Below are 254,233 nucleotides of genomic sequence, written 5' to 3'. Positions count from 1 at the left end.
GTGTTACAGAATTATTATGATATACACTGTCTGAGAAGCCAGCCTGAATGAGGGTGGAACAGATCAAACCAGAGTTAACCAGAGGCAATTTATATTACTGTTCACTGAATGGAAGGAGGGAACAGCAAATGTTCCTTAAAGCAGCAGGAAGAACTCTGAGAAACTGTAGTTGAAATGTGGTAATGAAATACTCGTTTAACAACACGAAAAATGCTCAACTCTGCAAACACATAATTGTGTTTGATCTACATATTACTCATGAGCAAGAAAGCTGTTATGGTTTGTAACTCATTTTTCACTGAGAACAGTTTGTCCAGCTTTGACAGACCCAGAGAGATGACACAGACAAAGAGAGGACTCTGTAAAAAGCCTGAATATCTGTAGAGAGTCAATGTTCGTTCCATTCCTCGGTCAAAGTGTGCTTTCTCCACAGGTTTTTCTTGCTGATTATTTCATAGTGCAAATTACACATATAGATATGTTACAATATACGGAATTTAAAGTTATAAATTAATCTATATTTCTAGGGAACATTTTTATCTCATTGTTATCTTGACTTCATCCTTTTGTTCCCGCTGTTGTCATTGTCGCTAGCAGTTGTGAAACAAACTGAAGGGCTAACGATTCTCTCCATGGTCTGTGATATGAGACATCAAGCTATTCACTCACGAAAACTAGAACATCAACAGTTAAGGCTAGGCCTCGGTCTCAAGCCCGTCTACCTGCAAGAAGAGATTAAAGAGATGCCTAAAATATTAGGGAAATTTACTTCCTGCAAGTCAAATTTTTCTTTAGTCCCCATCAAAGAGAGTTAGTTCCTCTTGTCCCACGGCCAGCCGTGGTCTCCAGCTGCAGCCAGCGGAGATACTCAATGAAAGTGACAAATGCTGTTGATGGGCAGCTACGCCTACAAGTTTCAACCAAGCGAGTCTTTAAGAAACTTGGGGTCACCAGATGATGCAGGATTTGTTTTGTAACAACCTTCTCAATCCTAATGAAAGTGCATGGCAGGGTGATTATTATATTTGCCTGTAATTTGCTCAGAACTGTAACTTTCTGTTATGCAAAAGCCTTGTAACCCACCCTGGAGGACTCTACAAGCCCTTGGAAGGTCATTTTTCTCTCGTAGAGACCTGTTTCTATGACTGACAGACAAGAAGCTGCTAGGTGGTAACCCAAGAATACCTGTGACAGCTGTAAAAACTGTGTAGGTATTGCTAGGCATTTGGTCAATCAAAGAAAGCTCATTTATCAGGCTAAATAACTAGCAGCTCTTTAGAATTTCCTGAACAAATCTATCTCATACGGGCCGCTGTGAAAAAGCAATCAGGAAAGCAAGGAGTAACCGAGGGTAGGTAAGCTGGTATGGAGGACAGTAGGGCAGACAGCTCACATCAAGGGTTCCTGAGAATGCAAGTTTTATTATTGAAGGAACTGAAGGGATTGGAATTGCTTGTCAGAGACATAAGGCAGCCTCAGGTACTACAAAGCAACCTGGGAAGCCTCCTGACAGGGATAGGAAGATCAGTACATGGTCATAAACGCTTAATCTGAAAGTGACAGGAGTATTTAGAGAAAAGTAGGCATTCGTATGGACTATTTTAATTGTGCAGCACTGAGAATACTTCTGGCATGGTAATGAATTGTATACTTTGAGAAAGCTGTTTTATCTGTCATTGGTAATAGAGTTCTGCAGAGTGTTGCATTTGTTGTATGAAAATTCTGTAGGGTGTCAGGCCAAATCTCCTGCCAATCTTGCAGCTGGCTCTGATTGTGGCCATCTGCAGATGTCTAGGGAAGAGTAAGGGAAGGAGCGGAAGTACGTAATGCACGTCTGAGCCAGGGGACAAACAAGTAATTGTAACCCAGCACCTAATTTGTAGGTAAAAAAACATCTCTTGTCCCAGTACACTGAGAAACAAGTAAAGGCAGGACACAGGCATTGGCTCAGATGAGAGACCAGGAGGGGTTACGAGTGCAATTAGCATGACAATTGTAATACCTGTAGGCCAGACTTTGTTCAGAGTTGTGAATTCTGAAGCCAGAGCAACATGACAAGAAGTATCGCGGTGTTCAAAGACTAAATGCTCTCTGCTGTCTTCCAGAAATCGGGGGAAAAAAGGAAATAGAAGCAGGAAAGAGAAGTTGGAGAACTGCAGAAAATGACCAGGTAGACTACAGGGGAGACATGGACCTCAGCTGTGAGAAGCAGCTGTGGGGGATTAATAATCTGGTGTATGCTGAGCACCAAAACACATCACGGGGCAGAGCGTCCAGCAGGACTGGAGATTTTCAGGGCAATCAGAAAGTGGAAAGTAGCTGGCCATTTGCAGGAGAAACAGTCTGTGCTTTTGATGCTGCTTTGCATGAGGAAGGGCCAAGATTGCTGAACTGCTTTATGGTTTGTTTCAGTCAAAGTAGATGGTGAAAATAGATGCTAAGCTGGGAAGCTGTTCAGTTTGCCTGATACAGAAGAGGAAAGGAAGGAGAAAGAACACCAACTTTTTGGTCAGCAATAGGGATTATCGTTGTGTCAAGCTGCTTTTTATAATGGAAATAAATTCAAAAATTTATAGGTGGAGAAAACACATAAGCAGTTCAGTGCACTTGAATTTAAATGATCTCATAATAAAGGTCTGGAAGAGGCCACAAGCACGCCAACGAGAAGTCACTTTACAGGGGAGCCCTGAGTACCAACAGTTTCTTAAAAGAAAATGAATTTCTGAAGAGGGAATTTAGGCTACTCTCAAGGTTTAATGTCTTTGGGAGTCTGTAGGTCACGCACATATGTTCTGAAATGAATTCTCCTCCCTTGCCCCCTCCTCCTCCCACTCCCCCCATTTCCGTTTCTTAATTAACTAACCCTTAACCCCATTAGCTCTCATCTTAAAGTGAAACGTTATTCCCGCGCCATTAGTTCTCCACTGTGCCATCGTGTTTATTCGAAAGTCTGGAACTCATCAGTTCTTTTCCCTTTGCTTGATTGTCAGCAAAAAGGGAGAAAAAAATAAAAAAAAAAAAGAGGCAAGCTGCTAAGGGAGAGCATAAGGCACAGCGAATTTTATCTGGACAGCTTGAATTCACTAACGGCTACGTTTAAAACTATCGGCTGTGCCCTAGGTCTAACACCCACGCAACGCCCCGCGTTGCAAACCGCGTTTCGGGGGGCGAGGTGAGCACGGCAGCTTCCCCGGGGGGGGGGTGGGAGACGGGACGGGACGACGACACGGGAGAGCTGGGGGCGAAGGGCTGAGCGGCAGCCGAGGGTGCGGCCCGGGCCCCCCCCGCAGCCCCCGGCGGCGCGTCCCGCTTCGCAGCGGTGGGAAGGAGAGGAGGGTCCCTGCCGCGGGGGAGGCTCCGTGGGTGGCTGCCCGCCCCCCCAACCCCCCGGTACAGACGAGGGGCTTCGGCGGGGCGGGGAGGGCGGCCGGCGTTGCGCCACAGCCCATTGTCTGGGACCCCGCAGGCTCCTTCCCTCGGCGGGGGAGGGTCTTCGCATGGGAGGCGACGGGCGACCGCACGTCCCCCCGCCCACCCCCCCCAGCTCCCCCCGGGAATCGCCGGCTGAGATTATAGAGCACGGGCGGGGGGAGCTGGGGTAGGCAGGAGGGTGGGGAAGGTGGGGGCTTGGAGGGGGGGACGGGGGACTTCTGCCCGTGGATGAGGACTGGAACGGGCTCTGGGAGGGTGTGCTTCACTCCCTAATGCTTTCTGCTTCACTCCCTCCCGGAGCCCGTTCCAGTCCTCATCCACGGGTTTGGGGAGCTGAAGGGGAGCGAGAGGGGTGAAGTGCAACTGCAAGGAGCTGTGGGAGACTTTAAGGGTCTTCCCCTCCCCCTCCGCTCCCCCAGGCTGATGTTTTCTTCGGCTCCCACTCCTCGTTCCCCTGGGGAATTGGACCCCCACCCTAAGGATCCTCAGGACGCAGACCTTCCTCCATCCCCCCCTCCCTCTCCCAACCGCGTATGTGCGTCTCCATCCCTTGACAAGAACCAGACCTCGGAGCTTGTGCTCATGCGAGGGGTGGGGAGGGCGAGGGGCTCCCCGGGAAAGGAGCGCTGTGGAGCAGCAAGTGGGGCCCAGAGGGGTGTGAGCTGATGCAGCTGTACTGCCGCTGATCCAGACGTGAACTTCGCCGCCGCCGCCGCCGCCTCCAGGGCCTCTGCTAGGCACTGCACGTTTACTTTTTTACCAAGAAACTGCTGCTACCTATATATAATAACCTGGATTAATAGTTGGCGTGATTCACGCTTTCAACAGCAGTCTGTCAGGGTACGAGAAGGTCAAAGCAGAATGAGGAAAACAAGGCAAAATAAAGAGGAAGCTACAGTGAACTATGTAGACCTATATAAGCTCGCAAGACACTAGCAAGAACCTCTGATGCTCTCTCGAACATGCCTTTTTATCGAGTTTGGGGGATGTGGCGCGGCTTTCACATATAAGTCTGGGTTTTTTTTCTTATTTTAACCCTTTAGAGTAATTAATCGGTATTTGACATAGATAGGCTTTCTGGGAAATGCTATGAAAATGTTACAACGAGCAGTAGAAAGCCTAACGTACTTAAATAAAGCCAGTGGACCACCCTGAAGAGAGCCTCTCTCCCCTTGGAGCCTGATCCTCACTGAAGTCAATGGGAAAACTTACGGGGGTACTAGTGATTCGGATTCAGAGATGCAGGAAGCTGAGTCCACAGCTTAAGTCTCAACTTCATGTCGTTTGTCTCCAGATCCCCAAACTGAGGTAGAAAAAGTCAGGAAGAATGTCAGCCTCTCTTGGGCCTTACCTGTAAATAGACCCTGTTGTGCCAGCGCTGCACGCCAGGTAAAGCTGCTTCCGGGAATTTTGCCAGGCTGGCTTGTAGAAAGGCAGAGCTTTTCAATAGAGACTTCCCCTCCAGTTGCAGGAATTTATCGGGATGGTTGTTGTTTGGCAAAATAGACAGGTCCATGTTTCTGTCCTGTACAGTAACAACGAAAACAGCCCCAGCTTCTGCTTCCTGGCTGTGCACGCTCCTTCTATTATTAATGACATGAAGAAGGATACGACAGTTTCCTGAAACTGTATCTGACCCCTGTTTGGTGTCAGGCTCACTTATATCATCTACCAGTGATAAATGTTTAGAAGCGGCAGAGCACACAGGACATGTTTCTGTAACTGCCCAGCTTAAGTTTTCAAGTTCAAGTTCTATTTTGATAGATACATATGTGCTCATTAAAGCTAACAGAGTACCAGTGAGTAGATGCATGAGACACTTCAATGCATACCAGCACTTCCTCAAGTGACCTGCCAAAAATGTCAAGCTTACAATACTTCAAAGCAAGCTTTTTTCCCCCTGAAAATTAGAAGCAGCTCCCAGTGCAGAGCAAGTCCTCCTCTTCTGTGGCGGTACTGAGAGGCTCCATTGTGCTGCGTGGGTCAGTACCGTTTACCACAACGGCAATGACATGCACTTCCTTAGGTTCAGGGATTTCTTTCACAGTAAATTCTTCTTGACCCTGGGAAATACTAGATTGTTTCAAGTAATTGATAACAGAAGTTTTCAGGGAATTGAATCTGCTCCTGTTCAAGTGAATGGAAAAAACACTTACTGACTTAAATGGCATAGAGTCAGTCTTTTCAGTTTCATTATTTTTTTTTGAGATTAGAAATTTTAATCATCATTCATCAAGTTTTAAGTTCTTTTAACTTCCAGCTAATGTAGTTCCCCTTCTCATCATGGCCATTACTTACAACCAGCAAAAGTAGTCCCCTCACTTGTATTTTAACCTTTTTTTTCAAATGTTTCCATTTTCCTAAGATGTTTCATTTATGATGATTGTGCCACAGAGGACAGGGTTTTGAAAGTTCATTGTATGAAATCCAGGAAAACCTATTCTGGGTCAAATGAGTGCTCAGAATTAGGGCATCACAGCAATTTTAGCCTTGTACTTAGACCAGAGGATCACACGATCTATTTTCCTTGCAGAAGACTGCTGAAATTTAAAAAGAAAATAAAACCAGTAAACTACTTTCTTAAGTATTACTAATGTGGGATCCTAATGTAATAAATGAATAGTTTTATATATATTTGAGTTAAAACCCTTATCTACTTAGAAAGCTCATGATTTTTCCTTGCGTGTGTTTATTGATTATTTCACAGCACATCTGTTTTTGTTAAAAATTATTAATCCATCACCTTTCAAGTACATAATCATACTAGAATATTTGTGAGCAGCCACAACAGGGACAGTAGTGACTGGGTTTCTGAGTGGATGTGCATGCTTCTGGGGAACCTGCTGCTACAGTTAGAAAGAACTGTTTCTCCCCAGTGCAATGAACCCCTGGAACACTAGAACACCTTTACCACGAAGCTGCTGTTCGAGACTTAATGTGACACGTAGTCTTCCCTTTTCCCTGGGCAGAACTAAGGCAGTAACAATTAGTGTTCCAAAATACCTGGGTATATATAACCATGCCTTCTTTCTTAAACGTGTACCCTTTCCAATGTCTCTCTGAACACAGGATTCTTCTGTGCTACTGTAGCATACGATGTGGTATGTGTCTGTGTGAATTTACTTACTGACACTACTTCGTTTCATTAGCTATGACATAAGAGCATTAGAAATGTCCCCCTAGGACAACCCCGCCAAGCCCACGATCTATTGCTATGAAATCCATTGAAAAAGGCAAGAAGAGATGCTGTTTAGCAAGACTCTGTACACCTGGCTACTTTTTGCAGTTTGTTCTCCTCTTACTCCCCCAGAAGCCACACAAGGCCTTTTATTATGTATTTATGGACTTGTTGTCCATAAATCTCTTTACTTGCTTTTCAAATCGTCTGGTACCTCTGCCAGAAGCAAGCTTCGGAACCTCATGACCCTCTGCCTAAAGTGCATATTTTTATGTGTTTTAAACTAATTTCCATACTAGTTCTATCAAGGATGCCCTTTGTGTTATATTGTAGGATTTTAAGAACAAGACCTCCACGTGCACCTTATCCACTACCTCCAAGATATTTTAAACCTTGGCCATGCTCATCTCAGCCTCTTCCTCTCCAAAATGAAGTAGTATCTTTTTTTCAATCTCGTCTCCTAAGCTCCTTGCTCATTTATTTGCCTTTTTTAATGTGTTACAGTGTAATTCCACTCCATTGTTCGTGAGAGCACAGCAACCATAAATTAATGCAATGGTTAAGCTTTGGGTACACTGCAGTTCCAAAACTGGGAAAAATGATGATATCTCTTCTGACAACATCGGTCAGTTTTTGGCTTTTTTTCCTGCTATTCTCATAGAGCTAATAATGTCAGACTACAGTAACCAACAACACTATTATTTTTCTCCAGCTCTATGACTGTCACTTGCAAGTTCAGGATCTTGTAGGAATGGTTGAGGCTATTTTTCCATTGCTATACTACCTTACATTTAATCCAGATCAAAGTTTATTGGCTAGTGTCTTGCCTAATCACTGAGTTTTGTGAGTTTCTTGCCAAGTGAGGCAGCTGTTGGTTGACCAGAAGAGCTTAATGTCACCTGCAGAGCTGGAGATCTCAGTTTTGACTCTCTTCCTAATGCCATTGATTAAAACGTTGAAAAAACTAAACCCAGCACCATTCCTTGGGGAACCATACTGCTGACTTCTCCCTATCCTGAAAGATAACCATTTTTCTTCCAATCCTTCAACGAGCTTTCAAACCAGAAAGATTGCCCCTGTACTCCTGCATAAATGTAGGTTCTTGAATATCTTATAACACGGAACCTTGTCAGACACTTCTGTGTCTACCAGATCCTCTTTGCTCAGGACACAGCTGAAGCCATGCGGACTCTCTCCCAACAGCCTGTGTTTATCCAGGTGCTCAGGGATCCTATTCTTTTTTATTGGCTATTGCTCCACGAGAAAAGGAACTGAAGACTCCCCAGCCTGTAGTTCAGAGGATCCCCTAAAGATCCCCTTTTCCACGGGCAGGAATTACACTGCAATCTGCCAGTCCTCTGGCAGAGTGGCTGTTTGAAACAACAGCTTACGCACCATGGCAAGCAGTTCTGCAATTTCCCAATTGCATTCTTCCAGGAATCTCATGTGACTGCCACCCTAGATACCTGTTACCGTCTAACACACCTGTCTGGTCTTACATCCTTGTCTATTTCCTTCCACTTGATCCAGCTCCTCTGGTATTTCAGCTTATAAGGAATGTGCAAGGTATGAGAACCCCTGCAACATTTCATCTGGAAAGGCCAACACAATTCAGTGAACTTCCCCTTCATAGCTCTATCATCCCTGAGTGTCCCTTTCACACTTGTGTTATCAGATGGTCCCAATGACTCTCTAATTGGCTTCCTGCTTTTGATGTATTTCAAGTCCCTTTTGCTATTTGTTTGAGTGTTTATTTTCTACAGAGCTCTTCACATTCTTCCTGAGTGCTCTTCATTTTCTGTTTGCAATTGACCTGCTAGGCTTTAGGGCTTCCATTCGTCTCCTCATGCAGGCAAGATTTCCATTTTTAATACATTTTTATGATGAGCAAATGGCTGCTTCTCTGTTACTGAAGGTGACAATGAAAACTGAATGACAAAAACCCCAAACAACCCAAAACCTGAACCACATCCTCCAGAACAAAGCTGCAAATTCCCTCCAGAACAAATGACAACATAATTAAATTTCAGGTATTCCTTTTCTTTAAGAAAGGTATGAGAAATGGTAACTGTTGTAACTTTTAGTCACTGCTGTAGCTGGCCAGCAGCTTCCCAGGTATCTGGGAAGAGGTAAGCTCACTGAGCAGAAGCCCAGCACAAGACCTGTGCACCACTTAAATCCCACTAATCCAACAAAATAGTCTAAGCGGGATTTAATTAGCAGAGAGGCCTACACTAGCCCTCATGAGCTGGAGTGAATTTCACCTTTATTTGTCAGCTGAACTTGACTGATTTAACACTCATTAGTTGAAATATTACATATTCATCAGGCTGGAAGGAAAAAATATTCAGGCAGAGGGATTGTTGCTGAAAAAGAAAGTCCAAATCCAGAAAGCGAGTAAACTTGGATGGGAGTGTCTGTGAGTGCAGAAGGCCACTGCTTTCCTGGACACAGCAGGAGGGTGCTGGCTGCTGTGACCCCGGGGCTGTGACAGAGCTCTGCAGGGCAGGCACACGCACACACACCCACGCACTGTGCTGGCACTTGGGCTGCAGCCTGGGCACGGTCTCAAAACATTCTTATCATTTTCTGACAAAAGAGGTAGTCCATGTGGCTTCTCTGAATGATGACAGAGTGTATCAAAGTAGTAAAATTAACGTGCCTTCAAATCCACATAGAGAAGGAAGAAGCAATTTTTCTATGTAGACGCAAAACCGCTTCACAATGATTCATACACATCTAGTTAATAGCTTTGTACTACTGATGCCGAAGGAATCAGAGCCAGAGCTATCAGCATTATAACATTCTAATTTCACCCATTATATTTACAAAGAACATTGTTTCATTGTGCAACTTTCGATCCCTGACTCTCATCCAAAAGTCTTTCCTTTTACAATGTTCTACAAGGATGATGGGAGGATGATTTCAGCACAAATCATTCATTTGTTTTCAACGAACACAGGCAGAGTTAAAACATACTTTTCTATTTTGAGATAAAGCTGACATTCTTGTCAGTGGAATATTCAGAAACAGCAGAGCATAAACATTCCAAAATGTGTGGATGGTATCATTGGCTGTCCTCTGGCCCCTAGTCGCGAGACATCTTTTCTTTCGCTTTTTTATAGTTGTTGAGATTCAAGCAAGTGCAGGAGTATTAGCAGGACTGGGCACTAAGTAAGCATGAAGAAAATTTAAAATAACGGTTGTTTCTTTTGCCTGCCAACTACAATAATTCTATTAGACTTTCAAATGCGTGTCTCTGACACTGAGGAGCTATGCCCAAGAGCAACTGAATTTTCTGTGTATTGAAACTTTTTCATTGTACAAAATATCACATTCTACCATGTCAATTATTTTTATTTGCTTACTTTTTAAAACCAGAAGATACTTAATTTAAAATCATACATTAGCACATCATTAAAGCTGCAGTTTTTGAATGCACAGCAGTAAGATGCTAAACCAAAGATTTTGATGTACAGCTATTCAAAAGCACATACATTGATTTCAACAGGAGTTATGCCTGCAGCTAAGTATTCTTCCTGGACAGTATCAGAGTCTCGACTGGAGGCCTCAGTTTATTAAATTGTGTGGACATCTACATCACATCTGTAAAGCAGACTCTTTGCAGAGAATTAAAAGGAACAATCACTCAAATAAAGACGCATTCCCTTTTCACTTTGAGTAGAAAATATGATGCCTTTCAAACTCATTTCTCTGCTGTCTTGCATTCAGGGTTTGCTCTCCTGCATATTTTCAGAGCATGCCTAAAGGCTTGCATCACAATATGGAGGCATAGGACCTACCCCTCTCCTCTTGCCAGGTTCAGTGGTTATAGAACTCACCTGAGATACGTAACTTCTCTGTTACACCCAACTTCCCATATATCAAGGCTCACAGAGTGGCATGTCTGTCTGCAGCTGCAGAAAGGTGCCTTAGATAAGAGGCAGGAGGCATTTGCTGTAGGGACTACCTTAGCTGTACCTCCTGCGATGCAGGGCTCAATGGATTCAGCTACCAGATGCTGATGCCCAAAAGAGGAAAAATGCAAATAACAAAAGAAGCTTTACTTTTTATTGAAAATGTAAAAATCATGTGAATCATGTACAATATTTTCTCATAAGGAAAATTTTAGCTGTTTCATAACGTTTCACAAAACTGTAAAACATTTCATTTTTATAAAGCTTTTTCATAAAACAAAGATACAACTAAAGCAGTATTACAAAGCTATTTTCTAAATCATCAACAAAGAACTGAAAATGTTTAACAGATTAATTCATACAACTGGCAGGAGGAAGGACTCTTCCATTTGTAAATCTGCAAGAGGACACACAAAGGTATAGAGGGGCATGGGTTTTTTGTTTCAAAATGTTTAAAATCAAGTGACATGTTAAAACAGTACAGACGTGGATTCATAGGATGGTACAAGTTCTAGGACTGCATTTCTCTAGACTACCTCAAACAGTGCAACAGTGATTCAGTGTAAATCTCTACAGTGTTTCATTGATTCAATACTTGTGTTCAAGTATGTGTCCATGAGAATGATCAAAATCCCTACTTAGCTATTTTAATTTTCTTGTTTATAAGTTACAGTAGATTATCCCCTTCAGTATGTTTGTAAATCAAATGAACTGATTTCACAATACATTCTGTAATAACCTGTTCAATAATCTTAGCTTACTCACTTCAACATCTGTTGCAAAATACACAAGATCATTCTGACTCTGAATGCCAAAAAATATAATAAAATTAAAAAGGGCTTTATTTCCATACAAAACTATTCAGCTAAATTAAAATAAATTCAAGATAAAATGACTTTTTTTTGGCAACAGAGAGACGACCCTACTGAAAATAGACATATAAAATACTAGTTACTATTTTTAAAAAATTCTGATAAATGTATCCAAAATTGTTCATATAAAAATTAATTAAGAAAATTTCAGATGATAAAACAAGTTGGCTGTCTAAACGAAACAATTAAGGATGTCTGGCAGGCAAAAATAAATTAATTTGATTAAATTATATCTAATCTGATAATATTTGGTCTGAAGAAGCGTGCGTGTGTGTGTGTGTGTACATGTGTGTGTGTTTATAAATAATAAGATTGCAAAGAGCTGAGAGCCAGCCAGACTGACAGAGGTCAACTCTTTTGTTGCATTTTTTGCGCATAGAAGTCCCTGCACGTCTCACAGCACCGCTGATACCACCTCATGTCTTGACAGAGGTTCTTCTCTCTTATCACCCTGCAGTACACAGGCCACTGGTCTCCCAGGCACTTGAATGTTAAAGCAGCTGTGAAAAAACAACAACAAAATCAAATATACATTATTGTTACATTTATTAATGAAGAATCAGGTAGCAAAGGTGACAAAGATCTGGGGAGGGGAAACGAGAATAGATGTAGATAAGTAGAAAGGAGAATATATGCAGCCCTGATACAATTAAATCTAGCCATGGCAAGAAAAAAAGCTTCTACAGGTACACTGGTGATGAAGGGAAGACTAGGGAAAATGTGGGCCCTCTCCAGAAGTAAACAGGAGACCTGGTTACCAGGTGTATGAAGAATGCTGAGGTACTCAATGACTTTTTTTCCTCAGTGTTCATTAGCAAGTGCTCCTGCCACACCATCCAAGTCACAGAAGGCAAAGGCAGGGACTGGGAGAATGAAGAACCACCCAGTGTAGGAAAAGATCAGGTCTGAGACCATCTAAGGAACTTGAAGGTGCACAAGTCGATGGTACCTGATGAGGTGCATCCACGGGTCCTGAGGGAACTGGTGGATGAAGTTGCTAAGCCACTATCCATCATATCTGAGAAGTTGTAGCAAGAAAAAAAGCTTCTACAGGTACACTGGTGATGAAGGGAAGACTAGGGAAAATGTGGGCCCTCTCCAGAAGTAAACAGGAGACCTGGTTACCAGGTGTATGAAGAATGCTGAGGTACTCAATGACTTTTTTTCCTCAGTGTTCATTAGCAAGTGCTCCTGCCACACCATCCAAGTCACAGAAGGCAAAGGCAGGGACTGGGAGAATGAAGAACCACCCAGTGTAGGAAAAGATCAGGTCTGAGACCATCTAAGGAACTTGAAGGTGCACAAGTCGATGGTACCTGATGAGGTGCATCCACGGGTCCTGAGGGAACTGGTGGATGAAGTTGCTAAGCCACTATCCATCATATCTGAGAAGTTGTAGCAGTCCAGTGAAGTTCCCACTGACTGGAAAAGGGGAAACGTAATCCCTATTTTTAAAAAGAGTAAAAAGGAAGACCCGGGGAACTACACGCCAGTCAGTCTCACCTCTGTGCCTGGCAAGATCATGAAGCAGATCATCCTGGGAACTATGCTAAGGCACACAGAAACTAAAGAGGTGATTAGTGACAGCCAACATGGCTTCACCAAGGGCAAATCATGCCTGACAAATTTGGTGGCCTTCTACAATGAATTTACAGCATTGGTGGATAAGGGAACAGCAAAGGATGGCCTCTACTTGGACTTGTGCAAAGCATTTGACAATGTCCTGCGCAACATCCTTGTCTCTAAATTGGAGAGACACAGATTTGATGGATGTCCCACATGGTGGATGAGGAACTGGCTGCATGGTCACACTCAAAGAGTTGCGGTCAATGACTGAATATACAAGGGGAGACCACTGATGAGTGGCGTTCCTCAGGGGCTGGTGTTGGGACCAGCACTGTTTAACATCTTTGTTGGCAACAGGGACAGTGGAATTCAGTGCACCCTCAGCAAGTTTGCCGATGACCACAAAAACGATCAGAGGGATGGAACATCTCTCCTGTGAGGAAAGGCTGAGAGAGTTGGGGATGTTCAGCCTGGAGAAGAGAAGGCTCCGGGGAGACCTTATAGCAGCCTTCCACTACCTGAAGGGGGCTACAAGAAAGCTGGAGAGGAACTTTTTACGAGGGGATATAACGATAGAACAGGGCTAATGGCTTTACTCTAAAAGAGGGTATTCTAAGGAAAATATTCTTTACTCTGAGGGTTGTGAGGCACTGGAACAGGTTGTACAGAGACTTGGCAGATACCCCCTCCCTGGAAGTGTTCAGGGCCAGGTTGGCTAAGGCTTTGAGCAACCTGGTCTAGTGGAAGGTGTCCCTGCCCATGGCAGGGGGGTTGGAACTGGATGATCTTTAAGGTCCCTTCCAACCCAAACCATTCTATGATTGGTTCTATGATTCTATGATATTCCACAAGACAAAAAAAAAATCCTCCTGCTGTCAATATTTTCAACATTAAAATTTTTTAAGGCCATCTTAATTTATAAATGGGATTAAGTTGCATTGAAACAAATTGGTTTAATGTCATGCAGCTGTCTCCTCATGAAAGAGTGAAGCCCATCTTTCTGCCCTATACAGAGGCAGTCTGGGGCTGTGGCCAGGGCTACGTGGGGAGTGCAGAGCCAGCTCCAGCAAAGCTGCACGAAGCACAGCTCCATCTGAAAATGCCTTCAGTCTGAGATAGAAGTTGCCACTGGAAAAACAGCAAGCCTCAGCCTGAATAACACTAGAATGGGGTTCTCGATGACATCTATATGGAGACTTTTTTTTAATCAGAAACAGGTAAGGAAATGTAGGAATTAAAGTATGGAAACTGCTGTTGGTTTTCTGATCAGCTTTTGCTCAAGAAATCAAGACTGTGCCATGTTGTCAATGAATGGAAATTGGAACAAACCTACATCTTACATCATCTTTCTTTGTAAGTAACATAATCAGCTAGACCTTTAGTTTTGTATGGCTTCTTTGTTCAAAGCAACAGAAATATATTGCTTGAATGCTACAGATGCCACACTGTGGGCACTCTTACAAGGTTTGAAGACTGTTGGCAAGTCCCACAGTACATATGGTAATGCAAATCCATTTTACCCAGAAAAATGAAACTTACAGTATGGAATCAATGATAGTTGATATGTTGGCAAATATTCTTGTCCAAGCCAAATTATTGCATTTTGTGCTTTACAAACGTACATATACTGTGAATTTCTTACCTTCCTGGCCTTTCTCTCTCCTCTCCAAGTACATTCAAAGTGTTTGTTTTGTTTTGTTTTTTTAAATTGCCTTCCAATGCATTGGTCTGACTGCATCACCCTCTTTTTAATCACTCCTACAGGTCTTCCCTCCTCCATGTCGAAGTCACACTATTAATCGTTACCTTCACATCTTTCATGTCTTATCTTCACCCAGTTACTCAGATTGATCTATTAGTAGTCTGTTGCTGCTTTGTGTCTGTGGGAATCCCTGGCTACCAAATTCTTCCTCAGAAACCTTCTAAAATGATAAGGACATCACACTAGCCTCAAAAGCCACTGTTTGATTTACCCTACCTCCTCCTACAGTTGTTATAACTGTTAGCTTCTCTTTAGCAGTCATAAACATAAAAAATGCACAGGCCTACTGTATGCCTGTTTTACAAGACAGGCATATTTTCATGTGTGTTTTTTTCTTGTGAAGCAATCTTTTAATCCACTCACCTGTTTCACTTACAAAAGCCTCTTACAGTACTTATCATATAAGCACCCTGATACCAAATTTGTGTCTTTGCACATTCAGTTATTGAAACAGTAGCACATACATGGAATTAATTCGGGAAAACAGTGAAAAATAGGGCACAAGAAACAGATATAATCCAAAAGTCATCATAAACACTGAACCAGAAAAAAAAACTCAGTCTCACAGAAGATTTAAGTTACTCTCCCGTTTTAATAGAAGGGAAAGAGAAAGTATGTATATAAAAGACTAGAGATGGTGCAATCCACATTAGCTTCCATTAGCCCTATCCCCAAAACCAGAGGATCTGTACTGCATAATAGGAATGGGACTCGATGTCAAAACGATCAATATATTGAAGGGAAGCATTGCATTATATATTTTGGAGATGTTAATGCTTCTGCTGGTCTGGATTCTGACTCCTGCTGGATGAGGTTGATTTGTAGATTACTAAATCAGTGCTACATAATCTGTACTATGAGGACAACATAGCCAAATGTTTTTTTGTCCACTTCACAGTAAGTCAAATTTTAATGAATCTCATGCTGTATTTTTTCTGTGAAACTCTGTGATTCACTTTACTCTGTGACACAAAGCTGCTTATATCTCACCAGAGGGAGAGTGTCAGTGATGGAGTGATGGCCTCTTGCTTCTGAGAGATCAGCTGAATAAAGAAAAATAAAGTATGATATGCAACCTTACAACAGTGAAATAGCAGGGGAGAGGGCCATAAGCAACGTAAGAGATCTCATCCAGCAAACTGAAACAATTACTACTACACAGAAATGTTTAACGGTCAAAAACTTCAAAGAAAAATACCTGTCACTGACTTAAAAGAAGGATTACATAGAGCCTGAAATGTTAGACTTGCTTTCCATGCAGGAGTAATCTGTTTGGCAGAATGGTTTATCTTAACAAGGGCTCTGGAAAATCATCTGGAAAGGGTATGCTGTTTTACAGCAAGCCTTTGAATATTCCCAGGTCATGCTCAAGAAGTAGATTAATGACTTTGGGAGCTAGTGGTAAGACCATCATCAACAACTCACTAGAAAACAACAATTAATAGAATTAACAGTTCTGTAGTTATGCAGTAACATAATTTCTTTAAGACCAAGAGAGACCTGAGTTCCCCCAGAAACAGCAAATCTCTTCATGTTAGTAATTTTCCTCCACACATCCTATTCCATCAGGCATAGACTGTAGACATTTGAACTAAAGACAAATGGAAAGAGCCATTTGTATTCGAGGAACAAGTAAGGGCCTTCTTAATCTCACAAACCCAAGATAATTTCTTACTTAAAATGGAGTGGACAAATATACACAAACGTATATAACATGTTTATAATGTGTCTAATATGAACATACTTTCATCTTGGATGTTTTGTGTCCATAATATCATACAGTCCTATAATATGGCCCTTCCTTGGATAACAAAACCCTTCACCTTTCTGAGCTACAGTCTCTGACTGGAAAACCAAGGCAGAGAGATGAGTGTCTACATAGAATTCACATTTCCTGAATCCTAGCCCTCTGTTTTTAAACTGGGATTGTCATTACTCTATGGAGAGAAAGAACTAAAAGGAAAGTGTCATTTTGACTGCTTACCTAACCTGGGTGACGTTATTGTGTTAACATTAATTTTTTCATTGCAGGCGTGGAGGTGGCAGGGTCTGTAGGCTGCAGGCTTTTCTGAGGAAAAGCATTCATTGCCATGCCTTCCTGTGATCTTGTGCATGCACTGGATGACTCGGGACTGCATCCCTTTGCCACAGGTGACGGAGCACTGGAACACACAGAAGACACACATTCATTCGAAAGGTATTTATGTCTGTAAACATGAAGGTGAAACGCCAGTCCAGGTGAAGTCAGTGGCTGCTCCTTCAGTTGTCAACATTCCAAGATTCCTGCCTTCTGTTCTGTTAACTAAATGAAAGTCAATTAAAAAAGCACAAATAAATTGGCAGCATTTATCGGAGGACTGATTCCAGCATCCTGTTGCTGTCAAGGTCCATTTTGTATTTTTCCTGTGATGAAACTGAAATGCAGCAAGGTGCCTGAAGGAAGCAGGGGCTGTTCTCCTGTATCTGTATACTCATTTACTCTTATTAGAGGTGCAAGTGATGGAACAACAGAAAATGCTCACAGACACTAACAGAGAGAAATATTTTTAATGAGGCTACGTCTCCTGCCAGTGCAAAAGTGCTCTTTCTACCAAGCAGAATGTGTAGATCCTGTCTTTGCATCACGTCTTCATGTTTTCACGTGTGTCCCACAAACGAAACACACAACGTGACACGGGGTGCCTGGCCATTAATCAGCATTCTCATCTTGTTGCCATACAGAATAAGGTGAGAAAATAAAACAGCAGAGCACTGTAACTCTGGTAACTCTAATTCTATCACAGTAACATGATATATTAGAATGAAAACTTGGGCAGTGCTGTACAGATGCACACAAAACCTATTCCAAACCAACAAATTACATGGCTTCCCCTTTACTGACTTTTTGTGAAGAAAATTTCACAGGGCATGAATTGTTTTTGTGTCCAATGATATATATTCTATTGCTTGAACTACAGATTCATTCAAAAAATTATATATTGCAATTTGCTCCTACCTGCTAATGATTTTGACTCAAGTACCCACAAATTTTATTCAGTTTTGGATAAATTTACTATAGAGGACATCTTCAAATGTTAATCAATTTATTGCAATGAATAATATCAGTAATGGCTAGAAAATCTATGCCACTATCATACCACTACTAATCCTGAAAATACTTTTATTCTAAAAAAGTTTTAATTACATAAATATTCAGAACACATTTCCTTGGGAGGCTTCACGAAGCAGCTGAAAAAATACTGACATGAGAGAAAAAGGCAAGGAGAGGGTGCTGCATGCAAAGATATTCAATTATGAATACATAATTTTCTATTCAATAGCAACCACAGCTTAACCTATGAACAAATAAGCTGTATGCAGGAGGAAATCCAGCTAGTTACTGAAGTATTTTCAAAGCAGAAATCTGTCATCAACTTTGAACTTAGTATATTGCTTTTAAATTGCATGAGAAAAAGCCTCTGAACAGAATTCTTTTTCCTGAATTCTCTGCCTTTTCCCCGTGCAGCTAAAAATAATCTGACTTCCTGTATACCCAAATTTAATCAACAATAGCAGCCAGAACATTGATTTTAGTCTTGCCAAAATTCCAGCCACTTCTTGGATTCCTGTCTCCATAATTTCAGAGAGGTTTCTCTTTGGAATATTGTAATGGAACAGCAAATGAGACAATGGAACAGCAAAATTAAAAACAAACAAACAAACAACACAAAAACCCCCAAAACCTGAGAATGAAGGAAAGATGAAGATAATGCGATGAAGATAAGATGATGAAGATAATGCGATGAAGATGATGAAGATAATGCGATGAAGACAAGATGATGAAGGTAAGAGGATGAAGATAATCTTTAGAGATTATTACAATGATCTTAATTTAAAGTAATTTTGCACACAGTATTGTACTTCTTTCCCTTCACTAAAACACTCACGTGTTTATTAACCAAAGTTACAGTATGTGTGAGCTTGTAGTATGTAGATGTTCTTTTATCAGCCACAGAGGAGGAGGACAGGACAGGCAGGTGGGTTTGGTACATAAGTTCTCTTAAAAAATAATATATTTGCCCTTAACCTTTGGTTATCCTAAAATGAGCAGGTACAACCTAGTCATCTAGAGTACTGGAGAGGAGAACAGGATTTGAAGACACTAGACTTCTGCTGACAAAATGGGCTCCAATGGTTTATCTACTAATTGATAATTTGTAACAATTCATGTATGCAGGTGTCTTTTTGGAGAACTCTCTGACAGCAGTCCTATCTTCTCTATATCAAATGAGCTCTGGCCTGAAAATTTCTTGTGACTGCAACTGAGACAATATGCAACAAGCAGACAGATCTCTCTCTTGGCCAATCTGTGTTTAGGCCTTGAGTTTCTATGGAGAATTTGGCAAGATTTTGGCACTAAAATCCTAAGTGGTGAATTAACATCCCTTTAATGACTGAGCCACTACTGACCTTTGTGAGATGTTTCAAAGAGCCTTATGAAGCATTACAATGTAGTTTTCTATCCAAAGATGTATACAACTTGCAAACAATTAATTTCAGTCTTGCACGACATACTTATTAACATCCCAACTTTAGAGGAAGAAACTGACACTAAAGGATGATGAAATAAAATGTCTCAGTTCATATAAGAAATATGTGGCAAAACAGGAAATAAAACAAGAAATTTGCTTCTGTTTTATCTTCTTTTCACAGAAATGTACTGATTTTTAACTTTGTATTTACTCTTATTTTATAAAACAGAGAACCTTTATTAAGTCTTGTAAGATGTTTGAGGAAAATTGTGAAGAGGCAGGGCTTCCACACTGACTTGCAATCCAAAACTTTCAAAGCCAGACTGATAGTTTATAAGTAAAGAGAGGTTTTTCAAACCACTAGTGTTTTAAAATCAACCAGGGACCTGATAGTCAAGCTGTGCTCTTCCCTGTTCACACAACTTCAGAATTAAGAATTCTACTGACTGGAAGTCAGAACAAAATATCTTTTTACTATATCTATACTACGTCACATTCAAAGTAGTATGAAATAGTATGAAATAGGGAAAACACACTTCAAGTGTGGCAATCAGCAATGCATCTGCTAGCTACACAGACAAACAGAGAGATTTCTGTTTGTCTCCATGAAGTGGTCTTAAACCTGAATTTGTGCTGCACACATATCAGCCTGGTATAACTGAGAGCAGCCACTGAACCCTGGAGGATAAAAGGCATCCATAATAATTTTCTTTTCACTCTGCAGAGGTATGGACTTGGCCCAGTTTCACTAGAAGACACCTCAACTTCTGCAAACCAGCTACATGCATCTCAGAGCAACAGCTCTGACCCTCATTTTCATACTCATTTTACTGCATATGCATGTATGCATTCGAGCTGAAGCAGACTCTTCCAGAACCGTCTCCTAAGCTTGCCTCAGTTTTAGATTTCTCTCACAGAAAATATTCAGCCTGAGGCAAATACCTCTCACTGGATATGCAGCTGTCACATTTTAGGTAGCACTTGTGGTATGTAGCTAAAGTTGCATGGCTTCTGTATAGTTCTGGAGTTTTCATGTTTAAAACCGTAACAAAGTTTTCAACTTACAGTAAACAAAAAATACTTCCACTTTTCCATATTAAGCAGTGAATTTAATCAGAAAGCAATCTATCTGTCAAAGTTGCTTGTATTTTCCATGGTTTTACACATAAATATTAATATAAAGCTTACGTATATAAAATTTACAGAAAATGCCCACTCTGTACCAATCTCTAGCAACTTGCATTGATTCAGCAGCTCTCAGACTAATTCCAAACCACAGCATTTGTTACTAATGAATGGAGAATACTTCTCTACAGCTCTTCTTCCCACCCCACCCACCTCCCAAATGCCACTCTTGCACATGGTACACCTTATTTTTGTGGTTAATTACATATCACTTCTGACTGTTCAGATGACCTACACTTTAAGGCCATGTAGCTGATTAGCAAAAATTCCCGCAGGACAACTGTGTTTGTAGGTTTAGACTAAATGTTCTAATACGCAGCCAGAGTCTTTTTATGTGGCTGTTAATCTGTGCATTTTGGACACAGTCCTAAAGGTACTGTAAAACCGTTCAAGCAGCAAGACATGTAAAACATTCCTGTTAACGATTACAAAAAATTCCTGGATAAATATAGTTAACAGCTATATTTTTTTTAAAGTTTTTCTTTCTTTCAAATAAAATCTACCCACCCTGTTTGAATTTTGTCCTACTTTTGAACTGCTTTTAGACATAATTTCAAGGACAGAAACCTAGGTGTTAAATATAACAATCCTTACACTTGGCATGCACACCCGTTACCCAAGATTCCTTCTTTGTGTTCTCTGCCAAAGATATATATTCTGGAGAGAATACATATTCCTAAGGCCAACAGCTGAGGAAGGTGCTGTAATGCCTTAGCTGCTTCCAGCTGGCCTTCATAAGAAGTAGGAATTCCTAAATTAAGGGAAAAATTGTTACTGGCAGACAGTAACGGTCAAAATGCATCCTTCTGCCAAGACAACAGGCAATCACTGCAGAGGCTGATACAATCCTCAATGAAAAAAACAATCTGTGACAATATTAACAGAATTGACTTGGACAATTTATTTTCAAGAATAAATGGATTGTTCAATAAAAGATTTTTACAAGTCTAAGTAGCATTCAAAGTGGAGAGCTATGTGCTCATAAGGAAACTCAGCGATGAGTTCTACTGGAAATTATTAGCAGAGCATTCCTAATCATTTATGTATAGGTTCATCAGTTCCAGCATTTAAGCAGTTTCAACCTTTTCATAAAGCGAGTATGAAACAAGGATAGCAGGCAATCAGACTTTAGCAACAGGATTCATATTTGCTGACATGCTTGCAAGCTCTTCGTGTATCTTGTACTTTTACGAAGTTTGCTTTTGAAGGCAGGTAGCAGTTAAAGTGGTGCACTTGTTTTCAACAAAGACTTTATACTGAGTTTAGCAATATTCTTAAAGGTTACTAAATAAAGCAAATGATCTGCAGTTTATTTAAGAGCATTTTTTATAAAGGCATTTGCGAATAGTGTAACTAAGACAAAAAGAGGGACTAATGGATCCAGACGTAAGATGGAGCCTGAGTTGTCCCATGCATCATTTCCAGGAAGGTCTTTCTGCCTCTCTCATTTCTGACACACCCAACACCTCAGTAGGTGAATGCCAAATTTAAAATTCAGAACTTGTGCTCATTTCAGCTGAAAATATTCTGCTGTTAGTCCCTCCTAGAGTTCAGCAAGTTTGAGTTGTCCTTATTTATTTTGTTTTTCTTTTATCCTTTCGCGCCCCCCCCCCCCCCCCCCCCCTTTTCTTTCTAGCTCTTCTTTTGGGAGTAATAATTAGTACTGCATAACTGTTCAAAAGAGATAAGATTTTAAAGTAAGATAAACAGAGCCTCAGCTCACCTTTGATATACTGGCCTAGAGATAGGGTCCCTACAGAGGAAACCCTCATCACCTCATCTCAAGAAACTGGACCTTTCTTTGCGCCTTTTTTTTTTTTTTTAAATCCTTGTTAGCTTCCCATGCAGAACAATTCAGGTGTTTGGTGGACAATGAGAAACTGCCTTTGGTAACAAAGACAAGAAGCAACTGAAAGTTTACAAGTAAAATTTGGTTGAATAAAACACATAGAATTTGGTGTAATATGATTATTAATGATACAATTTTTTTCTAGGACAGTATATACAAATCTATTATTGAGAATATCATTACTCATTTACTCTGAATCAATAGTGGGGTTTGATAGGCTTCAATTTTAACAGACTCACTGGACTCAGCTCAGAAGCAGAAAATTCTTTGTCTATGTTTGAAACTCCGGTTGAGTTCTCCAGTTTCTCTCTTGGATGAACTAATGAAACAGAGTCACACACTTTATGATTTAAAAATCTTGATTATCCCAATGAAACTGGTTTGTTTTGTTAGGACAGTTGGACTTACTAGTCCATTTAGGCAGCTTGCTTAGAGAAGTACCAGTTGGACAAGATTCACCTCAAGCTCAGGGAAGGCTAATGCCACAATATACTTCTTACTGGGCTATGAAAGGAAGAGGTAGAAGAATCTTGAATTTTGAAGGGAAAATTTCTTGCAAGGCTAAACAGTTTTCTAATGTAGCACACAGGATAGATTTGGATCCCTCTGGAACCAGAAAAAGAGCGAAAGGGAAGGGTATTTTTTTGTAGTGGATTCTTCCACCAGCTTTATACTGACTGAGAAGCCTTTATCATGAAGATTTTCCTTTCCTTCAGAAACAGAATTCTGCTTATCATTGTATTATTGCCCAAAAAAATACAGAGACAAAAGTTCCTGAAAACATCAAAGTGAAGACTAAACTTCATCATTAAGCTACGAAAATTCCATGTATGACAACCTGGAGTCCTGATCCATAAAAACAATAAACTACATTACAGCCTCTCATTTCTTACCCAGATCAAGGAAGGCATCAGAATTTTTCTCACGTCATTAATGATCTATGTCAAAGCATGGACAAAAACTGCAAAACTGTAACAGATCTAGGAAGCGATCCTTCTCTATATGCTCCAGATGTAGTTTACTTTCACCCCATTTTCAATTTTATATTTATACTTTCTATAGATCTATATTTAATACAAAGACAGATTTAAGTTTTAAGACCATTTTAAGTACACCACCAACTGAAAAAACAATTCTTTATTCTTATTTAGGACCTTAGACATATTGTTAAATAGTATTTGATATCCGAACACTGGTGGATTTTACAAAAAATAAACTGGTGAACACTGACAAATGATTAATTACACATCAGCACTCTACATGGCTGCAATATCCTACAGTAAACAGTGGAGATGTTCAGACTTTTTGGTAATATACAAATATATCCTTAAACAACTTTTTTTAAATTGCAGGGCAAGCTTGACTCTTCCATAAAAAAAAGGAGTTGGGCAATTGGTCCAAAACTGAAGTCAACAGTTTCACCACCACATTATTATCTCTTTTTTTCAGGTAAAGGTGCTCAGTAAAATGTATATCCCTGCTTAAGTTTAAAGATGATATACTCTCTAAATTGACTGAAGGCCATTACAATTTATAGATCTATAGGGCAACCATAAAATTATTTCCATGCTTCCCAGTGATGTGAAGCCTTAGCTTCTATTTTCCCAGTTCTGTAAATTGTATTTATCCTTCATGGTGTCTAAAGGCCATACAGATAAAACCTGAAAGCAGTCAGCCCTCCAGCCAAAGAAACAAACAACTCCAGCCAACAGCCTTTTTACAAAACTCTGGCTTGTTTTCAATGTCTTTGTGGATATTTTATCAATTCTAGAGATACTAAAGGTTTGCCTAAGGCTGCATGTTACTTTTAAAATATGTCAGCAAGGAAACCGGAAGGAGATAATTACTGTCAGAGCCATGTGGTAAAACTGGTTGTACAGATGCAACTCGTAACTCTGTTAGAGGACTCACACTTAGTGGATCAGACTCAATATTATACTGCCAACACTTTGTAAAAAAGCCTTTTTATGGCATGCTGTACGTATTACTGCCATTAGTTCTTAGTGATGAATAAGACATTAATATATCTCACACTTTCATATCTGATATATCACTGCATGATATTTTGGCAGAAGATGACTTTCTGTTGACTACTATCAAACATGTAAACAAGAATCCGGAAGCAGTTGGATTTATGACCTCATAATAACCTTTATCTTTCCAATGAAATTAGTTGAGTATGTCATTGTGGACTGATGAAAATGAACTCTTTATAAAAAGTATTTGAAATACTAGCCTTTGAGTATATCATTTAATGTTAACATATATCATAATGCTGGCCTGCTGCTCTGTAGAAAACCTTCCAGGGAACAGCATAGCTCATCAGCACAAAAATGTAACTAAAGGATTATGACATTTCTAATGAAAAGACAATTCAAAGAACCCATTCAGGACATAACAGAAATGTCACAGGAACGTAAAAAAAAGCTCTGAGAAACCTCCTTCTCTTCAAAATTCTATTTCATCTATTTCCCTTTCAGAAATCAAAGAAACATACATCAAAAAGCTGTTCTGTACCACATAAAATTAAGTATTTGCCTTTAAATAGCATCATGCTATGTAGCGATCTCAAGTTTTTTCCGCTAGTATTATAAGGGAAAGAAAGAGCTCATCCATAACAATGACTTTACATCCATTCACTATAACTTGCAAATTTTAAATCTTGAAGATCTGAAGTGATAGCACGTAACTCAGCTAAATGGTTATGAAAGATATTTTTAAAAATCTACAACAAATTGAGAGTTTATGAGGAAACTGAATCCTAAAAGGACTTTGTTTGTAACTGAAATACCATGATCCCACATACAGGTTGTTACTTTTGAAATAAAAACATTAAAAGAGAAACAGAGAAAATTAAGTAGAAAAATAGCTTACAACTATCAATAAAATTTCCACTGGTTAATTTTCTCTTCAAAACGTCTAAACACATTCTTCATTGGAAGAAAATGGATTTCCAGCTGCCTTATTAGTACGAAAACCATACTGAAGTGTAACACTTTCATTATGTATGATGAGATCACCCAAAAGCATGACTGTCCTGAGGGAGCACTCAGAGAGCCAGGAGATAGACAATGTTGACCTGAGTTGTGATCCTGTGACAAACTTAGCAAAGAATGATCATTACTTTTGGGTGAACTCTGGTTTACGTCAACATTATGGGAAGTATTTAAGGCAAGATTAGATGAGAGGACTCTGGAGATTAAACATAAATCTATGAACAACAGCCTGAAACAGCACAGATAAAGCAGAAAAGTAAATATTTCTTACAGTATTTAAAAATATGTAATATTGCCTGTAATTCTTTGAAACTCATGAATGAATAATGTTAAGTAGCTATTCTGATTATGTCTTGCCAGTCAGAAATCACAGACTTCAACTGGAAACAACGATTTCAAAAGAAATTTTCAAGAATTAGTTATTAATTATATTTTTAAAGTATTTTCAGCTAGTAACTAGTTAGAAGCTATTAGAAATCAATAAGTAGTTAGGATCACACAGATTAAAACAAATAACAAAAAATAAGCAACACATACTTTTGTGACAAAATGAGGACTTCATAGAAGATCAAGTTTATTGCAACAATGAACACCAGAAGCAGTATTATCTACCTTAACTGCATGAAAGATAGGATAAAAAAATGCAAGAAAGAAAAAAGTTTTCCAACACACAAAAATCAATTAGATCCCACAAGAGCTAAAGGATGACATAAATTCTAACAGAACCCAAGTGAACCAGATAAATGAGTTACATCTTGGCAGATGATACAGTCAGAGATGCTGAGGAAAACATTTGGAAGGAGAGAGAGCTGATCTTAGAGATGGAGATACACCAGGCAAAAGAATGCCTACTGGACTGAGTCTCAGCACTGGACTGAGCAACTGAAATCTCCTGCACACACTGACAGCTTTGGAATGACTTGTCAGCTATCAGAGCAAAAAATCTAGGCATTACCATGAACAAACCGATGAAATTATTTGCCCAATGTGTATCACTAAGCAAAAGCAAGAAAGAACATTAAGACAGAAGTTAGAGCAATGAACGTACAGAAAAAGACTACGCTGAAAAGATGAAAAAAGTACATGGTTCAAAATGTCACGGGACTGGTTTTCTCCTCTAAACTGTGTGACTACCCATGGAAAAGTAAGATAAACTGCAGTGTTTGCCAGTTTTGTATAATGAGATAGTCTTACAATGTACACTCAGGTACATGATCAGTTATTGTAAAGAGACTGGAGATCCTTACGTAGAATCGGCTGTACATACACAACATACGCATTTCAGTTAAGTGGAATTCTGAGAAGTTAAAACAGAAGTTACTATTCTTTTTTGTCCTGTTTCCCCCTTTGCCGTCTGATGTTAATTCTAATTCAATTAGCTCCTTTCTTACTTACTTACTTGTTATGTGAAAGTATTTTTTGCACATAAATTCAGCATAGTTCCTTGGGACACTAAAATTCTGATGGTCAGTGTAGTCCCTATCTTAGAAAATTTTCTTGAGAATAAAGTCTTTAAAGGAAGCCTGACTGAGTAAGACTTAGTGTCAGCACAAGGACTCTGAATGGATGCTCAGTGTTACTTATCTTCCTCATTCAGAAGAGCACTCTGGGATACGCATCCTGCTAGTTGAGCTATGCAGTTGTGCATTGCAAAGGTTGTGTTTCTTCTATTCAGCAATTCCCAAGAATGTTTTTCTATATTTAAATCTATGTTTATATACATATGTATGCATAGGTAAGTTGCCTGCAGCAGTAATGCCTGGCCTGGCACTATAAGGCTCACAACAAGAAAAGTTTGGGAATTGGTATTTGTCTTGATCGAGACTGCACTAGAATGGCTTGGAAGACAGCAGCAGTGGCAAAGGAGGTGATGTGAAGCTGCTACTGTTGTCCTTTGTGACTTCTGCCTTTGTAGCTGCATGACACATCTCCTGCTGGGTGTGAACTTGTCTCCTTCGCCTGGCCTTGTTTGCTCCAAAAGATCACAATGTCCAAATGTTGAAAGACTACTGAGCAAGCTTCAGCACAAGCAAGTGGGTAAGTGGGTTCCTGCCAGCTTCTCTATAGCAGAAACACTTAACAGTTATTCAAAGGCATCCTCCTCATACTTCTAGCTCTAATAATTGTAGGTAAGGTGGGGGTTTTTTCTAATTCTAGTTTTCTGGTTTCTAATTCAATTTTTTTTTCCCTTGAAGGGAATCCACATCTCCTTCTTAAAAATAAGATCCAGTATCAAAGTTTAACGTTGCAACGCAAATGTACATGTATGATTTTCTCTTTGTGAAGATGTTCAGTAAATGCCATGATGCTAAACAGTTTAACCAAACTTCCTCCTGAAGCCATACCTTTGTATTACTCTGTAAAATTTCAAGGAGCCTTTCACCTAGTTGGTCCAAGAAAAGCCATTCCAAGATCTTATCCAGTCAACAGAATCTTGTTTGATCAAGCCACTTCTCATGAAAATATTTCAGCTTAACTTTTGGGAGGTGAAGCAATTAATTTTTAGTTTTAAAGAATGCTTGAAAAATATTCTTATCATTCTAGACATTCAAATTTTTTACCTCCTTGTGTATACCCATATACAATTTTTAAAAAGACAAAAAGTTGTTATAAATTAGCATTTTGGCAATCTCATATATGCAGTTTTTGGACTCCAGATTACTGATTCAGTTCATCTCAGTCAAAAAGGGCTATTAATGCTGAAAGACACTATCAGCACTTTTCAGGCTGCCAAACACCCACACTGTCACTTTTCAGTAAGGCTGTAGGAAGAGTAGTTTCTTCAAACGCAGTCATTGGTATAAAAAGAAAGGTGTCAGACCACAAAGCTCAGCGGATACCCTGGATCTCTGAATACGCTATATCACTAAAATACCTATCACAGCTATCTGCCCTTTCGGGCAATGTCAGATTGCCAAATCTGGCAATTCAATAAACAGCTAGACAAGCTGCCAGTACAGAATCACAGAATCACAGAATAGTAAGGGTTGGAAGGGACCTCTGTGGGTCATCTAGTCCAACCCTCCTGCCGAAGCAGGGTCACCTACAGCAGGCTGTAGGTGTATTACAGAAGGTAATTACAGAAGTTAAAGGGACAGTTAGTTGTCCACAATAGAGATCATGTGTACAGCATGGATACGTACAGTCTATTCAACTTAAGATAAAACGGGCTACATTGTAGAGTGGAATTTTTGTTTTTTAAATTCATGCCAAATGACACTGCAATTTCTGCTTCACTAGAAATAAAATTCTGCTTTGGTGATATAGACACATCTTTCTCACACCACTAAGACAGAGTCCATTCAATCATACCTGCCAATTTTAAGGAGTGTCAAACACTGGTAAGGCAAATAGCAGCCAGACTGCCTCACTTACAGCTATGGTTTCAGGCTGTAGGCAGAACCACAGCGGACATGGCTGGAAGGAGCACCCAGAAAATCTGTAAAGCTGCCCAACGGTTGAAAGCCTATGACTGCATACTACTATTAACAGTATTTACTTCTGAAATATTGCTGGGCATACATGGAAGAAAACATTTATTTATAAAATTCTCAATTATCTATTTTAGCAGCTTTTTAATCTTTTTACTTCTACTGCTAGTGAGTAAGAAAAACGCAGCTTGTTCATGTATATTTCAGATCTCCTTTTCTTTTGGAATTTCCTAGACTTCCTCTAACTGTTAATGGTTATGAAGGTGACTTGGAAGTCATCCTTTTCATTACTGATTTTTGTCCCTAGCATGCTTCAAAGCATGCCTCCCTGAAAACCACTCTTTAAAATCAGCACAGTCCAAAGACAATTTCATACAACTGCTGAACTCATCGATGTTACCCTTTTCGTTCTCAGACAGGCAGCAACAGTGGCTGTGTGAGCAAATATCCTCTTTCCCCATACCACTCTTTCAGATGGCACCCTGCACCATGCTGTACATCGTGCAGTGTGACTGGGGCTGTACAGACCTGCTTAAGCACAGGGCTGTCTTTGCCTCTGCTACATGCTGCCACCTTCCAAGCATCCTCTTCTAGCTAAGAGAGTTGGGATTTTTTCATCCGTTTCCCTTCTTTTTGCATTATACCATCCCTTGTACTCCATGAGAAGGTCATTAAGATCACCCACTTGTTTACTTCTTGAAGGGAAAGTTCAAAACAAATGTATAAAGGCTGCTTGAGACCATTCCCTAGGACGCATATGAAAAAAAAGAGTAGCTGTTATCAGCTGAATTTAAAAATTTTTTTCTTTCTTTTCCTTTTATTTATCTATTTGATTCTACAGTTCTCCCCCTGCCATGTCACTTTTCAGATAAGAATCTTATCTGCAAGCATCTTTCAGCAGGAACTGTTAGCTTCTTTTGTCCTTGTTTGTTCTTCCTTTGGTTTTGTATGGGGCCTAGCAAGGCTCAATTCTGACGGGAACTGTTGATGTACTACAACTTAGTTTTTTTCTAATATAAACCAACTTACAAATAATGCAATTCAAAAGACAACACAACAACCACCCGTAATTACCTTTTGATTCCAGTCTGGCATTCCCCAAAACTCTGCTCACCCTAAAGAGGCTTATAGCAGAAAACCAGCAAAGATGTCCCAGTAGATCTAAGTGTGATCCAGATACCAGAATTTCCCACTTATGTGTGATTTTGCGTGTGCGCAAAATGGGTAATATCTACTTTTAACATCATTTCCAGTTTTCTCAGGGCTTTTGCCTATTGTTTAGGGTGATCTTGTTCCATTTTTCTAGAAACTAACATTACATTGCATTTATTCCAGGCAAAATACTAGAGTACATAGATCTATTAAAAAAAAACTTTATCTGAAAGTAATGATGTTAATATTACAGGATTGGTTAGAAATGTACAAAAAACTCCCCACTCTCATTTCATTATATTGACATCTTCCATATGATTTGCTCATACTTCTAAAACAAAGGCATACCTCATTTGCAGGAAACTAACTGTATAATTAAATCAATATAGAAGCTATTAATGTGATGCCAGTATTATTTTGACTTCTATTATTTCACAAAAGTCACATAATTTCTTTGTCCATAAATCTATTAATAGTGTCATATTTTGACTCATGGCCAGCACTGTTCCGCTCCTCGAATCTAAAAGAGCTAACAGTTTTGGATGGGAATCCAAAGAGTAAAACCAAGGCTAATTACCTTGTCAGTAAAACTGTAACATTAGTACTATCCAAATTCTATTTTTTTTAATTGAAGGAGACAAAATCAGTTGAGTCTATTTGCTATGGAAATTTAGAGCTTGTTTAAATATTTAAGCACACAGTTTAAAGGCTGAATGCCCCATGCTGTTGAATAGTTGGAAAAAAAAGAATTTGGTTTTTTTCCTCTCTTCATTTTCATGTGTTATTTGATTGGGACAGAAGAGAAGCAATCCTCATCACTGACAGCTGGTTTTGTACCACTCAATTGGGAGACCTCTCTGTGATTTGTTGGGTTCACTCTGTCTCCTCCCCAACAGCGGGAGACTTGACTTCCCTCCCCCAACACACATACACATCTTCTCAACAGCACTGCATGTACTGTCTTAAACAAATAATTTGGAATAGGCCATGAATTCTGGGACTCACTGGTGTAAAAACCAAGCAATTGCTTCAGACGTCCTTTCAGACTCACTGGAAAAAATTTAGCAGATTAACATTTGTTCCCCATTTTTGCTTCTTCAGGCTACAGACACTGAACTCCATCCCAACCACTGGCACCATTATCCCAGATACTGTATTTGATTCCTCTGCATCTGTGGTCTAACACATAGACACTATTTAGAGATTCTGCTGCTGCTGCTCCTTTAGCTTCTACTGAATGCATCCTTTTTTCCAGCTTGCATAGCCAAATGTCTTTTTAGAACTTATGCCATATTATCTTCTCTGTTCTCCTACACACACACTTTATATTTCTTCATCTGACGAACGATTGCTCCTAAATCCTACTCTGTTGCTCAGTGTTTTGATCCTACTAGCCCCTGCTGAATCTCTCCAAAAGTTTCTGATATAGTATCACATCAAACTTAAGCTTTTAATTATTATTTTCAAAATCCAGTCTCCAAATTATTCTCCCTTCCAAAATTCGTCCTGCCTCTCATGCTTCATTTATTCCACCAGTGTTCTGAAGATTCTAGATGACAGCAAAAAAACAATCATACACAGCTTCCCACATAAGCCCTTCCTAGACATGCCCTTTGAGCACCCTATGCTATTGACATTTAAGTCTTTTTTGGAGAACGACTTCTACAATGACATATACTTCTCTAGTAAGCCAGGCAGACATGTAAACACGCAGTTCATCTGCATTTGATTTCACCTCTCCGCTGCCTACTTGTTTATCCCTTGATGATGTGAATTCCTCTGAGCATGACCCTGTGTGTGTATAGCTTTGAAACGGTCAGCAATGGGCAGCTTAGTAAAGGACACTGCTGCTAATAAGACTGAGCTATGCCTCGCCCTAACTGGTGCTATATTAGCTATGAGCTGTGAGTTATCCTCATCTGAAGGTAACTTTTACATTGCTAAGTATGGGATTCCAAGGACAGCATTCACTGGGAAAACACAATGTAATTGGAAATGTTGCTAGGTGCTGGCTCCAGCCAGAAGTGCTGTTCGAGCCTTTATTCTTGACTTTCTCATCATACTCATTTTCCTCACAACGGCAGCCACAAAGCCCAGCTGATGTTAAGAACAGCAATGTTTAGCATATTAAGCCACCTTGCTGAATGAAGTTTACAGCTGCATACAGGCCAGGTCACACAGCATACTTTTAAATTAAGTCAGAGGATTGATGTGTTTATTGACCTATTGGAGCTTGCAGTTTTGTTGAAATTTTCTTTGATCTAGGTATTGTTGTTAAAACATTGAGCAGGAGAATTATTTGATCTTTATATGACTGTACCTCTAAACCAAATTAACTCCGTTACAGCACTACTATCATTATTACTAATGTTATCTTTTCATCAATAGTGCAATTTAAACTTCATTTAAAATTATGGCTTAGGAGTTCAAGGGGAGCAGCAAAGCCAATAAGGATCAGTTATTGGTGAGGCTTAATGCCTCTTGTTTCAATGTGTGAGAAGCGTCATTTAAATTTTTCAGGCCAAGTCTTGGCATTAGCTTGGGGGAACTTGGCTCTGCTCAAAGGAACAGCCTTCTGTCAATGTCAAGAACAATCCTAAAGAGTAAAAACAGTGACCACAGAGGGCTGCATTGAACCTCTGAATTAGAAACAAACAGTGAGCAAAGATTAACATTTATCTGAGCTTTCCATTTGTTTCCCCCATTGCAGACATATTAACATGTATGCCATGACTTCATGTTGCTATGTACTCTAGCAATGGAACAGAATATTAGCAGGGAAAAAAAAAGGAAATCCAAGTATATTTTAAATTGAACTCATGTCTCTGTAGAGAAATTAAAGTATCCATTTTTTGGTATAAATCTTGGAAAATCTCAGCTGCACAAGTCACTGTGAGGCTGTATGTTAACTGTTCAAAAGGTTTTGTAAATTCCATATGAAATAGTTCCTCATCTCGTAATTTCAAAGTTTAAAGCACAAAAAAAAGCACAGCTTTGGCATGTTTGGCAGAACATACAAGATGCTAGTCAGTTTTAAATAGCAAGAAGTAAGTTCTTGTACATTCATCTATGACACGGATGTTTGTGAAAAGTACCGAATTAGAGAATAAAGCTCTCCTCTCCAGAGGGCACTGGGAACACAGTGTAACTGTCTGAGCATCCCCACATAGCCTCAGCAACCCCAATTTGAATAACTGCTTCAACTAAGAAAGCAGACGGTCATTTCTCCATAGTTTACTCCCTGCTGGTGCTAGTGCTAAATGATGCACGTTTTTATTGCAGTTCTGTGGTATGGATATGCAAATACTAAACTTTATTGCCAAACACATCTCGTAAAAGTAACCCTGCTACTTGAAGATTAGTTGCTTCTGTTGTTGAAAAAAATAATGGTTATACTACTTTGTGCTTTTGAAGTAACTAAAGTAGGGGGCTTATCTTCTATTTTTTGTGAAACTGTTCCAAAATATTTCCAAATATTTTAAAAGATCACCAGTATAAAAAAATTAAAATCATTTGGCACTATCCTTTATCCTTTAAATATGAAAAAAGTAAAGACAATGGAATAAATAGTAATGTGACAGTGACAATTTGTACCTCGTTGTCATAAAATGGGAGCTTCCATGCAGAATTCTGTGAAACACTAGTTGCCCACAGAGTACTTGCAGCTGATTCTTGGAAGGCTGGCTAGTCATACACTGCTGGCTTTGGTCCTTGTTTCCAGCTGTTACATCACATGAAAGACAACTAAAAATACATTAAATACTTCTCCATACAACCAAGGCAAAAACTGCTGCAATAATGTTAGGCACTGAAGGTAGAAGTGTTGTGTGCAAACTTATGAAGAGAAGCAAAGAAAAAAAAAAAAAACAATCTCTCTGCTAAAGTGTGGTCTATGATATGGTAAAAGAAAACCCTGAAAAGGTTTAATTTCACTATTTCAGCATGTTTTGAATATTCAAAACTGTATCAGATGTTCAGGGTGCCAGTCCAATTACACATTTAATCACAGATCTAACCAATATTTTCTGTTATAGTTTGGCCTATGCTTATGTATCTCATTGAAATCAAAACTCATAAGCCAAGGAAATAATGTGCTGACATCTACATCAAGTGTTCAGAATAGACAGTAACAGAGGCTTCCTAAATATTAAATGGTTTATGTGGAAATTTAATAGGCTAAAGGTGCTTCCTTATAAGGCTGGAGGATGTAATTTATTGGAAATACAAATAAAATGTGCAAACACAAATTAATAAAATGTGCAAACTCTGAGGTTGGAGGGAGCTGCAGTTTCTGGAGTTGTTTCCATGCCTACTAACAACAGTAAATTTGTACCAGATTTGCATGATATTGAAGATTCATCTCATGCTTTCTTCGTATTTCTGATTTTTATTTACACTGTGGTCTCAGTGTGACTACATATTTTGGGTTGGGGTTTTTTTGTAGCCTTACTGTTCCCTCAGCTGGGAAACTCCTACACGTCTGATAAAAGCAATTCTTACAAAGAAGTCAGCCTGCAAAATGCCTTATGCTGTGGGGTACCAGTATCACCAAGCATGCCTCACCTTAGACCAGTCTCCCATTCTCCAGACATAGCATTTAGAATAGTCCTCACAGTCCTCTGCTTCTTTAGGTCTTGTGGACAAAACACATTTCTTGCGGGGATTGGTGCACCTCACAGTCCGATGCCGTACTCCCTTACCACACTTCACAGAGCACTGTTGGAAAAAGACATTTTTCAGGTTTCTACAAAAGTCATAGTTACCCCATTTTATACCTTTCTAATGACCTCCACCAGGCTAGCATAAATCTTTCATGACATCAGTGATTTCCTGACTTCCAATCTTCAGTTGCATAGACACTGTATTTGGTAAAAACTAACAAATGAACAAAAATTCCTTATAGGGTGGAATGATAATCATTGCATTTTTAGCTAAGAATATATAATTAGATCAAAAATTACTTGCTTAAGGAAAAACTAGGCTTTTGGATAAGGAAACATCTGAAGTTATGAGGAAGTGAATGCAAGATGTTATACTGAAAATATTAGGCAATCTTTGTTTTATGACTGAAAGGAAATATAATGAAAGATAATCTAAATAATGTACATAAGAATAAGATATGAAGCAACTGCAGAAAAACTTTGCTAGTATCTAATAGACCTTTTTTGGGAGGGGAAAAAAGTTAAAATGGAAAAGTAACTATTCTAAAACTATGCAAGAATCCAGATTGAATTTGAAAATTCAGTCACTCCATATACAGCATGTGAAAGCCCTCTTCAAGTTGCACAGAAGGTCTTAATCTATGTTTTTTTCCACCATTCCCACTTACACTGCCAAAAATTATGCCATTTCCTTCTCAAAACATTGTCACTGCTTTTGATCATCCCACTGCTTGCAGATCAAAACTCTCCTTTGCCAAGCTGATTATAACTGCAGGAAGGAGTAATGGCTAGCTTCAACTATAATGGTGATAGTAGGAATGGCCATGGGGAACACCTCACTCTTCAAAATATATTTACCGCATCCAACTAAAACATGCTCACTTATTTCTCATCTCTCAAGTAAAACCAACTAAACAATCTGGGCTTCTTTCTCACACCTCTGTAAGTTAATACGATTCTTCTCACAACCAGCCCTTGTGTTATAAACCACTGTGTACGAAACCGGGAACTGCTGCTATTTACTTCTCTTATCTCTACCTTAGCATCTGCTTTTCATCTTTGAAAACATTCCCTACATCTTAGCTCTTTCTTGCTTGGGGATCAAGGGGTGCTGCTGAGCAGAGGAGCCCAGAGAAGGAGCTGCACCCACATTCAGAAGCTGCTATTTGTGTTTTGAACCTGGAGGGACCCATACCACAGCTTCTGGTATGGGAGGCAATCAGAATTGCCTTTGCTCTTCCAATGGAGGGAGAAGCTCCAAATAACCTCTTCAGCTTGTCCAGATGGCAGTGATAATACCTTTCTTCCTCCACGGTGAATTACGTTTAGAAGTAGCATAGCTTTGTAGAAGAGGAAGAAAGCCAAATGGACATGCACATTAAAAGATCTTAAATTAATAAAGCTTTTTGAATAATAATTACATTCTAGAGCAATGCTTCAGGATGCAACATATGCGAAATTGTGTTATTTACAAGCCCTTTTGCCCACTGATTGTGCTGTTCTTGGAAAAAGAGGTGAGAAGAGAGAGGAAGGGAAGGATATGACCTTCTTCACAAGCAGGTCCCCTCATAGCCTCTCTGAAGCAGAATGGCAGCAACCATCTGCTGATAACACCCCTTGGTACAAAAGTATGTCAGAGATGTTCCCACTCTGAACCCAAGGTCTGGTAGCTGATAAATGATGGTCTTAATTCCATTTACCCCTAGTTACTCGCTACTACAGTCAGGCAATACTTGATTATATGGGCTTGAACACTGGCCAAAAGAAACTGTTCCAGGACATGAACTAGGTAAAATGCAGTCGTTCTACACGGCTGTTTTTCCTAGTCCTTGATCCTTTTGCCAAATCATTGCATGAGGACCATGAAAATCATTAGGCTGAGCTGTACCTCTTGCTGCTGAAAAAATAATATTCCCAGAAGACAGTAAGGCATAAATAACCACTATAGACTATTTGTATAAATAAATGCAGCACCTCAGACCAGACTCCCGCCTCCCACACAGTCATGCAGTCCTGGCCTTCACAGCGCTGTGCAGAAGCAGGCTTTGGCCCAATGCAATCCCTCTCCCTAGCTCTGATCAGGGTCCCATTTCTGAGCTGCTGTGTGCAGGCTACTTGTCTGTTCTGGGTCCCTTTTCCACATGTCCTTGAACATGGAGTCCATTCTGTCATCATCCATCTGGAAAGAAATACAGGCAATGCAGTAACAAGAAATTAGGAAGAGAAAAGTACCATCACATCATCTTACTCTCTTGCTTACTAGTACACACCCCCAAGACATACTTGCATATTTTCTGCCTCCTTTTAACATCTCTTTGCTAATGGACTACTTATTAATTTAACATATTTTAGATTAAATAAGGTGTTAACGTTCATGTTATTTCATTCCCCAGCCCAGTGTCCATATGTTTTCAGAGTACTCTCCTCTCATTATAATTCCAGTTAGAAAAGCTCCAAAATACACATACATTTAGAAGCTGACAGACCACTGATCAGCCTGTATGTTGTTCTCTAGCTATATGACTATCTATATGTCAAGTGCATGTCATGCACGTAAAGTTCAGCATTCTTTGGAAATAGTCAGTTGCAAGAAAGAAGCACTCCTGTGTGAAAGGGTCATTGCTCTGGTGGAAGTAGAAAAGCTCAGACTTCTTCATGTTCTTCAGGGTCAGGCCTAACTCAGGTTGCGTGGTTTAAATCACAGCAGCAAGGAAGGCTGATGCAGCTTGGCAGAGCGCACATACCTGGAGCGCAATCGTTCCAGAATGTAATTTTCCCCAAATGTTCTGTAGCTCCAGACTATAGCCATGTGCCCTTAAAAATCAAACAACTCTGCCACTGGTGCAGTACACAAGTGTATCCCAGGAGACTCAGATTGCCAGGGAGAGTTTTTAGGAAACCAGGATTTAACAAATCTGTTCCAACCTTCTGTCACACATTTGTTGTAAGAAAATAAAACATTTAACTAATGTTTTTTTATTATCAGTCCAGAGACTCAATTTACAGACCACAGCCTGTCAAGATAATGGAACAGAGTTTAAGGTACTTCTTCAAGTGCCAATAAAAAACAACTAGTTATGCAAGCGTATGCTGTAGTTACATTTCTGTTGAAAGCTAACAGTATTTGATTTGTAGTAATCACTAACACTGTATTAAAAACTGGTTACATGTTTAAGGATCATGATATCTTTCTACATGTCTCAGCACAGCATCTCTGAGTGGCAATTAACAACACTTAAAATGTTTCATTTAATAAGCTGAAAATGTACACAATCTTGAAAATTTATAGTTGACAATGCCTCAGAAGAAGATCAGACTCTTCTATTTCTATCCATTAAGTGCACAGTGATGTTAATAAAATAAAATAAAAGATCTGCTCAAGTATGTATATAATGAAATACAAATAATCTCTCCAAAGTGTAATGCCCTAGTCTAGGGAAGTCCAAATCTCAGTGGTTTGGTCTTACTTAAAACATATCATACCTTGCATTTTATCAATTTCAGTATTTCATCCTTTCCAAGAAAGCTATGTCTTCTGGTTAATTTTACATACTTTCTTCAATGACATTTGCATTTTATTTACTTTGCATTGTTTTCTTTAAAAATACTATTTACCTCTCCTCCAGACGACTGCAGTAGACCTATCCCAGTGCTTCCTCCTGGGGACGCTAGCCAACTATTGCTAGCTGCCCCCCCCTCCCTTGAAAGGTGGCAGATACTTTAACCAAGTCCACACAGCAGTTGGGGACTTCCTTAGTCATAATTCTTAGGTGCCACATGGAAACAGGATGGCAAACTCTGAAGTGGGTCACTGTGCCAGCCTGGCCAGCCAGTGCAAGGAGCAAGCTGCCAGCTCGGCTGCAGGGACACCAAATGGCGTGGGCTTTGCAGGGCACAGGCTGCATACTGCAGCTGCCTCCTAGGGTGAAATTTGGTGAAAAAAGGCTCTTCCAGCTTCTTCCACCATTCCACCACCAGAGCCTAGTTCTGCCTATTGATCTACATACAAAGGGATGGGGGGAGAGGGAAGAGAGAAGTGAGGGGAAGGCTCTCTATACTTCAAGTTGCATCAATGTAGAAAATCTGACTAACAAAGGTTAAGTTATTTATTTACTAGTCAGTGCACCCAGAGCTTACTGAGAGCTTTTAAAGGAGTGAACAAAACACTAAAATATATCATTAATTAAAAGCATGGGATTAAATCCATCTTTATAGAAACAGAATTGAAATTTCAGTTTCATAGTACAATTCAGCCTGTGAGAACACTTCCTGAGGAAAGTAATGAGCTGCTTAATCGAATGGTGGTTTTTACGCATGGTGTTTAAGGGCTCTCTTTCATTAAAACTCAGGAGAAACAACAGCCAGCGTTCTTGTTTTCCTTACATTTTCCATTATAACCTTTTGGATATATGTATGTACTGCACATTCATTGCCAGAGGCAGTCATCTCTTAGCTCCTAAGATTTTAACATCAGTTTAACTAAATCACTATTACCTGGTCTGGCATGGCTGCTCATTGCACTTGCGGATCTGTGGTTCAGGTTTTGTTAAATACTTGCACTTCTTGTTGTCCACAAGACTGATATTCTTGTTCATAATCTTTGTGCAAGAGACTGTCGTCTTTCTTTCACCTAGTAAAAAATAAAGCAGATATGTGGGGAAACCAGGAACTTTGTTCAAAAGGGAAGCACAAAGGTATCTTCATTGGATCCAGCTATTTCATGTACAGTTTGGCTAAAAGAGCTGTAAAATCTGTACAAGCAAATCAAAGCTAGCAAGAAGCCTAAGAGAGGTGTTAAAGTTTGTAGGGTAGAAAACAATGTGATTTTCTAATCCAATCTTTGTACATCCCTGTCAACAGAGTTTTGCGGCTTTATTCCTGTAACTAGTCATACGTCAAACCCTTAGTCTTACTGGAATAGCTGTTTCTTTCACAACCACTGAGACCCTGGCATTGAGAAAAGCTTGCAGAAAAATTATATACAAAAATATGGTTGTTAATTAATACATAAAATAAGGAAAAGAATGACAAGTCCTGCTTCTCTGTCTTGCTCAGTCTGAGTACTTCTGCCTGGTTTAGCAGTATGCTGGCAGGTGTGGCCAGCACTCAGCTAAAGGGAATCGGCGCACACAGCCTTCAACAAGGACCCTGCACTACTCCCCATGAACTAAAGAGGCTGTGTCACTGACCTCATCTGTAGGGCAGTCATCTAGGAAGTTGGGTACTGCCTGCAGAGACCTAGGTCATGTTCTGTACGGAAACTTTGCCCTGACGGGTGGGTTGGAACCTGGTGTTTCTCAAAGCTGGATGCGTTAGCAGAAACTTGTAATTAGACTGGAGGCCAGTTCTTAGAAAACTACCAATCCTTGAATTAAAGATTTCAATCAGTAGAAAATAAGTTCAAAACGAGTTGTTTCTATGGTTACGCTTTAATACTCTGTTTCTGCCTGGAAGTTTACTGACAAGGTGCGTGCAGTAGTGAGGCAGACTTAGGCATGCAATGTTCAGCAGTGGTCAGAAATGTGCCTGTGGATGGAGCAGTTAAGTTATAAATGTGCATTATGTGTGTGACCACAGCTGACGTTCTACATGGCGCTTGTGTACGTGAGAGCACATGCAACTAATCTATCATATACAGCACTTGAAATGTTTGACAATTCTTTCAGCATTTACATATACATCTGTGTATTCATATTCTCTCCCACATGAAGAAGGCTCTTCTGCAACACAGTAGGTCGCAGACCAGTTACACACATAAACATGCATGAAACCACATGGCTTCATCAATAGTTTCATCCTGACATGCACTTTCAGCATTTAAGCAAAACCACCGATAATTGTTACATTCTTCAATCAGATTCACCAAAATATTGATGTTAAAAATTGAAACACAAATATTTATACAGGATACAAGCTGCAGCATTTTAATTTCATTTATTTAATTTCATGTATTTAAGCCAAGAACTGAGAGAACAGTTCAAATGGTTTTGCCTAAAGTAAGAAAAATATTTCACTTCTATTTCAGAATATTTGCAGTAAAAATACCTTTTATGGAACTTTGTATTAACTCAGCTATTTTAGACAATAACATAAACTGAAGGCCAGTTACAACAGAAAAAATATGACACATAAACATTACAGTAAAACACTTAAATATTTATTTAAGCATTAATGTAGAATAAATTACTGACATGCTGCATTTTAAGACTTCTCCAGATGACAGGTAACTTTAGAAATATTTGGGCAATAATGAGAGATTGTGGTAGCATTAAAATTGTTCTAAAAATACTTCAGGAAACTGTAAAAAGCATGAATATTCCAAGTGAATAGGAATGCACTACTAAGAAACAGAGGATGCTACTAACACCACGTACAAAATACCTTCAGGGAAGAAGCTTTCTTACCAAACCACAAAAAGCATGTTTATGGAAACTACGGTAATCTGTCATGACACCAAGATTGTTCACAGAGTCACATGAGCTAGAACACTGTGTTCCTTATGCTGCTGTTATGAGAAAGTAAAGCGTTTCCAGGCCTTCTTATTCAATCACAAGGTGCATAGCAGTTTTCAGAACTGCTGATCAGGGAAACCATGACTGTCAAGGTCATAAGCAGGAAAGATAGGTATCAAAAACCAATATAGCATTCACAGCCTAAGTCTGACTAGTTGCACAACGTATGAACAGATCTCTGCAGGTTGCATTCAGTAAAAAAACTCTGAGGTGTTTTTTTCAGCATAATTACCTAGCTCAATAACCATCTTTTAAACAGCAGTTTTAAAGGATTTTGTTACAGCAGTACTGTTCATGTTCCAGTATTTGTTTTCATAATCATATTTTGTTCTTCCAAATTAACATTTTTTATGGTTTATAAACATAAACATAGGAAAAATATCACATCAGCACATTAGTATCTGCTGTTGTAGTATTTGTTCCATATGTCTCTGGATCATCCTCAACTCATGTTACTAACTGTACATATTTGATCTGAGACTGAGTTTCAGCTTTTTTGTAGTTTGAAATGTCTTTTACAGATCATTTATCTTCAATAGTTCCAAATACAAAGTGGAATGCATATGAATCTTCTATTCTTGCTCTAGCTCTTGCACTTGTATTTCTTCTTGGAAACTGTGTCCTGAATTTGCTTTGCTAATCTAGATTTTGGTCTTTCAATACCAACTTCTTCTACTTACTTATGTAGTTTGAATCTTTTCCTAGAGTCATCACTGTTGTTTTAGTAGAATCAGGAAGCATGAGACTCAAGTATGTCCACCATTATATGGAATCATACAAGCCGCAATGAGGATATTACTATTAAATCTATAACACTGACCATTGCAATCTTAAATACTAACACATCATGTATTTTAACTGAGACATATATATATACACACAGTCTATATACATGTATAAGCATATTACATACACACACATAGATGTATTTGGTATATATGTGCATATTGTATATACATATACATTTTTAATTTATGTATGTGTGTGTGTGTTTGTATATTTTTCTTTTATTTTACCTCCTCCACATACAGCATCACAGTCCTCCCAGCCAGAATGAGTCCACATGAAAAGAGGCTCCGGTACTTTAGAGCTCTGATTCTCAGGAAGAGGATCCAGTGGGATTGTGTACTCATAGTGTAGACCATAGCTCTGGTCATGGAAGAGCAGCACCTGCCAGATACACAGAAGGAAAACCTACCTATGTATACAGACACTGTGGAAGACAAACTCCAGACTGTGAGGAGATAATCTGGAAAAGCATGACAGAATGACTTAATGCTCTATAGCCTTTCAATGCTCCTGATGGATTTTGTAGAAGAAATTAATGAGAGTATCCCAATCAAGACAATGGGAAAAATTATTTTACTTTACATTAAGTAAGGTCGAAAAGCCCTGCATGTGAAATAAGCTAACAAAATTCACCAGAAATCTGGAGAATGATTATATCCTGTGACTTCAGTGCTCTTAAATAGAGGAGGTCTCTCCTAGATGCATCAGATTTAAAAGCATTTTAGATATACCAGACAATTTCTTGCATTAGAAGGATTTTGAATTGGAAGTACTTCCTCATCATCTCTCCCTCCTTCTTTCTGGCAGCTATCAACTTTTCCTCCCCTTCACTGAAATGCATCAAAATTCTACTTCTTCATGGAGAACCTGGTGACTGCAGTCCTGAAATGGTGATGCTGTGCTATAGTCATCCAGGACAAAAAACATCTGGCATAAATTTGAATCTCTCTTCTTAAGTGGCACATCAGCTTTTTATTACATTTGTAGGAATGCTGAGACCTTCCATCCTGCCTCAACAACATAAAGATTATTCTCAGATTTAAATGCATTTTTTAGAAGTGGTCTGACAGATCTATAGGTAAGATCTATAGGTAGATCTATAAGCAGGTGTGTATATATATAAAAAAAGCTTGCATCTCATTATCTTCAGGAGCCTGGAAAAAGATATTAGTTGCCATGCTATATAATAGGAATCAAGTAAAAAAACCCAATCCGTTCTGTCATACCAGTAAATGTAAAGGTGATGTTGTGGGACCTTTGGCTGATATTTTCTCCCAGAGACCTCTCCGAACATAATGGACAGTGGTTCCAGCAATATTGAAGGCTCCTGAATGCTCTATCTTCCAGTCACTATTGATTGACTGTTTTCCAGCATCTCGAAGAGCTGCAAAATATATGAAAAATGACCAATATAAAAGCTGTTTGTTCAGTAGTGATTTGGGCCTCTTTTCACTTCCTGTTTAGAAAATTTAATAAGTAGGTGAAATCACCTAACTCTGTTTGCAAATATATTTATGGATCCTACTATACATGAACTGCAATTGGAACATACTTCAGAAACACCTTCTGGAAGGAATGCTTGGCAAAACCATGTGTATTTAACATTACTTGACGTTAACATCAGTGTTTTAATGCCTGAAGAGACTGACAGGCTCCAGAATAATTCATAATTTGGTCACTGAATTAATTGAAAGCAAAGGCAATCATTCTCTGTTCCCAGGGTGGTCATTTCTGTAATCCATAAAGGCATGGGAAACAAAATTTTCACAAGACACTCTTCAAGATTTGTGGAATTAGTCTAAAACTTCAAAAAAATTATAGTTTTGAATACTTTCCTCTCTAATAACTACATTTGCCTGTTTCTCCACCTTAGAATGTGACAATAGTACTGTCATCCTACCTAAACACTTATTTTATATACTTCCACCACATAATTTGATGCTTCTAACAAACAGAAAAAGCTTGTTCTTTTTGGTTGAATCATTCTTTTTGTTGGTCTAATTTATATTCAAAAGCATCATCAAGTCAGGTAAGATATATTTCATACACTGAGAACACAAGTTTTTACATTAGTTTGCTATAGTAAACTGAACAGATTCTTCTGTGAAGGACTTGTAATTTTATTTTATTTTATTTTATTTTGTTCAGATCAGGTCTGAATAATCACATGAAGTAGAATATACTTGAAGTCACCTTCTGGACAAGAAGTTTTACACATTCCTCTTCACTGAAATTGCATGTTTGGCACCAGACTGTTGTAAGAGAGCCTCAACAGTTTAAGCCTTGTCCAAAATTTCTTTTTTAAAGTTGTAAGCTAATGTGAGTCACTCCTGTAATCATCTTCTCTCCTATTCATATTTATACTGTTATGTTTTGTTTCTATGGGAAACAATGGCAACCGGTCTATGGACTGGCAGAAATACAACTGTGTAAGACACCACTGATATGTACCACTGCAGCACTGTGTAATGAATGTTAAGACTATAAAATCCACTATAAAATCCATTAACACTGCAGAACAGCTCTGTACTAAAAATAACAAGTGATTTTACAAGATTTTAAAACTGGTATCTGAGGTTTAAACATTCTGTTATTGGTGGTAATTAAGCTCTATTTAGTGTTTAAACTGTAGGGTTTAGTCCTCTGCCCAGTGGAGAAACAAAACAAATGTACTTGAAAGTGCTGAGGTCCAGTTGGGTCATGTTGCTCAGATGGAGCAGCATCCTGTCCCTGGAGAGCAGCGGACTTTGCATCGTTTTGTCTTGTCTTTAAAATGAACATGTGTGCCACAGCATGCAGACGTGTGCAAGGGACTGGAATCTCAGCCCCAGAACACAGAAATATGCCAGATCTTGCATTTTCTGCTTTCAGATTTTTCACTTGAGCCACCGGGGTTAGACGAAGTAAGAAAGCGTATCCTCAAGCTTTAAATTTAGGCTTGGATTCAGGCAGTCCAGCTTCTGTCACACCCCATAATGACAGCAAGTTCACTGAGTTTTATTTCACACCACATACGTATTCCCACTCTGCTTAGCTTTTCATAGAGGAGGATTTCCTGTACAAAGTAATGCAACACAGGAAGAAAATTCAGCACACAAGTGTATCCTCTCTCAGGCTATAAAACAAATTGAGCAATACATCTGCAACTGAAAAGACAAATAAAGAAAATGGACTGGGAAAACCTACTGCATCTGTAACCAAGACCAAAATTTCAGTGCTAAAACAAGCGAGCTAACTACAAGTGTATCTCTGCAGAGCATAAAATAGCCATCATCACAATGACAATTAAGTGATAGTGATGAATGCAATGCATTTTTTAATCACTGTACCAGGGATATACACTCTTGCAATTTTAATGAGGTGCAAGAGGTTACACACCCATAGAGATGCAACATTTCACAGTTCAGCTATTGCATCTCCCAGCGCTCAGTGGGGAGCAACAATGCCCTGGTCCTGGTCCTCTGCTCGGTAAATTTGTGCCTACTAATCCTTTTATTGTTTTCTATGGAAAACAGTAAAATACCACACCACTGTATTTAAACTTTGAGATTTTTGCTTAAGTTGAAATTACCACACTTTACAAAGTGGTTAAGAAAAAAGACATTTGCACCAAAAGTAAGAGGGAAGTTGACATATTTGTGAAGTGTGAATTTTGCCTTTTGCACAGTGCAAAATTTAGTCCTACTCTCCAGAAAAGTACCAAAACAATGTCATTTTGACTGACCCTTATTTTTCTCAAGAAAATACAAAAAAAATCTGAAATTCCATTCTAAATGAGAGTACATTCACTGATATGTCTTGTCAAGGAAGTAATTGTTTCACTTCCATTCAGGTTATCATGTGTTGCCTTGAAGCCATCTTAAGAACATTAACAATTGAGATTTGAGTAACTTTTTGAAAATTTCAACTGAGGTAAGGCTGACTGGTTGGTAGTTCCCAGGGTCGTCCTTATTAGTCTTTTTAAAGATGGTGCAATATTCCCTTTTATTCAGTTACTGGGGACTCCACCTGACTGCCATGACTTTTCAAACATGCTTGATAATGGCTTGGCAACTACATCACCCATTTCCCGCAGGACCCTGGGATGCATCTCATCAAATCCTATGGATTTATGTACGTTCAGGTTTCTCAGTGGTCTCGAACCTGGTCTATGATGGGAGGGACTTCATTCCGCTAGTCCTTGCCTTGACGTTCAGGGACTTGAGAGATGTGAGAAGAGTGTTTACCACTTACCAAACTGAGGAAAAAAACTGTTGAGTACCTCATCATTCTCCATGTTTGATGTCATTATCTCTCCTGTCGTATTTATCAGGGTGTATGTTTGTACATTTTCTTTCATCTTCCTTTTCTGACTAACACATCTGTAGAACCCTTACTATACTTCACATTCCTTGCCAAATTCAGCTCCAGCTGTGCCCGAGCTTTCCTGATCTCACCCCTACACATCTGAGCAACATCCCTATTTTTTTCCTGGGATATATGTCCCTGCTTCCACTGCCTTAATATTTTCTTGTACATTTTAGTTTGAACAGCAGGTCCTTACTCAGCTATGCTGGTCTCCTGCCCTCCTTGCCTGATTTATTACATGTGGGTATTGAGAGCTCTTCCAATCTACGAAAGACATCCTTAAAGAGCTGCCAGTTCTCTTCTGCTCCTTTATCCCTGAAGGCAGTTTCCCAGGGGATCCCATCCACTAATTCCTTAAACAGCTGAAAGTTTGCTCTCCTAACATTCAGAGTCCTGGCTTTAGTCTTCACCTGGCCCATACCCCTCAACATTGTGAGTTGCACCAGGGCATGATCACAGCAGCCTGGGCTACCACCAATCGTGACCTCTCTAATTAGTTCATCTGTACTGGTAAGCAACAAACAAGGTCCAGTAACGCTGCTTCTCTGTCTGTCACCTGGATTAAGAAATTATCCACAATGCACTCCAAGAGTCTCCTGGACTGTCTACAGCTTGCTGTGCTGTTTTTCCAGCAGATGGCATGTGATTGAAGTCCCCAAGCAGGAGCAGAGCCTGCAAGAGTGATGCTTTCTGTAGTTGAAGTAAGAACGCTTCAGCAACAGGCTCCCCTTGGTCAGGCAGTCTGTACTAAACACCAACCACGAGGTTTCCTTTGTTGGTTTGGCCCCTAATTTTTACCCATAAGCTCTCAACCTATTCACTACTGTTTCTTAAAGACAATTCTGTGAATTCATTTGATTTTTTTATAGAGATGGCACTTGTTTCATCTTGATGTAAAACAGTTTCAAGAGATGTTACTTATTAACCAGCTTCTATGGCCCTCTGTAAACAAAAGGATAAGGTGTTCAGTCTCAGCAGACTCTGGTGTCTGTTACGGGACCAGGTCCTCAGCTGGCTTCCCTTGAAATCAGAAATTACCCAGTGTAAGGATTTGCTCCAAAGTATTTTAAAACTATTAGCACTGTCAGAAATAAGAGATTTAAAATTCTGTATTATTTGTCAGACCCCATCTGCTGTCCCACACTCTCCTCACCCATAATGTGGTGCAGCACGGAAACACATCTCATAAAGGAAATCAAACAGAACACAACACATCTATGGACTTGATACCTATAAGAGAAATGGCAGTTACAACGTCATGGCAGCGTTAAACTACAGGTCCAAAGGGTCTATATCCTTGAAGCAGCTTGATCACGTTTGAGAATACTGATACATCTAATCCACTTCTTTAGATCAGCTGAAAACAAATAATTTTTCTCATTTCTAATTAGCACTGAAGTTTCAGGTTTTAGACTGCAAGTCATTTGTATAGTTATATAGCAGTAACCAATTTTACTAATTCATTATGTGGCCTGGACATGTCATGCCATTACAGAAGTGTCACATGAATGAGCTCTCTAATCTCACAGCCCTTTCTTTCATCACAAGAGCACATGTAGCTAGCACTCTTCAGCGCTAACCAAGCCAGGACATGAACACTAAAACATATGACATGTACCTAAATAACTGTGAGCTGGTTTTTCCTCCACAACTTTGATTCTTCTTGCTCCTGCAGGTATCACCAAAGCTTCCACATAACCTAGACATGAGACCAGACATCCAAAGTTAAATACAAAACTGTAGAAAAGTACATCTTTTATGTTTTTCCATTTCTTCTCCCCTGTTTCACTTGTTAAATGTAAGAAGATATAATTCATATAGCAATGGTTTGAGGGTTCTTGCAAAATGTTGAAACAAGCTACAAAACTGTGCATTATTTGTAATACATATAACATGACATACAATTAAGAGAGTGTAACAAAGTAAAACACAACAAGGACTAGTGAGGTTGGGCAGGTTGGGGCTGGAGCAGATAAAGTTGTCTCTGGCCAAGTAGTTTAGTGTCATTATCACCACTAGATGACCATAAAAGAATTCCAAATTCACTCAGCATGTAGACACAAATGATACGGCACTAAAACCCAAACATCCTCCCACTGTTTGGTTTTTAGTTTGGTTTTGGTTTGTTTTTTTTTTTTTGTATATATTTTATGCTCCATCTCCCTCTTCTTCCTTTAACACATTCAAACTCTGTTATGAAGGGCTTTGGTTCTGAAGTCTACTTATTAGTTATGAAGGGCTTTGGTTCTGAAGTCTACTTATTAGTTATTTGATTTACATTACAATTGCTTCCTTAGAGTGTGGGACGAAGACAGGCTGTTGAGCAATTTTCAAGTAAAATGGGGTGAAAAGGGAATGCAGCTGAAAACCACTGTGCAAGCAGGAATGTTATAAACAAATAAATCATATTTCAGATTATCCATGTGAACTTCAAAAAATGGTCAGTAAACCAAGTATTTATTCTGTGTAGCTATGTAATGTTCCATAACGAAATACTGAGCATTTACACACCTTTTCTACATCTGAAATAAATATGAAAATTGAATTGCTGCAAAGCAGCATTATTTATCTTTAATTTCCTTAAGAGCTCCTAACACTTTATAAGTATTGCTGATAGTCCAGCTTCTTGAGAAGAAAAACAACTTATGCAATTGTTTAGAGGGCAATACCACAATATTGTGGATTGACACAGAACACTGAATAAATTTGAAAATGTCTGGTTGTTCACATTAGCTATAAAAGAGAGCTGACACATTTTAATTTCTATTAGCAGCTACCTACTTTGTAGTTTTTGACCTTGTAGTCTTCCAGACTCACTCGTGGTTTGGGATCCCTGCTCTGCATTAGTTTCAACTTAAGAGAGGACCAGACATACACATCTCAAGACTATGCCTAACTTTTGTGTTTTTTAAAGTACTGTGCTTCAGTCTATAATGCATTGAAGTCCTTGATTTTTCAAAGATGTACTGTCTGCTTCTAATAGCAGTAATATTTGATGTGATTTACCTACTGTCTAGAAATTCTGCACATTTTCTACTCAAGAAACTGAAAGTGTAATGGCAAACAAATGCTAAAACAGTTGGCCAGACGCTCTTTGAAAGAAAAGACTTTTCTTGGAGAGGATGTATACATAGTGCATGGCGCACATTATTAGGATTTCAACCCTCTACTCTGTCAACATTACTGTCCTGGAGCTAGTCAATTATTCTCATTGAAAGAACAGATCACAGCAGTGTTTGAAAATACCATGTTCATTCTGCATCAGAAAATCTATTTGCTTTTTGTGATATGTTATTATTAGTATAAAACTACGAATAATGAACAGATGAAAGACTTCTTCACACATTGAGCTGTATGTTCTCAGTGCCTGGCTTGGTTTAATGACCTTACTCTAGGTTACATCATAATTTGGATTTTTATTCTGAAGAATATTAAATGTATCTAAACACTGTATGAATTTACAGTTCATTTATTTACTAAAAATATAAATTTTATTTCACAGATTTTGAAAAGCTCAGGCTCTTCTGCATAATAATGTGTGTCTTAATGGAAGATAAATTAGATAATTCCTTTATCTCATAACTGAAACAATTTGCAATAATACTGCAACCATTAAATTTAAAATTACTCATGCATTCTTATCTTAAATGTCTTATCATTCTAAAAAAGCAGATTGGAAATAAAAAAAAAAAGTTCTTATGAGGAACTGCACAATTTTAAGTACAGCTTTTTAAAGCTCCCAATGCTCAAAGCATTATCAAGCAGCTACTGGTTTCCTGAATATTTGAAGTAAACAGACTTACCAGCTCCTCTGGTATGGTTAAAATCACCTTTAATAACTTTGCATGACTTTCCATCACCATTGCATACACCACAATGATCTTCACGAGCCAGAGATCCTAATACACCATCACAGCCAAATTTCTGTGGGAGAAGAAAATAAAGGTATTGAGACACAGGCCATGTTTTTCATAAAGTTGCCTTTAGTAGTGTGCGTCTCACCCTTTTGCAAGATGCTCTAACCAACCTATCCAACACGACCTAGCCCTGCTTAGAATGAGGGCTGCACTAGTTTGTGCACAGAGATCTCTTCCACAGTAATTTCTTCTGTGATTTTCTGTAGATTGTTTTATTGACTCTCCAAGAGGAACACAACTGCATTCCCACTTTCCCCTGGGACTTTTGGCACTTCTGAGCCACTGTGCAGCACACACCCCGCAGGGCCTCCTGCTCAGCAACTGCAATGTGTGCAACTCTACTGCTTTCTACTCAAAATATGGGAGGTTATTTGACACACCCACACTGCTAAAGTGCTATCTAACATCAACTTAATGTCTTCTTCTGAATAGGATGTGAACATGTCTGGAATATGTAAATATAAATTGTATTTGTGTTTTGCTAAGAAGCACTCAGTTTAAAACAAATTAAGTTTACTCAAGCACCTACACATAAGTATGTTGGACGTATTTCAATCAATAAATATCAGTGGTAGCTTGACAATAGGAATACAGTTAATATCATATCCTGGCCTGATACAAAATAAAAGCCTTTTAAAGTCTAGAGAAGACATCACAGGGTAATCTTGTGCACTGTATAAATGCATCTGATAAAACCAATCAGACTTGAAGACTTTTTGATAAATACTGAAGGTAAAAGCTAGGTTAAAGAGAAAATATAGGATTCTTCTAAAAACAGAAACCTCAGTCTATCACAGAGCCACTCATTTCCAAGCACATTAAGATTGTTACTTCACTTTATGCACAGCATTTTTATTAAGAGTTCTTCGACCTAAAAAAGCAATACAGATTACAAAATACTGATCACAGCATAAGCATTCAGAGAGCTGTGTATCCAAAATGACACATCTATAAGATATAAATACTTTACTCCACAGTTGCAGTTCCCAAAGTTCTTCCTAATGGGTTGTCTAAGAAGACAGGGTAAAATGTGGCAGACCTTAAAAATTAGACTTTCAAATCTGAGTAGCACCTATCTCTCTGCCCCTTGATATGCCAAGAAGCTAACACAGTCTAAGTCAGGTGGATTTGGTTTAAGGCTTTTTTTTGGTCTTTATTAGTCAGTTCAGAAAAATGAATGACAAAATAAATAACACATTTTTCATTAAAAACGGGCTATATATCATCTTTGTGATTAAACCTGTAATTGTTACACAGTGAACTACAGCCACAATTCAGCAAAGTATTTAAGAGTATTCTTGTGCACACACTGTCACTTGAGAAAAGACAATTATACGTACATATATGTATTTGTATGCATGTGTACATGCATGCATGCGTCTATAAGTTAATTTGTTGAAGTTATTACAGTATCTCTCAATGCCGTTTTGGTTGAGTTTTCTACCAAACTCAATGTGTACAATGAGAAGTGGACAAAGAAAAAAAACAGCCCTGTGGGATTTTTATGTAGAAGAGCTTCCATATGAGGCACTATAAAAGTGACAAAAGAACCATTATGAACCAAATGAATTCTGAGGATCGGGAATAGCATCAGCACTCAGCTTTCATTGTCTGTTATTCTGCTCCTTTGGTCTTCATTTATTTAGACGTAAACTTTTGTACAGTTGAAAAAGGCAGAATTAGACATACATACATACACCCCATGGCAAAATTTCCCAACCTGTTGAAAGCTGAGGCCTCTCTTAGAAGATGAAATCAGTTATACTTATTTTCCACTCTGCAGCAGTTTATTATAAGCATCCTTATCATCACAGATATACATTCCCCAAGCTAACCCTTCAGCTTCTTCACATACTGTCTTGCACTGAGTGAAATTCGATTAAAATATTTTAATACTACACAAAAAGACCCACTCAGTCTTGGTCACGCATATTGCAGCATGCTATCAGATAAATAACACATATGCATAACAAATGTCTGCACTTGCATACGTGTGCCTGTGTATCCAGGTTCGAAATAAGTAAATCATACCTGGCATCTACCATCTGCACAGACATCTAACCCATGCTGGCCACAAGACGTCCCATCCATCACCTTTTCTGTTAGAAGAACGGGTTGATCCTTTCCAGCTGGTGAACAGAATAAGGCACACGGCTTTTCTGTAGTAGCAAGTGAAGGAAAAAACACCAGATTGGTAAAAGGTCACTTGACAAACACAAAATTATTATCAACATTATTTTTAAAACTGATGTTTGCTTAGCTGTGTGGCAAGAATCTGTTATCATAACAAGTTCTCTTAGATACAGTGAAAACAAAAAGACTTTGATCCTTTTCTCATCCATTTGAAAAACTCAAGTTCTTTTTCCTGCTAGACCATAGTGGTGCTATAAACTTGGCCTACATAGTACTCATGTCATGTTCATTGTTGCAATTAAGAATATGCACATTACAGCTGTTGGAATATTTTGGTTGTAATCTATACTTTCATTCTTCTGTATTTTTGGCAGATCATAAATATTGATTAAAAAAGAAACTTAACAATTTCCAGATTTTCTAACTATACACGTTGAAGAGAAAAGGCTTAAGTAACTGAGACATCCTGGGAAGAAAACTATATGGATTTACAAAGTCCACATCAAAAAACAAAGACACAAAACTGAATACGTTCTTCCTAACATCTTTACTAAGGTCAGGCATTTTTCCACTACACTTCTAAAACATTGTGCAAATCATTTCTAATTTTGAAAGAGAATAAAAAAGTAATAATATCCTATGTATCCATGTATTCCTAATGGTTATGATTTATAACTAATGGTTTGCTTCACCCCTGCCAAGGTAATACCAAATAAAATAAACTAAGTGTCCTCTCAGTGGTCAACTAAGTACAAAATGACATGATTTTTTCGTATCTTTATTCACAAGTGTACTGATTCAGAACTTCTTCCTAAATCTGTTGCAGATTTTTGAAAGGATAAAGTTAATGCTAAACTTGAAGATCTCACTTGGACACATTCTATGCCACTCTGACTTCATACTGATTTCTACATACCTGGAGTACATTTTTATCAGTAAATTAAACAGTTCCAGGAAACGTTCACGGGCACTGGAATTCTACTGTCTATACAGCTGAACTGGAACACAGTCTATGCCACATATTTTTTCCTGTGATAACTAGCACTAGCTGAATCTAGACTGGAAATGGCCACCTGCAAAGCACAATTTCAAAAAACAGTTTGGATGTTACCATACTTTTTAGAGTGCAGAAGAGCTGAAAAGTATGGACACAGGACTTCTGTGCCAGCTGTGCCACTTACACATCAGAGAATGGTCTGGGCACATTAATTTACTACAATTGACACAGCTTCTGGGTATCTCTAGGGGACTGGTGCAAACAGATGTGATCTCTTTCAGCAACAATGTGAAGTCAATCAGACACAAGGCACCTGCAGCTGAGAAGCATGAGTCTCTGCCTGAGTTTGTGCCCTCTGCATTCCTGTTTTTCTCCTTCAATAGTAATACCAAAGCTCCCTGGGGTCTTTAAGCATGTGACAGCATTTTTCAAAGGAATACAACCTAAACATTATTTTAAGGACATTGAATTTGACGTAACTCAGCAACACTGGATAACTTCAACAGACTATAGCTGACCTCATTCAAATACAGCAACTATTTTGGACATGGTGCACAATTATTGTGTACTAAAGGATAAGAGTGTAAATAATTATGGATTTAGGAACAATGTATTTCTGTATTATGGGAACTCGTTAGCTGGTGTCCAGTTTTGTGTCTACCAAGGGACACCTGAAGACTACAGGATGTCTCAGAACTAAGTTAGGTGAAAGCAACCTTCTGTAGTCCTTAATATGGGACTGGAGAGCATGAAGATTTTTCATCAGGTGACTGAATTATTCAAAGTCAAGCCGAAACCTTTTGATCCCTTAAGATACAAATTATGTGTTCCTGTGCGAAAATGAATTTCAGTAAAACAAACCAAAGCTAATTCACTAGATAAGCATCATAAAATAGCCGTAGAGAGTTCTCCTTACTATGAAATGAGTCAACATACAAACCTAATGAAAGTTTTCACTTTGGCACCTTGAGAAAAGGCTTAGAAGGAAAAAACCTCTTGTTTAGCTAGGCATATATTAAAATATGTTATTGATAATAACTTCATATTTTTTCAGGATTCAGCAAAATAGTTCTAAAATCTGTGCTTTCTAACGGTTTCTGATAATGTGTTTCAAAAGGTAAATATAACTGGCAATAATGAACTACTTAAAATGTGGTAACACATGCTTACGGTACTCTCGTGTCCTTCCAGGCTCTTTATCACCAGTTGCTATGATTTTGTTAATTTTTCTGATTAACTGTTTTCATAACTGAAGTATTTCTCTTGTTTTATTCTATTTTTTTAAAATTTTATTAAATAGATTACATCATGACAATTTGGAGAAAATTCAGTGGAGTGGTGGGTATTGTTCACATTCCTACCAAGAATTTGGGCAGTATGTTTTGTTTTCTAGTTGCTGATTTTTCACATCTACATTACCTTTGCCGGTACTGTAAGTTCGACATTATTATACTCCTACTTCAGCATGCTCCTATGATATGGTATCTAAGCAATTCTGTCAAACTGAAGTATGCATGCAGTATGCCAGGACTTTGCATACAGTAGTTGTTAGGATTTATAGAAATCTTATCTAAGCTTGCAGTACGGATTACATATGGATTTCTGCAAAAATCAAACACTACTATGTCAAATACTCTAGTGTTAAGCTAAAAGTGCTCTCACCTTCCTCAAAAAGATCTGTATTGTCTTTCTGGCTTTGCAGGTAGAAGTGTAACTGATATACACATGCACAATGATGTAGCATTCCTCTAGAAAGCTGTATTTCTGAGTCATGTCATATTACATTTCTGATTAAATAGGACCAAACTGTTACAGAATTTCAGTTCAGATGTAGTCATTACACATCAAGAAGGACAAATTCAATAGGCGATTAAGACAAAAGACTTCAGAGCTTTTGAAAATACCACCAGATCTTGTTTATGAAATTAAAATGACTTACCAAAATCTTGAGCTTGAGGTTTGTTTGTTTGTTTGCTTTATATTTTGCCATATCTTTCTTAATGGACAAGAATACCAACAAGCTATAAGCCATATAAGAAGATGGTAAGAACCTGGGAGACGGTTTATATTTACCATCATCGATGACAGCCTGCCACTGGTGCACGTGCTTCTGATAAGAAGATCTGACACTGAAAGCCTGGCACTGCCAGTCCCTGAAGGCAGGCACGCCAATAGGACAAGCAGGATTTTCACATACTCTGTACTGCATAGCGGGACCATGACACTCTCCTTCAAGGCCTGAACTAGAGAAGATGGCATAAATATCACACTTTATTGCTGTTAATGTTTTGTCAAACTTACAGCACAGATTATTTACGCTATACACAAATGCAATTTAAATAGCAATTTTTTGTTGACACATAACATGAAGAAATCACCCCAAAAAAATCAAAGTCACGGAATAAACCATGTTTGCCTTCTGTTTGTACAGGTTACATTACATATAAAGAGTCATGGGTGCTAAACCATAATTGCACTTGGCACCAAAGAAGCATTAGGTCTAGTAGTAGCATTGAGTAAGGAGAACCTCAGCTGCGGTTTTGATATAGTACAGGTGATTTTCCTCTCGTTGGTCTGAGCCAAAGGTGCCACTGAAAGGAAGTAACACCTGCAGATTTGTTTCTGTTTGGTCACTCCAGTTGTGCTTGCATGTCCTAATGAACGAATGCAAAAGAACAGCGAACTGCAGAAACTGGAGCTAATTATCTAGAACTTTGTCCGGAAAAACGGATTAATGAAAGTGAAATTAAGACAGCCCTAAATTCTAGAATTAGCTTTTAGGCATACAGCTGGAAGTTGTGTTTAGATGGCAGGAAATATGAAAGCGTTCTGCATATCTAAGGCTTCTGTTAAACTACTATGCTTTTGTATAGCCATATACAAGTTCTACTCACATTTCTTCATCCAAACTTCTCTTTTTTAATCCATTTGTCTTTCCTGTCATCACTTTTTGCCCCAGATCTGTTATATTTTCCTTCCTCTTTCTTCATTTCCCCCTTTTGTTCTATTATTTTCCTAAATTATCTACTCTGCTCTGCCTTGCCCTACCCTACCCTACTACACCTACTCTACTCTGCTCTAGTCTAGTCTAGTCTACTCTAGTCTTCTCTACACTTCTCTTCATTACTCAGGTCTACTCTCTTCCCACTTCTCTGCCTATTTGTTCTTTTTCTCTTGGTGTATAAATGACCCACGAAAGAGAGATATGGTGCTCAGTAACTAAAAGTAAAGCTTCTTTTAGCTGACCACTGTGATACAGTGAAACAGATTCCATTCAAGTCAGTAGTAAAACTCCCTTATCCCCAATGGCACAAGGTTTTCATTTTCACAAGATACAGAATCTAAATGTTGTTTCCAGATATTCTACCTAAATATTTGTTAAACTGGCAGAAAGATCTCTTTGTAAAAGTTGCAATTCCTTGGCTCTCCAAATGAGCCAGAAGTCAATTTTCTCCAGCAAAAAGTTGAAAGACTAGAATTACACATTAATGCACTGTAAGTCAAAAATGACAAATTTAATTTTCTGTTGCTTCTTCATATGAAGTGTAAAAAGAAAGTTGTATTCTCCCATTAATATCATCCAAACTTTTGACAGAAGCAGAAGAGAGGAAAAACAGTGTTACTATGCCATAAAAAATATGAAATATCTATTCTCCTAAGTGTTTTTCAGTATTCATAAAAAATTAACTGCTTATGTATAGGACAACTATATCTTAATGGGTTTCTATACTCATAAGATTTAAATTCTGTTTGGAAATGCTGATGAGCAGCAATGGAAATCTGAATTTGTTTTTACCTGGGGCATCTGCGTTGTCGACTGCTGATTCCAGTGTTGCAAGTACGGCTACAAGTGCTCCATGTGCTCCACTCCCCCTCCATATGCTCCGCAAAAGAGGTCCGATTGATACACTCTCCAGCCTTACACCACTAGGTGAAAATTCAGCTCTTAGGTAAATAAATCAAGGGATATGCAAAAAAATTCACTGCTCCACAAACACATGGGAAACACACATGAACATTTTGTTCAATACATAGTTTTCATGTGAGTCAGATACATTTTTTCTGTTGGTCCCCAAAGCTTTTTTTTCTATTCTAGTAAATACAACAGCCAGACACCTTTCTCTGGCTCAGTGGCCGAGGAGCAGGTGCAACACTTGTCCACAAGCTCGAGCACAAGTTCATTCCCAATAAAACATACCTCCCGGAATAGCCTGCTGGACGTGGTCCCCAGACCAGGCTGTCCCCTTCATTTGAGCCTGGGCACTGCCCTAGGAAAGTGCTTTTTCGGTCCAGCCCAAACCCACTGCAGGCATCATCCTCCAGCTGAACTGTATGGATGATCACAGCACATGGTTCAGGGCTGTTCTCAGGACTTACCTGGTTCACTGTTAGAGCTCCTACATAACTAGCAGGAAATGCATTGCCACTGATTATCCAGTGACCATTTCAGTAGAAGGATACATTATGAGTAATACACAAAATGACATTTTATTCACAGCTTGAATTCAAAGAGTGAATGGAAGCCTCAATAAGCTAATGCTGAGAAAGTCAAGAGAATTTCTGGTGTTTGTTTAAATAATAATAATCACTTCAATAGTCTTGTATGCATATATCATTTCTCAGGAAAACTGCAATTTCTCACTCAAACACTATCCACTCACTACTGTTATGTTACGTAATCTATGTCCATATCCGGTATAAATCATCCTAATTCTGCAGAAACTAGTACTTTATTAACTTGTATCAGCTGAATATCTGTCCCATGTATTCTGAAATTGCAAAGCAATAAGGCTACAAGTAAAAAATTAACACCTACAGTAATTAACATCAGCAATTTAACCTATTTCTCATTGCACTCTGAATTATTGGTGAATTACTGTTGTCAATGGATAAAGTTCATGAAGAATTCTCATATTTTGGGCAAAACAAAACATCTCACTAATGAAGTCAATAAAAGTCTTTGTCACTTTTAGAATACACTTCCCTTACTTGTAGTGTCTGTGCTAAATCTTTCTATGGTGACCTTCAACTTCACCTGCAGTTTCAAATTGGTCTTCACTGACCAACTGACCTTCATTTTCTCTCCTAAATCATGGCATTACAGTGATGACATAACTATACCACCTTTGAAAAGTCTTCACATAGGATGGCTCCATCATTATATTGGATTTGCAATCAGAAACTACAAAGTTTACAATGCTCTGGATGTTTCAGACCAAAAATGCTCTTATTTATTTGAAGATATTCCTTCAGATATAATAGGGAAAATGGATTTTTCTCTAGAGAGAGCATCTGCCGTATGTACAGTCTGAGGGATGCTTATAAATCCTTGAATTAAAAGCAACAAAGTTGTACAGGCTATGCAAATGACATTTCCATCACTTCATAAGATCCTAAGAAGAGCACAAGACAACAATACTACTTCTCTACAGTATAAGTAAACCAAAACAAAGCCAGTGATCTGTGTAATCTGAAGCTTATCTTGGACAGAGAATAAAGTAAACAGAGAATAATCTTTTCTAATCCTCTGAGATGTTTCAGTGATGTCTGCTTAGTTTTTTACTGCTAGACATAAATAGGGTATCTCTGTAGCCTGGCACAGGTCTCAGTGAGCTGTTCTAATCAGAATCAGTACCTCATCTCACTGTTACTAATTATTTACTCCCTGCTAGCTAGGGTCTACAATAAAAAGAACAGTGTTATCTTCATCATTGGACTTTCCCAGGACCCATATGATGGTGACACCCTGTCACTACCATATCATAATGGTCCCACAAGTATAAAGTTAGAATGAGTCCTCTGCAATGAGCTGCTGTTATCACCATCTGCAAATCAGATGTTAATAGGCAAAATGTACACTAATTTCGTGTGACTAGCTCACGATGGCGATGGTTTCACAAAGAAAAATTCTGGGTAGTCTTAATAAGAGGTTCTGCTTTCTTATTCCATACCATGGGCACGCCAGTCTCAACGCAAAGAACGCGACATTGAACAAAAGGCATGTCCCTGACTTTCCAGGACATAAATTAAGACAGAATATCAGTACATACATTTATAAGAATCAAAAGATCATAGTAAATGTCATTATTTTAGAGATATGAAAATGAATAAAGCGTATTTTTCCTTTAGCATCTAAAATGACATAAGCTGAACACTTTATCTTACTCAGTTGATTGATTTGTTTACTTTTTTAGCAGGATGACGATAGTGCTGGTGAACGTAATATGATTCCAAGACTAAATCACTCCTGTGGGAGACTGCTGTCAGCACAGTATCATGAAAATCCCAAGATACATGCACGCTTCTGCTGTTATCTGTCTGAGGCTATTCATCTTCATTTACAGTTATATACAGAGATGACAGATATTATTCAAACAGAAAAGCTCTTGAAGGACATTCAATATAAGTCTGACTTCAGGTAACTATTTAATTTGTCTTTCATGGCATACTTTAAATGACATTTATCACTCTTTTACATGCACTGACACTATAAATATTTCTTTACAAAGCTTATCCTGAAAAGTTTTATCACAAATCTGTATCAATTCCTTTGATGAGACCATTTCTATATCTTAAATCATAGCTGAGAACTTTGTATCTTTGAAAGCTTATGTTTCTGCTTACAGTAAGCAGTGCAATAATTGCATTCTATGCATAAATAGGATACAACATCAGAACGAAATTGAAATAAAACAGTGCAAGTATTAAAACATCTGTGGCTTTGGCTAACTTTTTTTTTAAATTCAGTGTTTTTACAGAAATGTACTTTTTATCATGTTGATTCTACACAATATATAACATACAATACATTCAACTATATATGTATGATTTTTACAATAATTGAGATAAGCAGGAACTTCAAACAAGTGCAAAGAGCTATTCAGCTTGTTTTCTTAACTGTTAGGTGTTCAATATAATTTATATTGCTTTTCCAGCAGAAACATACCTTTCCAGTTTCACAGTCTGTTCCATCCATTGGTGGATCCAGTTTAGTTTTGCATTCCTTCTCACTTTCCACCTTACACCACAACCCAGTGCAAATGACATGCTAAAAACCAAACACACATGTAAGGAGAAAATCTATCCTATGCAAAACTACATGCTGCATGCACGTCACTAATGTTGTCATAAAGTTACCAGTTTGATGGTATGGAAGTATGTTTAAAGACAGGCTAAACATGCACAAAAACCAAAGTGGGCGGATTCTGCTTAAACTGTTACTAATCACCAACACATGGAACAAGTCAAGCTGATGTGTTGACAGAGAGGGGGAAGAACCCTCTAAGTCTAACCCTAGGGGTCACAGTCTTTGCATACAGCAGATCTGACAAAGCATACCGGAACAAAATTGCCCCGTGATGTGAAGTGGCCACTGTGCAGATCCACTCCCCCAGAGACTGGAAGAGTTGTGAGTTTTGGGGTTTTTTTTTAATTAATTCATATTTTTACTCCTTTTATTTAGTGCTCATTCATTTTACGTGAAAGGGAGAAATATAGCACTGTCATTAGAAACAAAACCAGGGTTTTAAAATTAGTCCATTTCTATATAGAGGGACTAATGAGTCTTTGTGCAGCTACACAGAACTATGTTCACGGGAGTTCTGTAAAAATATGTTTGTAAGAAACTTTGAGACTTGTCTGGGACTTCCAAATCCCCCTTATTCAAACCATCGCAATGACTGCTGGTATCTTACCCTTTTCCAGTGATTCATAATTGCTCTAGAATTTGTAATTCCTGTCGAAATATTTCATAAAAAGCAATGAAACATGATAGCCACAAAGAAGACACAAAGTAACCTGGCAAATCAGGACGAAATCTTTTTGCTGGGAATACGAAGAGAAGGGAGATGAGAGGCGTACGAGTCAGTAGTAAATTTTAGAGATGGAAAGAAAAGCTGCTTATTCCATCCATCTTAGGCATCAGATTAAAGTATTTTTACCTTCTTCAAAAGAATGTACAGCCTTGAAGTATGCTGGTTCACACTTCCCCAAATTTCTTTGGCAGCTTTCATTATTTTCCTCTAAAAAGTCCTCCTTCTCCCATGGTTTTCAAGCATGACTTCATTCTCCTTGCTGTCTTGTTTCCCCCTTACCGGTAAAGTGGGTGGAAGTGAACAGAGGGCATGTGGGGCTGAGCAGAGGCCTGAATGTTATTGCACGTGTAAGCTTTCCACAGTGGGGAAAGAATGATTGGAAGAGGGGGACAGGTTGCAGGGAGGATAAAAGATAAAGATGAGCTGTTTTCCTGAAACCAGAGTTGCCAGAAGATGTGCTTTTCCTGACTGAAATGATTTGTTACATTGGTAAACCTAGTAAGAGTCTCTGTGCCTTTTACGCTATGCATGAAAAATGTGTGATAAATCTTGTGCCACCTTGAAAAAAGTCTTAAGGCACAGGAAACATAATTCAACAAAAGACTGTGTCTGAACCAAGGAACAGGACAGATCCAGTGGGAATCTTGAATGTAAAAATGTCTGTAACATCAGCTTTCAAAAAAAGTCAAAGATTGTAGAGGTCTAAAGCACTGCACGGAAACAAAGACAGGATGGCAGCCGTCAGACTCACTCCTGATTCATCGCGCAACAGTTTTGTGCTGAAGCTGAACTAACAAGACAACAGTTAGCCCACCCATATCCTAAAATATAGCTACAGAAGTCCCATCCTGTTTCAGGATAATTTTAACAAGCATTTTTCAGATGTCAAACTGTAATTTCTGTTCTTGTTCAAGGGAGAAAGAGAATTCATTCTTCTAAATTTTTTTTAAATATGCACTTTCAGACATAACTTCAGAGTCGAGAACTAAACTTAGCAGGAAAAATTCTGGGCCAATTTTGGGAGACAATGTAGACAAGACAGATTATCAGATGTTCATGACAAAGTGCTTCCATACCAACTATGAAATGTCAGACTATACCGTTGGAACAACTCCACTAAAATATATGCTAATGTATTGTTCCTAATTCAAATAATTTTATTATTTCCCTAAACCTTCATTTGTCAAGGACTACATCTGAGGAAAAGCCATGCAGTTTTTCAAAAAATGAAGTCAAAGTTTCCTTTATGTCATCACATTTTAAAGTATATTATCCTTTTTTTTCCTAAACACTTTGATCTTGTGCTCAATGTCACTTGCATACGACTGACAACAAACCTACAGTTCCTTACAAATCAGGAAACAATTCTTCTAAACTTAGGAAGACATGAAGTCATATTGACAAGGATTTGGCTACCTGAACACACAGATGCACTTGAGCTGTGTAAAGTAAACCAAGTAAATCAAAACAAGATGCTGGACTTGCTAATGTGCTTTGTATACTGTATGTATCTGCATGTTTCTGCAAATAATTGTGTACCCTCTCCTTATGAACTATGAACCTTACTTTCCCAGCTAGAGACACGTTTGAGCTTTAAGTGACCTGTATTCTAAAAACACCCACTTCTCTTCACCAATTTTTAAAACAAGCATTCAATATTACTGTAGCATTTCATCCTAGACCTTGAGAATCCCCAAACTAAAGAAAACAGAGATACAAAATTACTAAAATTGGAGAGTGACTTGTAAGATTTTTTCCTGGGCCTTCCACTTCAGTCAAACCACAGACAGACTCTTTACTTACTCTTCAGATTGTACTTCTGCTGCAGAGTAAGAGATATGGAGATTACTGTTACCATTTAACTTTTGACATCTGGGGACTTCTGCATGTGGCTGGAGAAAAACCATGATGCACAACATGTTTTTTTCATTAGCAACCTGCAATGCTGCAGATCAGGACTGATTTGAAAACTAACAGAAATCTGGAGGCCAGTGTCAATATTACAGACAATCTAAAATCAGAGCACAGACTTCTGAAACAGAAGTTTACTCCTCTGGGGAGAAAGTTTCATTCAGTCAAAATCAGGATAGCTGTAAACATTCAGAGAGGTTTACTAGTTATGTGTCATAAGCACAGTCCAACAGCCATTACAGTTTTTCAGACTAGCCAAGGGAAGTAAAAGTTATAGGAGATTATAAACTCAGACTCCTGATATTAGACTGTTTAGTCTGTAAAATATTTCATTGTGTGTACACTAAAAAACAAAATATTGCCAAGTACACACAACGAAATTTTTTTTTCAAAAAAATTGCATTAATCGTGAGTTTTTAACCGCAAAACCTTCTAAAATACAACATGACAGTCACAATGTAGTACAGAATAGCAGAGGTCATTCCAGCTTTTGGGTTTTTTTTTTGAATGAAAAGAGTCAGGCAGGTCTGTGTGCATCACAAGGATGCTTTTCCAATCATATAAGCATCTGGAAAGAAGGTCCAGTTGAGAGGAAAGAACAGAGACAAAAAGAGCATTTCAGAACTGTATTTGTGAAAAGTGAAGCTTGTTTGAAGTGTGGTGGTGCAGACGACAACAGATATTTCACCAAGGCTATAATATTTCCATGACTTTCATTCTTTTCATTGTGATCTTTCCCTGAAATGCCTTAAAAATCACCATGAAATATAACCAGTCTCCCACTTTACTGCAAAGATCACAGCTGTGTTATGACAAGAATTGTTTTAATGGAACTGACTAGATAGCATTCACATCCTGGACTTTAATCTTAAAAGCCAACATTTAATAGTTCAACAATTATATTCAGTTGTCAAGTTCTACAATCACATTTAATCATTAAGAACTACTTCTGGGCCGTGATCTCACTATATGTTATGTGAAACAATGTTAGGGTCTAATTGATACTTGTGTGTGTGACATGACGGGCATAAAAGCAAACTTGGCTCCCTTGCAAGATAAGCATGGTGACACAGCATAAATCTTGTACTCTGAGATCCACTCATGCTCTTCTCAGCCTCTATAAATTTTGCTTAGGGTATGAGAAAAAAAGTCTTTGAAATAAAGATGAAAAGGAAAAAATAAAGTCTGGACACCATTTATGAAAGAGGAGTGGGAGGGGCTCACTCAGGAAAATATGGGAATAGGCCCTCAATGTTCCCTTCAGTCCTTTGCTTTAGCCATTAAATTATAAAGAGAAATTCCTGATAGCAAAGGGAAGTCATTGGCATCTGCAGTGTTTCTCAGAGACTGGCATGTAATGTGACTGTAAATTACCCTAAAGTGCTGCTCACTAATAACATTTGTAGAAAATTACATCTTGGCAGGAATTTATTATTGATTGTACCACTGATATTTGTAGAGTATTTTTAGATCATTAAGAAAACCATTAAGAAAACTATTTTCATCATTACTCAATTGTTTTCTTTGTTGAATAGCTGTTATACATGAAACATACTTGCTTAATGTAAAAGACTGCATGGAAATCTGGTTATCAAATTATCTTCCAGTCACAAAAAATGTAAGACTCTGACATAGTTCATAATTTATCTTTCACATAGTTACACAGAAGTGCATGACTGTTCAGCAAGTAGAATGTATCCAAGAAATCCTGGGCGATAAATTGTTGGATTTAAGTTTAAATGAACCTTCAAGGGGTATGTTTCTCTCTCATTTCCTGGCTTGTGGATGACAACTGTAACCACAGTAAACTGCCAGTTATTGGCAGAGTAGAAGAGAGTATACAGTGATAAAAAGAAAGTGGTTTGGATTTCATGGGAAATCCTGTGGTTGCCAATGTATAATAAAATAATTATTTTAATAAATTAATACTGCAACTAATGAAATACTGTATTCAATTTAGAAAAACCTTCTAAATGTTGACTTCTCTAATGACAGCGACAATAATATGCACAATCAACACAATGAACTTTGAATCACCTTCATAATACGTAAAATGCAACTATTTGGTATGTCAAATTCAACATATTTGTTATTTTCATCTAATGTCCTTGTATTTCAGAGGCAGATGGTAACATTAGCTACTGACTAAGCAGCAGTTCACGTTAAGACAACGGTGGTGTTTTACTGTTTGTGTACAGGAAATCATGAAGGATTTCTTGAAAGTTTACATAGCTGGTTCTAGCGCAATTTAAATTGCAATATCTTTTTTTTTCTTTTCATTCACAGGAGAAACGTATATAAGAGAGGAACAACTTTCTTAACCTTTGGGCTGTGCTCTATCCATTGGTTTGAGTTTTCTCTTCAACACAGAAGTCTTATTTAATTGGGCTAGGATACTGTAAACTTCCCTAACAGAAGAGCTAAATTTAAGACCCATAGCAGGGAACAAAAGAAGAGGATCTGAATATAGTGCCTAAGCTAGCCGTAACTACCTCTTCAGGTCTACAGTCTGAAGATCAAATTTCTTGGATATTTTTGTTGGGGGGAAGTTGGGAGTGTAAATTTTTCTTCCAGACAAAAGAATGCAGAGGAAAGTCAACAAGGTGACTTTATGGATGTTGGCAGTGGAGCTTTGGAGAGCTTTTCTTCTGCCGCAGTGCCCTCACCAGATTTTCTCAATTGAGTCCTTAATGTCTTTTATTCATTTTTATGTAATTTCTAATAGGTCCAGTATTTGTGGTTCAGTATTTGCTTACATGATTTCTGGCTCAGGATTATCAGCTTTGCATAAGATTTTGGTGAAACTGCAGAAGATTCTTCCCCTTGCTCCCTTCTCAGAAACTGTTATCTTTTTCGTACTGTTAAGGCCATAAGGTTGTCAAGCAATGGACTTGGCCATGAAGAAAACTGAAAATCAAATTGCAGTTTGTCAGAAAAAAAGAACAGTTGAAAAGACCACTGGTCTTTTGTCTTGTCTTGCATCATCACTAGGTTCTTTCTTCAAAGCAAGCCTGAATATCTTAGGATTAAGTTACAATGGTAACTTGATACTAATATTTAATAGGAGTTTCCATAAACTAACCATTTTAATATAACGATCCAGTAAATGGGAAAAAAACAAGGATGATAAGTGATCTAGCTGAAATGTGGCCTCTTACATACAAAATGCCAGAACAGGAGAAAAAGCTTGAAGATCATACATCCATGGTAGTGTTTGAGTTGGAAGGTGCCTTAAATATCATCTAGTTCCAACCACCCTGCCATGAGCAGGGACACCTTCCACTAGACCAGGTTGCTCAAAGCCCCATCCAACCCGGCCTTGAACACTTCAAGGGAGGGGGCAGCCAGAGCTTCTCTCAGCAACCTGTTCCAGTGCGTTACCACTCACATACTGAAGAATTTCTTTCTTACATCTAACCTAAATCTACCTTACTTCAGTTTAAAGCCATTAGCCATTGTCCTGTCACTACACATCCTCATAAAAAGCCCCTTTCCAGCTTTCTTCTAGGGCCCCTTCATGTACTGGAAGGCTGCAGTAAGGTCTCTCTGCAGCCTTCTCTTCCCCAGGCTGAACAACCCCCACTTCACTCTCTCAGCCTTTCCTCATAGCATACGTGTTCCATCCCTCTGATCATTTTGCGGCCCTCCTCTGGCCCCGCTCCAACAGGTCCGTGTCTTTCCTGTGCTGAGGGCTCCAGAGCTGGGCATAGGACTCCAGGTGGGGTCGCACCAGAGCCTAGGTATTCTCTGTGCAAATAGTTGACCACTACCAGGGTAGTGTTCACAGAATTTAACTCCCTGTCATTTCTAAAATAATAATGAAAACCAAAGAAATCTTGGAGTTAGTACCCCGAGAGAAGAATATTCACTGTATCTCTGAATGAAACACAACAGGCACAGGACCCCTTGGCGATCTGAATTTAAATGCCTGAATTAAAAATAAACACAAGGGTATAAAAGGAGAGGAAGTGCCCAGAGAAATTAAGAGCATATAAAAGTACTATGCAAGTGCAAGTCTCTAGGTTTGACTATCTCTTTAATTACTTTTGAAATTCTTTTACCTCGTAAAGAAGACCTAGAAGAAATAGTGGGCTAACACTGTACCATTTTCTTGTTCAAAACAGGTTTCTAGAGAATGAGAAACCAAAATCACATATTTTCATCAGAAAACAGTACTAAAAAATAAGAAACAGATTGCAATTCATGAAAAAAGCACTTGGAAGCAATTAAGAACATTTCTAGAATCATGAGTTCTGCTGCTCATCTCAGAGTCAAAATGTTTTCAATAAGACTGTTAAAATAATAACCAGTAACCCACACCTCCTTTTTTTCTTCAGTTATGCCACTGTGAGCATGTGATGGTCATACACGTATTGCAATGTTTTCTTTGAGAATCTTTAGGATAAAGATCACTCAAACTTGCTGAAGAAAAAGTACTGTGTCCAGGATGAAAAGATGAAGAGAACTGAAGAACTACAGGAGTGCAGAATTATGCTTTCATATTAAATACTCCTGACCCTTCTAGGCTATCTGTCCTCTCTGGCTTTGATGAAATTTTATTTCACAATTCCTCCTAGCCCCCATTCTATCAACCCATACTCCATGCTCTTTATACATTTGTAATAACATCAGCCCATCTTGTCTTGGTTACCGTCTCAAGGGCATCCAACATGTTTATTATCTATCCTGCTGATGTTAAAGGGGACAATTTTTCTCTGTTAAAACCATGCTTAAAATGCTTCTTCAATCAGATGTCTACTAGTATTAGGCCATAGAATTACGAAGAGCTCTTTAATTTTGTTAATATGTCTTTTGAGGTTAATATATAGTGACACTGTTTCACGCAATGGCACAAAGCAATATCAGCAAACTCACTTAAGTACTGGGACTCCTATTGCCACGGTACTGCACGGCTCTGCCTGCGCTCACAGGGGACTGTTGGAAGGCAGGGTATATTCAGCCATACAGAGAGGCCAGCTAACATCACTGTTCTCCCTCGGACCTAGCACAGGCACAGCATACTCTACTGAAGGTCAGATATGGTGGCTCAACACCCAAAGCATAATGAGATGGAGCCTATACATGAAATCTGGTCCCAGTGGAATAAACTTGCAAATATTCCATTCGCTACAACGAAGTTACTTTGCACTATGATATTTTCTGTTTCTAAAGTACAAGGAACGTCTCAGTGGTATGCTATGATACAACATGATTCAGGATGTTTGGAGATCCAAAGCAAGCCTTACAAGATAAACAAATGAAAATGTTCATATTAATTCCGGACAGCAAAGTGTAAACTTCTCATTTCAAAGGTGGTATGTTCTCCTTGTGTCAAACACATGCAGAAAAATACCTCTCCCAGAAAAATGAGCTGATAGGTGTATATTCAGAAGTATATACCCATCCTTACCTGCATTTCTTGGCAAAAGGAAGCAGTTGGTCCGAAAAGAATCTGACACTGTTCATCTGCAGTGTATGTCATTCCTGGGAGCTTGGAGGGAATAATCACAGAATTGAGGCTCTGAGGATTGGTCTGTAGCAGACAGTTACTGGCCTTTGACCTGGCAATATGCAGAGATTCATATGCTGAGCAATCCTAAAGAGTCTGATTGTCATGTTGACTTAAGCATGCATTTGACATTAGAAAAATGTGGACTCCAGATTTTTTTATTCGTCAGCACTGGGCTGTCATTCAGAGAAATTACTCTGTATAAATTAATATAGCTTATCTGACATAAGTTAATGGTGTGTTCTGATGTTGCACATTTGCAGAAAGACAATATAATTTGTCAGCTATAAGAGGAATTTCAGGAACACGCTGGATAACATATTAGTGTAAAATTTACTTAACTGATTAAGGTTTGGATAGAGACTGAAACCATTATAAAAAAGTAGACAATTTATAATGCATAGGCAGTTGTGTAGCTTAGTTTTCACATCTAGCAGGATGTCAGATTAATCACTTCAGATTATATATATATACACACACACATTTAAAAACACACACACTTCTGAGCTGGTAGCCAGAAATTTAACTTCTCTCAAAAACTGAAGAAAAAATACTTGAAAATACTTAAACCTGTTAAAGTACCAAGTCATGGTTTTGATTTCTGTCTAGATTCAGTACAAATGTGTCAGACTGACACATCTAACTTATACTAACTATTCCAGTGTCAATGAAACAGACCTTTTGAGGACTGCTTAACTGTTGCTAGTAAATTCTCAACAGATGTATTTATAAACTTAATAAAGGAAAACAGCTTTAGGGAACAGGTCCTATTTAAGAGATACACAGTGAAGCTAAATGTTTCAATCTGGTTTTAGGTATACTATTCTCTATTACATATCTCATAGCAAATTTCTATTGAAAAGTTTAATATAATGTAATTATACTGCACGGTTTGGCACAACATAGATCAGAGAATCTACATAATGTTAATAGGTCATTCACTGTCCAACATTATTCAATACATAGCATATTAATATATTTTAAACATACTCACATATATAAAATCTTTATATCAATATTTATAATTATATACATTAACACATAAAAAAGTGAAAATACAAATAATTGCTGAATAGTTAATTTTAATGTCTCTCAAATATTATATAGTTTGTGATGATTTAAATTCTTTTGGTGGATTATGCAAACATAAATCTCCCACAGAAGTAGTAAAAAATACTGAAAACTTGTTATTTCAAGATACTTATTGCAACTATTTGTAAATGACATGTGGTAAGAGTTCTTTTCTTGAATGATATACCTGAGAAATCTTTCCAGATCTTCCCTGCTGCACCGAGACCATGAAACATCTCCAAGGTTCTGTCCTTTAATCCACTCTCCAGACATGATATGGAGACCATCTGCACAGGATGGGTGGTCATTGTCGTGGTTTATCCCCATGCTGAATTTTGAAGTTATTAAAAATAAACCAAAGTATAACAAAATAACAAATTGTTTTTAGAATGTTTGTAAGTTAAAACTCTTCCAAGAGGCTACAAAAAACTCATGTATACTACATGTAGGAAATCTCTTGATTTTTCTCCATGACACTTTTCACAGAAGTACAAGGAACCATGTGTGGAGGGACAATCCTATACTGAAAGGTGCGAGTGAAGCTTCATTCATTTGACGAGAAATATGACATTCTATTCAGCTGTTCAATATATACATTGGACAACTTTCTGAATGTTCAGAACTGCACAACTACTGCAAGTTTAATGAACCGTACTTCTCTCGCTAATGGGCAACAAAAATACTGGAAATTTACTTTCTGAGATCAGTGAATTGTTTGACATTTTGGCAGTGATGCAATTTTAATTCCATGTGGAACTGCTTTGTTGAGATTTTACAGAATAGTACAGTGCTTACTAGTTTAACATACAATTATTGTATCTAAATAAAAATGTATTTTCAGTGTCTACTGTTAGAAATAACATTGATGAAGCAGTTAAAATGATTTTGATTTTAAAGACTCAGCATCCATATGCATCCCAGTGAGTTCTCACACAGGGCACTGCAATGAAAAATTCTACCAAAAATCTGCTCGAAGCTGCTACTTTATCTGCAGTGAGGACTCACTGTCACTCTCATTCACAACCAGTAAACAGAGAGGAAGAGGATCGACTTAAATAAAGTTTTCAGTATTAGCTAAGTGAATACATGCTTGACTGGCATTAAGAGAAATATATGAAATTATCTCAGCCATTTTTCAATATTTGTAAATGAGCATGGGACTACTCTCAAGAGCATTGGATTCAAAGGGGTGCTGGAATTTTGCAGCCCTAGTCTGCCCTGCAGAAAATCAAAACTTTAGAGTGACTAAGGCTTTATAACTTGTACTGATTCTTTCAGCCAAAGAGCAGTCAAATTGCTTAGAGACTGTAAAGATGGTAGAAGTTTCCCGCTTCTGTAGAAAAAATACAGTACATCGTGGTTCTCCATATTTCACCACACTGCAGTGCCGAAGGGCAAAAACAGCCTGCTACCCATAACTGAAAACATCAGCTCACTTCCCTTCTCCACTCTATCCTAAAAACCCTTCATGACCAGATCAAATATTTTATCGTTTTGCAAGCTGCACTACCTTGTATTTACTAATTAAATGAATTTAAATGCCGTGTAGGGCTTTATCTTGCCTATCGGAGTGCTCAGTCTCTTACAGTGATGTGTACACCCCAAAATCTGGAGCACTGGAACAGCTGCCTCTGCATGAATCCAGTAATTTTGTTAGTTACAAACAGTGTAACTGAGGTAAACAAATCTGCTTACTCTCATCTTAGCTTCTGTCTTTCCCTGAACTGCCTGAACGGGACAAAACAACTACACAAAAGTGCCTTTGCACCTTCCTTACATTCTCCTTACATGCCTCACACGCAGAATGTGAGATATCCTTACCTCCAGAGTTCTATCCATAAGAACTATGGAAGAATACACAGAAAATCCAATGACGCTTTACTTTGCTGACCACACAGGAAACAGATTTTGCTTACAGATCTTCAAATTATATAATTCCTTACTGCAAAAGTACTCACTTATTAGTATCATATAGATAGTATCATTTGAAATACAGCATTTACAACATCCAAGTATGCAAAATCTTGTTGATAAAATCTATTGTAGAATTGATGGCTCCCATTTATGCAGAGTGGGAATTAATGGTTTCATATGCTATTTAAAACATTTTTTTAAATTAAAAAAAAATAAATTCTGATTACTTTGCTTTCCCATCCACTCTTAAGAGCAATTCTTGAAATCAGACTTTGTCACAAAGTAGTCTTTAATATCACGCAGAACAATGTGTGCTGGGCTGAACAAAGTTCTTCACTGTTTCAAGAAACAATTCCACTGCCCACCATTACAGACAAACATCAGTGTAACCATTTTTCCCATCTACTACCACAGGAGCATTCTGTAAAGTCTATAACTACATGAATTCCAAGGACAATATTGTCTTTTAACGTAAGAAATGTTAAAACCTGTGGTATTTGTAACAACTGTGTATATCAGCAATATTAAGCACTAATAAAAAAATCTAATTCCAACCATCTTCCAATACTTCAGCTGCTATGCTGTTGTAACACTTCTCCTATTCTGCTTTCACATTCAAATGTAGTTCAAAGTGTCTGCATTAATCCAACAGGATTCATTCCTCAATATGCTTCCATCTCCAAACTAAGTACATGTAACAAAATATCCAGCAAGTAGTGAAAACCAGTATCAAAGCCTTTGACTATTAGAATCAATAGCTTCTTCAAAAGAGAAGTATAGATCATTATGTTAACATTAACTAATTAAAGCCCAAGACAATATGTGAGAAGCATGCTAAAACAGCAACAGAACCTGCTCTTAAACTTTTCCAGAAATCTTTTCCTGAATACGCACTGTTGATATCTTCTACAGCATAGTAATAACTGCATACTTTTATCTGACATAGTATCAATTACAAGACCACATAAAAGTCGATATGAAGTTGTACTGGCTTCTGATTTCATTCACCACATCACATTATGTGTGTGGATTTGCTTCTTCATTAACAATCAAGCATATAACAACATTCGATGCTCACACTGGTGGTCATGATACTTCCCAGCCTTCCTTGCTGTACAGTCTGCATGAAAGAGAAAACTACGTCCTTTCACTAAAACAAAAGCACTGCAGAAACTGTGTCTGTGTAAGGTGCTCTTCTGTACTCTTCCTATAGAATTTATTATGCTAGCATTGGGCACACTGCCCTCTGTGCATAGTCTCCTCTCTCCCACAGCTGTGATCATTCAACCTCATGCAAGAGTAAAGCAACACCACGTGCATGTGGGAGGAAGACAAGGGAGTTTGGGTAAGAGGAAAACTTTATAACAGTCTGAAAAAATATAATTAACAAAGACAGTGCTGTACTTTAACAAGCAGTAAATCATACCTATATGGAAATAAATCAAATTCTGTTGTAAGAAGAGAAGAGCTCTTTTTATTCACTGGTACATAAAAATGCTCCATGCATTCTGGTTAAAGACTATATACGGCAGATAGAAATGAAAGTAGGAAGCATCCTATGGAATAGTTTCCTAACTGAAATATTAGCAATATTTCAACTCACACTATGCAACTAAACTGTATTTTGATAATCTCAGTTTAAAAGTATTTTGACAAAGAGCCTTGGTCAAATAAACTCCTCTAACATTATATATCGTTGTCAAGTCAACTGAAAAAATATTTTTATCTAATAAAACCCCTAGAACTTGTTCAAAAAACACTGCCAGATTTTTTTTTTTGCGCTATCACAGAGAAAGTTGGAAGAATCTCTGCTAAATTTTGAAGATGATCCCTGTTGATGTTTAATGTGCAGTAGGACTAGTGCAAAGAGAAATGCTTAATTTCTCTGTGCTTAGAAGTCAGAATTAACAACTCAGGCCACCAAAAACAGGAGACAAATATTAGTTCTATTTTTTCAGTTAAAAAATAATTCCTTTATAACTTATTACTGCTGTAATTATATGAGCACAGCTGGATTCGAAATAGACAACAGCATCTCTCCTACCATCAAGGGAATAGCTGATAGTCTTGCAGGCACAAAATGCAGTCCAGTGTCAACCCACATACTGAAAAAGTACCAAGTACCACACTTTGATTTAATTTGATTATAGCTGAGTATTAAGAAATGACAGCTCTTTTAACTCTCAACAAAGGGTCCTCAGTCATTATGCTATATGGAAATAAGTCAAATAAGGCTACGGACAAATCTTCTGGAAAGAATTAGGTCTCCATTGTAAAGCGCCCTTTTATATTTCTTCTCACCATAGGACTCCAAAATTCTCCTACATGTGCTACATTCATGGCATCACTAATTTGCTCAGTGACCCCACACTCTTCCAGGTGGAAAGCTTTTTATTATTTATTCATTATTTCCATTGTGCTTTGCAAATGGCAGATGATGACACATTTATCACCATCACATTCCATTTAAATGCATGGTAGTGCAGCTGAACAAGAATGATGCTATTAAACTAGACACAGGCAATGCAGGCACAAAGACTAAGTAGTATGAAAAACTTCATATAGGAGCAATTAATTGAGAGAGTTCAGACAGATGTGGAGAATTACTTTAGGTCTATCTGTAGACAAAAAAAAAGCTGAAATTATAAAGATTAAAGAGAACTACTACTGTTCAGAGTTTTACAGTGACTAACAGGAGACAGGTTAGGAAATAAGAGATGGATTAGGAAAACCGCAAGAGACAGTACCCAAGCAACTAGGGGTAGGTTGCTGAATATTCAGGGTAACAGATAAGATTCCCAAACCCTAAAAGATAACAGTTCAGCCCAAGAGACATAAGCAGCAGTGGAATGATGAGTGTAAACTGCAAATCCACGATAATAGTACTAGTTTAATCTCATGACAGAACGAAAATTACTGAAAAAAATTTCCCTTTGTGAAGGAGATAGTAAATCTGAGTGTTGCTTTCAGTTTATACTTGTAATGTGTGATGGGAACAGGGTGCCCTTTGCTTTCTTTCAAAATTCGTATTTTTGTAAATGATTGCTACATAACATTTGTAAATTTACTGCAGTTATGATCCTACAGATTTCTTTCCATTCCAGCAAATACATCACAAACATATAATGGATTGTATGGCTTCAAAAAATAAAAATAAGAATTGTTTAAATACCATTATTAGTTACAAAGTGTTATCCTATTATTTCCACTGTTTTCTTTTTTGATACCGTTACATGCAATACTATGTTAGAATGATTAAAACTTCTTAAACTATGGACTTGGAAATGACAAGGTTTAAAAGCTTACATGGCATTTAACAATACAATGATTATCCCAACAATTTGTCTAATCTGAAATTTTGCCTATCACAGTATCAGAAGGATGTATTTGATAAGTGAAAATAACACCACTCATTTGACTATCATCACAGACAGGGAGAAAGAAGCTGCAGTACTTTGTTCGTACTTGTAGTTTCAACAAAAAAAGTTTTATCACACTGCTATCTTTAAAGAGAAAATTATGTAAACAAACAGACTAATAGTAGGTTTCTATATGCTATTTTATATAAAGCAAAAAAGTATGTATTACTATATGCTGTTTTTTCTTATAATCCTCTTTAGTGAAATAATGTCTCGTATGAATTTTCAACAAATGTTTTAAAACATATGAGGGCTTCACAAATCATTGCATAAATAGGATAAGACACATGGTTCTACTTGTAAATAACTTGTTTATCTTGAAGTGAATGCAAGTAACCCAGCTACAGGAAAACCATAGAAGACGATTTCTTTTGGATAAACTTTGAAAGGAAGAATCTACTGGACAAAGAAGCCTCAAACTTCTTATTAATAATTCAATGATAAAAAGAAAAAAGTCAAAAGAAACACATTTGCCAATAATATTTCACTTCTGTGAATCATTGCTCATTCTCTAGAGTGTTGGAAACTTCAGACTTAAAACAATTGGGTAAAAAATACAACCTGTATATTAATAGACAGCAACATATAACGCATGCTACTGTCCAGCTTGAGTTGGTAACTTTTGCTAAACAGCTGCTTTCTTCTCTATTGCTCTATCATTTCTACCACCATGCTTCAAGAAACTGCATCTAGACATAGCACAGTGACATGGGCTTTTAACTTAAGTACATAAATAATTTAAAGCTTTGATGTGACAGATGTATTTAGCATCATAACATGAAGATACATATCCCCCCTTGCTGAAGTTTTTTGCATAGAGTATGTAATACAGGAGAAGTATTCACTTCTGGCAAATACGATACCCATGCCACTTCCTGCAAACTGCAGTATTTCAAGATAAACAATGATGTCTATGGTTTATGACTTTAATCTTATGCCAAGGAAAAACACTGACATATAACATTTCTTTAAATTGAAGAAAATATGTAATCGGGAAAAAGACTTAGAGCTATCATGCATGCAGTGAACTGAACAAAAAAAAAAAGGTTTCCTTATTAACAAAAAACATTGACACTATTATGATCTTTTGTCAACTTTTTCACAGCTATTTTAAATGCATCAGACTATCAGTTAAGCCTCTGTATCCTGTAGGCTGTTACTCAGTTACTAACTGTTCAGTTTACAAATGCTATTCTATGGAAAATGAACAACTAATACATCCTGGAACACTATAGTCTGGCAGAAATGTAAGTCTTCATATCTTGCTCGAGAAAGAGTTGACTAATCTTCTAAATTTCAAGTACAAAATTAACATATCTTTTTAACTTACTAAAAATTCTGATGCAGTGCTACTTCACTGTCTCAGTGCTTCATCTCATCCTGAGCTGTTCTGTTCTTCAGCTGTTTAGCTACCAGGAAAAAGCTAGCGAGGCTTGATTTCTGCTAGGCATTGTTGTGATGTCTTTGCATAAAGTAAGATCTTCCTTGAGCCTGTTTCTATTCTTAGAATTGCACTAAGCAAAACTACTTTCTTCATGGTTTTGAAATCACCATATAAATCTTGAGACTAAAAGTAAATGAAAATGCAAAGTATGTAATGAACTGCATCCTTTTCTGTCATCTCTAATGGCAAGCGTATTTTGCTGGATGACTTCCAGACCACTGGGAAGTTTGGCATGATATACGCATCTGCCCAGTAAAATCCCAGGCAGATTTAAATCAGCATGGCTTCATGACTGTGGAACACAGATGCCTATGCATGCAGGAAGACCAGAGACTATAGATTTTTAAAGAACTTACCTACCAAAGCTTAAAAACCAAATGACAAAATCTAAGGCGATCTCAAGAATCTCAATGCTATTTTTTGCCATTACTTTCTATTTACTGTCATTGGTGGGTATTAAATGTCCTGGTTGTATGGTTGAACATCTAATAGATACTTTGATGTTCATTAAAACAACTTAAAAAAAAAAGAACAAAAGAGAGAGAGAAATTTTTTTAAAAGGCTTTAAAGATCAGCCAGTGCATGGGGGGGAGGGGGGTATTGAAATAGTTTTGAACAGTTTTCTTACGGATTCTTTTCCTAATCTAACAGAAAAAAAGGCAGTATTTGTGATGAAATTACTGCAGTGATTCTCATATAAATCATGCTTGAAATAAAATATATGCAACGCTGAAATGCAATACAAAGTGAAAACCCCTATTCTTTTTCATCAAAACAATAAACTAAGCAACAAAGAAAAGCAGAAATATTGTATCTTTCTGGTTAAGAGTAAATATAATAGAAGTAGTTTGTTATTAAACAAGTACTATGCTTTATAGATGAAATTTCCTGTAAAGTGAACATTTTTGAACAGGACAGAAAATGTTACCACAGATAGTAAAGAATACCAAAAATATTATAAAAGTATGTCCAGATTTTATGCAGCTACCCACAAACTGCAAAGCAGAATAGACATTTCCCTGTAAATCTGTCAATAACACAAACACGTGTATAGGAGAGATAATGACTTACAGTTTGTTGTGTATGTATTTTTAAAGTGATTATAAAGCTCAGTTTTGCAAACTGCAGCTATACTTTTCAAATCGTATTGCTCAAAGACCGGTCTTTGTGTCTATGATTCAGCTGACATTCAACATTAGCCTTACTGTGAACAAAAAACTCAGTAATGACAAAAATCAGACAAAACAGTTATGACTCAATATGTCTGACAGTAAGGCTGCTTCTGTATCAAACTACCTGAATCTATGGATATTTCTATATCTACAGATAGATTAATATCTGCATCTAAGTCAAATCTAAACTTGGACTAAGAAAGCCAGTTTTGGACTGTCAGCCAAAAAGGACAGAAAAAGAGGCAATGGGGGGAAAATGAGAAAGTCTGCGCATTTGGGAAGAGGCCACAATGACAGGTACTTTCCCTGCACATTCTGTTCACTGCCCCTGTAGCCCATGGGATCAGGGATTTATGGGAAAGAGAAGGAAGCAATTAGATTATTTGGGCATAGGTTACCAGCATGGTCCCCAGTGACACAACAGTTCTGCAGTAGCTTCTTTCTTACTCAGTAGTCACTGCCATGGGAACACCCAACATTGTAAGATCCTAAGATATCCTGAGTCAGGATGCTGGGAAGCAAGAGCTCTGAAAGAAAGAGACCCCAGAGTGCTATTAAGGCCATTATTGAATAAAGGCTAAGCTTAACGATCAGTAAATGGAGTAACTATCCTAACATGTGAGCTCAATATACCCTTGGTTAAACAACTTCCACTTTGGCAATACCTTTTCAGTAAATAATTTATCAACAAATCAGAGCTGGTTAAATAGATGACATCACAGCATGTCTGTCATACAGCTTTACTTTAAGAGAAATGCTATGCACAGCACACAAATGATAGGTCTATTCTGATATTCGTCTACACCTGCTAGAAATTCATTCACTTATTGTTTACGCTTTCTCACATTTCAATGTTCCAGTGCTTGGAACGACAGGGCTCCAAAATTCTGCTAGCCTGTCTTCTTCATGCTAGTATACAAATTATACAAAAAAACAACAAAAAACATCCAGGGTGTATTTGAATTAGAAGGCATATGTCTTTTTATATAGGAATTACAGACAGAAATAGAGGAATGGTTTCCCATCAAGGAAAGCGGAGATAGAAAAGCATAACCTAAAATAAAAAGGTCCCAACCAACAGTAAAGTTGGTATTTTAAAGCCAAAATAAAAAAAAAAAAAAACCTTTTTGGGTGCCAAGAAATTAATTTCTCAGCCTCTTAGATCAGCAAGTTTAGAGATCCTATTGGCTCTTAACTTACTAATTATAAAGAAATAATTTATAAGTCAGCAGTAAAGAAAAAAATACAAAAAAATGAAAGCAGAGGTTTAAAAGTTCTACTATTTTAAAAGACAAGGCCTGAAGCTGGGGAAAAAAAAAAGATCATTCAAAACAGTAATAAAATAAAATATAGTCACATTGAACCTAGTAATTTCATATTTTCACTCTTTCACTCAGATCAAAAGCCTGAGTAATGGGTTGCAGGGCAAACATCAAAAACTGTGTACTGAAGAAGGCAGTTGCAAAGGAACTGTACTTGTACTGAAACATTTCTGCAACTGAGAAACCTCAAAAGACCACCTCCTACAGCATGAACTCATTAGTACTTTCATGAGTTTTTGTTTCAAAACTATTCTTCCACTTACCACACCTGCAATTATTTCTGCAGGAAACAGGTTTTCAACTTCCACAATTTCTTGCCTTGTAATTTCATACTGTGGTCCACTGCCCTGGGATCATATATTATTTCATTTATGGTTCATTTCTTAATCAACTAAAATGCCCTGAGCATTCAGAAAAATAAATTTGGCTGCCTTCTCAGAGCAAAACATTGCACTACAGATAGAAAGTAGTTTTCCTCCTTTGTGGTAAAATGGCCTTAAAGTGCCATTTTTTTACTTTGTAATTTATTCTAAAAAAAATACTTAACCCACATTCTGGAATGTGAAATAAATGTAATTAAATAATTCTCCACATCAGAGCAGTACATTCTGTTGCATGGCTAGAAGTCAACTATCTCATGTAAGAAGAGGAAGGTCATGTGCAAGCAGTTAATTTGTATTGACAATTACAGTCCTAATATAGATACATTTCCCCGTTTAGGGAAACAAAAGACAGCTATGCTTATTTTGAGTTAGCAGGAATTACAAACTCTGCCTTTGTAGTCTGTCTCAGAAAAGGGCAAGGTACATGTAAGGGGAGCGACTCTTTCATCGTCCATGAGAAAGGTTACTAACAGGTAGGAAACACAAAATTCTTGGTATACCCCACAGGTAGTTATTTTGGAAAGAGAATAACAGTGCCACTACCCTGTAAAACCTCTCTATGCTTCTTTCTCAAGATAGAAAAGTCATTAAAATGTAAACAATCGGTGGTCTGTATGCACATCCACCCAGTTATCAAGTAAGGCTTCATTCTTTCTCTCTCAGCTGAACAATAAGACATCAAAATAAATGCTAAACAAATATTTGACTTTACATCTGAGACAAAATACCACATGTCAAATGTCTTAATTTAGTGAACTTTACTTCTATGAATCCTACCGTGCACAGTTTTATCAGTGGAAGCGACCAATACTGCTCCTGAAGTTTCTCACGGTTTTCAAGATACAAGGAGGACTTCTATCAAACCTCATTAATACCTTTGCTTCCCATGTGCTAATCTCATTCCTTGTTAAACACAAATTCAATTGTAAAATTCTACTTTAGCCTTACAAATATCAAGATATATCTTTTTGTAGTTACTTTAATGAGATTCTCTACTCCACATCAGTAACTCCTTCACAAAAATTGGTAGACAGTTGCTTTTATTATTCGTGTTGATTTTATTGTGTTCTGTTATCATATTTTGGACTGTAATAACAAAAATGCACAGAGTAACTGACACTCGGTTAGCATTTCTCCCATTTAAAACTCTGTTCAAGTTCCACTGGATTTCATACGATTGTTTAATATCATCACAAAAAATGTACGGTGTTTTCTTATGAGTTATTAAGTAGGTGAAATCGGGATTAGGATTGAGAAATTCCACAGACTTCTGTTTGGAACTACGAAAGACCTGGTAGAATATCCTGAAATTAAAAATAGGTACATTTCTTATGTCACAAAACGCTTACCAGAAAAAGAATGCAGGTGTGTACAAAACTGATTCTGATAAATTCCACCAGTATCTCTTTCAACTATTTAAAACAACTTGTAAAGTACTCTTAGAGTACATAATGATTGTTACTTAAAGATACTGCAGTTTATATCTATCTGTTATTTCTCCATACATAAGGAGTCATCACAGAACTCTGATTACAGACTGGCTCCTAATATTTCAAGATGGAGCTCAAAAATTAATAGTTAACTCACAACATTAATTCTCAACGTCATTAAAAGATCATCTGCTTTCAGATATACATGGCTAAAACAAAGACACTTCATACTGCAAAGAAAGGTTTAGCTTTCCATTGTATTTAATTGAGCATATTTCTGTTTTAACCAGAGAAACTAGGAAAACCACAACACAACACTAAATAAACATCCATGTATAAGAATTATTCAATATAATTAACTGTAATTCTTCACCTGTGTTCCTGTGCAAGCAAACCTAGATTTCAGTGCAGGGGGTATACTCCATCCCCCTCAAAGTCCCATAAACCTGTAATTACGCAGTCGATGGCAGAGACATTAGAGGTCTGCCAAATTGTTCTGAGCTTGCAAATGATCATGAGATTTTTACCAGAGACAAATGAATTTCAAATGTATAGATAACAGCATGGAGGTTGGTCTGTAAAAACAAACCTTCCAAAAGCAGTTATCTTCTTAAAAGGTACTTTCATACTCATCAAACCAACGGCAATTGTGAATGTGTTTGTTTATGTTCTCAAGTTGATGAATGAAAATCAACCCTCTATACTGCATACATTTTGAGTCTATTTGAATGATAATTTATGGGCAAGTATATTATACAGAAGACAGAAAAATTGAGTTTTTTCTTCGTACTTTGAAAGGCAAAGTCTTTCAGGAAATTTTTCTTCTCCTATGCTACTGAACAGGGATCTCTTCACAACAACAAGAGCAACTAGAATGGTTAAATATATTTGGCAAAAAAGGAAGGTAATAGTCAAGTGACCCTGAGATCCTGAAAGAGTTCGTGAAAATTTTCTAGAAAACATGATGTGTTGAAAGAATGGGAGATTTATGACTGGTCTAGATGGTGATCGTTTAATCTCCATTTCTGAGACAGTTGCGAACAAGCAAGACAAATCTCTGTGATAAATACTCTAGTTCCATTTGAGTGTCTCAAGATCCTTTTCAATGGGACCTAGCTTCAGATGTTTGTCTTCAAATATTTTTATATTGTCTCTCCACAAAGGGTTAACTACTCCTAGTGTGCTTCTTTGAAACAGACAGGGCTAGGCTGGCAGACAGAGACAGCCATGCAGAGAAAACAAATATCTCTGAAATACCACCTTACTCTCTCTGGGGCAAGACCACTCTATTTTAGATTACAACAGTTAAGGACTTTGGCTCCATAATGAAGCAAGGATCAAGTTGAATGTCTCCACATGTTTCGCAGTGAAGGCTGCCTCTTATTTTATATTTTTTTGTGGCAGCTGTTCATTTGTCCCTGGCTACCTATTCTTTTTCTTTTGTGTTAGTCTTCCTCATTTCTAGGTGGCTTCTTAATAGCCTTCATGATGTTGAATTTCTTGAAAAAATGAGTAGCCTAAATAACATCCCAACCTTTACTATGAAAGCAGGTTTGGTTTATCCTTTATCTCCGTTGTTTTCAAATGTCTATTACAGTACCTGCAGAGAACTGTGAGAATGTCTTAAAGGACATCCAAATGTCATTATTACCATGAGAATATGATGGCTCAAATCATGATGATTTGTTTTTCCAAATTTATTTGAATTGATATGGAGGGATTTGAAAGTTCTGGAATTTCACAGTGCAGCCTTTAACATTTTTTTCCCAGGATTCATATATCAGCAATTTAGTTTTTATGTCTCTGTAGGAAGATCATGCTAAACCCTTTCTCTTCCTCACTCCCACAGCAATTCAAAGCCATGAAAATATTTCAAGCTGAGGACTCAACGCAATAAGGGTTACAGAGCCTGGCCTGCACAGCAGATTTGGAAGAACTGCTAGGCAGCAACAGTGAACTTCCCTGTCTAACCTGTTTCGGATATTGTTTGGCATCCAGCAGCCTTTAGAGTGTCAAAGGTAGGTCTGACTTGTCTACTGCAACACAAAAACTTCTTTATAAGATCAGTATCTCACATTCTCAAATTTACTAGTGTTGAATCAACACATCATCCATAACTTTGCAAAAATTTTATATCTGCTTCCCGTTTTCCGCATCTAGGGTTTTGTACATAACCATTTCTCAGGAAGCATAAGGTGTTACATTTCTTGTTGATCAACACGCCTATTTTTTCAAATCCAGTAATTTTGCTGCCAAACTTTTTATTCTCTAAACATATTTTTGTTGTTCAGGGCATAAAGCAGTACTTACATTTCTCTAAATTATCTATTATTAACCCACCCACTTCAAAAAACTTTCTAATTTACTCCATCAGTGAATTTATCTGCAGATCATATTCAGTTATTCTTTCTTTCCCCTTACACTTCGTTTAGTGTCATAAAAATAAGTGCACAGAAAATAAGCCTTCCTCTACCCACCCCCCTTCCAGTATTAGCAAACACTACAGTGAATAAAAAAAAAAAAGACATCATGTGGCAACAAAACACAAGTCTTTCTTTTGAAGTCTTTCCTTTATCATAACTATCACTCAGACAGGCTGGCTTATATTAATCTGGAGTTGCTTTGTGCAGTTGTGAAAACTCAAAAAAAGAAAAAACAGAAAAGATCAATTCCATGCAGCATTTCATACAATACATCTGTCACCTTTTCCCTCCAAGTTATACATTTGCTCTGAATTTGCTTATTTTGCATCCAGGACAAATTTTAAATAGAAATATTTTAAGTTCCAATTCTTTCTTGTAATCAGGTGCATGTTTCAACATTAGATGCTATGACGTCCATTCTCAGACAGCTTTGACCAAATTTAAACCAAATCACTTTAAATTCAATGTGTTTATCCTAAGATACCTAACATTAACTTTCAGAGGTTCAAAGGATTTAACAATACATTCCCCTCTGTTGTCACTCTGAAGCTGCTTTTCTAAAAATGTATACACAGATAACTGGACGAGACACTGCAAGTAAAAATGACAGATTAATATACACCTCCCATTTACTTTATCTTCTTTTAAAATAAGAACCTTCCTATTTGTTTTTCTTTGACAATTACTGAAGCCAAGAATAGAATACAACTTTCACTAACAAGTTTGATTATTGCAACATAAGAATTTTTCACTTTTGCTTCAAAGTTTTCCTTGTGAAATGAGTAAAAAATATCCAATCCAATAGTGAAGGACAGTGATCTTCACCTTCACTTTGTCATCCTTTTCTCTGAAGCAGAATAAAAAACAATATTAATATTGCCATGATCGATGACCATTACATACTTTAATGGGATCTATCCTGAGAAAGCCAATTTAAATAAGGACTCTTCCAACTCATGATCTTATTAAATTGTTTGTTGGCAACAATAGCCAGAGCTGGATGTGATACACAATACCACAGTCCCAAAAGAAAAAAAACATCTTGGGGTACCTGTTTTTCCTCTAGACAACATCAGTCCTTCCAGCTAATCTAGTTACTGTGTTAAAAATTCCTGCATTACTCCAAGTTGTAAACATTTTCTTAATTTATATACTATATATTAATACGTGTCACTACTATTATTAATAACAAATAAATTGTTTTCCAAATTTTTCATCAGATTAAAAAGCCTTCCTAAAAGAAAAATTAAGTACACAATCAAATTAATCAATTCATAGTAATATTACATGCAAACAAATACTAGGGTTTGTTATCTGCATACTTACTTGTGACCCATTTCATGGGCAATGGTAAAAGCGAGATTCAGACCATTGTCCTCTGCAATTATACATTTTCGTTTCTCACTGCACATTCCACTCAGATATGCTATACCTAGGAAACACAACCACCACATTCAATTATTTTTTGGTTATTATGAACTGTATGCATTATGGCATTATTGACCCCAAGCAGGTCTGAAGACTGGGGTAAGAGCCATCCAAATAAACATATAAACACACATGTGACAAAGGTTTACTTACTTGTAAGCAGGAATGACTGATTTTAGCCCCAAATTGGATAAAAGATAGCAAAGAAATTCCAAGCAGTGGTAGTATTACTTGATAGGAATATTGCCTGCAATAGACTGCAATGTGCAGAAAATACATTCTTTAAAAGCATTGCTAGGTACCTTAATGAGATGTGAAATAACACACATATGAATACTGATACTACTGTAAATGGAAATAGATGTCTACAACAGGGCACGAATCTGAACACGTATTTCCTCTGACAGAAGAACAGAATGCAAAGCATAGAGCTGTGCCCCTCCATTATCACTGTTGTGTACTGATACAGCATTCAGCATGATGATGATTTTAAAAGTGTGTAAAAGAGTCAGGTGTCGCAGAACTAGAAGAACTCATAGGAGACTGCAGCCTCACAAACACATTCACTGTAGAGGCTATAGTGCCTTTCCTAAATAATACCTAAGTTTTAAAAAAAATAGAAGCCTAAATGGCAGGCTTTAGTTCAAGTTCATCTTCTAAAAAGTCAGATGTCCGTTACTGTAAAAGCTTGAGGAACATACAGCTTCATTTGTGTAACTGTAATTTTTTTCAGACCGCAAATACATTTAGCAGGGACCTATTGTCGTCACTCGTCATTTGAAATCTTGGAGTAAGAAATCAAAACCCTGTTTCAAGAGTTTGGCCTTCTTCCCAGGAACACCCTTTCAATGGAACGGTGCCCTCTGGATCAACATGTTTGCCGGATGTTTGCATATAAAGGTCAAGCTTGAAATGTTTGACAGTGTTTGAAATTTAGTCATAATTAGCATTCTAAGTTAACAAGATAAAAGTAATTCTTCTTACAATCAAAGTATTTGTCAGTCTGTGAGCACAGCGCCTCATCCACAACATGAAATTTAAGCAGTAACCCCATCACTAGTCTGGCAGTGTTGCTCTCAACAGAGCTGGCTGAAAGTTTTTCGACACAGAACTCATCTGACAAAAACTGTTGTCCAGGACTGAACAAAACAATCACAAATTAGATCTGAATAAGGCAGAATATTTCAACTTTTACTACTTCTTTACAAAGAATGGAGAAAAAATGGAGCAGAGGTAAAAGTAATTGGGATATGAAAAACGGCAACAGATGTTCAAAGCAAAATACCCAAAGTCCTTCAAATGGCACCTCATGCTAAATGCAGGTAACACTCACATACTCTACTGAAAATAAGACAAGCAAGAAACACTCTGAAATGTAATGTTTTATTTCAAATCTTCTTCTCCAGTGGCTGACACAAAAATAAATCTAAAACCATTTTGTGCCTTGCAGTTCCACAATTACATGCATCTTCTTTCAAGTTTTGAAAAGCAAACTGAAAAAGATAAAGCTGCTTTTAATACTGGAGCTCTAAGTAGTAGATGGTAAAAATACCAGAAGAAGCAGACGTCAGGGCCCTGACTTCAGCCAACACCAATGAATTGACAAAGTGCTAAAACAAAACAGAAAAACTACTCTTGCCATAGACAAAATCTGGTGCTGCATTGTGAATGTTGTGGGCATTTCTGTCACTATAACGAAAAACATTCAGAAATACCTTCCTTACTGTGCTGGTTTTGGCTAGAATAATTTTCTTCACAGTAGCTGGTAAGGGGCTATATCTTGGATTTGTGCTGGAAACAGTGTTGACAACACAGACAACACATTATAGTCACTGTTGAGCAGTGCTTACACAGAGTCAGGGCCTTTCCTGTTCCCTGCCAGCGAGTGGGCTGGGGGTGCACAAGATGTTGGGAGGGGACACAGCTGAGACAGATGACCCCAGCTGACCCAAGGAATATTCCAGACCATATGACATGACACTCAGCGTATAAAACTAGGGCGGAATTTGGTGGGAGGGCTGCTGCTTGAGGACTGGCTGGGCATCAGTCTGTTGGTGGTGAGCAACTGTTTTCATGTGCATCACTTGCCTTTTTTGGGTTTCATTTCTCTCTGTTATTTTCCTTCTCATTCCAATATATTATGATTATGATTATTATATTTCAATTATTAAACTGTTTTTATCTCAACTCGCGAGTTTTCTCACTTTCACCCTCCTGATTCTCTCCCCCATTCTGCTGAGGGGGAGGGAGTGAGCAGCTGTGTGGTGCTTAGTTGCCATCCGGGGTGAAACCACGACGCTTACTGATGATGGCTATCCTTAACTGGATCAAACTTGCTGGGATCTACAGAAAGAGAATTCCCAGACCTCGCTCTGCTTGGTGATGCTAAGTAATAACTGAAAACCATCTGACGCTCTCTAGTTTTTTGCAGAGAAAAGAAGTCCCCTAGCCTTCTTTTGGCCTCTAAAATGGCAGGTTCGAGTACATTAGCACTACCTTTCCATACAACAACATGGGTACTATCAGTCACTGTCTACTATCCTGCCTGCCCCAAAAGCACAATTTATTGCCAAAGAACTATGCACATTGCAAGTTTAACACCTGTTCTGCAGAAGAAGCAGTCAGCAGTAGTAGGCGCTTTTGACAATACTTAATATATATCGCCAATACCATTTTTAGACTTGGCATCCCTTGAAGGGAATTGATTGTATTTGACCTTTTTTAAGTGTAACATAGGAAACATAAGACCTGCATTTCATTTAGATTAAATTAGATTTTGGATTCTAGAAATGTCCAAAAGCATCAAATGCAACTAATGCTTTATGACATTTGCCTTATTAAAAAAAGGCAACCTCATATGTGGAAGCCATAACCAACAGCAGCTACTGGGTGTAAATCAGCCAACTACTAGCCATCAACTAGTTGCATGTCTTGTCCTTGGTTATTAATTTCACGTGCAGAGAAAAAGAAACTGACTTCAATAAGCAGCTGCTCTTGCTTAGATGTCTTTGCATTAGGTAAGAGTAGGAATTTCTTCTTTAAGTATATGTGTATGTTCACTGCAGCTTCCTGTGGCTTATTAACACAGCTGGAACTGCTCCAGGGTTAAATCCACAAGAAAAAAAAAACCACAACAATGAACAATTGCTCCCTTGTTATGATTAAGGTTTTCCTAGTGAACTCCACGGTCTCAACACACAGCCTTAAATTAAAACACTTAGTATCTGAAAAGTGTTGGCTAGGAAGTAGTAACATCATCTCACTGACAATTTAAGGAAGGATCCTGTTACTTATCTATAAAGAAAGCTGTGTTTTGAAACAAAAATGGCACTCAATGAATATATCCCAGATGTAAAACATTCAAATGACCTCACTCTGTAGATCACCAGTTCTCAAGTTAATTTAGAAGAAAATACATGCAACATCAATTAAGAGAGTAAAGCTTCACCATTGTGCCCTGAAAGAATCATGTAAGGGACTATATTGTCTTATCAAACATGTAAATATCAAAATAAAATACATGCCACTTCAGAAAAGTAGAACTTCTGCCAAAGTCACAGCAGCGGTTTCTTACTACTACCATTACTGCCACCCAAAGAGATAGGTATTTCATTCCACATAATATGATCTTTAAAAATCTTTAAAATTTCCTCGTCACATAATCAAACTACTTATTTTTATCAAAGTGGACACACACTTACATCTTCTCTGTTGAAAAGCTGCGGTTCAGCTCACAGGGATGTTACATAAAACACATTACTAACTAAAGTATCCAAACAAATTTTTCGGCTTTACATACTCATTCATGGCCTGCCCATAAGACAAATCCACTACGTATATTAAAAGGCTACTGTCAGCATTGCCCACAAGAATATTAACTCTTATTTCATTGGGTGACCCAATGAAATAAGAGTTAATATTCTGAAAGTCTTAATCACACAAATTAATTACTTAGCACATTTGACTTTCTTTTGCTCTGAACTTCCTTGGTTTCACAACACATTCAAATTTGGTTTGTCACACCATTAGCTATGTGCTCATTCTGAATCCCTTCCCTCACACTTGCTCCAGAATCTACTTGCTAGTTTTAGATGCTGTTAAAAGAGAGACAGACCCTTCCACATACCACCAGCTTAATCCATTGGTATCACCTGGATATCACCTCTACACATTCCTGAGCTGTTTCACAGCTCATCTGTTTTGGGAACAGTAGTGCTCTGCCCAAAAGGTTGGGTTTTTTTCCTAGATTATAAGGCAATAATGATGATAAAAAACACAGAACAAAGTTCATGTAACATATTCTTTGATGAAGAGGGGTAGGGGATCACCCAGATATCCCTTCTGCCACTGATCAAGAGCAGAGTCTACCTGAATTTCCTGTCCATATGAAATCAAAATTCCATAAAAACCAAATACATACATTCTATTTCCAACACTTGAAAACACAAGCTGAAAGAACTGAAAAGAGTACATGTTTGTACAGTACAGTTCAGGGGAAAAAAAAAAGCATTTCCATTTTAAGGCATTTTTTAATGAAGGATTACATTACATTATCAGGAATCTAGGGATAGTATGGTCCCTGTTGTTCTATCTATCCATCAGCAAAAATTGTCAGATTTGACCAAGACGAAAAACAGTAACACAGAACAGTCTCCCAGTGCTACCACTACTGCATTCCCTGTTGTCTAGGTAAAATAATGAAGCACACTATTACTACTGAATGCACATTATATATAATTTCAAGAATACTGAAGCTATTCATGAACGTCACAAATGATGGATCTATTTTTATTAAATTTGTATACATACAACCAATATTGCTTAAGCACATACTATGAATAAAAGTAATATTTGTGTATGGATTTTTCTTCTGAAGTTTCTACACCGAGATTCATGAATAATAGTACAAAACACTAAAAAAATCTTTAGTCTTCAGAAAGTGCCATGCAGCAATACACTTCTGATAGCATGGCCTTAGTCTGAAATATTGATGATGCACAAACCTAGCAAGCCATTGCAATAGAAACATAATGTAATGCCCAAGTACGCCTGGCTTTTGATTCAAACATAAGTGTTTTATATTTGAACTAGCAAATCAACGGGCCTGTGAGCATAAATGATAGTACTTAACTGGACCTGATTACTAATCTAACAAATGATTTTTTTTTTTCTTTAGCAGCCCACATGCTTTTCTTAAGAAGCAGGAGAAGTAAGCTTTCCACAGAGCTGGCACTTGAAAGTCTAATTAGCACAAGCTGCTCTGAAGGGAGTCCCAGACACTGATGATTTCCATGAAAAACAAGTCTTGTCAGTCATCAGTGAATCAGCAGCCCTTGAACATGACAGAAATTAAAACAACAAAGTTAACAAACAGGAGTGTCAAATGCAGACAGAAAAGGCTAGACATATTTATTTTTTCTTTTTAAAGTGACAGACATTGATAGTGACGATAACTATACCTATATATGTGTGTGTATAGCCAGAAATACATATACACACTGATGGACGACATTAGAAAAAACCAGATCAACTTCTGCCACATTTTACACAAACATAATTCAAATTTTCTTCACCTGCTCTGTTAGTTTATGATTTACATACATCTCAGAAAAACTAACAGTTCCAGAAAAATACTTTATCAATATCTAGTAAGTATGTGATTTTATCTTTCAGAATAGACTATTAAGCTTACTCTTCTCCCTTTAAACAAACTGCTGCACTTGAATCCTTAGAGTGGGGAAGCAGTCTAAAAATGGGGAAGACATATCAATGTATGCCATGAATAAATTCTGAATGGGCAACTGCTGTACAGTTTTAGGTCCTTAGTTCTTGCACCTTATGAACAGTCCACAGATGTCTAATATGTTAGTATAGGGATGGGATAGCAGAACTGCTGGAAGATACTAATTTTCTTCTAAAACGCAACCAACATGGAAAACACTTCTCTGCAGATGAATACATAGATAAGACAGTCGGTGAATTTTCCTCACTGTCCACTCCTTTGCTGACAAGTGTTGTACGGATCGCCTGAGCTAAAGGCTGCATCCATACTGTCATCTTTAACAGCCACCAAAGCATTTACTCTGTGAATTTGGCTACTCCTTCTTAACTTTTTTCAGAGTTTCGGTCCATAACATGTGAGGACAAATGGCTCCAGAGTGCAAATGTGTACAGCAGTACATTTTTCTCTTTTTATGAAGACTGCATAGGGGGTATTCAAACTCAAACAGAAACCTCTGTTCATCTATTCAAAGCCATCTATGCCTTCCTATATCTCTGTCAGCTATCTCAATGACAAACTAGGAAGCTCTAGCACATTTAGTGACTCCTCAGGCAGAAGCCAACCACACCTTTTTGACATCTTATAGCCCTCTGCATACCTTACCTCCTCTTCGTCTACTACAATCTTTCTGCCAAAAGTGGTTATAGTCATAAAATCAGGTGTACCATGGGTTAAAAAAGGACAAGCATTATTTTTCTCTGGTTCACTATTCTTTCCTAGTCAATCCTAACAGTCACTTTACTCAGCTGATCAGTGAGCTGGTATTTTCAGAGAACGGTCCACTATCATTCTCTGGTCTCCCTCCTGCGTGGTAGCAAAGCCCATGGTTTCACACATATTTCACGCATATTAAGCTAAAGACTGTTTTTTTTTTCTTACCAGGCATTACTTTATATTTTGTAATATTTAACTTCATCTGCTCTTTCACTGCCTTTTCAGTATTATGACATTCATCTACAGTTCTTCCTGTCAGCTTTATACTTCACTATCCAGAATGATTGAGACCACATGAAAGCATACTCAAGCCACCACTATTCTAAATACTTTATGAAGCAAGGCAGCTCTGAATTCAAGAACACCTCCTTCTAATGTAAAAGCTGACAAATAATTTCCATGTCTTGTTTTTAAGTTTTAAGCAACATACGAAAAAAATTTCTTAAAAATTTAAAAGCAAAAAATTAAAGCAACAATACACTGGAACATGGCCACTAAGTACAGCAAGGATACTTTTAAAATCTTTTCATTGCCTTTTTTTTTTTTTTTGTAAAGAAACATCATCAAGTGAAAAACTTGTCCATAAAAATATGCATCAACGGGAAAAGACAAAGATGCAAAATACAACTGCATACCGGACAATGAAAAGAAAAAAGCTATAAATTGAATATGAGAAGAGTCATAATGTCATTTCCTCCACATTGGACTTTCTTTTGCACCTGTAATCTCGAAACAGAAAAAAACTTGGTTAGGTTGTGTATAATTGATGTTGAAGAGGTCCTAAGCCATTCTGTTGAAAAGAAAATGTGAAAAATCACAGCATATGGAATAATGTGCAATAAAGATTTTCTTTGCTTCATATTTTCTCATACTATTCATATGAAAGAAAAATCAAACATAATTTTTCTAAGCAATATCTCAATCTTCTAAGAAATTGAACTAGTCTGATCCATTACTATAACTTCCTCGTGGCATGATTTGCATAAAAAATTTTTCTGGAAGTTTGTTTTACATGGCATAGAAAATTGTTAATAATCTTCATCTACATTAATAAGTTTAACTTTTGGACAGAAGTAGAAAAGTCAGTTTTTAGGACTTACACAATAAAGACTTTCAGTCCTTAAATTACATGGGCAAACTAGAAGAGTGCCTTATGAAAGCTTCATGGAACTCTGCTGTATACAATCAAACAAGATGTGACTTTGAAAAGGAGTCACCTCACTTCTTTGGCAATAAAAGTGAATGGGGCTTTCCAAAGTAAAGCAGAAGCTTGTTACTTAAAAAGCCAGAAAGAGGTTTAAGATGAGCGCCAGCCATTTCAGAACAACTCTCACCAAATACATGCATAAATCAAATAACATTCAGGATATGCTTTTCACTGATGCATTGCACAGACCTAACAGGTAACAGTTTACTTGGAAAGAGTATCACATGCCTCAGAGTTGGTGCCCTTTTCTTACCATAAAACTCTGTGTATTGAAAAAACCCTTATTACTCTACAGACAAGATGGGGAGATTATGTGAGTGAAGACTGCAGTACCCCACAGCAAGTATTTTGAATAACTCAAACTTGCTTTCTGTGTTTTCATCCTGTTCGACGATTGCATCTACTGTACAGGTGGGCACTGTGACAATGTTATTTGGCAGTCTTTCAGGCTGCATTTGTACCTTTCTGTATCAACCCCTTCTGGGGATCATGTCTTTTCCTGGCGCAAAAATGAAGAGCGAAAGCTATTTGTGTGAACTAGCAATTTCCAGTCCTCATGATATCTAAGCATATAGCACTTCTGATCTTCAGATTAACTGCAGTGAAACAGTAACGAGAACTGACTCTACAAAGAAAAGCTTGTTATCATCATCATCATCACAGAATCACCACCATGCCTACTAAACCATATCCTGAAGTGTCACATCTACACGTGTTTTTTAACACCTCCAGGGATGGTGACTCTACCACTTCCCTGGGCAGCCTGTTCCAATGCCTGACGACTCCTTCAGTAAAGAAATTTTTCCGAATCTCCAATATAAACCTCCCTTGACACAACTTGAGGCCATTGCCTCTGTGTCTCCCATCACTAGTTACCTGGGAGAAGAGACCAACACTTGCCTTGCTACAACCTCCTTTCAGGTAGTTGTAGAGAGCAGTAAGGTCCCCCCTCAGCCTCTTCTTCTCCAGCCTAAACAGCCCCAGCTCCCTCAGCTGCTCCTCTAAGACTTGTTTTCTAGACCCCTCACCAGCTTCATTGCCCTTCTCTGGACATGCTCCTCCAACTCAGTGTCTTTCTTGTAGTGAGGCACCCAAAACTGAACACAGTACTCGAGGTGCGGCCTCACCAGTGCCGAGTACAGGGGCATGATCACCTCCCTGCTTCTGCTGGCCACACTATTCCTGATACAAGCCGGGATGCTGTTGGCCTTCTTGGCCACCTGGGCACACTGCTGGCTCATATTCAGCTGGCTGTTGACCAACACCCCCAGGTCCTTAGAATGGTTTGGGTTGGAAGGGGCCTTAAAGATCATCTAGTTCCAAGCCCTCTGCCATGGGCAGGGACACCTCCACTAGACCAGGTGACCAAAAGCCCCATCTAACCTGGCCTTGAACACTTAGGGGGAGGGGCCATCCACAACTGCTCTGAGCAACCTGTTCCAGTGCCTCACAACCCTCAGAGTAATTAACTTCTTTCTTGTATCTAATCTAAATCTACCTTCTTTTAGTTTGAAACCATTATCCCCTGTCCTGTCACTATATGCCCTTGTTAAAAGCCCCTGTCCATCTTTCTTGTAGGCTCCCTTCAGGTACTGGAAGCCTGCTATAAGGTGTCCCTACAGCTTTCTGTTCTCCAGACTGAACAACCCCAACTACATTTCTGTGTACCTATGTCTACACTTTTCTTTTTTTCCCCTCTTTTGACTCTTATTTACCTCATCTTTCATTTTTCTTTTCTACACAAGCTTTACTTAAATAAACTTGTTTATTTAAGAAAAAAAAAAGTAGTTTACCTTTTTGTGTCTGGTCTGTAAAACCCTAAAACTGAAGAAGTATCAGACAAGATGGGCAAGGGCGTTGTGTTTATGAAGCTGAGGGAAGAATTTAGGGAGTGACTGACCACAGCTGTTGCAAAGAAGGCTGAACTTACCTCGACAGAAGAGGGACTGGAAGGCTTGTTTTAGACAAATGCCTGTACCAGTTCAGCGGATTAACTGCTTGTGTAAATGTTTTTCCCTGAGTTAACCAAAAGAGTGTGAACGGCTTCTTGAGTTAGCCAGCCCAGCAAGGGGTAAGTGCATATGTGTCTCAGCCCAACAGAGTATAAAAACTGAACACTGACAAAATGAACTTCAAACAGAGCAATGGGCTTACCTCACATATTCCTTCCCAGCACCTAGGGATGCCCAGCATTGTGATGGTGAGCATATGAAGGCCAGTAATGGGAATCAGATCTGTACTGCAATCCAACTGTGTATTGCAATGGCTATACTGTGTTTGCACTGCGATTTCAGTACATTGCTGTACTGCTAAATCAAAATCCCATGTAATGTCAAAACCCTTCAGGTAAGTAAATTTTGTTTTTAACATTAAACTCTCCTCGTGTGGAATATCTAATAGAGTCCGGTCAGAGACTATTGAATTCTGACACTCTTGCATTTCATTGCTCCCCACAAAGGATATTCTTTCAAAGCATGGAAGCAAAAGCAATACTAATCTATACAGCATCCATACAGAATTACCCTTATCTAAAATACTTTTTATTCGCTATTATTTTCAGTCTGAGTCAAGTCCTGTTTGGTTACTGGAAACTAACCGAGTGTCAGAGCATATTGTAGCTCTTGAACTTGTCAGGAAGCAAGTAGGATCACTATGAACATCTGGGATATGAAGTGGCTATCTGTGTTTAATAGTGCCACACAATATTCTGAGAGATGGAGGCGTTCTTGAAAGTGGGAAATTCTCTGTGAATTTCTTTGAAAACAAAAATTATTCTTCAGATGCATTTAAAAATAAATGTTTCACTGCAAAAACGGATAACGGCAAAATGATTATCAGGCCTACGTATGTCCTTCTAGAACATTTTTTGAGAAATAAAATACCTGCCATATAGGAACAAATATTTTAGATGATTAAACAGCCTGATGAAGAGTGGATGACTCATATCTGGTATCTGTCCATTCAAAAATCTGTAAGGAACAGATGGTATAGATTTACCTTGACAAGCATTGAAAAACAGTTATCTTTCACAGAAGGAGAAGAACAAGTTAACTTTCTAGCCCGGTATAAATACTTTATGCAAAACGTTTTAGAGGCTTGCAAACGGAGGCTTCTGCTACAATACGACGTTAAAAGGAATAGCAGGAATCGCAGACTCTAGAATGAATTCAAAGGGAGGTACCTTTGCCAGAAAGGCAAGTGAAATTTTAGTTTGCCAAGAATATCAGAGCAGTACAAGAAATTGCAATTTGAATACGTGCTAGCACTAAGAAACACAAACTGACCTCATTTTATGAAGATGACCTTTTCTAATAATTTGTTACAGCTTTGCTATTGTACACCTTCTTGCCACTGCCAACTGTTTAAATTACTTTTTTTTTTAAATGTAAGCACTATTTTAAACATACTTCTACAAAAGTAATGTACAGAAAGGTTTAGTCAATTTAAAAATATTTTAAATGTCTGGTATACATCAAAAACCCTCAATATTTTATTTTAAAGTGTATTAAAAAAAAGCCTCATCATTTAATGTCAAGGACCCTGGCCCAAGAAAACAGGAAGCACAGTGCACAGAACAGCATGTTTATAAAAATGCTGATGTAAGGGTAGGCTTTAGACTTCCAGGGGAGCTGTGTATATTATAGCTACTTTAAAAGTTCCCCTAGTTTTCAAGATCTGTTTTGAGGCAGTCTCTACTTTCTAAATGAAAATTTTACACAAATTCTGTAACCTTACAAGAAATGTGCTGAACTTAAAACTTGAGCATATATGTCATTTCAAGATGATTGTTTTCTGTAATTTGTCAAAAAAGCAGAAAATACTTATTGTACTCCTTTTTTAATGCAAATGCTATATTTTTAAAACCATCTCTGGTGTCTTATTCTGCTTCTTAGAAAATCTGACTCTTCCCCCAGGAAACGGGATGAATAGATGTTATCCTGCAACATAAGATGGTTCAATTAGTTGTCAGAATTGCTTCCACTGTTGTGAAGTGTGACTTCACTTTAAGATGTTTTAAAATACTATAACGCTACAACTCTGAACACTTGGGTCAAAATATATTAGCACCATGGTGTAAAATATATACTAGAGGTAATTAAGAATTATGTCAATCCATCCATATAGTAAAAATATTCACCCAGGTGCTCATCTCTCTTCTTGCCTTCCTGATATCAGGGTTTCATTCTCACATTCATAAAATGTGCAGCAGCTAAAGTTGCCCCCATGTTCTGCACACCTATGCAGTTGCAATGCCTTTGAATTCACCTCCTGTCTCATTCCATCAAATCATTTTTTTTCTTAATATGCTTCCAAGCCTTGTGTAACATCACCTTCCCTTACTGATTTGATCTGCTCATGATATACCACCAATGCTTTTCCTGGTCTTATAAAGATTCCAGCTTTGATACCCTATTAAGTCGATTTTCCTACAATTTCTGGTGCCTTCTTCCTCTTGTTTTGGTACCATCCTCTGTGCAACAAATCAATGTGAAATCACTCATGAGACCATATTATTGTCACTCTAACACACCTTCTTTAGAACTATTTTTATTTCTACAGCAAAATACAAGGAAAACATGACTGTCTCACTGTGAGAGAGATGCACTATAAGAAAATTACTAATCTTGGAACTGCTTATAGCAGACACCAGTAGCACACCTTCTAGGAAAAGTGAGTTGAATAGCTAACTTCTTTGTACAGAAAACACTAACACTAGATGTGGATGGCTAGGTTAACTAGTATCTTACTGCAAATGAACAACAAAGGCAGAGCTGTGTTGTGAAGAGTCTTCCATCGCACCTCTTTTCAGCTAAAATGATTTGATTTAAAATTACTACTGTTATCTCCCGATATCCATTCTGTTTTCCAACTTCATTAGTGTAACTAAGCATATATTGTTTTGTGCTGTATTAGTATTAGTGATGAAAGTGGTTATGCCACCTGAGTAAGAGTCAAGACTAACTCATCAGTGGCCCAACTTGTACCTACACATGGTGAGTTTCTTCAAGACCATATCTCCACGTTCCTGCAAACTATTTCCAACTCAACAAATCTTTGTGTTTATTAGGATGGTCCTCAAGAAGTTTGAACTCTATGAAAGCAAGCTGAAAAGGCTGACAGCATCAGGTCTTTCTTGTTCCAGGGAATCCACTATCCAAACTACCTTTGCAAAGTCTGCAAGATGTAAGGTAACTGAGGACTAGAGGAGGCTCCTGTATCTCATATGTGCAGCACTAGACCCTGACTAGTCCCTGCTTGAGCAAGCTGAGTAAAGGATGACTTCTTTGATGAGAAAATCATGTTTTACTCAGGGTAGAGTACCATCATCTTGAGACATAAAACTTTCAGTGCAGACTCACAACAGAAACACAAAATAACTTGTTGCCATGTGTCACAAAAGGGAGCTATGGGATGGATTCAAACAGAAAATCTGCCCAAAGACATTTAAATGAAAAGTGAGCCTTGGCCCTGTCCCTCTGTTCCTTCCTGCCTGTATTTGCGGAGCACTTTTCCTTGTATTTTGACTTCAGTTAGATGCAGTTGTACAGATCATCCGCAGTTCTCTCCAGAAATAAAGAGCTCTTTTTGTTCCCTCCTCAATTAAAGGACCCATGCCTCCCCATCCCATTCTTCAAAATCAAGAGATATTAAGTCAATGTTCATTCATTACATGGTCTATCTAATTCCATTACGTTAACAGTTTTTTTTGTCCATTATATAGCTACAGAACACAGAATCTGATGCATTAGTCACAAGGAGCTATCCAGTCTCTCTTTTTTTGAAAAAAAACTCAGTGCAAAATACTATACAAGGTTGACTACTCTATTCAAATATAACTTCACAAATATTTATTCTGAAGGGATGAAAATACCATAGACAAGCATATCTATCTAGAGCTAAAACCAAGATTCTAATATTAGAGAAATGGCAGGCTAGGTAGGTAACAGGTATACCTTACTTTACAGCCATATATTTTGTATGTCTTCAATTTGTAATGTTTGACACTAAATTCTATTTTTCTTTCTCTAAATTTAATTGTATGCATGATGCATGAAATGAAGAGCAATTCTTTATACTAAGTAATCAGAGCATGTATCAGTATTATACCATATACAGAGCGTAACTGATTGTCTATTATTTCAGTCTCCAAAGCACACAATTTTATTATGAATATATACAAGATTTCATACAAATGTTTTTCACATAAAAACAAGCTACAAAAGGTAAGTATTGAAGCTGTAAAATCCAGAAGACAATGAAAGATATTTTTTAAGAGCTCACAGCTGCTTGGGACTGATTCAGTTTTTCAACATTTTGGGTGAATAAAATGACACAGGACATAAATCACTGTCCAATGCAGTGAGAGAGTCACTAAATCACTCATTCATTTATCTCTTGCTGTCTGATTAGCTAAAACTGGATCTGTAAATTTTCTCCTGGTGACAGAATTTTTGCCAACAGAGACCTGGGCTTAGTTAAGCCATGCCCACTTCTGCCCTCTGCTTTGTGTCTCACTACTCTTCTCTAGTCTTGACACTTTCATTTCTTGCGCACCATGGCAATATTGCTCTGATGTTTCACAGATTTTTCATTTTTTAATCTGGCATGCATAGCTAAAAGATTCATACATGAAATTAGAAGAGACACACTATTCACAAGACAAAAACAAATTATTGTGATAATTAGCTTGCAATTTCCTTTTATTTTCTTAAACACAAAGCAAATATGCGCTTTATAATGTTACAGATTATTTTGTCCTGACTCAGGAATGCCTTTTTCTGGTAGGACACAGTAGTTTTGCCCGTGAAAGAAATTAAAGTTTCAGCTCCAAGCACAAATATTCTAAACACTAGCCAGTGTAATGTTAATTTTTTTTACGTATAGTGAGTATTATATATATATTAAATCCCTTGAAGACAGATAAGTTGAGACTAAATACAGGAAACAATACAAAATAAATACAAAAATTTATCTAGAGATGAAGTAGTATAATCTGTAGAAAACGACAAAGTTACTTTACATTTTCATAGAAGGGATACGGCTGCACATGTTATTACGAAGAACAATCGATGGTACTGCTGTACATTACAGGACCACTTACTGAGGTCAAGAACCAAATTCAGCCAGTAACCACACAGTTGACTCTGCTGGGATTTAAACATATGTTAAGAGCAATCATAGCACGTCACCTAAATGAGAAAGAGCACAACTGAATGTATCTGAACTGGAATGTGCAACAAGAATTCAACACGTGTCTGGACGGATATAATAGTTATAAGGCAAGAAAAAATAACTGCTAACCTCAGAGATATTTTAAGATAACCACCAGATCTGAAAAAGTTGATTTCTTTAGTAACTGAAGAATGATTGCACCTTTAATACTATCTTAACTACCCTGTATTTATTTTTAACTGTTATACAAATAAATACTATTAAAGACAACCATAAATAAATACACAAAATTATCCTGCATGTCAAACAAGTAATGTGTTAAGAGTGTTTCTTTCTCAAAAGTTATTATTCCCTGAACCAGAATATCCACAGGCTAACAGACAACCAATACAGGTGTCACAGATTTTCTCAGCTCTATCTAAAATTTACTTAGAGATTTCATTGTAAACTTCTGAAGTCTGACGGAAACATCAAAATTAACCTTCCAGTTCTCCTAAACACATTCAAAGGCCCTATTGTTTCCTAAGACAGGTTGTTAACACATACTTAGTAAGAAAGCCGTTAGTGACTTCTGTAGTATAATCAGGAAAAAAACCCAGAAAATATGTTTTTTCCTTTCACTTTCAGCTCTCTAAGTGCTTTAGCTAACTATTCTAACTATTTTAAAGTAAAATAAAATAGAATAAAATAGAATAAAATAAAATAAAATAAAATAAAATAAAATAAAATAAAATAAAATAAAATAAAATAAAATAAAATAAAATAAAATAAAGGAATTGTCTGAAGCAGTAAGTCCTTAATGAATTGCTTAAGGAAGAAAGACTTGTTTTTTAAGTACGATAAGTGGTTCGCAATTAAAAGCTCAGTGATTATGAAATTGCCATCAAGAGTCCATTCAGTGATTTATTCTGTGTTACCGTACTAGTGTTAAGATTAATTAAGGTTTAAACACTTCAAATAAAACACTGGAAAATAAAATAATATAATGTGTTTTAACCTAGTTATTTTGTGTCTGAGTTACAACACAGCTTGAAAACAAAGGTTTGGTTGTCTTGGTGTGAAAACCTAGCTCTCTGGTTTCACTGGAGTGTTGCCATTTAGTCCAACTCAGCAAAACGAGCGGCAAGGTAAGATGGGACTGCATCTTAAGAGTTTTGCTGGAATTAAGAAACTTAATAATTTTTAAAACTGAATTTATTATATCTAAAAAAAAGAAAAAAGTTGAGGCTTGCAATAGCAGGTGTCTGGATTTGTTAACTGAGCACGTGTATTGTAGTCCCATGTTCCTCTGCTCTCCTGAGAAACCACACTGAGCATGCATCTCTCATTTGACATACGATGACACAAAGTAGATTAAATTCTATGTATTTATTTTGTTTTGGGTTTTTTTTACATTTGTTGGAATTCACATCTGACTAGGTTCTGCTTTGCTGTACTTAAGGACAAGTAACCCACCAACAAAATCAGGTTTTATTCTGTAGACTCTAGAAGTCAAAATTTCCCTGATGATTTTAAAAAATCTTGTGTATTAAAGGTATTTGTATACCAGACATACTGTACTATCATATGGGTATCACTTCCTAGGGAATTTTTGCATTTCTAAACTTCTACATATTTCAAATTATACTAAAACATCCTAGCAATATCATAGGAGAAATCAATGTTCAGAAGCTATGTGTGAACATTGTAATTATTCATGCAGTCGCAGCTACTGGATACACACCTGTGCTACAGTACTTTAAATGAAAACAAAAGTTCATGAAGTGAAATTGAGTGAGATCTCTATGGCTAGCTTTTCCAGCAAAGCACTTCAAAGATACTCCTGCTCTCGCTGTATGAGGTATTCCTTTATATACAGGTCAGTGAACTTATTATAATCTTGCTGTAGAAGACAACATTGTATAAATGCAAAATTGTATGTATTGTAAAAGTTATATGAACGGCTTACATTGTGTTTCACATTGCAAATCTCCATAGGAAGTCTTTTGCAGATTAAACGGTGAACCCAGCTCTCTGAACATCAGCAATCTGACAAAAATTATCTTTCCTTTACACAGGATATGTGTACATACTTCAGTATGTTCTGTTCAGGACAGTTTTTGTATTTTGGGGTAAATAAACTCACAGGGCAAAAACTCAAAGCTTACAACGTTTCTGCTGTTTTTGCAAATTTTGCATAGCAGCAAGCTTGGAGATAAGGCACAGAATATTTTTGTCCTAGACAGTTTAACAGACTGCACCGATGTCTTCACTGGGAGAGATTTGCTGTGGTTGCTGCTCCTCATCCAGTCTGTCCGTCCAGACACTCGTGCTCCCACTCTGAATTCCCTATGGCACCCAGGACAGTAACATTCACAACAAAAGAAACAAATTTAATTACACTAGTGATGAACATCAGACAAAAATGCTGGTCACAGTGGTCAGCTGAAGGGCTAGGTGTACATCTCCAGGTATGGCCAACTTAAGTCAACAGAATTTTAAAATGGCAACCTTAAATAGTATTTCTTTACTTAAAACACAACATTTTTCACCACTATCCAGTCTGACTGTATGCAATGCTAAAACATTCCAAAAAACAGATGTATGCACACACCTTACAAAACTCACCTTTCTAACCTCCACTGATTTGTTCTCTAAGCATGCCTCTTACATTTCCCTCTAAAAGACTGACAGGACTGCCAGTTCCCCACCTCTCTGCTATATATGGGGCAGGACCTATACACAGGTTCCATACTCTATCCTGTGTAGAAGCAGTTCTGGCCCAACCCCTGTTTTCAGCCTTATCTGTCTTGTGGAGAAACCTGTTCCCAAAAAACCATGCCAATGTTAGGGCATACCGTAAACAACAGGCCTTGGGGCTTATGGATTCCTGTCTGCCCTAACTGTCAGAAATTTCCCTTGCCCCCTGCAAGCATCAGCAAACGAATAACCTATAGTATTGATTTGTAACTGCCCTAAGTGCATTTCTTCCACTATTGTATCTCAACAAAAAAGAACCAACAAAAAAATCCGCTTTCTAGTGAATAATAAGAAGCGAGGTCCTTGTTAGCATCTTCTAAAAAAACAGACACATGCTGCAGGATCCAGTTCTGACAGTGGGGAAGCCCTGAAAGAGGGGGGACAGACTTCCCTTTGCCTCTTTATCCCACATATGTCCACTGAAAACACAGTGGCAGCATCTCTTTCCTCCTTTCCCTTTTTCCGGAGCAGCAGTCCCAACCTCTCCAGCTGCACAGCAGAACCCAGCCACGTGAAGTGCTGGAGAGGCAGAAGGACCAACCGTGCTTTTGGGCTCACATCGTAAGGGCTCCCATTCTGCAGCGCACAGGTATGGGAACTAGCTTCAAATTAGCAACATCAAGTGCCCGCAGGAGTTCAGCCACTGGGGTGGACGGCTCAGCATGAGAGCCTTCACCCTGCTTCTGAGCAGACGGTCAACACTCCCCTAGATAGCTCAGCCAAGGGCAGTTACGCAAGACTACAATAGAGACATTCTCTGGATAAGAGGAAGGGTAACAGCTGGATACAGATGAGGAAGAACAGGGAAACAGACTTCTTCTGTTTCTACAGTGCTGCTGCCCGTGTTCTGTACAACTTCTTTGGCTGCTTGTTCATTGGTAACAGGCCCTAAGCATTCAGCTTCAAAATTTCCAGCATAAACCTACAGTGGACGATGAGAACCTGCCCAATTCTCCATTTCTGTCGTATCTCTTAATGCATAGCCCTGGACTAAATCTTTGTCCCTGGGGACAAGTTTTGGAGGAAAAGGCCAAGTCCTTTGTACTAAAGATCTACAGCTTTCATGTTAGAAAAGAAAACTAAGTAAATCTATCTTTGGCATTTTGCTAAGTTGGATGGAAGACGTGTTCTTTCACTTCATTTTGTTCTGTGGTCTTTATTGTGTAGATGTTTGTCTGATTCCTTACCGGTCATTATTTGTATCCATGCTTTTTAGATCCTTTGCAACAGAATGAAGACCTGATGGTGCCTCAATTTTCCAATATTGTTTTTCTCTCTGCAACACTAGCTGTTACCAGAGATAGAAATTTATAATACACTATACACTATATCCCATCCCCCTAAAAAAATCTGACAAGAGTTTTTAAGGTTCTGTTTAGAGATTGCAATATCAGCATTTTATTGGAAAGTGCTTTCTAGTAAACAGTTTAGATGGAAGTACGTTTTTGGGAAACAATGTTCCTATAGCTGATGTTTTAATTGAAAATGGTATCTGAAAGTACAGAATCAAATTCTACTCTATCAGGTTAAAACTTTTCTTTTTTTAAGGAAACCCTGTTCTTTCGTGATATTGTAAGATACAAAATATTGTTGGAAAACAGCATTTAATTACCTTCTCTCCAGGAGACCACAGTCACAACATTGCACTTACACTCCTCTGAGATCAATGAAATGCTGGAAACCCTGTCTTTCATAAAGCATCAGAAAAGCTCCATTTACTATTCCTGAAACATCCTATTACTTGGGAATTTCAACCAGGACTTTCAGTATAAGCAAATGATATCAGTTCTAAAGCAAACGTGTTTGTGCAGAACAATACAGATGCGTTAGGCAGACAATTATTTTAAAAAAAGATGCCTCACACTGGTGCAGTAAGAAGATAGTATTGAAATAATCAGCTCAGGTATTCTACTTAAGGCAAAAGTTATCTTCGAAATGACTCATAATTCTGACATATTAGGCCAAATAGAACTGAATTTATACATGCCAAGAAAATTCCTGACCTTCCTTTGACAGAGGCGTATTTTTTTAACTGAGTGCAGTAAAAGTTAACTGAATCTGTAAATAGTACTTTTTTGTTCTCCGTTTTGTTGCAGTCAGTGTTACTAGGACATTTTACTAGCTATCACAAATCTTTCAAAACATTAACTATGGTCACAACATTTTACAGAGCACATGTGTTGTACACCTGTAGACTTTTGACAAGGGATGAGAGAAGATATCTCCTGAAGAATAAGATAGCATAAGACAAGGGATAATACAAGGACTCAGGTGCTTAGCATCTGGTATCTGGAAGGGCCTATCTTCAACAAAAACTTAGAATAAACCAACTGCCAGCAGGAGCTGCAATTAATATCAACCATAGGATAGTATAACCAAAGCAACAGCTTTCAAATAGTAGAATAGAGACCTTTTTCTGCAAATTATTTTCAAATTCTACATGATCTTTAAGGATAAATTTACTTGGAGATTTAAAACTTACAGTGATATGACAGCATACCAACATTTTAGATTTTGTTAAAAGCCACGTCATAGGCACTAGAAATGCAGGCAATGTAACAGGCTGAACAGAGAGGAAGAACATGCTGGGTTCTCTTCGTGATTCTCTCACTTGCTAACTCATTGATCTTGTGCAGGTCATTCAGCTCACCAGTAATTTCAGCTGTAGCAATTATGCTCATTCCTACACCTTTTGAAAACCATTGTGAAAAGATCATGCTGCGGAAAAAACACTATGCATCCCTGAACACTTCCAGGGTATCAGAAACTCTCAGGCCCCCTGCTAGAACTTCTGCATCAATCTAAACCTACAACTTTGATGCAAACAGTGAGCTGCAGGGAAGCTACAAACAAAATTTTACAGCTAGTTAAGTAAACAATCACAACTTCCACTAAACACAACTGCATGTTAGTGCTAAGGTTTGCTGAGACATTTTGCTGGCACATGGAAAGATTGGAAGAGGAGGCAGATGGACGGTAAACCAAGGCAGTGAGCAGCCTCCAAGCAGGGCAGTCCACAAAAGGACACAGCCTGCCTTTGAAACAGTCATTCCCTCAGTTCCTGCAGATTAATGAGGCTCCAAAGTGATGCCAGCACAAGATGAGCATCATTTTACATTCTGCCCATGCCTGCAACATTTCACACTAAGAACTCTCTAATGTAGTGTTTCCACAGAAGACATGAGCTAGCAGCAAATAATAAATGTAATCCAAAAGAAGTATGTCTCAGAGACTCAAAATCTTAATTGCTGCAGTGGAAAGGTGGACAAAGGAAGCAAAACTCAAATGTGCATCCACTTGTTTCAAGAAACAGTCTTCCTGTGTTTATTTGCCAGCCTAATCCTTCAAGGGAGTGAGAAAATATCTGCTGATTTCCATCTCCTGGTACTAAGGTTTGTGCAATAACCCACCCACAAGTCGTCCTATGAATCACTGCTCCTTTCAGTTACTTTAATACAATAAAACCAGAAGATGCATGCACAAAAACAATACAGCATGTACTAGCCCCCATTTTATATTTTCTGCTGATTCTTTTAGTACAGACTTCATTTTCTGAAAACCAACTGAACTATTTCTTAGATTTTTCAGAAATTTGTTGAGACATCTGCACTCATAATTTTACCTGGCTACAGCACAAGAGCAACACTCTAAATCACTGCAAATTTAACAGATAGGTCTCTCTGACTAAGCTAACAAAACCTGTTTGGAGGACAGAAATCCCAAAGAAACAGCTGCCTTCTGGAGGAAAAGCATCTTGGACAATTACAGTTCTAAACTAATTTTTTCATTAGCTAAAGTAACTTTAATTCGTATATAAACATCTTCATATTCTTCCAACCCCAGACAAGCTCTCTGTTTGTTTTAATCATAGTATGTCCCCATTGATTGTACAGTAAAGCAAGGTCTGAAACTGCTCTTAAGCTACAGAAGAGCTGTTAGAATTTGTGGAAGAGCAACAGGATCTCACTTCTGTGTAGGAATAGGAGAAAGAGAGCATACACATGAGTGGAAGAGCAGGGGGAAAAAAATAAAAATAAAAGAGTGCTGCAGCCAGCCAACCAGAGGAAGCTAAAGAACACTTGGGTCTGGTCAATTTTGAGCCTAAAATGATTTCCTTGTGGTTCTCCACCCAGAAGGAATTTGACAGGGGCTGTGACAATTGACAGCACTGAAATCAGAGTAGCTTAGCTGAAATCAGTTGACCTGGGCTGACTGATACCACATGAGAGTCTACTTTATTGTTTTACAGAAAAATGATATTAGTCAAGGAAGGCATTCATTAGAATTACTCTGGATTTACAGTGTGAAGTAAGAAACTAGCCCCACAACTCCCCTGGCTACTGTAGAGCTTTCCAAACACTTCTAACAATAGTATAATACTTAATATAACTCTGAATAAAGAGATTCTACTTTCTAAACTGCAACACACCTTGGGAAATTGAATAAAAACCCAGAACTAATTCTTCTATTTCTACTGACTTTTCAAAACTATCAAATATGAACTGCTAACACATTTTGTGCTTGATCACCAAGATTGCCAGAACTTTTTTCCCTCGTTAAGAATGTAAAAATCTGACAAACATTCCAAAATTATGTTTTCTATCATTATAAAAAAAAATTCGTGTATTTGTCTACCTTAAATGCTTTTGTAAAGGAATATTTGGAAGATTGGCACCATGTATTTTGTTTTGAAATCAAGAATGAAAACACATATTTCTAGGGAGCTTTGACACATGTTTTTTTGATTTTGAGTAAACATTTTTTTGTGTTTAACAAGAGTTATTGGTTAATGTTACCTTTTAACCATTAAATCTTCATATAAATCACTCTGTTTAAGAGACAATGAAAAAGTACAAATTGAAGAGTGTATAAGCTCTGCATTTTGAGTGGAACAAGACCAGAAGCACAGAGAAATGTATTCTTTGCCACCAAATACAGGAAAACTTCGCCTGTGTAACAGAGTACCAGCACTTATGCAGTCTGGCTTAAGTGGATACTCACGTCCAGTCTGCAAACTGTGAGTCTTGGCACTTGATGAGTAAACATTAAATCCAGTATTTGTCTGTTTAGTATTCACTACTGGGAAGAACTATAATCGAACGTGACAACCCTTTACAATAATGAGGTCCGTCCTGTAAATGTTTCCTTGTCATGACTCTCATTTCTGCATTGTGTAATGTGCTACAAAGATCTCCCTGACTGCCTCATGTACATGTGCAGTTATGTTAACATTTCACTAAGAATTGCCTTATTCTACTTTTTATGGCAGACAAAAGTCTCTTGTGGTGTATTCTTTAGAGGATTTTTGGGGGTAGGAGAGGCAAGCTCTGGACAGCTGGGAATTTTAGAGTTGACATTACATTGGCATTTTTCATCTACCTTCGTTGGCAAATTGTATCATGTACAGCATGTTAAACATGCTGGAATGTTTTGTCTCCTTTCGCTTATAAACATGTTGCGTGAATATCTGTAGGAAGATGAAACTGCTCTTCCTTACCTTTCATCAAATTTTTACTCATAATCTAATCTAAGTCTAAAAATAACCATAAGGGTTTTCCCAAGGAAATCAAAAGTAAAAGAAAAGAAGTCAAAATGAAACCACCATCTACTTTCAACAATTTTGCTTATAAACCTGCAATCCTAAAAATATTGGCATAAGACACTCATGTCAGTAAGACAATTTAAAAGTTCTCTTCAAGAGAAATGCACAAAGCTCTCCCTGGTTTTTGAACACTCTTCCTTAGATCAGCTCACAGATGATGATGGACAAGAGCTTCTGAAAGACATTATCTTCTCAAGAGTGAGCATGGACCCACAGCACCATAAATGTGCATGGAAGACATGATACACTGAATTTGTGGAAACGTGCTATATGCATCTGCAAAACTAATGATTAAATTCATATATATAACTGATGGAACTACAGGAAAAGAATGACCTTAGCTTTTGCTGCACAAAGGTAGCTGTATGAAAAGAACTACACATGTGAACTATGTTTCAATTCCTGAAGAAAACTCTAAACAAGCTTACACAGAGTGGGAACGCCCACAATAGCCGTTCCACAAAATTCCAAATAAGAGAGCCAAGGTCTCTACTTCATTTTGCTTATCATGATATGAAGACTACAAACTCTGTGCACTTATGATTAAAGCACTGCCTCATTTTTTCATTTCATCCAAGTTTCTTCATCATAGAAATGTGAATGACTCATACTTCAGTCAGTTCAATTTTATCTCAATTACAATTCCACGAATAAATTCAGAGATACTCATTCTGTTATCTCCACGGTTCAGCCAAAGAGGAAACAGTTTTCAAGGAATATTCTTGAATGCATTCATTTCATTGGTGAAATCCATACAGCAGCCTACCCTGATTTACATTAATTGGAAGTACCCCATATTTGACGTTCAGTTCAGATCAGCATAAGATGCTAAAGACTTCTGGTCTCATAGCTTCCTTCTTCAGCTGGAAGGAAACATTCTTCACTTAGAAGACAAAAATAAACTCCTCTGAGCACCAAACATTCATGCAAAAATCACCTAAGACCAAGATAATGATTAGTGGAAGAACACTATGAATCCTTAACCCCTAACTGCTGTAAGAAACATTCCATTCTTCATTTAGAAGGATTCGTTATTCATATCCATCCCACAGACATGATCATATAGACTTGGGATGATGGAGCAATAAAAGCAAAAAGACTAGCAACCACTGAGGTAATACAGTTTACAAAAGAGTTCTCCTCAAGCCTTTGCCACTGAAATTAAACGGGGTGGGGGTGATGGAATCTACTTTTCCTCTATGTAAGAGGGAGCACAAGCAAGACAATAGTTAATAGCCCATTACTACCATCCCAATCTTACTGAAACAATTTACGTTCCGAATACTTGCATTTACATATAGAACAGTTTAAGGTTTTCTATTAGCCAAAAGAAATTCTAGGGTAAAATCATGCCATGCCATTCTTCACTTAGTGTCATGGTATATTTTTAGCCAGAATTACAACTGAATAGAAAAATTGCTACTTTTGGCTACCTTTTCCAACGACCTTTACCCTGAAAAACTGTCTTCCCAAAAGGGTGTGAACTAAAGTAATGACTGTTGATAGAAAAACTCGGTGTAGCTAGCACTCACTTTAATTGAAGGTGTCAGAAGACGCCTTGTACAATAATTCACATCCTGTATTCTTCTGAAGTTACATAGTTCATACACTGTATCACTCTACAATATTACATTATATTCTTATGGAAACTTCTTTTAAACATCTTGGCCATATTCTTACCAAAGAGAAATCCACTGCATGAAAAAAGAATCATAAACTTTTGTTGAGCTTCATATTCTGAATTAAGAATATTAACGCAATTTGATATTGAACTGGCAGTGAGATTAAAAAGGAAAAAGATTTAAAAGTTTGATCTACGAATGAGATGGAAATATTGTACTTAAACTATTTTGCTAGAAGCATAGAGAAATCTAATACAGTATTTTTGCCATTTGAGATGTATTTTGCATTTTAGCTAGTTACAGCTATCCATCACCGATGCTGTTCTTACCTTTAGCTTCACATCTCTATTTATGTAACACTTATTTTATTAAGTGGTTTATACGCACGGTCTCTTACATTTATTTACTTACCAACAGTATCACATGGTTCGTCTTTATGTACACAGAAATCCTTCCTAGAGTTGAGGGGAAAAAGAACAACGTTAAGCAAGCCAAGCTGTTAGACTGGTAACGACTGTGTGACCTATTTACAAATATTTCGTATGGCTCAATGAATAAACACAGAACACCATTATCTCAACAAAGAACATGAGGAAGCAAAGGCCAGGATTACCCAGAACACTTGCACTTCAGTTTATTCTCACAACAGATTTAGGAGTAATCAGGTGGCAAAACATATAGCACATATTTAAATTACACTGTACCTAATTGCTGGGTTTTTTTCCCGAAGTAAGCATCTTGAAATGTAACAACTTTAAACTTAGTTTTTCTTTCATTTGAAATGAAAATATCTTCAGTGCTTAATATCACGTCCAAAACAGCATTGTAATCCAGCCTTTAGATCAGAGATTGAGTCAGAAAATTTTTGTGCTAAAAAGCCAATGGTTAAAATGACAAATAGGAATACATTCTGGAGAAGCATTTCTGCTAGGGCATCCTATTCTAGCAGTGAAAGACTTACAAATTAACTCACTGGGAGAAGACTATCCTATCTCCAACACAGACTTCAGTCCAGCCTTACCTCTATAAGTAAGACTGCTCAATTGCATGAACTGGAATAAATATTTCAACTCTGCATTAAACAACACTTGCTTGGGATTCATTTGAATTTCATACCTATTGTACCTGTTCTCAGAGACACGTAACAAAGTTATCAAAAGACCAAACAAAGGAAAAGCTGCTTTTTACTGGAGTGTTTATAACTCACGCTGATTTTTTATTTTAAGTAAAAATAGGGCTGCTAAGGTGAACTGTGGAGAGGTGGAGGAGGGAACCAGCGAGGAAAAAACAACAAAAAACCCCACCACATATAGCATCTAAGCAAAATACAACCTAATTACCTGAACTTCATTCCGACATGTGCTCAAATAAAGAAGATTCTGTTCTGTAGCTACACTACAGAGTAATGGTCTCTTGTTAGAGAGGGACCACACAGGCCAGAGAGATTTTATTTTTATATTCTGTCTATGAAGCTACATAGATATACACACAGATTGATAATGATAAAGATACATACATATATCTACACTCATTTTCCAGGATCAAAATGCAAGAATTGTTTGGTGCTTGAGATGAGAGAGTAGGCTAGTGATTCTTTGCATTTCCACAGGCGTAACTACTCCAAGAGCTTTTTGCTTGTTTGTTTGATTGTTTCCCACAGAGTGATTTAGACCCAAAAGCAGTTTCAAGAGGCCGGCAAATTTCTGACACTTGTTAAAGGCCACACAACCAGAGTCATGGAGTTATACAGCTTTTGATTTTCCAGTCACCATTGCCAGATAATTACAGAGTAGAAAAGCAAAAAAACAGTGCTAGAAACAAATCTTGTGAATAAACTGATAAAGAAAGTCTGGGAATCCACTTAGAAGAGCCCTGGAAATAGAGCCAAAGGTGGTGAACAAGAAATTATAATAATAAACAGAAGGAAGTTCTTTTATTTTTTCAAACCTGCAACAAATTACATCAATGCACTGGGTTGTAACACAATTCTTTGTTTTGTGCTATGTGACACAAGGGACTTATTGTCTTGTTAAGTAACATGACAGAATGATTAGAAATATGGGACTTGTGGTGAAGCAAGAGAGTATGTGTAAAGACAACCTAAGGACATAGATTGTCTTCCACACACACTCCTACAACTGCCATAAATATTAACTGATGTAACAAGTTAAAAAAAAAGAAAGCATATCTTCAAATGTACAGGAATACCATGTGACATTTTTAAACCACCAATATCCAAGAGGTTTCTGCTTATGCAATAGCTTTGTTCTTGTACACTTACTGAGCTGTTTTTGTTTTGTTTTTCCTTCTTGGTTGACTCTGACTACGGTTATGCTACGCAACCAGAGTTTCATTATGGGACTTGGGGGAAATGGTTGGGGGCTATGATTTGGCAAGAGGGAAGTACAATAAACCATTCTTAGTTCCTGAATTACATTGAAAGAATGTAATACCTCCTTTAATTTCCAAGAGCATGAATACATTACATATATTTGAGGCTCCTAAGCAAAGATTTACGTATATAGCAAGACCTACCAACGACTCTCATAGAAATCGTTCTCTAATTCGCACATGGTAACTTAAATATTCCATCATATTATAACAACAGTCCTGTGTGTGTATATAACATACGCACACAGATATATACACAGATATATACACACCTCTATGCTTTTAAATATATATATATATATATATATATATGGAATTGGCATATCGAAACTACACAAGACAACAGAGGATACGGACTCTTCCAAGTAAGAGGATGTACAAAACAGAGCAATAAAGCACACTACAAAGCCCTCAGGAAAGCCACTAAGATTATTTGCCTTTGTTGTTTTCTGCCTTTCTCTTAGAAAAACAGGACTAAGATATTAGAATTACCTTTAATGCATTTACAAGCTTTTGTGACACAAGTTAGTAACTGAGTCTAATACTGAACGCAAGAAACTGGTTAAAGCACACTGAAGTCCCCCTCTAACCAGTATCCAGCACAAAGCATCCATTACTCGAACTGTTTACTTTGCATGCAAATGGAAGGTAAAACAGGTCCCTTATTCAAGTGAGAAAAAAGAGGAGCTCTCATGAGATTTAGGACTGATTTGTCCAGCTTGAATGAGCTGGCTAACCCTAGAAAATAATTCGAAGCAAGAATGGGTAACCACTAATATATTGTTTCAGAAAAATGCATTTAGTGCAGTTTTAATCAACTATATATAGCATTATGAAGGGCCTTCACAGCCAATAAAGACTAACTATCCAATTTCCAAATATAAACTATCTCATTACATTATCTTTGTTAAATAAATGCTGATGTGTAGACGGGTTGTACAACAGAAGACATCAAGAACAGCAGAAGAAGACTAAAGAAGAGTCCAGACTTGTTCTTTTTGAATAGTTCGCACTAATTTTTCATTTTAGACAAATTTAACACTTGTTTTAGGCGTAGTAGTCAAAAGACTTATTTCTGTTCAAGCCGGTGTCCTGGTTTTGGCTGGGATAGAGTTAATTTTCTTTCTGGTAGCTGTAATGATGTGTTTTGGATTTGGGATGAAAATAATGTTGATAAACTACTGATGTTTGTTGCTGTTGCCAAGGACTTTTCAGCTTCAGCCAGATGGCCTGGCCTACCAGGTGCACGGGAAGCTGGGAGGGGACACAGCTAGGGCAGCTGACCCAAACTGGCCAAAGAGATGTTCTATTCCATATGATGTCATGCTCAGCATATAAGCTGGGAGGAGTTGGCTGGGGGACAGTGATCACTGCTCGCAGACGGGCTAGGTATCGTTCATCAGGTGGTGAGCAATTGCATTTGAGCATCACTTGTTTTGTACATATTATTGCTACTACTGTTCTTATTATCATAATTATTATTATATCTTCCTTTATTTTCCTATTAAACTGTCTGTACCTAAACCCATGAGTTTTTACTTTTTCCCATTCACCTCCCCATCCCATGGTGTGGGGAGGGAAGGGTGAGCGAGCGGCTGGCTGGTGCTTAGTTGCTGGCTGAGGTTAAACCACAACAGCCAGTTTACCATTTCCTTCCATTTGCTAGATTGGAGAAAAGAAGAAAGAGAAAAGGACAGATAATGGATTTTACTCATCTACCAAATCTTCATTCTGGCTTTTAACTTCTTTAACCTTCATATTTTGAAAAAAGTAATGTAGGCTTGAAACAGCAGTCTAATTCCTGCTGTTGTCAACGATTCTACGACTTAAAACCTTTTAAGCCATATTTAAGGTGTATTGCCCAAGCAACAAGTTTTCTCTAATCATAAGATTTTTGTAAAGAATAGCTACAATTAATGGCCCCCATGGCAAAAAACATTATCATCATATTTGCAAATGACTTCATTTGTACTGTGTTAAGTGAATAACGACAACACTGCAGATGTTCTTGTCTCTTCATGTAATAGGAAACGATTCCCACAGATAAAGTAAGCACATACATACTAACTAAAAAATGCATTTTAGGGAGAAAAAAAAAAACTAAACAATTTTGGAGTTAATGAACCACAAGATAAATTACACATTTACTATTCAGTTCACAAACGGACAACGTTACTATCATAAATGCTATTTCAGAAACTGTTTAGTATTTTGATGGTAAACCTCAAAGGCAGCGATATGCACTGGACAGTGTATTTTAGCAAATCAGGAAATACTGTATTTAAATATTTTAAATAGTTAACAGATCAGCTAGGCTCTGTAAAGTTGAACTGACATTAAAAAGGATAATACAAATAAATAGGCCTTCTTCTAAAGTTCATGTTTCAGACAAACTAAAAAATAATAACAGTTCAGAAGTGTGATAACTGAACTAATAACTGAATTAAACTTGTAGCTAACATCTCACAAGAGATACAGAAATGTTAGGAAGCCAAGGAAGTTGTTTTTGAGTGGAGTCCAATAGAATCTAGACTCAGCATTGGCATTAAACAATGATCTGGAAGAAAATAAGACAGCACTACTGGTAAAGTTTGAAAATGAAATGAGATCTGATAGAATATTGATAGGAATGAAGACAAATCAATTTTTAAAGATGACTCATCTGAACGTTTATTTCAGTGTAGCCAAAACTGGACCCCCAAACGTTATCATACACAGCAACAGCATGACAACAACAATGAAAAGAAATGAGTATTTCAAAATAGGCAGTAGGAGCGAACAGTATTCTTGGATAAAAATGGAGAAAAATATCGGCACCAGTAACCGTTGTTCACACACTACTGTGTCCAATTTTGGTGCTTATGCTTCAAAAAACAATTTGGAAAATAGGAAAAGGTCTGGAAAGAGCTAAGAGAATGATTACATGTCTGAGAAACAGGCTTAAAAACCTCTTTAAGTTGATCTAAGAGAAAGATGAGTTGTGACCTGATCACAGACTACAAGTATTTACACAGTGAGGAGCTTTCTAACAGCTCTTTAGCAGGAAAGGGTACAAAGCGATCCATGATTGGAAGCTGAAGTAACAAAAATTAGTAATAAGACACAGCTGTCCGTTCTGAAAGTAAACAACTGTGGCAATCTTCTACTCCAGAACACAGTTAATTTTCCATTCTTTTAAATCTTTGTCTCAAGACTGTCTAGCTTTCTTATTCACCAGAAGAATAAAATGTAAAAACAACCGACCAAATTTAATGTTAGAGACTTGCACTAGACAATCAGTGATTTAAAATTCAGTTTAGGTCCGTGTAATGCTATCTGACAGATCTGTACGAGTGAATAGAACATACACAGCCTGAATACTAAAGCTCAAAAGAACAAGCTGACAGAAACAGGTAAGCTCACGCAGATTTTTCTCACATATAAAGCATTATCACTTCAGGGACTCAAACACCTTAAACTTAGAGCAGAAAAAAAACAAAACTAAACCCAAAACAAACAGCATGTGATGACTTAAAATTAGCGAGAGTTTTAAAATACACAAGATAAAAATACATCTCTTACAATTAAAGTGATAACTACAGGAGATTGTGGGGTTTTTACAAAAGACACCTTTGATTCTGAAGTATGCTTTTTTCACGCTACCATACCTCCTTCTGCATCTACCATCCTATTAGTAAATAACTAGTAGTATGGACATTTAAGAATCTCATTAAATCCTGTGATGTCTGCTGTTGATGTCAAAAGAAAAACAGTAAACACTGTAAAAGTTTGCAAAAAATGTTAGAAGTGTTGGCAGTATTGAAATTACAGGGATGAAAAACTAGCACTATGAAGACAAAATAAAGAATAATTTCTTCTCTCACTATGCACTTGCAAGAACTCATTTTTCCAGAGCTGAATTTCACTAGAAGTTTAAGGACAACAGTAGTAGATTAATAATCCATCTCTATCCCATTATGCCTCAACCATTTTGGACTGCCAAACACTGCAACCTTTTTAGGTGACCCCGTAATCATCGCTTCTGTGTACGGATCATTCACATTCTTCCAACTCTGAGTTTCTCAAGGAGGTATTATTGGTTCAAACCATTATCATCAGAAAGGCAGCAAAAAGCAAGGTCAGGAAAAGAACAGTACTTCTTGTGTGCATTAGAAGGTAGTAGCAAGGCTTAAAAAATTCTTGTCCAAGCTTTGGGAAGGGTTCTGTAGGGCTGGAACGATTGGAAATGAAACAGTATTTAGCAAATCTAAGTGCTGTTTATGTCATTGTCGACTTTTATAGAATGAGGCACCTTCTTACAGTGAAAACGTCTTGCAGCACTGCTTCAATTATTTATGACTCAGAGCAAAGACATTTCAGATAGTGCAGATCAATATGAATAAAGAGCTGATGTACACTGTGAAAATGGAATATCACTGTCTATCTGCTTAATATTAGGAGAATCAGATCAAATTCTTCTCTTTGTCACAAGCACATGTGAAAACGACAATTCTGAGAAGCAGAATACAGAACTTTTTTATTATTATATTCATATGTACACATTTTTCTAAAAAACATTCTGACTTATGCACTGGAAAAGCAGCATGATGCATAACTTTTAAGTGAAGATAGATTCTGCCTCATTCTTGTATTCTTGTTTTGTTAATATACTTTGAATATTTCATTACCCTTTTTGCAATAGGGGCAATATAACAATGTACATATCATCCTGCAGCAATCATGGATGCCATGGGCCTTTTCCTGCCTTACTTTCTACTACCTCATTCAAGTCAGACAACCTATGCAGATAGCAACTGGTAATACCATCTCAGTGGCCGCCAAAATAGCAGCTCATCTCCCTGCATGCGCACTCTGTAACTTAAAAGCCAAGGAAGATGTTGATGAGCTGTGCTGTATTTCTTCCTCAAAGTACTTCCTGATATCTATATCTCTAAAGTAATAGTGCTAAATTACAACTGTGAATGCAATAGTTTTATCAAGAGAGTCCTTAAAACAATTTCTGTCTTAATTCTCACATTCTCCTTATACCTAACCTCCCCGGGGATCTTCTCTAAATACACTATTCAAACTTTTTCTTTCTGTCTTTCTTTTACTTTATGGCACCATATTTTAAACAGGACATTACTTCACCAGAATAAGCCAAATTAAACGGAAACTAAACAAAAATACACAGCCTGAAACAGGACTACAGTGCAGTGAAATGAACAAATTGGTATCATATTCATAAGTATCATTACAGGCTCTCTGGGCAGCAGAGAAAGTGGTGGAGAGAAGACAGTTCTGTTTTCCGCTTTATGTAACAAATGAAAGAACAAGGAAGTCCTGACAAGTATGTTTTTCATGAAAAGGCTATGACGGCTCTTTGACTGTTGAATAACTCGAGTAACAGTCTCTTATTACACACGCATCGTGCTCTTTGTAGTTAAGCATTAAAAACTAGCTCAGCAGAATACTCAATACTTCATTTCTAAACTCTTTTAGTTACTAGACACAACTGGCATGTGAAAACACAGGAGAGATTTTTCAAAGCACTCTTGCCGTTCTATTATCATGCGAGACATAAAAAGAGGTGTGGTAAGTTTTAGGAAGTCAGACACAGAATGTGTTAGATAACCAAAACTTTACATTTTTAGTTGAAAAATACCAAGCACTTGGTGTTCATCTGTCTAAACAAAATTATTTCTCTGAATAAAGCAGGTCTGCTGTCCAAAGCTGTTTGGAAGTTGTGACAAAGGAGCTTGTTCTGTGTTTGCAAAACAGAGTAAGACTCTGAATTAACAAAACACACAAGAGGAGCCACACATGGGGTTAGCTATACCATAAACCTGATGATGTGCAGAAGGAGCCTGGATTAGGCAAACATTCCCACAGTCAGCAAACCGCACTGGTATGATTTATTAGCAGCTAAAGCAGCTCTGAGATGGGAGGCAGCATAGTCCAGAGAATAACTGCACTGAAAAAATAAAAATGTCAGAACAGATCTTTAATTTCTGACTCCAGCACTGACTTACTATCTGACATCCATCCAATCACTTCCCTGGTCTGTACTTCAATTTCCTTAACACTGATCAGAGATTTACTTCAAAAACCATATTAAAACTGACAGGTAAAAAATTGTAGGCAACGCAAATCAGAGTGTCATCATTACAAAGCACATCAGAAAAGCATGTCTTTACATATGATTAGACTTTCCAAAAGCTTTTTTTACCACTTAGAAATGTTGCACGAAATTCAAAAACCTTTCTGGCCAAACACACTGGCTGCTAAAGACATGTCCAGACCACTGCCTCTCAACTGCTGAACTACTGCCTTACTTGCATCAGTTCAGAACTCTTCTGCTTCTTCCCATAAAGGCTGGTCAGGGTGAAGATGAAAAAATCACAGGAAAGAGGTGTTACATGCTTTATTTCTTACTACTTTACATCTTACTACTTGTGACATACACCTCACAAACTGCAGAATGCAGCCCAAGACTCACTGTCCTGGGAGATGCAGGGTTCGATGCTCCCGCAAGCTGCTACTGCTGCTGTAGATACTGCTGACTGCCTCAGCTGTCTCAAACAAGAGAGGCAGGGGATAGGTGAGAGGCCACTCAACAACCCCACGTTTCTATCAACCAAGCATTATGCAATTGCTCATTTATTCTGGGACAGTCAAAAAGTACCAGTAGGTGTAAGAAGGTCTGTTCCCTTTCAGCTACACTCATCAGCCCAATGCCACGTATGATACTCGGCCACCCTTCACGCCTTGGCCCAAGCTCACTCATTCCTACTGCTCACTCCTTTCCTACCCCATCCGGACTCTTACCTCACCAACACACTCACTGCTATTAAAATCAGTCTTGGGTCTTAATCTGAAAAATGTCTTTCCAGGTTGTTATCCCACGTATGTATTCTGATGAGCTCATGGAAATTTCTTACAGATAAATTATTTCTCCTGTCTTCCAAAGCAGTTCAGAGCAGCCTGTGTGAAAGACTACTGCTTAGCTAATGTACAAATGTGTAACAAAAACGAATCTGACCCCTCAAAGCCACCACAATCCATAAAACAGACAAACACAACAAATAGATGAGGATGGCATAGGGTAAGAAAAGATGGGTGTGGGCTTTTCTAAGAAAAGGTAAGAGATTAAACAGCAAAAGCAGCAACAAAGCTGTCATCACAGACAATCTGGACTTCAGCATTTCCTGCTTCCAGTATGTGACCAGCTCTCCAAAATAGGGAAATTTAGGCAAGCATTTTTCTGCTTCAGAAAACTGAAGTATGTTCTAGATAATGGAGTAATCAGAATGTAAATAAATTTTTTAAAAATGCATATAGATCCTAGTGAGATTAGCCTGAATAAATTGTATAAGGCTACAGATAAATTTAAAGGTTACACATTGTTTTAGGATACCATGTCACCAGCTAGCATAGGGTGGCACAACAGTATTCTAATATATCCAACCATAGAAATTTTCTTTGGAAGGGAACTCTGAAGGTCATCCAGTCCAACGTCCACATCACAAATTGGACTAAGCCCAACCCTAGACCAGTTGAACCACCACTCTTTTTTTTTCTTTGGACAATGGCTGTACGCTGTTTGAACATCAAGATGCATCCCCCTGTGCACCACTTACAGCCTAAATCATGACAGCATCTGCCTTGGAGGAAAGAGATGAGCTGGAGGCATACTTCCTTCTGAACGTGTGAAACGCCTGATTGCTAAGAGTTAGAAGGAACTCCAAATCTAGGATCATACCCCTGTGGCTGCAGAGTAGGTGTGTGATGTACCTTCAGCACACAATGAAACATACTAGTTCTAGATCCATTAGAGGGGAGCATAACTCAGTAATGTGCCCAGTGTTGTGCTGATCCAGCTCTGAATGGTTTAAACATGCTTTTGTGTTTTGAATGAAAGTATATATAGGTCTATGTGTGCTGCCTCTTTTAAATTCAGGCTTGTGGAGAGAGGTATCCAACCTCTGGCCTTAGCTACATAGGCAAAGAAGAAACAAGAGTGACCTATTTGTCATTCTGCATGTTTACCACCTGAGAACTATGGCTTTCTGAACCATCTTTACCACCACTTTACCACCTTCTTGGAGTTCTGGAAAGAAGCCTCAAGTTGCACCCTTCCTCACTGCAAAACTAAATCCTAACGGTGTTGGTCATCTACTAATTCCTTTTCTCTGTGTTCATATTAGGCCACTGCCAATCTTTTAATGCCCATTTTTCAGTATTTTACCTTGTGATCAGTATGGCTGCATCAACTGAAGACATGTCTTCTCCCCAGCTAGTTGACATTTCTAAGTGTATATCATTCTTCTTGCCAAATTCTTCATGTTGCCATCTACAAAAGCTTTCCAGCATTTTTTCCCCATGATGTCCAATATACATATCTGCCTGGAAATAAAAAACAATTCATTTTATTAAAATTTTGATTCCTTGAATAGAATTAAGAACATTTTTTGACTGAGTTAGCAAAAACATTCTTCTTTTTACAGTATGACAGAATGACTGACTTGAGCTTTAGAAGCAGAGACCATCTTTTTCTCATGTTAAAGGCAGAGATGAAGACAGTACACTGAGAGGCATTCACTGGATATGTTCACCTGAATTTGTCTCATTCATTTGCTGATTTTTCACTAACCATAGTGAAGACAAGAATAACGATGTGAAGATCCAGAGTTTGAACATGAAATGAGACTTCTGCTGAGAGGACACTGAAGAAAGAAATACTTTCCTATTCCCTGGAAAAATACTGTACTTTAAAACCAGAAACATGGATAAAGGAATCCCTTTTTCTTATAAACTAACTAAAGTATGAAAGGATTTCCATATTTTGCAGAAAAAAACAAGAAATCAAATTGACATTGTCCTGAAATATGACATACAAACCATAGGTTAATAGAAAGTCTCAGTCAAGATATCAGCTGACTCATCTTTCTTCAGAAAGAAAGAAGAACCAGATTTGAGATGATGCCTGAAAGGTGCAATGAAAGAACAGTGCTCTATCATGGCACCTTTTGTTCATCTAGGAACTGGCTGACACAGAACATCAGTTCTCCTTCTACTGTCCACTGGGTTTAAAGGAGATGATTTTTGTAATGAGCTATACAAATGCACAAAAAGCAGAGCACAAGGAGATTTTCTTAACAACTAGCTTGCCATAAGGAAACTTTGCTTGACTGTCTTCCAGCTGCCAGCACAGAAAAATCTCAGTATGTGCAGCACATGAAGAAGGAGCAGCTTACTCCTTACTGGGGCTGCCCAGCAGTGTAAATGACTAAATAATGCACAAAAGCTAACTGAGAAAATACGTCAGCCATTCAAGCTGGCGAATATTGCAAACCTTCAAGAAGCAACATGCTAAGTAGCATTACCTTCTGTAGGCTAAGACAAAGATTGTATATACTTACAGGAGTCTCATGAAGGAGGACTAGCTTAGTCACCCGAAGATTCACTTGTAGTCCAAGGCTCTTGTGCTGGAAAAGGTTAAAAACCTAAGACAAAAACCAGTAAATAAAAATACGTCCTTGTATTGCACACAACACACTGTAGATCAAAAATAACAGAACATCACAGAACCTTAAAAATTTCTTATACTCTACTGCGACTGCTTTAATTTTCCATAATCTGAACAGAACATTAAGCTAATCTATTATGTTGGTCTTCTGAAGGGAAAACAGAGATTAGGCAGCATTAATTCTGGAAGCACAAAAAAGACCTTTTCCCCTCAACGGCCAGAACCACTTCATAAACCACAGGCCATTTCTCCAGATACTCATACATACATGCAATACTAGTCATATGAACATTTCTATTCAGTTAAATATGGGATAGTGGCCTGACTGGTCTGAGCCAGGACATGGCAATAACTCTTCCCATCATTCAGAATAGTTGAAGTTTTTTATTTATTCTTCAGCTTATGTGTCTTCTTTAGAACAATCTTTCCTCGTACATTACAGATGCTAGTTTTCACTGCTTTATGCACCAAATTAGTGCACTACAGCTCCAGATAGAGCTGGGAGGGGATGTAATTGTCCGAGTGCATTACCCTTTGAGTTTTATCTGCCACTAATGATCACACAATCTTTCACAACAACAATTTCATCTCTTCATAACAAGCACAGATTAGAGAAATCATTCAATAACCCAGCATTCCCAAAAACATCTCATGGGCTTCTAACCAAAAAATCACCTTGTTCAGCTCTCACTTTCTGGTTTCCCTGAAGATACAAGACCAAACAGTACAGACAAGTCTGCAGCACCATGGTTTTATGCCGAAAAAACATATGCAGTAAGTCTCGACTGCCTGCTAATAGTCATGTACTGACTGTCCTTTACAGATGGTCAGTCAGAATAATTAAAAGGAGCAATGAAATCAGCCCACGGTGCCTGTGGTAAAATGCGAAAAATTATTTTTAAATTTCCTACCATGTTTAAGATGGTTAAAATAAATCTTCTGGCAGCATCTGTTCCATGATACGAAACCATAGCCGGATCTGCCACCACAACAGTTTCTATATTGTACTCCTGAGGTAACTTGTAAGAGTATCGTTTTCCTCTTCCACTTTCTGATACTTTTTGATTCTTGGATTTTCTTTTATCTGTAACATAAAACATTGCTTGAAAAACTCATCCTTCAAACCACTACTACAGTACTTTTAGGATTTGCTACCCATGATTATGGTATAACTCTGACTATGTGGAACATAATCGCCATGAACTCTAATACATGCTTATTTAGCACTGCTAAAGCTAAGGCCCAACTGCAGGCCTGTACTATGTGTAAATGTTAGCTCACAGCAAAAAAACAGGAATCTTATCCGGGGGCTCAAATAAAGCCAGTCAGATTCTTCGCATGCTTTCACCTAACAGATTTATAAAAGAATATGTGCCTCCTAGTTTGGTTTGTGGGAGAAAACTAAATTCATCTTAGGTTTGACAGAAAAACAGTCTCACTGACATTGCAGAAGTGTTATCTGCCTGTTTTCATAAATCACAGAGAAAATATCTTGATGCAATTGCATCTTAGCATGAAAGATGACAAACACAGATTTGCCACAAAATCAATATTAAGAAAATACATTGAACAATTCAGTGATTTGTGAAGATGAAAGAATATTTCAGATGAATGACAGAGAAAAATATGTAGGATATAGGTTTGTCGGAAACAAAAAAGTGAAGTTTTACTAACATGACTTCAAAGTCAGTGCTGCTTTCATTAGAATTAGCTAAACAACAAAACCAAACGCTGGAAACAGGTTTCTAAACCCACAGAAAGCTCCAAATAGAAAACATGTTACATTTACAGTAAGCTAGAGGTTACTGCTCTTGTTAATTTTAAGTTTCCCCTCCAAAAACACCACAAAATCCCCATTACTACTACCGTACATATGGAAAAAGAAAAACTAATTACACAGAAACAGTTCAAGCCAGAAGATGGTCAGACATGCACACAGCAGTTAGCAGTGATACTTAAAATAATTTAATTTAAAACAAAAAATAAAACAAAACTCCCTGTTGTAATAGCCAAATTCTGTTAGATCCCCTTGACAGGACATAAAACTTCTGGGACTGGTCTCACTGAAGTCATTGAAATCAAGTGAAATTTTTTCCAGCTTCCACAATGGAACATTGGGCTCTCTGTTTACAACAAAAGTGATGCTTGAGATGACAATTATAAACACATGTTCTGGAAACAATCAAATATTCAGAAATTTTGAGGAAATGTTTTGCAATTAATCAGTCTCATCTCTAATAGGAAAGTTCCTGCAGTTCATTTTGTAACATATGACTACTCTCCAAAATAAAAGTCACTGTTCAGGAAAGTGCTAAAAATTGCCTTAAAAGCTACTGAACTTACAAATCAACTTTAAAATATAAGATACTGGTGGAAGAAGGATCTGTGACTTAATATAAATGTATGTGTAATGTAGATTTAATGTAAATATAATGCAGATATATACTTTTCAATGTAAAAAGTATAAACTATCCATGCTTAGAAAAAGGTTGTCTATCTTTTTCTGTAGTCAGTTGTAAAAGATTATGTATGTGAGTGATTCAGTCCATCCTGCTACATTTTAGAAGGGCTTATTGATTCCTGTACAACTGGTGACAAAGTAAGACTTACTAACACCGGCAAGCATGCAAGTTTACTAAAAGAAAAAAGAAAAAAAATTATATTCTCAACAAATAAGTGTTTGGCATTTGACTGTCTAGAAGTAGAAACAACTTATAAATTCATAAGGTATCTGAAATTAATTTTAACCTCTCTCATTTTGCTACTTCAGACACTTGCTTAGCTTTATATGTACCACTAGCCTCTAGGTTTATTTGTATTTTCTAACTGTGCATCTACAGCCTAGTTTATAAAACATTATGTGTGTTTTCATCACTCTTTTGAGAATAATTTTTCATGAAACTTCAGTGTCAGGATTTCTGCCAAAGAAAACACACCCTATAAGCTATACAACTATGACTTACCATACAAGCATCTAATGCTGCAAGAGTAGGCTGTAGATGTAAGTTTAAATAGTAAACTCATTTGAGTTAAAAAAGATCTCTCATGAGCCATCTGGTCAATCCGCCTTCCTCCTAGGAGCAGTGATTGATTCCAGTACAGTTTCTAGCAACACAGTTTATTCATTGTTCACTTCTTTGTAAAAAACAGCAGCTAGTGGCTGAAAACTTTAAATTTAATATTAGCACTGCTGTTCAGAGAAGTCTGTTAACACACCTCTCTAAAAGTTATAGCTAACGGTTCATTTTTATTCAGAATTGACAGTAAGCAGCCCACAATAAAATACAGCATTGTGCTAAACACTAAGGTCACCACAGTCCCATAAACCGTTGAAACTTTTGCCTTTTCGGATTGTACTGGATGAGAAGACTGCGCAGCTCTGTAGACAAGCTGGTTGCAAGGGACAGTGCCCATCAGTTGCCTCAGATATCTGCTGGGTTAACAAACCAAAGAACAGTCTGTTCCTGGTCAGCCATCCTTACCCAAATTGCTGGCACAATTCCCTGTCACATGAGATCTCATTAATCTGAAAATTTTAGCTCTTCCCTAAGACCTTTAAATAAATGGAATTAGTAATTAGTAAAAAGCAGTATTCAAACAACTGCCATGATTACTGCCAGGTAATAAGCAAAACAGGCTTTAGGCAAAAACACTTTTTTCCTTACACACTCATAAATAAGTAAAAATTACAAAGAATTGCTCATTATTGAAGGTACAGTATGTAAGAGATAACTCCTGCAAAAAACCATGCCTACATCAATAATGTATGTGACAAGACAGAAGTCAGATTAACTGATAAAACTGCTTCTTGGTATTAAAGATGCATAAATTCACCTTAAAAATTTTATTACATTGGCAAAATAAAAAAAGAAAGGCTACAGGAGAGTTCTATGCGATAAGATAGAAGATATGAAGATTCCATACTAATTTGTTACTTAAATTCATTAATCAAAATATAGAAATACTCCAGTACTCCACCAAAAAGGCTAGAAATACTGCAAGTACATTTGACATTCAACAGGCAACTAAGAGAAAATAACAAGAACTGGTAACAGCTGCTAACAAAACCCCCCCAGAAAAAACTAAAAGCTGAAAAGCCAGCTACTATAACCACTGGTTGCACAAAGTATCTGAGCCAACATTAAGAACAGGCTATGAGTACAGGACTCCTGGACACTTACAAGTGCTCAGGCCCAAGAGCATTCCCTGAGTACATCCACAGGAGGGCCAGACTACAGAGCAATCACCATCACACCCCAGGGAAAAGAAAATGGATAACCTAGCCAAAAGTAAACTGTAGTATTCTGACTAGGTAGGGAGTATTCAGGAGATTAGGAAGCCACAGGCTATACCTCCACTACAGTTTGGATAGGGATTTAAATGTCTTAATGCAGAGTGACAACTTGTTTCTGACCCAATGAATGGAAACCAATACCTCAAGAAGCACCAGTCTCCATCTAGTGCAATCTCATACATCTAGACCTACGACCAAGACTGTTTATGCATTTTATCTCATGCTTATCACATGGAAACAGGCTGTAGAGCAAGAACCAACACAGCTTTCCCAACTGACTGCCCAGTCCACATCCTATAAAGTCAAACTTCTGCTTTTGATCCACAGAAACTAGCAGGCTTTTTCCAGCAAAATGGCATCACTCTAAGGGCAGAAGCACAATCTTCTCACAACTCCCAACAGTGTATTTTTTACGGCCAGAACTAAGAAGTAAAAAAGAAGCCTTCTAGTCTCCCAAATACAAAATGGATTTAAAATTCAGAGCTACTGTATCCTGGATAAGAGCTCTCACTCTCCAGTCTGTGTGAAAAGGAATGACCATTTAAGGAGATAACTTCCCCCTGGCAAAGTGCCCCATGCCTTTACCATGGGTTAGGTTCACTGTACAAACAACTTCAGCCTGCAACAAGTGCTTCAGATGAGGTAGAAGGAAAAGAGTTTAGCTTTCCTATGTGGCCCTTTGCTCTAATAGCAACTGCTTCTGTCACATTTTCTCCCTAACACACTTGTGAACTGGTTGCTTTGAAACGTTTTATGGACCATGTGCTAAAGAAAGGTGTGGAGTGTGAGGTCTGCGTATGTGCAACTGGCTCACATATGTAAATGCATCACACACACATTCAACAAAAGGATATGCACACACACTCTTACAAATCCAGAAAGCATCTGCTTCTGTTGGTACAATTCTCCTCCTCCCTTAATTAATATGAAAAATCCACCCCATTCACAAAACAAGTTCTTTGTTCTCCCCAGACAAGTTTCACTGTGTAGCACGCTTCAATCCAGCCCACAACAGTAATGGGCAACAAACAATACCTTCTTTGATTGCCTCTTGAGTTCTGCAAGAAAATCTACTATTTCCAATAGTGATCCTTCAACACCTCCAGCACAGACATTCATTCCTTCTAGTAATTACAATTCATCACTGGCAACATGCATTTGCTTGACAGGTAGCCAGTCTTTGAGATCAATCTGGCTCAAAACCAGCAGCATAAATACCTGTTCCAGAGCACCTATTTTGACATACGAGCACTGTAGCAGCAAGAGATCCTTTTGTAAGGTAGGTCCATATTGCCGAGAAGTTGCCATATTGACGAGATAGTAGTTCCTCTGTGTCACACAGCTACAACTCTACCCAAGACAGCTGTGTATAACCTGGGAGTACCAAAGAGCTCTATATACCCATCTGTTTCATCTTTGTTTCATTGATCTACTTAGATTAGGATTTGACTTAAAATTTTCAAATACTGTTGTAAAGGTTTATTTATGTTGCTTCAACCCACCTCTAAGGCTGTGCCCATACCATCAATGTTTTGGTGATATTAGCTAACTGCATCTCACACCAGCAACTTGGTCCTAGCATAGACAGAGCTTTTATGCATGTAACTTACTGCAGCCCTGCTTAGTAAAATAACTTGTAGCAGCAGAGTGAGGGACTGGTCTTGAAAGTACAAGAGTGTCAGTCAGAAACTGCAGATATTTATACACCCCTGGCAATAGCGGTATGGCAGCAGATGCTATAAAGTTATGCACAGCTTGAATTATTTTGAAATTTCAGGCTGCTAGTAGAGATAGTGAAACTTATTTCAAGCAAATATTTGAATCTTTGTTGACAGACTATTTCAGACCAAGTCAGAGCCTTGGGCACAAGATTATTAGAACAGAATAAGCTGACTTTCCCATTTTAGAGCATAGGAAAAAGTGAAAGGATGACTACTAATGAACATGACAGAAAAATAATGTCCTTACAGAAGAGTTTGCATCTTTTCTCATCTTCATACACATCACAGTTTGCTATTTATCAGATGCTCCTCTCCCCTTCTCCAGCGCACACATCATGCATACTTTTCATTTGCTCTCTTTTTCTCACTTCCAAACACAGGCAGGCATGCACGCTCTAACTCGCTCATCACTAATAAGGAAAAATAACCAGTTTTACTTTATGTGAACAACTTTCACCAATATAGAAAATTTCACTTTTAGATAAGCAGCGGCAATGTAATACAATGCCTAAAAGAGAAATACAGAGCTCGCTGGAAGAAGTTACATGTCATTTACTTGGTCCCTCTTAGTAACTCCAAAAAGAGCCTTGCTTTGCTAATTCATCTTTGATTTCAACCTAGGCATTGATGCCCAAAAATAAAAACAGTACTTCCAAAATGGAAAAAAACACCTGTCACATTTATTCTTTAACCATGTGAAACGGACAGAACAGTATAAAATGCTCATGAAGAATCACACAGCTGCAGAAAATTTAGGCTGGAAAGGATCTCTGGAGGTCAGCTTGGCCAACCTCCTGCTCCAATCAGGGCAAGCGTTGAAGTCAGATCAGCTCTCTTAGAGCTATTCCCAGCTATGTTTTCTGAATGTCTGAGGATGCAGACTTCACAGTGTCTCCAGGCAATCTCTTCCAGTGTTAAGCATTCTTGCTGAGATTTTTTTCCTTATGCCCAACTGAAATTTCCTTGAATGCAGGTTATAATTGTTGTCTTTCAGCCTGCCATAGCATACCTTTAAGGAAAGCCTGGATTCATCTTCACTATGCAGCCCCTTAGGCACTGGAAGACTGCACCTGCATCCTTCCTTTACCTTTCTCTACCTGTTTGAAATAACCCAGTTCCTTCTACTTCACCCCAAATGACACATAATCCTGCTCCCTAGCCATGTCAGTGCACCTCTGCTATTTCATAGAATCACAGAGTCATAGAATGGTTTGGGTTGGAAGGGACCTTAAAAATAGTAAAAAAAAAAAATTTAACTCCACTTCTGTGAGTATTTCACTTCTACTAGGTTAGGAGACATGAAAGAAAAAATCTATAAATGTGCACTCATTCTGGTTTATTTCCTGGGAAAAAAATAATTTTTCACATCAACATTAAAAACACCCTCAGTTCATGTTGAGGTCAAAAGACTGAGATGTCCTCTATTCTTTGAAGAGAAGGAACTGATGATGAAGCAGGAACAACAGAATGTCATCTTTCACAAAAGCTATTTTTCCCCTCTCCATTGAAAACTATTAAGTCACCACTACATGTCAAATTTTTGTTGAAACCCTTCTACTTCAACAATTTCTTCTACCCGCCATTGAGGAAGAAGGGATTGTTTCATACACTTCCTCTGAATGTCAATCATAGAACAAGAACACCATTATAAAAATAATTTCATTTCAGTGTCAGACCCATTTGGAAGTTCAAGACTTATTACTAAACAAAACTGGTATGAACTGTGCTAATGTTTTAAAACGGAAAACTAAGTACAAGCACTGCATGTAGTAAATAACTAAGCAACTACAAAGACACAGAAGGACAAGAAATAAGTTGTAGTCATTAAGCTGAAGTGAAAAAATGACCCCATGATTTCTACTTTCAAATATAAGTGAATATTAAGAAGCAGTGTCTGTTCCTCAATGGACAGTCCCCTATTCTGACAAGCAAAACGTCAGCTCAGCATGCCACCTCAAAGTCCACCATAAGTTACTATTACAAGAATAGTCAGATATGCTTTTGTTGGGGTTGTTTTTAACTACTATCTACATATCTTAAAAATATGTCTGCTACATTAGATCTTTTCAGTGAGAGTTGTGTATTACCTGTGACAACACCACAGTACTGATTCTGAGAAGCTGGCTTTTCAGTAATTTTCTCCTCTATGGACCTTTTTCGTCTGTACACCCTGTGAGCATGACCTGTCACAGCCAAAGTGCGATTGAGTGGCTCAATAAATATGAAGTCCTCATTAATCTGTATAAACCCCATCTGCAAAGGAAAACAAAAGGAACACATAAGATAAGAATTTAAGAAAGTATGCAATTGTGCACAGTCCTGCAGAAGAAAAAAACCCACAAAACTCCATTTACGAAAACCTTTTGTTTTAGTAACCTTACCAGCAAGGTGACTACCTTTATATTTTACAAGCCTCTCTACTTAAGTGAACTAGAATAAATTTCATTTATTTCAACTAAATCTGTGTGGGTGGGTGGCTATACGCCAGTAGCAGATGCACGGTAAAAGATCTGGAATGTTAAAAGTTTGCTTTGGGAGACCCATGGGGTCATTTAAATATGTACAGCATGTACAGAAAAGTCCATACACTAGCTTTATTACTCAGCGTATTGTCACATTTTAAAATAACTTTATTTAATGAAATAACAGGAATAATTTAGGGCATAAGAATACTTCCTGAACAACTATGAAGCTGGAAAAGACATCTTGTTATATTTTTTCAAATGTATAAAAAAAAAGTATAAAAAAATGTAGCAATTCCTCCTTGGTTGCCAGCAGCTAAAACAGAAAAAAACATTCTAATACAGCCATTTAGTTGGTTAGCTTCCCCCTCACCCCAAAATATTATACACACAAACATACATAAAGAGCTAACACACCAGATGCATACCTAAATTATAAGAGTGTTGCCAGAGTTGAAAAAAACTATAAAACGTATTTATATAAATATGAATCAAACCTAACTCAACTCAGATTGTTAAGCTGCCAACACACACAAGTTCCTATCAAGAGAAAAGCTGGAGACCACAAGGTTTTGTGGTTTTTTTCTCCTAGAAAATGTCATCAGCAAGACTGACAGTTAACTTTCTCGTTCTCTAAACTTAAAAACCTATTAAACAGTGTTGCTACAGAAAGAAAACAATGTGGTACATTTGACTAAGAGAAGCAAAGACCTCTTCTGCACGTTTCCATGTAGTTTGAATGGAGAGAAGGAGAAAAGAATTTACTTTCTCCTGGAATTATGTAGATGCCATTATTACAGTGGATATCCTGCCTGACATATGGGTAAATCATCAAAAAGAAATTCTGATCCAAGCAAGAAAACAAAATTAAAATTTATAGGTGGTACAAAATTTGACTTCCTTCAAATGTAAGTGGGCATTAGTTTAAAAAGAAAAAACCCCAACACAATCTCTCTGCGCAATCACATTAAATAAATGTGAATACATGTATTTAATTTTTTATAAGCTACACTAGCTGCACAATGCTGAACAGATGTTAAAAGGTCATCATTAACATTGTGCAGAAACACAAGAGTAGCATAAGGATTTGTTTGGCTGTTCCGTTTCCTTTTTGCACTTACTTTTTAGGCCAGTTTATCTTCATCACAAGCTTTAAATGTTACACATGCATTGCTAGGTATTTTCCGTACACCTACAAGATACCACTTCTATACATCTTGAATAATGTCACCTTTACGTAACAACTAGCTTTTCTAAAATAAACTATAAATGACGTTAAATGAAATTTTAATTAAAAACATAGTTCTCAAATACTAATAAAATGCATAAAGTATTTTTCATTCAATTTTTATTTCTAATGCTGATTTCACTCGGATATAATCTTTTTTTTACATCATTGCTTAGCCTATGAAAGATGCTGATAAACTCTGGGTATAGAACAGATATAGCAGCCCATCAGGTGGTGCTGCAGATTTCCCCTGTCTACCTACAAAAACCAAGGCTTTAATTCACCTTGAACAAAGACTCAATCATAGCACATTTGCCATATTTCTGTCTTCATTTTCTTTGCTTCAAAATGAAACCAGGGCTTTAAGAAGTTGTTCTTCAGATTGCTAACTACACATCCTGAGAAGCTGTACTAGGACTGCGGACATTTTATGTTTTCTTTCAGCTGCTTGCATAAACTGAAGGTTAATCCATTGTTAGAGAACTCTGAAAATTATTGCCAGTCTCTGAGTCAGAAGTTAAAGAACTGAACACTAATGTAAAGTTTATTGAAGAAAATAAACCTCATTTGTGTACATTCAAACAGATAACCCTGGATAACCTAATAATATCGGTGATCAGTCTGATGGCTTTTGAAAAAAACATGACTACTTCTCCATCTCTCGGACAACTTTATAGGTAGAAAAGGGAAGATGAAGCCCTGTCCTTGCAACCATGCCCTTATTTTTTCATAATCACTAGAAGTGGAGTTAAGAAGATCTTCTACCATAAAACTGAATACAGAAAGCAGAGAAAATCAAAGCCATGCATTAAAGCAATGCAATTTGAATGTGTTTTCAGATATTGGATGCCATGATCAAATACAGGCTTCAGATAGTTCAAATGTCAAAACCATTCCATGTCATGAAAATGCACAGCAAAGCAAAGATCAAAAAATATTAAAAAATAATCTTCAATTGGGATAGAACTGTATGTGAGTTCTGAGGACCTGATCTATCTCCCACCAATTTCACCTGAAAACCTACCACAGCCCACAGCTGCAGCTGAGAAGTCTATCAGGATGCTGGACTTATCTCATGCAAAGGCAACATAATACTCCATTCTTCCCCCTGCATTCATGTATCCCTGCATTTTCAAGTTTTTTACCTGAAATAAAAGAAAACATAAGCGTAGCACATATAAATCTCAGTAGAGTTCAAGTCCAGGACAACCTCATCTCGCAAAAAATTCCTCAGACCTCCTAAGTAAGGGTGAACTGGGTAATTGCTCTGCCTTTTATTTACTCTATGCAGTAAAGTGAGACCTTGAGTACAGGGCAAACTTCACGAAATGAGCATGTAAAGCATTACATGGGACTAAGTATGGACACTCTGAAATGGACTTAGATTCACCACACATATTTTAAAGTGGACGCTTGCCTTCATGAATGAAAGCTTTCCACAACATACATTCACAGCATATCAAGACTTTTCACCTTCTTAAAAGAAAAAAATCACAAAAAAGCCATGCAGAAACACTAGCCCTGAATAAAAACTAACCTTTTGTCTTATCTAAAACAAAAAGAGTTCACATCTTAAATATGCTACAGAAAGTAGGCAGATCAGAATTCCTCTGAGATACAAAAGCTGAGTTTTTTTTCTCAAACACAATTGGAAATATCATAGATGAGAGATGAAAAATGAAAACTATCTGAATATTCTGGGCAATTTAATCTGATAAAAGACATTATAACAGAAACTGCTATGACATTTTATTTCTAACATCTATGTTACAATATTCATGCTTATCTTTTCTGCCCTGCATTTCTTTCCCAAAAGGACAGCAAATTCTTTTTTCCGATTTGGAACATATATAAGGATTTGACATTCTGTCATGTATCCTATGAAAACGTGAAGTAAGTCTACTGTTTCCAGTGAGGTTACATTACCCTTAGAACTTACACAAACAGAAAAGTGAAGTAAATTTGTGAAGACCACCTATGCATATAGTTACCAAACAGTGGGTATAAAGCCAGGAAAAGTCAAGATAGGCAAAGATTTCTTTAAACTCTTATATACCCTCCCTCGCATACCAATTCAGACTGGCAGCTTGTTATCATTCAAAGTTGAAATAATGCAGATTTTGACCATAACATTGTTTCCTGCAGAATTTATACAAATAAGGCAGGAAAGGAATGTAAGAAAAATGAGTATGCTTTCCTAAGAACAGTAATAGAGAAGTAAGAAAAGAAGAAAATATATTTCCCTTGTTATCATTATCACAAAAAAACCAGGCTGATAAAAGATTATACACAAGCTTGTACTACAGTCAGAGATTAAGTCATTACCATTTTAATCTCCCAGAGAAGAGATGGAACACAGATAATACTCTGTCAGGAAGGAGACTTTATGTACCACAAGACGGCTATGAAATAGCATTTTGCCAACATGTTGTGCTGATTTCATCACAAAGATTCATTGAAATGAAATAATAAATGCAGACAACATAACACAGACTTCAAACAAATGCCAGAACATTAAGGCTTTTTTACTTTTTACAACAAAGTTGTTTGCCAGCTCCAACGGATGAGTCCCAGTAGTCTACAACTTATCGTTAGTAATTTACGTAGTAGCAGTTTCTAATCCCACATCTTGAGACGTCAAAGCAAAACATTTCCGTCACTAAACAATTCACCACTGTGGTGGCTTGACTTTGGCCAGCTGCCAGACACCCACTCAGCCTCTCTCCTACTGCCCCTCCCCAACAGGACAGGAGTAGAAAATAAGATTAAGAAAAAAAACCTCATGGGTCGAGATAAGGACAGGGAGATCATTTAGTTATTACCATCACGGGCAAATAAAACTTGACTGTCAGAAAATTAATTTAACTTCTTGCCAATTAAAACAGATTTGGATAGTGAGAAACAAAAACAAATGAGAACAATACATTGCCCCTGCACCCCGACCGGCTCAGGGTGGGTGGGGAATGGGGCATACAGTCAGTAGATAACAGTTTCTCTCTGCTGCTCCCTCACCTTCGCACTTTACCTTTCCTCCCTCTCCACATTCTGCAGTCCTTCAGGATAAGTGTGCTCCAGGTAGGCTCTCCACATTCTGCAGTGTCCTTCAGGGCATGCCCAGCGGCTCTGGCCATGGAGGACCTGCAGTGGCGGTGTCTGCTCCAGTGCCTGGAGCACCACTTCCTCCTCCTCTACCCTTGGTGCCTGCAGGGATGTTTCTCTCACTCTGTTGCCTTGCTCCTCTCACTGCTGGGCATCGCCTTACCCTTTCCTTTTCCCAGGGGCTTTGCCATCTTGGATGAGGGGCTTGGCTGTGCCCTGCAGCAGGTCCGCTGGAGCTCGCTGGAACCGGCTGTGGCTGTCACCCCAGAGAGGCCATCCATATGGAGTTACACTCCTCTCACCTTCCTGCAGGTTATTATCACCAGGAGCATGCTTGCATGGGCATAGAAATACCCAACAATGGTGTGTACCCCTCAACAAGTGGTGGATTCCAAATCTAATTCTCACCTGAAGTAAAGTCCTACAGTATTACATCTTTCCTGTTTTCTCACTCCTGTTTTGTGTCTTCATTCATTCAACAGGCATCTTAAACTAGATTTCAGTAATAAATGGACATAGGGGAGTTGGGCTAGGTGACCTCTCAAGGTCCCTTCCAACACTAAGCATTTTATGATTCTATAATAGGGTTGCCACATTGTGACCTCTGTAAAAAATTTCCCCATTGCCTACTCTCCGCTGTCTTGTGCAGCAGACACACATGGTGTGCAAGTATAGGCTGTACAGAACTGTGTTTCTTCACGTTCCCACCACAATGCCCAAGACAAGTGGCAATGCATGCTTATCAGATGTAGAAAATGCACATAGTTTGATAAGTATATTACAACCATCACCACCAAAATATTGTCATCTGCAGTATAAAAATGAAAGGTTTGCTTCAATGTACAGTGCAAAAAACAATTCTTATTTACCAGTTCAATACTTACTAGTTTTCAGACACATTCTGGTAATCTTAGGCTTTGTACTATTTGTAAAATGCCCCGGAACTGAAGATTTATTCTTGACTAAAGAGGCAAAATCTTTAATTTGCATATGAGTATCCCACTCTGAACAAGGTTTTCCTCCATGATGTTGTAAGTAAAAGAAATGTAAAATATTAAATTTAGTGTCATGATTCTAACAATGCTATCACAACCTGACTTCAGCTGAAACACAACAAAATAAGTCTCCAGCTCTTCCTAACGCATATAATAAAGCAAGATCAAAGAACTTATCAAACTATATGAATAACAGGGGAGGAACTTCACATGTTCTTGTTATTCAAATACACTACAGCTTTCAATCTTTAAGTACCTTCATTGCTAAACACTGAAGAAACCATTCATAAGTGCCAGCAACTTCTGTCTTCAATTAACTGTATTTCCAGGCTTTGCTCAGTATACACATTGTACTTCTAGAGGTTTTCTCTGTCTGCCTGCTCACTCCACTCTGCTGGACAGAGTTAGGAGAAGTCAGGGCGGGCAGAGAGTCAGTATTACCTCTGTTGATTGGCTTTCAGCTGCCGACATAGCATTCAACCCATTCCTTCCTGGGATTTTTTTTTAATGGTAGGACTGCACCCCAAAGAAGTACAACGCACAATGCCATACCTTATAGCCCAGATAGAAGAAAAACATTCAGACTGTTATGCAGAGACTACTGAGTTAAAAGCACGCATTCAGGTACTGGCCTCCAAATTTAAGATGTGTAGAAACAATTTTTCCATGGCTTTTAAACTGTTCCAAACTCCTCTGATTCCAGTCTGGTTTAAGATACACACTACCCTGAATCTTTAGGAAAATCATGCTCCATAGGATGCTGTTCTCGTGATGTTTGAGATGCTGACTACTTTTATCAAAACAAGCTGATGTTGCACATGCAAAAGGATTTCTTCATATTTTTTTAGACATGAAGTAGAATAGTGAAGCATGCAAAATTGAGGCGGGTTTGCGTATTCTGACACATACCAACAGGTGCCATTATTCACATAACCTCAACTGAGCAAGAATCTCTCAAGCTGACAGTGGAGAGTGAAGCGTAAGCTGTTTACAGAAAGGACACAAATCCAAAACAATCTGATTTGTTGAAAAGAAAATGAAGTAAAGGAGACCCACAAATAAAGAAACTATAGATATCAGATCCACCCAGAGGGTCTGTGGTTGTTAACCCCTCAAACTTCCATTTGCCCATTAATTCACTGCTGGCCAAACCCTAAGATGTTTGGCATTTCCTCCAGATTCCAAATTTCAAGTTCCCTAGTCAGAAATAAATTATTTCCTTATTTTTAGACCTAGGTCTCCCTCTATAAACACTTTATTAGAAATTACTGCTGTATTTGGTACAAGGGCTGCTTAAATTGCCAATATTCTAGTATTTGCTATGATTTTTAAAATGTCTTCACGATGAGGGATGATATCTAAACAAAGTACAGTCTACAAACAATCACTGACTATGTCCAAAATAAAAAACTTTTAATAAGGTTGTGCATGCAACGGATTATTTTGTAACACAAGTTTGATCTCTATTGCGAGATGTTACCAGTTACTTCAGATGTTAGCCTTGGCAAATGTAAGTACCTAAAACAGATTTTAGCATTTGTGCCTCCACGCATGATCGTATTTGAAATATTTTAATTTCTCAAGAGATTCTTACAGGAAATTTTTTCAACAAAAATACAGATGTTGCATTATTTTTTTCAGAACCACCCCTTCTCAAATCCTGACATCCTGTTTCTCAAGGAAATTTTCCATCTAGCAAAGCTGTTCGCATCCTGTTTTGCCAGGCTGGCTGATCACCTGCACCACTGATCAAATTGCCAATTGACAATATTAAGAACACAATCACATCTATGTTAAGTACATTCAAATAACTGGACTGCGTCAGAACAAAGGTCCACTCCTGTACAGTATCCTCTCTCTGACAGTGACAACAGATGACAAGGAAGAGCATAAGAACAGAGCAAACATGTAGTTTCTATGCTCACAACGTACAGCAAAATCTAGTAGGGAAGTGGTATCAGTAGCATTACAGTATGCATAAACTCTAGCTGCAGTGGAAATAAACAGAACAACTGCTCCTCCTCTCATTTGTTCATTTACAAGATTACAAGTAAAAAGCACTGTTTAAGAGTTATTTGCCATGCAGGAAGGATTCCAGTTCCAGAGTAGGAAAAAGGCTGACAAGACACAAAAACAAAACTAGTTAGCTTTCTTTTTCCAAACACAGTGAATGAGATCTCAAAAATATATGAAAACCATTCACAAAAAATATGGTAAGAAAAATATGGAAAGAGATCTATTAAGATCCTAACATATTGAAGGGTGGACAGGGGGTTATTTAACTTTCCAGCCTCCACTTTCTTTGGCATATATTTTAAAAAGTATCCTTTATTACCACTTTATAATGAGTAACATATAAACACTGTTCTTGTGAGCCTTGCGCTGCAAGCGCTTACAGAGGTTGCTGTCCTTCAGCAGACCAGAACTCAAGAACTCAAGAAAGGCTGCGTTGATACAGCTATGTTTTCCCTGTTCAGCTGAACATCAACTTGTATCTAACAGTCTGAAGTTCCTCTGCACATCTCAGTTCTTCCATCCCACTCCACAAACACCTTTCTTATCAACATGCACCACAACCAGACCTACTCAGAATAAAACCTCCACCCCTAAAACCTCCTACACTCCACTCCTACCAGCAGCACTTTTCCTTGCCTGCCTCCATTGCCAAAGTGTGCCTCTCCCCTTCTGGACAGCTGGACTGCCCTATTTCTTGCAAGTGATGCGAAACACAAAAAATAATTTCTTTATGTAAGGCATTGCTACTTATTGGCATCTTGCCGCTGTGCAAGCTAGAATTTCCCAATGCTTCAACTGCCATTATAAGACAACAGATACTCAAGGTACATTTTAGCCTGGAGGACATAAATTACATCACCTGTATTTTATCAGACACTCTCTAAAATGGTAACAGTTAGCAATTTAGTAGCCACTTTTGTAAGTTTTTTTTTAAATACCTTAAGACTCTTTATTGATGGTCATATACATAAAACATTTCCTATTTATGAAACCCAACTGGAAACACATGAACAATCACTTGATTTTAAAATCAGTTCAGCATAGCTGTACACTCTGAACATTACCAGGGAACATTCAATAATACCATTTTAAGATATATCACATTATATATGGTGAATTGCAACAAGACACAGGTAGAACTAATTCCTCAACCCCTTTTCTTATTTCATAAAAATGCTTCGGAAAGCTATTAATTCTACCCCAGCTTTTTCCTATTCTTTCTGAATTATGCTTACAAATTAAAAGATCCAACTCAAAGTTAAATCAGCTCCATTAGAAACCATGAATATTTTATTATATGTGCAGTTAAGTCATAACTTGAAAAAAAAAAATCCAGGATAGCAAATTCTGCAGCACTGCCAAAATAAAGTTCCAACAGCAACATTAACTTTTGCTCAAATTGACATTCTAATTTTTTAGCCCTGCAACATTAACACATTTTTTAAAACTTTACTTAGATAGAATAGTTTTTCAAGTAGAAACAAAATGCATCTCTTTGTGGAGAAAGCTCTTCCTGACAGACCTAGAAAAGAAAACCTTTTATCTGGCCTGTACCTTCTATACCTTTCCATTTCCTGCTTACTGAAGAGAGGTGGAGAAGTGGCAAATTTACTTGGCGATGAAATATCTTACCAGCAATGTCTTGTTTCACAGCCATGCTCCACACTTATTGCCTACAAGCTGCCCGTGATAGTTTCAGGTTCTGAGTTTCAGTTACTCAGTTCTCAGGGACATGCAGCCTATCTTGTTGAAAGACTTGGGTTCTTCCAATAGCATTTTGCTGAAATACAGCTAAGCTAAGAGAAGGTATCCAAGTTTCAGCTGGGAAGCTGGTGACAGGCTATACTCCCTGCAAGACTCTCAGAGCTCTGCAAAAACCTACTCACCCAAATGGTCCCAAATAGTGCCAATCTGTTGAATGAGAAGCTTACATTTCTTTTTCCTAGGTAAAAATCTGAGATTAGAAGGTAAACCTCTAAGACCAGAACGTGTATCTCTGAACTACAGACCACTTCTAAGACATAAAAGACACAAAAAATTCTGCATAGGCTTATTTACACATTGGTCATTCACAGAGTGTAAATACCCTAAGTTCCATGGCTCCTTTTCACGTTTGTGATGTATTTTGAATTTACGTGAAAAGCATCTGCAGAAAAGTCTCAATTCTGTTTAACATATTCTTGTGATGGATTTAGATTTTATTGGAAGTTAGGCAAAAATGCTTCAGTATAATTTGTATCACTAGGCTATGAAGTCCACAGCTTATAATGATCAGTACTCACACCTCTAAAATAAAGACTCAAAAGTCAAAAGTTTTGTAGGACACTTTGGGAAATTCTCATGTCACATTTGAGATACTTCACCCTCAAACTGTAACCTGTCTGCACAGCTGCAATATAATATCTTTAAAGGTAGAGGATGCATTTTGCACACCTATCATAAGGTGATAAAACCACAAAAACAGATAGTATAAAATTAACATAAGCGTAGATAGTTCAAACTGTGATTTTCCAAGCATTTCAAAAAAGCTTTTCAATGATTACAGGTAAACTTCTTATTAACAACACTAAGCTTTAAGTTGTTTCAATTAATTCCAGCTTTAAAGAAAGTAATGGAAAAGCTGTAAAGGCACATACATCAAAAAGAGTCTATGTCAAAAACTTGTCCTAATGACTATAACTTTATAGTCTTCTTAGCCATGTTTCACATCTGTTTTTTGTTTCAGCATTGTCACTTTTATCATAAGTCCCATGGTATCTGGGTTTACCATAAAAGTTCTCCTCTCTTCTGCTTTCTTCTGTCTCATGGAGTTTTCTAAAACCACAATGACCCGTGCCAAAGATGAAAAGCTGAAATACTTCCCATGATACAATACATGATTGTCATAATAATTGTGTAACGATGATACCATATCTATATTTCATGGACTTTATACCAAATGGGCTTTAGCCTACATGAAGATCCTTTTTAATCAAGGTATTACCTAAAAGGGTGTATTATAAATTGGTACACAATTCACAAGGGTGAACACAAGGGTACAAACCCCCTTTCTGCTAGACTAACATGCATTTCAGAGCAAGTACAAATTCCCTATTTTCCAGTACAGTATATCTGTCTTTTATTTTCAGCATCTTAAGGAGATCCTGTCTAAAAATGTGTAAATTTTGAATAACATTAAAATAAAAAAGTAGTTATTACCCTTTCTTCTCTTGCCACTTTATAGTGTTTTACAATGACCACACACACACAGAAATATACACTCCTCACTCTCTGCAAAATCCACGGAGATGCAGAAAAATAATTATGTTATTACTCAGCAGCACTCACAATGCTACTCACTAGTAACAGGCATTCACTACACACCAAATGCAAATAGAATACATAAAATCTATCAATTCTACTCTCTCTCACTACTTTTAAGTGACTTTTTTAATCAAAAGCACAAAATGTGCTTCCTAAATTCGTGGTGGTGTGTTACAATCAGATGTTCAGTCACTGCCATCAGCAGCAAAACTCATGAACCTGACACAAGTCCCTCCAAGTGCCACAGCTTTCTCTGTAATGTAACAGGGTGGCCATCAGGTTCAAGTGACCACCTCTCTGCATGCCAACTACTCTTCTGTTCTTGTTATCAGAAATATCAACTGGCTACAGACTCTCGCAAAAATACTGTCACATCACTCATGGAGTGCACTTCTTCATCTTATGTCACTGTTTCCAGAAAAGTGAGTGCATTTTCAACTACTGTACACTTGCCCTTTGCTCTCCAGAATGCAGCAGAACTGATAAACCAACTGCCAAATGCTGAAATTATGTGTTCAAACCCCTTTTCCCCTCCCCTGCCCAAGAAGCTCTTGCCCAGGTTCTGGTTGAGTAAGTTATAGCTTAAAGGATCAGAAAAAAAAAACCACTTATGAAGAACCTGTGATGAAGGAAAACACACCCCAACACATGAAAAAGCTGTGTATTCTGTGGAAGAGATGAAACCTTAGCAGGAAAAGACCATTTGCTACCAAGTGAATCTTCTGGACTTCTCCATTGTTGACTGGAGCACTTGGTATTAACACAGGTCATGAATATTTTGTTGAACTAATGATATTATCTTGAAAGAAGCATCACCCGAGACAACAACTGGCTGGTTCCTCTAGTGACTTACCTAGCACAATGGATTTTCAGTTTTTTTATTACTGTCTCACAAGTTCTAAAAAGCCATTTAATCTTTTTAGTCCAGCTAGGAAATCAAAGAAAGAGAATTATACACCACCCATGAAATGTAGGTTTGCTTACAAATTTCACTTGAATATTAAAAATAGACCCAGCTAAACTCAACTTGCTAAATGAAATCCTATTTTCTCTTTATGTCATGTGCAGCATGCATTATTTCATTATTCTCATTGTACTGCCGTAGTTCTCACTGCTTAAGTCCTGTAGTACTGAAAAATTAATAAAGGATAAGAAACAGTCTAGAACAGAGAATGCAAACTGCTTTTGTGTTTTAAATTTGTTAGATCCACAGATCAAGTCCAGCTCCTTCTGCATTCAAGACTTCGTAAAATAGAGGCTTTCTTATACTTACTCTTGTAACACAGATCCTTTATCAGCCTAGATTTCTTTTTAATATATTTCCTTGCTGTTATTGTTAATTAATTTGAATAGAACTACTGCTCTACTATTTAAGTATTCCTATTTGAATTTTGTTTCAGATTTTTCTCTTCTCACAGTCAGAAGTATTTTCCATTTCCTAACCTTAATTTATTCATGGCCATTATTTTAGTTCCATCTGATCCTGGGTCTACATTGTTTTCCTCCTTTGCCAGCTTTCCAGGCTCCTTGATACTCATTCCAGTATTTTTAGAAAAGGTAATCATATCATATCACAGTTTCTGCTGTATGATGATAAACACATCAGCCTTTGACTGTTGCTTGATGAAACAGGCCTTACTACTACAATTGTACTTGTAGCCAGAACTGAAATCCTCTCTCAAAAAAACCTGCAAGCCCTATTTCAGCTACCATTTTACTGCAACTTTCTGAAATGAGAATAAAATATTTGTATCCCCACTGAATGTCCTTCACCTGTTAGATCCATTTTTCACACCCACATCATGCCTGATGGCTCATAATGATCCTGTGATCAGCAAATACACAATCTTTTCCTCCTCTTGTCACTGCCATTAGTCTATAAAACAAACCTGTGAATGTAGTATAAATGTAGTCAATCACACGAAAAGCCACTTAGACCACCCTTTGGTCTCTTTAGTTCTCCTGTACCTCCCAGTTCTGAATTTACCACTAACGCAAAGTCAGCTCCCCAGCTGTTGCTTTCAATTTGCTCATATAAAGCATCCAAGCTAGGTTCTTCATGACTAGAACTAGCCAGGAGCTTTCCTGCAAAAAAGGGTTTTTTCCTTCAAAAATACTGAATAATCAAAAAGAATATGGTCTTTATCATCTAAAACATTGCCTTGTCTCCATATTAGTATGAACAAAAGTCACACTGAAAACCATGCAAAATTTACTGGAACCCTGTCTCTCACTCTGCCAGCTAAATTTGTGAGAGTGGGACTTCAGAACAACCATTTCAAGTTATACCAAAGGTACATCTTCCACCGAAAGGCAGACAGCTTCACATGGAGAAGGAAGTCTTTATGAACTGGGAAAGCACAGAACAACGGTCAAACACACAACAGGATCATTAGGGGTAACAAAATTCCTACCATTTGTTATTTCCAATTTGTTATTTTAAGGTCATTGTTACATCCAACATTCTGTCTTTACAAAAATACCTTTTTTCTTCTCTGTTTCTTACATCTAACTAGTTTTGTCTGTTAGTCTTTGACACTACTTACTTTTCCTGTGTTATAAGGCATACAGCATGTTACTAGCTAGATACAGTGGTGAAAATGTTTCTAAGTAATGTGCCAGCAGGTTCATTACAACATCATGTATAAGCTTTCACAGATTCTCCCTTTTTTAAAAAAAACAAACTTTAAGAAGAAGTTTACTGAAATTAAACATATGTTATTCTTCTTGCAGATTTATTGCTTTAACAGCACATTGTAAATGGACTCCACTGTACACTCTTTTTTTGGCAGCAGTTACCCATTAGTATAGTTTAATTGCAGTTTGCTTTAGTCAAATTAGTTGTGTCAAAACATTGGAAGAGGTTCAGTGTTCTGAAACACAGAACTCATCCCAAACCCTTTTAAGTCTTGCACTGAGAAGCACAGCATAATTTAAACATACATAAAAAATTTCAAAATCACTAGTGCGCCATAACTCAAATTTCAAAATATTAAATATTAAAAGGAGGGAAATAGGACACTGGTGTTGAGAGAAACTCTACACTTCTTAAGATGACTCTATTTGGAACAACTACAGAAGCCTCTGTAAACAATTACAACCCTACACAGGCTGTCCTACGAACTAGATGTGTGCATGATGTTCTCTCCATAGAAACAAGTCTAATCTGTTCCACTTTGAGGTAACTGAAGTATCTTTAATAACAATTCATCAAAAACTACTACCAGAGGGCAATTCCAAGTGCTATGTTCAAACGCTTCAAACAGAAATGTAACAAATATGAAGTACAAACTCCTAAAGCTAAATGTACCATTCCTGTTGTATAGTCTATTTTTCTAAAAAAATAAATGGCAACCAAACCGTGTCTAACTGCAGATAAGTATTTTCCAATGTGTCACATGAAGATAATTCTGTTACCTAATGATTTGCACTACAGATACTAGTAACCCTCAGATAATTTAATTTTGGGGGTTGAGGAGATACGACTGGACGAAGAATGTCATCTATGAGCCAGATAAAAACATAAAGAACAAGGATAGCGAACACGAGCCTCAGCATCTTTACTGAAGCTACAGAATGATGGAAATGTGTTTCTCATGGAGATACCAATCATGCACATGACCTCATTTTAGTGCTATCCAACCTACACATATAAAATATATGTATAAATATATATTTATGACTAGTTATCAGCAGGAACTTCATGAAATTCATCAAGGATGAATCCAGGTTCAGCCCCTGGGACAGATTCACCCCCTGCACCAGTACAGACTTCCCATTGGGTCAGTGGGTGGATGGATGGATGGATGGATGGATGGATGGATGGATGGATGGATGGACGGACAGATGGTGAGCAGATCTGTTAAAATGCACCTGGTGGTCCTTATGGGCAGTAGATGGAGCATGGAACACAACAAGGGGATGTATTCAAATAAAGAGAAAAAGCATAATGAAAAATTTACATAACCCTACTGAAGTGTAACGTTTTGAAAGAAAGATTTAATCAACTATCTTTGTCCAAGGTATTAAAAAAAAAAACCTACAGTGCTGCAGTCCTGCATGAATAATAGAACATTTCTGTGTATACAACTTCTGAAACATATAACAGCTCGTTCAGTACTTCCTCAGTTTAGGCTGAATAATCCCTACAAGTCTGTTCTGCTGGAATTTGTTTTCTTCTGGTACTAACAGCTGATCTATACCACTGCCTACATCAACATCATCACCTTCCACGGAGGGGACATGTACTTGGCTGTATTGTTGTACTAAGTTAATACTGTCCTGATCTCTAAATTCTAGTCCAACTCTATTATTTACTTTTTCTCTGTCTTTGTTTTAAGTTTTAAATTCTAATCTTGTTCTGTCACTGACTTCCAATATAAATTTGGCCAAGACATTCATGCTCATGTATTCTTAACTAGCACTCATTTTAAGGAGTGTATATGTATATGCTGAATACTAACATTCTGAGACATTCAAAACTAGTGACTGTATTTTAAAATTTTGACAAAAAACACAGTTAAAAGCCTAGCTTTCAATTGCAACACCTACAAAACAACTGCAGTTGCATGCAAACGCACATAGATGAAAAATGTTTCACAGAAGCATACTCTAAATGACTCTTTTTTTTCTCTTACCATATTACACAGCTAAAATTACTGTGTAAATAAACATTTTTTTAATAAATTGCAGACAATTGGATTCCGAATATATATTCTCCACAGCTACCCATCTATTAATTTACCAAGTGTTTAAGCTCTACATCGTTTAAACAAAGGGGGAAAAAAAAAGACAGGGGAGAGAGACAGAGACTATACAATACAGAGATGATCTGGACTTTGAGTTTGCAGTACATGAAATTCCTGTTACCTTCACATACACAGTTGCAGTATATGAAATTCCTTTTACCTTCTCATACACGTACACATACAGTTTTATGTTTGCTCATGAAAAGTATTCCCCAGAATATATCCTTAAAATCATAAATTCAGAATTATTAACACCTAAAGAGCTATACTTAGAAAATACAAACTATGAAATGCAGACTTACCACAGGAATGTTCTTATTTCTTTTCCTTATGCAGCACTCTGGGAGTTTATGAGGTACAGAAAGCCTATCACTCTTAGCACAGGTGACTTTATTTTATAAAATTCTAAAATCAAATTAGCATTTCTGATCCAAGTGCTACAAGCCATTGTTGAAAAGGGAAGTCAAATTACACATTATGTATGTGACAGTCACTTTAAAACCTATTTTCAAGACATACTGGATTAAACACACACTGAAAAAACTTGATTTTTAAGTTAACTTAAATTAAAAAACTGTATTGTATGCATTTGCTCCAGGTAACTATGCAAGGATTGACTAATATCACTACGAATAGAGACAGCTATCGGCAAGCCAGACTTCATCAGTGGTGCAACTATTAAATGTATAGAATACCCATAAGTACACACAGGGAACACTCTGCAATCCTTAAGAAAACAAATATGATATTTCCAACCTCAGATGCCTAAAACAATACAGATTTTATGACAACCATGACTATGTCACAAAAGACGTCACGTTTTCTGCCAACCCACCACGTAACAAATTACTGGTCTCTCTTTGATCATTTCTCCCTCCACTCAGTAGCTCCTACTCTCTATCTCAGAAGGTTGAACTGATTAGTAAAACTAGTTAGATACTGGAATTATTATCTCACAAGTAGTTTTGTTTTTATTACAGAAGAAACAGAAGCTCTGAGGAAGGGCTAGAGAGCCTTAAACATTGTCTATTTATTCCAAGGACATGAGATGAATTAATAAAATAGGTACTTTTTGCTCTGAAACCTTGCATAATATTGTGATTATTATTTTTTTTTTAGAATAATGACACTAAAAACCATCCTATGTCTCAAAACCACTGTGTTTATGTCAACTATGGTCAAGCCCTGATATTACAGTAAGAGGGTATCCACATCATAGTTCAGATCAAAAGAGACTTTATCAATTTTAGGATTGTAAAAGGGAAGACAAATGAGGTTGTTGTTATGGAAAAATCATTTCATGGATGCAACCCTCAAAAATCTCAATCTGCTCTGGTCAATATATCCTCAGTAAAGAAAGATACAGTATTCCACCCTCTCTATCTAAATCCTAAGCAGATACAGATCTCATTACATATCAATTTAGATCAACCATAGTGCTGTGATAGTAAATATAAAGTTATTCTATATAGCTAAGATTCTGATTTTATGGTGTGTAGAAAAATTCACATCTTTCTGTTACAAAATAAATGTATTTAAAAAATAATAATCGATAAATAGAGCTAGAGCTAATAAAGAGAAGGAAATGAGAAGGTAACATCTGTGCAAAAGTAATGAACTGGTGACCTATCTTACTTTTCTTCACTTGCATGAAAAAATACTATTATTCAGAAATCAATTTAATTAAATGAAATTTATTATTCTACTAAGGGAACACATAAATTTTCTGTACTCGCAGCTCTAAATGGTCAACTACAATCAGAACCTTTGTTTTTTTCAAAGAAGTTCTTTCAGTGGTCTCCCAACATTTTGGCCTTCAGGTTTCATACTTTGATTTGTCTTTATGTGTGCTAGAGAATTACTTTTTTATTTTTATGAGTTTTCATTTTCATGTAAGCCTATGTTTCAAGAAGCTGGAAGACACAGTAATAGTACAGCAACTCATGAGGGCCATGATGATCCCAGCTGACTGTGATTCAAGAACTGTTTCCAAATGAACTAAAGGAAGTTACTACCATTACAAAAGGAAGCATTAACCAACTTTCAAGGCTGCTAAACCAATGGGAAAAATTCAAAGATATCAAACCCTTGAGTCCTATGGACAAAGATCTTCATTTTATCCCCCACATAACCCTACATACAACAGATATTTTATACGGTTGCATGTCTTCAACTCCATTGTTGGTGCATGCACCAGCTGACTAATGAATAAGGATGCTTCTTGTCTGTTGCCTGAAATGTTCTGGAAAGCCTTATATTGCTTCAAAAAGTATTCTTGAGCAACATACTCAACCAACCACAACTGACCAATATAGACCCATTAAAAAACTACAATCAAACTGAAAACCAAGATACACTTTTACTTGAACATGCATGATACAGCCCTTTTCTTGCACAATTCAAACCAGAACTGGCACAAAAATCCACTTTTAAAACAGCCACCTAATGGTAAATTATGTCTATGATGTTGTCATAACTGAGTGATGCACGTTAGCAATCACTTGGTTTTGCACATCAAATACATGCTGTATTAAATAGAACACCACCACTGATTTACTATTAAAAACAAAAATCACAACCCCAGCCACATCCCCTTTCCCAAATAAATACAACAGCTTCTCTAAAGTAGGCCAGGATTTAAAAAACTTTATTCCATAAAACTTCAGTCAAAATTCTTTACAACGAACGGCAATTAAAGATTCAGTGCTTGTAAAGATATGTTTCTTTAGCGCATTTTGGTGTAATATGAGTAACTTCAACATTTCTTGTAGTAAGACTAAAATCCACTCTTTTGGAGTATGAATCAAACTGCCATACCTTTAGCTAACGAAACTGCATTAACTGCATTAGTGCAAGTGTGGATTTAATCCTATCAGAATGTGAAATGCTATTTTGTGCAGGCAAAAGTGTAATAATACACAACAGATGAGCACAAAGAATTCTACATCGAGTCCCCTACAGATTTAAATAGAAAATATCAGCAACTGTGTACGTAGCGTACATTAGATAAAGCACCTAGACTAGGACCAAAAAAGACTAATACAAGAGATCCAAGTTTAAATTGATTCATATGTGTAAAACTCAAATAGTGCATACCAATGAGCTACCATTGTTCAAACCCATGTGCTCTCACTGCAGCCACAGAAGGATGTGGCACAGCTCCAAAACGCGCCCATGATTGCCCACAGAGAAATTTAATCTCTGCTAATCCTTATTGAAGTATCTATCCACAACTCTATTATCTTGGTTTTCTTCTGAGAGAAGGGCTGAACTGCATTCAAAGACTATTTAATTCAAGGCAACACTCCATGAAACTCAGTTTCGTTCAAATCTACAATTTGCTAAAACTACTAACTGTGGAAAACAGTAATTCAATAAAGGAAAATAAATTCTATTTATGGGCATAGAACCATAATTCAACAAATCAAGTTAGTCCATCTATAAAACAGAGTTAAGCCTAGGCTTTTTACATCTCTGTCTAGAATTACATGACTCCAGAACTGGTGGCTTTAAGAGAATTAAGTAATACAAGATTCTCACAATTTATTACCATTTTAGATTTACTTCGCTTAAAAAAAGTTAAAAATATATAAAGTTATACACTTCTATGACTCTACTCCTAACTGAAGATATTTTTCCAAACTATGCATAGTTTTTTTGCTTTTTACTTCTAAGCCTAGATTCTCCTTCCCCTTTGGGGGGGGGGGGAGGAAATAAATTTACCTTTTGTTGCATGCAGAAACTAAAGTTCTGCTACCCTCATGAAAGAAGGAACAGTATGTAATCTTTTTCCAAGATCTATTATTTTAACTAAGAGGAGAAAATAGATTTTGGAAGAAGGCTTTTGTCCTCTTTTTTAGAAGCTAGAGAGCTTGATTTTATGTGTGGAAGAATACAAATTGTGAGCAGAATGGAGTTTCGATATTGGCATCTTGAACCAAGTAGCACCAGTCTGACTGGTCACTTTTAAGCAAATTTTTTTACATGAAACAAGCAAAAGATTTATCACCCAAATTGAAATAAGAAAGGAAGGCATTATTTCCTTCCACTATTTCCAATGCAAATAATTTAGTATTAGAAGCCAAAAAAATCCAAAGGGACATAGCAGAAATCTCTGTTATTATGCTTCCTTAGACAGATTACTACAGAAAGAACAGGTGATCAGACAGAAGAATGGAAACATGCTAGGACTGTCAGCCAGAAATTGGAACTAAGGTTTTTATATGCATAGTTGTATTCATTTTAGTCTATAAACCCTCTTCTACTTTTAACTCCCACACTCTCCTTATATGCTACTTAATAAATATTTGGGGTGAGGTCGATTTATGTCATAGACAGACAAGAGACTGGGGATCTATCTAGGTATAAAATCACCTAAGCAACTTTCCATCTTCTAACTTGCAACAAGCTTGTAAATTCTCAGAAGATGTAAAAAACTGCCCAAGTTACAAGAGTTTCACGCAGAGCTTACGACAGAAGCATAGATCCAGACAGCTTTATGTTTAGAGAGCGTTTTTAAAAGGCAAATTAAGCAAGACCACAGTTAAAGTCCTGAGAATATGTGCACAAACCTGGCTTTATGTTCCCTTCATACAGCAAGAAGAAGAACCCACCCTTCACCACTGCTGTGTTGCAGAATAGCGGGCATTCAGCTTTGTTTTGTTCCTTATGGTGTCCCTTTTTTCCAAGTCTCCCACCTTCAGAGAAAAGCAAAGCACTTCATACAAGCCTTGAAGCAGAGTTAATCTGAGTTTTCAAAGTTATAATCTGATTGCCAGGCTAATCAGTGTTCTCACTGACAAAAACAAGCACTGAGAAGTTTAAGCACATCTTACATAAGCAGTTTAACAGTTTATATAAAACATGGCATTACTATAATGGCTCTAGCCATTACTTGGGCACTTCTCCCAGCCAGCATCCACTTAAACCCAGAGGGACATAACAGGACATTTACTCTGTACTGAATCATAAAAAGTTGTCCCCAGCTGAATTAACATCATGTGCAGAAATACCTGTATTTTCCATAACATACTGCTATCTAAATAAGCTTGACCTGACTTGACTCAGTTAAACTTCTGACATCTAATGAGAACTTAACGTAGCACAGCTGACATCATAAAACAAGCATATGCAACTGTTGGAGGATAATCACACAGAAACTAAATCACTTCACAAGTCAGTTTTGGGCACATTTCTACATTTTTGGATGCAAAACTCATTCAGAAAATAAATCTGACTGAAGTACTGGTAGACCCAAGAAAAACATTCACAACATACGCTTCCAAAAAAATTTTACATTTATTCACTTCCGTGCAGATGCATGTATTATTGGCAACTAAGGTTATGATATTGATTTATAATTGTAAATACATTGTTCTACAATTAATGTCAGAGATGTTCTACATTCTTTCCCTAAATAATACTTCTTCGCTTCTTTCTGCCATTATTGGAACCAATAGAAATAACCAAGAAGACTAGAATGTCCAGGCAATGACAGGTTAATAACGAAAGGTTAACTGAACTGCTAATGAGTAACAGATGTATATCTGATATTAAATCTAATACAGATATTTTGAGCTATTGATTTATAAAGTTTCACCAACTACCATCTGGATATGCAATACAACACACACATGCATGTGCTCAGCATATTTCACACTATTTCCATTACATTGCTGTTTCTGCTAAACAAAGACAACCAACCAACTCTCATGTTACGTCCCTAAAGTCATCAGTGAGAGACCTGAGTAAACCAAAGAAAGGCACATGGTCTACAGAAGAACTTCTACAAACAACTCATTCTCCCCCAATTCCAAATGGCTTTGACTCATCCCTTTCTACCCTGGAAGCTCTCTTTATCACATAGCAAAGACAAATGTGCATCGTTTGCATGCTACCTCTACATGACCACCAGTTTTCAGAGATTCCTCCTTGAATATCCTCACCCACCATCAACCTCACAATGACTCTCACACCTGATGCTTTCTATTGTTTCCTATCTCCCAGCTCCCCTATTTCTATGGTATTACATCTTAGAAATCATAGATGTATGACCCCTGTCACAACCTGTCCTTAACTACCAAAATGAATCTCCATTCTTGCAGGTCCAAGAAATATTTTTAAAAAGAAAGACAAAGAACAGTGCTTTTAAAATAAAATCACAAGGGTTGCAACACAGAGAACATTAGTTTCTTTTAAAAATCCTGGTTCATTTGCTACAAAAGAAACGATCAGTATATATCGTGAGGTATGAAAAAAAGTCAGGGATACAAGACTTGGAGAAAATGCTAATTTCACTAACCTTCCAGCTGGCACAGGCTCAGTGCTCTGTCTTTTTTTTTTAAAGCAGTTACCTTCAAACTAGGGGGTCAAAACTTTACTAATTTAATGAAGGCAAAAACTTAACTCATTAATGGACTTACCCAGTTTTTCTGATTTACTATCTCACTTCTGTGTCTTACAAAATAACCTGGATAATTTTACACTTCTTAATTACAATGGCTAGAGATCTCAAGTGATTCACAACAGTTTAAATTTTTTTAAATAAAGATACTCTGGAGATAGCATATTTCTTATTTCTAATTACAGCTTGCAAATATATCGCAAAGGAACTATTTGTACTAAAACTAAGCACTTTAGGAGAACAGCAGAATTGGAATCACAAATTAAACCTGTCTCAGGATGGAGTGATTACACGATTATAGGACAGCTCTTGGAAGAAGTAAGGAATCATTACCACGTGGTCTGAGGCATTTTGGCCCAATATGTCACGTATCACGCCACCGTGTTCAATATTAAAGGAAACAGAGATTATTATAGCTCAAATGTAGTCTCGGCCTAAACCAAAACTGATTTTCTAAACCTTTCAGCTTTATATTAACGCTACTCTTCCTATGTTTAAAAGACTTCTCCTTCTTACCAACTAGCAAGAGTTCTCAGATACACAAAACAAAAATCCAACCAAATGACATTTCATGCAGAAACATAAAGATGAATAGCAACAAAATGCAATATCAGAGCTCAAGAAGAAAAATAGAAACGAAGAGTTATTAGTCCTTTATCTTCACATAGATCTTCCTTGGTTTATGGTTCTTAATGACACTAATCAAACACTTCAAGGGATATCATCTCCAGTACTCCTTTCCTTTATGAAAAAAAACAACAAACCCACAAACATATTTAGTAGTTCTGTTTGTAATTAACTTGCTGTTCAGGCAGGATAAAGCAACATTTGTTAATAGTGCTTTGCTTGTACATATATGTTGGTTATTCCAGCTGGCCACAGTCACTTTCTTAATTTTCTCTGGCATCTCTACAGTGTTTTCAGTTGTGCTCCACTGGATGTTCAAGGTGAGATTATAATGAAGAGATTTTAATACAACAGAGAGCTTAACAAAGATAGCAGATAAGCCTACGCTGGAGGAAGACGTGTCTGTGCCTAAGCATGTCAAAGTAACCTCATGTAAAAAACTTGGTTTGTCCTGTTGGAGACTAGATTTCCTATAAGCCTGGCTGCCCTCTTGTCTCCCGCGTTCCACTACCATGTAAATCCAGGAAGAACAATACGGTTCAGATTCAACACATACATTGAAAGTATGGATATTCTCCCAGGAGCACCACCACATTTGGTGGGTTCTTCTACCTTATGTAGAGTTGGAAAGCCCATGTTTTAGTCCGACACTTTATTTTCCCAAGGGTGCTTCTCTTTTTTCTGCAAAGAAACCCCCTTTCCTAACAGAGCAAAGCTGCCTTCTGTTCAGGGCTCAAGTTTCCACTCATGCTCTATCTTGCCCACCTATTTCCACTGATCACAAATTTTATATTGCCCATTTCAAGATTTTTAAAACACAAATAAGACATAAGTTAAAGTCAACAAAGCAAAACTTGGTGAACATGTGACCTCTCAGTAACGGATACATAGAGTACCTTCATTTACACTTTTATTTCTGTCCCCCCTCGCATTTCATTTCTTTAACAAACATGCAGTGCAACACTGGGCAGACTGTGCTTTAAGAAATAAAGAGTTTAGCATTCTAAATAGGTAACTGAAAAAGCCTTCAGAAAAGCCACCTGTAATTTCCCACATCCTTCTGTCTTGAGTTAGCCCTACTTTTTAAGAAGACGATTCTACCACTTTTATTTGTCCTCTCTTTCATTAAGGATCCCAGGAAGCTGGGTGTATAGAAGGAGGGAGCATGCACTTGATTTCATCCTGGCAGCCTTTAAGGATAATCCTATATAATTTTATAATCCTCCTTCTGCAATGTCAAACTTTAGCCTGTATGTATCAAACAGACCATGAATATTGCCAACAATCTTTTTTCTTTCTCCTTTTACAGAAAATTGTTATTGATCTCTGTTTTCTAATGCTTACCCTCAGCACAAAAGAAGCTTTAATTGTCTACAGTTGCTTTCAGAAAAGCATGTGGTGTGGAAGTTACTCAATACCGATGTGTAACTGCAACTTCTCTGTAGTGGGGAGGCAGGGGTACTATTTTTGGTTGACAAGAGGCTTGGTATTTAACCCATTTCAGGCTTGTATGTTGGTACTGTACGGTCCAGGATGTGAGGGAGTCACTCTCCAACTTGATCGAAGCAAGAAGTCTATTAAGAAGCCTCAGAGCCTTATACCACGAGCTCACAATCCGTAATAGCACTGTTTCCTAGCACTATTTATGCAGCCCATGAGTTGCTCCTGACCACCTGCACCATGAGCTCCCCAAGAGCAGTGATATTGACAAAAGCAAGTATTTACCTTGCATGTGCATATCACAGCAAATGTCAGGCTCACTACACACACTCCATGCAAACAATCTACGCATTCCCAATCAGTCTGACCCTATGTCAGGAAAGGAGTTGCAGCATGTTAAGTATTGCACTGCCACTGAAAGAAACTGTACCACCAAAAGGTAGAATTTCAGTACAGCTCTCCAAATCTATCCAAGCTGTTCAAAAATTCAAGTATATTTGCCATGTCAGACACTACTCTCACTGCAGGAATCACTAGGAAGTGTGATTAAGAACTATATTCACTGGGAGTTTTCCTATAGAAAAATGTTGAAACACTGTGGTTAAAATCCTTCTCTAGGAGGAAAGATGTCAAAACAAGGTCCTCAATGTGACTGTGTGCAGAATTCTAGGAATGCAGAATTTTTTTGAATGTATTACTATTGTTCTATCACAGTTTCATTCTGCCTGTTGTGAGATAACCTGTAAAGTCAGACTATCCTCGATGGATAGCTATAAAATAAAAAATTCCAATTTTGTAGAAGCTCCACTATGTGTCCTGAACGTAAGGGTCATGTGAAATTAGAACATCCAAAAAAATCTAACATATTTTGAATCCATCATGTGTCATTCTCCTACTATGAGTTAATAGCACTAATCTTCAAAACACAATTTGTGTCAGAAACCAAAAAATCATACATTTCCTGTAAAGGTGCTTCAGGTTTTTTCCTAATCTTACTAAAGTACCATATAAGCAATCTATCAGCCAAAGCAGGCACATAGGTTTTTTTACATCGTAATTTATTTCATTTTTTTTCTAAAAGTAGGACGTTACTATCAGCAACATTTATTAAAATGTTGTTGTCCAATGATATTTGGCACATCTCTGCACCACACAAAATTACTGACATTCATTCATTTGCTGATGCTGGCAGCATTGCTTTGGGTAGTGTGCTTTAAACGTATGTATTAACAGCTGGAGCATATCTGTGACTGCTTGTCTATAAACTATTGATCAGATTCTTCAATACCTGCTTGTTAATGACAATGAGGCCTAATAAAAGCACCATACACTTCTCTAGAGAGAGCTCTTCCCTGGATTGGACTGGAGATGTGTTAAGACTTGTTCCAGGTGCACTCACTGGGAAAATGCAGATTAATTTTCATTGCAAATAGTGTTTGACACTGACTCCTCAGGGATTTTGAGAACTATCAATATGCTATTGACCATTCCACTTTCTTAAGACCCAGTGAAAATAAAGAAATACACAGACGAATTTCAAAGCTTCTCTCCAGTAAATTACCCAGTTGGCAATGTTGTCTGTTTAGGCAGATCTCCACACACGTTCTGTTAGACAACCTGCCAAGTGCTGTGATGAACAGCATGGCTGTACGGAGCTGCATTCCCCTGTCCACCCTCTGTGTATACATTTGCTCCTTTTTGCACTTCCTAACAGTCTCCACATGTCCCATCGCTTTAGGTATAAGAAGACATTCAATTCCTTTCTCTACCTAGCTGTTCTCTGTAGCAGACTGCTTTGGTTAAAAAGAAAAAAAAAGAAACACTGGGAAAAACCCTGTCACCACATAGTCATAAAGTACTACCTAAGCAATTCAGTGATGAAAAAAAATGACATTAAATGCCTGTTTCAGAAACAAAAGGAGTAGGGGATAAAGCACACATTTGCCGCGTTCACAGCTCTCTTTGGGGAAATGAAGGGAGACTACTTCAGCTTCCATGCTAGGAGCAGAGCAGACCATTGGTAAAGAACCAGTAGCCAGATTTCTTAATTCTAAGTCCACAATAAGTTTCTCCTACAGCATGCTCTAAAAGAACTACCAGTTGTAAGTTGCATATATTACCAGTTACAAATAAAACTGTTCAACAGCATTTGACACCCTTTTTTTTTCTTATTTCAAATATTCTGGCAAAACACAAGCAAGCAGCAGAAATGACCATTTAAATAATGAATTGTCCAGCTGTGCAATTCATCACTTTCAGAAGAGCCACCTCACTGGCATCAGCAGGACTGCTTACATCCTGGTATTTGGCTAGTGATGAACAACAAGCAGGCAGTCAGCATACAGATGGAGAATTCTTGGAAACCTCTCCATATTAATCTTCCTGCAACACTGGTGCAGAATCCCAAAATGTACTCAGAGCAAATCCCATTGAGCTACAATAGGGTGTAAGAACCCAAAAGTGTTTTACCAAGGAGTTGGATAGGGCTGTCACCATTGATCGTGTGAGCTCCGAGATTACACCAAGGTCACGCTGATGGAGTTTCTAGATGGTTCACGCATACCTCTAGACTTTAGTTTCATTAGAAAACATCCACTGAGTTGCATTTCCTTCATTTGTCAAGACAGTTTGCCAAACGAAGCCAATGCTGGCAGTCAGAATTTGGATAGTAATTATCTGGGAGTACAGCTCTCATTTTTCACTTGTATAGTCACATGGCTAACACGGCGTGTTATGAACCCCATTATTATCAGCCCTCATACTGGCTTTTGACAAACGGCTCAGGGAAAAACACACTATTCAAGCTCTCAAGAACTGTGAATTAAGAAATATGGGGAAGCTTTAATGTTGTGCTGTATGTTACATGCTTTACCCAACCGCAACCAGTAGACTATTCAAAAAGCATCTATATCCCACTTCAAAGGGGATAAGGTGCCTAACATCTGCAACTGCATCTGCAAATTTGCAGATGCAAATATTATTCTGTCTTTCTGCCTATAGAAGGAGCAGTTAAGACTCCTACACAGACGTTTTTTCAGTTTCCTGAATGTCACTGGCATGTCAGGTCTCTCCATGCCTTGACAAGTTGAAACCAACATCCTAGCTTCGATGGTACAACAATTTCATGCAAGGCCTGTTTTAAATTTCGATGAAGATTCGGTATCTTTTCACAAAACTAGCCCTACAGCATCAGCCAGACATCTGTACTGCCACGTATGACCCTCCTCTGCACATGATGGCCAAACTTTTTCTATTGGCCTTCACGCTTCTTCACACTTCCTCCCGTTTGGCAAAATCACTGCTGTCTGTCAAACTCCAGTTACTTTCTTCTCTGAATAAAGAGATTCACTAAAAGGCTACTATCTAAAAAGCAGAATGGTGAAAGTTTTGTTGTTAGACAGAGATGCTGCATTTCACACTGAAAAGAAAAACTGATGATTGAATCTAAGCTGCATATTAAGGGACTTCTAGCGCACTTGTTTGGCTTTCTAAAGTGTATGCAGCCTAGTAATCCTAACCCAAAGACTGCAAGGCTTTGAAATGAGAGTATATCTAAGACATTTAGATTGTACTTTGTCTGAAATTTCTTTATATTTCATATGAAAAAATAAATTGTAATTGAGGTAACTACAATAAAACATTTGTACACTCAAGTTTCAATGGATTTTTACATCTTAAAAAAGCAAATGTAGTTTGAAATATTGCTTGGCTGTTTTTGCAGGGCAAGGCCTAGAGGAAACAGGGTGGAATACGCAATGTATGTATGATGTTTTTTCAAGGCTCTTGGAAACAGAGCAACTTACATGTGTAATAGAGCCCCAGGAATGACTGAATAAAGAATGACAAATAACTTCAGATTTGTTATGACAACTCTGACATAATAGCACTGTGCAATTTTTTTTTAACTATGCGCCTGACGCAGCAACACTCTCAGGAAGAACAGCTGCTTAACTATTTCACTGCAAACAAGACTATACAGTCGAGGATCATGACAACACCAGTCAACATCAACAACAGTTTCCAATATTATTTGAGATACATAGAATAGTTTACATTTCAGCTGCAGCTTTCTGAATGGGGAACATGGTCTGGGCACACGCACGCTCAGCCAGCCAGTAGGCTGGGTGTAAGCTGGTATTTGTAGGAAAAGTCCGACTGAATCAAAAATTACTAATGGGGCTCCTAGGTAACTGGGGTCTATCTAAACAGCAAATTTCAATTTATAAATCACATCAAAGGAATTACAGATATGCAATGACATACATCACTTTGGAGCAGACATTTGTGATAACTATCTACCAATTTCTTTGAAAACATTTTTTCTAACCTAATTTTACCCATACGCAATATAGAATCATAGAATCATAGAATCATAGAATAATAGAAAGTTTTGGGTTGGAAGGGACCCCTAGAGGTCATCTAGTCCAACCCCCCCGCAGCGAGTAGGGACACCACTAACTAGATCAGGTTGCTGTAGAAGGAAGTAAAATTCTAACATGAACAAGGAGTACAGCAGTCAGATGATTTTCCAGAACATAAAAATCCTTCACTTGATTGCTTTCAAACCACCTTCAGTTGACTTTCGGTATTTTTCTCCACAATTAATTCTGCTACCATGCTTTGGAAAATCTGACACAGTGTCAATAATTAGATGCCAACCCCTTAGAGCTGTGTGAAACTTGGCGGTTTCACTTTGCAGGAGGGGAGGCAAATATTTTATTTGGTGTCAGTCCACACATGTTCCCTCTCCACCACTTTCACTTTGGGTTTTGACTTTTGAGTAAGTCCAAACAGGCAAACAAATAAGCATTCAAAATTTCTATATTTTACCTGGTTTCACTTCATGACCATGCAAATAAAAACCAGGCAGGTGTATCTTCATGAATCAACAATGGAACAAGTTACATGTTCAAATGCAGAAACCAATACAAGAAAACATCTATCATGTGATTATGGTGATTTACACTCCTCTAGCCACCCAAAAAACACACTCTCCCTAGCGCCATCACTGTTTGTATTCCATATTCTGTGAAGTGCTGCAGGCATGTGCATTTGTGTTGCTATCTAACAGCCCAAAATGAGAATAATAGTAGCAATAATTGTTTTTGTTTTAAATCCTGCCAGCATTTTACATCATCCCAGATGCCTTCTACTCTTTCCATCTACCCCCAAATATCTTGGGATTGCAGCTCACTGGATCACCACTGCTGTTGTCAGCATGCCCGATTCTGGTCTTTATCTGGTGAAAATCACAAGTGATCCAACAGAAATTATAGCAGGTGAAATTTATTCTAAACAATTCTGTATGCCACAGAAGAAATAACCATTCACAAGGTCTGACTATATTAACATTTCCGCTGAGAACATACTCATTGTGTACTTCTATGGAGGAACTGAAATGAAAGAAGGGTATGGAGTCCCGAATCCAAGTAATTACACGTACCACATGCAGGAAGTTGCGAGTTAGAGAAAAAAGGCCAAAGGCATGAGAGGAACGAAAGAAAAGGAATAATGAAGATGAGAAAGCAGGCATAAAATATTGGTAGATGTAGGAAAGACAGAACAGTCTGAAAACAGAGATGTAGAAGATAAGGAAGATAACACAGATGAGAAAGATAACGTTAGAATATAGGATGGGAATGAAGAACAAATGGATTACAGATGGACTGGGACACAGATGATGATACAGGCAAAAGGAAGGAGAGTGAGCATGCAGGTAACTAATTACAGGCACAAGGTAACTAATTATAGGCACACATTGAAGACCGAGATAAAATTAAGGATGGAGATGAGAAAAGTTGAAGAATGGCATAAGAATAAATAGGAGATTCAAAAAAGAAAGGTATAGGACTGACAGAGTGTATCTGGAAACGGGACAAAGAACCAAAATTTTACAGGGTAGAGGCATAAGTAGGATTTGAGACACATTATGAGTGGGATAATAGAAGTATGAATGGCAAAATGGTTAAAAATAAGGATAAGTACAGAGGTAGGACTGCAGAGGATATGCAAAACAGAAGACCTCAGAAGAGGGATGGGAGTGAAAAGCAGCAGATGCAGCTGACACTTGGATGGAGACCTTGGTGCTACCCCTGCATGCAAGGTCACCTTACCAATCCACCACAGGTACTGAAGGAGGCGAAGGAGCCCGGGTAGCGGAGGACAGCACCACTGTAGTAACAAGCTCTCTCAGGTTGCAACGGTGCAGCACCGGGTGGGCTTTTGCCCTCACCCCCGAGCCGCTCCTCCACAGCAAAGCCAGGAGCCAGGAAGCGGCTGTCCCTCTTGAGCAGCAGGTAGAGCTCCCGAGCAAAAGCCGGGATCCTCAGCAGCACCTCATCTCCGTCCTCTGCTGGAGGTGGTGGCGGGGGTGATGGTGGTGGCGGTGGCAACTGAGAGGCAGCACCAGACCCTTGGGGCAGGGGGGACCAGTGGTAAAACTCCTGAGACTCATACTCATCCTCAGCATCCTCTTCCTCTGCTGCCTCCCCCACAGCCTGCGCCTGCCCCTCCACCGAGGAGGAGACTGAACGCACCTCCCGGGAGCTGCCGGCCACCGGGCTAGGTGTGATGGGGACGCTGAGGGTGCTGCTCCGGTTCCCACAGCTCGGGTCGGTGCCGCAGCCCCCACCACCGCCGCTTCCACCAGCCGGCTCCTGCTGGCCCCTGCTCCACAGCGCGGGGAAGACAATCTCCCACTCCTCCGTTTCTTCTGAAGCGTGGAGACCTGCGGGAAGGCCAGCAGACGCTTGAAATGAGTGGAGCACACAGCAGCACACAGTGCCTGCCAGAAACCTATCCCATGCCCTCCCACGACACGCTCCTTCTGCCTCCCAGCCCACCAGGCGTGCCACCCAAAGTACAGCGGGCTCCATTTGGCCCTTTCACCCTGTCCTTACGCACGGCGGACGGGCCAGCCGCTACGCGTCTCTGTGCCCGTTCAGGGGTCTGGGGCACACCACGGCCATGGTAAACACTGAGCGAGAGCTGCAGCTCAAGCTGGGCAAAAATGGTGTTTGTACCAGCAGCTGGGGATGTTCTTCGCCGTGGCCACCGCCCCCACGCCAAGCAGAGCTGCACAAACCTCTCACCATTTAGACAAAGTGGCAGCTTTCTCCTACAGCTAAAAAAACCCTATTTTATTGTAGCAGGGGAAACCTGAACAAAAATAATTGAAAATTTCAACCTTGTTCCCAGCATGTTTGGCAAGCCCCACTGCGATCTCGACAGGGCGGCCAAACGCACGCACGCCCCACGGCAGCACATTCGCCGGCGCACGCAGGAGCGGCAGACGCACGCACGCGCCGTGCCATCATCATCATCATCATCATCATCGCCGCAGCGAAACTGAACTGCAACCACTAATTAGCCATGTCTGCGTCCTACACACCCTGTGCCGCCACTTCACCAGAGCTCCCGGCACACCAGCATCGCGCCCACCAACACGCGAGTACACGCAACCCCCCCCCGCCCCCCCTCCCCGGCCGGGGACGGAAGCCCGTTCAACCTGCACGCCCACCCGCCGCACGCCCGGAGCAGCGCTGCCGGGACGACGGGGCCGCCGGCGAGCGCACCCTCGGAGCAGAGGCAGGCGTCGTCCGGCCACCCCGCCGGCTACGGGGGACGGGCGCGGCCGCTCCGGCGCCCGGCGGCGGGCAGGCACCAGACACCGGCAGCCGGCGGGGGGGTGCGGAGGCCGCCCGGAGGCTGGGCCCCGTCCCGCGGAAGGCGCGCGCCTGCTTACCTGCGGCGAGCCCGCTTGACAGCACGCACAGCTGGTAGAAGACGCAGCAGGCGCGGCTCAGCCGCATCCTCCCGCCCATCCCCACCGGCTCCGCGCCCGCGGGACGGGGAGGGCCGGGCCGGGCCGGGCGGGCAGCGCGCAGCCACCTGGGCGCCCGCGGAGAAACGGAGGGCGAGCGCCGCGCGCGCGCGTCTCGGCGGGTCCGGCGGCGCTGGACGTGCGTGTGTGCGCGCGTGCGGGCGCAGGCAAGGCAGGCGGGAGCGCGGCCCGTGCGCGCACACAGCGCCCAGCGGCGGGCGGGCAGCTGCGCCCCGGCGGCGGCGACCGCGCTGCCCCCGCCCGCCGCTCGCCCCCACGGGGCGGGACGCGCCGGGCCCCGTCCCGTCCGGCCCCGCCCCGCCCCGCCCGGGCAGGCACCCGCCGCGGCTGCCCCCTTCCTTCCACAGCCCACCCCCCGCGCCGGTCCCGCCGCCGCGCCGCGGGCAGCCGCAGTCCCGCCCGCGCCCCGCGGGCACCTTGAGCCGGCCGACGCCTGCGTCCCGGCGGCGGTAAGGGTCGCCCTCGCCCCCGCCGCCGGCAACGCGTCCTGCCCAACCCGCGCCTCCAACGGAGGGCGCGGCGGAGACTGACCGCCGCTGCCGGCCTCGGCGTCAAGCCAGCCGGGGCTCCTTTTGCCCCCGCGGCGCAGCTCCCCGTCGCTGTCCGCCCCAGCCAGCGTCAGCGGAGGAACGGTTAAACGAGGAGTCGAGCGACAGCTTTAACCGCTTTACACGCGCACCTAGCGTCAGCGCACGCTGCAGCAGCGGCAGCAGTAGCAGCAGCCGCGGCAGCAGCAGCAGCAGCAGCAGTAGCAGCAGCCGCGGCAGCAGCAGCAGCAGCAGCAGTAGCAGCAGCCGCGGCAGCAGCAGCAGCAGCAGTAGCAGCAGCAGCAGCGGCAGCAGTGGCAGCGGCAGGTAGACGCCTCCCGCCGGGAGCCGCAGTTCTTGACCGTCGCTGTTGCTGCTGCACCGACCGTTGGTCGCGTCAAGGGTGGCTGCCGTGGCTTAGGGGGGAGCGGAGCGATCTAGTGCGGAGGAGACGGGAGCCGTCTGTGCCGCTGAGGGTAAGCGACGAAGTTGCAGGGGTTCTCCTTGAGAGTCGGTTGCATGAAATGGAAAGCAAAACAAACATAAACCACATGTGAGGGTGAGGGCTCCAAATAAAAAACACGTTCAGACTCCGCAGAAGCGGAGCGCGGCCGGGGTTTGCTCTCCACTGTACGCGTGAGCTGCTGGAAGCCTGTGCTGCGCGGGCTTGTGTTCCCCGCCACCTCCGAGCAGTATTTTTGATCAGTTGTTTGGTTTCGTGGGAAATAAGTTGCTATACAGTGGTCCCTTTTTTTTTCCTGGCATCTGAGCCAACTTAGACTAAGAGAAATCAGAGAGACTTAGTAAAAACGAGGTGACAGATTTACATCTAACCGTTCAGGAAGAATGGAGTTTTCCAGAGGCTGCAAACTAGTATTTGCCTGATAATTAGGTTACCTTAGGCATGCGTTTAAAGTGAAACTTTGTTTCCCCAGTAAATAAAAGCATCCATAGTAATTTGCAGTGGGATTAGCTAATAGGCCCAATACTGCAGCCTTTCCAAAGCCAAAACTCTCCTGACAACGAAATGCTGTAAGATGTGGTTTATAATTTCCACAGAAATTCTGGCTGTATTTTTTTAAAACACATCAGAATGTATGGACAAGATGCAAAAGTATGCAGAGAAAATCTTTACTCACAATGGATACAGTTACATCCCAAAAGATACAAGTGGACAACCGTCAGGAATAAGGAAAAAAGACATGGCACGTGCATTTGCTCGTTTTAAAACTGTGAATTGCTGTAACTGTTTTCAGTGTGCTGAAGTTAGGTTCGTCCCTTTAGACCAAATTCTGCTTCTCTTATTCACATGTATGGTCTTACCAAAAAGACAAAAGACCTGCTCTTGTCAGGAAGGTGAGCAGAATTTGGCCTTTTCAACACAAGCTGCAGGGGGTAAAGAGACTCTAAGAAGCCAATGGAGAACGACTTTAATATGTTTGACTTTATCACCAGCCAAAAAGAAAGGAACATTGCAAATAAGTCTCCACGTAGGAATACAAGGCAAGCTAAAGTCAATGTGGAGCTGCAACAAATTTCTTTAGCTCATTTTGTGTTTTCTTTTTATCGTTTCAATAGTTAAAGTAAAAATACAGGGGGAAGTTCTCTATGTTTAACTTTGGGGAAAGTGCACTATAAAATAGAGCCCCTACTGGTGTTCATTAGTTTTAACAAAGAGTCTGGTCATAGGTTAATACTGGTAGATGGTATTGCAGCCCACCACATGCTAACTGTCATCACTGTGAAACTAGCACAGGGAAGTCTGTGTCTGAAAGAATAAGAATTAAAAGAGAAAAACAATGCTTTCGTACTGCAATTATTTTGCAGAGAGAATAATGTTGTATCCACATGTACTGTACAAAAGACTTCTTAATCACAAAGCCACCAAAACTCTTTGCGAAATAGTTTTTATTTTGCAGAACATAGTGCGCGGGGGCTAGTGTTAACCGTGCCTTTGCGAAATTGGAAGAAACAGTATCTTCAAACTCAGTATAGAGCAAAATGAAGCATTTAGTTTTCTCCAGTAGATTCTTAAAACTGCGCTTCCTGTCTGAAAGGTCTAAGCCTTTTGGCATTCTAAGGGACTCGTGCAGAATCACAGATGCATTAAGTACAGAAGGTGTTGATTTGTAAATCGTAATAATCATCCAGGCCGTCTTACTGACATGAGAAAAAAATTACAGAAAATGAGATAAAGAATGTGTCCTCATCAGTCCTTCCAGATTGAGATAAATCAGCCTAATTTTGTTGAAATCAGTAGAGATTTGGCAATTTCCTCTCCTTTAGTCCTCCCTGATACTAAATTTACAGAATTGTGCCATCGGTCCCTTAGGGGCTGACAGGGCAAGGGCTCGCTCAGCCCTCACCGCAGGCTGACTGCTCGTTTCTTCAGCATGCCTAGATCGTCCATGATAGTGTCCCAGTCACTGGTGACATACCATAGACATATGTCAAGCCGTCTTTTGAAGACACAGCTATTGTTCTTCAACTGCCACACCCTTCACCACTATGGTTTTATTTAAATCTGTGCTTCAATTACTCTTACCTTATGTGAGCAAGGGCAGCATTCCCCCCTCCCCCCCAATCATGGTGAATCTGTTTCAGTGACTTAATTTTGGGAATTAAGATAAGTATGTACAAATCATGCTGTTGGATTTAAAATGTCGACTTCTAGCAACACGGACACCACCATCAGTCAGCAACTTTCCTTGGTTTATTTTTTCTCTTTACTTGATCATCTAACTGTAAAAGCTATGAAGTTTATACACACAGAAGTGATTTAAAATTACCTCAGCTTTACAAAACATACATGATTGCCTCAAGTAATTGTTACCAAAAAAACCCAAACCCTTAATGTTCTTCACAGGGAAGTAGTTGTTAATTATTTGTATGTATGCTTTATATCTATCTGATTGATGATATCATTGATTTTTTTAAATCTTTAAGTACATTTGTTTCAAATATTTACAACTTAACAAAACATGCTAGATGAATGGAAAAAAATCTGTTCTGTTTTGAATGGTGCTCACTACCTTAAGGCCACATATCGTATGACTGCTGAGATTAGAAACAGAGACTCACATCTTCCTGCTCCTAGGGTGCTTTGCAAATGTTATCTCAGTATAAATAAACTTCTTTAAAATCAGATTGAACGAAATTTTTTTTTTAGCTTCAAGATATGTGTGAACCAATGCAAATTTTCTCCACTTAACATGAATAAAATGAGGTTTTTTCCATTTTAGAAAATGTTGTGTTCCCTATCCCTTGAACTGAACGGTGAATTTCCACTGCCTGTTAGCTCACAGACTCTGAATGTTTAGTCTGTAACTCTATACTGTTATTTACTTGCTTAAAATGAGGGATTTATTTAAAGTGTATGCATTTAAGACTACTTCAAACAACTTCTCTTTAGCAGATCTTTCTTCAGAGCAAATTTCACAGTTACGTCTAAACTCAGTAGTACAATCAGATGATCTGTGGAGTAAGATGTGTGTCGAACAATTGTGAGCTTAATACCTCTACTAGTTTGAAGTGCAAAAACTTTAGAAGTGCAAAGCTAAGCTCGTAGCAGCTCAATGCGATTATACTATGCCACCAATTCTTATCATCCTATTGACTTTAGGTAATTCAGTGAAATTTATTGCCACACCATAGTTGTTACCTTGTGAGTTACTTCACAAAGTCATATTGTGAAATTGATTGAGATCTTTGTGGATGGTGCATATAGGTACAAATACACTTTCAACACACTAGTTGTATAGAATGCTTTACAAAGTCACCATTTAACCAGAATATACTTTTACACCTCTTTTATTAGATCCTTTTCATTTGGTGACTTTTTTTCTCAGAAAAATTGATGCTTGGCAATTGCTGACAGTTTGACGGAAAGCTCAGTCTGTACAATGTAAAGTATCAGAGTACTCTGTTCAAGGTGAAGCCACTTAGAAGACAGCAAGGCTCTCTGTGTGAACCGGAGTCCCACACAACTTGCCAAACTGAAGTCTCCCAGAGCTTCCTCGCATTTCTAAACTGGAAATCATCTGTCAAGCAAATATACCACTTAATCAGTTGTGGAGAAAGGGTTAATCCAGAATGATCAACAAATAGTTCTCATTTTTGGAACACCTTAAAAGAACAAGACTTCAAATTTGAAACCTGCAAGTCACCTGTTGGAGAAAAATAATTGCTAATTTGCAAGAAAGCTTCTCTGAGGCAGAAATTGGATCTCCCACTTTTGAACATAAAAAGGAGGTTAAACCAACACAAGAAACAACATAGGTCTTGAAAAAAAACCCTGAACACAGATTCCCTCCCACAATTTTAAAACTCTGCCCATGGCTAGTGACCCAGTTAGTAATATTCCTTTTGTACATTAAAGATTTCGAAGGTCTGCTTAATTTCTTCCAATACAAAAGAAAATCCATCAAAATTCTGAGCTTCTCTTCAAATTCAAACAACTTAAGATGAAAATGTACTTGCTGAGATTTCAAGAGCATGAAAAGAACATCCCTCTGAGTTTCTTCCTAAATAAGAATATGGCAAAGGAGACCTTAATTTGCATTTTGGGATATAGCGGAGAATTGCAAACAAATAAACATTCAAACAAATGCAGAGTTCTGTCTAAAATCTGCTATCACTAACCAGAGAAAAGGCAAAAATAACGATTCAGGACATTGTGTGGCATTGGGAATCCCCATTAACAATTATTTCCATTGACAGTAAGAATGTGCTTGCTTTGATTCTGAAAGAATGAAAGTTTGTTAAAAGACCAAGGTGGAAGAGTGACAGAAAAAATTACATATACATAATAAAAACTTGTAAACAGTAAGTTTAATTAGTCTATCTTTTAGACTTTTGCCCTTTGTAATTTCAAACTTTGTTATTCAAAAGGTAAAGAAGATAAAGACACTGCTTTTTATGAATTTTTGAGATTGTCTTTTGAATCAGATCTTCATAAGAGTTAAGGTTCCGACACTTCCATGGTTTACGTGCGTGCATGAGTTTAGAAGAGTGATCCTTTTGAGGTCATTGTGTATAAGCTTAAAGTTGTTGGTTTATAGGTGCTATTGAAATCTTCTTTTGATCTTTATAAAAATCTGCCTGTAATCAACAGCATGTACAATTTGCCATCAAAACCAGTATATCACTATTGCTATCATAGGGTGTAGAAGAGATACTATTGCAGACTACTTCTGGAGAATACATTCATGTGATTAATTAACACTGCATGGTTCTTCTTGGCAATTACATTTTTGAATAATACAATAAGTGTGTCTTAGAATAGTCATGTCTTCAAAATAAAAATACTGTATATGAGAACATGGAAACATTAACGACTGGAAAAAAAAGCAATAGTGGAAAATATGGAATAGCTTGACAGGCATGAATTCTCATAGTGGAGGGAAGTCTCTCTCTGAAAGAAAGATAATGAAGCTGAGTCCCCTGCCAAACCGTAAGAGCAGGTTAGAAAAACAAAGAAATTTCGCATCATCAAAAATGGTGGAAAACAAGAGTTCTGCTTCCTGTTGGAAAATTATCCCATTTGTGACTATGGCATTTATATTTTTAAAATTTCTAACCTTTGCTAGTTTATATCAGAAACAAATTCAGGGAACTTGACTAGGCTACTTCATCCTATCCGCACCCGCATGCCCCCACATGAAAAGGCAGTGGGGACAGCAGGCAGGAATACAAGCTGTACAATAAAGGAAAGTGTTTGGCAGGAGCTACAAACAACTGGAACTGGGTACAAAACTCTGTGGCATTTATGATCAAACCAGAGTAATTGAACATTAGATTATTAATGAACGCTAGGTAGATGTCTGTTATGTTTATACCAGTAAGTTTTAAAGATTCTGTAAGCCATAGTTATACCAACTCTACTAGACAACCAGTCTGTTTCAGAATTTATTCTGATTTTATGCAGAGAAATGGAGCAATCATGTTAAGAATTATACAGTGAGTTAAAAATACCCGAGTGTTTAAGGAGTTAAATGGCTGAGTGGTATTACCGTCGTAAAGTACTTACACCATTTTAGCTTCAGAACAAAGCCAAAAAAACTGATATTTTTTTTTTGTCAAGGAATCAGTATAACTTGAAAGCATATAAACTGGAAAATAAAAATGAAAAGAACAGGAATGGGAATGATAGTATGCAAGTGAGAAATATGAAAGGCGTGGTCCATGCAATAAGGATCGTTTCCTTGCTGTTTTGTAAGGTGAGGTATAAAAATAACCTTGTTTTCTAAAACACATCTTTCTTTCTATATAGATTTAAAGAAAGCATGCAATAGGGTAGCTGAACAAAGATAATCATTGATTTCTGGACATCCTTCTTCAACAAGTCACCAAGCTGAAAGCACTGAAGATATCATGAAGCCTTATTGAAATGAAGTTAACTAGTCTTCAAGTCATCATTCATTTAAATGACATTGTGGATATCCTATTTGCACTTTCCCCTGCCGCAGGAGAGAAAGACTTCATTGTATCTACCAGATAAAAACCAAACATTGTAGAAATGATTTATTTTTTCCTATCAAAAGGATTTATTCATAAGAACGTCTGTGTGGTAGCCTGGAGAACAGGCTGCCTTGCTCTTTTAGTCTCTGTAACTGGGAAACCCATTAAGACCACATGAGTTGTCAAAGCATACGGTATGTTACATACCGCTTGAGTACTGTCCACAGGCACTCACTTTGAAGACAGGCCAACGGCAAACAGTGGCACCAGGAGACCAGCAAAAATATAGAGAAATCAAGGTGACAGCGCATAAAATACAGGTTGTGCAAGACCTCTGTTAAACAGGCAAAAAGTCAAGGACACATGGCTAAAGACTTTCCAAGCCACTCTCCAGTAGTCTTTTGCTTGAACTGAGGTGGGAAAAAAATACTGGTGTCATGAGATGTTCTCAGTTTTGCTCCTCAGTTCTTAATCTCCATCTCCCTCCTATTATGCTGAAACAGATATGAATAAAAGCACAAAATTCGGTGTACTTAAGTGAGGTCAGGCAGTAGAAATCAACAAATTGACAAGCTGCACAACGGTGATCATGTTCCTCTCCAAAGTCTGGAAGCATCAGTCAACAGAGAGCTCAAAAATCTCTGTCGTAGAGGAGACATCAGTTCCTGTTTGCAGAGCACCCTGAAGATTGACAGTGCTGTGTATCATTACTGTCCAAAGAGCTCTGTCGTTCTCTAAAATACAAACTATGATGTATTGTCAGAAAAGGTTAACCTTTTTTATAAATACGTTCTCTAAAGCAACTGATGTAAGTCTGGTGTCCATGATTGTTGCTGCTTTTTCATCCAGTGTATGAGCTTGTAGACCAAGGATTTTACCTCCATGCCTAGACAGCAGTATGAGCCTGTTTTGTGGCCAATATGAAGGAAACAAATTGTATTCTAAGTAAGTACTACACTGTATGACACCTGGGACAGGTAGTATAAAAATATCACTTAGAAAACTGAGTGGATGGCTATCCTGCCAAGAAAAGACCAGCAATCATTCTGGCAATAAAAAGTACATGGAGGATTTTTCCTGTAAATAGAAGTATTTCCCATAGGACATAAAAGTAATGGGTTGTTACAAACCCAGTTATGTGGTACCTAACCCTAACTTTTAAAGGTCAAACTACCATAGCCTTTTACATTTTTCAGTACTTTTAATCTACTCACATGCCTGAAAGATAGCAAAGCATATTTTTATCTTCATTTTTGGTGAAACAAAGAACGTAGACACAATGCAGTGACCGAAAGCCATACAAGGAGAAAGTAGTAAAAGCTGAGTTTAAAGTTACATCTATGATTCTGTGATCTCTCACTTCCAGAGCTGGTGTCCTAGATACCAGACCCAGTTATTTTGATATTTATGTTATTTAAAGAAGATAATGTTAATTCAATTTGTTATACATTCAGTCATTTCCTAAACAAGTAAGCTTAGCTGCACTTTTCCCCTCCCATCTTTTGCCTTAATTTTGATGTGAAGATAAGGAGAGGACCAGGCTCTAGAAGCATATCAACAGGGGTGGCTGATTTGACAAGGCCGGTGTCAGTGACAGTTGAGATAATGTCTAATGACAAAAGGCACTCCCGTATGTTTCTGGTATTCATTTCACCACTACTCACCTTGATCAGTACTGATGTAGGCCTTGATTTGGATTCTCAGTTGCATATCACCAACAACTTTTTAAGCTATCCAGATGCACGTTTTTTCAGTGAAATACTATCATTACAGAATGTAGAGTCCCTCTTTCCCTTCATGAGAGATGTCTCTCCATAAAGACATCCAGCTCTTCCTCCATGGAAGAATTTTTGTGAGGATTGCATTCATGAAGTGGAAATAAGCTCACCCATATAGCAAAAATAATTCTGACTCACAGAGACCTGATTTCTATACAGTGTTTCCTCACTGTTTTCTTTCTGTAAGTCTTTCTACCAGCCAGAGTTTTGAACACATCTACAAGAAGAATGAAGCCTTGCAACCCATGCAGTCAATTCTGACTTTTAGCTAATTTTCGGTTAGCTCACACATTCAAGGAAATGTAAAAATGTGGGAAGAAGCTCAAAGAAAGTCGTAGATGTGTTTCCCTTTTTCTTTCCTAAGGAAACTGACGTTAAATAAACCCAGTTACATAGCTCTTCATCATGGTGGTTGGGAGAGATAGGGTAAGCATACCAGAGAGCTTCCCTCTCCTTCACCTCTCCACGTCATGTAATGCTGAAAACTATGGTTGATCAGGGATTTATCCACCTTCCTGCCCAAGAAATGGTTGTAATGCCAGTGTCCCGTCCGGCAGTTGTTCATCAAATCAATCGGGAGATTTAAAACCTCGGGGATGAAAAATCCCTTCTTTCCAGTTGGTATCAATTCCAGTGTTAAACTGTCATAACTGTTAGAAAGCTTATTTTTCCTGAGGTCTGATCTCGGTTTTTTTGTTCCACTTTCAACCTGTTACTTTGCTAGCTGTAGACAGATGGGAAGAAAATTTGTTTCCCTTTCTCTTTTCAGCAGCAGCCTACCAAACATCTACCACTGAGCTTTGGGGTCTTGGTGCTCTAGACCCAATTCATGTTTTCATTATTTTTCCACTGATCATGTTTTCAGATTGATGTTTTCTAGACCTCTGATAGGCACTGTTGCTCTCCCCTGGACTCTCACAGTGGCCCACATCTTTCTGGAAATGTGATAACCCAAAACAGGTTCTTGCTGAAGCCTTACCGCTTTACAGTATGTAAGAGCAAAAATTAACTCTCTGGGTTCTGAAGGCCGTAGTCCAGTCTGTAATGCCTCTAGGGATGTTTTGGACTTCCCTTTGTGTTTGAAATCAGAATAAGGGTTTTCTGTTTATAGAGTAAGAACTAATAAAGTCTTGGGATTACAGATAAAATAGTGTTTTTTAAGTATCTCAGTTAGCCTTTTCAGGCTTCTCGCACCAAAATAATGGTGCAATAGGACATGGACTCAGTTAGAGATCTTCTCCTTAGAAGCAGAGACATGTAGTAATAAAATCAGAATTATAGCTGCTGAGCAGAGAATGCAAGACCTTTGTGCAAGTGTGAATTAAATGTGACTCAAAACTGGCTTAACCTGTTGTACAAACTAAGTTTTTCATAAACATACTCAGAAGATGGCTTTGAAGGGAGAATATCATATTTTAAATGTAAGTATTAAGTCTGTCTGACCTGTGCTCTTTTTTAAAAAATTGAAGACACTTTTTCATCTTGCAGTTACCTAGGAAAGGTAAGTATTTGCAGAATACAGATCAGAAAATGTTGGGGTTTTTTTTGCCTCAGGAAACCTGTGTTTGGTATCTACACATTGGTGCCAAAGCAGCACCTCCAGTTTCCTTCATAACATAGCCAGATTTCTTTGTACATTTCTTACCCCTTCATTCATCAGTCTGAAGATATTAGGAGAAGGATTTCCTTTGATCTTTGGCAATAAAGACATCTCTGCTGGAAAAGTTTCTCAAAAGTTACAAGGAGCCAAAGAAATAATTTTTGCAAAGCAGTGAAGAAACCGGGGTGGGGGTGCAGAGATGGAGGGTTTATAATACAACCTGTGAGTTAACAAGTTCCAGTTATTACACATTAAAGCGAAGAGTGGGGTGCCTTGTCTGGTTAAAAAGCTTCCTTCTTTGTAGCTAGGTGTTTCAGCACAAATGGCCTCTTATGACTTAAGCTACAGTGTTGGGAGCTGTGAAGGCAAAAACTTACACAGGTAAGACTCTTAACCATTTAATAAAAACCTTAAATTCAGCTTTAAACCATTGGTTGCTCAGAATAAAACCTGAGTCCAGAAACCTACCTTCAGGCTTGGCTTTCTGCTAGCAAGGAAGGTAAATATGGCTGTTTATTGTACACATGTACTGTGGTAGCTGTCACTGATATTTCAGTGTCTACGTAAAAGCATAACTGGTATTCATCATTTTCCACTTGATATTTATATAAAGGTAGATCAATTTGGATTCCTTTTTGACCTGAGGTCGTGAAGGTTAGAGTCGTTTAAGAAACTTGTGTTTTTATGTGCTAGGAGGACCATGTAGTTTATATTCTCCTTTAGTATGACTTCTAGAGTAAAAAGAGATGAAAGCACTGGAAAAGCAAACAGCGATATAGTTTGGTTGCAGGAAATTATGTGGAAATTGGCCAAATAAGCAAGCTCTTCCTCTAACTGTCCCTCCTGACCTATGAAATGGCCATCTCAAGAGTGGAAATACACCAAATGAGCAAGTTGTTCCTCCTCTTCTCCCTTTTGGCCTATGAAAAAGCTAGTGAGAAGGACCACTGCCTCATTCAAAAAAACATACTTCGAAGTCAAAATCTTCCTCCCCTTTTAGGCACTGCAAAACATACTGTAGTAAACTGTGCGGTCCTCAGTACAGAGGAGATCAGCTACAGTTGTTGAACCAGCACAAATGTGCAGTTCAGATCTGACTGGCAGTGGAGTGTCATCTTGCCCATATTAACACGTCAGAATTTTTCCATACTTAGTTTTCTTCCTTTCTTAAATACTTGTCAGTGTGCGAAACAAAGTGTCTCTTCTGTTAAGAAGCATGATTCATAAATACAAGCAAAACTGATGAATGAATGAGGAGACAATTGAAAAACACACAAAAAAAAGGGGAAAAAAGAGAAAGAACATCCTTTTCCCTTGAATGGTTATGAGTACTGCAAGGTTCCTGCCGTGACTCCCTGGCATACCAGCTCTCAGCCTGAAGGCTGCTGAAGTTTTGCTCCTGCGTTATTAACCTACAGAGTTTTGCAAAAGGCACTATTTTAAGGCATTTGAGGGATTATGTCAAACTTCTGATGCTCTCTGCTCAAGTGGAGTTTGTATCAAAAGAGAAACACCAATCTAGAGAAGATGAATCCCACTTCCATCTTTAAAATGATTCGTTTAAAATCCCTAGCATCTATCAGTAGGTTACATCATTCGTTTTCCTAATATCCATCAGCAGTTTGCGTCGTTTAAGAAAAACAAATGCTGTCATTGTTTTTAGACAAATGAATATGCAAGTCATAGTAGATCAGCATTAGATATTAAAGTTCTAGGGCTCTTGGGGCTTGATCTTGAAAAAAATCTCCTTTCTGTATTACTGAGTGTTCAAATATATAAGTTGTGTGCTTTAACACTTTGATAGAGACTGTCCTATATTAATGAGACTGCTCAGTTTCTGTTCCTCAAACCTTCAGGGTGACATTGGTCAAAAGTGGTCATGATATCTTTTACTACCCTTTTATTTTTTGCTTGATTTTTTCCTACACCTTCAATAGAAGATTTTGTTATAAATGTATTTAGTTTATTTAATTAAGAAAAAAATTTATTTCTGCAGTACATAAAGTAAAGCAGCAAGCAAAAGGTGACTGTAAGAAAATCTGCTACATCATATCAAATATGTTTTAATCAATACAGATCATAAAGGAGATACAAGATAAGTAAAAAAACTTCTATTAAGAAAGCAAATGCTATCATTTAAAGAGCATTGCAGTGAAGTTTCATGGTGAGGTTAATGCATTAACTTAGTAGAAAATGCATGTTCATTTAAAACTACTTTCTGCAAAATCAACTTGCATAGAAAGACTCAACTCACTTTTCCTTAGTTAATGTACCTTCCCAATTTACCAGTTGCAGACTTCCTAAGAACCACTCCCAATTTTATATACAGTGAAAAGAATGATCTGTTTTTATTGGTGGTAATGTAGCTGTTGTCATCTTTTTTAAGCACGTTTGACATGTTCACCAGAGGGTACAGATGACTGCAAATTTCTAAGCTCTTTTCAGGTACCTTTCACATCTTTACGAGATAAAAGTGTTTTTTCTCCTCTTAGGTCTGTGATTAAAATAATATTCCTGCATTATATAGGTCTCTTTCAAAATAAGTTCGATTCCGAGAATATCTAGCCTTAACTTCTGAAAAAGCATCTATATTAAGCAATTTGTTTTAAGAAAACAAAGAGAAAAGCAGTTGTAGAACCGCTTCAGAGTACACACTGGATAAAATGACTGGAAATAACTAAACTCTGCTAGAGGGAGCTCTGCAGCTACATACTTACTTAAACAAGTGAACTTTACAAGAATTTGCAATCTAGCTAAACAAAATTATGATAAATTAATGTGAACTTGAAATGGCGTACATATACTGTATGTCATCCTAAGCACAACATGTAGGTTACTGATGAGCTGTAAAACATTAGGTTTTGCTTTGAACATTATTTTCATTATCAGAGTAGAGTCTGCTTTTGACAGCAGTATCTTTAAATGGTAGTTCTGTTGTGGATGCAAGAGCATGAATAAAGTTATATGATAAGGAACAAACTTTCTTTCCTACTTTCAAACCTAAGTGTAGACAGAGAACACGTTGTACAAGAAATGCAGTGAAAAGCCTGATCCTGTGTTAGGTAGAACATCCATTGCTTTTAGGGTACAACCAGGCAAAATGTACGAGCTCTGAAAAAGTTACAATTTCTACTACTCATGTGCTTTAAGCTAATCAAGAATTCAACTCCTTTTCTCAGTTAGGCCCATAAATTTCAGTCAGTTATCCTGGTTCACTTCACTTGCTCATTCCTTGGTAGGTAAGTCTACCTACTTACCCACTGTTCGGTTTGCTACCTCCATACAGCTCTGCTGCCATGACCTCGCAGCGTCTGCTTTGCATTAGCATGTCCTTGCAGTGCTAGTAGTCAAGGCATCACAAAATTCCCTTGTCTGAAACAGCCCCAGTGCAAAACCTTTGTGGAGTAAGAAAATGACATTTTACCTGTGCTAAATGTTCTAGCCACTGTAACTGTTGCTGTCGGAACTGAAACCTGCTAGTTAAGGCCAGTTTCAGAAGACTGTAGGCTACACTGCAGTGCTGTGCACAGATATGGCCTGTAAATGAAGGGAAGTACGAAGTTAAGAAGTGCGTGGTGAGAGAAAAAGTAAAGAGTTTCTTTGTTAGTGCTTTTTCTTTAATAAAAACATTTTATTATTAATCATTGCAGAGCCAGAGTTTATCTCATTACTGAGTTCTTGCTATATCTTCCTCCAATACACATCTTACTGAGCAGACGGTAGAGCTCAATGTTCAAAAACAGGAAAGAAAAGCTGACTATTATATTAGTGGCAAGCTTCAACTTCCTATGCTATGATTACAAGAAAGCTTTAGTATAAGACTTCATTAAACACAAGGTAGCGAATGGTTCTGGGGAGAACTCATTGCCATGAGTAAGAGAGAATATAAGCAGTTATAAAGTAAATAATAGTACAGTGTGATTGAATTTTTTCTCCCTTAAAATGGGAAAATACAGACATTCTAATTTAGAAATTATTTAATTAGGATATTTTTGCAAAGAATTTGTTGTTAAAATATGACAGAAAAAGATCAAAATAACCAGGTAAAACAATGGCCACTTGAGTCCAAGCATCTTAACAGATGGCTTCTGTTAAACTTCCATTGCTTCTTCAAGAACAATTGCTTTAATGTCTACTACAATTTTATTATTATTATTATTTTGAGAACATACTTACAGCATTTTAGACATAAAATATAAGGGCAAAACTATGCCAAAAATCTGACAGAAGCATTTCTAACGGGCTTAACTTCGACTCTTTTTTTTCAGCTGCTGATTCATGTCACATTTTCATTTACTTTCTGCTACTGTTGGACTTGATGAACATTTCTGTTCAACAGGAGGCTTTTTCACCACAGTTCAGTTTCTTTTCAGTGTTGCTTCATGCTTTTCTTCATCAACAGCACGTCTGAAGCAGAAGTGCTTAAAAATATTTTGTTTCCTTGGCTTTAAAAAAGCACAACTGTTTAGGACTTACAAGAAGGCATCCAGCAACCCTTATGGAAATTTGTTGACATAGAGTTTGGTCCTGATCCCAGACAAGAAAACTCTCATGACTTTAAATCTTTTGTAAGCATAAGAGCTAACTATATAACATACTTATCTTGTGTTATTTCATAGGAAATGCATTCCAAAATGACTAAATTATGTAAGTCAGTATCAGTACATTGTATTCCAGGACAATATACCATTTCTTCGTCTAGAATAAATGTTATGCAAAAGCAAAGACACACAGAAATTTTATTGATTTTGCTATATTCAAAAGACCAGTGAAAACAAGGGGGGAGGGGAAGAAATTCAGCACACAAAGAGTTCTTTGATTTCCCCTATTTTGCTGTTAGAGTGAAATTAAGAATGATAATGAGGGATTCTGGGTATTTCTGAGTGAGGTATATTCAAGGTATTAGTTGGAATAAACTGTGTATAAACTTCCTCAAGGTGTGTTTGATAGGATGTTCCCTGCCTCCCTATGGTTCCTCATATCTGTCAGATTCAGCATTACGAAACATTATGGTGACGTGTTATTCTCCTTAGCAGATTCTGTAGTCATAAGCCAAAGAGTTATGCCTACCCACAAGGGTATTTTATTAACCCTTGACAACTATAAGACCTGGTTCTTCCAAATGGCCTTCAATTGCAATTGCTCGTAGAAATGGTAGGTACAATCTTTTTAGTAAACCCCTCTCTCAATTTAATAGCCAACAAACAAACAGAAAGAACTTCTAAAAATATGAGATTGTAGACTGTAAGTTTTAAACAGAGTGTAGTATTTCCACAGAGCGCACAAAATTTACTACCCCAGAAAATAATCACCTGTTTCCATAATGATCTCACCTAATCTAATCTAACTGAAAGCAAATATAATGATCTCACCAAATGTCTGCCTCCAAAGCCAGCGTGGTTATAATCACATTACCTTTTTTGGAAATACTACATGATGTTCATGTGAAAGGAACCCAAAATGAATTTCACTGACATCTATTACTCTGGTTTTCCCAAGCTCAGCGTTATGCAATCAAGAACAGAGAACAAAGGTGCTAACAAATTGCAAGCATATTTTTGTGAGCCACCCTCTGGAGGCAAGTGAGACATTTGCTGGAGAGATCAGCTTCTCCAGCTCTGTAAGGGTGGTTGTAAACCTTCTCCTCATCATCATTCTTTTGTTTTCTCATGCATTTACATTTTCCTCTGTGTTCTGCTAACCATCAGCCTCTGTTCCCCTCCTGCTACAAGGTGGGACCTCAGCCATGACCTCTACATCAGCTCTGCTGAGCTCTTTCATCATTTCTCCTTTGCACTCCCTAGAAACTAGTTAGAAGAACCTTCCTGCTCTCCATTGCAGCATCCAGCACCAGAGTGATTACAGTAAGCATTTATTACGGAATCTGATAATGTTATCCTTTAACCTGTTTGGTAGCCTTTATCAGGCATGGAGATACACTCTCTGCCTACAACATACATGAATGCAATGTAGGCATGCATTCAATAGCAAACAGAAATTGTGTATGGTCTGTGTGAGACTTTAGGAGCAGATACAAGCTTATGACTGTATGTGAAACTGAAATGCTGGAGCATGTGCCAGTCAGAGAGGATTTACTTTTTTTGCAGTAGACATATGTCTGAATTATTTGAGCTGGATCCTGCACTGAATGATAAAACAGTAAGATCACAATTACTATCTCTTACTTTCCACAATGCAGAAAAGTACAACAGTTTGGAGGAAAGAAATAATACAAAACAAAGCAAAAAATTTTTGTGCTACAGATAGAGTACTTAAAAGACAGAGCTAAAAGCCCCACAATATGTCATCAAGATATTAGTAATTAGAGTAAATCAGCTCAACATGGGAACTTCTTAAAAATATCGGACAGGGAATTCATAACCTTAAGCATTAAAACAAATTAGCTGAAGGCTATCTTAAAAAAACATGGAAATTCAACCCCATCAGGAAAACACAACAGAATATATATTGTCAGAGACAATGCAAGATTGTATTTGTGGAAGCTACCAAGTCTAAAGGAATTTTAAAAGATTATTTAAATAAATTTATAAAAACTAATGCAAGAATCAGGAAGCCAGAGAACTAAAATAGAAAATTAGGTTGGTAGTAACAACTAGAAGAAAAATAGCAGGTAGAATGAACAGTGTAGAAGACTGTTGATGGCTGTCTAGCCATAAAGATATTTTTGCTTCTATATAGCCATGCAGATGGTAGATTTTTAGCTTCAACAGCTGTGGGACCAAGCACTGATTTTCACTAACCAAAAGCCTAGGGAAGCCACGGGACAAAAGTCCATAAGTAATACTGAAGCAAAGAGACAAAATACTTTTACTAAACAAAATAAACAAACAAAAATATGGCTAAGATAGAGACTATGAACAAGATTATTTTTATGCCCACATTTCAGTTCTATACTTCTACATACCTGGACGTCTAGTAAGACTACCAGGGTATGTGATGGCCTCTGAGCTATTTATTTGTTTATTTAGTGGCTCAACTACTGTCAAACAGTTATATATTTTATCTCAGTGACCAATTAATTACATTTCTGTTCTGGAAGACCTTCCTCTGTCCCTTCCCATGAGAGTATCATTCTTCTCATTCATGGTTGCTACCTGGGAACTAATATTCCATTAGATTTCACCACAGTTGTCTCAAATTAAAATCTTAGGTTTACAACAGCAGGTGACTAGGATGGGTTATAATATGATGCTAGATCAGCCACTTTCATACATTAATATATCTATATGAATTTTGTCACTTGCTGGTGTCTTTTCAAAACTGATTTATGTAGGAGAAATGTCAGTTTGAGCTTCTGCCTTTTCTTATTTTTTTAAACACATTATTTGTTTCAAATGTGTTCTTAAATCAGTAGTGAAGTTATTTTACCTTGGAGATTTATTATCTCAATTTCTCATACGAAAGTTGGTTTGCTTTATGCAGGGGTTTTGATTTTTGCTTGGTGACAATAAATGCTGAATTTTTTCAACTTTAGCTGATTGAATCAACAACAATATAGAATGAGCAGTGAATATAATGGGTTTGTTTACAGTGTGAGGAAAAGTATACTAAGAAGTTTGTGTTTTTCTGAGTACTAACTGATGATTACAGCTGTGGGGTGGCAGAACAATCTGAAGGTATGGCTTAATTGCACAGAAACATATTTGCGTGAATTGCCATTTTTCCCCTTCAATCACAACAAGTTTTTGAATTTGTGCCCTGAAAGTTAGAGTGAACTCAATGTCCAGTTTTGTTCTGGATGTATATTTGAAGCTTGCCTTAGATCATGTTCAACAAAAACAAGGATACTAGGAACAATTTAAAATCCACTGAGATCATGAGTATTTTTTTCCAGGCACACCCCCAAATATAATACTTTCAGTAGGTTTTAGTAAGTGATTGTAAAAGGCATCTGGACCAGACGCACGTGCGCATGCGCACACACACACACACACACAAATAGTATCCTACTGTTCAGTCCAGAGGAAGGAATGGGATCTTTACCTTTGAGTGTGTAGGGGAATTTGTAATAGTTTGAGAGGATCCGTTTGTTAATGGACTGATAGACAGGGGCACCAAAGGCAACCTAGGTCATAGGCTTGAAATGCAGCTCCTGGGAAGCTAGCAAGAGCGGAGTGTCCTGCTCTGTGTTCCTCTGGTTCACCCAGGAATCTGGGAATGCTGTCCAAGCATATGGACAAACCCACAGATCTGTAAGTAAAAGGAGTGTCTGTACTGCATGCGGATACACCTGCACACAGGCACAGTGTCTGGGTTCCTCTTCCTCTACTGATTAATGTGTCGGATAATCAAAATTAATGAGAATGACTTGAGGTTCCCAGGGAGAAAAAATCAGAGGAATATCGGGCATGAAATTGAAACACAAAGCAGTAAGGAAGAAGAGCCAGATGGAGATTTTTCTTCTTTGGCAAAGAGAAGAAGGCTCACTGGACAGTAGGAAGAGTGAATAAGGGAACAGAAAGAAAAAGAAACAGTTGTTGTAGTAAAAAAGAGGAAAATTCTAATAATGACTGAGGCAAGCAGACCTAATACTGGAAGATGTCAAAAAAATGAAAGTCAAGTAACACACTGGAACAACAGGATTTGTTCCATAAGGGGATATGTACAACAGCAAGGACAGATGCCGGAAACTATGGTTAGTGGCAAACCCGCTCCTGCAACAGCAGAACTGCATACAGGCAGCCCTGTATAATTCCATATGGAATGGACTGCAGAGTCACAGAATCACAGAATCACAGAATAGTAGGGGTTGGAAGGGACCTCTGTGGGTCATCTAGTCCAACCCTCCTGCCACAGCAGGGTCACCTACAGCAAGCTGCACAGGACCTTGTCCAGGCGGGTCATGAATATCTCCAGAGAAGGAGACTCCACAACCTCCCTGGGCAGCCTGTTCCAGTGCTCCGTCACCCTCAGAGGGAAGAAGTTCTTCCTCATGTTCAGACGGAACTTCCTGTGCCTCAGTTTGTGCCCATTGCCCCTTGTCCTGTCACTGGTCACCACTGAAAAGTGCTTGGCCCCATCCTCCTGACACCCACCCTTCAGATATTTGTAAGCATTTATAAGATCCCCTCGCAGCCTTCTCTTCTTCAGGCTGAACAAGCCCAGCTCCCTCAACCTCTCCTCGTAGGGGAGATGTTCCAGTCCCCTCATCATCCTCGTAGCCCTCCGCTGGACTCTCTCCAGTAGCTCTTCATCTTTCTTGAACTGGGGAGCCCAGAACTGGACACAGTACTCCAGATGAGGCCTCACTAGGGCAGTGTAGAGGGGAAGGAGAACCTCCCTTGTCCTGCTGGCCACACTCTTCTTGATGCACCCCAGGATCCCATTGGTTTTCTTGGCAGCCAGGGCACACTGCTGGCTCATGGTTAACCTGTCGTCCACCAGGACACACAGGTCCCTCTCCGCAGAGCTGCTCTCCAGCAGGTCCACCCCAAGCCTGTACTGGTGCCTGAGGTTGTTCCTCCCCAGGTGCAGGACCCTGCATTTGGCTTTGTTGAACCTCATCAGGTTCCTCTCTGCCCAGCTTTCCAGGCTATCCAGGTCACGCTGAATGGCAGCACAGCCTTCTGGTGTATCTACCACACCTCCCAGTTTGGTGTCATCAGCAAACTTGCTGAGGGTACATTCTAACTCTTCATCCAGGTCGTTGGTGAAGAAGTTAAACAAGACTGGGCCCAGTACTGACCCCTGGGGGACACCACTTGTTACCAGCCTCCAACTAGACTCAGCGCCGCTGATGACAACCCTCTGAGTTCTGCCATTCAGCCAGTTCTCCATGCACTTCACCGACCACTCATCCAGCCCACACTTCCTCAGCTTCCCCAGGAGGATATCATGGGAGACTGTGTCGAAAGCCTTGCTGAAGTCGAGGTAGACAACATCCACGGCTCTCCCTTCGTCCACCCAGCCAGTCATGTCATCGTAGAAAGCTATTAGATTGGTCAGGCATGATTTCCCCTTGGTGAATCCATGCTGACTACTCCTGATAACCTTCTTTTCTTCCACTTGCTTCATGATGGCCTCCAGGATAAGCTGCTCCATCACCTTTCCCGGGATGGAGGTGAGGCTGACCGGCCTGTAGTTCCCTGGGTCCTCCTTCTTGCCCTTTTTGAAGATTGGAGTGACATTGGCCTTTCTCCGGTCCTCGGGCACCTCTCCTGTCCTCCAGGACCTCTCAAAGATGGTGGAGAGTGGCTCAGAAATGACATCCGCCAGCTCCCTCAGCACTCGTGGGTGCATTCCATCGGGACCCATTGGATTTGTGGACATCCAGATCACTTAAGCGATCCCTCACACAGTCCTCCTCGACCAAGGGAAAGTCGTCCTCTTTGTAGGCTTCTTCTCTTACCTCCGGGGCCTGGGATTCCTGAGGGCCAGTCTTAGCACTGAAGACTGAAGCAAAGAAGGCATTCAGTAGCTCTGCCTTCTCAGCATCCTCCGTCACCAGGACACCCGCCTCATTCAGCAGCGGCCCCACGTTGCCCCTATCCTTCCTTTTGCTGCTGATGTAGCTGAAGAAGCCCTTCTTGTTGTTTTTGACATCCCTTGCCAGCTTCAATTCCAGGTGAGCCTTGGCCTTCGTCATCGCATCCCTGCATGCTCTCACCATGTTTCTGTACTCTTCCCAAGTGGCCTGTCCCTCTTTCCACATTCCATGGACCTTTCTCTTCTGCCTGATCTCCACTAGAAGCTCCTTGTTTAACCACACAGGTCTCCTGCCTCCTTTGCTAGATTTCTTTCTCAGGGGGATGCATTGCTGCTGTGCATGGAAGAAGTGTTGTTTAAAGAGCGACCAGCACTCATGGACCCCCCTGCCTTCGAGAGCCCTGGCCCACGGGATTCCTCCCAGTAGCTCCTTGAAGAGGGCAAAGTCAGCCCTCCTGAGGTCCAGGGTTTTGATCCTGCTTATCGCCCTGCTTCCTCCACGCAGGATCCTGAACTCAACAATTTCATGGTCACTGCAGCCGAGTCTACCTCCAGCCTTCACATCCTCCACCAGTCCCTCCTTGTTTGTTAACACAAGGTCCAGCAGCGCGCCTTTCCTTGTTGGTTCCTCCACCACTTGCATCAGAAAGTTATCATCGATGCTCTGTAGGAACCTCTTGGATTGCGAATGCCTAGCTGTATGGTCTTCCCAGCTGATGTCAGGGTGGTTGAAGTCCCCCATGAGAACCAGGGCCTGTGACTGTGAGGCTGCTTGCAGCTGCCCGTAGAAGGCCTCATCAACCTCCTCCTCCTGGTCAGGTGGCCTGTAGTACACACCCACCGTAATGTCACCCTTATGAGCCTGTCCCTTAATTCTAACCCACAAGCTTTCAACTTGTTCCTCATTTGCCCCCAGACAAAGCTCAATACATTCCAGTTGCTCCCTCACATATAGAGCAACTCCCCCACCTCTCCTTGTTGGCCTGTCTTTCCTAAAGAGTCTGTAGCCATCTATGACAGCATGCCAGTCATGCGAGTTGTCCCACCACGTTTCTGTGATGGCGACCAAGTCGTAGCCGTCCTGCTGTATAATGGCTTCCAGCTCCTCCTGTTTATTGCCCATGCTACGTGCATTGGTGTAAACACACTTGAGCTGGGCTGTCAATCTCACCCCTGGCCTTGGCATGCCAAGCCTGGGCTCATCCCTAGTGAGCTGGGCAATATCCCTTTCCCCCTTCGAACCTAGTTTAAAGCCCTCTCAATGAGCCCCGCCAGCTCGTGGCCAAGAATTCATTTCCCCCTTTGAGATAGCTGAGTTCCACCTGTCGCCAGCAGGCCCGGTGCTGTGTACACCTCCCCATGATCAAAGAAGCCAAAATTTGACTGATGGCACCAGTCCCTGAGCCACCTGTTAACCAGGTGAGTTTTCCTGCCCCTTTCAGTGCTGTTCCCTGCCACTGATGGGATGGAGGAAAACACCACCTGCGCCCCTGATCCCTCAACCAATCGCCCCAGTGCCCTGAAGTCCCTTTTGATGGCCTTGGGAGTTCTTTCTGCTATCTCGTCGCCGCCAACCTGCATTACCAAGAGGGGGTAGTAATCAGAAGGCCACACCAGACCAGGGAGTTTCTTCACAACATCCCTAACCCGGGCCCCAGGGAGGCAGCAGACTTCCCTGTGGGATGGGTCCGGTCGGCAGATCGGGCCCTCTGTTCCCCTCAGAAGGGGATCACCTATGACAATGACCCTCCTTTTTTTCTTAGTTGAGGCAGTTGTAATTCTTGGGGCTGTCTGACTCGTTCTAGGCAACCCCCTGGATGGAGCCTCACCTTCACCCACATCCTCTGTGGCCGGTCCCTCACATTCCAGAGCCCCATATCTGTTGCTTAAGGGCAACTGGGCCGGTGAGGGAGGCCGGGGGGAGATTCGCTTGCCCCCCCGAGCAGGGACCCGTTTCCATTCCCCCCCAGCTCTTAGGCCACCTCTTTCTGCTCGGTGGCAAGAGGGTAGGGGGTTCTCTGCTTTCTGTGGAGCCGCCTCCTGCTGCCTCTGCCTCAGGGAGGGCAGGGTGCGGCTCCACCAGTCGATCTCCCTCTCACACTCCCGGATGCTCCTCAGCCTCTCCACTTCCTCCTTCAGCTCTGCCACCAGGCTGAGCAGGTCATTCACCTGCTCGCACCGAACACAGTCGTTGTCTCTGCTGTCCTCCGGTACGAGCGCCAGGCTCAGGCACTCCCTGCAGCCAGAGACCTGGACACCCGCGTTCTTGCATGGGGCCTCCGTCTGGGTCCCCCCACTCCTTCGAGCAACAGCTTTACCACGGGTGGTAACCATGGCTAGAATATCTCCTGGAAGAGCGATGCCCACTACTTGAGTTGCTAGAAGGGGCGGCTGTACCCTGCCAGTCGCCTTCCCCGCTCGCCCTGCCTGCACGAACTGCATTTAGTATAAGACTTCATTAAACACAAGGTAGCAAATGATTCTGGGAAGAACTCATTGCCATGAGTAAGAGAGAATATAAGCAGTTATAAAGTAAATAATAGTACAGTGTGATTTTCTGAACGGTAAACATTGTCTTTAATATAAGTGGAAGTTGACAGATAAGGTTACTCAGCCTACAAGCAACATTCTTGACTGTTACTGTTCATTGTGCAGACACATAAAAGAGCCAAGAGTTCTGCTTCATGATGACCTAGATTTGACAGTGAGTTGGGCCACTAAATCTGAACACAATCCTATCACTATCCTTAAAGGGACAGGAAAAAATATGAGCACTATAGAAGAAAATGAGGTTCAAACATGGTAGGCAAATTCTCATTCATGTTTTTTCTCTACGATTGATGAAAATGATCTTGTTCCTTTCATGCGGACTAGTGAGGTGCTCTTAATAACAATAAATGACACTACACTAAAAAAGAAACAGTTGCTGGTATATTGCAAGCTACAGGTCATTTTCACAATGAGGATAAGACGACACGTATAAAAAACATGCAGTGCTTGTGCTAGAAAAAAGGCTGGGCATGAAATTCAAACAAACTCAAGAACAGTAGTTGAAGTGAAAGAAAGACCCTGTTCATGATCTTCAGTAATAGAAATTTTAATTTGAACAGTTATGCTTAAGCAGAGAGTTAAGTGTGTGGGAGTGTAAGGCAGTCACAAGGCAGATGATGTACAGGTGGTAGTGATAGAAATCTGAATCCGGAGGTTACTGTGACTTTGTTCTTATCATAGAATGACAGAATCATAGGTTGGAAAAGAAGTCTAGGATCATTAAGTCCAACCATCAACCCAACAACACCATTCCTACTAAACCATATCCTGAACTGCCACATCTACACGTTTTTTGAACACCTCTAGGGATGGTGACTCCACCACCTCCTTGGGCAGCCTGTTCCAATGCCTCACCACTCTTTCAGTAAAGAAATTTCTCCTAATATTTAATCTAAACCTCCCCTGACACAACTTGAGGCCACTGCCTCTCGTCCTATCACTAGTTACCTGGGAGAAGAGACCAACACCTGTCTCGCTACAGCATCCTTTCAGATAGTTGTAGAGAGCAGCTAGGTTCCCCCTGAACCTCCTTTTCTCCAGACTAAACAGTCCCAGCTCCCTCAGCCGCTCGTCATAAGACTTGTTCTCTAGACCCCTCACCAGCCTCGTTGCCCTTCTCTGGACACGCTCCAGCACCTCAATGTCTTTCTTGTAGTGAGGGGCCCAAAACTGAACACAGTACTCGAGGTGCAGCCTCACCAGTGCCGAGTATAGGGGCACAATCACCTCCCTACTCCTGCTGGCCACAATATTCCTGATACAAGCCAGGATGCTGTTGGCCTTCTTGGCCACCTGGGCACACTGCTGGCTCATCTTCAGCCAGCTGCCAGCCAACACCCCCAGGTCCTTTTCTGCCAGGCAGCCTTCCAGCCATTCCTCCCCAAGCCTGTAGTGTTTCATGGGGTTGTTGTGACCGAAGTGCAGAACCCGGCACTTGGCCTTGTTGAACCTCATACAGTTGGCCTTGGGCCATTGATCCAGTCTGCCCAGGTCCCTTTGCAGAGCCTTCCTACCCTCAAGCAGACTGACATTCCCACCCAGCTTGGTGTCATCTGCAAACTTACTGAGGGAGCACTGAATCCCCTCATCCTGATAATTGATAAAGATGTTAAACAGGACCGGACCCAAAACTGAGCCCTGGGGAACACCACTCGTGACCGGCCACCAGCTGGATTTAACTCCATTCACCACCACTCTCTGCGCTTGGCAATTCAGCCAGTTCTTTATCCAGTGAAGAGTATACCCGTCCAAACCATGGGGAGCTAGTTTCTCCAAGATGATACTGTGGGCCTTACAGGCCTTACTAAAGTCCAGGTAGATGACATCCACGGCCTTACCTTCATCCACTAGGTGGGTGACCAGGTCATAGAATGAGATCAGGTTGGTCAATCAGGACCTGCGTTTCATGAACCCGTGCTGGCTGGACCTGATGCCCTGAAGAACTAGTAGTCATGCTACCTATGGCCATTTTGTATGTCAATAAAACCTGTAGTTATATTCAGTGACCAGTTTTACTGATATAGAAGAAAATATTCTTTAAGAGTTTACATCTCATAATGAATGTTTTGGTACTATTCCCGTAGATTGTGTAAGTCAGTCATTCATATATATATATAACAGTGAACAACTCAAGTATAGTAATTGCTACTTAGCCTAGACTATAAAAGTTGCATTTAGATTCAAATACATAGTCAGTCACCCTTGATGGCTTTTAAAATCCATTTTTAAATGTGATTTATTAAATTCAGCGGTATAAATATATTTATTTATTAAATTTTACAAATTTTATTCAGGGATTTGTCTTTACAAGTCTGGAAACCTTAATTAATTTGCCAGCATTTCCAAGCTCATGTGCATACATTTTGGATGAAAATAATTCCATTTAACTACTTCATTCTTTCTACATAGTATTCTTCATCATAAAACCATTAAGTGGTATGGAACCACTAAAACTAAAAGTAGTTTTCCCACCGGTTTCTGGTTTGTGCTGTTTACCCACAGGCTCTTTTTCCAATTTGTGAAATGATTTGTATTCTGAAGTACATATGATTAGAAGTGGCTTTTCAGAACTCCCTCTAGAGATTCCATCTGGAGAAAAGACCACCACCACAATGTGAATGCCTTCTGGGAAAAGAAAAACAGTAGAGTTCCTGGTATTTTCTTGAACAGTCCTCCTTCCAACATCGATAGCAATTTAGCTCAATGAAGAGTCACAATATTTAATGCAATATGTTTGCTTTTTTTTTTTTTTTAAATGCAAACAGAGAATGAGTCAGGTAGCTGGGGATTTGCAGCTGTGTGGGGACAGGATTTTCAGGAAATATTGATGGGTGCCTTACACTGTTCAAGACAGACAGTGCTTTGTCCAGCCTTGAAGAAAAGGTAAGTATTCAAATAGCAGAGAGAAGCTAGTGTTAGGGATGACCTAATAGAGAAGTTCATTATGGAAGCTTGGGCAGTTGTTTTCTAAACCAACACCCTTTCTCAGTTTCAACACAAGTGGTAATGGATATCTTCTAAGTTAACTGTGAACATCTAAAGCTGTGTGGGGTAAAGTACAGCTCACAAGGTTTGTTGAAGCCAAGGTCAGTAGAGGCTCCCAAAAATACTAAATGAATTTCTGGTTTTGAGTCCCAGTAGATTTACAAGGTTAGAAAGGTTTTTTGTATTGCTTTTTTTTTCCTAAAATCTAATGAGCTCTTCAAAGACAAAAATCTGTTTATTCCCATTGGCAGCTAATAACCCCAATGAAATAATAGATATGTGTTTTCCACTGGGGTTTATACCATTTGCTCTAGCATTTATATTACTGGCTTGTACAAAGGAAAGAAATAGTAGCTTGAGCTCATAATATGTTGGGCAAAATATCAAGAAGATTAGGACACATGGTAGAGCAAAGTCTGATGGAAAACATACATTTACTGCAGAGAAATATTCGTGCCAGAATATAAGAAATTCTACTGCAAAATAGTGTCTGCCTTGTATCGTGGCCTCTGACTCCTTCTCCCTCTGTAAGATTTTCGTAGCAAGAAACTGGGCCTTAGCAAAAAGGATCTGAATAGCAGATAAATTTAAAAGAAGGATTAAGAGAGTTAGTGTAGGAATAGAGAAGGAGAAAGATGGAAACAGAAAATCTAGACCAGTTTTTATTAGTAAAAATATTCATCTTTTTCTGTTCCATAAAATGATTGCTGCCACAGATACTAAGCAAATTACAGATATAGAAGGAGACCGTCAAATGTACTTTACAGTGTTTATGATATTTATTATTATGACCTCATTTGAGATTCAGTCTAATAGCAATTATGCTCTGCAGCTGCTAATCTACTGGCGGCCTCCTTCACTCCCATAGGGAATAAGGAAAATGCTCCCACTACATCACATCCATGAAAAACAAGCTACATGTTAGACAAACTGTTCCTTCACACATTGCAAGGCTGCTGACTTCCTTTACCCTGCTCAGCAAACAGTCATTACCCAAAACACAGCTGCTGTCTACAAGGCCGAGCAGCCCGACATCTGCCCCTTTCACCCTAGCTGGAACTGCATTGATGGCACCCCTTTTTTTCACAGGGGTGCACACAGCAGTTGGGGCTGAGCTCACGGAGAGAATGGCTGTGCAGGGCACAGCCTTTAGTTTCAATGTCTGCTAAGCTGGCTTCAGCACCTGCGCGCTGCAGAGCTCACCCTCACAAACACTGCTTCACCCCATACACCATCTTCCTTTTAAATATACATTGGTGCACTGGGTAATGCGCTATTTCCTGCTGACAAGGAAACACACTGCAGACAGTTAAGCCCATCCTAAAGCCTTAATGATTTGAACATTTGCTTTGGATCTCATTTGTTCAACGCTTGCAGCTCTCATAGTAGCAGTTAGTTACAATTCTTCCACAGGCTTGCCTTCCATGTTTGTTGTACCAAGATATAAACAGAAATGCATTTTTCTGCCCTGAAACTAAGAAAGGTCGCTAGTCATTCTGTCTTTCAGACTGCACTGGGATGTCACTCTGAAAGTAGGGCTGACTCCCTATTGCAGACCTTACCTCCTGAATTCATTCTCCACTTGTAGCAAAGTCACACTTTGCAGGTGGGATCATTTGCCACATAGTTACTTTGGTGAAATATTTACTGATCTTTGAAGATGCTACCACAAGTCCTGTCCCTGTTGCAACATCTTCATCTTTTTTTCTTCATCTTTGGGTTCTTCTGACCAAAATCTCCACAAAACTCAAGCATCTCCCAGGTTGGTTAAGATGCAGCTAACTACTGAAACTTTAACTTTTGAAGCACTGCCTAAACAGATGTCTACTCTCTTGTCAGCTCCTGAGGTCTTTCAACTCCCTTCTGGGTCTTGCCATCACAGCAGCTTTTCCCCTCCTCCTCATCATTGCCCTACAGGGCTGGTTTACCTACCACAGCTGCTTTTAAGCAAGAAATCATTCTCTTGCAGCTGTTTTCCCCATCCAGTTCAAGTCGTGTCACTGGTTCTGTGCTTACTCCTCTGTCTTCCTCAGCTCCCCTGTCCTCATTATTCATATTCAGCTGTAAAGGGGTCAGAATAGGAAGGAAAACTCTTGTATGTATGGCACTGAAAAAGTAAGGCTCTGCTGAATTGATAGCATGAATAGTAAAATGACTTCATATATGTATATATGTATGTATATTGAAAAGATCCGTATATGCACAGATATTTGTATGAAGTTGTTCAACAGGGTTGTGCTCTCTTTCATACTTGACAAAAACCAGGGGCTTGTCATTCTTAGCAGCCAAGCAGACTATAAGAGTATCAAGCGATGTTAAAAAAACAGAAAGAAAGAAAAGTTCTGCTGCCAACCAACTTCTTGGTTTTTGTCCATTTGGAAATGAAAAAAACATGTAAAATGTGCTGCTATGAAACCAAAACAATACATGCAAGGTTAATTTCAAGCTTATATAAACTTTTTAGAAGATGTGTGTATAACATGGAAATGATTAGTGACAGTCATTGTGTAGCTTTATTGTTAAGTAAGATTTACCAGACAAGCTAACCTAATTTTTCTGACACGAACAAAATAAACACAAGCATAGCGTAGTACATCCATTTGAGCATTTACTATATGCTAAACATTTTATTTCTGCTTTACTCAAAATGAAATAGAATTATAACTTACAATGCTAGCCACGATGCTAAACCACAAACAATTTCCCTTCTTAATAAATCTTCACTTGTTGCTTATGCTTCTTTTAGAAAATTCATAGCATAAATCCTTGTCTATTGGCTGATTTCTTTGTGCTGAATCACACCATGTCATAAGTAAGAACAGGATTTGGCATATACTTGGGGTAAAGAGACTGTAAACTCTTTGACTGTTTAGAGCTGCAACACAGGACAGAGCATGATGGGGAAATGTAAAGAGTACACAGCTTCTTAATAAGCCTAAAGACTTTCAAGCCCGTGTAAGAAAGTAGCTGTCATCCTAAAATTTAAAAAGCTAGCTTGCAACAAGAGCAAATGGATTTATGGGACCAGTCCCAAGTCCAATGAAGGTAACAGGAATTTTTTAGTTTACTTGTGCTCTGTCTTCATGATATTTTTGTTGCTTTGTACATTTTCAGTTGTACAAATATTGACTGATTAAGTTTCACCTTATCTGCAGGAGGTGCATTTCTCCATGGACATCTCTTTTGCAGAAGCATCACATTGAAGCCCTTTACTCTTATATTGCGTTTGGGTTTTCAGGTCCCAGAGTGCTCCCGAAGATCCCAAAGCTTCCAGCCCAACCACCTTGCAGTCCAATTTCCCTTGTAAACAGGATGAACTCACGCCAAGTTCAAGCTACTAAAAATCTCTGTGAAAGGTGACTTCAGGGACCTTCCCAGAAGAACAGCAAGCCATACTTACCTGCCAGCTATCTATTGTAGAGTGCCACCACAAGAAGGAAATGGAGGATGCTGAGCCATATCTCTGTGTTGGGGTAGGTGAGGAACTTGGCACATGGTCCTTCACATGCCCCTCTCCATCTTTGTGCCTCTCTCATCATCTTCTGTTGTCTTTCAGTGTGTCAGCCTGCTTTGCGATGCTGTATCATGCTCTAATTATCTGGTCCTTTGTCTGCTGCTTTGTCAGATTTTCGGAGACATCTAAAAATCCTGACCCATATTGTAACCAGTCTCAGCTGTTAAGAAGAACTCTTACCCTCTTCGTGCTTTAGATATAAAACCAGATCTGGGACTTTCTCTGGGATGTATAGATTTAAAATAAAATTAACGTTAACCGCACCTATGGTTATTCACTTCAGCTCGATGTGAGGAATAGCCTGGTGTCTAGTAGCATGAACATGCATGAGGAGACTATTACAAACAGCCCTCAGTGGATGCTCACGGAACATAAACTGAACAAACTGCAGTGCAAGCCTGCCACGGAGGAGACAGCACATGTAACTCTTTACTGTCAATAGCTGTGGGTTGGACAGACATTTACAGATCAGTAAATTCAAAACATTTGGTGTATTTTAAATGGCGTGGGACACTCATTCAGGAAAGAGAGAGACTTCGCACAACCCTGGGCAAGAAAGCAATTAAATAAACCAAAGAGGTGGCCATATTGTTTTTGAGCTGGACAATACATACATATGTTTCCCTTTTGTGCAAGTCTGGCTAGAGAAATTGTCTTCAAATTGAATTAAATGTGACAGTAGCTGGATTTTATTTTTAGATATGATGCTTTAGGTAAAGCCTGCACGATCCTGAACAAAGCTAAATATAATCATGATTATCTGTTCCATCTTTTTAAAATTCCTGAATTTTATTTTCCTAAGAAATTCAACCCCCTTGACAGGTCTTCCAATTTTTGTTTTCCCAAATTGCAGAACTGATGTTCACCCAGCTGCACACTAGCAGCAAGGTCAAGTGACATACGAAAAGCAAGAACACTTGAAAGTTAAATGTCGTGTTCTCAACTGTTCAGTTACTCCTGAGTAAATGAAATAAACCTGTTTCACAAACTTAAACGTAGTCTGAAGAAGTGAAAATCTGGTCAGTATTCATACAAAGATCTTTGTAGTTATAATAAACACCTTATATAAAAATACATTTCATTTTCTATGTTATGACTGAAAAAGTTTACTTGGTCTTTAACCGTGATCTATTTGTTCCCTAAGGATTTTGTGAAGTTTAGGGGTTTTATTCATGAAAAGTTTCCACAATATTGTGAAGGGGAACATATAGAATAGATACTTATCATGAATGCAACAAGTAAAACCTCATTACTCTAGTATTTATAAGCTGATTACATTTCATAAAAGATCCACACAGAGTGGAGACAACTGTGAAGGCAACTGGTAACTGGGAGGCCAGACAAGATACGTTAGTAAAGAAGCTCTCATTCTGGGAATAGCCACATCTCTTGAGGAAAAGATATGAGCATATCTTGTGGTTCTCCAGCTGTCAGGGAAGATGAGTGCAGAAGGAGAACAAGCCGATTCAGTCCAGCCAGTCCAAGACAGAGCAATTCCAAAACCTAGTAGTAGCATAACTGAATTTTTGAAGTCAGATTTTTGTGAGGCACAACATAGTTGATAGTTGCAGAAAAGCTACTCTGAGGAGCAGCATCTACCAACAGTTTATGAGGATTGTTACAGATGCGGCTCTGTTGGTGGTATTGTGCTAATGTAGTAGATTTCAGACTCTGCTAAATACAGCTAATACGGCATATTATGTTTAGTTAAGGTGAGGTGTTTGAATGCAGAGCACTGAATAAAGCATATCAGATACTTTTGATGTGTGTGTAATGCGACTCAGTGGACTGGATCTGTGGAGTGCCCCTCAGGCACGGACAGTACTTTTGCTACAGAACTGTAAGGAATCTCTTAGCTTTGGTAGAGGCATTAGTCCTAACCTGCTGTCACTGTTATTTAAGACATTCTTATACAAATTGGTAAGTTCCTATTGTCCTTTCTTTTCATTTTTGCAGGATGCTGGGATGATAGGACCTGCATTTCTCAGTTTCTGTCTGCCAAATTTTGTGGACCCCACTACAAGTTGTTAATGTTGTTTTTCCCTTTAAGATATAGAGTATCTTTTTCTGTATGGGAAACACCTTCAGCTACTGTACCATATTGGTTATTCTGTTTGATCTTTTTTGTTTCTTTGTACTTCTGCAATTCCTCATTTCCTCTGGCATCAGTTTTAAATACTACAGGCTAACCACCTCCAATTTTCTATTAAATAAGAGAGCTGTACTTGGTCATTGCCAAAATATAATTTGATAGTGCAAAGTATGAATTACTCCACATGATTTTTCTAAATGTACTTTGCTACTCTGAGATAGTTTTCCTGTTGGATTGGGATGAGTGATTTTATACCTAACCCCAGACTTCAGTACCTGAAGTCACTCTCCTTGGTCTGTGCATTATACATTGCTGCTATGTTAGAAATACCCCATCCTGAAAAATAGAGTCCAAAATCATCTCTGTTTTGTAGCAAACTTACCTTTGGAAAATGAGATTTATGGGCTTTTGTGGAAGCTCTAGGGACAATAGGTTTACTCTGGGTCTGGACTGTGGATTTGCTTTGGGTATGGCTCCCACCTACCCCCATTCAGTGTAATAGTTTTTGTCTGCTTAGCTTTGGGGCTTGTCAGTTTTTGCTCAGACTGCAAAACCAGGTTGTGTTGTTTGATTTTCCCTTCATTTGTGGCAAATGCAAGAAACAGTTGCTTCTAAATATTTTGCCAAGTATTATTTATGGATGTTCAAGAAATCTCTCCCTGTTCTGTTTTTTCCCAGTCTATCTTGGCCTTACAAAGGCCCAGGCCAGGCCAAAATTACAGTCTGTAACAGAATTGCAGGTGAAGAATCAGATTGTTCTGCAATTTCACTTGATTTTGTTTTTTTTTTTTACACACATCTTCCTTTCCTATAGAAGGCAGTGTTAGCATATGATGTAAATACCTACCTACATCTTTATGTTTCATGGGAGAATTACTGAATACCATAAATGTTTTAGTCCAAGACAGTTTAAAAAATAAAGCCACTGTCTGAAAATCTTAATTTGGACTGGTACCCATTTGTTTATAAGTACAGAATGAGGTACTCCTCAGCAATCTGATCTGCAAATCTGCATAATCCACTATTTCAGTTCCAGTGGCCTTGAATGTACATATGAGAAGCCTCCACAGCAAGTAATACTGTACTCCAAAATGAAGAGTTTTTAAAAATTGGTACCAATGTCTCTGAATATAGAGTATATTTTCTAATAATATATATCCAATATTTGGCAATCAATCTTTATTTCAAACATGTAATTTTAGCAAAGCGACATTTGTGATAATTTTGGGAGGATCACAATTATTTCCAAGGAGAGAGAAATATCAGATAAACCTTTCTGCAATCTCACTTCCCCCAAATATCCAACATCATGTCTAATGGTAGTTAAAAAGAAATGGATTTTTGTAGCCTACCATTGAAAAAATTAGGATTTGGTTAGGTTAATTCTAAAACACTTAGGTAGCAGATATCATGACTTCGGTATGGAAACAAGGCAGTAATTCACCTTGTTCTTAGATGGGGCTCTGACTATACTTGCAGAAAATATCCATTTTAGAGATAGTTAAGCTGCCTGAGCAACCTAAACACTTTGCTGTAATTATGACTGTGTTTACGTGGATTTTAGCTAGCAAATAATCTTGTTCTTTTGCACTCTCAACCAATACAAGCCACGGCATATTAACATGGCATCATTCCTAGAATAATATACAGTGCTTCACAGCAGGGCTTATTAGCTTGGGCTTGGTGATGTTTTAATGGCAGTTAAATGGCTGTTATTGACTTAGGCTCTGGGAAGAGCTTGCTCATGTCTGTTGTAGCATACAGCTTATGAATACCTTATGTAGTAAACATGTTAACTAATGTAGCTGACTGCATGGGTGGTCTTTTTAAAATTTTATTTATGAGATGAGAAATAGAGTGGAATGACAGGTAGCAGAGTATTATGCCTGTTCTTTAGCCGGAATTCTGAGTAACCTGGGCTTTTAATAACTTTTTAAGATAATTGCAGATCCTGACTTTTGTTTATGTTTAAACTACTATGTATGTCTTTTGTTGGTGTCTGCACAATAATTATTTTCTGTTCCCAAATCCTCACTCCGACTGCTGTGTGTATCTTTGCAATTTCAGTTGTTGTCCCTGGAGTCTCTCATTGTTGCTGCCTCTCCGATCAGCTTCCTTGGAGGCCCAAGCTGAAATGGTACAAGGAAACCAATCAGTTTAAATCTGCACTGAAAGAGTGCTCATAAAATTGGTTGTTTCATGATAGGTGGAAAGCCTACAGACATAGCTCAGCAATTGCTTAAGCAATAGTCAATAGACTGCATTAACGGTTCTTCAGCCGTGCCCCAAGTTGTACTGTCATCACATTTACAAGTCTCTTCCAGGATGTTTTTTAGGTATATCAGAAGATGTTATGCTTTCTGTTCATTAATTTTCAAATTTTTACTTTTTCTCTGCCTCAATTATTAAAAATTATTAAAAATGTCTCTGTTTCCATGTTTGGGTATGTTTCTTCACAACTCATGGCTTTATCTAGAAATCATGGTAGTTTTATACTGAAAGAGAGTGAAAAAATGGTAAGTTTCTAGATCAGGTTGTTGTATGGAAAAGACAGGCATGTTTCCACATTGATAGTTCTAAAATTATCAAGTGGTAATTACAGATTAAATTCACCTGCATTCACAGAACCTTATTTAAATCCTTTCTAAATCTAGCAGAAAATGTGCTTAAATGGTGCAAAATGTCATCACCCAAGCCTCTGCACCGGCATTTAATTTAAATGTATACAGTGCAACCTCTGGAGAAACTGCACAATTCTGATTTCTAATATATTTTTCCTTTTGTTGAGATACTTTGTCTCCAATTTTCTGCCTTCTAGTCATGAGAGTCTGAATTACACAAGAAATGGTGAACAGCCAACTACTCTCAGTGTGCCATGTTGCAATTTGAACATGAGGAGTTGTGGTGACCTTGCCATTATGCAAAAAAAATACACAAAATTACTTAAGGTGTCAACCCAGCTGTAGCTGAAGAGTGTCCACCAGATACTCAGGACTTATATTCTAATTATAAAATAAATTTCCAGGAATCTATTCCTTCTTGCCTCTATCACACTGATCTGTCATTTGGTAAGTCTCTGAAATATTCCAGACTTGACCTTGTCCCTGTTTTCTGTTTCTGTTTCTCTCTATTACTTTTCTGCTGGCAGCTTTCATATACCATGTGACATTTTGTACCTCATTGAAAAGTCAGGGTGTTTCATAAGCACAGTTTCCTGGATTGTAGCATCCGTATTACTTTAAATTAGACCTTACAGAGCAGGTCTTCAAGTTAAATCATATAGTAGTTCATAACCCAAGTTTGAAAAAAAATCTCTTCAATTAGTCTGGTAAAAGGAAGGATTCCTCTGTAAAACTATGTATAACCAGGGCAGTAAAACTGTGGAAAGTGCCTGCAGTAGTTCAATTACTTCCTACTGCAGTTTTCAACTCAACATTTTACAAAATGAAAGAAAACAGAGCTCGCACATTACATATTAACCTCTTTGCAACACACATGAGAATTCGTCAAAGAGAATATCTACACTTGAATTTTTTGTATTTTTTATGTGGCCAGTAGAAAGGTTAAAATAAAATCCTTCGAAGGAAGATTCAAAACAGGGATATATATTTCCATTTATTAGAAAGGGAGCTTCCCAGTGTAAGTTTGCCTAATAGTTCATGCTGGGATAAATTTAAGGCTTGACATCAATATGAGGTGGTTTTGACAATTGCAAGTCTGTTCTTTCAGGCTGTACTAAAATGTCACATTCTCATAGCCTTACAAAGTGTTGTTGCTTTCACAAACAGAGAAGTGATCATTTACTCAGCTTGGAGGGGAGTTAGTCACTAAACCCTCTGTATTAAAAAAAGCTAATGTGGATTTTACCATTGGGATTAAGAATTACTATTTAATTCCTTTCTTTGAATTTGTTACTCCTTCCATAAAGCATTTCTCACAACTTCTATCATCCTTCATACCAGAGAATTTTAACCACATTTGTTTCATATCATGAGCTAAAGATTTTTAAACATTCTTGCAAAATTAAAAAAAAAAATCTTGCTTGCTCAAGTGTTCTTTCATATTTGTGCCTAAGGCTTAGAAAATAAATGCAGTAAGTACTTTTAAAATGCATTGATTTATAAAATGGAAAACCTTCAAATTCACAGAATCACAGAATCACAGAATGGTAGGGGATGGAAGGGACCTCTGTGCGTCATCTAGTCCAACCCTCCTGCCGAAGCAGGGTCACCTACAGTAGGCTGTAGAGGAATTCATCATGCAGCTATAGATTTTATATATTTAGATAAATATTTTTAATGTACACCCCCTTTTCAATTTGGGGGATTAAAATGAATAAATATTATGCACCATTTTGGGGACAGTCATGTAAACAAAAACTATACTGAAATTACATATGTCAGCTTATGTCATCCAGTATGGAATGAAAGACACTACTGAATTACACAGGATTCTATTCTTGTTTTATTCTGCAGTCTCATATTGGCAAATTCTGAAATACAATTCTGTATAAAACAATATCATACAAGCATTTGCACAAAATCAAGCAACCTCTGCTAAAAAAGTAATGTGAGATTTAACATTACTTAGTCACAGAGACACTGCAAAGACGAGGAATCTGATTTAGCTCACATGAGACCTTGGTAGTCAGCTCAAATTATGGAGCAGAGACAGAGAAGCTACCAAGATGGAAGAGCAAAGTTAGGTGTAGTTGGACAACATGTTAATATATTGAATTACAATAATTTACAAAACATTTTGTACAATACCATTTTGAGGTTGAGGTCAATCCAAGTAGAAAGCTCGGGAATGGTCTGGAAGATGAAGCTGATATAGTGATATTTCCTGGGTAGACAGAACTGTCTGGCTACGGTACTTCGGTCCCCCTGAAGCTGAGATAATAAGGATTTATAAAGACTATAAAGAGAGAATAGCAATAGTCCAGATAAGAAGTGATTCATGTGTAACTGAGGATTTAAGCAAATGAATGGTCACTATAAGACTAAATCAAGGCAATGTTCCATAGGTGGAAAATTTACAGGAAAAAAAAAAAAAAAGGTTTCTTCAAAGACCAAGGTTATTTGCAGCATCTTCTTTTGTCTAAATATGAAAACCAAGAAGACTGAAGACAGTTATGAATTTTAGGACTGTGGGAGGTGATCCTGCCACTGTACTCGGCACTGGTGAGGCCACACCTCGAGTACTGTATTCAGTTTTGAGCTCCTCAGCACAAGAAAGACATTGAGGTGCTGGAGCGTGTCCAGAGAAGGGCAACGAGGCTGGTGAGGGGTCTAGAGAACAAGTCTTACAAGGAGCGACTGAGGGAGCTGGAGCTGTTTAGTCTAGAGAAGAGGAGGCTGAGGGGGAACCTGATTGCTCTCTACAACTATCTGAAAGGAGGTTGCAGTGAGGCAAGTGTTGGTCTCTTCTCCCAGGTAACTAGTGATAGGACGAGAGGCAATGGCCTCAAGTTGCGTCAGGGGAGATTTAGATATTAGGAGAAATTTCTATACTGAAAGAGTGGTGAGGCATTGGAACAGGCTGCCCAAGGAGGTGGTGGAGTCACCATCCCTAGAGGTGTTCAAAAAACGTGTAGATGTGGCAGTTCAGGATATGGTTTAGTAGGAATGGTGTTGTTGGGTTGATGGTTGGACTTAATGATCTTAGAGGTCTTTTCCAACCTGTGATTCTATGATTCTATGATTAAGCAGGACAGCTTGAAAGAAAATCGTTATGGGATATTCAGGTTTCTTGATGACAGAGCTACTTTTCTCTGCTTTTAGACTTCTACCTCATATGAAATACTTACTAATTTTTCCTTAAAGAACACTACTCTGTCTGATTGTCCATGAAGAAAGACTACAAAGTAAGAAAGTAATTGCTTCTACACAACTACTATTCTCTTAATGATTTTTTGTATTAAGGACAGAATATGCAGCATTTGGTCTCAAATTGTGATCGTGGAGTTGTTATGGTTTGCAGAAACAGAATCTTCGACATCAAAACCTTTATTCAGAAATGGAAGATTTGACCACTGTATCAGCTAAATAATGTTCAGTTTCAGGTTTTCTTTGCAAAATGCAAGAAAATATTCTGCCAACCTCATGTATACCTATGTATCAGAGTATGGAAGAAGAAATAACATTTTATGGGCCAAATTCAACTTACAGAACTACAATGGACTTCTCTGAAATTGTAGAAAAATGACAGGAATTATTTAAAAATGCTGAAATGCTATATTTTTCCATTTCTGATGGATAAATATATTTTATGCAGGCCAGTTAGCCCCTACAGCAATAAGAAAAAAAAAACAAAACAAAAAAAACCACAAAAAACAACAGGCAAATAACATAATCAAAATTGTGTAATCTTCAGAGTTTGTAATAATAAGGTAAAGATGAGTAGCCAACAACTGACTGGCTATAAGATTGATCCCTTGTTTTGAAAAAATGGCGGGACTCTAGAGGGAGGAGAAGAGTCCAGTGGCAGGGAGGTAATGTAGAAAAATGTGGAAAGCATATAATGAAATCTAAATTCAGGAAGTTAATAAACCAGCAAAACCAAGTGATTTAGAAAAGAAAAACCACATTATCTAAATAGTTGAAATAAGTAGTCATAGGACTGCTTGGAAACGCTTGTTTAATTAGACAGATGTACAAACCTTACAATCTGATGTACATCAATATAATTGCCAGTCAGTTTATATGGATTTTTCAACTAGATATTAGTACTAGCTAGTACTCAAAAAATCCATACCTCAATTACTCTTTCAGAATTATCTTTGATGTAGGTGGGAGCTTTTCTTGAATAAACTGCAATTTTAAGCATCTTAGTCAACAGGCGAAGAGAAAATATATGCTAGCACGTATATGACTGGACATTAGTATACAACAGTATGCAGGATTGGGTTCTTGGACTGTAAGTTCTTTGGGGCAGAGAACTTATTTTCCTGTGCACATTGGCAGCACCTAACCACTAAAGCCATTAATAGTAAAAGAAATGGAGAGGGTAAGTTACAGCTTTCCCACACAGTTTTCAATATTTTGCCCTTCAATCCACCGTATGACATTTCATTATCATTACCATGATCTTGGTCAGAGAGTAATGAGATTTCTGGACTAGTGCACCTTTCTAAAAAGCTAGATGCAGATTCAGCAGTTCTGCTGGTGGGACCCTGTGCGAGCTGCCTTGGCTGGGGGTCAACTGCCATGATGGGGAAGCCGGACAGTTTCTTGAATGCAGTGCTTAACAGAAGACCCTTGAGCACTCAAAGTTGTGTATTAAATCTGAAGTCTTCTATTTGATTTTCATCTTGTTATTTCTTTTCTTTTTATTTAATGAAATCATTGTATGGTGAAAAAAAACCCAAAATCTAAAATGTAAGTTTCTGGTTAACTTGTAACTACTGCTACTGTAATTCCATCTGGCTATTTTTAGCATCACATTTGAAACAGCAAAAATAACCTAGCATATCAGTTCTTGTATAAACCCTCATGTGGACTCTGACAATATGTGGGTATTTTTAAATTGGTCATTTTAATTGGCAGTATTATTCAATCATTATGTTCAATGAGATAAAATTTACCCTTGACGCTACATCCTAATAACACACAGTACTATCTATATATTTCATATTTTAACATGAGGAAAAATCCTAAAGTTATCATATTACATGAAACTCTTTTTTTACTGTTACATTATGATCTTTCCCTTCTGTCAGCTGAATTGGCTGACTGTTCAGAGAGGGTTACATCCCAGACACCTAAGTTCAAGGCATGATATCCTACTTTATTGCAGCAAAATGGCTCGATGTCCAAATGGAGATCAATGACAAGTGGTCTTCCTCAGGGGTCATTACTGTGACCGGAGCTGTTTAGCATCTTTGTTGGAAACAGAGTTGGTGCGATTGAGTGCACCTTCAACAAGTTTGCCGATGACACCGAGCTGTGAGGTGCAGTTTATACACTGGAGGGAAGGGATGCCATTGAGGGACCTTGATAGGCCTGAGAGGGGGACCTGTGAAAACCTCGTGTAGTTCAACAAGGCCAAGGGCAAGGTCCAGCACCTGGGTCGGGGCAAACCCAAGGACAAATACAGACTGTTGGAGAATGGGTTGAGAGCAGTGAGGAGAAGGACTTGGAGGTGTTGATGAGAAGCTCAACACGACCTGGCAAAGTATGCTCTCAGCCCAGAAGGCCGACTGTATCCTGGGCTGCATCAAAAGAAGCATGGCCAACAGGTCGAGGGGGTGATTCCGCCCCTCTACTCTGCTCTGATGAGACCCCACCTGGAGTCCTGCATCCAGCTCTGAAGCCCTCAGCACAGGAAAGACATGGATGTGTTGCAGCAGGTCCAGAGGAGGCCACAAAAACAATCAGAGGGTGGAGCACCTCTCCTACAAGGACAGGCTGAGAGAGTTGGGACTGTTATTCAGCCTGGAGAAGAGCAGGCTGCAGGGAGACCTTACTGCAGCCTTCCAGTACGCGAAGGGACCTGCAGGGGAGCTGGAGAGGGGCTTTTTACAAGGGCATGTAGTGATAGGACAAGGGGGAATGGCTTTAAACTAAAAAAGGGTACATTGGATTGGATCTAAGAAAGAAATTCTTTACTATGGGAGTGATAAGGCACTGAAACAGGTTGCCCAGAGAAGCTGTGGATGGCCCATTCCTGGACGTGTTCAAGGCCAGGTTGGATGTCGCTCTGAGCAATCTGGTCTGGTGGAAACTGTCCCTGCCCATGGCAGGGGGTATGGAGCTAGATATTCTTTCAGGTATCTTCCAACCCAAACCAGTCTATGATTCTATGATTGCATGAAAGATAGAGCGACTGCAGTATCTAGGAGCTTTTATGTAATGATTATGCCAAAGGTAGGAACAAATCAAATGCAAACTTACTTATCATCATACATAAGCCAGGCAGACTCATAACAAATGATCTCTCACCCTCTGCCTCAGTGGTCAGCTTCAGAATAACTCTCGCTGGCCTGTGAGTAAAGGTTACAGCAAGAAGTGTTTTCAGCAACTTCAGCAGTCCCCAGCCAATTATGGAGCCAGGAAGCCTGACTTTGGCCACACATTGAAGAAGGTACTACATGCTCCCTGGCTACTACCAGCATGACTTTAGCTCCTAGAAAATTCAGTGGATCTATTAAGCATTCAGCTCCTTGCAGAATCTGGCCCTGCATGTGTTTAAAACAACATCATTTCAATCAAAACACCTGGTGACAATTGTCCAAAGAATTTTTACTTCAACAGTCTGACTGACTACCTGAAGCAGAATTTGCCAGTACAAAATGTTCTACATTTTAGTTCATGAGTAAACATTAGAGGGAGCTCTCAATTTAATTAAAAAGTCCTGGTGAAGCTCCCTCTCCCTTTCCTCTCCTTTCTGCCATCCTTTCAGTGTCAGTGTCATCAGTCTACCATTTGTCCTGCTGTTTTATATGCGATGTGATAACCACAATAAAACATTTGAGCTCTACCCAGTCCTTCTTGGCTCATGGTCTTAGAAAATCTCCACTACAGGGGGCAAAAATGGCTTCCAAAGATTAGTATTACCACTTTGAAGACACTCTGAGAAAAACCTTGAGCCAGGACCCACAGGCCACTGAAAAGCATTGCAAAGTGAAAATTTGGGTGATTGTCTTCTGTGTGTTCTAAAGTAAAACATTCATTTCCTCTTGACGTGGTCACTGAGCTGCAGTTTTGTTTACATAGGATTCTTTGAAGTGCTCTCTGCTACTTTCTCCATTTTTTTAATGTTAGTTCAGTTTCAGCTTTGTTTATTAAAAAACCATCAGTGAACTATTGTGTTTGAATTCTGACTTAAACAGGCCACTTGGGGGTACTGTGCTGTAAAGGCGACAGAGCAAGCAACATAAAAAAGGCAGACATAATCTCATTCACAGCCTAAATTTGCAGAAGGACACCTGGATTATAAATGTGTCTGGAGAGGATCAGTATTTTTGTGATTAACTGCCAGTTGTTGTCTGTAGGAGATAGAACTGTGCCGTGAAACCAGGAGAAAGTGTTCCTTGGGGACTCCACTGCTCACCTTCAGATGTTCTGGGGTGGGAAGGAGCACAGTGAAACTCACAAGCAGAAATAAGTCCTTTCGCAGGAAAAAGGAGCCCAACAGTGATATACTATTTATTTGCTTCCTCACAGCTATTCTCAATTAACGGTTTATGCAAGGTTGCAACCTGGCTTAATTGAGGTGGATTGAGAACTGGCTGAATGGCCGAACTCAGAGGGTTGTCATCAGCGGCGCTGAGTCTAGTTGGAGGCCGGTAACTGGTGGTGGACCCCAGGGGTCAGTACTGGGCCCAGTCTTGTTTAACTTCTTCATCAGTGACCTGGATGAAGAGTTAGAGTGTACTCTCAGCACGTTTGCTGATGACACCAAACTGGGAGGAGTGGTAGATACACCAGAAGGCTGTGCTGCCATTCAGCGTGACCTGGACAGAATCACAGAATCACAGAATAGTAGGGGTTGGAAGGGACCTCTGTGGGTCATCTAGTCCAACCGCCCTGCCGAAGCAGGGTCACCTACAGCAGGCTGCACAGGACCTTGTCCAGGCGGGTCTTGAATATCTCCAGAGAAGGAGACTCCACAACCTCCCTGGGCAGCCTGTTCCAGTGCTCCGTCACCCTCAGAGGGAAGAAGTTCTTCCTCATGTTCAGACGGAACTTCCTGTGCCTCAGTTTGTGCCCATTGCCCCTTGTCCTGTCGCTGGGCACCACTGAAAAGAGCTTGGCCCCATCCTCCTGACACCCACCCTTCAGATATTTGTAAGCATTTATAAGGTCCCCTCGCAGCCTTCTCTTCTTCAGGCTGAACAAGCCCAGTTCCCTCAACCTCTCCTCGTAGGGGAGATGCTCCAGTCCCCTCACCATCCTCGTAGCCCTCCGCTGGACTCTCTCCAGTAGCTCTTCCTCTTTCTTGAACTGGGGAGCCCAGAACTGGACACAGTACTCCAGATGAGGCCTCACCAGGGCAGTGTAGAGGGGAAGGAGAACCTCCCTCGTCCTGCTGGCCACACTCTTCTTGATGCACCCCAGGATCCCATTGGCTTTCTTGGCAGCCAGGGCACACTGCTGGCTCATGGTTAACCTGTCGTCCACCAGGACACACAGGTCCCTCTCCGCAGAGCTGCTCTCCAGCAGGTCCACCCCAAGCCTGTACTGGTGCATGAGGTTGTTCCTCCCCAGGTGCAGGACCCTGCACTCGCCCTTGTTGAACCTCATCAGGTTCCTCTCTGCCCAGCTTTCCAGCCTATTCAGGTCACGCTGAAAGGTCAGCCAGGACAGGCTGAAGGTCAGCCAGGACAGGCTGAAGACTTGGACACAGAGGAACCTGAGGAGGCTCAACAAGGGCAAGTGCAGGGTCCTGCACCTGGGGAGGAACAACCCCATGCATCAGTACAGGCTTGGGGCAGACCTGCTGAAGTGCAGCTCTGTGGAGAGGGACCTGGGTGTGCTGGTGGACGACAAGTTGACCATGAGCCAGCAGTGTGCCCTGGCTGCCAAGAAGGCCAATGGGATCCTGGGATGCATTAGGAGGAGTGTGGCCATTAGGTTGAGGGAGGTTGTCCTCCCTCTCCACACTGCCCTAATGGGGCCCCATATGGAGTACTGTGTCCAGTTCTGGGCTCCCCAGTTCAAGAAAGAGGAAGAGCTACTGGAGAGAGTCCAGCGGAGGGCTACGAGGATGATGAGGGGACTGGAACATCTCTCCTATGAGGAAAGGCTGAGGGAGCTGGGCTTGTTTAGCCTGGAGAAGGCTGCGAGGAGACCTAATAAATGCTTATAAATATCTGAAGGGTGGGTGTCAGGAGGATGGGGTCAAACTCTTTTCAGTGATGCCCAGCGACAGGACAAGGGGCAACGGGCACAAACTGAAGCATAGGAAGTTCCGTCTGAACATGGGGAAGAACTTCTTCCCTCTGAGGGTGATGGAGCACTGGAACAGGCTGCCCAGGGAGGTTGTGGAGTCTGCCTCTCTGGAGATATTCAAGACCTGCTTGGACAAGGTCCTGTGCAGCCTACTGTAGGTGACCCTGCTTCGGCAGGAGGGTTGGACTAGATGACCCACAGAGGTCCCTTCCAACCCCGAACATTCTGTGATTCTGTGATTGCCCATGTTTTTCCACAGCTTCCTTTTAGAAAGCATACCTTGCCTAACCATATATTCAATTAAGAATCACAAGCTGTGCTATTTAAGCATATAAATGTAAATGTGGTAAATGTTTGGTGAGCTGCAATTTATGGAGTATTGTCCGCAAAAACTATGATTTGCTTAAACTGTCAATCCAAAGATAGCCTAAAAAATAGCAGATAGTAACTGGCAACATTAAAGCAGTAACAGGCTTTGATGCATTGTTTTGATGAATTGAATAAACATAGAGATAGTAAAATTGCTTAATATTTTACAGATCTATAGTGCTTCTCATTCAAAGGTACAAACTTTCTACTGTGGTAAGACAGATAACTATGAGATATCAGAATTATCCAGTCTCTTAGATGTACAAAAAGAAGCTCATACATCACATCAAATCATATGCTGAATCATGAAATCAAGAAAATAAATCCTAGAAATACTTCAAGAACAGATCTGTCATTTTCTGTTGAGCTTTTCATAAAACACATTTTTAAAAAAAGGTTTCGCTGGTCATGCTCTTACAGGAACTAATGAGTACAGATTTCAGAAACAACCGGGTGATATAAGAAAATGTTTCTAGTAATAACTTGCTTATGAAAGAGAGTGAGATATAAGCTGCTAAGTAGTAATTTCCTGAAAGCGGAGTACTATCCTTTTCGAAAACAGAACTCTCTTGGGTTAAATACTTAACACTTTTTCATGTGTGGAGCTTCAGCAGCTACGTAATTAATGTTGTGCACCCCATTAACTTGCAGTTTTTTCTAGTGTGAGTTAAGAATGTAAAACTGAAAAAATCCTCTTGGAATATGAAGTCTAGTCCTTTTCTACTGCAGATAATCTTCTTATGTTCTCTCTTCCATAAACACGTAAACTTCCACATAAAATTGACTTGTCCCTTTTTTTCCCTCTAGGAACGTTCCTCCAAAATCTTATTCCTGGAATTCTTAGAAATCTAATTTCTAGTCTGTGTTTCCTCATAACAAGTTTACAGTCATTTGGTTTTCCTGCATATATTCCTTCCCCTCATTAGTCTTCCTGACATACTGATAGAGATCAGTAACTCTTTTCTTTTTAAGTCATATTGGAGATGTGAAAGATGTTTCAGAAATATCTTTAGAATGCTATTAAACTTTAGAAAGATGTTTGAAGGCCAGCTGTTGCAGATACTGAAGCTCTGAAAACTACTTTAGCTTCAGCTTTATGAGCCTTGCCTAATTGGAATTAACATCAGTATGCAAGTGCAGGCAAAAGAATTTGAAGTTTCCCAGCTGAATGACTGTGTAGATCATTCTGATTAATGCTTTTAATACAAAAAAAATCAAAGGGCAAATTTTTCAATCGTTTTCAATGAGTTGTCATTTGTGTTTATTTTATCAGTTATTGCTAGATTCTGTGATTTAGAGCAAATTTGTCTTTGTTGAGTTACTTTTTCATTAACCTGTTGCCTACAAGTATGTGTGTTTCCTAGATTCTGCTCTTTTATTTCTATACACACATCCAGAATTCCTCCCACAGCTCCTTTACTGTTTTCATTTAATTATGAAACTTAATTTGTATTCTGAGATTATGAATACATTAAAAGCTTAATTCTCTATTTTTGCAAAACCAGAGGTTTATCCTGCTTAAAAATAAAGGGTTTTTTTTTCAGTTAGTGGTTGGCTGAATGAATGGCTTCCAACAAGTCTCTAAGGAAAAATCCCAGGTCTACAGAAAATCTCAGAATAGATTGCCCTTCTGGTTTTGAAAATCCTGGGAGCACACAGCTAGAGAAAAAATGATTTTTTTTTTTTGTATTTCTCTTTCTCATAGGAAAGCCTTTTTTTTTTCCCCAAAAAAGTACACATCTATTCTGTCAGTAATATATGATATGGCCATACCATGTCAATTTTGTAATGCTTTCTATCTGAACTAAAAGCACTTCAACAGTCATCACAATCACTTGTGCATCTCACAGTCTCACATAGACTGGTGAAAGTGACCAAGATGTTAAGAGCAAATTTATCTCTTCATCACAGAACTTTTAGAAAGTATTTGCAAAAGTCTTATCACTTAATGCTTTAATTGATTGTCATTAATATTGCTGGAGAGCAAATATTAAAAAAAAATTAGAAGAATACTGCTTGTTTAGGTCATAAATTTGAATGAAAACATGATTCTGTGTCCTGCTTCTATGGAAATTAATTAGGGCACATTTAAAGGAAGAAAAAACAATCTGCCATTCTGTTCTCCATCTGCAAAAGTTTAAAATTGGTACAGCTTTTTCTAATATTTTTTTGATCAAAATACTTTGTACAGAGAGAACTAACAACGAAGAGACATGTGGAACATTAGACAGCCAATATCAAAATGATTTTCTGAGCACTTTACAGCAACAGCTGAAAAAGGGGAAGATTTCAGCAGAAAGTGGATAATCTGACTGAAGATATGCAAAGTCTGAAGATATGCCTCAGACTGCCTTGCCACCCAGCTCATACTGCCATAGCTGCAATCCTGTGGTGGTCTCAGGTTGGAATTTCATTTCTCTCGGAAAGCAAATTCAACAGGGATTTTTTCTTATTTTAAAAAAACAGCTCAACCTTGAAGTGCACTTCCCTCTTGTGAGCCAAACACAATGCAATACAGAGTTTTTTGAGTCTCTCAAACTCATCTTTTAAGACAGAGGCAGTGAAGGCAATAGAGTAGATTGTGCTGCATGGCTTTGTTGTTTTGTAGTTGTCTATGTAAGAAACAACTTATTTCCATGCAGTTTCTGGTATTCTATATAGCATATAATGTTAATTTGATTGCACTGGGTATGTGTTTGTCACAGTTAACATGACTTCTGAGTAGTAAATGTACTCTTTCAATGCTTTTCCAGTAATAAATATATGTGCTTGTACAGTCAGTTGTGTCACCTTGCCCAGAGGCAGCTCCCTAGGAACAATTCTAAATTTTTTGTGGTACTTTTCCTACTGTGTTGCATAATGATCAGGAATACAAATCACACTTTGAAAAAAGCTGAGCAGCAGCAGACACATTTTCTTTTTTGCTATGTACCGTAGATACTTCTCTGTAACTAAAACCACATGTCCTGGATTGAACCCCAACACAATTGCAGCATTCTTAGCTCTAATGGAGAGAATGTGTTAACTCATCTTTTGTTTCTCGGTTTATAATGCTCTTTTCTCCTTTAGATTTTTGATCAGTTCTCAAGCACTTTGAAGATTTCTGCTTCTATTCTGTTACTGCTCTTATGCTCCATATATAGTGTTTGATTCAAAGCAAAGAAATGTATTCAACTTACACACCACAGAACCACCAAAAATAGATTCTCCATAGTGTTTGCAGTCATACCCAGACTTGTACAGTGTGGAAACCAGTCACAGTTTAGCTAGCCATTTAAGGTAATTTTCTTCATTTATATTCTTCATAAATTTTCAAAAGTTTGCTGAAAAGTGATTTAAACATTGAGGCTGAGATATGGAAAATGCATCACTTAAAAACAATTAATCTTCCCATGTGCAAGCAAAGCTACTTCTTATAGCTACCTCCCTTCCACCCCTGACAAGATCTGACGATCTCTGATATCAGATATTTCCACTGCTTGATCCGTGGGTAATACAAACCAGAGCTGGAATACATGTATTTTGAATTAATTAGCTGGAGTGTATAACTAGGTGTTTATGTAGATTTGCCACAAAATTGTCGCCTATGGCCCTGATGCCTTGTGTTTGTTCTCTTCTTGCATGGTTGTGGTGGGGTATTATCCCATATGTATTGGTGATGCTTAGTCTATCACCATCAGTATGGTTACCCTCATGACTCGATGACTGGGCTTAGTTACTGGTGGCTATCCTAGGAACTGACTTTGTTTTTAAGTTCAGACACTGCTGTTACTAAAAGCTTAAACAAAATGACAAATCTCTATACCAGGATGGGTAGTAGAGGAGTTTGGGGAAAATGTCGGGTTGTGGAAACTTGGTTCCATGGACATCATTGTTTACACTCTACCTTGGTAAGAAAGCTAGCCAACAGAAGATTTCTTCTAGGCAAAGAAATGCCGGGGTTATTTGAAAGCATCCAGCCACAGATGTATATAGTGCTGTTGCTCGTTATTTTGGTGTAAGTCAGCATCTGACTATAATTCAGGGGGCAATATGTGCCGTTCAGAAGGCATTTTCATCATGCCAACTGCTGGTGGTGCACCCACAGAAGACCACAACAAACTTTATTGACATGGGTTTCCTTCTCCATGTCAGAACAATCAGTTGGATGCATGTGATATATACTTCTGTTCTCTTCTCTGGTCACTCCTGTTTCTGTAAACATAGGAAAAATTACTTCTCCATTGCATTTTAGACTGAATCACTGCATCACGGTTAATGCTTTACCACCATCTCTGCATGTTGCATTGTCACTAGATACAAAACCTTGGTAGAGAGCTTTCTGTAGTCAAAACCACACCAAGATGCCAGAATGTCGCTGATGCCGAGACCCTCACCACCACTACAGTTTTAATTGCTAATGGGTGAGACTTTCACGTTTAACTGTTGCACTTTAAACACAGATAATTTAATTGGCTTTATCTTCAATGCTATCCCACAAAGAATTGTAGAGAAACAACCAAGGACATGGTATGCTGGGGCACAGAAATAGATGCACCTTTTGGAGGTTAGTAGAAGGAAGGGGTAAATCTTCATTCAGCTTTAATCCCTGAAGAAAATAGGCACAGATTTCTGTGCCAAATGCTTCTGAAAAAAAATGAAAAATAAATTCTGACAAAAAAGTTGACTCTCCATTTAAGTAATTCAAATGACTAATCTCAGAGATAGAAGTTTAGCTGAATATAAGTTTAAAACAACAACTCTACAATAAAGTCTGCAGTGTACTGGGAAATATTCACTTAATTCATATTGACAAAGAAATATCAGGGAAAAGTGTTTTTACTAAACAATATATATATTAAGTAACTGCATAAATACTTCATTAGAAGTAATCTGCCCAACTATTCTTAAAATTCTGTTTTGAAAAGAGAAGAACTGGAGGAAATGATATTGAAGTTGATTGTAGTAATAGTAACAGCAGCAACCAGTTTCTCCCTTTTTTATCTTTTCTGTTTATGATTAAGGTATTTTAAGTTTAGTGTATACCATCTGTTTTCTTTTCTTTACAGTTGAAATTACATAACAGAGTCTCCATGGACTTGAAGTTTGTGTAGCCTTTTACAGTTTTAAAATCTGTGTAACATACATGTTATTTGTTTTTAGGCATAGTATTTTAGCAAAGATTATACAAAGACTTTGTTGAAAGGGGACAAAGATCCTAGGAAAGTGGTAAAGCTATTAGAGATAATTCTAAATGTCAAACAGTAGGATTTAACTAGGTGAAAAATAAGACATTACACAGGTCACAGTCTTTGCAGAGATCTTGACATATTACTTCGTAATGGAAGGAAGATTGCAGACATCAGTTGAGTTCAAAGGCTTCTAATGGAAGCAGAGTAGGAGAGACAGTCAATAAAAATCTGTGTGTGGTATCTGATTTAACCCTTGAAAGGCAAAAGCTCTGCACTAACTAAATAAAATAAAATAAAGTCATTTAAAAAAACCTGCCAAAACAACAACTAAAACCTAAAAAATTCCCACATACACATATGAAACTGGCCATTTGACCCCTTTTTTAAGATAGCTTATCCAGCCCCATTGCCTACAATACTGAAGTACAAACATGCAAACTCCCAAACCCATTACTTAAAACAATGATCTGTAGAAGAGGAGCCTGCATGCCTTTTGGATCAGAACGAACAAGAAAAAACAGTTTTCTGGCACAACAATATACCAACTACCTACTGCAATTGAGTATGAAGTTCAATTTAATCTAGGGTACAGGTTCAGTATTGAATTGATATCCCCCAGTACTTTAATTACTATGAAACCAGCTCCACTTGGCCAAAATTTTGGGAGTTATTAAAAAGCTAGAATGACTTTCACTATGCTTTTCATCCAGAAAAAACAGAACTATAAAATCTCATGTCTGAGGGACTTTTGGCGTTGGGCTTTTAGTACTGGCGCTTCAAGGATGAAAAAGAGTTATGATTTTTAATGCCCTATTTCTAGATAGACAAGGGTATAAGTACAAGTCCCAGTAGCTCAAAGGCAAATATTGCATACTATGAACCACAAATCAGCTAATTCTGCTACTGAATTCTGTAGACATGACACAAAGTGGAGAGAGTCAAATTCCAACTAATAAAATTATCATTTTATTGAAAGGAAAGAAATTTACATAAAAAGATAAAAAGGAAAAATCAGAAAGCAATTTAACTTCTTTGGGAGAACAATTTTGAAGTTGGTTTCATCTGGAGTTAGAACTTTAAAAAAATGGAAAACATCTAGAATTAAACAAAGTTTCATTTGTTTTGTTTTGCAAATCCCAAATGAGATTAATTAGCAGTTGGAATATAGGTGAGGAAGGAAAGGCATTCTAGTAACCTAATAATCCGCTGGGCTTTGCAGATTATCACATAGATGTTATTACACAGACTGGTTGAGGCTGAAAGGGACCTGTGCAGATCAACTTGTCCAGCCCCTCTGCTCAAAGTAGTAGCAGATGGAGCAGCTGGTCAGGGCTGTGTCCTTGGATATCTCCAAGGGTGGAGATGTTACTAAATACCTTAATAGATGCCCATTTATATAACAGACCTCCCCTTGAGGGATACAAGCGATAAGCACTTACTCCTTCACTTATCTCACCTGATTCAAGAGCCTGTTTATGCTGACATTATAAATCCTTTCTCACCTACATCCTTTTGCACACAGCAATCTGCATCACAAGGACTGCTGTTACTGAATACCTGGTTTCCACCTGAGCAGACAGCTGCCACTCTTTGGCATCCATAATAGCCTTGTTAATCTTCACTGAAGAAAACTCAGGCCTTTATGAATATAGTATAAAATATGAATATAGTGTAAAACACTTCTAATTTTGATGGAGGAGTCACTTGCAAACTCCAGACAAAGTTCTGAATGTAACACCTAGGGATGGCAAGAATCATGCATACCTTTCAGGGTAGGAAAGTGTTTCCTATTAATGGCAACAGTCTTCCAAAATAAACAGTTATTCCAAAGAAATCCTACTACATTGCAAGCATACTGAGAGCTTATGCAGGCTTGCCTTGCCACAGAGTACAGTGGGCAAAGTATTATAGCTAAATTACCTGTGGGCACTAGCTAAAGTTCCACTTGACACCTTCAAGGAGGAAATAATTGAATGAGACAGTGAAGTGTTGGAGGGACCTCCCAGTGTCTCTTGTGAGACCTTTGCTAAAAGGTTACAGAGCAACCTCCCCCTGCAGATGCACTCAGATTATCCATGCTGGAGATAACGTATCCACAGGATACTGACTAGTACTTCAGAGAAAATTTTATCCTTTTGGAAAAGTAAAGACTACAGCAGGTGTAAAATGTTTTCTCTGTATGTATCACAGGAAACCCAAGAAGACCTTTAACCGTTTCCCTGCATCCTGACCTGGAGTCAGAAGATTTGTGACATACGCACATCTCTTTTCTCCTGGGCTCAAAAGGGCAAAATGGAAACGTCACATTCTTTTCAATGAAGTACTTATCACCCACGCAAGGAATTGCTCTTCTGAGTCATATGGGGAAAAAAACAAGGCTATGATCTTTACTCTCATCTGTTTCACCAACATGTTTTGTGTAGGCTGGTGCACTGTTGTCAGTAATCTTCGCCTCCAAGAAGTGGAAGGATGATTTCTCCCATTTCTCCCCTGACTACTTTTGGTTTATAACCTGAACTCATACTATTACATTTAGGCCAGAATAGGCAAAGAAAAACAAAAATCCAGAAAGACAAGAGTTCTCCCACAGAAATTAGAAGTGGCAGTCAGAGTTCAACACGTTAACTTTTTGAATGAAAAGGCAATTTTAGAACTCTTCATCTTCTTTCTTAATTTTAGAACTGAATACTTTGCAGTAGTAAAAATAGTATTTTTCCTGACACTTTGAAAACAGTTATGCAGTGGTCATTAGTTAGTATTTGTTAGTATTTTTGTTGTTACTGAAGCTTATTTATTTTGTAATACCTTTTGGAAAAACACAGGGAAAAAGGGAAGTTTGGAAAAATCTACAACTTCAAATTAATGAAGTATGGTAAATTTTAAACTATCCTACTATTATACATATTGGTTCCAGAGATAATAGAATTCTCTTTTAAGGAACAGAAATAGTTTTTAAAAATATGCATTCAATTTTATGTGGAAGAATAATGAAGTACATCTTTGCACCAGAAACTGTTTGCACCTCAATTCCTAATTGCAATTGTGGCTGGATGCATAGAAGTTTTCATAACTGTCTGCGAATTCATGGGGGATGTAGGTGACTCTGAATGTCTGAATCAAAGTCCTTTCCAATTCTTGATCTTAATTATCTAGGTGACCAAAACTGCACCAGCAATTTCCAGAAGGTTTTACTATTAATGGTTCTGAATTGAGGGTCATCTGACCCTCCTATGAATATCTCTGAGTTACAGGCATACTATAAAATGGTCAGGGTGAGCTGAGTAATCTTTCCCATCCATCACTCAAAGAGCCACTCAGTAATGTACCTATTTAGCAAATAAGTAATCAGTTTATTTTTAAGTATTAAGTACAGTAAATATATATTTCCTAATTTACCGTTATGGAATTCTCATCATGTTCTTTACACAAGTAAAGATGTACAAGGAAAATAACTGGTCATCCACACTGGATCAGATTCTTAGTTGAAGGAAGCTGTAACTGTCATCTTTTCCCAGCCTGCACTGAAGATTACAAACCGGGAAGAGTCTGCACCCTGCATAAAAAGCTTTACCACAGATCTTTAAACCTCATTATTTTCCATGGGATTTTGCACATCTCTTTGCAAAAGAAGGAGCTATCATTTTATCATTTGTCCTGTCTACAAAAAATGGAGACAAGTATAGAAGATGACTCAACAGGTAACAGGTGATGACAAAGGCAACGTCACCACAGTTACGTAGTCATTCTGAGTTATTCTTTTAATTTACCTAAACTTAAAATGCTTTTTAAGAGCTCTTAATAATGAAGACAGTGTGTTTTAGTATTGACATCAGACTAAGAAATCTACAAGACTTCTTGAAAGAAGGAATGAGAAGAGCTTTAAAAGAAAGACAGGGTATACCATATGGCAGAAAGAAGAATGCCTAGGATGACCTCAACTATAAATGTCCATGTTAAAAAGAAAACAAAAAAAATGTTGCATCATTTTGTGCTGAGAAATCAGATTACAATAAGAAAAGAATAATTGTCCCCTTTCTCAGAACTCCAAGATGACACTGGAGTCAGAGCAAAAATGTCAGATTGCAGATCATACTTCCTGGATTCTTTTCAGTCTTATTTTAATTGGAAACATCTATTCCCAAGCAAGTTCATTTTCTCTTTTCTGTATCGGTTTTATCTGAGGACTGCAAAATTAAATACTGCTAACTACTCTTAGAATTCTGTACATTCATTCTAGCTCTGGAGCTGACTTTCTCGTACTGTACAGGAAGTGGTACAATACTAATTTTTAGTTATTAGATATTATTATCATTGTTATTGTTGTTATTATTATTATTAATGTTTGTCCTCAGTATTTATTAAGCAGCATCGAATTTCTTATTTGATGCTTAATTTAGTACTTTTTAGAGTTTAGATTCGCTGTCAGAAACAGGTGTTAATGATAATTTGAGTGGAGTTATTAATTTCAATAGTTATTGTTATAACTGTGAGGCGGTGATTTTATTTATGTTAGCAATAGATATAGCCATGGATTAAAAGATACTTCTTCATTTTGGCAAAACAGTACTGCTTCCAAGTTTTGGGACAGGTGAAGGCTACAAGAAGCAGACTGTGTAAAAATAAAACAGCATATCTGAGAAAGCAAAAATTATCTAAACCCCATAGTATCTTCAGATACAAAAATTTGTATAAGGCAGATTTTTTCGCATAAACTTGACCTAGTTGTTTTGCCTTGTGCCAAAAAGAAAAAGGATCAAAAAAGAACCACAGAGAAAAAACTCCAATGAATTAGAGCAGAACATTTCAAATATTCACAGGGTAGACCATACTATAATAAAGAAATTTCACAGGACTCAGAATGCATAATGATGCCCTACTACTATTAATCTTTTTCAGCACTTGTTAAATTCCCCACGCCTTCACTAAACTGTGTCAGGCAGCCCCTACTTGTTTCAGAGTAGGTGCCCAGTAGTGAAATACATGCAGACAAGAGCCCAAAGCACTGAAATCTGGAGAAAAGGCGTTGAGAAAAAGAGAATTTGCATGGTGGAAAATCTTCAAATTATATAGTTGTATTACTGATGTTTAATACATGGGTAACTGGCTTACATTGAAACATCCAGTTTATCCATCTCTGAAACTGGACAGAAAAATCTCCTCCACTACCACCTCTGTAATTTTGCTAAGGAGTCAAGCCTGAATTTTTAGTTATCACAGTCACATGCCAGTGTCAAACCAATGAAACCTGGGTTCAAACTGTCTGTCTGGCAAATCTAGGGCTCTTCATGTACTGTCATTACTGAATAAGATTTATCTCTCATCATGAAGTTTTGATTAAAACCTTTGGACTAAAAACATTGATACTTATAGCCCAAATTTTCATTACACCTGTACAAAATGTTTAGGAAATCAGCCATAAGTACAAATCCAATTACAAGGAACACACACAGGGAGGTAAAACTCTGATGGTTTTGACTAGAGAATTAAGCTCTCAGAAGTCCATCGGGTTTACATCCGTAGCTAAACAAATCCTGAAGCAAACATGTCTGTGATACAAAGTAGAAAGGATTAGGAGAAAAGATAGTGGAAAGAATGAAAAAAAAATGCTAAATAATAAGATATATTCAAATACATAGATTTTTTTCTTCTCAAGTTCACAAAATCTGAATATGGTTCAAGTCTTCATTTGAAAGTCCAATATGTCTTGAACATCTATACAAATGACCCAAATTGTTTTTGCATGGGATAACACCTATTACTTACAGTGATTACAATTTGTGCTGTTGGCCTGGTGCTTTGTGTACCAATATTAACAAAAAAATCAATTTTCCATGGATAGAAGCCCTGAAAACAATGATTTACCATGGAAATATTGACACAATGCTAAACACAATAGGACCAGTTCTGCTTTTAGACAGAAATGATTCATACTGCAGTGAGTCACTGTTCCGCATAGGGGACTTGATTTCCTGGCTCCATCACTGCTCAGTTTATATCTTAAAACATCATACTTGCATGTGTGCCATAATATTAACTTGCATAACTACAATTGTTAATGAAGACTACCAAATTATCTACAGAGTTACATAATTTGTTCTCCTGTCTCACAGACGTAGATAACAATTCCATGCTTCATCAAAAGCCTCATTCTTGTACTTTTGAAGGTTAGGTCAGTATGCCATATGGCTAACCTCAAGTTCCCTCAAGGAAAACACTTCTTCGTAGTCAATATACCTAAAAAGCTGTAGTTACTTGGCCTTAATTCGTTGGGATTATTTCAGTTGTACTCTTTTGTGCTTATTTGTTATTTCTTAACATTTATTGAGAGATGGTTGTTTGCCTGATGCTGCGTAGACATAAAGAAATAGATTGAGTAATGCACTTTTGTATTTCAAAAGTTCCTTTATTGTGCAATAGAGTATTGTAATTTTGAGATTTCACATAGACACTTGTAACTTGAACAGAACTGGGAATTTACATACAATTATCCAGGGTGACTGCATACAGGTATGCAAAAGACTTTTATTTCAGGTAGACAAATAGCTAGTGCTTTTGCAAGCTGAAAAACACATAACCAAAATACAAAGCATTTAAATTCCATAATCCCATGTTGTCCTGCTGTTACAAAGAAAGACAACTTGTAATAAAACCCTACTTCCAAGTTAGAGGCTTTTGAAAATTTAGATTCACATTTTGAGGCTACACCCCATTTCTATCCAGAGTTGTCCAAATCTTTCCTGATTTTAAGCCAAAAGTCAACAGAATTAAATGAAGGAATAATCTGGCCAAATAATTTGTGATGTAAAATGATTTCTAGTATCTTATGAAAACATTTTGGACCAACTCGATGCTAAGCAGCTGGTGCTTTATATGATCAGAACAAACACCAATTTGCTTGCAGATGCACTACTAGCTTTTCTTCAGGGCTTTCTAGGTGCAACAAGAAGAAGTTAGTATATCCTCAAGCCAATAACTAGGCATCTTGCTGGATAAGGAAAACCACAGTGCAGACACATGGTGGAAATACAGCCACGCCTCTCTAAATAATATGAAGTATGGCAGTAATAGCTGTTCAGTTGTTCCTGCTGAGCATTACAACAGTAGGAAAAAGCTGATGAGGAGAGATGTTGCCACGTGGTGGATTATCTGTTCCTTGAAATCCTGAAATAAATGAATTATACTTTTCTTAGCGTTTAGAACTTTTCTTATTAAAAAAAAAAAAGTATCAGACACAGCCAAATGCGTCAGGCAGATGTGGCTGGAGAACCTACCTGAGGTGCCAGCTGGATTTGTACTAGCATTCTTGGAGAGACTGAAGACACGAATGGCTGCTTTGAATTTAATACATGTTATTTCCTGCCTGCTGGCATTACTTATGGGACATTTGCTGTCCACTCTGCTGTGTCCTCCGAATGTCTTTTTTTTTCCTCAATTTTTTCTTCATCATTAATATGGATATGAAATGAAACAAAAATATTAAATTGTTGCCTTAAACATTTGGATCCAATCACTTAGTTCTTAACTAAAGACAGACAGGAGTTAATGGTAAAGAGTAAAAGCCAATGGTTAACACATTTGAAGATAGATTTTTGGCAATGAAAGAAATTTGTGAAATAGTTTCTGACTTTTTTTCTGAAAGAAAGCTGCTTACAAGAACTACTGGAATGTTTCTGTGACACCATAGCCCTTGCGAAGCTTATTTGCAGCTCACACTGTAATTATGTATTACGAGCCCTGCTGGTGACAAGCGACGTAGAAGATCTTATTTATGCAAATGAAATCAGTACGCTTTACTGCAAGATCGGTGGTCTTAACCCTAATCTTAGTGGTCAAATACGCTGCTCCGCCATCTAGGAGTGAATTAATAAATGAGTGTTCTTTTGCCAAAATGCATTGGAAATAACAAAAGTACAGAATTTGAGGTTCTTTGTATGGACTATATGCATCAGATTATGAAGGTTCCAGAGTTAGTGTATTCATATGCAAGTATCCATACTTATCTACACGCACACACATGCTGACATGTGTTTTGGGTGTGCGTGTCTGTTCCTGTAGCTTTTAGATATTGTTTGCTTCCTAACAGGTGTATTATGCACATAGCTTTGAGAACTGTTATTAGGTTGCTAGCTAGTGAGTGTTGAACCCTGTGTTTTGTTTCATCATTTAAGTAGTTCTGTGACAAGAGACAAGCTATAGAGAATTTATTCTTCATTTCTTCTTTTTAAATATTTATTTTAAAATATTTATTTTAAAATATTTTATAGGATGGTTGAATACCAGTACCCTGCAGTGCTACACAGCTATACCCTTACTCCTGCAAGAGCCTCCCCACAGCCTGTCAGGTCCCTATCTATCTTTCCTTTGCCTGATAGCCTGGCAAGAAACAGCATGCACTGTGGCTTGGCGAAAGTCACAGCCATGCCAACTGACCGGCAGCTCTCCATGAGCTGACTTCCCAGCTGGTTACTGTTGCTTGGCTACAGGGTGAGCCTTAGCAGAACAACTCAACTTTGACAGATCAAACAAACAGTGTGGAGCCCCAGTGAGGCCTCTGGGTAATATGTTGTGCAGGCCAGTTGAAAGAGCTTAATATCTTTGAGAACTCTATGACTTTTTGTCAAATTTTATTGAAACTGTCCAAGGGACTCCAGGGTACTAGAGAGAGAAACACAGACACATAGACAGCAGGACTGTCTAAGCTTTGTTTCCTCAGAAAACCAGGCTAAATATGTTCCTAGAGATATTTTTAATGCCCCAAACTGTTAAGCAGTCCTCAAGACGAGAAGAAATACCTAAAATGTGTATTGTTTGAAGGAAGATTTCAATGCACAAAACGAGAAGTAAAGTGAAAATCTATTCAATGCTATCTAAACCAATGGATTTTGGACTGAAAAGGAGTGCCAGTGTTTTCCACAACTTATGTCTGAATGAAATCAGCACCAATAACTACAACAATTATAAAAGGCTGTTAATTATAAATGCTTATAAACCCGTTCACAGCAATAGCACGTCTATTGTTGAAGAGAGATTATTCTTATTGGACCCACTCAGAGCATCATCCCATATAAATTCTCTGTCATACATTGTGTTTTCGTTCTCTTCCAGAAATATTTACAGATTGCCTTCCATTTCCATGAAAGTAGCTGTACAGTACACACTCCATAGTTTGTCTGATAGTTTGTGGTTTTTGCTCATGACTTCCAGATCACGTTATGTTTTTAGTTGGAGGGAAGGCTAATGTGTCTTCAATATGAAATAAAACTTAGCAAGCATGGAGGAAAGAATATTCTTTTTTGTGTGAGAGTGACTATCCAGACATACTTTCTCAAGGGGCGTTGATGCAAATATGCATCAATTATTAAAGTATGACTGAAAACTCTCAAAAGATGGGGAGGGAGTAGAGTTTAAGCATGTACTGAAGATATTGCCTTATATCTTCATGGCTTTAAAAATGTGAACAGTCCTATTGACGTTAAGGAAATCACCTACAAATTTAAAGTTACACACTTGCTAAAGGAATAGAATTGAGGTCTATTTGATCAGCCCTACCTGGGAAACCATCCCTACCATGAACTAGTAACTGAATCGCTCCTAGAATTGAAGTATAAGGTGTAGAAATAAGTCAATCTGCTTTACCACAGGAAAGGAATTTATTATTTTCTATTGTACATTTGCATTTCAGTAGGCACAAATGACTTGTCTTTCTAATGAGATGATCATTCAGAATAAGGTCTAAACAGTACTACAACAACTCCTTGCAAGAGAGGAGTAAATTAGCAGGTCCTGCTTTTTCCACAGGTCTTGATTTCAGTAGTGAGTCTTGAATGAGTCCAGTACCAGGATCTTACAAGATTATAAGGACCCCAAAAGCAAGAAGATGGGTATCTATAGAGAGAGTGTGAATTCTCCCCTGAGCCCGCCTGCTCTGCTTTGTCTTTAGGATGTTCTCTGGCACAGTTTTGGCTGTGGCCAGCTTGTACCTTGCCAAGCATAATTTGCAGACTCCAGGAGCCATTCCGATTAGGAAGACTCCAGTGTGACTGTCCTGTTTTCAGAGATCTAGCTGTGACAGGAGAAGGAAAGTTTAGATTTGTGGAGTTAACCCAGGCATTGATACTTGGCTTTGGAGCCAGAATATGGGCCCTGGTTCATTTCATTTAGCATTACAGACAAAGTCTCAGTGTCTTACACTTACTGCTCAAGCCTGTTGTGGACGAGCTGGCATAGCAAAAAGCAGTTTTTCTTCAAAGAGAGACTATTTCAAATATAAAGGCAATAAGGACATGCAGAAATATAGTCACATAGCCCAGAAGAATTTGCAGGAGCAGATATGAGTTTACACTACACCTCAGCAACTCCCCTAGCCCCCACAAATGCGCTGCCCTGGTCCACAGGCTCTATGGATAGACCACAACTGCAAATGTGCTGCCGGCACTGAATCTGTAGATTCAGCCTGCATGGTAAAAACCAACAACCTCATTTTGAAGCCAATAGCTGTGCCTTTGGCTATTTCACAACTCTACTTGAGCAAAACAGGAAGGAGTTCACTCAATTTTGCAGTGAAAACTGTATTACATTGTATTACAAGGAAAGGTGCTAGAACTCTGGAAATTGTGCCCCATCCCAAGTAGCCTGTAAAGAAATTAATGACATTTTTTCTTTCCTTTATTATGTTACAGTATTTACATTTGATGAGAAGAATCACTTTCATGAGTCATTTTGTTTTACTTTTAAATGCATTTACTTTGGTATACATTCTTTGATATGAATTCTCATGCATGTGCATGAGAATGCATAAGCAAAATAGCTTAAATTATTTAGTTAGCTTGTCTGTTAGGATATAGAATCACAGATTTCTCTGAGACTCCACTGTGCCTTTTGTGGGTACAAACCAGGTACACTTAAGCTCTCCCCTATGTATTTTTTTATCTGTTACTTTATATTAGATCTGCATCTTCTTATTCCCATGTGATTTTATCGTACACATTGCCTCTAGATTACTGGTAGACTAGATTCATAATGCACCATCTCAGTAGTTCTTTTACATTCATTCTATATGCCAAAACAAAACACTTTGGAACTTTTTTTTCTTTTTTTTTTCCATAAGTGTGCTGATTTTCACACAGCTGAAATCCCAATCATTTAAAAATACATATGTGCAGAAATATGCTATTAAAAGGAATTCAGAAAACATTGGCAAGCAGCACTTCCCTACCATGAGCATCTGATTTATATTTGTAACTGCAGATTTTGAAAATCTGGAGTAAAAGCAAAGAATAATAAATAATAAATAAATTTCAAACAGAAGTATCTGTCAAGTTCCTACTGTGATTTTTGTTGTCTAAAGCACTGCTGAAAGTTTTTGTTGCATTTGGCAGCATTAATAGACCACAATCAATGTTTAAATTCATAACTTTTAAATATGTTTATACTATACGCTAATATTCAACGCCCAAGTCCCACATAACATGTTTGTTTGTTATTACACTTTGAATAACTGAATTTAAAAAGAAATACGTAAATTTCTTAATGTACTCAGTAATTACACCTTCAGGGAACAAGTTTATGATTACTGGTCCTTTGAAACAGCAGTCTGCCTGTCTATTGAATCAAATAGTTTACATGCTCTGTAACCTGAGAAAATCAGCTATGTTCTATAGCTGTTCGTGCCACTTCTGGTTTGTTTTCTTCCCTGCTTGCAGTGGCCATCATTGCTTCCTCATCGTCATCCATTTATTCAGCAATACAGTGCAGCTGGTGCAGAGAGTGCACTTACCAGCTGACCTGGGCCCACATTCCTCTGGCCCAGGCGCCTGTGGTTGTCTCCATACAGAGTTCCTGGGGTAGGGGATGTACAACAGAGACACTGGAGCTAGTTGAAAGCAGCGCACATTTGCATGAGTTCCCCATCCTGTGCTAGTATTGCCAGGGACAGCTGCTGCCTTACCTATCTGGAAAGGTGCATGGTGTTACATATTCCTATGCTTTTAAAGTGGTTTTGGATCTTCAGGCAGAAAATACTATTAAATTTGATTTCAAGGTAAACTAAATTGTTTTTGTTCTAAAACGCAAAAGATCTTCAAGTTTTAGCCAAATTTAGAATCACTAATAAATGCTTTTTAAATACATTTTTAAACCAAGCTGTTTAAAATTAATTTCTTCTTCATTTAAATACTGAAATCTGGGGTAACGGGGGCTAGTTGTGGTTCTCTGTTTTGTTGGTGATATTGGGTTTTTTTATTTTCCACTTATAATTGATGGCATCTCTGATGTACAGAGCAAATACGAGGACCAAATTTGTACTGCAGTTTTGGATGTTTGTGGGGTCATCTGTTATGATACAACATCATCACTCTGAACTCATGGTTTGGCAGATAAAAAAAGTGATTTACAATGTTTTGTGCCTTGCTTTATTTGCACTGTGAAGACATGGTTATTAGAAACATATTTTTATTTCCGTATGGTTTGACTACCAGTAAAGAGCTTATCTTTTTGTTTACAAAGTCATTTTTCCTTAATAAAGAAATATTTCTGAAGAGAGTTAATTTCACATAATTTGTGTATGTAATAGTGATACCACAATTTACAGTTCTTTTCACAACAAAAGGGCAGTTTTTCCAACGTAAGCTACAAGATACTAGCAGCAGGAGCCAGGTAACAAGCAAGTGCATTTACATTTAAAACTTTAAATTCATAGAAAATTATTTGATACGACATACACATAGCTCTGAGTTGTAGCATCAAAAATATTATGAATAGTCATTCCCCAAGGACATTTTCTAAGACTGCTGCTGCATACTTACTGAATACTATTTGCTGTATTATTTCATTTATGCTGGAAATTACACAAGTTACAATGAACCTAGGTAGGTGATTAAGAAGTTAGGAGTAAATCTACAATACTATCTAATGTACTCCACTGAATCAGAGATTGAAGCAGCAGTATTCTTTTGAAATACCGTGTTATTATGGGTACAGTGTCTTCAATAGCAACATCATCTTTTTTGGCATCTTCCTATTAAATTCAAGGAAATCTGTATACATCTAATTAAGATTTTGCAGATATGTTAAAAGCCCGATATAAAAATGACTGTTTACATTGATAAATAATTTGAGATTAATTAGATGCATTGTGAAAGAAAGTGAAAATAACATGTGAGCCTATCAACAGGCAAGTAGAATAATAAAGTAGGATCATTTTTTCAGCATTGCATTTCAGTATTACAAAATTTAATAATGTGCATATACACTATTATGTCACTAAGAACATCATTATAGGTGCAGAGTCAAGTATGTTCAGGACTTGGACTTTCCAGAGCAAAAGACATCTGACAATTTTGTGGGAGATCTCTTGACTGTAAAGTCAAAATATAATATATAAACCCATACATAATATAAGATACCTAATTTCAGAATATAGTTTCATAAACACTAGGATAAGATGTGAAGTCCCTTCTCCTTCCAAAAGAAACCAGAAGAATAATCTCAAAACTTTTGTGGTTCATCAGAGTCTCAAGAAGAACTCAAACTGAATAGCAATTTAAAGAAAAAAGTTGGCAAAAGGGGTACAGAACTTCAGTGTATTTTTTCTGGTTCATTGCTAGTCTTTTGCTCATGAGTAAAAAACAATATGAGTGAGAAGTTTACGAGAATAAAGACTTCAAGACAAGTACATAATAGAACTGGAGCACTGAAAAATGCTATTAGCATGAGATTGATAAACAAGTCTGATCTTCTATAGTTACACTAATATTCTTATATAAACTTGATTAATCATTGTCTTGAATGTTAGTATCTAAGTATTTTTTAAAAAGTAAATTAATTTGCTTTGTCCAGCAAAATATAGTATTTGTGTACACTTTGAAGAACAGTTTCACTCTAAATATATGTTCTTCAAGTATTTTTAGAGCCATCTGTTACAACACACTCTAACACAATGTTAAAAAAAAATGTATACTAGGGATTCCATCTGAAATGGCGTTCAACAAAGAAACTGATTGTTCCCTCTATTACATTTTTGAAGAAAAACTGAATAATGCATGTAAAAATCTGGAAAATGTGCACTATGGAAATATAAGACACTTGTATTGTTGAAAAGGATCTATAAATATTAATCCAAGTTTTGTATTGCTATGTGGTTTACATCATTGTAGTCACATACTTGGAATAAAAGTTAATCTGGAACAAAAGTTATACATGTCCTCATACAAACTTTGTGTCTCAAGTAGAAAAGTAGATTATTTCTTAAAAAAGAATAACAATCAGAGAAAAAGATAAGCTAGTTTTCTCACATTGTTAAAGCTGAAAGACATATTAAGGTTGAACTGTTTAATGATTTTTTTTTAAAAAAAAGGAATAAATCTAACAAATCAAGTTTTTAGTCTGGACTCTTGAAAGCTGAAGGACATTACTATTTTAGGTCTATTTTTGTCCTGCAATATAAAAAAGCATATCTATTATTTTATTCCCTAGATTTCCAGTAACTATGATAATTAGAAATAAGTACATCTTGGAAAACTCACAGCTTTTGATATTATAACCTTTATTTCAAGAAACCTTTTTTTGGCTTTAGGACAGTGTTACTGTTGTATGTCATAGTATCCAGATGTTTATTACAAAATTAGGTCATTACTATGTTAATTCACTCACTAGTAGTCAAACAAGTAAGCCAAGTCACATCAAAAGTTCAAATGGTGGAACAGATAGAAATTGTAGAACTTGATGAAGAGTAACTCAGACAACAGTGTTAGACTGACATGTATGTGTGTAATTCCTTGGGGAGGTATTCCTTATAGTAGTTTAAATATAAAGGTCATTTTTAGAACTCTCTGTAGGACTTACAACTGAACTTGACAGAACCAAACAACAACTCAAAATAGAAAAGATGGAAAATACTGAAAATTATTACAGTATGTAAGAGTTTGGGCGCTGATAGGATGAATGGATAAAGGTCAATAAGACAGAGAAGATGACCTAGGATTACACAGGAGAAAAGCCTCTTCTTTCCCCTGAATTGCTTTAATTCTGTGAAAAAGCTAACCAGTTTATACCAGAATTCTTCTCAAAACAATTCATGCAGACTTACACATAGTCAGTGTGAGGTTTTCAAAGAAATATAACCTTCATTTTCATGTAAATAACTGACACCATCAGCTTCTGAGTCCGTCTGAATAAAACAATTCTTACTTAATAGCTAAATGGGAAATTTGCTCATTTCTCCACTGAAATTATAGGTTACACTCAAATGAACACCTTCAGATTACTTATATTCTTCTGTCTGGAGAAAAAACCAAACTGTGAAACATCTCACTTCAGTTCTTCCTGCTATTAAGTCAAAAGGAGAAAGAAAAATGTTAATATAACCTGACATTCCTAAATGTGAGAAGTAAAAAAAAAAAAAAAGAAAAAAAAAAGAAAAATTACAGTTCTATCTGCTTTCTTACAAAACTCCAAATTCTCTCTCATTTGCAAGTAATCTCTAAAAATAATAGTTTTTACTTTGCATATCCACACAAGCAAATTCACACACTGTTGTCAAAGAAATCTGGAAAATAAAATCAGTTGTTTCATCGTCATTTCCTATTCCAGCTAGATAAATCCTTCACTGCATCATTATTTCTCCGGTTTTGAAAGGAACTGAGATCACAGGTAGTCATTGCACCATACTAAATTTTTTCTGAAAGCAGAAACATCAGTCACTAACAGTTCAAGTCTGTAAGGAAGAACGAAGCATGAAATACAAATGAAGTTGCTGAGCCACAGAATCGACTGATCCCACTGCTTTATTGTACCATTAAAAGTGACATTAAAAGTCATTAGAATAAAGGCTAAACTCTAAAATGGTATTTGATAAGGGAGACAGATTTTTAGAAGACCACAAGAAAATCAGAACCAAAAATGGATCAAAATCTCCGTTATATATAGACATTCGTATATATATATAAAACACTTCATCTGAAAACATCTGAAATATATATCTGTACAGAGTAGTTTGATATTAGCAAATTGGACTACACGGTGAAAGATGTCAAGATCTTCTTAAGGACCGGAACAGAGCCTTTGAAATCACAAGGAAGACTTTTGTTGACCTTTGCAAAGCTCTTGGAGAGCAGATCTCCAGCAGCCATGTAACGAAAAAAACAAAATCACTCTGATAACTGACATCGACAGCTGCATAGTGTTTGCAAATGTTATTTGTTCTTTGAAGCCAAATTTTTGTGATTTTTATATAAAATTGTAATGTGTGTGAATAAAGAAGTCTTGAATAATAAATCCCTTTATTGTTATAAAAGACAGAACACATATTTCATGCAGATATGACCTGGTGAAAAAAGAGTTTTATCACCATTTGTTTCAGCCACATGTTCTCATTCACAATATTGCTTACAGAACTGAAAAATATTTATCTTATGGATTAGAATGCTGGTTTATAGCAGAATCCACAGTGTTACATGATGCTAATGGGGTGAACTCATAACAAAAAGTATCATAGCCTCTTTAGTAACTTTCACTCAACCCTAGAAATGAAATCTTTTTGAAGTACTATTTACTTAAGTTTTCAGATCACATTACTACATTTCTCTGCTTTAGAAAAAGGGACAGACAGAGAGAAAGCAAGACATGCAAAGAAAGAAAGCAAGAAAAAGAAAAGGCATCAGGTGTATTCTTTCTATGTCCCACGGCTTTTTACTATTTTAATCTTCCCCAGCCCCACACATAAGAAGTGTTTTGAGGGATGGCAGAACCCTTTATTTTGGCATTTCCCCAGATGTTCTGGAGCCTTACAGGATCATTTAAGAAGTGGTAGCCAACTTCTATCCTTTTCTATGTACTGACCTCTCGTTTTCACTGGGATTTCTAGGTTATTACTGGATCACAGACTTGCCGGACACCCGCTGAAGAACTGAAAGGAAATAGTGATCTTCTTTGTTAGCTCCTTTGCAAGACTTTGGCTACGTGAACAAGTTCGGTGTTCACTTCTACAATGTTTTTGTTCTTAGTTGTAAGGAGGGAAGAGAATTTTTCAAGGTGAACTCTGCCAGAAAGTTGAAAACAAAACAAAAAAGAAGAAAAACCCTCAACTAACAAACCATAAGGATGAAAATCTTTATTCTACTGTATAGTCAAGAGTTATTCCAGGATGCATCAATTAACTCCTACAGTAATTTAGCATTCAACAATCAAATTCAACCAATTGTACTGAATTTGGTGAAAGACCTTCATTCCCTTCCTCCCCTCCCCCCAAGAAAGGATACAGAAGCAAAACCAAGCCTTACGTTTTGCAGTTTATTACCACTTTGAAGTCTTGCTCTGCAAAGATGAGGTACACAGTCTGTAAATCCTAGAGACTGGAGAGCTCCTCTGATCTCATAGAGAACTACAGAGGAACCATACGCAAATTAGAAGAGAAATTGAACAGAAAATAAACAAAGATGTGCTGTCTAATACAAGTATATTAATTTGAAATATACACAGTCTAAAACCAAAATCAAGTTGATGTATTTCTAAACTATCAAACATTGGCTTGCTGCTCCATGTTGTGCTGAAACCCCTACATAGTTTTTGCAAATTCATTGTCACTGTACCCTTTGGAGTTCCGAAGTTCTGCACGTGTAGCTTTAATAGTAAAGAAATTCTGAGATTGAGAGGAAAAAAAATTTGAGACTGATAGGAAAAAATTCCTCTTAAGCCTGTGATTTTAGTGAAACTGGCTATGCAGTGAAACTCTGTATGGAGTACAACAATTATGCAAACTCTGAGGCTGGAGGAACTCTGGTTGTTTTCTCAATCTGTATCAAATCAATGCTTATGACAATTTTAAAGGAATTTATTAAAATTCATAAATTAAATTGAGTAAACATGCTCTTATTAAAATTCTGAGCTCTCTCAGTTAATGATAGAAAATGTCGTTATGACGGATTGTTATTCACCTACTCTTCTACCAGTTTCAGAAAGCTGAACAAATAGTACTGACATACACAATATCATTTACACTCTTCACTGATTTGTGTCCTTCATTCTTTCGTGGTCTAACCATCAACTAGATTAACCACACATGTGCAATACAAACATAATTTTCAGTGGTATAATATATTTAAAATCTAAGACCATTGTGATAGAAAACACTCATGAGAAAGGACTAAAGATAAGGCCTTCAATGTAGTTAACATTTTACTGTCAGCTAATACATGTATTTGAAAAATTGCTTTTAAATAAAAATCATCAATTATTTCGACACCTACAAAGCTCAGTTGTGAGACTAGCCCTGTCTTTCGTTAGATTAAATTGCCATTCCTTTTTAACAATAAATTTACAGTGAATTTTGAAAAGCATGATACAGCTCTGCAAAGAAATATGTACTACACCAATTTAGTTATTTAATACTTATGGCTATTTGCATATTTGCAGTGCCAGTAAATAGAAGGAATAGGATGAAGAATATGTTTATCACTTGAAGCATCAGCTACCAGCTGTATATCTGAGTGTTGATAAGCCCTCAGCGTAATGACATTGTAGTGCATGTGCACCACATGTGGCCATCCATTACACAGGAAATACCAACACCATGCAAAAGTTATAAAATATATGCAGTAAATATTAAAAACTAAATCCATATATGCATTACACACACTTTCTTGCAATGACTATATTAAACCTTAAGCGTAAGCAATTTTCAAGCAATTATTTCATAGTTTTTTTCGAATATGTCCATTATAAAGACAGACAAGGGGGGAGGGAAAGAAGGAGGGAGGAAGGCAGAAAATAATTTTGACCAAATTCCCTAACCGCAAAGTATCACCCATTAGGAGGCAGTGATGTGCTAAGAGCTTTATCCTGCAGAACAGCACTAACTCTACATCAATAAAACTGTCTGCAAGAATTTTCACAGCTGGGTGATAAAAAAGGAAGGAGGATAGGAGCTGGAGAGCAGCTCAGCCTTTCTTCAGTTGTTTATGCATCAAATGCAATAATGGGCGGGGGAGGGATTGATTCTGTATGTACTATGTGGGTGGGGTATGTCAGACTGCTCTCCATCCAGAGTGCTGTGACCCTAACAGCTGGTTTTACTCTCACATTTGTGTGCTTCACTGACACCATTTTGGTGTACCTCTCCCTCCCACTGAGCTGAATTTCAGGGAGAGGAGATATGACCACAGCACTTTTGTGAGGTAATTAATAAATGAATGTCTGGTTGTCAAACTGCAGATGGTCTAACTAGTTCTGAAGTTTATAGTGAAAGCAGAGTGGAGACAAAAAAACATTGCCTCATTATTTATGTATTTTGGTAAATATTATTTTGTATTATTGTTGGAGGTTGATAACATCACTGCTATCCCCCCAGTCATGGTCTTGGACACTACAGAAACAGGCAGTATCTGAATTACCTGTTTTTCCAAAACGTGTAAATTTGAAAAGGTAATGACACAGATGTTATGGATGTGTAGTTAATTTCATTTATGTTTCACATGTGATGTTCTGATAGTCTTTCATGATACGACAGACATCAAAACTTCACTGCATTTCTCCAGTTTTTTTCAGAAAAGCAAAACAGGAATAATGTGGATCAACTAATTTTTGGAGGATCTTAGCAAAGACAGCACTAAACAGAACAAAACTAAAAGCTTCACCTAAGAAAAATCCTTGCAAGTGGTCGATATATTTAAACAATATCAATTGCAGAATATATTTTTTTTTTTACCAAATAGGAAACATCATCGACTCAGTACCAGAGAACTTCCTGATCGCTTTAGACCACTCCTGGTTTGTCCTCTGTCAGGATGTACAGATGACCTCCCACGTGAAAACATTGAAAACAGACACGGTGTGTCTCTTCACTCAGTACGCAACATCTGTATGCCTTTGCAGATGTAAAAGTGTACCCTGTCTAACATGGAGACAGAAAACTGGCTGCAAGAAAGCAGTCACAAGATAAGGGCCTTACCTTTTTGAGGCAGCCATGACAAATACTGCAAAAGGAGTCAAGGAGTAGTAAAACAGCCTCCTGTCCTATGGAAGAGAGATAACAGTGTACCGCCTCCAGCAGCGGAGAAGTACCGTCGGTTTGAAAGACTGTGTATATACGTACAACTATGCTTGTTGGACGCAGTAAGGTCAAACCTAAACACAGCAAGTCAGGAACCAAAACTTGAGGAAGACTCTGTCCTGTGAAAGGAATCTGAGGTTTTCAGTACTCCCAATTGTATCTGTTCTGGCCTAGGAGCCCACTTTCAGGCGTTGGGCATCCTTTTTGAAATCTAGCTATGTCAGTGCAGGAAATTACAGTCCCGAACTGCAGACTCCCTCAGGCAGCACATCCCTGTGGATCTGGTGGTAGACATATTCATCTGGTATGCCTCATCCTTTTTTTTCAGTTAAAATAAGTGGATTCGGGGCACGTCCAGTACTTAGTTTACAGTAGCAGAGCACATTTCAGCTGAAGTAGGTTAAGTAGCTGCTGTAGGAGCAACTTAGATGGCAGCTTTAAGCAAATGGTACACTCTGGTATGAATGCAGTGATAAACATCCCTTCCTTTCTCACAATAAGAGAACAAGAGAAGGTGGATGTGAGCAAATTACTTTGTTATTCCTTCAGAAATAACAATGGTTTTAAAGTCTCTACAGTAAAAACCCTTTCAATGACAGCAGGACTCATTAAAAATCAGTAAATAAAATTAAGAAACCATCAGCTCTCTGAGATGTCTCCAGAATTTAAGCTGGCATAAGCTGCAAAACCAGGCTCTGTGATTCTACAGTGACATAAGTAAAAGCTGGAAAGAGAAAAGTCTTCATCTAATCATAAGCAGCTACAGAAATGCTGTTGCCCAGCTGTGATCTCAGGAGAGCCATATTAACATAGGGGTGTTGCTAAATGTATGTCCCAAATAGTTGAGACCCATGGAGGCCATATTTAGACAATGAGCAAAAGAAGTTTAGCAATTGCTGAATACAGGCAGAAGTAGCACAGCTCTTCATGTATTTATCCCCATACCACCTATAAAACTTGAAGTGCATTGAATATAACATTTAACTTTGGCTGAACTTGATAAACAACTTGAACAGGGTAAGAAATGTTTGAGTAGCCTCTCCTGCTTTCTGTGCTAACCCACTAATAATTCAAACATACTTAGGCAGCTTCAGCTGCAAGACATCCCCACTATGTCCTTAACCATTCCAGTGCTAAATACTACATCTCAGCTCTACAACAGTATTTATGCACGCAAGTCCCACTGGAGTCAATGCTGTACATCTCTGGGTGTCTAGCCACACAGGTATTTGTGTAGATTTTTGGACCCAAATTTCTTTTTACAACAGGCTTTTGCACAAAAAAGGAACCAGTATAATACAGTGGTAAAATCACAAAAAAGCAATATAGTTTCCTTTTGGTTAATGCCACATGAATCTTTATATATATATACTGGTAAAAATGTTAAAAGGCTATTTCACCTTGGTTTTCAGCTCCTTACGCAGCCACATACCATTTTGCCTGGTCCTCCACTTCTGCATATCTTATCACGCGAACTTCATTGTCTTCTTTTTGAAGAGGAAAGAGAGGAAGGCAATAACTAGGAGCTTTCTGGTGATTTGGGAGAGTGTGGAAGGCAGCAGAGCCCTGTGCAGAGCTGTCTCTCAGAACTAGGGAGTTCTGTGCACTGCTGAAGCGCTTTCTCAGGAGATATTGCCACAGAGGTGTGTCTGCAAATTTTCAGTCCAGACTTGTTCATAAATTGCCTGTTCATCCATTTTTGACTTGCTAACATGTACCTAAGCACATTCTCAAAAGTACAGTTAGTTTCTGGGCTGAAATAAAAGATAGTAAATGGTAAGCATGAGACAGTTGCTTCTAAAACAGCTTTTCAAATCTTTCTATCTTTTAATACTTCTGTTTCTTTCCAGTTAAGCAGATGATGTCAAACAGTTTTAAGATACTTTGTTTGGCTTCATACTAGAAAGAAGTGGAAGAGGAGGTAAGTGCAGACAGAAACTCATTTCACCTGCATGCCAGGTGACCCCTGCACTAGCTGCAAACAGGCAACCTGCAGCTGAAATCAATGCCCAAACTCTATTTGCTACAGCTGATTAAGGTGAGGGACCTTGATTTTTCCCCAAAAACACTCAAGTAAGCACTACTAAGGCAGTCTCATCTGTCTTCTCGCTCAGTGAAGTGAGTGGCAATTTTTTTCCCCTTAGACCTGAGAGCTTTCAGTGGAGATGTGATAAATGACTATCACTTGCAGACACTTTAAAAGCAAAATCTAACAGATCTGTCTCGGCCAGAGGCTCAAGGTGTGTTTTAGTAAACTGAAAATTGCAAAATTATTTTTATTACTAGTTACCTTAGTTTCATCATTCCTTAAAAATTTGATGAAGTTTGGTCTCACAGATTAAGACTGGCTTCTCTCTTAGTTGCAGCAGTTCCTGGAATACAGGTCTATATAAATTCACTGAAGCAGTGGCTTAATGTTTTATGTTACTAGCAGCTTTTGTTTTATGGTATCACTGAGAGGAGGGGAAAACAGTTTAGGAAAAAATAAGGAACCCATTTTACCCCCATGACCTGAGCCTTCATTCTTTTCTCTCATGTCAGACCAAACTCTCTTGCAGCCTTAGAAATGTTTTTGTTTAAGTGTTTTCCTGCCGTTATTTTTTGTTGTTGCATACTTCTGCACTTGTGTAAGGAGAACTTAATGACAGATGAAGCAGAAACAACTGTGAAACTCCATTAAATAAATTGTATGCCGAAGTTTTCCAGGAAGAAGAAAAGCGCTAACAAGCAAGGCAAGTTTTAGCGATGAGCAGAAAGAATCAATTAAAATACAGTGACATTAAGATATATAAAATATTTCTTAAAGAAGATTATTCTTTTAAGAAAACAGTGTTAAAGAGCTTTGAAATTCATGACAAACATCCTTCTGTTCACAGCAGAAGCTTTTAACTCGTGAAGATCAGGATAGATTTCTTCAGCATAAACTAAATTTAATGATTTAATTTGTATTGATCTAGCTAACAAGACAAGAAATAAGTTAATTTCTTGAGGGGGCAGACCAATTGTTATATAATTATTTATTAAACATTGTCATTTTGTTTTTTTCTCAGAATTCCTTACAAAGGAACAGAATCTTCTTGTATTTCCTGTTTATGATTTCGTATATATCTTTTCATACAACCTTTTCATATTTAGATATATTCCAGACCCTCAGAGTTAAAAATTTGAAGGTGAAATCATACCCTTCCTAGTATCAGGCATGATTTTTCCCACTGATTTTATATTTTATCCTAGGTGTGGAATTTTTCTATTTTTCTGTGCCCAGTTTTCTATAACTGTGCACAATATGGAGGATGTTGTATGTTCTAGAAAAGTTATGTATGAAAAATATCCACCACTTACCTTCCTTTCTCAGAAGAAATTCATTCTAAGGAGTCTTAGTTGCATAATTAGCAATACACAGTGAATACAAATGGTGTTCACCATTCACCAAATCCCCTTTTTTTGCAAGTTTATTTGAATACTTGCAGTTTCTCTTCTTTTACAAATTAGTGAGCCTGACAACTAAAGCTTTCAAGCCTGACTGCAGACTGGACAACTTACGAGTCACAGCGTTGACAGTAACAGTGAAACAGAAGGGTGTACCAGGGGTTCGAGGACTGGGCAAGATTTTGAGAAATGCAAATTTCACTCTTTTCTACTCCAAACTTCCTCTGTCGTCCTTGACAAGTCATTTTAGCACTTTGTACAAGTGTGCCCAGTTCTGAAATATAATTATGCCTTTGAAGTCCCCATATGTGTTGTGTTAGTGATGTGACTTACACAAGTAACCAAAATTAAAAAGGAGCACCTGGCTGAAGAGAAGTTATTTACAAACCATTTGTAAGGACATGCAAAATTGACATAATTTTTGGACCCCAGTCCCATAACTAGACCCATGTGAACAAACCTGTGAGCTTTTATGAAGTTTTATTGTCTTCTTTTTCTGTTATCATTAAAGCAGCTACCTAGAAGTGTGGGGCTTCACTCATGCTGTTTCAGACTCAGAATCAGGACCATCAATGCACTTTTTGTTTCTTACCATAGCAATGCAGATCATGGGCTAGAATCCATGAACTAAGAAAATAACATTTGATAGTGTAATAGTGAAGACTAACACAGAAGGCCAGCCAAGAACACTCTTAACAACAAGACAGGACAAAAAAAATTACGTTAGTGACGAAAATAAGATAGTAGTGGTCAATATCGTCACCTCAGATGGAGGATGGGGTGAGCTGTAGTGCTGTAAGATGAATGCAGGAACACCAGTGAGCTGGACGGAATAACACAAAGAAATGAAAACAGTTTTTGTCTGTGTTCTGGCTCACTTGGTAAACCCAAATTCCCCAGTGGCCTTTCTCCCAGCACAAATGTTTTCCTGAAATGACAGTAAGAGAGCTAAATCCTGTCATTTTTTCTTCTAAGTGAAATCTGGATGTGAAGATGGAAAAAATAATGGCTTAACAAAATGTTCACTTTACTGTATAATAAGGCTTATATATACACACACACTTACAGCGGTGCATTATATACAGGCATAATTACTGTGTTTGTATCTTGTTCCAACATACAGGCCATTTGTTGAAATGAAACACCTAGGAGAAAGACTGTAATTCATTTCATTGCTTAACTTTTGTTATATTTTGGTGGGTTGGCAGCCACCTTCATATCTCAGGCTGGAGCCCACAGAGCAGACTGAAGAGATACCTAAACTCTTAAATCATGTCTCTTATTTTCCGTTATCTTACAATGCTAAAATTTCTTGGCAAACATATCAGGAGGTTAACAAGAGAAGTTCTTGTTTGTAAATTGTACTTGTGTTTATGGCCAAAATAACAGCCTTTAAATGCATGTTCACAGATAGGATTCTCATCTGCCTAAGCGTATTGGGCCTTATTCAGTCAATTCCAAGCTCTTTCAACAAGTTCCACAATTTGTACATTTTACATTTAATTCTCAGTGTTGTTCAGTAAATGCTGTGTTTTAAGGAATTACCAAGTTCAGAAGGTCCTTGTATTTGATTTGAAAGTCGTTTTTTCTAGTTTCTCATTAAGAAGAACACTGTAGACAGTGGGATGTGGGGACACCAGAACAAGGTGTCCTTCAACCCAAGCATTAGAAGTCACATGTTATGTTACATTTACCCCCATTTTCAGTTTCTGTTCTTTTTCTGGACATGTAAACTTTTTCCTAGGTGTAAATATGGATTCAGGTTTTATTGTAAAGAGTTCACATATCTGTATAAGAAATAGTTCAAGAGGCAGAAATACTTTCCCATTCAAAATGTGATCCCTCAAATGTATCACAAAAAATGACAAAGCTGCCATAAAGAACTTCCCTCAAATGTAGTTTGGAGAATATCTGGCATAAAAATTGAAAAAAACCAGAAGGGCAGAAATGGGAAAAATATAGCCACTTTTCTAATACACATTGACCTGAGACAATTCTCCCAAATATGTATTTCCCCTAAAAGCTGAATTTGCCAAGATTTTCACTTATGCTTGTCTAGATTTAAACCAGTATTAGAATAGAAGACTCTGAAACAATGTTAACTGTACTACTGACTTGAATTTGTTTTTCCTTCTGGAAAGCTAACAATTTTAAGACAGAGAATATGTTTATATCTAGGAAAATGTAGTGGATTTTCTTCAACTAACTTTTAAGTTTATTCTGTTTGTCTACTGGTTGTTCTAGTTTTTTAGGATCTACCCAGTAGAGGTTACTATGTACCTCAGAATTAATAGTGAATGGAAACTTGCCTAATGTCCTCAGAAAGAGTAACTGATGAATTCCCGAATGTTTTTCTGCATTATCAGAAGATCCATTTATTCTTTCACAGAGTACATAATAACTGTGAAGTCAAACAGCTGGAAGCCATGCGGTGTGTATATGTTACACTCCATACATTATTACTACCATCTCTGTTAACAAAGTACATGCTTTAACTAAATACTTCTTCTCAAAGTGGTATTTCTTTAAGTCCTTGACACAATGTGATCAATGTTCTGCCACCAAAGTTTATAAATGAAAAACAAATGCTGAGTTTTTGGGGGATGGAGAGTAATTTTTTAAAAAATATTGATCCAAGTTACCCACCTTTTAGTAGATCTTCTGTTATCATTTTGTCTACATACTCAAAAAACCTCACAGCAATTTGTCACTTATAATAAAATAACAGACTATATATCTAAAACTGCCCTGTAGTGTACCCCAGGAAACGAATTGTGTACAGTGTTTCCCTTTAAAGTTCTAATTATATCATTGTAGAAAGGATGAGTATACGTATTTTTTCAAATATTTTTGTAGTGAGCAACTACTAGTAATTTTAGGTGCAGAAAACAGTACTAAATTCCCACAAGAAGACTCGGAGTGTTTGCATTGAATTTGGATGCCTACCTAGACAGCAAAAACTTGTGTAGAAAGCCAACAAGAATAGTTTACCTATAAAGACTCTAAGGACTTCCCGCTTCTGTCTGGGACACAAGTTCCTGATGTGTTTTTCTGGGAACTTCAGGTGGATCAAGTGTACAGGGCAATGAAAAGAGATGTCCAAGATGACCTCCTGCCTCTAATTTTTAATGCCTCACAAACCTACTGTCAACATTAAAGCAAAAACTTTTTAAGGACAGAGATCCTTTTTACTGAATTACATCTTTTGTGTGGCTTTTTTGCTATTTTCAATTTAATCACAGAATGATAGAATGCTAGAACAGCTCAGGTTGGAAAGGACCTCATGAGATAATCTGGTCCAACCTTTCATGGTAGTAGGAGCCTAGATGAGGTTACCTAACATCTTGTCCAATCACATCTTGAAAATCTCCAGTGATTGGGACTTCACCACATCCCTGGAGAGGTTGTTCCAGTGATTAATTGTTCTCACTGTAAAAATATTCTTCTGTCAGGTTTATATAAGAGTTTACTGTTTTAGATTTATTCTGTGAGGTCCTATCTGCCTAAAATCGAGATAAATACAATTCAAACTGTTGCTTATATAGCTAAAATATAATCATTAATATAGCTGCCACCCAGCAGGCATCACCTCTGTCCTGATAAACAATCTCTTACCTTTATTGGCAATCAGCTCCTGTGTCAGCAATCCAAAACAGTGGAGACAACAGAACTTTTTTGCAACCTCTGAGAGTAAGGAAGTGGGGGATTGTTCAGTTGCTTGCTTACATTGATCAAATAATTTCCTTAAAGTCAAAATGAGGATTCCTCATCAATGACTCTTAAACAGTTTAGGATTAGATGAGTAATACTTCAGTGGTCATATCATTCAGCTGGAAAGCTCATCAGGATTTCACAGGAATGGTGAGAGATGGAAAATGCTCTGAGATAATAACCACCTACTCATTCCTTCTCCCCAGCCTGTTTTCCATTAATTCTCTCATTTATCTCTGTTAGCTTCAAACGACAGTGCACCAGAGTGCCCCATGCAGGCAATACTGAAGAGAAAGACCACACTGAGAGGAGACATCAGGGACCACTCAAACGATGAGGAGAGATGAGAGAGAAACCACGTCAAACAGTGGAGGGAGTCAAGGGTCTGAAAGTGTACAACAGAGGAAACTCTAACTTACTTTACAGGGAAAGAGATATATGAACTACTGGGGAAAATTTTTAGACAGTAGACAGTGGGAATATTACATTTTGCACATAGGATATGATGACTGCTTTTTCCTTTCTTTCTGCTGACTCATTTTCCTTCCTCAAGAGTTGACAATGCCCTCAGTAAAGCCCTTAAAAATTCAGTAATCCACAGGAAGAGGCCTGGAGATGTTTCCAGTGCCTCAATCCTTTTATTTCATTTCAGCTTGCATTATTTGCTGTTTTTACATATGTCTGTTTCAACACCTGCTGCTAAATTTTGCAGGCTTGTTGGTCACTGTCAACCTTTTTTCTCTAAATCAGTAACTCCTGACCTAATAACCTAAATTTCCCACCACAGCAAGTTTGCTTGAAAACTGCTAGTCTGGTATGACCACAGCTCATTAAAAGACTGCCATATTCATGTTTTCTTCCTCACTTCATCAGTAAGAGAATAATACTGCACAGTTCATTGAATAAATATGAAGAAAAAGATCAACTCCTTGTATCATGATGTAAGGCCTACACTACTTTACAGGGTTCACATCAAGGTAAATTACAAGCTAAATTTTGAATACAGTAAATGCAAGAATAACAGGCGTTTTCATGCTGTCTGCCTACAGCTATCTGGCAGAAGAACCCAAATAATGTCTGTGGGGGTAAACCTGAGTCAGAGAATACAAATAACTGCAAATCCCAGATTCTAAGCTCAAAGAAGTAGTTCCTTTGGATAGCTGTCCTCACAGGACTGGGTAATATGGTATTTTGGTATGATCTTCAGAGTGAAAAAAAGGTTAATTATTTTCAGTACCTAAGGATGCTGTTAATATTATTTACAGATTCAATGGTGAAGGGTTTTATTTCTACTTTCTTTTCTTAGTCTTTCACAGTCTTTCTTTTCTGTAGTCTTGCTCTCCTTGAAATCCTGTATCTTAAGGCAGTGGATTGTGTCTGTGCTTAAGGATTTCTGTGCAAAACTAAGAGGTGAACGCCATTCGTACATCGAGTCAATCATTATGCAACATGTTTGTATTCTTTTGCTAGCTTCTGTATTCTCACTGTAGTTGTGTTACAGCATTACACTATGCATTTTCACCTCACTATACAATGAAGGACATTGCATGGAAGATCTGTGCATGGGATTGGTATGGTTATATTAAAAAATACTTAATTCAACATTGACAACTTCACCACATGAAGTCGAGAAGTGCTGACATAATATCCCCACAGGGCTTTTGGAAATAAAAAAGGTGAAGACAAGAGAATGGAAACAGTATGTAAGACAGATAGACTGAACAAAAAGAACAAGAGAATGTTTTGTAGAAGTGATTTCCAGGGTTCAAACAATTACTGCACATCTAACTAAAATCCAATTGTTCTCATCCGTGATCTTTAAAGCATTTCTGCTTCTTGCAAGAAGTTACACAGAATATTTTTGTTTTCAGTTTTATAATCCATTAAATCAAAAACACATGAATGAGGTTTATGCAGTGACATATGGAAGTCATTAATGCTGCTTTAGTTCTCAACTAAGTACCCAATCCTGTACTCCTTAAGTAAGAAAAACTCTTACTGAAGTCACTGTGAGTTTTTCTTGCATAAAAGAGAAAAAACCTGAGTACTAAATGTAATGATCTGTAGGCCACTAAAATTGCCCAATGACCCCTATGTCAGTCCCTTTTAATAATAGACACTCTTTTTTGCAGGACGTAAATTCTCACTATACAGTGAGTGATTGTTTTCTGCTCAACTGGGGACCAATTTGGCTTCAACAAAGTCAGACGCAAAACTCTCACTGACCTCTATAGGAAGCAGGATTAAGACTTTTACATGGTTCCTTTATCAGAAATCTTCTGTCTCAACAGGCTGCCACCTTCTCAGTTAGCTGTAGATACAAGTGGGCTGCTGTATCAGTGTCAGTCACACATTTCTTGACAAAAATAGTGCAAAAAGCTTACCTCAACATTGCAAGGTGAAAATTGCAAAAATCAGAGACACTCAAACCCCTATAGAAAGGTCCCTATTAGCTTTTTAAGAAGAGCAAACAAAAAATCATCAGATACTTTTTTTTTTAATTAATGAAAGCTTCGAAGTACTAGTCATCTTGATCTCAACTTTATCTCATGAAAATCAATGGTGAAAGAAATCTCTCACAGCAGTTAATGGGAATGGATTCAGAAATATTTTTAGCTTTGTGAAGTAAAGCATATAGATAAGGAATTTCATTATCATTTCCAAGTAAAGATAGAAATATTGTTATGTGAAGTTTCAGAATTCAAGTATTCAGCATCAAATTCTGCTCACATTCCCTGTTATTGTGACTTTTTATATTTATAAATTATTATTCCATGTATAGGTCACTTTGGTGATTTCTCCAAGTCATAAGAACTTTGATACTGGAAAGTAAAGATGGAAACTGAAGGCTGGAAATAATTTTCAGTAAAAAGGATTAAAGAGAAAGGTGAGATATCCTGACCTTCATGTATTCCCTGCTCAGCTGAAGAACTGTATCTATGTATTTGTGTACAACACTGTATATTTGTGAAAATAGACGTGCAAAAGACAAATTTATGTACACTTACACCACTTCTATAGTCCATTAGAGTATTTAAGCATGCCTGTTATAAAAGATAAAATCTATTCTTAGAAATTGGAAAGGAAAATTTAGATAATGCTGTGTTGCAGTACAATGATTACTTGTTCCAGTATTTTTCTTGGAATTGATGATTCAAATCTCTGTGCATTCATTATCAGCTTTATAGTACTTCAGAAATTCATTGCAAGATTTGATAGAAAGAAAGTGGGAGAAAACAAAGAAAGGCACAAGAAGGAAGGGGAGAGAGGAGAGGAGAGGGGAGAAGAGGGAAGGGGAGGGGAGGGGAGGAGACACAATGAACCATCTTAAAAGTCTTTTATGATGTGTAACGAATTTAATCAGATAATATACGGCATATTGCTCCCACTGTAAGTGTGGCCAAAAGCTAACAAAAAAGTCAGATTTCTATAGAATTTAATGTATAACCTGGGTGGCAGAGAAAGAAAAAGTTGAGAGGAGGAGTTATTATTCTAAATGTAATGTAATGAATCATCACCATGGTTGAAATAAACTCATTTGTTTCAGCTTACTTAATGGAAAGTGATTTTGTAGTTACTTCATAATATACTGATTAGATTCTTAGGAAATTCAGTGCTGAACATCAGAATTTCATGAAGAATTAGATTTTCTGTATTCACCAATACAGCAGTACATCACAAATGTGCTTTTCCTTTGAAATTTTAGTTTACTGTATTCCTCATAGTCATTTGTCCTGTGAATCATTCAATACAATCTTTTCTCCAATTTGTCCTTTTCTGCAAGAATCATATTCTGTCTAGGAAAGGTTTTGTAGGGTTCTGAGAACCTGAATGAACCAGCAGTCCTTCTAATAGCCTGTAGATGGCTTATCTTCTCTTCTTTGCCCAACTCAAATATCTCTCAACTGCGAAAAGGCAAGCCTATAGAGCAGGAATCCTCTGAAATGCTTTTGTTTAGCCTTACTGAAGGCAATTCTTGAGAGTGATATTTCTAGCTCAGGTTGTCTGGTGTAATCTCCAAGCTCACAGAGAAGCCATAGCCTACAGAAAATTTTTTTCTCACACTGAGTTCAATAGTTCTAGTTTAGAATATTCTGACAGCAAGACAGGGAAAAATGAATTTTTTTTTTCCATATCAAACAATGCTAAACAATAAGGACCTTTCATAGATGAAAAATAGTGTGGTTTATGATATTAACTTCCAAATATGTGTGAAGGCCACACACGAGCCATGAAGTCAATGATTAGTCAAACAAAATTCTTTGTATTTTTCTGAGCAGGAAAAGAAGAAAGCCAATTTTGATTTTGTTTTCACTTTTACCTTCAGCCTTTTTTAATAAGCTAAGATACATAGCAACACACATTTCAAAATTAAAGTGTCAATTAGCATTACAACAAAAAATGTATCTGGTCACTTTGACAAAGACACTAAATCCTTTACTATTCTAGAATCAGATTGTAACATAATTATATGCTATTGTGATTACATATTTACTTAGACGTGGAGTACACAGAAATCACTGGATGGGAAAAGGCCAACTCAAACAATTTTCCAGCAACCCGTCCAAGTTACATCAAAGGAAGTGTTCGCGTGACAAAGAGCTCTTTACTTTAGCAACCAACGCTTAACTACCTTAGGGACTAGTGACCAAGATTCCTGCTTCCTGGTAGGTGTCTTGTAGATTTTGGATAGATGTTTCTGAAAGGTCAGGAGGATGGTCATTAATTTGCATGTGGCTTTTTCAGAGATGTAGGCATGACATGTCTGTGACTCCTTTTCACTCTAATGAAAGGAAACGATTTTTTTTTCAGGAATATAACTAATTAGCAAATTAACTATCAGTTAGCTTACTATTAATGGTCTGTCAGTGGCATCTAAGAGATAGTGTCTTACCTGCAACTGAAAGTGATAGAAAATTAAAGACATTTCTGACACTGACATTGCAAAAGTCATAGAGCTAATGTTTTCTCTATTTGCATTTAACTAGGTGGGGAGAAACAGGAGGCGGTATCCTGTCCCAGTGGATAGAATGGCAAAACCTCAGCTGATTGCAGTGGTGCCAGAACTTTACCCAAGAAGGTCAATCAAAGGGACAAGGATTGCTGGATGTATAGACTCCTTGTAACATTTCATAATAAAATGCTATTGGACAAAGTTTACTTTTACTTTACTGAAGGTTTGCTAATACATTGCAACACTGAACTATGTTGAATGTGAACACAAGATAGAAAAAAATATTATTTCCATTCAGTTATTTTGTTTATCCTGTACATTTAAAACCATTTCATGAAAAGTGGTCAAGTATAAATGTTGAAACAGAAAGTCTGGCGATCTCAGAGTGGATGTCCTGTTGTAGCTTAGGAAAGAAGCAGACTTACTGATTAAAACAGCATGAGGTTTGTCATACCAAAAGTTCCCTTGTACCTCTAAAGCCACTGCAGATGAACCTTCTCACCACTTTGTGGAAATAAAATTATGTCCCATGACTGGTACCCAGATGTTGTTGGAGAATCCCTTAAAAGACCTCAGTGGGAACTGACCCATTGTTCAAATCTGTACTTATATATATATATGTATAAAAATACATGCGTATGCCTGTGTATATCTGTATACATGTATCTATGTATGTGTGTGTGTGCATGCACTCCCTGAGGCCCTAAGAAATTAAATTGCACTTTTCAAAAATTTGTCACTTTTTCTTGCATTTCCAGGACAAACTCTTCCAGAACATAATCGTGTTGTGCTCTTTTACAGGCTCAAGTACTGAGACTGGTGTTCCCACTGCCCATTTAAGGAGAGGATTAAAACAATTTAGTACACAGAAAGTGAATAAAGCTCATTGTGTCGCATGCATCATCTCTCTACTTCCACTTTTTAAATTAATTTATATCCAGCAACTTTCCTCAGATTTCTTTCCTAAAAAAAAATAGAGTCACAGTCACAGTGAATATTTTGTGGCAGTACCTTTTACTACAAACATGGGAAGCATCCTATTTCTCACAATTAAAACAGAGTTTTTAACAAGTTTTATTTCATTAAAATCCATACCAGGTGAGGGCAGCGAGCATGTCCCATGTGCTAGCAAAGACACAAGATGAATATTCTAAGATGCAGAGACAGTCATTATGTTTCATATGACACATTCTGTAGAATTACTATGCATGAATGTCATAGGAATAGACATATACAGAACTATAAAGTATGTCATGGCTATTGGAATGCATGACACACCCATAAAAGGATGGATTCACCTATAAACAAATGTTTCCAGTTCTCAAAAATTTAGGTAAATGCATGTGTCCAGCTCAACTAGTGATAGCTTATCCCAAGAAAAATCAGTTCATGCTATCACACAAAAGCTATTAAGGACTATAAAAAGAAAGGCTCTGGCTGATAGTTGCACATGACACACATATTTGTACATGATACACAGAAGTAAAGAACAGACATAAATTTTGAAGATTTTCTATAAATGCAAAAATACCCTTAAACTCATTCTTTAGCATTCTGTGCATAAACATCTGTGCTGTAGCAATGAATCTACATAGATTATGGCAGACAGTTTATGAGACATATGTTTTAAATTGCTCTCAATACTTACTGTAAATGACTGGAATTATTCTGTATGAATTAAATCTAATGTAATGCAGATGTTGGATGTGTTATAATTTGTGTTTTAGGGACAGCAGTTTCTGAACACATTCTGTCAATGAACCTAATTCACGCTCAAGAGTTTCTACTGCTTGCAAAACAAATGGCATCAAATGTAACATCAGTATCCAGCAACAGATAGTTTAATATGAAGATATATTAAAAAATTAAAATGCAACTGTTCAAAATTTTCCATTTAATCAAAGTCTTATTTATAGATATATTGTTGAGGGTTATAGGTTCTTTTTTAACAATGGAACAGATATAAAATATTTCATCTATCAGAATTGTTGTTTGTTGAATTTAATCAGTTCCACATTTTCTTAGCAGCCCCTTGTCCCATAAGACATGTAATTGAAGGTACCATTCTTTTTTTGTGAGCCCAGAAACACTGAAGATCTGCTCTCCAGCAGTGTAGGGCATCCTTCCCTCCTACCAAGCCTTATCATGGGCCTCATCTAGGAGGTATCATCTGCCAGGTACCTGCAAAGTCAAGAAACACTCCTCCATTAAATCTCTACAAAGGACGAAAGGCAGTTCGGCAAGCCAAACAAAAACATTTTGAGATGTTACACATTTTTATTTAAATAGGAAGTCCATCAGGAAATGTATAATCCTTCAATGAACTGAAAACTTCTGACACTTTTTCTGGGATTAGCATTCTGAAAGTTCAATTTTTCAAGTTTGCACAACATGAGAATGAAACTGGGCACTTCAGAAGCTCCAGGTGAAACAAAATTTCAGGGTTTATGCCAGTTCTAGGTCTGGGCAAGCCAGCAAGTACATGCATTTTATGAAGTCTTGCATCTTAAGCATATTTAGTAAAAATTATTCTTTAATGTTAAAGAAACCCACTTCCTCATATTATACATAATATTTAAAGAGTAAAAGACAATCTTTAGTCATTTGTCTCTGTGAAACTTTTAACTCCAGAAAGACAAATATCTCAGATGAACTATGAACTTCATTTCTATTCTCCTTAGCCCTGTCACATCAACCTGTTGTTAATTTGGAGTCTTTTTTTTCTTTCTCATAAGACTATTCATTCACAGTTTGGTCCCCTACCGAGTGACCCCATTAAAGATAATCTCATTTATTTAATCTACTTTCTGAACAACCATTTTATCCATTGCCCTCTCTGGCATGGTCCTGGAAGTCTTGCCCTGCCTAGCAGGGGTTACAGTGTAGGTCAGAGCTTTCCAGGAGTGCTACTGCTGGAAATCTTTCCTACATGAAAACTGGAATTCACTGTTTCCTCCTGTCAGTAGGCATTGACAATTGTCCTGGACATAGAAGAAAAAAGCATTCTACTTCTATAGCCTTGGTTACTTTTTCCTTTATTTTGATACTCTTAGGGAAAAAAATTATAACCTGTAGCATCTTAAATGAGCCCAATAATTGAAAAGTAGAGGGATTCATACTGCACTTTCCAATTCAAAGAAGATGTAGTTAGAGGAAAAGATCACCTGCTGTCAAGGTCATTCTCTATTAAAGGCTCAAATCCACTTAAATCTATGGATAAGTTCTCAGTAGTCTAAGGATATACCTCCAGCATTGATAAAACACTGGAGAAAGAACCCATCAGCATGCCTATGGATTATTCTTTAGAAACCTACGCCCTTGCACTGTAGCAAACTAAACTTCTCAGATAATTGATGTCTGCTGACAAATGCAGCCGGATGCCTCCCCAGCATGTAACAGGAAGTTTGTGCTCCTGATGGTGGGAACCGTAAGTGGGGAATTACAGTACCCCGGCCTGCTCGCACTTTCCTTCTCTGTGAGTTATGATCTATGAGCTGTGAAACTAATAGTTCTGTCATTCATTCTGTTTCCACCAAAGCTGTTAAAAATTAATGATCCATTCAACAAAATTCACATGTTCACCATCTAAGACTCTGATCCTTGCAACTAAATCTATGTAAAGCAGGTTGGCCTTATGCCTCCCTGAGTCCTGATGGCATCAGTGCGATCCTGCATGGGTTCCGCACAGCAAATTCATGCACAGGACTGAGCCTCCTGCAGCCTCTTTCTAACATAAATGTTTACGTGATACCACGAGTGGCTCACATGCTCAGAAAGCTGTCTGGCAGATGTAACTCTTGGGCCAAATCCTTTTTTCTGCCTTAAACTTACCTTCCTTAGGCTGAGGCAAATATTTGGAAAAGACTTCTTTAATTATTTTCCAAAATAAAGGCTTTTATGTAGTATTGTAGTTTGTTTTGATGGTGTTATGGCACAAATCCTTCAATGAAGGTAGTTCTTGCATATTTTTATAGGCAAGCAACCTCAGCTCTACAAGTCCAGAAGACTATCTTGTGTCCTAATTCTTTTATGATAACTACAGATAAAGAATAAAGAATCAAATGCACCAAAAAAAAAGGAAATACTACACAGTCAGAGACTACAGTTTCAGAAGTATCCCTATCCATTTCTCTAAATTGTCCTTTATTTAATATGCAGTTATCTGAGTATCTATTGTCCAGGCATTGTAAAACTTGGTTTCAGAATACAACATTCAGATATTCTGACAGGAGCTGGAAACATCACGGAGACTAGATACTAGTGCAGAATACAGAGCAATAGTATTCCTTGCATCTATCCAACAGATTGGTGAAGTGAGCTTTCACGTCTGTCAAACCAATTCAGTAAAGCATTTTAAATACCAAAATACTTTCAGTCTCACAATTCAATACACCAGGCCAAAGTGCTTTCAGAAAAACAGGAAGGTAACAAGTACAGGCTGGGCGGAGAGTGGGTCGAGAGCAGCCCTGAGGAGAAGGACTTGGGATACTGCTGTATGAGAATCTCAACATGACCTGGCAATGTGCGCTTGCAGCCCAGAAGGCCAACTGTATCCTGGGCTGCATCAAGAGAAGCATGGCCAGCAGGTCGAGGGAGGGGATTCTGCCCCTTTACTCCTCTCTTGTGAGACCCCACCTGGAGTCCTGCTTCCAGCTCTGGACCCCCAGCACAACAAGGACATGGATGTGTTGGAGCGTGTCCAGAGGAGGGCCATGAAGATAATCAGAGGGCTGGAGTACCTCTCCTACGAGGACAGGCTGAAAGAGTTGGGACTGTTCAGCCTGGAGAAGAGAAGGCTCCAGAGTGACCTTATAGCATCCTTCCAGTACCTGCAGAGGGCCTGCATGAAGGATGGAGAGGGACTTTTCACAAGGGTGTGTAGTGATAGGACAAAGGAGAATGGCTCTAAACTGAAACAGGGCAGATTTAGATTGGATATTAGGAAGGAATTCTTCACCATGAGGGTGGTGAAACACTGGAACAGGTTGCCCAGAGAAGCGGTGGATGCCCCCTGCCTGGAAGTATTCAAGGCCAGGTTGGATGGAGCTCTGAGCAACCTGGTCTAGTTGAAGGTGTCCCTGCTCATGGCAGGGGGTGGGGAACCAGATGATCCTTAAGGTCCCTTCCAACCCTTACCATTCTGTGATTCTGTGATTCTGAGGGGTGTTACAGGGATTTAACAGTACTGCATAACGAGAAAAGGGCAGTAGTAGTTGACCCAAGATATGCAGGAAGAACTCCCTTGAAATCACTGAAGTTCATCCCTTTTGCACTGAGATTTAATTTAATCCCGGATCCATAACTATTTTGACACTATAACAAGCAAGCATTATTATGATCAGCCTGAAATGACACTATGTATAGCTAGAATGATTTTTGCTTTAGTGTAGGATGTCATTATTAGAACAGAATAGCTCTTACATATCCATATTTAATTACAGAGAAACAAATGAAATAATTTATTGATGATTAATTACCAAATGAAATATTGTGTTATTTTATTTATCATTAAAATATGTTTAGCTGTCACATGGAAGTAACCAGTCAGAGCAAAAGAAATTAAACATTTTTGACCTTTTAAATAAAAGTTAAATAATTTGTTAATACAAAAAAAAAGACATTACAATGTTTTCACATCTCAGATATCAATAATTAATCATTGTAAAGCAAATTAATTTGTTCTGCATTTCAGTTAATGTTCTGAGCTAACTACATGGTAGTAATTCTGTTACTAACAGCTCCATCTTTTAAGCCTGCTGAAATTTGAAGGTACGTCAGATACAGAGTCCTGCTGCTTAGTTTGGAGCTCAATCATTGCTAGATGCTCAGCGTCTTTTCATAGAACATAAAATTCTTTTTGACAGCTTTAGTGTTATGCTTACAATTTCTTATAAAGAAAATATTAAAAATTATTTATTCGGATCATTTCTTCCAATTTTCCTGACATTTATTTAGCTTTCCCTACATAAATAACTTCAGCTCCTGCCAGCTCCAAAAACTATGATAGCATCTCCTGCACAGGCCAGTTTTTAAGTTTTAAAATTCATCACATAAGGAGTTGATCATTCTTTGTAACCTAATTGTGTTTTGCCAAGATTTCCTGGTGGGACCACTCAGATTAATCATCTACTTCTGTTTTCCAGTTCTGCCAGCCCTTCTTCCTGGCTAAAAGTGAAATTTATGATGAAAAGCAAAAATGAAAATAATTTAGAATGCTAGTTTCTGTTTTTCATCAACATGTCAAATTTGACCAGCTGTGCTTTCCACATGCCTCTGAGTAGAAGACACAGAGTCACAAGACATCTGAGGTGTTGATCTCATCTGATAAGCAGAAGGCTGAAGGATGGTGGAACTCTATAGAGAGTATGAGATTTGAAGTCCTTCACCTCTTTAGTGAGATGAAGACCCCGTTTCTACTTTGGGTCAGGCAAAATAAACCAAATTACTGCTTGTGTAAATTGTTCATCTAAAATGTTGGCCCAGCCTCATAGGTCAAAAGACTGTATTTTTAAGCCTTGCAGCTTTGCACACTAGTGATCAAATGGACCTGTTACTTCAGCACAGTGATCACTCTGATGAGTCTTAAAAATTGTGTTGCAAATTTCTTTCCCTCACTTAAACAGCTGTATTTTAGGAAAATGATCACTTCAGGCAGTGTAGAGCTGTGTGACCTCCAGAGCTGCACTGGAGAAGAAATGTTTTTATCTCAGCACTTTGAAAACTGATAGCTCTAAATTCCCTTCTAAGTAATTCAAAGACAAGGGCTTTTAACCTTTCTACCTTTGAAAAAACTTATTTCTGCAAGCACATAAAGCAAATTTTAGGGGCAATTATTCTCAGAGTTGAAGCAAATTGGACTATATTTACCTGTAAATACATATCAAAAATTGGACATTGACATTATATATCTGCCTTATTCACTATGAAGTTACTTATTGATACTATTTCCTTTTTATTTATTATGCTTATTTCTTAATATTTACACATGGTGTCTTTGATACAAGCTGAGCAGAATGTGTCCTTCTCTAATGCTATCTGTAAGATCAAATATCATAGAAAAAGCAAGATACTGTGTATATTCCTATATTGCAAAGCATATAAGCAAAGGAGAAACACTCACCTGACACTTCCTAACAGAACTGATACTTAAACAATTATAAATATTTTGTCCTTTTAACAACTGGCATGATGTAAATGCAAGGTAAATATCAGGAAGTCCAGAACTAGTGAAAGGAGCAGGGAAGGGTACCCAGCACTGTAAATAATATGCAGCTTTCCCAGGTAATGTATTTTAAAAGGCAGCTTTTGCTCCTTAATATTTGATCTACTTATGGAATTCCCACTGACACCAATAAAAGTTACAAGCTGAAGAAAAAGGGAAGAAGTCATCAAGATTGTCTACTCAAAGTAATTCATGATTTTTTTTATTATTGTGCCAGATCTAAGAAGATGGAAGAATACAATATTATTAATATAGGCCAGGTGGATCTAATGCAGTTATATTCAGATTTGCACCTGAACTTTCTCCTGTCTAGAAAGAGCTTTTGTTACAATACTGCTTATTCAAAGATATCAAGTGGTTTTACAAATATCAATATTATAACTGAAAAGTAGTTAAAGATGTGGAATGCATTTGGAAAGATGAGAAAGTGATTTACATGGAATAATACAAGAAATCATTGAAAGAACCAGGGGATAGAAGTTAACAATCCTGATTGTTAATCCTGTGCTCTACCAAGGTAATGCTGCCTTACTATTTAGAAGTCCAACAGTTATGCTTTTATACTGAAATAAATCAGTTTACAGAAATAACTAAACGTCTTCAAGTATATAGCTGAAATAGTCTAGTTTGTAGTTGACATACAGTAGGTGAAGAGCTAATGGGTCATTTTCCAGTCTGGAAAAGCAAACAGCATTAGTATTTTTGAAACCTATCCAAGCTCCAAGTGTTTACATAGTAGTTGGTAAACTGTAACAGCTGGCCTACTACTGAACTGAACAGGATACCTGGTCTAGACATTTAGCCACAGATGACAGAATCCTAAATTATGCACTGTTAGTATGTATGTTGCATATTTCATACACTTAAACTGCCTAAGTAGACTTCAGTGAGCAAAAATACTAGGACAATTCATATCTTTTTTCAAATAAATCTGTTTTCATAGCACTCTTTTGGTTCTAAAAATACTTTTTATGATGTTATGCTTAAAGGAGTAAGTCTTAAACGATACACCACAAAAGTTCAGAGGGCAAGTTATTTTTATTTTACACTAGCATCTTGTGACCGCTACTAAGTCTAGTCCTTCCCTCTCATGGCACAAAACACCTGATCTTCAGGTTAAGATCTTCACCGGGGTCAGGGAGCCCTGAGCACAAATCTCTGCTCTTCAGCAGAGACAGAGAGAGCAAAGAGTACCTTGGGATGCCTTTCCTCCCTGCAAATTTCACTCGTGGGTTATAGGGTATTATGACACTCTTTCAGTTAGTTTGATGATACTGAATATTTTATCAGAAGTTTAATATAAATAATAGCTGAGTAAAGAGTTCGGAATGGAGGTTGTTTAGGGCATTCATTCATTGCGGGTTATCTAAAATTGGTCTAATTAATACTGAATGAGAGATAAAACAGCATATTTCAAATCATCCTATAGCCTGATGATCAGAACACTTTTCCTAAGAACGTATAAGAATACCTATTTTCTACCTAAAAGAGAGTGACAGATATGAATGTCGTCCCCTATGCACTCAGTCAACCATTAGATAAAGCAGTGGGGATGCTGGGAGCAGCAGTAGCATCAATTTGGGGATTCTAGATCTGATCACAGTAGTTTTCTTCCAGCTAGAATTATGTACTGTGTTTAATTCAGCTTCGTTAATTTGACTCAGCTTTTCACATCTGTCAAATTCCAATGGCAAACTAAACTGGAAAAAAAAAGACTGAGAAGGAGAACAGGTACAGGTGGTATCTCTGACAGTCCTTGTTTGCACAGTGAAGGGTAAATCATTCTCATTCAATTCATTACTACAAAGTGAATATTTCCTACAACAGGATTAATAATTGCAAAGGAGAAGTTAAATGTCAAGGATCTGAAGTAGGTGAATACAAGGTTTGCAACAGTGCGTAACCACATGATCTTTCCAGGATAAGAAGAAATTAATGCATTGCCTTCCCAACAGTTATTTGTTATTATCTTTTGCTGCAGCAACAACCACTACAGAGCACTATTAGTCCATGTCTGTGCAATCAGATTAGTCTACAGTCCCCTTCAAGGTAATTCAACTTTAGTCCCTCTGATTTCAAGTTGAAAAGATCAGGAACATTCACCTGTTTAGTGACAATGACAAATAAGAACTGGAAGAAAGCAAGAGTGATGGTCAAAAGAAAGAGTGATGGTCATCTGTTAAAGAACAGGAATAGGAGAGGGACCACTGGAGCAGGCTGCCTGAGCACTGGTATAGGTTGCCCAGAGAGGCTGTGGAATCTCCCTCCTTAGAGGTATTCAATAACTGTTTACACACAGTCCTCAGCAACTGACTGTAGGTGGCCTTGCTGGAGTAGGAGGGGTTGGACTAGATGACCATCATGGGTGCCTTCCGCCATCAACCATTCTGTGATTCTGCGAAGTACATACACATCCCTGATTCTAATGTCCATGGGGCCTATGGAAAAAAGTAAATAAATGAATGCCAGTTCCTTGAATAAACCAAGATCAGAACAAGATAAACTGCAAACACCATCAAAAACCAAATCAAGTAAAAAAAATCTCTTTTCTCCCTTTAATGTATTAATAGCCTCCTGAGCAAAGTGAACTAGTAATCACACGTGCTGGGTTTGTCTAGAAAAGCTTTTGACAGTGTTCCACAGGATATTATATGCAGCTACAGAAGCATGAGCCAGAGGACAACAGTACAGCATAATGCCAACGTGTTGGTAGTCATTATTAGCACACTACCAACATAGCTGTCTTGAGCACAGTTTCACATATGGTTTTCCTCTGGGTTTTTTTTTTTCCCTCTCTCTTTTTTTTCCCTCCTCACCTGAATAATGGCCAAATAATGTTTATCAGATTTACACCAAAACAGAAGAAACAGCAAGCATACTAGAGGACGACATCTGAAAAGAAATTTACAAATTTGGAGTCATGCACTTGTGCTGGTTTTGGCTGGGATAGAGTTCATTATCTTCATAGCATATAGTATGGGTCTGTGTTTCGGATTTGTGCTGAAAGTTCTGTTTTAGTAACTGCTGAGCAGTGCTTACACGGAATCAAGGCCTTTTCTGCCTCTTACACCACCCCACCACCGAGCAGACTGGGGGTGCACAAGAAACTGGGAGGGGACACAGCCGGCACAACTATCCCGGTTGACCAAAGGGATATTCCAGACCATACAACATCCTGCTCAGCAATGAAAAGCTGGGGGAAGAGGGGGGAAGGGGGGGACACTTGGAGTGATGGCGTTTGTCTTCCCAAGCAACCGTTGTGCGTGATGGAGCCCTGCTTTCCTGGAGATGGCTGAACACCTGCCTGCTAATGGGAATAAGTGAATGAATTCCTTATTTTGTTTTGCTTGTATGTATGGTTTTTGCTCTACCTATGAAGCTGTCTTTATCTCAATCCACAAGTTTTGTCACTTTTATCCTTCTGATTCTCTCCCCTTTCCATCAGGGCAAAGTGAGTGAGTAGCTGTGTGGTGCTTAGTTGCTGGCTTGGGTTAAATCATGACAGGTCTGAAAGGTCCTACTTGGTTTTACAGGTCTATCACCCTTGTAACTTGTAATTGCTTATAGAGAGAGCACTTTCATATGTGTTCAGATGCAGATATATTTCTAGTTTTTTGTATATATTTGTGTGTATATATGCATATATACAGATATCCATATGTGTATATATGCATATATTTACATCTGTGTAAATATGTATTTATATGCATATATGTGTGTGTGTGTGTATCTATGTATGTATATTTATATATCAGCTGAGACAGGTGACTGATTTGAAACAGAGATGTCATGGACAAGGTCCCCTAGAGAGGAAGAGCAATTATTCAATGCCATGTGATCTTCTGAACAGGAGTGGAATCAATACTTTAGGATGTTTTGATCAACTCTGCAAGGTTCCTTAACTGAGTTATTGGCAATGTCTCATTAAATAGAGAAAGGTTATTACAGATCTAGTAGGCATTTGATCTTTCTACTGAACAGATCATTACTATCAAGTAAGATTAAGAGTGGTTTCCTGTTCTAGTCCAACTTGAAGCTTAAGCACACTGGGGAAAATATCCAAGATCATATGCTGCAGAAACTGATTTACTGCTGGAAACAAAAATACACTGGAAACAGTAAAG

At 38.3% G+C, this 254,233-nt stretch overlaps 2 protein-coding genes across 2 annotated transcripts in view; both read right to left on the bottom strand.

The window, feature by feature from the left end:
* MINAR2 (membrane integral NOTCH2 associated receptor 2) overlaps positions 1-5,002 on the bottom strand; it is an 8,802-nt gene extending 3,800 nt beyond the window's left edge. The window contains exon 1 of the mRNA XM_075446826.1: positions 4,784-5,002. Coding sequence (XP_075302941.1) covers positions 4,784-4,948 — 165 coding nt within the window. The 5' untranslated portion in view covers positions 4,949-5,002. The remainder of the gene's footprint in view (positions 1-4,783) is intronic.
* Positions 5,003-10,840: 5,838 nt separating this feature from the next.
* Positions 10,841-161,385, bottom strand: ADAMTS19 (ADAM metallopeptidase with thrombospondin type 1 motif 19). Its single transcript, XM_075410652.1, has 23 exons — positions 161,266-161,385; positions 159,635-160,248; positions 129,288-129,453; positions 122,097-122,269; positions 121,079-121,162; positions 119,905-120,062; positions 109,698-109,741; positions 84,346-84,451; positions 69,700-69,840; positions 68,343-68,493; positions 60,154-60,255; positions 57,004-57,134; positions 55,281-55,450; positions 52,109-52,236; positions 49,964-50,084; positions 47,779-47,859; positions 43,040-43,197; positions 42,041-42,194; positions 39,007-39,142; positions 36,487-36,691; positions 34,415-34,567; positions 16,712-16,889; positions 10,841-11,899 (listed from the first exon to the last, which is right to left on the bottom strand). The coding sequence occupies exons 1-23, from the start codon at positions 161,342-161,344 to the stop codon at positions 11,748-11,750; spliced, it is 3,585 nt and encodes a 1,194-aa protein (XP_075266767.1). The 5' UTR covers positions 161,345-161,385; the 3' UTR covers positions 10,841-11,747.
* Between the last annotated feature and the right edge of the window lie 92,848 nt (positions 161,386-254,233).

Source organism: Opisthocomus hoazin, chromosome Z, assembly GCF_030867145.1.
Source record: "Opisthocomus hoazin isolate bOpiHoa1 chromosome Z, bOpiHoa1.hap1, whole genome shotgun sequence".
NCBI classification, from domain to species: Eukaryota; Metazoa; Chordata; class Aves; order Opisthocomiformes; family Opisthocomidae; genus Opisthocomus; species Opisthocomus hoazin.
This window is presented reverse-complemented; position numbering and strand designations above follow the sequence as displayed.

Coding starts and splice junctions, on each gene's coding strand:
- ADAMTS19 (XM_075410652.1), bottom strand. CDS start 161,344: ATGGGCGGGAGGATGCGGCTGAGCCGCGCCTGCTGCGTCTTCTACCAG. Junction 120,063..121,078: donor TCCTCCTTCATGAGACTCCT/GTAAGTATATAC, acceptor TTTTATTTCCAG/GCAGATATGTATATTGGACA. Junction 57,135..60,153: donor CAGACTGTGAAACTGGAAAG/GTATGTTTCTGC, acceptor ATTTTCACCTAG/TGGTGTAAGGCTGGAGAGTG.